The following is a 288358-nucleotide window of genomic DNA, read 5'->3' as shown; positions in this document are numbered from 1 at the left end:
GTCGCAATCGTTAATGCGTGATCGCGCGAGGGCGCACTTTATATGACCTTTATGACCTCAAATAGCAATTATAGATTGAAATTTAATAAATAAAGAGGAACAATTCAGCTTACGAAAAACTTCTTGGAACCAATTGTGTTCGTAGGTTGAGGACTATCTGTACCTGAATATGTTGCTATTTCTGGAGACAGAACCGTCCACTACAGACACAATGAGAGTGAATTCAAGGATCTGTGGATTTCTTTTTTGGTCTGTCTTACACATAGCTAAGATGCATCTTTAGATATTGTTTTGTTCAAGTAATAAACAACATAAATGAAACAATAGACAAGGAAATATTGAACATATGTTATAGGGATAATGTAAAAATGATATCAACAAAAAAGTCAGCTAATTATGTGGTTTTATATGACATTACAAACATTGGCCTAATGATAATGTAAAGCATTCCATCTGGACTTTCAGACCCTGTGGAGTTGCCCTAATTATTCAAATGAGCCTTCAAATGCTTAACTGAGGGTTTGAATGCATGATAACTTATTATGTTGGTGTTAAAAATACCGGCAACACACTTTGGTGACAAAAATAAAAATATAAGGAATGGAAAGAATGCATATAATTCAGAAATCCTTTAACAAAGAACGGATGACCTCTCCTGTAGAAAATGAAAGAATTGTCCATTATAAGTATACAGAATATTTACAAACAGCATGACATTGACCTGAAAAAACCAGCCAGAAAATGTTAAGTTTTCTCTTCACGAAAAGAAAAAAAAGACTAATGTCATACAGTAGGACAAATTTCACATCCTCCTTCCTTCTCCTCTGGATGACACATCTAATATCTATCTTGAATAGGTGAAATTAGATGTTAAGGTTAAATCACCCAGTATTTGTGCTGTACTTTGTTTGGTAGCTGCATATTGCACCATTTTTTTCAGTGATTACAAATAGTAGGACAGCAGAAGCGTTTAAGGACCTCTATCTAGGGCCTTTTTTCATTTATAATAGTTTCTTCGCCATGGATCATACTTTTGCAGGCTCAAGAATGTGTACTGCTGCATACTTTAACCTTTGTTGTTGACGATAATAAACACAGAGGACACAATGTTGTCTTTGAAATGGCAAGGTAAGCAGCAACGTATTGTAGCAGAGGAAATGGAAAACATCCAAAAAGTGATGTGTCTTCTCCTTGAAACTGCATTTGGGACATTTGGGTCTATAAAGAAGAGGACCTGCCTATTTAAAACAATATGTTCACCTTTGTTGACTAGCTAATGTTCAGCTGGTGGATTATGAGGACTTTACAATTATGTTAAGACCATACGACAAACCCGCAATTTTCACAAGTACGTAGTGTACGACAATTCAACAGGGTCTGTATTTGGATGATAAACATCATTTGATTTATGTTGAAACATTAACTTTAACACATAACCTTCCTAAAATTGACTGAACAACTGATTTTTAGCTGACATTTCTCTACAGCACATGAAGGAAATGGGATGCTTTTCTAAAATCAGCCATGAAATCCAGTTTTAAAGCTGGAAACAAGCCAGCAGCTTTAGAATTATATTTTTATCAGCACAATATGACTTGCTTTTCTACACAACTACTCAGCATCACTTTCTATGTAACCATACCCAAAGATAAAAATTGTCTTGTCGCAATTCATGTTCGCCAGGTTTTTTGATAATAATGTGACCTTTCTTGTTGCGTCATTTCTCCAGCAAACATTTTTTTCACATCTTGGTTTCAGTGAACCCACCACAGAATGGTAATGAAATCTGTCAATCAACCATAGGCACTTTTTGGATTTACTAGCTCATGAAAAATATATCAGTTTAATCAAAGAAATGAAATTTGTGCCATGAAATTATAAAATTTAAATATCTAAAAATACACAATTTTTTTTGAGGACAGACAGATGAAGACAGAACTCTTTCCATTACCACAAAGGGTATAAATAAAACATTTTTTAAGTTAACATATGCTGCGTGGAACACATTCTGTGCTGCCATAGTAAGATAAATGGGGCACCTTGGTTGAAGACAGTTTTTCAAGCCTTCCATGAACCACAAAGTCTCAGTTTAAGTCTGCCATGACACATTTATTGCAGATTATTCCACATCATCTGTGTAGGTTCTCAGTCATTCAGGTCATGGTTATCCAAAAGCTGTTGAGTTGATCCACTGGACGTTAAGAAAGTTCTAGAAGATGTTTCGTCTCTCATCCAAGAGACTTTTCAGTTTGAACTGAAGACGTCTTCAAGAACTTTCTTAACGTCCAGTGGGTCGACTCAACAGCTTTTGGATAGTTATTCCTCATCCCTCTCTTCCTAATTTTCTGTCAACTTCTACAGCTGGCTTTTTTTTTTTTAAATGGCTCAAAAGGACAGAAATCCTATTAATTTGTCTAATATTTCCAAAGGTTTAAAAAAAAAAATCAAAACTGATTTACCCTTTAACAGGTGAAATTTAAGTTGTAGGAATTTTTTTTTTTTTATGATTTCAAGTGACAAAAAGCTATGTAATGAAATAATTTACACATCCCTGTAATAATGGTTATTACCTTTTTTTGTTTTTGAGAACTTTGATTTGCAGTATAGTTGTGTTCAATTGTACACATCGATGTGACATTTCTGTAAATTTCACTTACTATCACATTGGAAATTAAACAGAACACTGACATAACTTTATCAATATGCCAAACATCCACTGAACACTTAAAATATTTCGAAGAGACATTTTATTTGCAATGGAAATGTGAATTATAGCAAAAAAAGCAATCAAACAACAAAAAAAACAATAACAAACATGTCTTATTTGCTTATTTTATGAATGGTTTTTGGACAAGAGAAAAGTTACCCATCACAAAGAATAAATGACCTTTTGGCTTTCTCTTATTCGGACAAGTGAAGTTGTTGTTCCAGGTGCAAAAATGGGGAGAAAATTGTATCCAATACAAAGGACAATTGTGGCTATGGGTAAAAGTACTGTCGAGAAAACAAACTAAACCTGTTGGTACTTCCAAAGGGTAAATGAAGTGTTGGATGGGTCACAATAACAAAACCTTCAAAATAGAACTGAGGAAAAAGTCACACTGTAATTCCACAAGAATACAGGCCAGTGGTGAAAGTGGAGAATATTTCTGTTATGCTTTTTTATTCCCAGTGCTGAGCTGAATGTCTTTGTCTGTCTGAGGCTACTGCAGCTTCTTGCCTCGTTGACTCGTTAATGGTGTGGTAAAGACACGTGTGAGACCAGTTTGATGAAGTCTGTGAGGCTGAAACTCATCATTTGCAAAATATATTTTGTAAGCATTTTGTTACAATGCTGAAAGGGAGGGTAACTTCAGTTGTTTTTGCAGTCTCATTGAAATATTTGTTTGTTAAAACAAACTATGATTGTTTTTCTCATCACCTTGTCTGGGTTCCAAAGACATAAGGTGCGCAAAGGTTATATTTTGATCCTTTGGAGTGCTTGACCCATTGCTCATTAAATGGCTGATCAAGCGCCTTCTGAAGGTCCCTCTGAGGTTCTCACATAGATGTCTCCAAACTGTACTAATCAGTTCTATTGAATCATATACACTCATTTAAGAGGTAATGCATTACATTTAGACAGTACCAGCAATAGGCAGACAAGACATTCATTTTACCATACCCTTGCCATTGCTTATATAAACTGGCACAATTGCAGTTTTGTTGGGTTCAAGCACCAAAGGTTAAAATTAGAATCAAATCATTATGTTTGTGAAATGTTTGTGATTTGACTTTAAACTAACATATTTGTGACATAACCTAAGTTATATTTGTGTTACTGTACTGTATGTACTGGGTTATGTGAAGTTTTTAGGCAATTTATACTGGGGTAAAACAGTCTGGCTGTATTCATCCGGTCTAACCTTTATAAATCAATCAATCAATCAATCAATCAATCAATCAATCAATCAATCAGTCAGTCAGTCAGTCAGTACACCCGTCCGTCCGTCTGTCCATCATAAGGAAAATGCAACTATCTCTCTCTCTCTCTCTCTCTCTCTCTCTCTCTCTCTCTCTCTCTGTGGTGTGTGTGTGTGTGTGTGTGTGTGTGTGTGTGTGTGTGTGTGTGTGTGTGTGTGTGTGTGTGTGTGTGTGTGTGTGTGTGTGTGTGTGTGTGTGTGTGTGTATCATCATTCTGGATTCAGCACTGCATCTTCCCATCAGCATAGCTTGATCAGAATGGGCTGTGAAGGTGTTGAGCATGACACACACTTCTCCCTACAGGACCGTCCCTTGTATTGAGCTGAAGACCAGTCTACTTAAATCCAAGTCTGTTGCCCTACCTGACAAAAAATATTTAACAGTCCTGTGTCTTCAATGGCTTTGGCTTTCTGTCTCAACTCCTGTTAAGCAAAGCCTTAGTATCAGGGGAGTTAGATTGAAATTCACTTTGCAACAGGGATGAAGAAAAGAATAAACCCAATCAAAATTTGGTTTACTTACCTTTAGATGAGATTAGTTTTCCAACTTTTAGTCCTATGTAAGTCTTATATCAAATATTAATAGCATCAGTAGAATAAAAGTCTTTACTTTAATCAATTCCTATTATTGAAAAATGAGCTCCATATGCTTGTGCTGATAATATCCTCCTATACAGAGTCTTTCTCTGTTGTTCAAAAATCCCATGTTAAAACAGACAGAGGTTACAGACATCTCTTCTGCTGTCATTCAAGCTTTATCATAGCATTGCCTTGTCTGTATGCAATATGTAAATGTTAGCTTGTACCAACTTTTACAGTCAAACTTTAATTTAGGTGGGGGAATTTCAACTTGGAGTATATTTAGGTGGGGAAATATGTGCTATAAATATGAGTTATAGCTAGATAGATAGATAGATAGATAGATAGATAGATAGATAGATAGATAGATAGATAGATAGATAGATAGATAGATAGACAGACAGACAGACAGACAGACAGACAGACAGACAGACAGACAGACAGACAGATAGATAGATAGATAGATAGATAGATAGATAGATAGATACTTTATTAATGCCGGAGGAAATTGTATATATCCACTGCTCAGGCATTACATAACGAATAATATATATAGCACGTATTTGTCATTTTTTTCTAAAGAGAAAATGATTCTGCTTAGGATCCATTCATACAGTAAGACACACTACGTCACCTTTACATGACATTCAAACTGATTTAAAATATCCTGTAATCTCCGCACCTATATATTTGAATAAACTCACTTGAAAACCCCATGCTGTCACACTTTTTAACTCCACCCACTACCTGTCAATCAGGCGCCCAACCAATCACTGCGCATCTGCCAAAAGGAATCACGTGAACAATATGGCGTAAGGCAATATTAAATAGATATTACACTTCTTAATAAACCGAATGCAATATACAGTATATACAAGCACAAATTATTTAAACTCAACTACTTCATTTTCCAATCAAATGCATTTTTATCAGATCAGAACATTTAAGAAACCACATCTAACCTTTTATTAGAAACTTAAAAATCAGCAACTATTAGTACAACATCCCCCAGACTGGAATTGCTTTCTTTAACTTTTTTATCTCACCCCTTTCCTTTTTATCTGATTTAACTTCTTCTTTCCCCTCTTGCACATAATTCTGATCTCCAATATGGAGCACTCTATGTCAGTCCTTATTTTTTTATTTGAATCTGTAGCAGAGACCCCATTAAAAGAACCACTTAACATTGCTGGAGTGTGGCGCTGTGACATCAGGTATGACCTAAAAAGGTAGACAGCATAATTAGACATGGCGGATTCAGGTCAAAGAGGGCATCAGTGTCCGTTTCACTCTCCTACAAATTAGTGACAGAGGGGTTGTATTCAAATAATGAATCTTTTCTCCATGACAAAGTTAAAAGAGATGAGCTGGAAGAAAGTCGAAGACAATCAAAGTCTTACCAAGAGTCCTGAAATCAGACCCTGTACGCTGACCGCATGGTTGTTTTTTTAATATCAAGTACATACCTGTACTTTATTTTTCTGATGAATACATATGGGTACATGTATGGTATCCCTCTATCTTGACTGCTATGAATATGTCCAATGAATGACAAAGTAAAACAGATGGTAGCCAAGCCCGCAAATAGATGACTTCTAACATGTGATAGATGAAGAGAACAATCAGAGCTTAAATATCTGCTTTCCAAGATGGCAAAGTGATCAAGTGATCAGGTTTCCGTGATGAGGCAGAATGGCTTCATTGAAATAACAATAGGGCCATTCACAGCTGACTAAAGGTACTCACAGTCATGAATGCTCTAGCTAGTGGACGGATAGCGCAACTACAGCCAGTATTTTTTTAAATCTATTTTAATTTTTTTATCATATGCGCCTTATAATCCGGTGTGCCTTATATATGGAATACATTATAAAATAACCAATTTATTAAAGGTGCGCCTTATAATCCAGTGCGCCTTATAGTGCAGCAAATACTGTATTCTTGTATTCTTTTACCAACTAATGACGAAATGCAGCAGCAATGAACACTTGGACCGCTCAGTTCGTTGTTCAGGTTACGTCTGAGCCTGAGGTCAGGTGTGGGAGAAGGGTTCCACCTCAGACAACCCGGGGCACAACTGCTCCCGTGACATAGGTTCCACATGGGTGCTGCCCTCATTTACAATATTTCTTCACATTAAATATGAAATATAAAATAACATGACCGTCATGTACCTCATTGGGGGCCATTTTAAACCCTGAAAATTAAAGAACATTACCCTATCAAAATAAATCAATTCAAAATAAATCAACACAACAGTGGTCACACAATTTTGGGTGTACCACATTCACATAACTAATATCAAATCCTGCTTTTGAGAAAAAGTACTTTGATGAATCTCACCCTTCAAACCATGTAAGAAATATTAAATATTTGAACATTGTAATAGACGAACAAGAATGCAAACATATTGTCAATTTGCTGTCATTGAAGTGGTTTAACTGACCCCAATATATTTTTGTTCAGATTATTACATTGACTTTTGGTGGCGTGACCTCAAGTGGCAATTTGGCAATTAATATCAGCTAACTCTCATACACATTTGCATGTCAGAAAGTCACTTGTATTGTCCCTGTGCTTAGTTCGGATCTTTTAATTTCACGATTTCACCATAGATTAAAGAAAAGAAAAGATCAAATATTGTCATGCTAGTACTGACAAACAGGGTCAAGTCAGTTTTATAAATTTCTCTATCCCCAATGGTTATTTAATGACAATGACAAGATTAAAACTCTGTTTAAACAGGCAGAAACCTTGAGCAAAAGTGGAAAGCCTTTTGCTTTTACCAGTTAAGAAAGAGAGAAATTGCGAAATCGATTGTGTCAAACAAAGATGAGATGGATTAGTAGAAAGAAAGATATGGAGATAAATGGGGAGAGAGACAGAGATGGGAAAGATAGATGGGTAGAACAATGGAGTATGGAACAGGGACACAGACATTAACAGTCACAATATCTGTAACAAACAGACAATACAATCTGAAAGGGAGTGGGTAAAGAGTCAGCAATTAAGGCAAAACTGGATACATATAAGAAAAAAAAACCCAAATAAAAATGAAAATCATGAGCTAAACACAAAACCATGACATGCACACGGATAAACATGTATTTTGCCATTATGAAAAAGTGATGCTGATATGCAACGTACTAGAATTAAAATAAAATTACAATACACAACATAATTCAATGTGTGTTTGTGTAAAGTAAGTAGCTTTTTTCATCCTCTTTTATGTAATTATACACCTGTGTTATTTCCCCAAATAAAATAGGGCCACCCACAGCAACTAATTGAGACAGCATAGCATTGCCTTATTTAAACAGAAAACCATAAAATTTTCAATGTATTAATTGTCAGCAGGCACTGTGACATGGTTAATCATTTTACCTAAAAAATCCAAATCAGTCTTTTTGCCATCTATCCATCTAAATAGTTGTTTTCTTGTAATTTCATTTGACACTGAATAACATGTCAGAAGAGCTGAATTGGATATATACTTCAGATTGGATGACGAAGTCGAATTAAGTGGATTTTACTGCGATCACCTTATATATTACTTACAATTTGGTTCAAATTTTAAAGTCTTTAATGTTAAGTTATTCTTCCTGTGTGCACGATCACCACCTGCTGCTGCTGCCTGCATTGTTGAGAAGGGTTAGTAATCCTTACCTCCATCTGTGTCGACCTGTAGATCTATGACTACAAGGCTGACCCATGTCAGGAATAATTTATGTCACTGTGGTGCTTGGCTGCGGTCGGTCCAGATACAGAGACAAGATGCAGAGCTGTACTGGCCTTGTTCCAGTCCATTGGAGAGGACATTGGAGAGGCCTTCCTGTATCACTTCAGAGACACTGGCGCATAGATTCAGAGCTGCCTGAAAGACCAGGCGAATATGTCAGAGGGATAAGACTGCCTAGAAACCCATGAGATGTGAAATTCAAGAGATGCAGGCAGTTTGATGGCTTAGCACGGTTTAATCTTTGTGCTCAGTCCTCCTTGAGTTTTGCATTTTTATTAAGTCCCTACAACCAGGAGAACCTGAGGATGCATATTCACAAGCACCGAAACTTCTCACTGTCTCACTTCTCACTGCAACTAATTGTTCCTGTGCCCATCCAAGCACTACTGCCATGAATCCCATACTTTCAAGCATCCCTACAAAAAAATCTACTTAAAGGTGTGAAGTCTACTTCTAACAAAAAACACTTGTACTCAAGTATGACTGTTCCCTTGATGTTCATTTGGATTGTTTGTGGTAAAATATTTCTATACATGCGTATGTGTATGTATATATCTATGCGACTGTGGATGTGTATAGGCCAGCTGCATATAGAAGAAAAGAGATGCTGCTCTGAAGAAACTCTGAACAGCATACAAAACACCTGCCTCCTTTGACAGATCACCTGTGATCTCTTGATCCCTGAGAGATACAGCAGCCATTCAGGCCCATCTTTGAGATGTCACAGCAGGTAGCTTTGGCTGATGTTTTCACCATTAGATTTTTTTTTTTCTATAAAGAGATAAAAGATTGAGCATGACCTGTGGTTCCAAATAGCCCCCAGATAGCATCTACAGCCTTAGGTTAGATTGATTGCATTGTTGAGGGCGGGCCTCACCCTGTGTACCATTCTAGTATACTTTTTGATCTATACATACAGAAGTATAGGTCCTGAGTGTTTGCCATGTCACTTTGTACTCCAGCTTTATTTTCTAGCATCAACAATCATGGGATTAATATGACATTTTGAAACAAGAATTCCTTATCCCAGAAATGAGTAGTGTTATTCTTCGTGCATTTGCACATCAACACCCGCAACTTCACCTCATCATGGTTTGTCAGTTGGTAGTCACGTGATACTGTACGTGCATTCTATTGGCTGACGCCATCTGGAAGTGTGCTATGTTCTATAAGTCTCGAAACGCAGCACACTTCCGTGAGACACAAAAAGTGCTTTAAACAGTCGATAATAGTGTGGGAAAAGGTAATGCGGATAGAAGGTGGTTTAATATCAGTATGGGGAGTTTTCATATAAGTTTAAATTACCGTAAATAGTGAGATAAATAATGACTACATTACGGAATTCATTATTCGCGTGTGGTTCCTGGGTGACAAGGGCGCACTGTACACCTAAAATTTCAATTTCAAATTTTTTAATAACATTTGGTAAAAAATAAGTATTAAAACCATATATATTGCACAGTAGTACAATAGAACTGAAATAAAAGAAATTATTGAGAATTGAATTGATTTTATAGCACTAGACAAGATTTTCAGCTGTGGGTGAGAGATACTCAGGTTGGGAGTTCCATAACCCAACAGTTCTTTATTACAAAAACTTGGTCACCTTTTTAGGTAAGGTGGGAATTAAGAATCAACAGGAGAGACATCATCTAGGAGCTCATGGTACATGGAGGCTCATAATGTCAGAAATATAGTTTTGGATCAGACACTGCAGAGCTTTACAATTTAGCAATAAAATCAATCCTGAGAGTGATCAGCAACCAATAAAGACAGGCAACAAAAACAGCATGGAGCTAACTGAAAGCCAAGCAAATACATTTTGGATAAATTGGAGTTCTGACTTAAACTACTATTATTAAATTCTGACATCAACATGCGCTGGAGTGTTCACTATACCATACAAGAAGAAGGGAAGAAACATTATGCCACTTAGCATGTAGCAAACTACACACAGTGCACACACGTAATGAAATTACATTTTCTCCCTACTACAGGCCCCCTAAGCAATCCATACACTTACATATACTGTATATAGAGGCCTCCAAACATGCGTGGAGAGGGCATAGAGTGAGGGCACTTCCATAGTTGGCGCACTGGGAGCAGTTGGGGCAAGGTCAATACCATGCTGACCTCGCATGGTATTGTCCATTTCGGGCACCTCTGCAGTTCTTTGGAGGTAGACTGGCCCCTCTCTATCCACCAGTTCACACTGGGCTGGGACTTGAACCAGCAACCCTCCGGGTCCCAACCCAAGTTGAGGAAAGCAGCAATGACTGTAATTCCCTTTGTAGGTTATGGAGTTCATGATTGAGATAACCATACAAAATTTTAATAGACACAGTGAAAATATTGCAGTCGTTCTCATTTGGAATTTTTCAGTTTGAAGAAGATTTGTGACATGTTCAAATCGCTTTTCACAAGAACCGTTACTGACTGGTCTGCATAGATTCACACACTAGTGGCTAGACAACGATACTTTACGCAGACCCCAATGGCACAGCCGTTTAAGGTACAGTAAGTGTCTTGTCCAAGGACACAAAGACACATGACTGCAGGGCCAAGGGGTCAAACCAACAACCACCTGAAGAGCTGTATCATTTAGACAAACTGCTTTCATAGCAGAATCAGAATCATTTAAATGTTGAGCCACTGATGCTAATCCACCCTCTAAATGACTATTAAAATGACTGATTAAAATTGAGAATTCCACTGTATTAAAGGCAAAACTAAACTAAAAGTGAGTACTTTCGGGGATGTAGTGAGCACATAAGCCACACTAAAAATCTCCTGAAATACTTTGTTCTTCATTGAAGAAATGATAAGAGACTCTTTTCTTAAATATAAATTAAGATGGTACCTCTTATAAAACTAGGTTATTGAGTGACTGTTTCTGAAGTAGCTGTTGAATTGTGCATTTTGGGGCTACCACAGAACAGCCAGAGGAAAGACAGAACATAACTCAGGACAAAATTAGAATGGAGTGAAATAATGGATGCTTCTAGAAATTAATAAGGAAGGGACAGCATCTGGTGTACAGCTAAATGCAATAAATAATGGTTGTTTCTTTGAAAAACCTTAGACAAAGAATAATGTGTGGTTCATAAATAATTATAATTAGTTGAAGATGATGATTGACTAATCTATAATTATTTGAATCCTCCATTGTTCAGTTGACCCTACATGTTTTGCGTGCCATTGTCCTGGACAGACAAAGCTTACTCCTCTGTCTTGAAGGTTATCTACCAAAGGAAGTGTCACACTCAATCAGATCCACACCATGCTCTCAGCACAGGTGACAGATCATTACAGTCCCGTACAACAGCATGCCACCATTGTTGTGCGTGATACATAATTAGGCAAAAACAAATTATGTGAGCTGTTCACTGGGCATGAAAAAAACAAGATGAAGCATTGTCTTTGCTTTTTGTTTTCCTTCTCTGCCTTTTTGCTTTTCATCTACCGTGTCTGTGTCTCTTTGTTTCTGTAAATCAAGTCTGAGTTGTTGTAGATGCTGTGCAGAACAGCACCCGCCACAAGAAAAAACATATTGCCACAGTGAATGTGTGCATATACTGAATATAGACACTATGTAAAATGCTGGACATGAATTCAGCAAGCTGCTCCATGGGATTCTTTGTCCATTTTGGCTCAGTCATATGATACAGTTGCAGTAGATTTTTTGGCAGCACATTCATGCTGTGAACATCTTGTTCCAACTGATCCCAAAGGAGCTCGCTGCCATTTAGAAGCAGGGACTAAAGTAAAGTTACTGTCACTTTTGTGAAACATCTTCCTCCTGCAGGAAATCTCCATTTGAACAAGTGTTCTGTTGAAGTAAAGGTGAATGTCAGCACTGAAGTTTACGTTTGAAGATACAGTTCAATTGGTATTGTGTTTTACAGGACTTACATGTGTGTTTTGCATTATAATATGTATTTTTGTTAGGAGATATCAGCTCTTCACTTAAAGTGGGGGCTATAAAATAGATTCTTGTACTTAGAGGAAGAAAAGCTGACACAGAAACTGTGCAGGAGGGAAACAATGGCCATGTGGCTTATTGAATTAAAAATGTGACACTGTACAGTAATTGCATAGTCCCCTAGGGGTAATCAGGCCACTCACGTTATTGATTAAAGCTTCCCACGTTGTGATCTTCTCCAAATCTCTGCAAAGCAAAGAGTTAACGATCTGAATTTGTCACAGGGTATCCAGTTATATCTCCACAAGGAAGCTTCAGAAGTCTTGCTGTGTGTATTAGCCAGCACTGAGTTCTAAAAAACCTGGTATCAAATGGGTAAAACAATTACAGTTCACACTTTAAGAAGTACAGTGATTAAGCCATAAGGTCTGGGTAAAGTCACAACCTCATGTGCCACAGGTCCGAGAAGAGAAACCTTTTTAAAGTGCGCTGTATTCAATTCATAATTCTCAAAGTCTTTATTTGGGAAAATAATTCAGCAGTGGAACATGGATGGGTTGAGAAGGAAGAAGATGCAAAAGGACGGTTGAGAGACACACCACCAGAGATGCCTGCAGTCAGAGCTTTTAAGCTTTTGAGACTAGTATCTTTAAATACCAGTTCATTTTAGTGGGAGGCTACTCTGAGAGACAGGATGCGGCATGTGTGTTGCTGATCTCCATGCCACTGCATCTAAATTTACCAAGACTGTGTTTCCAAATGTTCCAGCCACCCACAACAGTGCCAGTGTATTCTTGGTCTTGACAGGTTTAGGCTGAAATTACAGAAAGTTGGCACAGCACCTCATGAAGATGCAGCTTGGGCAGCCACCTTGACTGACAATCAGCAGCATGGGTCTTGAACAGGAAGTGGGCAAACATTGTGTAGACTTCCCTATAGACCTCTCAGACAAAACTCTCACTCTATTTGATATTCAATATACAGTGCGCCCTTGTTCCTCGCGCTTAATGCGTTCCAGGAACCACACGCGATTCACGAATTCCACGATTGAGCGACAAACTATTTATCTCATTATTTATGGTAATTTAAATGTTTATGACCCTACCCATACTGATATTAAACCACCTTCTATCTGTATTACCTTTTCCCACACTCTTTATCAACCGTTTAAGGCAATTTTGTGTCTCATGTAAGTCCTAGACTCAAGCACTTCTGAATATGTCAGCCAATAGAATGCGCGTACGGTATCACGTGACGGCCTACCAAAAATCCGTGATAAGGTGAAGTCGCGAGCATTGATGCACAAATGCGCAAGGGCACACTGTTTTTATTATTTTAGTTTACGGCTTTGAAACCGTTTCAAATAACACACAAATTTTATTGGAATACATTACATCTTAAATTCATCATCATCAGTCAAGGAATTAGGATAAGGACATTGATAAGGACATACAGTCATTTGAACTGTAAATATAGTACTCATACTTTATTGATTATATTATTTTATGATGGCAATCAAGACGTACAACTCAGTCTTCAAGATATTCCAAACACGGGTCATTCATTCTTTTGAACGGTAAATGTGTACACAGTTTGATTTAGACATACAGGGTCCATTGTCCTAGTCAACATCTGCAATCAAGGATGTGCCATTTTTCTGCTTTGAAGAGGGTGTAGTCAGTGGGCTCTGCAGCTTTTCTGCTCACTGTGGATAAAACAGGCCACCTGTGCCAATAATAAAATCTACAAAAGCGTGCACTTTCAGGAACTCATTTTAAAGAGTGAATAAAGTGAATGAGCCAGCGTTTTGCATCACTTGAAGCTGTGGTAAGACCAGCAACACTTGTTAGGGAAAACACTCCAGCAATGTACAATTGATTACTGCAAGACTACTTTTCTGTATCCACTTTTCTGTCAACTGACTCTGTTGAAGAGTGTTGAACCCTTTTTTTAGTTTTTAAAATGCTTACCAAGGAAGGTAAAAGCCAATCAGCAAGATTCCACCAGGTGAGATGAATCAAAGAGCTGAGGCACTGCCAGATGTTCTGAGAAAACATTAAGGATGGATCAGATTAGTGAGAGGAGCAGGTGGTTACGCAGATGTTTCAGGCCTGGGTATTCAGGTGGATAAGTCCCAGTGTCTTTGATGAAAAAGTCAGTAGTTATTTACTCAAAACTCATATTTTTTTTAGCCTTTATGGAGTGGGTCACTTCTCCTAAGAATGAAGAGTGATCACAAATCAAGATACGAGAATAATAATCGAAAGGGAGAAAAAAATTATAGTAACCATTATAGCTTCACTTTGTGTGTGTGTGTGTGTGTGTGTGTGTGTGTGTGTGTGTGTGTGTGTGTGTGTGTGTGTGTGTGTGTGTGTGTGTGTGTGTGTGTGTGTGTGTGTGTGTGTGTGTCTGTGTGCGAGCGTTGTGCCTGTGTGTGAGAGAGAGAGAATGAGTGAGTGTGTGTTACTTGGGCTTCTTCAGGTTTGTTATTTTAATCCAAAGACAGACATTACACTGTGATATCTGACATGGACAGATTAACCTTTATCACAGCTATGGAGCTGGGATGGGCAAATTTAGACAGCTCACCAATACAGAACAAGGAGAAAGGGCATTTATAGTGCCATATCAAATACCACCATCCTAGTGATTAAGCTCTTGCCTGTTGAGTCTCACAGCTACCCTTTCCAAATCAAGATGATGCTAGGTAATATTTTGCGGTCCTTTTCTCTCTACCTCTGTTTGTCTAAGTGCTTTTGTATGCCCACACGACTTGACAATATACTTCAAACGCTACAGTAGAGCAACTGTGAAGGTCAGTCACTTTGCAGTTCCTTTTCATACAATATTCATCAAAGTCTAATTTCAAATAAAAGAGACATGACATGTAGGGCTTAAAATAGGGAATGTCAAATGTAAGAGGATGAATACAGACTTTCTCACCAATGGGATGGCTGAAAATACCAAAAAATTACATTAATTTGTCTCACCATAAAATTTTATACACAAACAATCCAATTTAAATAACATCTATGAAATCCTTTTTCATTCAATCAGATTGCTCTGTACCTAATGGACTGTTTGTCCTTCAGGGAAATTGAAGTTATTCAGTTTTTCACATTGGATAGAAAACAATTTAATTGAATTATATTACCTGTGACTTTCTTAAAAGCTCCTTACACCCCTATCTAAGGGCTCCTTGTTGGGTGTAAGAAATGGAGGATTATTTTAGTGTACACTCTGGAAATCTCCTTAGATAAGAACATGAGCTTAATACACAAACTCTCAAGTTGTATTTGGACTGGATTAACTACACCTGTTTTCATAGCCCCATCCATGTCTACTAAGCCATAAAGTTTTATAATCACAACGGTATAAAATACATTTTTTACCTTTGTTCAAATCGTCATGTAAAATTGTGTGAGATGAAACCAAAACTATACAAACTGCTGTCCTTGAGGTTGTTGATGAACTTCTCCCTCCCAAAAGAATACGAGCCATCTGCTCAAACTACACCTGGAAGTGTGGGAAACATTCAGTTCAACACAGACTGAGAGACCTGGGTTTTCCTTCATGTTACTCATGCTTTTTTTTGCACTCTACAGCTGTGGTGATTTCTGTTTGTTCAAATTGCTGTTATTTCTGTCACAATATGAGAAAAGATACCTCAAATTATATGGGTATAACTAAAATGAATTTCTTTCTTTGTCTGCTGCCGTACATATTATACAATGTTTGTATTGCATGAAAAAAGAAAATAAGAACACTGAAACACCTACAGATATAGAGGCTATTGTAGCAGTATATAGGTGCATCAAAAAAAAGTTGAATATTATGCAAAAAATATTTTGGGTTTGTTATGTTAACAAGTGAAAAATGTGTATATACAGCCACAATGGTGGCTCAGTGGATAGGGTCATTGCCTTTCATTAACAAGGGGTCTTGCTTCCAATCAATGGGGCATTCACATATATACGTGGGTGAGAACCCAAACATTATATATATATATATATATATATATATATATATAATATATATATAGGGGGTGAAATCCCCCTGCTGACCTGGTGTCCTAGCTCCTCCTTACCATAGCATTGTTGTAGTATTTCATTGACCTCTAGTTGTGATAGCAGTTTTCGGTTACGGATGTTGAAACACTGGGCTAACAGCTGTTTCTTTGTTAGCCTTGATCGTGGGTTTTGAAGCATCCATTGGTCCTACATCTGCCCCATATATCCCCTCTCATCAGATTGCCCTGGTTCCCTTGCAACTGACATGGACCTTGTTAACCCGGGCAACGTCTGAGCCGGTATGACTCACGCTGGTATAGCATTAAGGGTCTTGCCTAAGGACCCTCACTGGATAGTGTCCACCATGTCTGGGGTTCAAAAACCCGTCCTCCTGCATTCCAGACCACGCCCCTCCTGCATTTGTGTAAGTTCACTGGATAGTGTTTGTCCTGTTCGGGACAATACATATAGATATATATCTATATATATATAGATATACACACACACACAGACACACACATACACACACATAGATAGATAGATAAATAGATAGATAGATTCACTCATTTTCACTACAAAAAAAATATTAATTGCACCCAAAGTTCTGTTTTGTAAAGCAAAGCCCAGGTTCATTTACAAAACAAGTCAGACTGTGCTCCTAACCTCTGTACCCATATTTTCTAGCTCGCTGCATTTAAAATGGACTGGACTGGACATAAATTGTTAGGTAGGATATCGTTCAGTCTGGCTATAATTGGGCTGTTTTTCATTTTTGTCTCAGTGACACCTGTGAATAATGCAAGACTGACAGACAGTACTATATGACAAAAGGAAGAGACATGAATCCAAGCACAACAGGAGGGGTGCACTGTGAACTACTCTCCTTCATAATTAGGCATCTTAGTGAATGTGAACAGTTCCCGTGGTGTTTGGGGTAATATTTATCTATGTGCACTTCATTTTTATGTAATGATCAGTCGTGTTTGTTCCTGAAAGAAGTAACTTCATCATTATAAAGATGTACTGTAATTGTATGACTACCTGAGCAGTCGTAACATAATTCATTGTTCATTTCCTGTTCAATTTCCCTCTAAAATCAGGTCAGTTTGGACTAATTTAATCTTTTCGCTCTGCTGAACCATATTATTTTTGCCAGTTCACGGACAAAAACATAATTTATTGAACCATTTTGTATTGAAGCCAATATTCCCTGGAGGCTTAACCTTTACATTAACAAGTCAAGTCAGACAAGTTGTTTGATTGATGGCAAGTAGGTACCTGGATCTGCTTTTGTATTATCAAATAAAATTGCAGGACATTGAACTTAAAGGACAAAATTTGATCCCACAAACAAAATCCCACAGTCCCTGAATTACAGTAAGTGGGCAAGTTCAACAATTCTGACATTTCTGACTTTGTATAAGCTTATGTGGCTTGACAGATAACAGCAAAATAGTCAAATGCACAAAGCATGTAGGATCCTTTATCTTGTGAAAGAAACTTGACTTCAGGCGGAATGGGAGTGCAGTGGGTAGTGCTGTCGCCGCACAGCAAAGTGGTTCTGGTTTTTTAGGCCCGCTCTGTGTTGGAGTTTGCATGTTCTCCCCATGTCTGTGTGGGTTCCATCCGGGTTCTCCGACCTCCCACCATCAAAAACATGCACTTCAGGTATGTTTGTGAGTGTGTGTGCTTGCATGTGTCTGTCCTTCATGTATACCTTGCCACACGGTCCAAGTATGCTCCAAGTAAGTATTCTCTGCATTTAACCCATCCCTGGGTAGCAAGTTGAGGTTAAGTGCATTGCTCAATGACACAATGACATGCAGACTGGGACTGGGGCTTAAACCATCCCTCTTTCATTATGTATATGATGCCTAAGCCACAGCCACCATCATTTATTGTTAAATGCGGTTTAGATTTTTGGGGAAAAAAGTGCTAATTCTGTGAACTTTTATCAGAAGTTCATGCACAAGCATATAGTTGTAGTACTGCATGTGTCACAATCTCATACCCTGTGGAGCTTCAAGTACAGCTTCAGATTCTTTAGGGCCCTCTTTGGAAACATATCAGATCTTCAGACACCCCAAAAAACGTGTTTCTCCTTCACCAAGGCTTAGAACACGCACTTCACTTGCTGTTGAACCTCACACCTCACAGAGTTTTCCTCTGTTTTCGCCCTTTTTCTAAGTCATTCTGTCAGACAGCGAGTTTCGCCATATTTCTGTTTGATAGTCAAAAAAAACTCACTCCATATTTTAGAGGCAAACATGAGATGTCCTTTTGATGAGGATCCTATTGAGGAAGGTGCAGCCTTGATTCACAGAGAGTTAAATATTCATCGGGAGATCATTATCAGACCATGTTTAGTTATCTTGTCATATCCAGACAGTTATCTTTATGAGAGGTGCCGTTTCATGTCCCAAACCATCGCATACATCCATGACCCAATCCGACCTCACATTTTCAGCATAACAAATCGCAGTCATGCCTACACATCCCATCAGGTCCTGTCTGTTGCTCTGCATTTGGTTATCATCATTATTTATTTATTTTCTTTGCTAACAGTATACTAAGTGGGAGATGCTCAGTGTGCCTCGCTTTGAAATGGCTTTTACCCCGGTTTGTCAATTTCCCTAGAAATAAACCCGGCAGAATCATCATGGAGGAGTTCTACACGATTGCTGGTGTTGAATTAATTTGAAATTATATAATATTAATTATGGATTAGTAACCCTAATTTTTTTAAATGATTTTCCAATGTCATCAGTTGCATAGATGGCACCTACACTCTCTACAAGGCTCCCTCACATAACAAGGCTGATGATGTGGATAGGAAGTCCATTCACAGCATAAATGTGCAGGCACATGTAGATTGTCTACTGTTTCAACATCTTAAAAATATCGTAGTTGAACTAACATCTTTTATTCTCTGCACTGTCTAGATCAGTGGTTCCAACCTTTTTGGAGGTACCGAACCCTCCTGGTTTCATATGCTCACTCACCAAACCCTTATTTTGTAAAAAAAGCTTCTTCTTTTTTTCAAAGTTAACACATACATATATGCTTTACTGGTGTATTTAATGAATTGTGCATTAAGGTCACCTTTTTCAAAGAACAAAACCAAAACAGTGCATGAACTCACATGAAATGACCTACCTGCAAATCAGTGTGACTTCTGCTGTTGTTACTGAGAGACTGGTTCAGATATGCGTGGCTTCACCTTGGGAAGTGCTACTCTTATGTCATTTTCACAGCCAAGTCTGTTTCTTTCGTTTTCCATGCAGCTTAAGGAACTGTTCCTTTATTTTTGACAGTGCGAGACTGGAGTTGCTCAACTTGACATTGCAAATCATGCAGAACGCTGACTCCCATCACGTTCCGTTATACAGTACATGTAAATACACGTTGCACATATTCGTCCAACCACTTTCTTTTTTTGCTCAACATAGTTACTATGAATCAAAATATTAAGAAAGCAATCAGATGACGTACCATCATGATAGGCATAAATCGACTACTGAGTGCGCAAAGTCCCATGTAGCACAGGTAGGCTAATCGATGTAGGGTGATCACCTGCAGCCAGTAATGTCAAACGTACACAGTGATTTGTGTATCTTTGGCAAAATCGGGTGTTTTTGCACATCGTGTCGGGTGTTTTGTCTTGACCTCCGTCTCCACCGAACACCTTAGACCGACTCACTGAACCCCTAGGGTTCGATCGAATCCATGTTAAGAACCACTGGTCTGGATCATATGTGATGCAGCATACAACGTTTCTGTTGTGAAGGCAAAGCTGTGTGGGTCGGTTCATGACTCACAGTCTTACCTGAGCAACAGTCTGCAACGTGGTCGGTAGCACAAGAATTGACTTGCCTTCAGTCTTTGATCTACTGTAATCCTCTGTATCCACTGTACATTACAAGAGAGTTTGATGGCTTTTTGCTGGGGACAGGGGTTACCTGTGCCATCTGAGACCACTGACCCCTTACACTGACCGAGACCCCCAACAAAACTTCAGCCATGCTCATTGTAGGACAAGAGCTTGGGTGGAGATGACCATATGGGACTGCTGAAAGCCCATTTCTAGTGCCTATGTCACCTCAGGATGATACCTGACAGGGCCTATGATATGATTGTGTTGTTCTTCATATCACTGAGCATCTATCTCGTTGTGATATCTCTTTGGGGTTTACTGAGCATCTATCTCGTGATAATCTGTGCAGTGGACGTTGAGGGACCCTCCTGCTTCTGGACAGCCATGCTCTGTTAAAAAGGATGAGAATATGTTAATACTTCAGCAAAGGCTAAATGTCACACTCTATTCCACCAGAATGTTAAGAAAGGGGAAGAGAACTTTCAGTAACATAAATATTAAATTACCTTTGTTTTCTTCAATTTCTTGTTAATTTATTTTTCTTGTTCATCAATTACTAACTCCTGTGTGTATGATGTGACAGACATCATACACAGACAGAAAATAAAATTTGGAATGCCTAAAAGATGTTATAAGCAGTACAATGCAACAGACATTAATGTAAGAACTAAAGCAGTTTTAACTATTATCAAGGAAACCATGGAAACTGGCTAGATGTCAGATATTGGTTTCAGTTCTTATGTAATACTGTAAAGTGTGGATTATTTATTATTTATTTATTTATTTATTTATTATTGAATTATTATTATTTATCATTTATTCCCACTGCCGGACAATAAAGGATTATTATCTTATCTTATCTTATCTTATATAGGTTTATGCGTTGTTGTTTTTTTATAGGTTTAAATATATTCTCACTGGTTCAGGTCTTTAATCTAAAATTCAACAATTGCTTAAGTACACCAAAGCTAATTTAAACTGGGATGTGTTACATGTTGAAATGTCCACCACAGTGAACAAATGTACACGTGAACAAACAAAAGCATTTGTAGTTAGTCTCCAGAGGAGATTTTACTTTACTGAAGAAAGTGAACACAGATGTGACCAAAATAATGTCAGTAAAGTACAAGTACTCTAACTGTTCACATTTTCATTAAATTCAGTACCTTATCTAAAAAAACCCATTCACTGGTAATGTTTGCAATACTATCACAGTATTTTTATTTTGGATTTCAGTTTTGTTTTTTTTACTATTATTGTTTGTGCTGGATTATGATGTAATATAGAAGTTAATCCTGGCCAATCTCGGAAATGAATGGAAACCAATATATCGCGATTGTGTACAACATATACATTAAAATCAGCCACTTAATTTTTGATGACAAGTGCTGTTGACTATGAATATAAAAAGTTGGACTTTTTACTCACATTTTGTAATAATAATATGTAATTCACATTGATAATATACTTCCAATAAATGTATTTTTCAGACATGTCGATACTAAAAAATGTAACTGTGACTTTTTGGTTAATTTATTGTAAATTTAGAGGTTGTACCTGACTTTAACATTGATGTTGACACATCTTAAAGAAAATAGATTGATAAAGTATGCACATTTGCAGGAAATGTAATTTTACCATTAGGGTTAACACATAGCTCTGTAGAAAATCAAATAATTTTCAACCAATTTCATATTAATACCCTTATCAATAAATGTCACTGGATGAGTCTGCTTTCTGACGATTTTAGTTCAATCAAGTTCTACCTCAGACAAGAAAGAACAATGGTAATGTACCAAGAATGTACTGTAAATGTACTATAAACATGTATATAAATGCATTGGAATATAACTACTAAATAGCAATAACTATATATATTGTTTTTGTTTGTTATTTTTTTCTTTTTAAAGTAAGTCTGTGCTGCCACTAGCCTGCATCACAGAGCCCTGACGATGCAAAAGCTGATTGCTGGCCTGTTTTCACAAAACACACATGCCACATACATTCCAGTTTGACGGATAACTTCATCACATTTTACAGAAGTACTTGACCTTTATTGATATAGCCTACTTAAATATACTGATCAATTAATGGCTCTATCAATTTAATATGTTACCCTTATCACTAAAAGTCTATATAAAGCAGAGATAAATATCTATTTATTCATGCAACCACATTAACATGTTGCTAATAAAATATAAATAAATGATGAGTCATAAAGAAAATATGATCTTTTACTTATGCAGTTAATACAAGTCAATAATTTTAACTGCCATATTTATCAAGACATATTCGATGTTTTATTGGACAATTTGACTTTGACATCTAGAGAATTCACACTTTATTTTATCATTTGCCAAGTAAGTGCTCTGATACAGCCTCAATGGAATTGTCATGGCACGAGACTGTTCTAAAACACCTGAGATGCACCAGCCACTAGCAATACAGGGATCCCATTGACTGAGTGCAGAACATGAATGCAGAGAGGTGTAAGTTCTGTTATAATTGAGTGGCTTTGATCCATGAATCCTGCAGGGAAGCTGCTTGTGATCCATCCCTGTGGAAAGATCCTCTGTGGGCCTCTGCACCAATTCAGTAGCATAGTGGTTCTCACCATTCTCCTGAACCAGAGCACTAACATTTGACAGTTCAGTCTGATGTAAGGATTTCACTTTTATTTGAAGGTCACTCACTATATTTTGCTCTTGAGTACAATTGCTTATATTTTGTACCAGTATGCTTCCTTGGATTATTAGGTTAAACTTTCTTGTGGGGAAACTAGTTTCACTAGTTTTCCTGTTTCATTTTACTGACGTTTTCATTTGTATTTTTCTACATCTTCAATGTTTGGTATTTGGAAAGTGTATATATTATAATTACTAAAAGAAAACAGTTTCACACAAGCATGTCCCTATAAAGGTTGTCATGTTCAAAAAATAATTAGATATTTTTTTCCATATTTGAACACCCCCCGCCCCTTAATCCCTCATCTAAAGGCTTTTGTCATTGGCTAATATTTTGCAGACAACAAAATGTAAAGAATTTTAATAAAAAAATGAATGTTAGCTAGCTGAATCTCTTTGATTCCTTTTTAAAAAATGTAAATGCAGCTTATTGCCACACATGTTAAAACCAGTTTTGTAGCTTGACCGAAGGACAGAAATAACATTGGGTGCTTGACCAAACTCAAAGGTGGCATATCTGTCAATTCAAAGGAACTTTTTGACTGGGTCGAAAACAAAAGTCATCTTTTAAGAATTGAATCAAATGGGAATATTTGTGATGAATAAAATAGATACCGGTAAATAACGATGAAAATGCATTTCACAGCTGGAACTATAATAGGACATTGGTCCTGATATTATGAAGTCATAAAACAACATAACATTTTGTTTTGACAGGCTTCTTTTAATAAAGTTGTTAAGTGTGTTAAGATGGAATCATTTAAGTTCTTAGTGCACAAACTTTTGAATGCACCTGTGGAACACCAGTCACATGACCTGAAGGGTTCTTCACCCAGAAACAATATTAAAATATTGTAATATAATATAACAGTGTGGCATCATTACAGATTTAGACCAAAAACATTTGTTTGTTTAGCTGAAACTAAAATACATTTGCCTATTATGCTTTTCAATGCCTTTTACTTTATTCAGCTGATGAGGCTTTCAGTCAGAAAATTTTACCATTGTTAGCTATTAGTTAATTTGAAAAAATTCATAAACACAAACTGTGGTCAAAAAGAAATGTTTTAAACATTTGATTTAGAGTCGTTGACAAGTAAATACTGTAACTGGAGTCAAATTCCAGTTGTGCTATACCTCTCCAAAATAAATCATAAAAAAAGCTTCAAACAAACTAGGTCTCACCACATCTACTATGATTGTCATCATTAGAAGCTGCCAGTTTGTGGATATCCTATTTTTAATGACAGCCCAATGGGTGATGTAACTTCTTCCTGCGTGCACGTGTTTTTCCTTTGGATTTAGTCCTGCAAAGTTTGGTACACAACCACTCCCCATCCTGAGAGAGAGTCTGCCATTCATAGGCAAATTGTTTATTTTTTGACCTTTGTATATACATTCTACCTGTCCTCTGGTTTTTGCGAGTGGAGTTGTGTCCTCAAGGCAAGAAGGACATGATGAAAGATTCATACAGGCACATTTGGTATGAGGAGAGGAAGAGGGAGATCTCCACCAGCACGAGTTAATTAGGATTTCCCTTTTCCAGGCAATCACTCTGCTCTTGACATTTCATCTCACTTTTTCCTGAACAAATCTCTCTTCAACTTGAGGAGACAGGCATGGAGAAGCAAAGAAAGTGCTTGACCTTGGTAAGGTGTTGTGATGCATTGGTAGTTTTAGACCACATCAGTCTGCTTGCCCATGATAACGTTCAACATGAAACAGCGGAACAATCCTACAGCTCTCCAAGGAAGCTGTCTCTCACGGTCTCTCTCCTTTCACCTGAAAGGAAGAACCTTTTTTTTTGTACTTACTGTGTAAATCGATTATTTTTTTTAAAGAAGCACACCTTTAAATGTTCCTCACAGGCCTATTTCAGAGGGCCCAGGGTCTTCCTGCTGTAAAATTAAAATGGTGCAACAGAAAAAAGAATTCATATACAAAATCCCAGCGGTGAGGTTAGAGAGAGTGCAGCAATACAATGAAAGAACAAAACAGGCCATCAGCACTATTTTCTATTCTTGCGGCAGTATAAATAGGAAACATAATTATAGCTTGAGTAAATTGAAAACCTACAACGTTCCATATGAAAAGGACTGATCTGATGATTAAACCCTAACAAGAGAAAACCTAGAGAATTAGAGAGAGTTTTGTGAGGAGGTAAAATGTGTTCATTGTCCCCATCTCCCCCTTGTCTGTCATTTGAAATTGGAGAAAGCAGACTGTATTATTAGACACTAGTCCCTGTCCCGTCCAATCCTCCAGCTTCATGATAGCTCTCTTCAATGCACAGTTTATAGCTGGCAATTTCTTGGAAAGGATTGTTCAGAAAGCTGACAAAGTGGATGTACATAACCTGCTCACGAAGAAAGGGGAAAATGTTGCTTTGAAATTACTCTCGCTCAAAGCAGCAGAACCTTTCAGGCAGGAGTGAAATTTTCTCACCTCTCACAGATTTAATCATGATAGGAACAAGAAAAAAAGAGAGACAAGTGGGCATGTTTGTGACAAAACACAACATAAGGTAGAAATATGACTCAACGCTGGTTCTGCAAAACCTGAACTTCACAGGCGTTGGCTCCAGATATTGTATAGACACAGCTGCAGATATTTTTCAGGCCAGCTCTGCAAATGTTAATGTCATCTGTGTTTCATTGAAAGGATATTTAGGCTGTGCAGTAAATACTGAAATTAATGTGAAACTAATAAATTAAATATGTATTGCTCTAATTGCATTATGTACAAAAACAAAGGCAAAATCCTTTATTTTAGAGAATCTGACTTCAGGCTGTGAGCAGCATATCACGTGACTTAAGATCTGAAGGGTCATCCAATCAGAAAGGGCTGTCAGCAGCTCTTGGCCGAGGTTAACCATATTATGGATTCACTAATTAAAAACCTTTGAATGGGCGGAGGTTGCCTGGGTTCTGACAGGTGTCTGTGAGATGAATGGCTTGTCATGAAACAGGTAAATTCACACGCTTCCGACCTGACCACCCGCCTGGGGCAACCGCTGCCAGTAGGAATGGTAGTCAAGAAAATGAGAGTTGCTGACCCTGCCATGCTTAATTCGTAAACCGGCTGCTATGAATGATGATGAAACCAATATTTAGCCACAGCTTTATGGGATATTATAACATAAACAGTAATGTTATTAACCAATAGCCAATGGGGTTCTACTAAAAGAGTTGCATTGTACAGCAGGATGTAATTTAAGCCAAAGTAGAACTTTATTTTTCCCCATTCTGTACCCAATTCAGTACTTCTATATCACTCAGTAGAAAGGCTTTAAGGTCACTGAAACCTGGTGTGCAGTGCAGATCCCGTGGAAGCTCCTCTGAGACCGACTCAGCTTATTGAGCTTGTTGATTCAGTTGATTCACACATATCTGTGTCTGGCAGAAATAACGGAAATATTTCTGAATGGTGTGGAAGGTTTTTTAAAATCAGAACATCCTATTTGGCCACAGAAATGTGGAGCTTCAGTTTTTAAAAGTCATATCAGAGAGTCCATGGCTGATATCAGTCAAGTTAAAAATAAATCAATTTCTGCATGACTGATATTAATCATGGTCAGCTTAACTGAGGGGTTTAGAGGGAAAGTGGAATTTGCTTCATCTCTACATCAAGAACAAAAGGGATGTAAGTTTATAACATATTCTGTTATTGTCAGGTGCTGAGGCTTGTGAATGATTGTGCAAGGGGGGGGGGGTTCCAGGAAAAGTTAATGAAAAAGAAAAGAAAATTGAACTACTGAGAAAGGAGTTACTCTACCCAGATACGATCATATTAGAATGAGTACCAGAAGATAAGGGGATATAACTCATTGTGTGGAAGGGAGCAAGGTTATGTGATTTCATACATCCAAGAAAAGATCCGATGTCTTCAACCTGGAGCTAGCAGGTCATTTAAGGTAAGTTAAATTTCAGCTGTGTCACAAGAAGGAAATATAATTTTAAAACACAAAGTTAATTTAAAGTAATACTTATTTCTTCCTAACACAATTAAAACAATTTTACTATGAAATCCTTCAATGAAAGATCCCTTTCTTTTTGATACCACTTTCTCACAATTTACTTCATCCCCATAATTAGCCGGTCTTTCATCACCACACAATGGATTATTTTCAACCATGGAGCTTGGATCTCGATAAGACATCAAACGTTTGTCCGGGGACATTTCAAACAATCTCAATCTTGAATGGGACAAATTATTGTTATCTGCTTGCCTGCAATTAATAAGTATGTCATTTGTAGCTAAATGAACTCAAAGAAGAAGAACTGACAAATTATAACGAGCTAATTGTTTGAAATAATGCTAGGTTAATGAATGTACATTTGTTTCTGCGCTCACTGCTTTTTATGTATGTCCCTGAGGTCGTTGGCATGTCCATCATCAGCCATGTGTTATGGCAGATTGCCCTCAAGCAAAACAGTACCCTTGTCTGCTCACTGTAAACTCACGTATTAGAGCTTACTTTCCCTCTGTTGATATAAATCACACTGAATCTCGGTGAAGGGTGTGATAACTTAGCTGCTTGTTATATTTAGCCAGTTCTTATTTTCCTCCATAATCTGAAAAATCATTTTACCTGTAAAAGAAACCTGATTGTGTTTCATTTTTGACCTATTTTTCCCTTATTTTGTCTTGTTTTGGAATGTTTTACTGATTGTTTGTATTACATGTATGAATTTCTATCAAATTCTGTGTTACAATTACTGTATATTAATTTATCACTGTTCTCAATTGACTATTTTTTTAACTGCTTTTACATTTCTTTACATTAAAAAGTCTCCTCAACCAGAATATCATATCATCGTCATCATCATATTGCAAAGCCTACTCATTAAACTGGATGATGAGCACCGTAAAGAGCATCATTTTAATGTTGTATTTTATACAGTTTCTTTGGATATGAAAATCCAATTTTTGATGATAATTTAGCACTATACCATGCCCCAATGATAATTGATGTTTATTATCATTGAATGAAATGTTCTTAGTGTACTTGAAATTAAATTGGGAGCCATGCATTTGCTTTGATGCTACAGGGGCGAATACTAGGAGACATTAGATGTGCTCCTCAGATAAAAAACGTAAAATATCTTGCGTTGCCGAATAAGTTCCCTCTGGCTGATAGAGAGTCTTATTAAGAAAATATTGTCTGATTTGTTGTTTTGCCTTGCTCCTGTACAGTTCTAAGAATACAAAAAACAAAACACACAACAAATATTGCTGAGAGCAGCTTCAAGAGGGAGAATTAGAGGTTTTCCAAACAATCTAAAAAAGTTCAATCACTGAAACAGAAAACTTCACACCACTCACCGAATTTACCGTAAATTCAAATAAAGCAAAAGTATTCATAGATTAAGGAACATCATTGTGTGAATGCTGGAATAAAGCTGATGAGTCATACAATGAAGTTATGGGAAAGAGTAGTGGAAGCTAGACTAAGGGCAGAAGTGAACATTTGTGAGCAGCAGTACGGTTTCATTCCAAAAAAGAGTACTACAGATGCAGTATTTGCTTTGAGGATGTTGATAGAGAAGTACAGAGAAGGCCAGAGGGAGCTGCATTGTGTTTTTGTAGATCTGGAGAAAGCTTATGACAGGGTGTCCAGAGAGGAACTGTGGTATTGAATGAGGAAGTCTGGAGTGGCAGAGAAGTATTTTAGAGCAGTGCAGGACATGTATGAGGACTGTAAGACAGTGGTGAGGTGTGCTGTCGGTGTGACAGAGGAGTTCAAGGTGGAGGTGGGACTGCATCAGGGATCAGCTCTGAGCCCCTTCTTGTTCGCTATGGTGATGGACAGGCTGACAGACGAGGTTAGACAGGAATCTCCATGGACTATGATGTTTGCAGATGACATTGTGATCTGCAGTGAGAGCAGGGAACAGGTGGAGGAGAAGCTAGAGAGGTGGAGGTTTGTCCTGGAAAGGAGAGGAATGAAGGTTAGCCAAAGTAAGACAGAGTACATGTGTGTGAATGAGGGGGACCCAAGTGGAAGAGTGAGGTTACAGGGAGAAGAGATCAAGAAGGTGGAGGATTTTAAGTACTTAGGGTCAACAGTCCAGAGCAATGGAGAGTGTGGAAAAGAGGTGAAGAAGCATGTACAGGCAGGATGGAACGGGTGGAGAAAAGTGTCAGGTGTGACGTGTGATAGAAGAGTTTCAGCTAAAATGAAAGGAAAGGTGAACAAAACTGTGGTGAGACCAGTGATGTTGTTTGGTCTAGAGACAGTGTCACTGAGGAAAAGACAGGAGACAGAGCTGGAGGTAGCAGAGATGAAGATGCTGAGGTTCTCTCTGGGAGTGACCAGGAAAGTTAGGATCAGGAATGAGTACATCAGAGGGACAGCACATGTTAGAGGTTTTGGAGATTAAGTCAGAGAGGCCAGACTGAGATGGTTTGGACATGTCCAGAGGAGAGATAGTGAATATATGGGTAGAAGGATGCTGAGTTTTGAACTGCCAGGCAGGAGGCCTAGAGGAAGACCAAAGAGGAGGTTTATGGATGTAGTGAAAGAGGACATGAAGGTAGTTGGTGTGAGAGAAGAGGATGCAGAAGACAGGGTTAGATGGAGGCAATTGATTCACTGTGTCGACCCCTAAAGCGCAAAGCCGAAAGGAAAAGAAGAAAAAAGATTGTGTGAATGCTGGAGATAAAACTCTTTCTGTTTCTGTTTCCTGCTGGAACCGCTATTTCAAATATATCACACTTAACTCTGTTATAGTGGAAGATGATGCTGTGTTTATACCCCCAGTTTTAATTGTGTTTCAGCACTGCATTTGTTAATGGTTATTACTCTTTATCGGAAAATGAGTGAAAAAAATAAGGAAATTGCGAAAGATGCATTCATGCAGCTCATCGACTTGTTTTAAAACCACCAAATTTAATCTTCATCAAACTCTTTACCTTTGTCATCCATCATCTCTGCTGCAGATGTACAAGCTGTCATGCAATATGTGTTATGAGTCTATTAGGGTGTGACATATGATAACCACATGTGCTTGTGTTAAAAAATGATAATGCAAAAATAAATGATGAGGAATCCTGTCTGTAAAGTGGATAATTACTTTTCCAGTGCTGCTTTTACCAAACTCAAACTTATGTTTTCTTTTAAAATTGGGGACATTTATTAATGAAGTTGTATTCATCAGTTACCATACCGTTGTTCTTAACTGTATTTGTTTTTTATTAGTGTGTGATTAGTGTAGTGTGACATATCAGTGTTTGCTTTCTTCTTATAATATCACCACCTACAACTAAGATCATTAGGAATCCATCTTTAACATTCACCTTATCTGATACCATTGTGAAGAGTAGACCTGATCGGTTGAGACTAGACACCTCTTTTACAGTCTTTCCTACCATACCCTGCAAAGCATTAGCATGCTCCACTGCTGACATCTCTCTTGTTGACCACATATGACCTCATCACTTCTCAAATCCCAGGTGAACTAGAGTAGCTGACAAACTCTGAAGGCCGTCAAGCGAAATATTTTATTGCTCCTAATAGAGAAGCTTGCATGGCAAACAAAGAACACAACTCCCCACCACAATGAATACAGAAACAACATGTATTTGATTATGGAGGTCAGACTGCCTTACATCATACAAGGTGGCTCTTATTCCAGCAACAAAATCCCTGTCCCATCCACCTCATACTTTTTATTTGCCTGAATGGATTGTTCATCATTTTATTCATGATGATGTTGACATGGGCAGCCTGCACTATTTGTACAGTTTGCACTATTTGTTTGTTGCAGATTGCCCTTCACATCTGTAATGTGTTTTTTGGTGGGGCTTAGGGAAGGGCCATGAACTGGGTAAGCGACAAAACAAACAGACCCACACAAAATGCAAACATACGTACATACAGTACATACTAACATTAGATGAATAATGCCAGAAATGTAGCAGAACACATGCAGTCATGCGTGTCTTTTTTCTTTTCAATGATCCTTATCATTGCCTGGATGAAGTTACTTGTATTTTCTGTTATTATTGTTATTTTGATTGTTATTCAAGGGAAGCTGTGGCTCAAGAGATAGAGCAGTCATCTACCATGGTTCAGTCCCCAGCCCTTCTGAGCCTACATGCTAAAGCATTCTTGAGCAAGAAGAAAAAAAAAATGTTGTGCTTTCCTGGTCCAATCAGCCAGCACAAATTTTCAATATATTTTATGTAAATAGAATAGATAATCTACCTTTGGTCTCAAATAGTATCTAAGTTATTTCAGTCTGCAGTGAACATAACATTCGCTGCATTGGGGTTTGGTGAGAGCTCAGTGACAGGAGAGAGCGTTAATTATCACAGGTGTTATCTGCGGAACTTACTGTTCTCCATATTGCAGCGTTTCGGACCTCCAGAACTCCTGGAGAATATTGTGTTTCCTCCTTTTTTTTCTTCTTTTTTTGGGGGGTGGGGGGGTGGGGGTGGTTTTGGTTTTTTCTATTTGTTACAAATATTGTAACAAATAGTACCTCTGCTGAAAATGTATTTCATCACTTTGGTAGAAATTGCTAATAGCTGAAATTAGAGCACAGTGACAGTGTTGTAGAGCTGTTGTATTTGTACAAATGCAAATGACATCTAAACCATTACATAAATGGTTTTGACCTTTAGCAGGAAGCAAAGCATACATATACAAGGATCATTGTAAAAAATAATATTACAACTGCATTTATTACAAAACAGTAAATTTACTCACATACAGTGTCAGTGGAAACAGTGTTGCTGGTCTCACATTTATGCCATTGCACCAAACTCAAAAATGTTTTGGTGGGCTGGATTACAAAGCCAAACTGGCATTAAATGGCCCCACGGGCTATAGTTTGCCTGTGCCTACTGTGGCCAGATTAAAATGACGATAACTACAGAGCCTGACGAAGATCCTGAAGGTCTAAATGTTGCACAAATGACATCCTGGGAGCCTCCACTGGGATGTGAAGATTTCTTCTTTCTTTGTGGATAAGAATCTACTTCCCTCTTTAAGACCACAACACATGTGGTCAAATTAACATTGCTGATCAATCTACTGTTGCTTCAGGTACATCTAGCATTTGCGTACTTATTCCCTGACATGAGAGATCAGCACTGTTGCTGTTAAATATTAATTTTAATGTAAGTAAAAAAAAGTCCATAAATACCAAACAGGTTCTATAATAGATAAATATAATTTATACTTTCATGTCTGGTATTTTGTAAATGTTCTGTATAAAGTTCAAGGATGTTTTGCATGTATTGTTCTATTCTCTATGTGGAGGCAGAATTTCATTTTTATATGAAAGTTGTTCTGTAATCCAAATTATATTTTTGTACTCTACAATTACACACGCCTACACTGGTGTGTGTTTGTGTTCATCTGACTTGACTGTGTATAGCCACCTTTGTGCAGAAACACACCATTTTGGGTATGTCATCTAGAAATAACTGGTTGCATAAACAACTGCATTAGTCATCACTGGTTGATAACAGTGCGGTCCAAAAATAGCTACAGACAGAAGGGATTTTAATTGCATTATTTTTCAGGAACAAACAAAGTGTGTAAAAGTCACCCCAGATGTAATCTTACAGAGCAAAATATAGTTTTTAGAAATAAACATTGAAGACTTTCATTTTTAAAGTGGCGTTAGCCATGTCACCAGAACAAATTAATGCACAATTAGATACTGATGGTCAGAAGGTTTTTTCTGTTGGAGGATCTGGTAGTCCTGGATAAAGTTCATACAGCCAGTGTAATGAACATTCAGTAGCATAACACAGTGCAAACAATCCAAGAAGATATCACAGTATTTTCAGATATTATGAGGGCTTATTTACTGTTGTACTGTCTGCTTTAGTCCCTTTATTTCCATTATAATTTTTAATATCAGAATCTAATTCATGTTAGTGTTAACAGAGCAGGTGAGGTCAGACCTGCCTGTGATTGCCTTGTTCAATGTTTGATTATTTCCTGTTTTATTTTGTAGTCGAGTCCCTGTGTCATATCTTGTGCTTTCTTTTTCCTGTGGTCATGTTTGCTTCTTTCTAATTTTACCGTCACTGTAGGTGTCTGATTGTTCCCAAAAAGCCCCAGTTGTCTGCTCCTTTCAGTGCCATCTGTCATTGTCTTGTTACTCAATATATTTAGTCCCTGTGATTCCTTGTGCCCATATCATCTTTTTTTGCTCCCATTGTGGCTATTCCTAGGTTTTCTAAGCAATGTATTTTCTGTGTGTTTCTTTTGTTTGTTTGTGTTTTATTTTGACCTTGTTGGCTTTTTGGAGTTTGTTTTTGAATGCATATGACTTTGAATTTGAACTTTGGGTTTTGCATCATGCCCGTCCTCTTCATTAATTTCATAAAAGTTTTTTTGTTGTTGTTGTTGTCCATGTTTGATTTTGTTTTCTGTAATTGGATCCTGCATTTTCAAATGCATAACAAATGACACAGTTTTAAACAATCCAATGCCTTTTAACCAAATAAGTAGCAATTGTCATTTTTAGAAGTAAGTGAAGGGCTTTACTGAGCAGAGCCCAGTATGTATTTGATTCCTGTGCTGTCAGCATGACAGTATAGCACACCTGCATGTGTTTCAGGTCCATTTACTGTTCACTATATCATTTCAGTGTTGGGAATCTATCTATAGAAGAACAGTATTTTATGGGGTCTGAAAATGCTAATTTTGAAAACATGCTCCAGAATGGAAGTGCTTGAGTATGCCACTTCACCATTGCCATCTACTCCATACAGGAAAACTGCAAAAGGATGATGAAACAGCCCTGCTTCATGCATGCCTAGTACAGTTCATGGAGGACCTTTTTAAAAACACAGACTATAACAGCCTGCTTTTGCCAGAAGAACAACAAAAATCCAATGTCTGGTGTTGTTTGCTCTGCAGACCAGTGGGTTCATTAATGTTCCAATCTTGATCTACATTACCACTAAGATCTTATTCTGTAATGCTGATTTAGAATAGTGGTACCAACTACTACCTTGACACATATTCTACATAATATTCAATGGTTTTTGTCCATGTCTGTGTACCAGGAATGGGGCTTTTCACAAGTTTATTTTGCTTCTGCTTCAACATGGGTTGCTTTGGTTAACAGTAATGTACTACTGTACTTATGTAACTGTTGTTTATCTGCTGTGTAAGTGTTGATATTACGATTTAGGTTGTAGCTCAGCATAAAAAGACTCACATTTGTAGAATATTCCCCAAATATTCAGCCTCTGGACAGGGGCACAGCAATTAATCTGAACTTTTATGTCATGTGTACAGGAGAGAAAAGTACTGACTCAACATGAAAGACTCATTAAGCTGAAAAAACTAACAATGCTAGGAAAATAAATCAAGTTATGTTTGCTACATGTGTATCCCATGTGAATATTCGTTAAACTAATGCATAGAGTACATTTATGACTTACAATGTAAAAATTATACAGGGGACTGTAAAATCTTGTTTCAGGTAAGGTGGTGTCAAGTACAAAGACTGTGTAATGTTGTGTGTGTGATCTCCATTAGTTGCATTACTCTACTCTCTGAGTCAACAAGGATCACGTTGCTCAGAAAAGCCCATGAGTGAAGTATCCTATTTTAAACGTAAAAGGTTTTCAATTTTTCATTGACAGTAATGCACTTATTACAGAAATATGGGTTTTAAAGATGAAGGTTTCATCTGTGAAATGGGTGAAGCAGGGCACTCTCCGCAAATAGAAACAGAGAAACACGCTCTTGGTTTATTTAGCTTTCATAAGAAATTAATAAGGGCTCAAAATTGTTTTTGTTGGTCTGTTTATTTACTCGGAATTGTAGAAAAAATACTGACAAAATTAATCCTTATTCAGCCTTACCTTATCACAGCTGTTAACCAGTCACTTCTGGAGGATTCTGATTTTAAAGCTCCAAGGAGGCATACAGTATTCCCCAAACAGCAGGCCTTATCTGCTTACATAACACAAATACAAGAGAGTGTTTTTGTATGAAACAATATTTGTGTCAATTTCCATACTTCAACAACAATCATGCACTGCTAATTTCTGGCAAGCTCAGAGACCCAAGCACACCTCCCAGCACCTCCTCACTCCCAGCAGTTTGACTGATAATAAAAGGGATTTTATCCAGTAAAGAAGAGAGACAGGCATCTGAAGGAGGGACTGATTAAGAAATTAAATCATGTGTGAACTTCACCATGCTAGTAGTAGCCAGATACATTCACTGCTACCTGGATGCCTCCTATCTACTAGATGAATCATTGTATCGAAAAGCATAGGACTGTGCTATTTACAGCACATAACTGAAATAAAAATAACATGTGCTTGGCATATATTTAGTGTTAGGTTTCTTCCACAATGTTTTATCAAACACTAATGCTTTTTAAGGTCAATATGTTATTTTGACTTTGGGAAGGTACATACTTTAAATGGCTCAGTTTCTGCCTTTATTTGATTTTTAGAAGTGTTTGACGATTGGATGTGCGAATTTGTGATGTTCTAATCTGTGTAGAGTATAATGTCATTAATGCATGGACATTCATTTAGTTAGCTGCAGTGTGTATACCAGGAAATCTTCTACAGTCCTCTGCTCATGGACGATGTCCATTCCCCCCACGAACGAGACTTCCTTATTTCGTGATGACTAACTTCTTTCATACAGTCTCTACTGCTGTCAGCTGAGGAGTGGAACAATACTGACACCCCTTCACCTTTCTTTAATATAGAATGGTGTGTAATGAAGGTGCAAGACTCCCGCCTTTAACAGGCTGTATAAAAAGGGTGTGAATTGAACTGTCCCACCCCTGTAATTATGGTGATGAAGGATGATTATAGATAATAAGTATGAGTATTGAAAAGATGGGATTGATTGCATGAAGAAGACAAGACTAAAGCGATTTGATTTAGAGGAGAAAAGGACATCCCATATTTAGTAAAGAAATGCCTTTTCTAGGTTATGATGGAAGATAAGGACTCTGCTGCCTGAGGTGAATTTTAAAGATCAAACATCTGCCAGACAGACACTTGACTATGACTGATGAGATTCATAAAAACAGAGACTTAACATCAGTGAGCAGGTTCATTCTTTTGCTTAAGGACACTCAGACACATTGCAGCTGAGAGACTCCTATGGGAATCGAACCTTTGATCTTCCATCCACACCATTTTCAGGACTCTGTTCATGACAGAATACCACGTGTAGTGTCCTTTCATAAATTTATGACCACGAGTGGTTATTCTTGACATTGGACATAGCACTTTTTAGCTTTCTAGGATGTTTTCATGTATATTCTCTTCTCCTAATCAGCAGTTTTTGCAACTGTAATGGTGTACTGTAATTGTAGCAGAGCTTAACAAAAGAAGTAATGGATACTGTAACAGCTTTAATTTGTACTGTACCATATTAATGAGAATAAAGTGGTCCTTTAGGATGAACTCAGCAATCACTTCAAAACTGAATTACAAATATATTATCTTTAAAACACATACATTAATTTTCATTTCAAAATACTGTGGGGAAAATGGGCCTGCTGGAGATGTTGTTGGGATGAGGATGTCCCGAGGAACTTTATCACTTCGCTATATTCATAACCTCTGTAAATTCTTCTGCATAGTAGAGCGCAGACCATTCTGATGAATAACGCAGTGATAAGAGGAAAAGTCTTGGTTGTCTTCTTTCATTAGAGTAACTGGTGTTTTTTTCTATCAGTGGTGATGGACAGCAGTTTTCAGGATGATTCATCCTTGGATTTTTGTATGGTGAGCTATATGTCTTTCCATCTATTGTGAAATGTTAATTAATGTAATAATTATGAGTCCTTACATAAATGTTTTCTATCTGTCTGGTAAAATCTGGCATTCACCAAAGCTCATGAACTGGTAAAGCTATGCTAGGTGCACTCTAACCCCATGTCATGTACTACTGCTTGTGGTTATTGCAACTGCAACTTTACTTTTTTTGTGAAGTTCATGTCTTCTTTCGATCCAGAATGGTTTCAGTCACTACATCCGTACACTCCAGTCTTCATGCACAAGGGGTACATATTTTCTGAAAATCCACTGCAAATTTCAGTTAAAAGTTTTTGCTCATCACGCTTTGAGGGACTTATCATAAGTCACTTCCTTCTCAGTGCCCAGCTTCATAATTAGCCTTAATAACCAAAACATCCTCAACATGTTATACAGTGCGCCCTTGTTCTTTGCTGTTAATGCGTTCCAGGAACCATACACGATTAATGAATTCCGCGATAGAGCGACAAACTATTTATCTTATTATTTACGGTAACTTAAACGTTTATGACCCTCCCTATACTGATATTAAACCACCTTCTATCTGTATTACCTTTTCCCCACACTCTTACAGACTGTTTAAAGAACTTTTGTGTCTCACGTAAGGCTGGGACTCACGGAACTGACCACACTTCCGAATGCCGTCAGCCGGAATGCATGTACGGTATCACGTGACTGCCTACCAAAAATCTGCAAAGAGGTGAAGTCGCAAGTTTTGATGCACGAACGTGCGAGGGGGCACTGTATCGAGCAGATTTTGAAACACAGTCCAATGGACCTCATTGCAGGGCGTTAACAATACGTTCTATATTTCCATTTTTTTGTAGACGAGATGACTGCAATTGTCTCCACAGCGGCTTATCTGCCCTGTGGGTCTGCTGTAGCCAATCTTAGCCTGTTATGAGTGAGAGGCGGGGTATATCCCAATGAGATGCCAGCCCATCAGGAGGCTGTTCAATCACCCTGAAAGACTTGATATTTACTATTGAATTTCCTACTTCTTATATTTTCACGTTTTTTAAAATATACATGTAATATAAATCATTCCACTTGTTTTGACATCCCCTAAGTAGATAACATTTTTGCCATTTTACATGAGTTCATTTTTTAAAATTATTTATTTGTTAGCAGGATTACTCTAAATGTTCTGAACAGATTTTTGATAAATATTTCAAGAATGGTGGAGTTAAAATTAATTTTTGCATCTATCCATCACTCTATCCATCCTTCCATACATGCATACTTACATACATACAAACATACTGTACATACAGATTAGTCCATACCTTCACACCAAAGTTTTTTATAAAAATAAACATTTAGCATCATTAAAAACTGCCCATGTGCTTTTCTTGCATCATTATGTCCTCTCTCCTCATGGGTATTATTGTTTCATCAATTTATAAGTAAGGCACTCCAACATGATCGACTTGGCTTTTCTATTGTATTTTCAGAGTTTTATGAGGTGTTTGATCCATTGGTCTCCAGGTGTTCAGTATATTATTACTAAGCCAGTCAGCAATGAGTGCTCCAACAGACCTCAGCCGTATGGCTTAGCATGGCTTCTCTCTGTTTGGCTGTTTTATGAGGCAGAAAATGTGTCCACAATGTAACTGTTTTATGATGCATTTAAAGTTTGGCAATGATATGGGAGTCATTCTATTGGGTACTTGTAAAATCGATGTGCCAGGCCAGACTGGAGCCAGAGCTGATGTTTAGCTGCCCTCTTTGGCCCTTTGAGATCGATAGAATAGAAGATCGTTCATCTAGCAATGCTTTGGTTCACCTAGCTAATGTGACTTTAAGTGCAATAAAGAATCACACTTTCACTGCATGAGGGAATCAAACCCTGTCATCTTATGTGACATATGGAAGTTGCTGTAGATCTATTACTGGAGAGGTTCCTCCCCATACAAAGGATCAATACTATTTGTTCACAGGAAGACACAGCATCATTTTTATGACCTCAGCAATCAACATTGAGATTGATTGTTGTATTTTGAAGCTGGTCGATTGTTAATTTGTTCATTCATGCATCCAATGACAGACAGATTAATGTAGATATAGATATATCTCCCGGTGATTCTTTGAGTCATAAAATGACTGGTTGAGATTTACACTCTCACACACACACACACACACACGCACACACGCACACACGCACACACGCACACACGCACACACGCACACACGCACACACGCACACACGCACACACGCACACACACACACACACACACACACACACACACACACACACACACACACACACACAAATCTGTGCAGCACCAAAATAATCATCCAAACTGCAGTGTGTACCAGCATATCAGCAGCTTCTGTGTGAATGTTTGGATTTGAAATCATACACTGAAAGTGTCCACTGAATGCTTCGCTCAACAGAGTGGTCTGGTAAGGACACTGAATCTAAAGCTAAGCTATAATTGAATATCAACAGGAATGATAATTCTACTCCAGACCTCTGAAGGACAGTCCGACCTTGCGATGCTGCTGCTGATAGACAGGCAACACGGAGATCTGCCTGGCTAATTAGATTAAAAAACATGGATCCCAAGGGATGGAGATGTGACAAGCACATTGATTCACTACATCTCCTCAATTTCTATCTTTCCCCTGATTGTCTCCTTCCTTTTCACGCCTCCCCCTTCACTCACCACATTTCTCATTTTATCCTTCTCACCATGCTGTATATGTCAGCTTACAGTCATTCTTCTTTCTTTCTTTGTTGTGACATTCCATTTCTCGATCTTTAATAATATTGAAGAAATTATGTGAATTATGACATTATGGTAACCAGTGAAACTGATTATAGTATATATATATATTTTTTTTTAAATAATTTGAAGAATAATGATGGAGACATATGCCATTTCTCTAAGACATAACGTCATTTCAGCTTGTTTGATGCATGAATGGACCTGGTAAATTTTCCATCTCATCGTCAGTGGAATAGTGATACATCTTGACCCCTTCAAATGTCATGACTGAAATCTTCTCAATCTTTAAGGCCAGGATATTAATTATTAAATTATAATATTGACATTGGTGATTCATGCCTTTAGACTGCTAGAGTAAAGATATACTGAACATTAATTTCTCAGGCTAGACTGGAGCCAGACCTGATGTTTGTTTGCTGTCTTTTACCCTCACCTTTGTTTTCAATAAATGGGGCAAAAGAAAGCAGGCCCAATCTAGGTATTAGGATATCCGTGAGATAGATACAAGATTTTTCGGCGATGCTTTGATACAGTATATTTAAACTGACTTACAATAATGTGAGAACCACACCCTGCTTGTGTTTTTTTGACACTGAGTTTTAGGGCTCCATCTTCTGCCCAGTTTAAATGCCATTGCTAGAAGAGCAATGATAAAACCATTTTCAGGACCTGCAACCACATTGTTTAACTATGCACTTGAAGCTATTTGTGGTATGGGAATGTTGGCCACAAAATGCAGTGCAGTCAGGTCCATTGCTATGACTGTATTTTCACTCAAACAAAAGTTCCTGCATCACTGAGCAAAAAAAGTCTGTAGTCATTAACACAGTGTTTTTCTTGCTTTGTAAAGGGTGTATGAGATGGCTTTACATAGTTCATAGAACACATATATTAGTGATACATGGATCAACTAAGAATCTTAACCTTCTTTTGGATTTTAATGGAATTACAAAATTAAATTAGGATCAAACATATTGATTAGTTTAAAGAAAATATCAGCATATTAAGGTTTCTAGATTGAACTTAATGCCTAAATCTTGACAGTCCAAATGTGTATAGTTTAGCTTTTTCAATACTGCAAGTACTTTGGAAACTCAGGAAATTCCTCTTGGAAGGATATTTTCCGGTTTCACTACCAAGATGAAGAAAGGCAAAAATAGCAAAACTATTTAAATGTCACCAGAGTTAACCATGTAGTAGTTAGCAAAAGACCATAATTTAATCCCCTAAAGGCCAAACCAGCAGGACAACCCTACTGAGTTTAGGCTTCAATCAGTGCCAAGCACAGTAAAGTGCAGATGCATCAATTCAAGAAGCAATGCAGAAGTAAGAGGTAAAATGAACTAAAATGTGTATTCATCACATCGTCTCCCTGACCCTGCTGTCTAATTCAGCCATTTCCTGTTAACAAGGCTTCAGGTCCAGCACTGTTTAGAGGGACAGACTGAAAGGACACATCCTATTTGCCTGACAGTTAATCACTATAGTCTTATGCATTGATTCCAGACCAAAGAAAAATGTCAATGACCAAATTAGCAGGCAGCAAATGCTTGCTTTTTGAGATTATATAGATGATCTTGATGATTGTATAGAGGATTATTTTAATTATTTCATTATTCCAAGTATTTTTCTGAAGGAGTAATCATGTAGACAGTCTCTTATAAACTGTTGGTCTTTCCTTAAGGAGGAATGTAATCCTGGTAAGACAAGCACGTTCAGTGATCCTATTTGATGTATTGAGATGAATGAAATTTATCTCATCTTAGAGCACACAGCATTCCTCCGGACACAAGGGAGGGAGCGAGAGACACTCATCTGTCTGGTTAACAACTGCAGTCAGTGTCTTCTTTAATTATAACAAAGTCAACAGTTCCATTACAACCCCTTCTTATCTGTCTTTCCTACTGGATTGTGATATTGGAACAAGGCTGGGGTTTTTGTCTCATCTACAAACTGCCGCGTGGGTTTCGCCCTACATTAGAATGCAGTAAGCATTCGCAAGAAGACAAAGAATGGAGATGTCCAGCCAAAGCATATCTCCATGATTATTTGTTTTCCCTCTGATAATTTGACTCAGTACTCTAGTGGAGCAATCGTTGCTCTATTTGAAATTGATTTCCTTGACATCAAGGTAGAAAGGGAACCAGTAGCCAGTCAGCTGGGAAACCAGTCAGTCAGTGTCAGTCCAACCATTCAGTAAGACAGGTAGTAGGAGTGCAGTATCTATCAGAGCATGAAGGCATTTCTTCAAAAAAATTAGCCAGCTGTTCAGCAAATAAACAAGACAGTCAGTCAGTTGGACAGCGTTCCATTCAGGTAGTCCATCTGCATGTCGGCCAGTTCGTCAGTCAGAGGTTGATTTATGAAGGATGGGTCAGTCAGTCATCTCCTTGTCATTTGTGAAATTGGCTCTTCTGTAACACTGATGCTGTGTGTCTCTGTGAAGGCAGTGATTGATGAGATGATAAGTGTAACAAATGATATAGTTCAATCAGCGCAGTTCTAAGGCAAACAGTTACTGCTTGTCATTAATGACTAACATTTAACAACGGCCATAATATCACCTAGTAATGTAGATGAAAGCATACAAAGTCTCAAAACATTTTTGGAAATTATGTTAAATTAAAATTGGAGCAGTCGATGTTTGAGGAGTGGGTTTATGAATAGAAGATCAAAGGTTTGCTTTAGGAAAACCAGATGGGATAATCTGGCGTCAACAAGACGTCAATCCCTGGCATCACACTGGCCAGGAGCGACAGCTTTCACCTTCCTGTGTAACCCTCTGTGTCAGCAGTTGGTCATAGTGTGTGTGTGTGTGTGTGTGTGTGTGTGTGTGTGTGTGTGTGTGTGTGTGTGTGTGTGTGTGTGTGTGTGTGTGTGTGTGTGTGTGTGTGTGTGTGTGTGTGTGTGTTTGTGTGTGTGTTGGGGAGCGGGGCTTTGAGCAGTTGTTGTGTCTCCATCTTAGAAGAGACACAACAAGTGGAGTATTTAATGACTATTTGAGCAAGTAAATAAGAGAGGATGTTTTTTTCCTAATTTCAGGCATCTATAAAAGCAGTTAACCCTAAACCACTCAAGCACAAGATTTAACAGAGATAGCACAAATTTAAAAAAAAATCACTTTCAGAAATCCTGATTTGCCAAAAGGTGACAAATACTCTTTGAGAGTCACTTCAGTTCCTTGTACTAGTCAGGCAACAAAGTTTCATTTTATTGTGCGACAGGTAAATACATATTTTACCTGACTTTTCTATCCAATTTTGTTCTAAAAGAATTTACAAAATACATGGAGAAAAAAGAAAAGCTCACTGGTTATTTGTCTTTATAAATGCATAGAGATATCCAGACATGGTAATTGTGTTGTTGAATGTACCATGAAAAAAACTTGAATTGGACATTTGTTACTTTTGGATATTTTTTAAATTAATCTTAGTAATGTTTTATCACTGGCCAGTTTTTAAGGTAGAGAGAAAGGAGAGAGGGCAAGAAGAAGGTGACAAGATTTACAGTGAGGCTTTGGACAGGACAAATATGGCTGGATGGTGTCCAGCAGGGGAAAGGCAGAACTGAAGGGGATCAATGCACGTAATTAACTGATGATACAAGGCCTACTGGCACAAAGCTTGTGTTGTGTGTTTTCAGCAAACTTTGGGCTTAACCCATCACTACTACATGTCAAATAAATACATGTTAGGGCAGCAGAGAAGGCCTTGCTGGCCCTGACCGCCCACCACTTGTTTGACAATATATGTTTTGGAAAATATGTGTGTGTATCTGTCTTGGTATTATGGATTGTCTGTCATATCAAGTTCATTGTTGCGAGTACTGAAAACCTTCGGTTCAACAGTAACATTCTTGAGTGAGCACTGCTATCAATCATCAATTAATTGATTGATTAATCTAATTAATGTAACAAGCAATGCACATCACTTTCATTGGCAAAAAACCTCTCCAGAACTCTGACAGAAATGTGATACTAACTACAATGATTTATTTTATTTGTTAGAACTGTGGGAGTGCATACGATGTTATAAACTGCAACAAAATTACTTTTGTCACTCAATTGTATTCTATATGCCTCAGCATGACAATGGAAAGTTTAATTTATAAAAGAAAACGGAATTAATCATACAACAGTGGCAAATGCAACCCAGCAATGCTTACACAGCATTAAAATACTGATCGAGCAGCTATGACACATTCCATATTCCCCAGCTTTCTTTAGGCTGTTGGTATCTTAACATTTGCGCTTGAACAAAAAATAAATTGCAGCTGAGGCTGCAAGGTTTTGCTGTAATTTCACCATAAACCAATAAACCAGACATTTTTAGAAATTCAAAACATAGTACTCTTCAAAAGTTAATTTACTGGCGATCCAACAATCTGTTGGCTCATTTACACAACCTGTTCAAGGCGGGGACTGGTGTGCCCTTGTTCCGCCCCACTGCTCTGTATAATGAGGCTTAATGGGGGGGTTTGTGTTGTTCCACCTTTGTGATGGCAGTGCAGGTAATGGCAATGCTAAATCGGACATATTTATAAAGGTGGAAAGGAAGCATGGGCCCGTGGCGTTTTGATCAGTATTATGTATGCGGCCCACAAATGGAAAACTTAAAAAATAGGTATTTGTGGGTGCATTGCACTGTATGACATGGAGGTTGATTCTTGTATCTGTAGTTTTGAATCTTGCAGGGAGGTCCTCGAATTGATGGGCTCCCAGCTGATGAGGGCCCTCTAAGCTTCTTTGGAGAGCATAAATGCCACTCCCTCCGTGTGCGGTTCATTCTCATCTTCGTGTCCAGAGTAGAGGATGGACCCACCATAAGATCAATTTGACTTCTCCTGTCTGGAGCCATCTAGTTTCACACAGGCCGAGGATAGAAATGTTGTATCTCCTCATCTTATTTGAAATGACTGTCATCTTTGGGTTTCCTAGGAGATAAATGGTTCCAACGCACCCTCTCCACATGCTTTTTGGTGTGCGTCAATTTTGTCCCTTTAGCTTGTATGCTTGAAGAGCCTTCATCTCTTAGGTTGTCGGGTTTCTTTCTCTTCATCAATGTTTCTGCGTTGTCATATGGATGCTGTAACCAAAACTTTTTCTGTCCGGGGTTATACAGTTTATAAAGTTTATACAGTGGACAAAAATGTTGTTTTTAAGTAAAAACCAATGATATGACCAAGCATAATCACTGGCTATACCTTAACGTTACAAAAGCACACTCATTGTTCGCACCCCAACCCCAACCACCCTCCCCTCACTGTACATGTTTACTGTATTTTCATTTTCGTCATCTCCAAATGATCATTTTCCGTACTGCCAGTGTGTGTGTGTGTGTGTGTGTGTGTGCGTGTGTGTGTTTCCTGTGTACGCGTGCAAGCGTTTGGAGTTAAAAGTAATTTCCTACGGGAATTATTTACATATTCATTTATTTTTGATTTTTTACACACACACACACACATACACACACACACACACACACACAACGTGTACTGCCATCACTAAAATATACATTTTGCATACTTCCTTAGTTTGCTGACATTTTTATTCACAGGCTTTCTGCAAAATGTCACACACTTCAAACTCATGCACTTGGTTTATAATATTTGTTTTCATATGTTTTGTATGAAGTCTGATATTATTGTTTTATCATGGAATGTCCACGGGTTCACGCTAGTATACACACACACACACACACACACACACACACACACACACACACACACACACACGCGCGCACACACACACACACACGCACACACACACATAACCAACTACTAGTGTGGAAAAAGTAATTTCTCATACAGGGGATCATATAAGTGTGTGGGGCCTGTAGGCAAGCAAATAGTGAGAGGTAGAGTGACGGACAGCTTCTTCACGTTCTGTCCAATGAGCAAGTTGTAGGGGGACAGTGCCTTGCTCAAAGGCACCTCGACAATGCTCAGGAGTCGAACTGGCACCTCACCACTGGCATTTCACATTCTAAATGTTTTGGTCTATATGGGCCTTGAACTAGCCACCCTCTGTTCCCCACCCCAACACCTAGTGGACTGACAAATCTGTGTGCTAACAAGTCGATTAACAACAATCAGACGTCTATGTTCCTTTTAATCATAATTCAGATTAATTGAGAATAAAAAACAAAAAGTGATTGTAATTAAATAAATAATGTAATAAATAGTAATAAAAAAAAAAAACTTTCAATGTAAAGAAATTTTCAGATGTCTTTGGACCAGGAAGGAGAATGGTAAACCATTTAGGACAATAGGTTGTCTGATCTGCGGCCAGCAGAGCCCGCATTTTGAAGTGTCCTTGTAGAAAATGAAGAACTCCAGTTTGCCTCCAATGGCTGTTCCTCGGATGTTTGTATTATGATGGGAATGACTACTGACCCTGAGGAACATAATCAGCCTAGCATGGTAGCCTCTGCCACCCCTCTATAAATGTGCGTATGAATGAGTTAGTGCTGGCTTGTTTTCTGAAGCAGATTTGGTGGTAAATCACACAAGAAAGGAGCGATATAAGAACAGTCCATTTATCACCATGGTGTAAAGTTAAAACAATGGAATGATTTCCCATCATCAACAAAAAATCTCTCTCTGATTCTTTGGATATTAGAATGTACTTAACTGTCCTTCAAGACATGCTGCATATATCCAGCTATTTTTTCCCCTCTAAAACTGTATACCTTTGTTTAACCCTTTGTTGTATTTCAACTGATTTTTTTGATTTCTTTATTATTTCTATGTTTTTAATTGTGACCAATGACAATGCATCAGTTATTGATGATAATATTGCAGAAAAGTGACAGTGAATAAAACATAGGGGGTTGGAATTCAATACTTACTCACCTCTGTATATACATTTAGTGAGCTGAATATTTCAGTCATTATAATCTCAGAAACAGACCATTTATCCTTGGATGGCTCCAAAGGATCCTGCTTAATGGATGCAAACTTGCTTACCTTGAAGTCATGAAGCAACTCATCTGTAAAGGCACTGATTTCAATTCTGCCTGCAGAAAAGTGTCCATATTCAATATGTGCAGACATACAGCAGAGACATTTTCATTTTTCAGAAATGACAACTTTGATGAGCATATATGTCAGATGCAGACATAACACCATTTCCATTTATTTTTTTGCAGTAATATCTATATTTCAAATATGACTTACAGTTCATGAAAATCCAAAGAAAAATTACATTTCAAAGTATGAATAGAATAAAATATTAGAATATACTGTATGTATTTTTTATATATAGAAGGGATCCAACCCATCCAACTACCGGCCAATAACCTGTCTCACTACAACATGGAAGCATCATGGCGGCTAAGATGAGTAGTCACATGGATCAATATATGAGCGAGGCACAGAAAGGAGTTGGTAGTAACACCAGGGGAGCCAAGCACCAGCTACTGGTGGACAGAGCAGTACACAGAGACTGTAAGAATAGGCAGACCAACTTGTGCACCGCCTGGATAGATTACCAGAAAGCCTACGATTCAATGCCACACACGTGAATACTGGAATGTCTGGAACTGTATAAGATCAACAGGACACCAAGAGCCTTCATCAAGAACTCAATGGACAAGTGGAAGACAACCCTGGAGACTAACTCCAAGCCAATTGCCCAAGATAACATCAAGTGCGGCATATACCAAGGGGATGCACTATCACCACTGCTGTTCTGCATAGGCCTGAACCCCCTCAGTCACATCATCACAAAGAGTGGCTACGGATACTGATTCCGAAGTGGGACAACAATCAGCCATCTCCGCTACATGGATGACATCAAGCTGTATGCCAGGAATGAGCGAGAAATTGACTCACTGATCCACACCACCAGGATCTACAGCAACGACATAGGGATGTCTTTCAGATTAGACAAATGTGGCCGGATGGTATCAAGAAGAGGCAAGATGATCAGAACTGAAGGGGTCGACCTACCAGGAGGCAGGATAGAAGACATCAAGGACAGCTACAAATACCTTGGAATCCCACAGGCTAATGGCAATCATGAGGAGGCTGCAAGGAAGTCATCCACAGCCAAATTCCTCCAGAGAGTAAGGCAAGTCCTGAATGGCAAGAACAAGGTCCGAGCCATCAACATGTATGCACTGCCTGTCATCAGATACCCCACTGGGATCATTAGCTGGCCAAAGGAGGAGATAGACGCCACATATATCAAGACGAGAAAGCTCCTCACCATGCATGGAGGGTTTCACCCCAAGTCCGGCACCCTGAGGCTGTACACTAAGCGGAAAGAGGGAGGCCGAGGACTAGTGAGCATCAGGGCCACTGTCCAGGCTGAGACATCAAAAATTCAAGAGTACATCAGGAAGATGGCCCCAACAGATGAACTGCTCAGTGAATGCCTTAGACAGCAGAAACCTGAGGAGGAAGAGGAGGAGGAGTAGGAGGAGACAACATGGACGGGACAAGCCCCTACACGGCATGTACCACCGTCAGATAGAGGAAGTGGCTGATATCAAGAAGACCTACCAATGGCTGAATAAAGCTGGACTGACAGACAGCATAGAGGCACTGATCATGGCAACACAAGAACCGGCCCTAAGTACAAGAGCAATAGAGGCCAATATCTACCACAGTAGATCTGACCCAAGGTGCAGGCTATGTAAAGACACCACAGAGACAGTCCAGCATGTGGTAGCAGGGTGTAAGATGCTCGCCAGCTCAGCATACATGGAAAGGCACAACCAAGTAGCTGTGATAGTGTACAGGAACATCTGTACCCAGTATGTACTAGAAGTACCCAAATCCCAATGGGACATACCACCGAAGGTGGTTGAGAACAACAAGGCTAAGATCCTGTGGGACTTCAGCTTCCAGACTGACAAACAGCTGCTAGCTAACAAACTGGACAAAGAGCAGAAGAGAGCAGTGGTGATAGATATGGTGATTCCAGCTGACGCGAACACCAAGAAGAAGGAACACGAAAAGATTGAGAAGTATCAAGGGTTGAAAGAACAGCTGGAACATATGTGGAAGGTCAAGGTTAATGTGGTCCCCGTGGTAGTAGGAGCACTTCCAAACTGGAAGAGTGGCTCCAGCAGATTCCTCGAACATCTGAAGCCTCAATCCAGAAGAGCGCAGTCCTAGGAGCAGCTAACATACTGTGCAGAGCCCTCAGGAAATATATATATATATATATATATATATATATATATATATATATATATATAGTATATAAATATTTCCTCAGTAAGAACTGACTTCATCTTCCTCATTTTCTTCCTTTCTCTAAGGGTGTAATTTTCATGAATCTCAGATGATCAATTGTACATTTGTATAGTAAAATATGTTGTAATATACAGTATATGTCCTAAATCATTGAATGCAGGGACAAACTTTATATACAATGCCACATAGAGCTGCGCAAGAATGTCAACAGCAGAAATTATGTAACACATTTTAATTTGAATAATTTCCTTGACATTTACCAACCCAGCCAATCAGTAAAAAAAGCACAGCACCTCACATTCCTAAGAAAAGCTTTTCTCAGATTTTGAGGCAGCTGACTCCCTACCGATTAGAATACTGTTTGCTTTCCACTCTAAATTATTGAATGTCACTTCCTGCGGGAGCAAATTTTCCTTTGTATCAATGTCCATATCTGAATTAAATTTAACCAAACAGCATAAATCAACAGCATTTCAGCAACAGGTATCAGAATTATTTTGTCTTTTCAAGACCAAACTATTGATTAATAAATACCTATGCATCTGTACATACAAAGGCACTCTGGTGCTTTTTTATATCATGCAAATTTCAGAAAATCAAACTTGAAAATCTGCTTTGATGTTACAGTGAAAACAGTTTGAGTTCCCCCGTGCTTACACAGCATGTCACTGGTAACTTGTTTTCCTGGTTGATCTCTTAGTTGACAATCTCTTGGGCCTCTTTTGATTCCCCCTGGCACAATTTGCTCTGCAGTCAGATAACAGACTGCATGACTATCAAATCAACCAGGAGAGACTATTTCACCCATACTGATAACATCTCCTTCCAGCTTTGTTAGCCGTTGCAACATTCAGGAGCTGCCATTCAGGACTCCTTCCCACTTATTTACAACCTGCAGAGGATAAGAGACAGTGCGAGACATCTCTCATAATACACTGAAATGTTTGCTAATTCTGTTGAGTTCATGCTTTATATAGTATAAACAAGCTGAAATATTGCACCAGTAAAATTATCCTTAAGTGGCCTGTATGTGATAATGTGTGGTAAAAGACAGAAACTTCCATCACTAATAAAAACTGAACATTGTCATCAAATGTCAATGTGAGATTTAGAAATACAATTGTTATGTAACACCACAAAAATGAAACAACATACATGTTAGCATTGTACTTAAAAATAAAAGTTTTTTGGTTTCTGATTCATTTTTCACATATTATTTATTCATTATTATGTTTATATCTATTTGTGTTTTAAATGTTGGTTTGAAGAATCAGACACAGTAATTCAGTGCTTCAAAATTACTTCGACACAATATGAAAGAGCTATACAGTGGATGAGCTGTGGAGAATGGGACATTTTTATATGAGTTATAGTCCCTCCAAAAGTCTGTAGATGAAATGAATTACACCTCCTTAGTTACTTTCATTTTCTCCTAAAATAGTGTGCATGCTCACCTTTGCTACTTCAGATGTAGTTCAAAGAAAAAAAAAAGCATTTTTGTTTAAACTCTGTAGATACTTCCGACTGTGTTACCTACATGTTGCCTTTTCTGTGCATCTAAACTAATCTGAGTTAGTTAAGATTACAGAGATTTGGAGATTACTGTCATCTCATTTTTCAAGAAGATGAATACATGAATTATCCACAGAGAGATTACAATGTTTTGAAATGATAAGTGAGTAAGGTTTACCGGCTGTGTTTCGATTTGTGCCAAATAATGCACAAATACTAACGGTATATCAAGTCTCAACTGTGTTGTGCTGGAATTTGACCATAGTCACGGTCAGAGAAAAGTGTTACGTGTTATTACTGAATAAAATGGAATAAGCATTTTGACAAACAGTAAAGGCCTGAATGTTACCAAAAACTCTTGCAGTTTCTCAGCAAGAAACTGCATTACTGAATTTAAAATAGCTTTCAAGTTATTTTAACATTTAGAGAAAGAGCGCAAACATGACTTTAGTTATTGCAGAGTAACAACAGGGGTCACAAATTGTTTCTCGCAATGATGTTGTCTGATAGAAAGAAAATTTTAACCACTGGTAGACCTTCAGATGATAAATAAATCTTTGTGGATGCAGCTTTGTATTTTATGTGGCTTTTATGACCCTGTCACTCCTCAATCTGCAGACTCTTCTGTTCAAACACATGTAAACTGTCTATCTCATCTGGAACCAGCAGTCGTCCCTGTACATCAGAATGTTTATTCATGACACAACTCGCACTTTGGCATATCAAGAGGTTGCTGGAGAAAGAGTTGCAGAGCACTGCAGATTTGCACACTGCCAAAATGTCAGAGACAGACAGATACAAAGAAATAAAAAATTCCAAAAATTAATTTTTCCCCAATGCTTGGAATTGTAATATGAAATGAATACTCAAGCCTTTACACTGTGTGTGTAGCTGTGGCACATACAAATCAGCTCATCCAGGTGACAGCTGGAGCACTGCACATTTCAAAGAAATAACCAAAACGCAAATTCATCAAAGATGTGCAAAGCAGAAATGTCACATCCTCTAAAACAAATTTTGTGAATCCTGGGACACCAGAGTCTGTGGTGATGCACAATATCTTCAGGTAAAAGCTTTGAATTCTTGCCTTAATTTGCTCAAGGAGGGCAGACGAGGACACAGAACATACAGACGGGGAGGGAACACTCGAGGCTCACAGTGGAATTGTGAGCCTGTCCTCAATGTGGGTTCTGTATTTGAACATAAAGATCTGAGGAAATAGCTTTACTTCTACAATGCTAATAGGGTCTAAGGTTCAATATGCTGAATAAGTAAAATGGGGAAGTAACATCATATTTGCCAGGGAGTGTCAATTGAGCCTTGATACAGAATTCAATTTTAAAATGGAAAAATGACTTTTTCCTGCCACAGATGGTCTCATTAGACTGTTGTATATTTTCTTATTTGGCTAACTTTGGCCATAGAAGAAAAAGGGATATTGAGTTGATGTCATGGCTTGAGCACGACTGGGACGGGGAACCCAAAAGCACGGCAGACAAACGGGCAGGTCAAGAGTCTCAGAGCAGGTTTAATAACGCAGGCAGAGGTGAGGTTCCAAATAATCAGTCCAATAGGGAGAGGTATCCAAAAACAACAGGCAAAAGGTAGAATCTAGAATCCAGCAGGGTCAGGCACGAAACAATCAACAAACCAGGCAGACAAACCAGATGAGGAGCAGACAACAGGCTGGGTCGAGAGAGCAGATGGGATTCATATATGGTCAACAAAGCAAGCAGGATACGAAGGCTGCAGAGTCAGGGCGAACACTAAACAATCTGGCAGGGAGCAGAAGGCTGAGCTGGCATTTGTAGTGGGGGGACAGACTGGGGAGTGGCTGAAGGTGTGTGGAGAAACGGCAGGTGCAGGGAATGAAGTGATTGAGGATGAGACAGGATCTGGAATGATATATGTTAATGGCAGGAAAACAAACATGAAAATCATAAGACAGAGACGTGACAGTTGAGGGTGTGTGTGTGTGTGTGTGTGTGTGTGTGTGTGTGTGTGCGTGCGTGTGTGTGTGTGTGTGTGCGTGCGTGTGTGTGTGAATGAGAGAGAGAGAGAGAGACTCCCTCTATAGAGGAAATGCTGACTATGATTCAGCACTGCTGTATTGCTGTTGAAGTATTCACAATATGTCACAACCTTATCCGAGATTTCAACAAAAATATCCATGTATCACCTAAAAAATGAAAGAATGTCTTTTTAAAGCAGTGCAGATTGGACAGTTTGTAATGTGCACAAATGCACAGGCCCTCATAAACGCACACGCACACGCACACACTCCACAGAGATAAATATCTTATAAACGCCTTTGATCTCCCAGGGGAATGATTTATAAAAAATCAGCAGTCAATGGACTATAGATTTTGACACTATTTTCACAAAGTTATACAGTACTGGCAGTGGTACTCTGCACCAGAGAAGATGAAGAAAGAGAAGAAGAGTCATCAGACATCATCATTATTCACAGCCCTTGCGGTAATTGGGGCTTAATCGCTCAATCATACACCCATAATCCTAGATCAAGATACCTTTATAGGTTGTAGGCCTATACTTCTGCACAGCAGTAAAGTTGAGCTGACTATCAAGGCTTGTGTAATCAGACTCCAAACTTCAAGATTTGCTACAGGTGTATGTATTAGAGGGCCAAAATAAAGAGAAGAAAATGGCTGAGAGTTTGGCATCAAATTTCAAGTCATTTAATATGTCATTGGACAAATCACAGCCGTTACATTGATTCTAATCTGTACTTGCAGTAATTCTATTTAATGTAGCCACAAGAGGACACAAGCCAGTGTCTTATTGTGCCGGTCCCAAGCCCGGATAAATACAGAGGGTTGCGTCAGGAAGGGCATCCGGCATAAAACTTTTGCCAAATCAAACATGCGAATCAAACCGATGACTTCCATACCGGATCGGTCGGGGTCTGGGTTAACAACGACCGCCATCGGTGCTGTTGACCTACAGGGTGCCGCAGGGTAGTGAAAGTTGACCTACTTGCAGTACAGTAATTCTATTTGGGCATGTTGAGTTGCCAGTCACCATACCTATGGTATTTAGGCATAATATAAACAACATAAATGAACTGGAGGCTGTCATCTATGAAGCATCAGCTTCCCCACTGAGGGACAACAATGAAAAACTTAATGAGTGGAGCTGCATGGGATGCTTGTGATTATCTTTCTTTGCGTTTCTTCAGTCTCAAGTTTTTTGTGTATTTTGTCAACTTTTTCTCTTAGTTTTTCATAATCTTTGCTTTAAATCTGCTTTATGAATCTTCTTAAAATGTTTCTCAATTTAAAACAGAGCAACCATAGTTGTCCTCTTTAACATCATGAATGAAGTGGCATTACGGGAAAGGTCCCAAGAAAGATCCTGGTGGAGGAAACATCCCACCGACCAGGCTGCATGACTGTTTTACTCTTTGTATGGCTTGTATGGGAAGCTGTATGGTTTCCCATGTCTACCTCAAGTAACTGAACAGCTTTAGTTCAATGTCGTTTGCATAAGGTTTTTTTTCCTTCACCTCCAAAGCCTCCAAAGTCCAAAGCCTCAGTAGAGTCTTTCCACTTTGCACATAGACACTGATGAAATATTGATATAGAGGCAACATTTGAATAAAAACTGTAGGAATCTGAAAGAACAACATCTATCTCACCAATTGTTCAACTTACAAAAATAGTAAAGTCAAGTCATGTCTGTAAAATGTTTATTTATTGGCATGAAATACAAATGCAAAATTCTGTATCCATTTAGTCGTCTGAGCAGGCACCTCAATGCTCTGTGCTTTAAATGGGCAAGAAACAATACTGCGTGCTACAATCAACATTCTACCAATCCTGAGGTTCAATTGAAGAGACATGCGGAGGCTGAAAATGAACGGGGCCTGATTAGCGTTCTAGTCAGACCCCCATGTGTTACATCAGCAAACTCAGCCTCCCAGCTGAAGGACAACAATGTCAAAACTGAGTGAGTAGAATTACTCCAGATATTTGTTTTATATATACATTTTTCAGCCCAATGTTGTCTTCTTTTGAGTGTGTGTGTGTGTGTATATTTATCTTTTACCAGTCTTGTTTAATACTTTGTCTTGGATGTCCTATTGTTTACTCCTTGGGGTTCATTTTACATTTTATCTCCTCTGCAGCATTGTGACCTCAGTGAATTCCATGGGCCAGGAAGAGATACAGTCTGTGGCCAGGAGTAATGTTTTAGTTGAAGAGGAGGTCAGTGATGTCCAGCTTGGTCACAATAAAGGCAACACAACAGAAATGCTTAAGGAGCTGAGATTGTGTCAGTGATCAATGATGCTACAGACACAACACCCAACATGTCATCTGAGGAAGGGCTGCATCATGGCTTTAGTAAACAAGCAGAGTTGTCCTGAAGGGTTGCTGTCTCATCCTGTACCAAATAATTTATAAAGCTATTCAAGATGGTTTGTAAATTCTTCAAGTGAATATGCTATTTTTTGCATGTTATGAGTGGGTGACTTGGCCCTCTTCAGCAGCAGCTGGCATTCCCATTACAAATGGCTATACAGAGTTTGGCTTTTCCATTCTACTTGGTAGAGACAGTTTGGGCACAACAATGGATGTTTCAATATGTTGAATTGATTTTATGATTTTATAATCGATTGGTTGATCAATTGATTGATCGAACATTGATAAAGTAGTACACACATGAACATTTCAACCCTTTTTTGGCCTCTGATGAATACCACCATTGCAGAGTTGTTATGCAAATAAGTGATACAATTACTATTAGTTCATATTCTTGTTGACATGAATCCAAGTTATGTAGTATAATCATAAGGTGATATTACAATTAACCTGAGACTGTTTAATGTCCATTAAAATCCTTGTACATTTAATAAGCACATATTTATGCTATGAAGGAAAAACAGGACTGATAATCTCTGTGGAAACATCTGATATGTTGCACAACAAGTGTCATGATCCTGTTTGTTTAGTGTTTTATTTGCTTCCTCATGTTTCATGTCTTCTCTTCCTGTTTTATTTTGTCATCACTCACCCCTGTCTCTGTCCCAGGTTCCTGTCTGCCCTGCCCCCTCCCCGTCTGTGTGCACCTGATCCCTGATTGTGTTTCCCGCACCTGTCTCCTATCACCCCCATCAGTCCTGCATATATTCCCCCTATGTGTCTTGTCTCGTCGCCAGTTTGTTGTAGTTCATAGCTCTCGTCCCAGCCCTTGTCATAGTCATAGCTTATTGTGTTTGAACCTTGCTCGTTTGTTGACCTTGCCTTTTCGCCTCCCGCCTTGGATACCTCTGCCTGGATTGACTGCTTTACCTGTGACAATGGCCGATCTGGCGGATCGCTGACTAAAAGCACACACAAACATTTTTACAGATTTTGGAACTCAGTGTACACATTAGACGCTTATGTTAAAAGGTGCAGCGTTGATTTTTGAGAAATTTTAAGGCTTTTAAGCACTTCTTATGGTGCGCAAAATACGGCACCTACATATTTATATTTACAAGGAACGTTATTAACCAGTTCAGGAACTTCATTTTTTTGTTCTAACCGGTTCAGGAACATCAGTTTATGGGAGGAACACAAAACCGGAAACGTTATAATTCCGTTTCTGTTCGGAACGAACCGATCTGGGTCAAAGCCCTGGGCATGACTGAGGCCCCGTCCACACGATGACTGATTTTTTTAAAACACAAGGACGTGGAAGTGTCCAGAGTAGAGATAGTGAATATATTGGTAGAAGGATGCTGAGTTTTGAAATGCCAGGCAGAAGGCCTAGAGGAAGACCAAAGAGGAGGTTTATGGATGTAGTGAAAGAGGACATGAAGGTAATTGGTGTGAGAGAAGAGGATGCAGAAGACAGAGTTAGATGGAGACAACTGATTCGCTGTGTGCGACCCCTGGAGGGAAAAGCTGAAAGGAAAAGAAGAAGAAGGAACCAAGACTTGCTCAATTCTGTTCATTATGCCTGGTTAGTATTCACATAATCAGTCACGCACCAACTGAACAGCCACTGAGGGCAAGTTGGGGTTCTTGCCCAAGGACACTTTGTGCACTGACCTTCTGATAAATGGACAACTGCCAAGGAGTGAATATGCGAACTTGAACTTTGGTGACATTAAGTGTAAAATTGTGACTGTGTAGCATTGACAGGGAGACAGTGTCTGACATACATTTACTGAGCAGAAGTGATCTAAAGATTTATTTTTTAATAATGCAACACAGTGTGAATAAATCATCCATTTTAAATATCACAGGGCTTCCTGCTCAGCCTTAGACCTGCATTCTTTCAAATAGTCTGCAAAGGGTGAAAACATCAGTTGCATAAAAAGATGTGATTGTACATAACCATATGAGAAAATGACATTGGAGGTCTCTTGTTTTATTCATTAAATTTAAGTCTTGAATACAACATTCTTTTTATTTTGTGAAAATTTGTTTAGACAAAAATGGACACATGATTTGGGTTAGTCTAGCTTGTGATTGAAATGCTCAATTTATGAAGTTTTTTTAGAGTACTTGAATGGATCCAATCACTATAGAGAAATAAAAAATGTGTAGCTCGCTTATCAAAATATGGCCACTTCTGTTGCGAAAAGGACCACAGGTTGAGGTGCCCATAATGTGTAACGTGAGGTTCTAAAACATTGAAAAAGTGATCTTAAACCTAACATTGACAGATAAATTGTAAATACTGCATAATGACCTTGTCGTTTTGCTTCATTTATGGACTTGTCAACCTCCTGCAAGACCTGTCAAAGTAAAATGAATTAGGAGAGACTTAGTCATCGTTGTTTTCAAAAGTCCCGAGCTGCTTCCAAGTTTCCAACATCTCTGCAGCAATCCTCTGATGACCCTGTGATTGACAGGCCAGCAAATGTGGGGCAGTACCTGGGAGCAGTAGAAGCCAGGGATTGGATACAAGCTGTCTATGTGTATTCCAACAGGACATTGCCTTCCAGAGGAATTGGACTCACAGCAGTCCAAGGTTAATCTAGATGTCAACACCTGCTGAGTGTGCAGCAGATTGCTGTGGGGTGACATCCCCCATGTTCTCATCCACTGTGAAAACTTAATGTGGCAACTGATTCCACCCTCCCTCATGGGGGAAGTGTAGAGGTTGGTCTTTTCTGGGCAGTCATGCATAATGTTCCTTCTGGCACTTTTCTTGCTGAACTTCTTGCCTGCTTGATATCTTCTTTTTCAGTCTAGCTGCACTTTCGACCTATTTATATTCTCAAAAGCATGTGAAAAGTGTTTAATTTTTAAATAGGGTGAATTAATTTTGATTGAAAGCAGGAACATTATCACCTGTGATTCTTTAATTTCTCACAAAATATTACTTATCGAAAATTATGGCAGGACACCTCACTGTTGTAAATACAAATTTTAGAAAACATGTGCACTATTAAATATTAAAAATGATTTATTCACGGTACCCAACACATGACATAACTGATTTGTTCTTTTGAAAAGTCTTCAACCAAGTAATCTCCAACCTTCCGGTCTTACTCTGTATTTATTCACCATGGTACCCTCAGCAGATTGTTTGAATAAGATATTCAAGCCCTGAAAAAGTGTGCAGATAAAGAGGGTCCAGCATGGAGGGCAATTTATGGTTTCCATCTCTGCTGGATCAGTCCTGTAGTGGTTTTTAGGAAATACTGCATGTGTTATTCCAGCTTTAATGGACAAATCTCAGAGGAGATTCTTGAGTGAATAGTTCTTGAAGAAAATCATCAAATGTCCATTGAGTGTTAATTAAAGAATGTAAAAGACAATAACATTATATATAATGAGTTTTCCAGTGTCTAACTGATATTTCAAATTTTGATTATATTAATTTTGTTTCCCGATTGAAAGCAATAAAAATGTGTTTTGTTTCTGAAAATTCTTAGGATTATTGTAATTAAACAATAAGAGAAGCACAATTATCCATTTACGGTGAAACTGGAGTGTCAAATATTCCCCTTGACTCCAGCAGTTACCACAGCACAATCAAAACTCAAAAACTTAAACATAATGCTTCCATGAAACTAGGTTCATGAAATTATGTTGAAATTACAGCTGGATTTAAGAAAATTGTGACTTTAAACTTCTTTCATACAGTTACTACTATTTAAATAGCTGTGGTACGCCAAAGAAACCAACATTACTGGACATTATATAACATAAAACATAGTATTGCTGCATAGTATTGCTGTAAAAGACAATGCAATGAGTAAAGATACACATTTCTTTGCAGATATACCATTCTCTTGAGCACCTATACAAGCACTCTAGCCCTGGCTTCCTCAAACAGGGTGACACCTCACTCTTAAAAATATACTGGTTTTTGTGACAGAATTCCATTTAAGTTAATTTAAGTTCCAAGTGAACCAGTACTATATTTTACAGACCAATACAAACAAATTTGTATTGAAAATAAAAAAACATTCAGCGACGGATAATTCACTGGTGATCTGGAAAAAATTTTTTCCTGAGTCCACCATACATTTTTTTGGCCATATCTGTCAGTATCTGAACATTTTCAACAAGACATTTACTTACCTATTTTCTTATACACTAGAATGTTCAAGACTTACACAGGAACAACTAGAAGAGATCAAGGAAGATTGCACATAATAAACAACATTTCAAGAGATGGCTATCGAAAGATTTTGGATATTACTTGAGGAATACCCAATAGGTTGATGTAGCGTCATTGCAATTCTGCAGCAACACTACATCAACCTACTGTGTATGTCTTGAAATCTATTTTAGATTGGGGTGAAATGAGATTAACAGTTTGTGGTGGTGTAACTGAAAAAAGACAGGAATGCTGTTCTAGAATGTTTTGCACCAAGGTTCTATTGCAGTAATTAGAATACCTCCAAAAACGCTGTCTATGTCATCACTTGTCTACAGTAGAGTTGTTTCTAAAGATGCACTGTCAGAGCATCCGTCTTGAGTATGACCCACATGGCCCTGAAGCTCCATAGGACTCACCTAATCCCGCAAAATATAATTTCACTTTTGATTGCTACTCATTCCGTATAGTACAGTAACCCAACCCCAAGAAACCATCTCAAGTGCAACCACCCCCACTTACCCCTTTCCTGTACTGTGTTCATGTCTAATCATTCCAGCACACCACGTCCTTTACAATTTGTCAAATTTCATTAATTTTTTTTTGCAGATCAGCCTAATTAGATGGACAACTTGTGGTAAAAATACATCTTTATTGCTGTCATCATCAATACAGCACTTGTTATCTGGGTCACTGAGCACTGATTGGCTGCATGGTTAATAGAGTGGAAATTTTCCATTTTGTTCAGAGGCTTTCATGTTTCAACCATATGCCCACAGGGAGACAATATGCATATTGGATATTGTAAACAGTTAACAGGTTTCCTTTTCCTACGAACACAATGTAGAGAGAAAGGAAAGAGAAGCAGAAATAGAAAATCAGAAAGATAAAGGTTAGACGGTCTTAAGGGGACTGAAGGCTCTATTCAATCACACTTGATAAGAAAGCCTTGGAGATTAGTCAAAGGCATTCTCCCTGGGTGGTGAAAAGACAGCTCTGGGTTCAGGTACTCAACAAAAACACTGTTTACAGTGCAATAGCTGTGCAGAAGGCTTTGAAGCAGAACAGAAGACTATGATTTGCGAAATTTATCATGGAAGGAATAATTCCTGATTAAACAGCAGCAATTTTGTATTCAAGGTACAGTACATGCACATTTGCAGGTAAGAAAACAATAAAGTTTTGCATTATGTAATAAGCCTCTATGTAGCTTTTTTGTTTGTACCTTTCCCACAAAAAGACACTAACCACTTCTTTGGGTCAAAAAGAATGGGGCTCCCTTTCATTGCAATTTTCTGCTCTGAAGTCTTTGCAAAGTCTTGATAGTTATTGATAAAGATCAGTACTTGCTTTTTATCCAAGGCTATATAGTAAATACAGTCCAGGACAACATAAGAGAGACCATCTTCAATATGAAGAGTGAATCTGTTACAGTCCCTGCCTCTCATTCCCCTCCTGTCACACTGCTGCAGTACTTTTCCACTCTCCCTCCCTCTGCTCCACTCTACCTGCCAGCCACGCCTACTGCACCAGCCCACTCTACTCACCTGCTGCAGATCACTGCAATCAGGCCTGCCTATAGTCTCTCCAGCACCTTCACTCCTTGCCAGATTGTTCTTCAGCGTCATGCGAGACTTTCCAGCATTCATTCCCTGTCTGATCTCCCGGTGTCGACTCTGCCTGTCCCTAACCTGCCATCCTCCTCTGCCTCCCGGTAAACTCACCTGCCTTCTGTCCCTGACCACGTGCTCTGCCTCAGCATCTCTGGTATCTGCCTGCTCGTCTGGTTTTGACTCCTCCGCCTGGCCTCGTCTCCTCTCCTGCCTGCTCCCCAACGGTGCCTCTTTCTTCGCTGACTGCTCACTTGGCTACGACCCCCCTCCCCTGTCTCCGATCTCTCTTCAGCTCACTCCTCGTCGGCCTCACAGCACGTGCAGCCGGCTCTCCAGAACGCAGAGCGTCTTGCTCGTTTTCTTGGTGATAATAAAGGTCATTACCAACTGTTCCTGTGCGCCTGTGTACTGCATTTGGTCCAAACCACACCCGTTTCAGAATCATTGTCCTTGTAGTCAATGTGAGATTCTGAAAGAAACAGATGAAGGTGAGTCAGAATTGAATGACTGAAGGTGAATGCAAATTTAAAAGCCATTTAGAAATGGGGGCTTTTCTGTATATGTTTAGATTGCTACTCAAATGGCTTGGCTTTGGTTCAGCACTTGATGCGGACAAGAAAAAATTAGAATTCCAAGAAGTAATCTGCCTATATAACACTGATTATATTTAAATTTGAGGTCAGCAGGAGATTTCATGCCATGTTTATGGGAAACCATAAACCATAAACCATGTTCAACCATGTTGAAATAGCAGACTTCAAACCTTCATCACATTTATAACATCAACAACAACATTCGAAAAAAAGTGCTGACGAATAGAAGCCAATAGGCTTGTGAGATTCCCCACCCCAAAATCAACAAACATCTCTCTCATTAGAATATGTAATCAACAAACTCAGACATTGAAAGTTTTCAACCAGCTCATACATTAAATTTTGACAGACATTCATACCCTTATCCACTTTCAGATATTAGCCTTTTACCCTAAGCCTAGAGCATAACAATGTATACATTCCTCCTAGGAACAACAAGGTTTGTTAACATCATAGATAGCCAAAACAAGAAGTTGACCTTGCCAGTGTTCTCCACAAGAATATAATGATCACCTTTACCTCTTTCAGCAGACAGTGTTCATACAAGAATTAACCAGTTTGTTGCAGACACTTCAACATTTTATATGGTATTGTCAAAAGATATCAATATGCTCTTTAAGGTCTCAAAGTTAATGTTATCCCATGTTATCACAAATACATGTTTTTTTGGTTGTTGTTGTTTTTTTTTTTTTTGTTCATTAGTCCATGTTTCGGACATCAATGATTTTGATTTTTTCAACTGTTCCATGTAATACTTGATGTGTCCAAAATTGTAGCGCTCCCAATATTGAAGTGATTCTGTTGTACAGATCTTTGGTGTCGTAAAATTCCGATGTGAGGGTCGTACTGCTCGTACAAAGGTCAGAGGGATATCGCCCATGTGCAGATTGTAAAGCCCTTTGAGACATTGTTTGTGAATCTGGGCTATATAAGAATAAATAAACTTGAAACTTGTCCATCTTTATTGCTCATATTTCACCAACTCCTCTGTACTCCTGATCCACATTATTTTCATCTGGTCCGGAGTAAGCCCCTTTGTTTTGATGAAGATCCTGCAGTTGTTCGTCCAGGTGTTGTCAATCTGTCCATTCTTCTTTAGTTGTCGAGCTTTTTTAGCAGTATCAGCATTCTTTTGAGATTCTCATTAATGTAGACATGTTTTCCTTTCAGTTTGAAGCCTTGTTTCAGAAGAGCAATTATTTGCTTATGATTGTTGAATTTTATCAGCACTGCAGGTGGTCTCCTACCTCCAGATGGTAATGGGTAACATGTCTCAATCTGGTCCGGATCTATAGTTATCTCCAGATCCCTCATTTGAGAACTCACTTGTTGCTCCAGAGATTCGATGTCAGCGCTAGCCACAGCATTTCAATAATTCCTCAGCTTAATTTTGATTCCAGTGAAGATCACATCATTTATACGAACGCTTTGTTACAAATCATCCATTCTGTGTTGTCCCTGTTCCAAGACAACAATTCTTTGGTCTTTTTCCTCCATGTCTTTCTGCATTTTCTTCATTTCGACCCTCATTTCTTCCAAGGCGTCTAGCACTGGTTTTAGCTTTTCTTCCAACTTTTTATCAAAGCCACTCCCTAACTTATCAAAGTTGCTCTTTAACTCAATCTTTAATTCTTTCAAAGAGACCATTTGGTCTTTAGTATCCTACGATTTTCCTTTTCCTTTCGTCATTTTGCAGAGAATAAGTGAGAGTCAGTCTGGGTATGAGTTAGAGAGATAGCGACAACAGGAGACAGAAGGAAGACGTCTGCTCCCGTTGAGAGTTGGAAGTGGGTATAGAAGCGGGTATAGAAGCGGGTATAGAAGCGGGTATAGCATTATGAAGAAGAAGAGGAAGATGAAGGATACTATTTTTACTGTGTAATCGCAGCCCATTGCATCTAGAGTTTGAATTTTAGGCATTTGTGCAACTCTACAAGATTTATAGTTTAAATGAGTGTCTATAATGTTTTGACATTTTATCCTTACTTTGTGCTTTTCTCAAGATGATGCTGCAGAACTGCAGATAGACCACATTGAGGCTAACTGGACACATGAGACATTCCAGACTAAACCACAAATATGGAAACACAGACACACACACACATACACACACACACACACACACACGCACAGTCACACACACTCATTAACAATACTGTAGATCAATAAACACTTAAAGCATCCCCAACATAACACACTACTTAGTGACCTCAAATCTCTTGGCGCTGTCTGTGTCTCCATCTTGTCATTGTTAGTAAGAGAGGAGCTGAAACACTCTCACGACTGCTTAGAGCTAAAATGTGGATAAACACCCATGATGCACATAGTAATTATAAACCACCATCACCTACACTGGTTGTTTAAGGCCCCGTCCACACGATGACGGATTTTTTAAAAAACGCAACTTTTTAAAAACGCTTCGAAAACGATTCGTGTCCACACGACAGTGTTTTTAAAAAAATCTCCGTCCACACGTAAACGCACCAGTGTGTTTTCGAAGACGGCTATAAGCATGCCAAACAATGTGGTGGCAGTATTGAGTCAAATTTTATCCAATAGGAATCCTCCGTGTTTTGTTATCACAACACACGGGCCCATAAATATGACACCACAGCGGTTTTCATCGCAGGCAAGACTTCAGCGTTTTTAAAAAGTCCTGGGGATACAGCATCCACATGACAACGCAGACCCAGCGTTTTAAAAAAAAAATCCACCTCAGCCAGCGTCTTTAAAAAATTGCATTTTCTAGCCGGATATCTGCGTTGTCGTGTGGACAGAAGGCGTAAACGCAAAAAAGTTGTGTTTTTAAAAAATCCTTTATTGTGTGGACGGGGCCTAAGTGTATCATCAAACTGTGAACTTTGGAGCACATTAAAGCTCATTACACAACAGTAACATGCTATAACATATGCTCGTATCTGTGTGTGTGTGTGTGTGTGTGTGTGTGTGTGTGTGTGTGTGTGTGTGTGTATATACAGTATATACACACACATACACACAGTATATAAAGTACACACACACGCAAAGAGTCTGGGTTCAAACTTTGCTGTCACACATTCAAATATATCAACGTATGCTTTTCTGAGGTGCTTGTAGCAATCAAACACTGCTGACAAAAACTGGAATGTTTTTCATTTCATGCCACAATGCAGGTGGGAAATACAATGGGTTCCACAGTATGTGTGTAAGTGTGTGTTTTGCTGAAGACTGATTAAGTTTTCTCAAAATACTTTTAGAGATAGGTGAGTTAAATTTTACGGAGTCCTTCAGTACGTGGGACAGCAGAATGAGTTGGGAAATAATTGCCAAAGAGCTGTACTGTATTCAAAATTGGCAAACTGAACAAGTTTTCTCAAAAACCATTAAAGATAGGAAAATGACATTTTATGGAGAGCTTTATTATGTGTTGTAGTAGATTGAGTTTGAAAATTACTTCCAAAACGTATTTTTACTTGGGTTCTGTGCCTTGATCATGAAATTTCATTGGTTGATTTATGATTGTTATTTCACGTGATTCATGATGTAGCCATATGATGTAGCCATATGATGTAGTCATAATGTAGGCACAAGAGGACACAAGCCAGTGTCTTTTATGTTGCCGGTCCCAAGCCCAGATAAATACAGAAGGTTGCATCAGGAAGGGCATCCGGCGTAAAACTTTTGCCAAATCAAACATTTGAATCAAACTTATGACTTCCATACCGAATCGGTCGAGGCCCGGGTTAACAACGACCGCCATTGGCGCTGTTGACCTACAGGGTGCCGGTGGAAATTGGACTACTGTTCGTCGAAGAAAGAGAGGAGGAAAGTGTGATTGTAGGAAGAGAGAGAAGAGGAACGCCAAGAGTATAGGACTGAGAGTAGAGACGTTGAATGTTGGAACTATGACAGAAAAAGGTAGAGAGTTGGTTGACATGATGCAGAGGAGGAAGGTAGACATACTGTGTGTCCAGGAGACCAGGTGGAAAGGTAACAAGGCTAGAAGTTTAGGAGCAGGGTTCAAGTTGTTCTATCATGGTGTAGATAGGAAGACAAATGGAGTAGGAGTTATCTTGAAGGAGGAGTTTGTTAGGAATGTCCTGGAGGTATAAAGAGTGTCAGATAGAGTGATGAGACTGAAGCTACAAATAGAAGGCGTGATGTTCATTGTTATTAGTGGGTATGCTCCACAGGTAGGATGTGAGCTGAGGAGAAGGAGAACTTCTGGTTGGACTTTGATGAAGTAATACAGAGCATACCTAGAAATGAGAGAGTTGTCATTGGAGCAGACTTCAATGGAAATGTTGGAGCAGGAAACAGAGGTAATGGGGAGGTGATGGGTAGGTTTGGTATCAAGGAGAGGAACGCAGAAGGACAGATGGTAGTTGACTTTGCAAAAAGGATGGAAATAGCTACAGTGAATACTTTCTTCCAGAAAAGGCAGTAACATAGGGTGACCTATAAGAGTGGTGGTAGGAGCACACAGGTAGACTACATCTTGTGTATACGGTGTAATCTGAAGTAGATCAGTGACTGCAAAATAGTGGTAGGCGAGAGTGTAGCCAAACAGCATTGGATGGTGGTGTGTAGGATGACTCTGGTGCTGAGGAAGATGGAGAGGGCAAAGGCAGAGCAGAAGACGAAATGGTGGAAGCTGAAAAAGGAAGAGTGTTGCATGACTTTTAGGAAGGAGTTAAGACTCTGGGTGGTCAGAAGGTGCTCCCAGATGACTTGACAACTACAGGTAATATGATCACGGAGACAGGTAAGAGAGTACTTGGTGTGTCATCTGGAAGGAATGTAGATAAGGAGACTTGGTGGTGGAATGAGGAGGTACAGGAGTGTATACAGAGAAAGAGGTTAGTTAAGAAGAAGTGGGACACCGAGAGGACTGAGGAGAGAAGACAGGAGTACAGGGAGATGCAGCGTAAGGTGAAGGTAGAGGTAGCAAAGGCCAAACAAGGGGCTTATGATGACTTGTATGCTAGGTTGGACAGTAAGGAGGGAGAGACTGATCTATACAGGTTGGCAAGACAGTGAGACAGAGATGGGAAAGACCTGCAGCAGGTTAGGGTGATTAAGGATAGGGATGGAGTGCTATTGACAGGTGCCAGTAGTGTGATGGGAAGATGGAAAGAGTACTTTGAAGAGTTGATGAACGTGGAAAATGACAGAGAACAACGACTAGAAGAAGTGACTGCTGTGGACCAGGAAGTAGCAAAGATTAGTCAGGATGAAGTGAGGAAGGCATTGAAGAGGATAAAATGTGGAAAGGCAGTCGGTCCTGATGATATACCTGTAGAGGTTTGGAAGTGTCTAGGAGAGGTGGCAGTAGAGTTTCTGACTGGGTTGTTCAACAGGATCTTAGATAGTGAGAAGATGCCTGAGGAATGGAGGAGAAGTGTGCTGGTGCCTTTTTAAGAACAAGGGAGATGTGCAGAGTTCTGGCAGCTACAGAGGAATAAAGCTGATGAGCCATACAATGAAGTTATGGGAAAGAGTAGTGGAAGCTAGACTAAGGGCAGAAGTGAACATTTGTGAGCAGCAGTATGGTTTCATGCCAAAAAAGAGTACTACAGATGCAGTATTTACTTTGAGGATGTTGATAGAGAAGTACAGAGAAGGCCAGATGGAGCTGAATTGTGTTTTTCTAGATCTGGAGAAAGCTTATGACAGGGTGCCCAGAGAGGAATTGTGGTATTGTATGAGGAAGTCTAGAGCGGCAGAGAATTATGTTAGGACGGTGCTGGACATGTATGAGGACTGTAAGACAGTGGTGAGGTGTGCTGTAGGTGTGACAGAGGAGTTCAAGGTGGAGGTGGGACTGCATCAGGGATCAGCTCTGAGCCCCTTCTTTTTCGCTATGGTGATGGACAGGCTGACAGACGAGGTTAGACAGGAATCTCCATGGACTATGATGTTTGCAGATGACATTGTAATCTGCAGTGAGAGCAGGGAACAGGTGGAGGAGAAGCTATAGAGGTGGAGGTTTGTCCAGGAAGGGAGAGGAATGAAGGTTAGCCACAGTAAGACAGAGTACATGTGTGTGAATGTCAAGGACCCAAGTGGAAGAGTGAGGTTACAGGGAGAAGAGATCAAGAAGGTGGAGGATTTTAAGTACTTAGGATCAACAGTCCAGAGCAATGGAGAGTGTGGAAAAGAGGTGAAGAAGCATGTACAGGCAGAATGAAACGAGTGGAGAGAAGTGTGAAGTGTGATGTGTGATAGAAGAGTTTCAGCTAAAATTAAAGGAAAGGTGTACAAAACTGTGGTGAGACCAGCAATGTTGTTTGGTCTAGTCTAGAGACAGTGTCAATAAGGAAAAGACAGGAGACAGAGCTGGAGGTAGCAGAGATGAAGATGCTGAGGTTCTCTCTGGGAGTGACCAGGAAGGATAGGATCAGGAATGAGTACATCAGAGGGACAGCACATGTTAGAGGTTTTGGAGATAAAGTCAGAGAGGCCAGACTGAGATGGTTTGGACATGTCCAGAGGAGAGATAGTGAATATATTGGTAGAAGGATGCTGAGTTTTGAACTGCCAGGCAGGAGGCCTAGAGGAAGACCAAAGAGGAGATTTATGGATGTAGTGAAAGAGGACATGAAGGTAGTTGGTGTGAGAGAAGAGGATGCAGAACACAGGGTTAGATGGAGGCAATTGATTCGCTGTGGCGACCCCTGAAGGGAAAAGCCGGAAGGAAAAGATTTCACGTGATTCATGAATGTTTCTTTCTAGACATCAAAAACAGGAATCGTCCTTTGGGAAATTCTGATCATTATATCTTGTTCTCTGACATCTTTTCTGTCCTGGTTGTTAGCCTTACAGCTAAGATATTTTCAAGATAAAAATCTTAACAAATTATTTGTTGAATCTTTTCCGTTTGGCTTTCCCTTCAGGGGTGTTGAATGATAATGATAAACTGGTCATTGAAAAATATTCACAGATTCAGTCACCCATCAGTGAAACATGTTCAAAACACAATGAATGTCTCTTCCTTGCAGTGGAATGGTAGGCAGAAAGTTATAGTTTCATTTTCATCAAAACAACCTCTCTTGTTTGGTGTTCCTACCTTTCAGCCCTCTCCCTGAAGTACTCTGTTTTGGGGGTTTGACTCCTGGGAGTATCCAAACACCTAAAATGGTACAGGCTGCTGCCGTTGGTTATGCACCATAAATCACTCTACACATCTTTCTGTTGGTTATAGTACAGCGGAATTATAGAGAAAATGTGATTTTGTCAAATATTGGGTAATTTCACTGCAGAAAGTATTCAATAACTAAACTATAATATATTTTACATGAGTGATATCCTCTACTGAGTCTGCAAAATAAAGTGAAAGTTTATAGAAACTCAGAAGTTTAAAGGATTTTTTTTCTGACCTTGGGCTCTGTTGCACAGAGATCTATGATGAGTGCCCCCTCCCCCCTTTAAAAGAAAAGGCAAAGGTTTTGTGTTTCTATTATGACACATAGACCACACTTTCAGAAAATGTGATACATGCATTATTTCTAATATTCCTGACATTAAGTTGTTGTTGATGGCCTCAAATGCTGAATAGTTTCCTCCTTGTCTCAATGCACATCCTGGGGGGGGGGGGGGGGGGGGGTGATCAATCGGCAGTGTATGTGGCGCTTCTTTCATTGATTGATGACATAGTGCACAGTTTTCATGTGGTTTAGAGTATTGGTCCACACAGTGGCGGGCTGTGCATTTCACATCTAGGCCTTCAGTGATGTTCTTCATACTCAAACATGCATAAATACATCCCATAATACTGTGAGTGGCTCTCACTGCTGCCACCAATGTAGCGTTCAGTACGTTTATAACTTCTCTCAAATGGGACAAATCTGCGTCAACCCCACTCCTTTCATTGTCACTGGCACAGAAGAACCTGCGGTCACACCTTTATAGACGTCACACAACTACGTCACAGAACAAAACCGACTGAAAAAACCATCATTTATGACACCACAGCTAGAGAAACGAAATGAACACATACACGAACACAATACTAGATGTTGCATCACCTCTATCATCTATAAAACTGGCTATTTTCCAGCAGGAACACAAGTCTCTTTGTGTATTTCCACTACAATCACACAGCTGCACAAGTGCACCACATTATTTACACACATTGCAGAAGCGCAAGTTTTTTTCATTTTTTGTATATTTGTTATTTTATTTCGTTGTAATTGATTTGATATAAATTAAATTCAATTACAAGAACATTAAATATGAAAACTTAGACGAGTGAAATGCTTGTACACACCAAAACAGCTGTTCAAAAGGCTTATACACAATCCATTCTCCTTTTTTTCCTCAAGAACATTCCATTAGCTAAAACAGGTTAACTAGTTCAGATTAGCTACAGCAGGTTAGCTAGAACAGGTTAAGTAGTTCAGGTTAGCTAGTTCAAGTTAGCTAGAACATGTTAGCTAGTTCAGGTTATCTAGAACAGGTTTGAGTGAGTATCCAATCACAGGACACATACATGTTACATACAAATACAGCTAGAAGGCCTCAGTGTCGCCAACTTGTGATCTGATTGGTTATTGCATCTGTCTATTAAAGGGACAGTAAAGTTAATTTTAAGTGACATACTGTATATGTTATTCATCATTACGAAAAATAGAAGAAAAAATACATTTCATATGTGTAGTCTCATCTGTTTGGTCAAAAAAGCTTAAAATCTGCACCGCAGCAGCTTCCGCATTCAGTGGTCATGTGGGTGTCATACGTCACTGGGGCCAAACATAGCTTAACAGCCATAAGAAGCAATGCAATTCTAGACGCAATTTACACCAAAAATATCATGGTTACATGCGCGGTGAACGGTTGTGTCATCAGGACAGTAGTAAGACGCGATTTTCAAATAGATTTACTGTGGAGTTAATAACAACTAGAGTTGTTATTCCACACAGTCCAATAGTAATAAATGGCGGTTAGCTCAATGCCAACATAATATGGACAATCCCATTGACGTGCTAGCGTCAATGGGATTGCCTTTTTTATTTATACATTTATTTGAGTATATATATTTAAGGAAAATGCATTAAAATATAATTAACTTTTATCATAAATATTATCACGATTTCTGGTTTTGTTAAAGCAGCAGAGAAGGCCTTGCTGGCCCTGACCGCCCACCACTGGGTCCACAACCTTTTCTGTACCACGGACTGATTTAACCTCAGATAATATTTTCAATAATATTTTCACGGAACAAACTTTAAGGTATGGCTGATAAATACTTACAACAAAATAAAATGATGCAGCTGCTACAAAAACTGTTTTTTCTTCTACATATAATAATAAACGTGAATCCAGTGTGTATGCAAACTTTATTAGCAGTGTCCTTCTAACATCACTCCAAAGTAATCGAACCCTAACCCTAACCTTAACCCTAACCATTCATTAGATGCATTCCTGTGGTAAGCTAAAATATTGTATGTTTAGAAGACTTCCAAATCTCCGTATGCTGAGCCCCTATGCTAGAAAGTCTGATCCAAGAATCACCCTCAGATGATGGTGCTGCATCCTCTCTGACATTCGCAGCAGTCACTAACAGCAGCAGTATTGAGAAAGGAATGTATTATCAGTATGTTGCTCAAGATTCCTTTTTAAAGTATTTTTTTTGGCGGGTCTTTTGAAATGTCTTCTGTTCTTGCGAACATCACTATTACATTACTCATTGCTTTATGCAGCTGTTTAAGTGTTCAGGGTTGGGTACTCCCAAATACATAAGAGTTTTCATGTAGACAGAAATCAAAAGTAATCAAAAGTAAGTAGAACCCTCCAATTTCACACAATGAATAATGTATAGTCAGTGCCCCTGCCTACCTACATTTGTGAAAAATATTTCTTTGTCTGATCACATTTTGATCACATTGCAATTGAAAATTTATTTTAAAGCACACCATTCTTTAACTATCATGTGTAGCATCTTACAGTGTAAGTAATTCATGTAAAAATACTAATTAAATTACTTTGAGTACGGCATCTCATCCGCTATCCGTTTGAGGCAGTACAGGTATACCTTGGCTTACCTCATTACCTGGTTCCAGGAGACATGACGTAAGCTGAAAAATGATGTATGTCAAATTAATTTTTCTCCGGGCTAAACCAAATATACCCATTCCCAGTTCTGTGCTGTACTTCATTTATGACTATATTTTGAATAATATATGGTTAATATGATTCGTTTTAAGCTCTAAACAAATGTTATTTTTCAATATAGTACAAGGGTCTCAAAAACCTTTTTCTGTAAGGGCCACATAACCTTTCCCTTCAGTTTGTAACAGAAAAACTGTGACTATCGCCGGGGTGCCTAAATGTGAATATTTATTGTCTTCCAGAACCAAATATTAATAACCTCCTCTTCTTTCCTTTCGGCTTTTCCCTTCAGGGGTCGTCACAGCGAATCAGTTGCCTATGTCATTTGGGAGAGCGGTATAGAAGTCATTGAGACAATCCTGCTTGAATGGGTCTTTCATAACATCAGAGTTCTGTAACTCGGCCAACTCAAACTGATAAGAAGGCTGGGGTTCATTACTGTCGGCAACAAAGAGGTAATGGAAAAGACGGACTTCTTTGCATTAGTTCCTTGGAATCACATGCAGTTCCTTGGAATCACACAAAGAACTCTGCCTTCAGCATTTCCAGTGCTTCCACACACCTTTCAGTTGGGAACGGGACCGCTGGGTTCTCTGCAGAGACGTTTTGGGTAGCAGGGAGATGGATGAAGTTGGGTTCAGGGGGCCGTGCCAAATTTGGAGGCATGCCACATCCGGCCTGCCAGCTTCCGTTTGGAGACCACTGATATACAGTGATACCTCGTTACTCATGGTTAATGCATTCCAAGATCACCCACAAATAACAAAATTCCACGATATTGCGACAAACTATTTATTTCATTATTTACAGTAATTTAAACGTTAATGAACCCTCCCATACTGATATTAAACTACCTTATATCTGTATTACCTTTTCCCACACTCTTATACAGTAGATTGTTTAAAGCGCTTTTAAGTGTGCCATGTTCCGTGAGTCTCGGAACGCAGCGCACTTCCTGACTGCTGTCAGTCAATAGAATGAGCGTACAGTTTCACGTGACTACCTACTAAAAATCCGTAATGAGGTGAAAACGGGAAGCACAAATACACGAGGGATTACTTTAGTACAAAAAACATTGTTGTCTCATCTTCATCTCCTAGTTTGGGTCACGGGGGTTACATTCCCAAGTCCTTTCATCCACTTTGCAGGTTATGGGGGTTATCGGAGCCTATCGCAGCTGGGTGTGGGCTAATAATATGATATTATATGCTTTCATGTTATTTATTCACTACTTAATTGCGGAGCCTATTTATTGTATAGTAACATGATATTATGTGCCTATTAGTGATTTTCCGATTCCAATATTGTGGTGGAGAGACGGAAAGTCTAGTAGCGTGACGTACACTTGATTTCTATTTTTCCCTGTATTGTTTTGAAAACTGACGTACAATCAAGAACGATGTAACTCAAAATGATGTAAGCCTAGGTATACCTGTATTTCCTATATTTGTTCACATTTTACTCAGTTTGGATAATGGAAAAGTCACGCTGCTTTAGCTCCTGTTCCTGTCTTAGACATAACAGATAAGAAGTTATATGGACCATCATCATCATGTGCTAATTTTAGCATTTTGGGTATGTGTTACTTGACCAACTCCGCTAAAAAATAAAATGAAGGAAAACACTGACGTGCCACAGACAGACACAAATTGTGTTTTTCAAACTCAAATAGTGAGATAAATTTCAATTTATCATGAAAGCCTCTCCAAAGGAAATGAGACCATATATCTGACCTGAGAGACAAGACATGCTTGTAGCCACTTCAGGAGCGGAGAGATTTAGATGACAAGAGGATTTTGTCAAATTTACACATCTTTATAAGACAGGACAAAATGGAAAAGGAGATCATCTGATTGTTTGAAGACATTTTTTAAGAGAGTCACATTAATACAAAGGTCTATCATGGAATACCAGTATTTTATATACTGCAGTTGTTATACCACATTTTTATATTCTGTAACGTGTACATGGTAATATGCCTACTTTGCTTCAAAGATTTTCAGTTAGTTCATCCAACAAAAGAAAAAAAGAAAACTTTTTAAACAATATTCAACTCACCATGAAAGGATTACAATACCCTGCAAATGCTCACGGTCTGTGTCATCATCTCTTTTAAGCGTTTATCTTCACCACATGAAAATACACAAAATCTCAATGCTTTTGGTAACTTGTTGAAATTCAATCTGCCTGTAATGTAACATATTTGAAATAAGTGAATGCTTATTAATGATTTACACAGTCCCAAGACATAGATAACACAGACATTCTGCAAAAGTCTTGTTCATATAAGAAAGAAGAGAGTTCCAATCCAAAGGCTCTTTATCCTGATACAACACAATGATGTTGTAGCCTGAGGTTTATCATTCTGTGTGGGAGAAATCTTCAGGTTCCTTTGTCAAAGTGAATTTAATTTATAAACTCATCACTTAATTCTCAAAAACTGATATTGTTTGGCTTTGGGTTTTAGTTTTTTCTCTTTTTTTTGCTGCTGCTGCTTTAGGTGAGGTGGGTGTCATGTGTTTCCTGTCATATTTTGGAACATAATCTTCATTGTGTTCCCCATTTGATTAAATATGCTGCAATCATCAAAAATATAGAACACATAATACCACACAATTAGCTGATCCACTGGAGGGATTATTGTTACTTTTGATATACTGTCCATAAATTAACACAAGTGTCCCCCTTCCTCATTAACTCTTCTCTTGATGTAACAGGAGAGGCTTTTGTCAAAGCAAGAGACAGATGTAAAACCTTTCTTTTGTTAAACATGCAAAGGCCAAGAGTGCACTGAAGAAAACAGTGACTGTGAGTCATATACACTTTATGAAAAAATAATAAAGAAAAATTATTAAATGCTTTGGATGTTGTGAAAGAAGTACACGAGAAGAAACCGCCACGGTGGTTCTTTTTTTGGTTAAGGACAAAAATCATGTTACATTAATGACCAGTCTGTAGGTTTTAGGGGCTTTACTGGCAAAAAATACATGAGATATTCATAATATTACCACAAGTGTATAATCACCTGACTATAGGATGATTTGTATTGTTATTTTATCAGGATGAGACCTTATTCATTATTTATACATAGCTGGCAGATGTTCCTTCTGTAGAGTGTGTCGTGTTGAACTGCCATGTTTCTGCAATAGCCCAAAAGGTACGGACCAAACTATCCCTCTTTATTGGATGATTTATACATATTTTACCTGGAAGCTAAAATAATCAGATGGTTGTAATCTGTAACATCACCTCTAGTTGCCACAGAATCTAACACAAACCTCCAATCAATGGTTTAATAATTTAGGGAGTTTTTGTTTTGTTTTGGTGTGCAGTTACTTAAATGCTTTAAGTGGTATCACTGATTGATTGTTGGTTGTTTTTCAAGATTATGCAAAGGATACTTTTAAGATTACAAAAAAACTATTATTCAAATAACATGGTGGATTTAACAAATTTATTTTTCAACTCTTTCCCTTATTATGCCCAAAGAACTGAACTGACTTCAGTTAAAATTTGTGGAGGGTGGGACATCGACCATGTGCATGTTTATGACCTTGGTGGAGGCATGCACTCTTCTGAGTGTCATTTGTGCAATTCTCCCTTGAATGTACATGCAATGAGGAAAGAGATGCACCTTGCACACACTTGCAAAAACAACATGCAACCTGCAGCTCCATCCTACATGCAGCACATGAAAATTTTGTGCAAAAGAAAATTTGGCCCAAAGTGTAACCGTTTGCCCTTGACTAAGGCTTTGCTCCGTGTCTGGATATTTGAATGTCATATTTAAATGTCAGTATGCTTTGTGATGATGTTCAAACATGTTAATTTGTAATTTCTACAGGATCCAAACCAAACTAGGCTATCAATTTCAAAAAGTTTTCAATCTTGATTCCAGGCAATGTTCTCAGCAAAACTCTATTAAGTGTACTTCTCAGAATGTCTGACTATTACTTTGGATTAAAAATTTTATAAGGTTGTGCGCAATGCACATCTGCAACTATCAAATGATTTATGCTTTTAGTTACAAAAATGTTTTCTTGAGAGTGGAAAAGCAGTTTCACATCAAAAAGCCTCATAGAGTGAGTAAATGTTTTAAAGTGTGGTGTTAGATATTACTTAGAAATGCATTATTACGACCATAAAAAAAAAAAAAAGAACTGGAAAGTGAATCCAGGGTTTCATCACCACTCTGGCTTGTGTTGATGGCTCTGAGTTGTCACCCATTCTGTAGAGTCTCTGTAATTCAGTATCAGTAGACGTTGTGTACTGGATTCACTGTCATTCACTTTCACAAAATGAGACAACTTCCCAGCACTGACTCAGGTCATTCCAGAAATCTCCTCTTGTTTAGGATGAAAACAAATAGCATAGCTTTATACTTTTGCCACCCAGATCACAGTAAGATAAAGAACTAAAATAACACCAGAAAAAAATAAGTTAACATAATTTTGACACATAGAATTTTACAATATGTACATTATTTTTAAATTAAAATAGATTTGTCGGTTGTCTGATTGAGTAGGTCCTCTAAAGAGTGCTCTCTCTTCAACCATCCAGTGTAAATCCACAGAAGAGTTCCCAGTGAAACCTCAGTGCCAGTCAATCAGAGTGCAAGTAAGGCTACCATCGTTAAGTCCCTGCCAAAAGTTAGTGGTTGTCATCTGACAGGGCCGAGCCCTTAGCAACACTCATGGCAGGCCCTTCAATACTGTGAGAAAAAGAAATAAAAATAAAATATATGTAATATTTCTATATATATTCATGAACCCAAACCCAGGACACATTTTGACATTGGTCTCTCCATACTATAATCAAATGGAAGCCATTCTCTAATCATCAGTCCACTTGACTTCCCTTTTCATCTCCATTTTTATTTTTTTGCAGTTTTTCAAGGAAAAAAAAAGTCTTCTTCAAACCTGTACATCTCATACACAAGTAAACAAAATGTAAAAGTGCGTTTTTTTGAATATGTTTAATCCACTATATCCAAAAGTGTTGCAGGCACTTAAGTCCTTCCCAAACATTGTAGGTGTTTTTCGACAGTGGAGCAGGTTGGTTTGGTTATTCCTGGATTCATGTGGGTTGGTCTGTATGTATGTCTCTGTCGATCAATCTGCCTGTTGAGAAACGGGCCACCTCGGACTGCTGCTAGCCAAGGATGTCCAGGTAGACCGGAGTGGCTTTTCCCATAGCGAAAAGGACCTTCTGAATGTCCTTAATGTTCAGTCGCTGCTGTGGTTCCCTCTGCCAACAACCCAGCATGATGTCATAGACTTCCTTAGGACAAATCCGTGGCCTCTCTAGAACCCGACCCTGGGTTATGCACTCAATAACCTGCAGAGAAGAGAGGGCAATGGAGTGAGACAGATGATTTTCAAAGACTGATTGCTTTGCTGTGTTACTAATGAGAAACTGGCAACACTGAGCAGACTGTCCTTTGAGGTTTGAGCTAATGGAACTGAGATGAAAGAAGTAAACAGTATGTATTTGCTCTTAATGTTGTCCAATATCGAAGGGACAGAACATATTTTTTTGTACCGTACCACAAATATAATCATCCCTAATATTTCTGTATGTGCTTGCCTTTGGGAGAGGTGTGTTTGAGACTCTATTAAGAGGCAAAATTATAGTTTCTAAGTTGGATTTGTGAGATAATTAGCCACAAGATTCTCTACTGTTTCAAAGATTTGACTTTACTACCGATGTTTTGTTATATATTTTTCCTTTAGCATTGACATGATGTGCAATTATTTTGAACTTCAAATATAAGTACTGATAGCTCATTGTTTGTTGTTTTCCTGTGTGTTAGTGTTAACGAAAAAACTAAGATATCCAGACAGCTGAAAAGGAAAGTATGGAAGATGCCTTACAATGTTACATATTTTTATTCTTTACAAAATTCTGCAGAACAACAGTGTCAAGACAAATCATTTAATTGTTAAATACCATCTGAATCCTTCTTTTGTTTTAAGAGAATATATGTAAAACCCCATCTTGAGTTTTGAACTGCCAGGCAGGAGGCCTAGAGGAAGACCACGGAGGAGGTTTATGGATGTAGTGAAAGAGGACATGAAGGTAGTTGGTGTGAGAGAAGAGGATGCAGAAGACAGGGTTAGATGGTGGCAAATGATTCGCTGTGGCGACCCCTGAAGGGGAAAGCTGAATAGATATTTAAAACCCTATCTGTGTTTAAATATGATTTTACTGACATTTATTATAGTGAACAACAGTGAAATACTGGATGCAAGCAAAACTTTACAACATATACAAGAAGACTCTGTTTTATTAATCTTCCTGTTGCATATATTTACCCAGTTAGCACTGCTTTCACGCTCAGATTATTTTGTCATGTACAACAGGATGAAAATTTTTAGCAGACAAAATGTCCTGAGATTGAGCTGCTAGAGCATTATTTACTGCATAATACATACGTGGGAGCTTCTTTACATAATTTCCCAGATCAGAATTATTGCAGATATACAATTGTGTATAGGTGGGCATGCATCACAGTGGTCATGGCAACAGTGCCCAGCCAAACAAATACAAAGAAATGTTTCAGAGAAGTTGGGAGTAATTATGATTTTTCTGCTGTAATGTTGGCTATGGTGGTGTGCAGGCAATAGAAGTTTAAGATCAGTTTACAACATTAATGGAGGCACTGTGCTCTTATATTATGGTTGTGGTACTTTTCTGAACTTTCTATTTGAAGACATGTCTACTACATACTATTTTCCCACTGTTTCCATTCAACACATTAAAATATCTGGTTTTATACCTAACACAAAAGCATGTAAGTAAAATGCTATTAATTAGAACCTACACAGATAATTAGTGTTGTTGACTGAAATATTCCATGGATACTGATTCTTCTTATCTTAAAAAAGTGGTCCCATTCTACCATTATTTGACCCATGACCAACACAAAGTTGAAATGATCTTTTTTATATTCCATGTATTCCATTTCCTTGTCTGACACCAGACTAATCACGGCTTTGGCCTTGGGTTGAATGCCTTAAGCAAAGAGGAGTGAGCTACAGAGATTGGAACTCGACACTGCAGAATGCCTTACGTATGTACTGTATATATTTACTTCATTTATTTATCTACTTATTTATTTACTTATTTATTTATTTTATTATTTACTCTGTAGTTTCCTAGCTTTAACAACACCCCCAACACAAGGGTGACATATTGTGAGATATCTGTAGGTGTCCATGTGATCCTGATGAAAGGACAAAAATAACTCAGGAAAAAATCCCTGTGATTCCTGATTTCAAATTCAAAAGGGAGATGCAGCAGACAGGGTGAAGACCAGCTGCTACTAGGAGACAAAGAGAACAGGGGGGCAATGCTGAACAGAGACAGTCAGAGTGCATCCCTCTGACAGCCATAGTCTCATTTAAAGCAACTAATGTTTAGTCCCCATTCCATCAAATGTTTTGTGCAAATAGTTTATACACATTTACCCAAATATAGCCTGAAGCTCTACATTTGGCATCTTTAAAAGGTTTACTAATATTTGTGTACTGTAATCTCTGTGATTTATTTTTAGAATTAAAGTAGTGAAGTGGTGAATCCAATATAGAATACAGTATCTTCCTATAGTCTGTAAGTGATCATTTATTACTGTCACTGATATTTACATCCACTTATAATTGTTATTGTAGGCATCATAATGTAAGTGCACAATGTAAGACCGTTCTGAATAAAAGCAGCATTTTAAAACTGAAGAGAGAAATATATTATGGAGACAGATCATGAATTTTCACTGTTTTGGTTATGACCCGATAGACTCCTCACATTCATTGTATTATCATAAGGTTTCTCCAATTCATTTAATCAGCTTTCTTCAAAAACCTTTCTCTGCAAGACACTTTGAAATATGAAAATTCTCATTTTTGTTCACCGAGAGGGCATATTGATGGCTTCTACTTATCTGATCAAGTTATTATTTCAGGGTCAATTAAATTTTTGCAATATCTTCACCTTACAAAAACAATCCTGATTGATTTTTATTGATTCAATGCAGAGCTTCCAAAGAAAAAACTAACAAATCATGGGTATTATGTAATGCAGCACCTTATCTGATGGGAAAGCCACATTAATTTATCACCTGGATGAGTCAGTACAAGTCTCAGAAAGAGAACAGACATGACATGAGGTGGTAGATTAAGAGCCAAATTGAAAGTGGTGATCTACTCTTAGAAAGCTCATGGTTTCGATTGAAGGTGGAAAACTATAACTATAATTAATATAATATAATTAATATAATAACAAAACTATAATTTTCTATTAAATTACATTTTCTGATATTTTTTGAAAATGTCATTCATTCTTTCATTCATTTTCTTAAAGACAGGACAATCAGTTGTGGTCTCATTTTCATGATACGGGCGGGACGAGGGTACATTCATTGACAGCATATGTATAGTATTTACTATACTTGGAGGTTCATTTAAAGTCTTCATTTAAAGTGCTTTGTATTTTTGTTTGCTTACCTCATTGTTACCCAGTTGAAACCAAGGCTGCTTCCCATAGGTAAAGATCTCCCACAAGATAACTCCAAAGCTCCAGACATCACTTTCAGTGGAGAATTTCCTGTACATTATGCTTTCTGGAGGCATCCAGCGAATTGGGAGCATGGTATGTCCTCCAACCTGAACAGAAAAGTGAAGAAGAACCCCCCCCCCAGATTTTTTTTATAAATAAATAAAACAGCTAAAATGCAGATTAGAAAATCCAGTCATCAACACAACTCCCAGGCGCTGGGGGATTAACTGTCTTACATGTAACTGATATGATGGGCTTAACATCTCATGAATGTCTACTTTGCTCCTGAATGGTAATACTGAGGCAGTGCAGAAGGATGCTAATTTATCTGCTGCTTCCTCCGGTAATGTATTGAATGTTACGACTTAAAAATTCTTTAAATTATGGTATTTAACTTCCCCTTGTTCTTGATGAATGAAAGTACGCCATTCCATTTCTGCAGAAGCTCAAGCATAATAAAAAGGCTTTGAGTCTGAATGCTTGCTATTATATCTGTTCTGATCAGTTAAAAAAAAAAAAGAATAAAATAAAGGGAAAAAAAATGTTGAATGGATCTTATTACAAAGTCCTTATAATTTCTAACGTAAATGTAATGAAAATGTACTTTCTTTTCATAAGGACAGGAGTGTTTTCATGAAGTTAAGTAAGACAAAGGCAGTGGAGGGATCAGCTGCAAAATCTTTATTGTCCTCAAACCAGCAGAACATGAAATGAAGTCTCCCTTGCTGTACATCCTGTGAGATGATGTATTAATCGATTGAGCAATCATCCATTAATCATCCTTGCTCACAGCTGCCATTAGTAGGCATTGTTTTATAATGTATTCGCCATTCATGTCAATTGCAGTCCTATATTAATTGTGGTGATGAGCTGGACACAATATCATATGAATGGGCTGCAAAATTGCAAGTTTCAAATCAAGATTTGCGGTAATTATATATATATATATATATATATATATATATATATATATATATATATATATACACACACACACACACACACACACACACACACACACACACACACACACACACACACACACACACACACACACATATAATGAATATAAAAATAACCGTGGAAAGAAACAATTGAAATAATTGTTATATTGATCTGCCTCCTCTTCATCCAGTCAAATTCAAACCTCAAATGTCTTAGGTAAAAGAGTCAGATTCATGTGTTCAAAAACAACCATTGGCCTGCATAACACATCTGTCCATGTCTAGCAACCCCTCCTGTAACCACTGTCCTATGCATGGTGACAGGATACCAATGCATTTGACAGGTGTCACAAGGGTACAGTCCTTCACAGGCTTCTTCTGTATGTTGTTACAATGCTGTCAGATTGTCCCTGTAGGAGCCAACTGATGCAGAAACCAATGTTTTTGGTTAGGTTTTTTTGCTAGGAATCATTAACTAATGCTTAACCCTTGACTGTGAATGTTTTGCTATTTGATGTTAACTATTGGTTGAGGTAACTGAGAAACATAATGGAAATAAAACAGTGTGATCAAGCATAAAGTGGTGTGTCGGACTTCTGATTACAAGGAAGAGCATCAGTGCACCATTCACAAAAGTACTGTGGCATACTTCAGTGACTCAAAGCTTGTTTTAGCCTACACCTAAAAGTTACATTACTGCACTACAATATTTAATTTTATCTATGTGTTATTTTGTATGTCTTGCAATTGTTAGAAATTGTAATTTAATAAACAATGACTTACGAACTATTCAACTTCCAAATAACTTCACAGAAACAATTGTGTTTGTATGTTGAGGACTACCTGTAATAATGGCTTGAATTGTACAACCTGTTTTTATTCTAGTGAACATAGTCTTTGATTAACAGTTTAAACTTAAACAAGGGAAATATAACAACTGAAAAATAAAATGAAATGCTCACTTTATAGTCAATATCATGCACCATTGCCAGCGGAGTTCCTTTTATCACAGGATGCCAGTCGCTCATGCTGGATAATATTAGTAAACATTAGAAAGACATTGTTGTTATTGTCCAAAATTTCTTTAATTTCACTATTTCCTCGGTATTAATTTTCAGTCAAGCCATACACCCTCAGTGTGGTGTCTGGAAAGCAACTCACAGGGGAAGTTATGGGAAGGAAATGTTATCTTTTAATGATGACTGAACCACTTAAAAGCAGCTGATGTAACAGGCTCCTGAGGACAGCAGGAGTAAACCAATGGTCTAATGCAAAGTGCAATCTTCCCCAAAAGAGGAACATTAAATAACCTCTATAGTGTACGTTAAACTCAGGGAACCCAAGTCTTCCCTGATGTGTTTCATAAATGATAAATCAGGATGGCATGCATCACTTGCATAAACCAAACATTGTACAAGAAACTACACCATTTCACAAGAAGAGGAATGTTAGTGTATGTGTGTCCTCTAGACATTAGAATGACAATGTGGCTACATTTCGGACCATGTACGTCTTTGCTTGGGGCGTTTTCAGGAAGTCGATCATTGATATAGTTACTGCTATACAGTCACTGTACACATGGCCTGGAGGTCAACAAGGCCATTAGGGACAGTTTTCCCTCAATAGTAACTACACGCTGACAGTGATTCAAAATCACACACCATTAACCTGGACAATGTTCAAATACTGGTCTTAAATGTGTCTCAGCAAAACAGTTGAAGGGCATCATTTCACTTTTATTTCTATGTCACAGAAAAAAAATATTATCTCAACGAATAGATCAATGCCATCGCTAGACTGTTCCTTCATTCTCTATGATGATGTTGGTAGCATGAAAATATGTGCATTTACTTGGTTATAATACAAATAAGTCTTTTCGCTTTTCAGTTTTTATGTTGATACATTTTTCCAAAAGTCTGAAAAGTTTTTGCTTTGACACACTTATTTTTCCGCTCCATTTTACTTACATTTATACATATTTACACCTCAGAGCTGCCCAGTGCAACCACATTCTTCTGCTAATCTCACCAGAGGGTTATGCGCTTTGCTCAACTGTGTCTGGCTTTTAAGTTTTGTCATTTTCCCAGATCCTACAGTCACAAGACTGCTTCTGTCTAACTTGCCCTAGAGCAACTGAGTTATTAATAGAATGTCAATGATAGACATGTTCTTTACTCTTTAACAAAGATGATCTACTAATCCCTGGAAGACAATCAATTCATTCAGTAGTACCACGTAGAAAATAACAAGGTAATCATACATTTTAGGGCTTACAAATAAGGCGGTATTTTTCTATACCTTGAGTAAACTTGAGTGGATTTTCAGGCTTAGGCTTCCACTAAAACCCATGGGCCAAATGAACCTTTCACCCTACCTGGTCTCATTAGACATGCCTCATTTCTGTTTTGTATACAGCATGATATAATATTGATGCACCTACAAGTCAGCCCATTTATTTAGAACCTCCGAGCTGAGCATTAGGTGAAGGAGTCTGCAAGGGGCTGTATACCAATCTGTTCCCCTGTGGAGTTTTAGAAAGATTAAACAAAATTAATTAAGATCCTGTTAGTCTAAATGAGTTATCTGAGGTCCACCTAGCCCATTGCATGCAAGGCTAAACCTCATCAGATGCATGCTAATGACTCAACCGCTACTGCCGTGGCGAGGGGCATTAAAATTGGCTGACTCTACTTCCCAAATGATTGCATTCTATGTCCTTGGGTTTTTGAGACAACGCCATGGTAATTAGCTTGAAACATTGGGGGAAAGGAAAAAAAAATCCAGAACACATAATAAAAATAAAATAATTGCCCCTGTAATTACCCTCATCTTTCTCACTCAATGTCACATCGAGTAGCTGGCAACATTCTGTGGGGAGTGAGGAATGAGTCTGGGGCTTTTTTTTTGTTGCTGTCTAAACTGGATTAGTGCTCTGCCTGTCCCACTGTGGCAGGGGAGTGATTGGATTAACAGCATGGAGAGCATAGCAGCATAGCAGGGCGATAGATTACTAGCCCAGTTGGGGTCTTCGAAGGGTGCTCTATGCCATGTGGGGAGTCATGGGAGGCCCCAGGCATCTTAAAGGGCCTGATAACATCTATACAGTCGCTCTCTCTCTTTCTCTGCTCCAACTAGGCTGCTATCTGCGGTCTCCCAGCTTATACAGCAGCGAACACAAGTTCACATTTAGAGGCTGTGATGTCCATTAGGTGTCTACCTGCTGCGCTGCTGCCAAGTAAAGATAAAGTGGTATCCATTCTGGCTGCTGGGTGGTTAAAGCTTCCAAAGGGCTTTAAAACACACACACACACACACACACACACACACACACACACACACACACACACACACACACACACACACACACACACACACACACATACACACACACATACTCGCTGTACTATTTTTATCATTTTACATTTGCATTTTCAGTGTTTATCTCTCAACACTAACTTGTGCAATGCAATATGTAGACAGGTAATTTCTTCATGCTGCTGCTTAAGTGTCTTTCAACACACCGACTATACAATCGTTACTACACCCTTGTGATGTTGTTCACATACAGTACATATCCTCTGTAGCAGTATGCACTGGAGAGCTTCCACATAACTCACATTTGGGATGGCATAAATAGCAGGACAAAAATAAAAAATATATGTTTCTAATCTAATTGCTGGTTTAATTTTTGCCTTATTTACCAGTAAAACAAAAAAGTACAGCTAAATCTAGAATTTCCATGAGATAAAAATTGTCCTTGAAGATTTGTTCCAGACAAATGGACATATCCGCCAACTACAACCCCTCAATGTATATTACCGCAAGCTAGTGAGGAATAGCTGACACTGTGTGTGTGTGTGTGTGTGTGTGTGTGTGTGTGTTTGTACCTTTGTTCAGTTCCGCCACTCATTGAACTCAGTCAGACTCAAGTTATTTCCCTACAGTCTCTTCCTTTTCCCATGTATTTTCTGTATGTTTATGGACACTACCTCTGTTCAGCAGGCAATTAGAGCACATTACACCACAGCTCACTACTGCTGACAGGTTGAGAAACAAGAGTGAAGATGAATCCACATGTTAAACCAAGAAGTATAGAAGAGTAAGCTACCACTTTTACTAGTAGGCAGTTCTACATCACAGCAGAATGTGGTTGTTTATTCATGCTGCAGCCCTGGCTCTGCCCCCAGCTCCCTCTTCTAGCGATTTCTGAATCTCTGTAGCTGAGCAGTAGCTGAGACTGATCTGACTGGTGCTCCTCAACACATCACGCAGTAAAGCCCTAACAAATCAGCTTAATAATACTGGGTTATGATATTAGAACAACTACAGTAACTAATGACTATTTCATGTGTCCCGGTTCTACTTTCAGGCTATAGCAGACTCCCAGAAGAGATCAGTCTTCTCATTTAAATCATGATGGGAAAGCAACAGGAAATACCAGTGAAGCAAGGCCTCACCTGCCATCATGAAAGAAAAGAAAAAAGTAAATGGAACAAAATGGTTATATTATCCAGTGATATGTATTATAAAGTTATTGTCCATTTAACATCACCAATTTTAGATTATTTTTACACATAATCAGCAAATTTTCAAATTTTCTGCTGAAATACTGAAAAGAGACATGTGGTGAGGCACCAGCCAGCCGAGCCTCACCATGGATTATGCAATGACTTGGCTAGCTGTGCTGGCATACTATACAGTGAGACCCTAATACTATCTCTCTATATGTCGTTATTAAAATGTTCAAACACGTTTGATATATGAAGTACATTTCTATAGTTTAGCTAATGTATATATTGGTGATCCCAGGGAGTCTTCTTGGGACTCCTCGACCACAGAATAAGTGACAGCAAGCTCAAATCTATAGGCAGCAAGTCAAGTGCAGGCATTCTTTTGTTTTTCGCCTTTTCGCCTCTCCTTACTAAAAAAATGGAGGATTACATATCTCAAATGGTGAAATAAGCTACACTGTAGGTTCATGTTTGTAAATATTATTGTGATGAAGTCAGTGCCTCACCAGCCATAAACCTCATCGCATGTCACTGGATCATGCATAAACATGAAAAAAACTCGAAATAATCTTGTTTTTTCCTTTCGGCTTTTCCCTTCAGGTGTCGCCACAGCAAATCAGTTGCCTCCATCTGACCCTGTCTTCTGCATCCTCTTCCCTGACACCAACTACCTTCATGTCCTCTTTCTTGTGTCAGACTTTCTTGGGGATCATGTGGCATAAATAACTAAAAAAGAGACACAAATACAAGAGGTAGAATTCTCATCCATTCATGCAGCAATGATAAAAAATGAGCTGCATACTCATTAACACTAAACTGACAGGCTTGTTGAGTTAATGGAGCTGAGGATTGTGTGTTGACCCATGAAACAGCAGAAACCCAGCAATGAAATGTATTAAACATTGCAAACACTTAGTCCTTGAAAAGGAGTGATTAGTCCTGGTTTACAGTTGTTTTGATTCAAAAATTAGGATACTGGGTTTATAAAGACATGATTACATTTTACATAAATTCAGGATTATTCAGATGCTATATAAATCACTCAAGGGGAAATTCTTTCTCCACATTTGACCCATTCCTGGTGGTCAGTGGGTAGCTATTACCCATTTCACATGTAGACATGGGGGAACCAGGGATACCACTTATGGTACAGCTGTTCCAATTTCCCTAGTCAATCATTTTCAGTCATTGAGGGAAACACTGTATTTGGTATTGCCTTCTATCGAGTAACATTCTACTTTTGTGGAATGCCATTCGTCTTTGTACTCGGAAAATGTTATGTCCTTTGAAATGAACTATAAATCTCTTCACTGCAAAATGAAAAAAAAAAAATTAACCTGCAAGCAATCCTCCAGAGGAAAGTCCAAAGAATTTCATATATTCTGTCCTAAAAAAGTACAAAGTACAAAAGTACAAACCCGAAGCCTCCACATCTTATCTCTTGACAGGAACTGAGATGTCAGTGTTCATAATTTGACTGTAATAGGGTCTTTTGAAGCCAGTTCTCTCCTTTCCAGAAGAACCAGCATCTAAAATTCCTGTCTACCTGCAGCTTTCAGATTACAAAAAAATATAGCACAACTTTTTCTCGCGCCAAAATGAATTTAACACAAAAAAAAAAGAAAAAAAAAGAAAAACATTCAGGAAGCAAATCTCTTGGACTCCTGGCAGAATCAAATAAAGTACAAATACAATTACATTATTAGCTGTACATTGACATTAAATTTACTAAAAGGCATATCATTCTAGTACCTAGTATCCTACTGCATTAAAGATGACATGCAGTGTATAAAAACTCTCAGCATCCTGCCTCTTCTTCCTGCTTCTTAATCTCTCTGGATGATCTTACGACACATTTCTGATTAACACCCACATCTCACCCCATCTTCATGCCTGTAACATTAATGTAGAGACACTTTCAGAGCATTCAGTCTCATTCTTACCTTGCATATATAATTCAGTGCTTTGTTTACTGAAACATTACACCATATACAGGGGCAGCAGTATAGAACATCTTCATGGAGTCATCAGTACTACTGTTGATATGAGCAAGCTGTCCAAATGAAAACACAAAAGCATCTCCAGCACAGGCAGAGCAGCAGGATATGACAGATGGACGTGATTTAGGACAATATTCATCTCTTTCTGAAGTTGCTCTCTCCTGCTGTAAAGTGTCTCTTGAGTCCCAGAGGGCAGCAAGCGTCAATATGACGAGTGAATGATGGGAGGATTGTGTGCTTGGCAGGACGCTGCTATTTATACTCACTCAACACAGGGAAAATGTCCAATACTGTGAGGAGCTCCTTATCTCTAGGTCTGTCAATATTCCTCTGTGTAGGAGGCCAGTGATGCTATCACAATGCTGCAAACAGCAGCTTCACACAAAGGATACCACACACAAATAAATATATCCACCATCCTGAATTTAAACTGACACCGGTCTTTTTTTTTTTTTAAACCTTTTCTCAGGTTTCCAGACCCACCAGAGATTTTCTAGAGCCATTCAGCCTCCCTTACCTGCAAGTATGTGTGTGTACTCAGTCACTAAATCATTCAATAAATTATTCAAGATTTGCTAAAAAAATTCAACAAAGAATTTCGCAGAAGGTACCACCGTTTGACAAAAACAGTCCCTCAGACTTGCTTTTCCTCTTTAATTCACTATTATTAGGGCTGTTAATTCCTTTCACTTCACGGTATTTCAATGTAACCACAAAAACTGTTCTCAGTTGTCAAATATTTGAATGCAGAAGCACTGTTTTTAAAAAGCATTTTAGCCTTTTTTTAAGTACCATATATATCTTTTGTATTTGTTTTTGGGTTTTTTTCCAAAATAGATCTGGCCAACTCTCCAGACAATGCAATTCATTCTCCTGCTAACTCCATCACTGGCGAAGGTGAAGTGAGGATTCACATAGAGTCATCGGCTGCCTTTCTTCATGTCATCTCCATCTTTTCAGGTCACTTTTTTTTCCCAGGGTCCATCTACCTCTGCATAGACATCATGGTAGCTACTCTCTCTCAGTCGCTTAACATTTGTGAACGTTGCTGAGAAATGCAGTTAAGGATTCATGTTAAGTCCCTGAGGGAATTTTATCCCACACCACTCCCTGTGAAAGGCATCTTCTGCTCATGTATGACAGCATAACATGACGAGGAAAAAAGCCACCTCACACAGCTCCTTGTTTCCAAGTTGCTGCTGCAGCTACTCTGTCTGTCTTGAACCGTTAACTCACAGCACCTACATAATAGGCTTATAATTGTTCAGACAAGAACAATCAGTTGAACCATTTAATCTTTTAGCTGGGCAGTATCTGCCTGCCAAATCAGCTGTGACCTGTTCTTCAAAGACAATTAGATAAACTGTTATTCGGACTACAACAAGGGAACACACACAGTTTGGTCCTTTATTTGTCCAAAGGGGCCCACCTGAGCTCTCACAATGGACACTGACAGTGTATTCTTTCCAGTCCACCCACCGTTGTACTAGTAGTCATTACCATCCTATGGTGTAGTAGTGCTTGCTCAGTAATGATATACATTCAAATGTAGGGCTAGCTGAATTTCTTTGGTGGGATTAGCAATGATAAATGCATAAATACATCCGTATTATGAAACGTTTTATGTTATGACAAAGACGTATCTGCTGTCATTATTTTTATCAGCCAGTAAGGGCACAGGAATGTGTAAATATTCATAGAACTTAAATATATCTGTAAAAAACGTATTTCTGAATTAATTAACTAATTCAGCTTCTAAAGTCATTTCATCCGCTGCAGCAGTTTGCGAGGTGCTGGAGCCTATCCCAGCGACTGGGGGGCGTGATGCAGGGGACACTCCGGGCGTGACGCCAGTGTACCGTGGAGCCACAAGTGTACACAGACAAACATGCACACACACACTCACACCTACAGTCAATTTGGTACTGGCCAATTAACCTGAAGTGCATGTTTTTTGGGGGTGGAAGAAGCCAGACAACCCGGAGAGAACCCACGCAGACACAGGGAGAGCATGCAAACTCCACACATAGTGGTATTCAAACCCGGAACCGCCTTGCTGTGCGGCAACAGCTTTACCTACCCACTGCACTGCTGTGCCACCTATTTCTGAATTTGTCAAATGAAATAATGGCATCTATATTGTACATAATTTCAAAGGCATAACAAGGCTCTGTGGCATGATTCATTTCAGAAAGTACAGCAATAAACAATATTAAAAAAATATTTACTCTTCTTGTTTTCCTTTAAGAGTCACCGCAGTGTGTCGTCCTTCTCCATGTCAGCCTATCTTCTCTATACTCCTCTCCAACACCTAATGCCCTCACTACATCCATCCACGCTCTCTTTCGTCTTCCTCCTGCCCTCTTGCTTGGTATCAAGAGGGCAAGAGTAACACCCCTTGACCAATATACTAACAAGGTCTCCTCTGGATGTGTCCAAACCATTGAAGTCTGCTCTCTCTAACTTTGTCTCAAAGATATCTCACCTCGGCTGTTTTTCTGTTGAACTCATTTCTAGTCCTATCCAACCTGGTCACTTCTAGAGAGAACCTCAACATCTTCAATTTTGTCACCTCCAGCTCGGCTTCCACTGTTCTTTCAGAGGCACCATCTCTAATACCTCCATCATGGCTGGCCTCACCACTGTCATATAAACTTTGCCCTTGATTCTAGCAGAGACTCACTCTTGCTTCCCCACTCCACTCATTTATGCACAAATATTTTGTTTTACTTCAGCTAATTTTCAGTCCTCTCCTCTCCAATGCATGCCACCACATTTCTAAATGTTCCTCCACCTGCTCCCTACTTTCACTGTAGATCACAGTTTCATCTGCGAACATCGTGGTCCATGGGGGTTCTAGTCTAATTCCAGATCTAACGTCATCTGTAAGCCTATCCATCACCACTACAACACGCAGGGGCTCAGAGCTGATCCCTGATGCAGCCCAACCTCTACCTTGAGCTCCTTTGTGACACCTTTAGCACACCTCACCGCTGGCCTTCATACATGTCCTGTACTATTCTAACACACACTGCCTTGCGAAAATATCCCCCCCCCCCCAAGAACTTTCTGACACTTTGCCACATTTCTGGGCTTCAAACTTAATGATAACAAACTGAAAATATTTTTCAAGAATCAACATCATGTGAGACACAATCGTGAAGTGGAACCGAATTTATTCAACATTTTATGTTGTGTTTACAAATAAAAAAACTAAAAAGTAGGATGTGCAAAAGTATTGGCCCCCTTTAAGTTGACTTTCTCTGCAATCACAGCCCAAGTCTTTTTTGGTATGTGTCTATAAGTTATACACATCTTGAGACATAAATATTTTCCCATTCCTCCTTATGAAACAGCTCAAGTTCCTTAAGGTTTGATGGAGATCGTTTGTGTTCAGCAATGTTCAGATCTTTTCACAGATGCTCTATTGGATTGAGATCCGGACTTTGGCTTGGCCATTCTAATACCTTTATAAAGTTAGTTTTAAATAATTCCATTGTAGATTTGGCTTCATGTTTAGGATTGTCGTCCTATGGAAGGTGAACCTCCGCCCCATCCTCAGGTCTTTTGCAGACTCCAACAGATTTTCTGCCAGAATCGTCCTGTATTTGTCTCCATCCATCTTCCCATCAACTTTAACGTTCTTCCCAGTCCCCGCTGAAGAAAAGCCCCCCCAGAGCATGATGCTGCCACCACCATGTTTGACAGTGGAGATGGTGTTTTCAGGGTGATGTGCAGTGTTACTCTTACGCCAAACGAAACGTTTCGCATTCAGCCCATAAAGTTCAATTTTGGTCTCATCTGACCAGAGCACCTTGTTCCACATGTCCTCTATATCTCTCTTGTGGCTTCTTGAAAACTCCAAACGGCCCTAGTATGATTTTCTTCCAGAAATGGCTTTCTCCTGCCACTCTTCCATTACGGCCAGGTTTATGCAGGGTACGACTAACAGTTGTCTTCTGGACAGATTGTCCCACCTCAGCTGTGTATGTCTGCAGGTCATCCAGCGGGATCATGAGCCTGTTGGTTGCTTCACTGCTTAGTTTCCTCCTTGTTTGGGCTGAAAGTTTATAGGGGTGGCCAGGTCTTGGTAGGTTTGCAGTTTTTTTATGCTCTCTCCATTTTGATATTATTGCTCACACAGTGCTCCGGGAGACGTTTGAATATTGTGAAATCTTCTTGTATCCCATTCCTGCTTTGAACTTTTCCACAACTTTATCTCGGACCTGCCTGGTGTGTTCTCTGGTTTTTCATGATGCTGTTTGTTCTCCAGTGTTCCTTTCACAGACGTCTGAGACCATCACAGAGCAGGTGCATTTAAACTGAGACCAAATGATAAATAGGTGCACTCTGTTTGTCATTGTTAGTCATTTAGGTCAACATTGGATCATTTAGAAGTTATCAGGGAACTTCTGGAGTCGTTTAGCTGAGCTGAGAGAACAGGGGGCCAATACTTTTGCATATCCTACTTTTCAGTTTTTTATTTGTAAACACAATATAAAATTTTGAATAAATGTGGTTCCACTTCACGATTGTGTCTCACATGTTATTCTTAAAAAATATTTTCAGTTTGTTATCTTTAAGTTTGAAGCCTGAAATGTGGCAAAATGTCAGAAAGTTCTTGGGGGCCCAATACTTTCGCAAGGCACTGTACTTCTCTGCCACTTCAGACTTCCTCATGCAGTAAATGCAGTAGTAAAACAAAAATATCTACAGCATTGCATTGCAGTAGGATGAGGACAAATTCCAAACATTAGTGCTCGTTGTTCTGCTGTCATAGAGTTAAATCATATCAGACCAGAAATCACAGCCAAGATCAGGATTGCCATTTGAGACAGTACAAGATTACTGCAGTGAACAAAAGATAAACTCAGTATAAAAAAAATTGTAAACCAATACAAAATTCTTGCATTCACGGATTTTGTGTGTGTGATCTTGATCAAAAGGGTGCCTGATGATATTATGTCAGAGAAAATAAGAAAGTGCTTTGATATTCTGTAATTTCCCAAGCACAAAACAAAATTCATTTTAACGTTGGGAGTCATTTTATTTGCACTGTGAAAGTGTCTCTGATATGCATTACATTGTTTTGTCTATCAGTATTCAGTATCATTGCACTAAACTGATCAACGATCAGAATTATGCATTACTGATTTTGTTTGGAGTGAAATTTACTCATTTTAAACTGCCTGTGTTCTGCTGACTTACTGAGTGCCAAAACAGTAAGACTATTTACACCAACCCATAATCAAATTCAAAGCATGAGCCAAGCAGCACCAAACAGCACCAACCCAAATAGATTATACAGATTTTAATAATATACACACCACACACACAGATGGTGTAAATAGTGGAACCATGTACCAAACAGAAACAACATCTTTCAAATGTGCTTTCCAAATTGTTTAATGTGTGCAGAGCTGCTCACCTTTCAGGCAAGTATTTCATACAGTAACTGCTGGCTTTCCCCCCAGTAAAGTCCAAACTGGCCCAGCTGTCACGCTGGGAAAACAGAATCAGGCGCAACGAAAGTCATTTTACCAGACCCGGCTTTGAGAGGGATCCAGATCTGTAGCAGCCACCAATCCATAATATCCACTTATTTATTCAGCAAAATGCTAAATTCTTCAGCAGCAGTTGCTGCTTGGTTTGCAGCATTCAGAGTTGCTAATCATGTTAAACAGTGGAGAGTACATGAATTGGAAGCAATATAAACACGCCTCGAAGCATTAAGCTAGAGGCTCAGACAGCTCATCTTTTAGCCATACTGCTAAACCTCTCCATCCTCATATGACTTTATGGAGGCTGGTGCAGGGAGTTGCACTGGGGAGGGAGAGGTTTTGACTCCTTCCAAAAGATGAAAATCAGAGCATATAAACAAAAAAAATTACCCAGGAGAGATCAACAGTCTTCACTGCTTTGAAATACTGCTTTAGAAGCAGCCCAGGAGTATTTATCTAAGCTTGTTTTGAACCCAGTTGTAAGCAAACTGCTTTAAACAACCAAAGTCAAAATATATTTTTTGTGTCCGGTGGAATCAACTAATATCTGCATCATAAATGTATTTCATTTAGTGTGCAGGAACTGGCATAGTAATTGGTAACTGCTGCTAGAAAGGAACACATCACAATTTGCCAAGGTAACAATGGGAAGCACATGACAAGTTGGCAAAAGGATGGTTTTTCCAAGTTAATCAATCTGGCAGTCTGAACTCTGAACCTACCTAGTCCCATGTATCTTGATAGCAAAGCACAGAGCATGTCAAAAAGGTTCAGATGAAGTCTTACCCTGTAGTAGTCACTGCTGTAGATGTCCCTGGACATGCCAAAGTCTCCAATCTTGACCAGAAGACCATTGCCCACCAGGCAGTTGCGGGTTGCCAAATCTCTGTGTACGAAGTGCTGGGAGGCCAGGTAAACCATGCCAGAGGCAATTTGGGTGGCGATGTGCAGCATCTGGGATAGGCCCAGTTCTCCATTAGACTGCAGCGGCTGGCCATCCACCAGGATCATAGCATCTGGACCATGAGCTCTGGGTTATAAAAAAAAAAGATAATTAAATAATGATAGTTAAATTAAATTATATAAATGATAGAGTTCTCCAGTAATTTATTTCTGCTGTTTTCCCAAAATTGTTTTGTTTATCTTTTAGTGGCAAAGGAAGATGTCCAACAGGGAGAATGAAGTCTGGCCATATACATTTAATTAAGAAATTAGGTTAATGGGAGACTTCATTGGTGGATATTTGTGTTGTCTGAGTGCTTCCTATTTTTAAAGTGGTCACTGTCACTGGAAGCAGTACAATTTCTTAAAACCTCACGTAACTGCTGTGCTTTCAATCTGCTTTTCAATTTACAGCTTTACCATACCAGCACACCATCTTCAGCAGTCTAATTAACCTATTATTTTCTGATCAGCCTTCCCTAAGGGTGCGCAACCTCCTCGTGAGTGATCTAACACTCATGAGGAGATCTGGACCTATGGCCAGATCAAGTAAAGGAGTAGCAGAAAAAAAAACAATTCAGTGCAGTCAATTAACCAATGTCTAATTACTATTAAAATAATCATTTGGGAGAGGATATTTGTGTTAATAGTACTTTTAGAGGCTACATACGTACTTATAAAGTGAATATATGCACAAACCCTTAGCAAATTTTCAGTATATCAGACAGTAACCTCGATGTCTCCTTGATTTGTGAACCAACGCTGTAATTAAAATTAATTTTACTGTTGCAGTAGAAGTGCTATAAAATTAAGAATAATAACCTACATCAACTCTGTGAAACAATAAAAACAATAGCTGTAACCTGGCTTTAATTGCAGATAAGCTATGAGATGACAGCATATTTTTTATATTAAATATGTGGCTGTTTTATTAGTCATGATTTTAAACAGTATAGTGTTTTTAGCTGATCTTTGATGTATTTCAGTCTGCCAGAAATAAGTATTTCACTAACTAGCTCTCAGTTTAACAGCAGGTCAGCAATCTCTGTTTTAAAAGTGACCATATAATAATTCAGCTCAACTTCAGGTGGATTATTATAGTATTACTCTTGACTACTTTGTGACTGATTGTCCTTCTACTATTTTACTTCACAGGCATCTAATGGCGGCTGAGAGAGCGTCGGGTCCTTCCGATTATCTGGACATTAAAGAAGACACATATAAAATAGCACAGATTATCCTTGCATTTCATTTGTTAAATCTGACCAACAGGACTGACATGTCTTGCACTGTTCATGAAAGAATTTCATCATTCCCGACATTGCCTTTCATTTCAAAAATGATTTTTCTAACGTCATGCTCTCTTCATACACACACTGATTCATAACATGTCATCTTTCCAGCCTTTACTCAAACTTCAAAAACACAACAGACCACACACATGCATCAGTGCTGTCATTACACTTAAAACAGCACTTTTATCCCTGACTGTTCCCATGCACAATAACACTAACCCTACTTGGTTAGCTAAGACTCATCTGATATTGTGCAGCAGCAAACATTTGACAAAAATATTCTAATTCCTTGAATTTAAATTATACTTGTAGATCAGGACCATTGATTTAAGAGAGTATGAATACATGTCTATACAAATTAGCAATGTAATTAGGTTCTTTGCTTCTATGGGCTTGAATAATTGATTCAATATAATTAACTGATAAAGTGCCTACCTGAGAAATTTATTGAGGTCTCCATGCTTCATGTATTCAAAGACCATGATGAGGGGGTCCCCGTCTACACACACTCCGTAGAATTTAACGATGTGGTCGTGCTGCAGATTGGTCAGTAGCTCTGCCTCTCTCTGGAAGTCCTTTCTTGCAGACAGGTTTGGATCTTTTAGTGTCTGCAAGGGAAAAAAAAAATCTGACTTTCCATGTATGCAGGAATACTCTCAAGAACGTTTTTTGCTACCAAGCACGCAGCCAGAAGCTGGCAATGGAAAACAAGTTGGCGCTATTCTGGCAGAGCTCATCATGTTTCAGTCCAAGAGGTTTTGTCCATGGGTGATTAGTCTCCATGTCTGGGGTAAGACGGACATAAACACTACTGTTTCAGCTTTTTTAAACCCAGTAACCTGTTTCTGTTTGTTGTAGCATCTAGATCATGTTTTAATGTGCTTGTTTGTCAATGATTTCCTGTCCAGCAACAAGCAATAGCAAACGCTAGACAATGGTTGAATGTACTGTACATAAGCATTTGATGTATGGTTATTGCATTCACTCAGTTGTCAAAATAACAATAATTCTACACCAAAGTTTTTTTAAAAATCTAACAAGGATGCTTTAAAAATTGTCTGTTCTGATGCATCACCCCAAATTGTAGTAAATTTTGTCTTCATAGTTTCTCTCTGCTGCCTCATGAACATGAATATGTTTCAACAAAAACACATACAGCAACCGTGTTTTAGAGGTAAAACACATCGCAGAGGGCCCCTTTTATTAGCATTCTCTGCCACTCATTTTACTCACAATTTAATAGCAAAAAAAATAAAAAGTGATAGACACACGTCATTGTTGTTATTTGAACTCTACCTAACTTTTGAAGTTGTCAAGGTTAGGGGTTTTTTCTTGGGAAGTTGTGCTGAGTTTGCAACCCCATGTAGCTGAAATATGTTTCATATTGAGATGGTTGCATGTTTTCGCTATAGGAACTGATAATTTTAACACAAAAAAAATGTACAGCTCTCACAGCAACCACATAGGGACACAGACATCTAAAATGCATGAGTGCTTTAAAGCTCATTGTCATATTAATTTTGCTTTACTGTGACTTCTGGTCCCTCGGCTGGAACTAAGAGAGGTTTTGAGAGCAAAGACATATATGGTTCTGGGCATCCCACGCTAGATGGGAGAGCCCTCACCAAACAAAATGACAACTCTTTAATTTCTTTAAATCAACATTTTGTTCATCACAGTTTTTTTTTATTTGTCACTGATAACATATCAGGGACAAATATTATACACAACTGCAAAGAGTGGCAACTTTATTTAGAAGCCTAAGGAAAACAGAAATCTGTGCTCCCCGAGTGTGCTTCATAGAATTGTAGAAAAAAATGCTAAGCCTACCTTCTATCTGGGATTAAAAAAAATTGTGCCACTTCCATTCTGATGTGGTTGTTATATACTATAATGCAACAATCAAGAGGCATTTCACCGTAACATATGTCAATGGCTTCCTGAAATTACTCCTATAATTCTCTTCACTTCTCATGACATATTGCTAAGTTTATATACTCTATACTCCGCAGTGAGGAACATTTTAAAATTTTATACACTATCAATTTGCAATTGTCACTTTGTCTTATGGGACAGAAGTAGTGTTAAATTTACTGTCAATAATTAATGTCCACTGGGAAGTGATAAATGGATGCATGCATATAACTATAAATAGCTTGAAAGCTCCCTGTTAGGTGGATGTGAGCAGATGGTGCATTGGCTAAAAACCTGAGTTGTGTCATTTTATGTAATTCTCATCACACTGATGATGTTCAAGCAATTTTTTGTAGTACCTTTGGTTCGAGTCGGTAATTTTATGATGTGTGGGTGAATCATCATAATTGCTTTGCTTGCAGTTCAGTAGGGTGGGTGTATAGATTGTAGCAGACCAACTGATCAGCCACTGCTTTCAAATGAAACTGCCATCAAGATGGCAGTGGGAAGCCATAGTGGTTTCAATTATACCGTACACACTATGGATATAATATCATCCTCTTAGAAGAGTGATGATATCACCAGAAATAGTTTAAAGAAATCGCAGAGAAAAGTTGATAACATCATGTAGTGGCAGTATGACATATCAAACTGTACTGATTAAAATACCTTTACTTAACCACAGAGTATAGACATACCTTGACAGCCACCAGCATCTTGTCCTTTGTTGGGCTTAGATTATAACACTCTGCCAGGAAGACTTTCCCAAATGCACCTTCACCCAGCTCTCTTTTCAGGATGATGTCCCTCCGCTTTATATGCTGGACAACTAAACAAACAAGAAAATTACAGAAGAGAAGCAGTGAGTCATTTAAAAGTCATTAACAGGACTGAAAATACTGACATATTTTCAGTAAATTATGTCAGCCCTGGAAATTAACAAGAGAAGAATGAAGGGAAGGAAAGCAAACTAAGAATATGACAGACAGAAATACAGTGTAAGTAAGTAGTGACACTGGAGAAGAAGCTGTACCTGCAGCACTGAACTTAGTTACTTGTGGGTTGTTTTTTTTTAAATTATAGGAAATACTTCAAGGTTCTAAAAATACAGCAGTTCTTATAGTAATGATTAAAGTGAATTGTGTGCTAAATGATGTGAAAAATATTTTTAATTCTGTTAGATGTTTAAGTGGACTAAATCTACAAAGTGCAAATGAACGGCCACTTGACGTTGAACCTGCCATGCTGTAAATCTTTTAAGTGGATTTATTGGTTTTACTGTCATTGAAATAACCAGGAGAACATTTTGTCATGGCCACTTTCTAAGGAAAAAAAAAACAAACAAGCTTAGTAGAGTGCCAAATCTCCCATTGTACTGAATCCATCCATCCATGCATCCATGCATCCATCCATCCATCCCATTATCCATCCATCCATCCATCCATCCATCCATCCATCTATCCATCCATCCAAAAATATGGTCATTGTTTGACTGACTGGGCAGTTAATTTATTTTGGCGGAAATTCAATCTCTTTTCCTCCCAGCTTGTTAATGTTTTCAACCTTTGACAATAAACACATTTTATTCATATTAGATCAATCAATCAATCAATCAATCAATCAATCAATCAATCAATCAATCAATCAATCAATCAATCAATCAATCAATCAATCAAACACTTATGAAACTTACTAAGTGACAGCAGTCATCAGGTGAAGGAGTTTGGTTGATATAAGGCAGGTTAACAAAATAACCTTTGTTATCTTCCAGGCTCAATCGGAAACACTGAAGGAGTTTCTGTGTTGGTGGCTCCAGAAAACAAAATGCCTTTCATATCTCACTCTGAATAAAAAATGAAAGCTTCCTGTACAACTGTGACCCTGAAGTGCACATCACAGCAACAAATCGAAACACACTAGTAAATGGTCAGAAATGGCACAAAAGAAAAACAAAACAACTTACAGGACATATAAAAAAACAACAAAAAATCGGCAAATGAAATTAGCAAAAGAGAAACCACAACCAACACAGAAAACTCACTAATTAATTCTCTGTGGCATTGATTATTACTGGCTGGATGTAGGTTTAATGACATCTATATGTCTGTCTGTCAAGTTGACGTTCCCCATGTTAACAGAGGGGATAAGAGGTCTTGACAGTAAATCTGGCCTTTTTAAAGTGCCCCACTCGACAGCCACAATATCTCCCTCGAAGCCTGATTAAAGTAAGGTGGCGTATTCCTGGTTCTCCTCTGACTATCATAGACAGTAACCCCTGCCCCCCCCCCAAAAAAAACAAAACAAAAAACAACAACAACACACACACACAAAAACACCCACAGAGAGCAGCGGAAAGCTGCAACCTGCTTGCACAGGCCCACTTAATTGTTGACTAAACAAGTGGCAAAAATAAAAAAAATATTAACTATTAAATAAATCACACATTAGAAATAAAAGAGATAAGTAAAAAAGCAAAAAGGTAATGGTTGCAATAACTGCAAAAAATCTACAAGCAATAAAAAGTACATAAAGAAATACAGTTTAGGAAGTCATTAGGTATAGGTATTCACCAGAATCCGTTCTTTTAATCTGACCAAAATCTTAATTACTTCACAGTAATGGTGTACCAGAGGAAATAACTATTGGTGACATCACTATTCAAAGGTCTGTCTGTCAAAACTAGCTGTTGATTTATCATCAATGATGATGCTGGAACGTAATGCATTATTTCTGCAATATATTTACATGCTTTCCACTAAAAGTTAGTTTAAACATCTCACCAAATTTAATGTGTCCCCATTAGACATGTAAACACAAGATATTTATCCATTCTTCATCCATCTGTGCAATATTTACTTCTTTCAAATAACAATTGGTGATTGTGCATATATTAATAAATCTAAATCACTGGGGACTTGTGACCACACACCATTTTAATGTGGTACAAACAAAACGTTTTCCTGTAACAGGAACTCATGAGCTGTTGAACGTGATGTCGTCAGCAAATATGAAAGAAGGATGCCGAGAAACTCTTCAGTGTATATCACCAAATGTAGTGCTTTTTTAAATCTCAGTCAAATGAAGGAGGTAAGTGGAGTTTTCAACTGAAAACTCTTTAATTTAAATAACCACTAGGCTTCTGTTTGCCTAATGCAGCTTATTGGTAATAACAGCAACATAATTATATTTGTAATGCTACCTTTTAAAACATCAGATTATTGATTTCAGACAGAAGTAAACAACAGCAATAAATGGTAACTGACAAAATTGTTGTCTGAAACAAATGCACACCAAGGGAGAAGTTTACCACACAGACACTTTAATTCATACAGTCTATCTAAAGTATGGTTAGTTTATTTATGTTTTATCTTCAGATCAAAATATCCATCCACCCATCTTCCACCGCTTATACATAGTCGGGTCGCGGGGGCGGCAGCTTCAACAAGGAGCCCCAAACTTCCCTTTCCCCGGCCTCATCCACCAGCTCTGACTGGGGGATCCCAAGGCGTTCCCAGGCCAGTGTTGAGATATAATCCCTCCACCTGGTCCTGGGTCTGCCCCGATGTCTCATCCCAGCTGGACGTGCCAGGAAAACATCCTTAGGGAGGCGCCCCGAAACCACACCAGATGCCCAAACCACCTCAGGTGACTCTTTTCGACGTGAAGGAGCAGCAGCTCTACTCTGAGCCCCTTGCGAACAGCAGTGTTTCTCACTCTATTTCTAAGGGAGACACCAGCTATCTGCCTGTTCTTTCGGTCATGACCCATCACTCATGACCATAGGCGAGGGTAGGAACGAAGACTGATGGGTAGATGGAGAGCTTTGCCTCTCAGCTTAGCTCCCTCTCAGCTTAGCTCCCTTAGCCTCGGTCTGGTACGTCGTGACCCCTTGTCGTACTGCCACCCATATGGCAGAGCACCCGACACCATCAATCTGCCCTGTGGGTGGTAGGTCGACAGGGATGGGAAAAATCTACATTGCCTTTTTGGGCTGAGCCTGGCCGGGTCCCGTGGCAGACCCGGCCAACAGGCGCTCGCTGACGGGCCCTCCGTCCAGGCAGAGCTCCAGACGTGGGCCCCAGGCTTCCTCCGGGCAGGGTCACATTTTTCCCTTCACCTAAGACCTGTTTGCCTTGGGTGACCCTACCAGGAGTACAAGACTCCCGACAACATAGCTCCCAGAATCTAAACCTCTCCACCACAATTAGGTGATGGTTCCTTGGAGAGGCAGGTCAAAGTAAATTTATGTAAACCTTTCCCTCGTACACTGACTGCACAGCCCTCACCACCTGTGATCACGCTATGCAACTTGTTAATGATTTGCCCTCAGAGATAATAAATACGACATGCATACTGTATTTACTGCAGAGTAGGATGTGGTCTCAGACTCATTTTCAACTGATAACAGAAAAGACATTTTCAAGTGTGAAGAGCTTTTAACCACATGGTGAATGCAGTAGAATAGGTTTCTTGGTCTAACTTTCCCTCAGATGTTAGTGTTTGGTCATTACCGTCACGTTTAATTCACTTATCTTCTCCTTCGCAGTACTGTGATATTTCATAGATGTATTTCTTATCACATGTGAAAATTTGCATTTTTACAATCAGTTTTATCTGAAGATCCATATTTGTTTAAAATGAGATGTAGTAATTATTAATTTCACTTAATTACTTTCACAATTAAATTGAATTTCACTATAATTAATATGCTGTTGTCTCCTAATCTTTCCCAGACAGAGGTTTTTTTTTAATGATTATATTTTTTCATGTTTTCATAAATACATATTCTAATACTAATGCAAGACAAAGAAGTCATAGATTGCAGATTTGTAATGCTACATGGCTAATGATAGCACATCAACTACATATGTTCTTGTACCAGAACCGATCTGCAAACTGTCAGGTTTGTCCATTGAATGCATCAGGAGTGAGGACTCAGAGAAGACTGAGAGCTCTCAAAGGCTCCTGCTACTGTTCTGCTACATACTGCAAGCATGCATGCATGCATGTCTGCCAAGGAGCTCAGTTGGACCTGCCTGACCTGAATCCACCTCAATATGGGCAATTCCAGTATTTCCAATAAAATGATTTCATTAGAAGATACTTACTGAGTTTGACAGCATGCCTTTGCCATCTTACATTAATAAGCATCCATATTTTTACTGATACAACGTTGATTATCATTAACTACAAACATTAGATCATTTCATAGCATTGATGAGCGCCCATGAAAAAAAAATATCATCAGGTTTGCAGAACATACAGTAAGTAGAGCAGGAAGATAAACACTGTAGTACCTTGTTTCCAAATAGCATCAAAGCAAGTACCTCTTCAGTAAGAACATGAACTCTGTCTTTTCTGACTTGGACGCTGAGCTATTAAATTTTCTCATTATTAACAGCTATTTATAAACTTGTGTTAGACTGTGAAAAAAAAAAACCCTACTGGAAAATTTCACCTCACCTTTTAATTAGCATAGTTTTTACACTTGATGCACCAGAAAAACAGTAGGATAAAATGAAAGCTTTAAGAATCCTTAACCACTATTTATTTCTTTAAATGAACTTTTTTTTATTTAGTCAGTCATTTATTGAGAATAGTAACTCGATCCAATCAGGATGTTGATTTAGCATGGAATGTCAATAACACTGTAAGATCCATGATGGGAAGTTCATGCAGAACAGTTGATGTTACTCTACGCATTGCTGTGCTACTGACCAGAATCAGAGGCAATGTACTGGATTCCATACAATTTGCTAGAACTGCAAATGTATTTTACATATTGTTTCACGTAGTGGTAGCAGTACAGGTGGCAGTATTACTCACTAAAAGCTCTCAAGCTTTTCTTATTTTCCTTGGTAAAAGACATGTCCTGTTTGAAATAAGTGTAAATAACGTAATTCTGAGTAAAATTGGCAGCAGTGGCTCAGCAGTAGAGCGGACGTCTTGGGACCAGACAGCGCCCAGCCATCGGCTGTTTGATTCCCGCTCCAGCCAGACACCTCCCAGCCACTGCCGAGGCGCCCTTGAGCAAGCCCCCCCCCCCCCCCCCCACCAAGCTGCTCATTGGGGCGCACTCCGAAGTCGCGACCCGTCCCACCACCTCTCTTGTACTGATTGTCATTAACTGCATGCCTACAGGCCCCTAGTCTGTGTTGTGTTCAGGGGCCTGTATACGATGTTTGTGTGTACTCTGACTAACACATACTGTACATATATATATGCATGTACAAAAAAAAACTGGAGTGGAAAACATAATTTCCCCATTGTGTGGACGAATAAACTGGATTTAATCTTGATTTAATCTTTAATTTATAGATTTTTTTTCTTTCCAAAATAATTGTAATAATCCTTAATTGTAAACACTATGTTGTCATCATATTAGGGTAGGTTGCTGAAGTGATACCAGATTTATTTTGTAATCAACTGGGACTGAAATGTAAAATATTTAAATTATTTCTGCACAACTCCAGCTAATTAATGCAAGAAAATGAGTTATCCAGAGAATACCACAGTCCCCATTAATAAAGCTACAACATCAAAAGGCACTTTAATGCTCTATTTGTACATGTTGGCCCCATTTTCCTTTTTTGTCTAGTTGTAAATATTCAATCTGGGGGTTGTTTCTTCGAGCTAAATGCTTGGTCATCGAGGGGTTAGGAGATATTATGAAGCATACCTACTGACAGTGGTGAGGAAAAGTTACTTTAACCTTCAGCTTTTTCTGCAGGCAAAGTGAGGCACAGCAAAAAGCCCTGAGATTAAATCTCCATCCCCATACTCAGCATCATTCATTTGTCCTGGCTCAACTGAGGCCTCAACGGCAGCAAACATTCTCCCTGGAGGCTGATAGACAACGCAGTGCCAAGATTCACTGAGCTAGTCAGGTCAGACTGCTGGGAAGCATAAATATTTTTAGGGGTTTGTTCAGTACTTTTTGTGTGTGTGTGTGTGTGTGTGTGTGTGTGTGTGTGTGCGTGCGTGCGTGCGTGTGTGTGTTTGTACCTCACAGGTGTGTGTGAGAGCACTTTTCTGCTTGACAGCTTCCTTGAGTGTGTGTGGTGGGTGGATCGATGCATGTCTCCTGGTCATTGACGACATGTCTTTTGCAGCATGGATGCTTTAACATTAAGATACAGGAGCTCAATCAAAATCAACGAGGGCATCCTTGCAAATTTCCCATTCCAAATCTACATGGGTGATTTGGACGCTGCTATTTAACTGGAATTGTGATTTTTGGTGAAATAATCATAAAAACAAAACAAGATAGTGGCTCATAAAAGATAACAGAAGAACATCAAAACTCAAAGGATCTAATAAGTGCTAATGTCTGGTTATCATAGAGACATGAAAATTCAAAGGAAGGTGATTCGAATTATTTGAGTGAATGCACCTTTCATTCATCTGGTCAGCATTAAAGGGCACTAGATGGTGTTAATACTGAAGTGAGAGGCAGTCATGCAGGATTTAATAGCTTGGAAACCACTCTGCGCCATTAAAATCACTGGAGCACAGGGGCTCTGTGACTGTGCTGCTCTGACATGAACGGCAGCATTCACTGTTGACTCACGTGAATCTCCTCCTAACCCGGAGTGGCTGGCTGGCTGTTGGCCTGCCTTTCTTTAAATGACACGTAGCTTTGATAATTCTGTTGTTTGTGTGAATAACTGCAATTATATCAGCCTGAGCTGTAAAAAGAAAAAAAAAACGCAGAAAGTCATTCACGTTATATTTAATGCATCTCTAAAAATGTGAAAAAAGGTAAAGCCTTGGATGGATGTATGTTTTAAAATTACTGTATATTTTGTAGAAAATCATTTTTGTTTGTTTAGGGTCATTTTTAGGTTTACATTTTAAATATAACTGTTTTCTATAAATATGCAGTTAAATAACTGTAATAAAGGGGAATTGTCACAACAACACCAGCATCTTCATCTTTCAACCAATTGCTTGTCCCCAGATGCGGAACCTGAATAGAACTGAAAAGTTTTCGAGAGAATGAATCCAAAGATATATCAACTTCATCAAAACGAATGGATTACTTCAGGTTACAGAACAACTCTTGATCAGGCTCATCCTACACAGTAAATCTTCCTTTAAAGAAGTTCAAAATCTGCCTACACTGTCACCTCCACAGTCCTGAACAGTCACTGGGCAACACACCCAAAGCATCCTGGTCCATTCTCTTCCATAGCCAGCTCATTAGGATGTGTTACTACAAGAAATACACAGAACTGTAAACTGTCAGTTTTATCTGTCAAGTGTTTGATGGGTGTCTCACTGTGGATGTGTGGAACCTACACATACCAGTAAAATGCAGTTACCTGGCTCTTAGCTTTGAAAATGAGTAAAATGAGCTCATGGCTGAATCTTTTATCACCATTTGATCAATGCCGTAGCATTCTGTTATCTGAAAAAAGAGCGGGCAGTAACACAGATTTAGATTAGTTTCATTTTGAAATAAAATATGTTCATGATATCATAAAAAATAACTCCAATGAAACTATTAAATGACAGTAATTATTATGAAATAAAACCTAATTATCGTATATTGTTTTTTTTACAAGTTTACCTGACTTTCTAAAATTTAGTCCAAAGATTCTGATTCTTTTGCATTATCTTCAAAAGAACTATCTATTATCTAATTAATATGTGACCCTAGGTGGCTCCCAATACAGTAGTAGTAGTAGTAGTACTGACTCTATGTATCTATAGAGACTGACAATGGCTACTCACCGAGACCATCCCCAAATTACTACTAGATGAGACTTTTGGCATTAATAAATATAACATGACAATATTTGTCATCTGCTTGACACATTGATATAGATTCAAATGCAGGTGTAAAAGTTTTCTTTAACACAATCTTAATATTCAAGGTGTGTTTTATTTACCACACAAATGCCCTAAGGCTGTGTCCTCAGTGAAGGGAATTAACTATTGATTATAGTGGTGACCTATCAACATAAATGAGAATGTGTTACTTAAGCATGCAACTTCATGGGCAGCTCTTAGTTCCAGTGATAATCCAAATACTGAGATGTTTTTTCTTTTTACACACGACAAGCCTTTTATCCCGTAAATTCCATGAAATGACAAAAAGAAATGGTTACAGGTGGAGAAATGTTTTAGTTTCTGGTCTCCTTTCTAACTCGTAAAAGGTTCACAAACCAAATTAACCCCTGGGAGAAGTAACAGTTATTATTTCACTTCATTTCAGGGACTTGCTTGATGGAATCTTCAGTTAATTTTGATGAGTTTTTTTGGCTATGTTGATATAATCCGATAAGACTGCACATGGGATCAACTAGCATCTTTGGAACTCCTTCAACAAAAAGCTTTCTTTTGGCATCCTTTCTGAAATGAGCAGAAGTTAACTCAACTCGGAAAACTTCAGGTGTGGTGTTTGAATTCACAACTGGCAAGTTTGTGTGGCTGTTCTGCTTTACACTTCCTGGAATCACAGCCGTGCAACATAAAACTCCCTTTCAATCAATCTGCTCTGCATTTTGATTAATTTGTTGGGCTTTCAAGCAGTCAAATTAATCACTTTTTGTCTTTGCTGGAAACCTTCAAAAGCATCACCTTGAGCGTAATAATGTCTCTGTTACAACAAATGGAGATGAGAAGGAGTAGGGGTTTGTCCGAGCGTGCCCACGTATGATATCCCTAATAACACACACAGAATGAAAGGCTACACATTATTTTCCAACATCACAAGCTATTGTGAAAATTTGGCCGTTGGGATACGACAAATCCGTAATTAAAATAGCAAGCTGAGTGATAAAACAAAGCCACTTGCTGGGAGACAGCGGATCCGGTTAGATATGGATCTGTCATTAGGCTAAAGAATTGTCCTTTGCCTTTTCTACCCTTATCTCCCTAATGCGGCTACATTTCCCCAGGAATGGCCTTTTTCAGCTTGCCGTGGAAAAAAAGCTGATCTCAACTAAAGTACTAATCAGTCACAGCTCGTCTGTTTACTGCAGTGAAAGTCGAGGGCACCATTTCATCTGGAAGATGAACCAATCATAATCACTAACAGAATGCCAACTGTGCTAACACTTTTCTCCCGATGCCCTCATTTTTTAAAAATTGTTTGCGACTGCATGTGCACAGGTTCACGTAGAGGGTAATTTCAGATGGATTATATTTATGATATTTGTTCAGGGTTTTTTTCCTGCAGAGACTGACAGCAACTATTTTTTCCCATCCAATTGTTTTCCTGACAGCCACCATAGTGTGTGCTCTGTGTTTCCTCTGGAACATTTAAACTCATGGTACAATATGTATATAATTTCCCTGAATTGACTTGAATATCAACCATTCATGAATAATACATTTGTTGAGGTGCACCGGAATCATTGGTGTGAGCTTGGCAGCAGGTGATTTCCCATCTCATACAGCTGTTAACAGAACTCAGGGATCAGCGACAAACTATTCCTCCTCATACAACTGTCCCTCCTGCCATTTTACTGTTCTCGTTGGAACCGAGTTCAAAATGCACACAGGCTAACAGAAAGGGATGCTATAACGTATCCAGAACTCTGGTGGTAGAAGCAAACTGGGGCTGACGACCACATGAACCTCTGATGGACGTAGCCTAGACAGTGCGTTTGAGAGAGACCTTGGCACTAAGCTATGCTCCTGTACAAGAAGCTTTCAAGTAAATTAATGAATACATTATGGATTATTGGCCACGCATCAATAAAGCAGCCATACTGTGTTCGAGCAAAGTGAAGCACAGTGTTGGACAAGTAGAGCTTTAGAATAATCAGTCTGACTGAGATCTACAGGATAATGAAAAAGCAAAGAACCCCAGCCTGAAGACTTATCGAAACATGGAGGTGGTGAAGGAATGTACCTCTAACCGAACAAGTATATGGATTTATTTGTACTGTCACACACCCACACACAATTGTTGATATGCACATGGACGCACTGATATTCCTTTCCTTTTGTATGCATTTTTAAGGGGACTGAATACATTTCTATGCAGTAAATGGCCTTCAGGAGCCATTTTGTTTACCAGTCGATGATGAACTCAGGGTTCATTTCTTGCAGTTCCTTTTTATAGAAGCACCTAGAATTAAGTAAAAAAAAAAAAAGACAAGTGATGCGACTCCTAGGGAGGAAGAACATGTCAAAGCTACCATCACGCACATCCATGGCTTGACTTTCATTTCCAGGTGTGCCGTAATCGGGAGAAGGTTTCATTTGCGCCCACTGTCATTTATTCATTAGCTAGCAATCAGAGCTCCTGAGCAGGGTATGAGATGTTATAAATCAGTCACCAGCTGGTCATTAACAATTCATGTAATTCATAATACATAAGACCCGTCATTTATTTATTTATCACCTCTAAATGGAATTTCTTTCCCTCTCATTGGAGCTGACTCAGAATTCGACTTCTGTTAGCCAGATCAGTGGCTATTTTGAGAGCAAGCCAAGCTGTAAACAAAAACTGCAACAATGAGAATCACAACAGAAATGGACAAGGACAGCCTGATTATCTATGCGGCTGATCACACAGGAGGGAAATCTTTTCTAAACCTGTTTGGGTTGACTGGTAAATCAAGAACAGCAAAAAACTGGTAGCATTTACATGGGGAGCAGAAGGAACAAGGCTGTGACTGGCTGCTGGCGCAGTTGTTTTAGTTGTTTTCTGCTCATTCTCCTGAGTGGTTTATATAATTGTGAGTAATTAGACCTTAAAATGGTCTTGTCTTTCCCCCAACCCAAAACAAATGTCCTGAGGGAGAATGGGATAATTCACTCTTGGGGGGCTCTTAACACCAGTAGCTAGAATACAGAAGGCTGCTTCATCTAAACAGATCCTATATGAAGCGCCTGGAACTGTGCAACCAGATGCTATCGCCATATGATCACACTGACTCTGTAGATTACACTAAACAGTACTATCGCCCCGAAGGTCCCGCAGCTTCTCATTGTAAAGATGAATAGCAAATTACAAAAGAGATGCAATGGTCGGAACGATCTCGTAAAGAGGTTTGTTTGATAAGTTGCCTTTCTGACCAGATGCTGAACTCTTCATTACAGTGCAGCATTCTGTGAGTGTTTCTTAAAGGGTTAGTCAGACATTTTTCAAGTTTCTTGTTTGAGCAACTGTTCAAAATTTTAAAAGTATAGTCACCAAGAGTATTATTGGTCACCAGTAGTAATAAGGGTCATACCAGCATAAAGACACAGATGGTAATTTAGTGTGACTTACGAGTGGCTGGCTTGTTGCAGTTGTGTCCATGCCTGAAGTACTGAGGATTTTCCACAACAGGAATACGAGTCATTCCGATGACGACGGCATCAGGCCCTGCATCCAGTGTACAGGGGGTAATAATACCGTGGTTAACATGATGAAGAGGGCTGGCTGAGTCTTCCTCACCACTGATGACAGCCACCGGACCTGGGAAGAGACAGAAAAATGCTCCATTATTTAATAGTAAAATTAAATTTTTCTGATTTTTCATAATGTTAAGTGTAATATGTTTTCCATCCAGTTCAAGCTGTCTACCACTCAAAATGTCCGGTGTGAAATGATAAAACAGTAACACAGGAAGTTTATGTTCCTTTCCCAAGTCACATCTAAAAGTGTTTTCGAACATAGAGTCCCAGTTATGTGTGGTTCCATTTTGATTCATACATTTATTATTATTATTTTTATCATTAATTGTCATCATCATTGTCATTATCATCAGTATCATCTTCTTGAAGATAGCAATTGTCTTATCTTCTGCCAATTATCCATAGTTAATGGGTCATGGGTTCTGCTCAAGCCTATCTTAGCTATTATTATTACCATCTATCCATTAATCCGTCCGTCCGTCCGTCCATCCACCCATCCATCCACTGGTTCATCTTACTGTAATTATCTGATATACAGCTGTTTTTCTGCGTTGTAGGTCACAGGTCACTAAGGACAAGAGGCAGTGTACCCAATGGACATGTCACACCTCATATTATTATGATTATGCTTATGATTATTATTATTCCCAGAGTTTGTAATAGCCATTTTTGACAATATATGTTCAAAATAGTTGATAAAATATAAACAAAATAAAAGCAGCGATTGATAAAACAAACAATAGTTGCCAGCTTAGCTTTCACATTTTAGTTATCTTATGCAATCACAAAATTAAAAAAGAATTGAAAAAAAATATTATGTGGATGTTATTGACTGGTTTAATTACAGACAAATTCCTGTAAAATTAGGATTTTTCTCCAGTCCATAAAAAGCAAAGAAATAACTTAAATATTTTAGTCAAAAAGGCAGTCCAACAACTGTAATATTTAGAGAGGAGTGAAGACGGATTAAATCAGATAGTCTGTTACCCCACAAAATCAATATTTAGATAATTATTTGATACTAGTATTTAAGACTAACATTTTTTTTATCACTATAGCAATCAATCTTTCCAAAGTTTGTACTGTTTGTGTTATTACCTATTCAGTCGTTGACATACAGTATATAGCAAACCATCACACAATTACTTCATTGTGTTTGCTTTATTATTCAATTTCAGTTGCCTCAGCTTGTTATACTACAGCGTGACCTCCACCTGCTTGCTCGCTCACCTATTTGCAAAACACATTGTTTATAAACACCTGAAGTTGTCCTGCTTCCTCCCTTATCATCTCTAGTTGGGTCTGTCTCAGGTAAAACATCCTCTATCAGCCTTTACAGTGTACGTATGTGTATTCTTTCCTCTTTGTCATGTCTCCAAATTTTATAAAATAAATAAAATAATTCTGCAAGAACAACAAAGTCGGGTGCACTTTAATCACCTTTGCACATTATAATCATTATTTCGTCAGCATGGCGCCAAACATCAACATTTGAGAACGTAGCTATGGAACACAAATTATTTAAGTCAGTGGTGACCAAAGATTTTCTAAAGGATCCTCAAAATGACATTAATTATACCAAAGAGCGCAATTGTACTAGATTATATTTGGAGGTCAAACATACACTAGCCATACATCTGTCATTATTTGACAGTTCCTCAGCCTCACACGCAGGTTCACCTCACACATAAGGCAAGAATGTAATTGGTCATTAAAGAACACACCATGACAGGAAAAAACAACAAAAAGAAAACATTATTCGAATGTATAAGAAAAGACAGCTGATAGATCAGCTGTCTTATAAAATGGTGTTAAAGGTGAAAAATGTATTACTTAAAACCCATTGCTTGCATCTGTTTATACTACCAAGCAATATATTTCTCCTGTAAACATTTGCTGAAGTGATGTATTTCCCACTTTTCTGTGGGAAATACATCACTCCAGCTGAATTTCCCTGATTATTTTTGGAGGTATGTCACTCTGTTTGGATTTATACACTTCCCCTGACGTGGTAAAACCGAAGTGCAGCAGATGTCTGATGTATATGTGAGGTGTAGTTTGCAGGTACATTAGCTAATTTAGCAAAGTCAATTGATCAAATGTAGTATAGGGATTGTGTGTTTCTAAAATTAAAGAAGGAAATCTAATTCACTTATAGGAGCAGCAGCACTATTGCCTTCTCCCCCTGGTTTTTGAAATTAACTTGTTCATTAAGATATTGGGCTCAGTGGAGTCGGCTCTAGTGATGGATTATAATAGCAATCAAAAAAGGGGCAAGTTGTCTCTTTTTTCTTGGACTTTTCACCTTGTAGGGATAATCAAAAGCTTCAGTCAGTCAGTTTCTGTTTTCTCTTTTACATTCATTCAGATTCATTCTTTCAAATTAAATTCTTAGCTATTCACACATACTGCTTACATAACTGGAAATATTTTGTTCCTACAGGAAAAAAACATTTTTTTTTCCAATATCTAAAGCTAAAGAAATCTGTTGAAAATCCATATTTTGAATTTATTTAGTAGTGTTGCTTTGTGCTTTATTTATTGCAAAGGTGTGTACTTATGTATATGAATGAATGTTTTGTCAAACTATTGCCTAGAAGCATAATTGATTTTGTGATTTAAAAATGCCAAAGATTTTTTTTTGATATGGTAAAATCGTTTATCTTTCCTTCTGAACATTTATCAGACAACCAATGACTTCAGGACCATTTACAACCAATAAAAGAGGGAACTTGAAAATGATGAGAGTACCAGCAGACTGTTTCTACATGAAAGTGATATAAATGTGTAACATCATCAGTCATGTCTGCATCCTTTGTATCTTTCTTTAATCTGCTGGGGTTCTGTCTATGTTATATGTCCACCTTAGTCCACTGGTTATAAGTGCTCTGATTCAATTAAACTGTGTGTCCTCATTAATGCACTCATTAGTTGTATTAGATGTAATTAATATATTCATTCATCAATTTAAGGCTCTGCTCTCTTTTGCAGGAGATATTTATTACAACAGCCTCAAGGTTTTTCTGGTCTCACCTGCAGAACTTATTTATTCCACTTCTCATTTCTCGTTCACAGTGTTTTTATTACCATAATTATTTGTGCAAATACACCAAAATGAGCAAAAATCCAGCAGGGGTGTGATTTTTTTTCTTCTTTTGTCGCTACTTCGATAGTGAGTGCTGAAGGTTGTTCTCAGGATTAAAGCAAAAACAAGAAAAAATTCGATGGGTGACTGTGTAGGGTTTTCCCTGTGGTGGAGAATAAATCGTGGAGAGTGTGATTGCTTCCGTTCCACCTCCTTGTGGTAATTATCACACAGATTCCTTTCAAAGGTAGTTAATTAGGATTGGAATTAACTTGAGGACATGTAAAATGAGCGAGAGAACACAGGAAGGACAACTTGGTGAGGCAAGGCCCTAATTCTAGTTCTCAATGGATTTAAAACAAATTAAATCCATAAGTGAAGAGGTTCAAAAACTGAAATAATGTCAGACATCTTGCTTGTGAAGAACTGCAAGACAGAAAAAGGCTGAGAGCTTATTTAATTTGTTTTACAAATTAGAGCAGTGGCATTCAAACAATTCATTTCACCAACGCATTTTTGTAATTTAAAACAGCAACACCTTAGCATAAAAGGAGAGGGTTAAAATGATTTTGCCATTTGTTCAGGATTCCTCCTGGGCCAACTCCCTTGGAAGTTTTACAGGCAAATCCAACTGGAAGGAGATCCCGGAGTAGACCCAGAACTCAAGAGATTACATATCTCATCTAGCCCGAAAATACCTCCAAAGTAGCCAGGAGGAGCTGGAAAGTGTTTTGAGGGAGAGAAATATCTGGAATACAACGATTAAACTGTGGCTACTGCAACTTACATGGAAGATAATGGATGGATGGACTTCTTAGCACCTGTCTTCAAAACACAACACAGTACTAACCATTAAGATGTTAGTACTGCTAGCTTCTACAAATCGACACAGCAGGCATGACATTAGGAGCGATAAAGACAGATTGATTGCCAAATGGCACCATTATTTGAAGAAGCCTTGAGTTTTAATGTTAAGGCGGGACGAGAACTCCCCTCTTTGCTCTGAAGGAGACATGCAAATATCTCTTCTGTTTAATGGCCTAACCTGCTCAGTCAACCTCCCACTCAGACATTGACAGCCACAGAGGCTGTCGGCAAAACCCAGACTAAACCCCATTTCTCGTAGTATTCCTAAATCAGCCTCTCTGCAAACCAGCCTGATACACCTCTGCAGCGTGTGCTGCTTCCTTCAAAGCTGATTGTGATCAACTGTGACTATTGAGCACTCGGACAATTCTTGTTTATGCTCCTCCACGTTGTAGCCTATCAAAAATTTACAGTTGCCCAGCGTAGCTCAATGTGGTTTCTCTTTATGGTCATATAAATAATAATACGAATATTGAGGGGAAAAACAGCTAAGTCAAGATAGAAATAAAGGTGCATTTGAAATGCGTTGTAAACCTATCAATCACTGCACCTGTGGCCACTTGTCCTCTGAAATCAATCATTCACACCATGTTACACATTATCTGCAATGGCACAGAACAAAACCGTTTTCAATTTCTGTTGCTGTAGATCTTTGGTTGTGATGCTCAGAATGATAATAAACAAACTGGAAATTGCTATTCAGACCCTGTTCCTACAATGGCCTATGGGCCTTTATATCTTTAACAACACATTACCCTGTAAGCTCCCTAAGGATGGACAAAGCAATTTTACACAAGTCTGAAAAGATATGGGAAATGAGATCATCCGACAGTAGAGCTGTCCAGGCTTTGCTCCTTGATTTCTGACTTCAACAGACTCAGGACTTTTGCCAACATTTGGCACTGGCATTTTATTACACGTTATGGGCCCATACAAATATTGAAAACAAAACACACAGCGGTTTGAGAATATACTCAGAACCATAGAAGCCCCTGTCCAGTTTGGGTTACATTTTTCTTTTACATTAGTGCAACCAGAAAAGGCACAGTGGTGGAACTGACAGGGAAAGCAGTTGGCACCATATGCAGTATTTTCTGCACTACAAGGCGCACTGGATTATAAGGAGCACCTTTAATGAATTGTTTATTTTACAGTTTATTGCATATAAAAGGCACACCGGATTATAAGGCGCATATAATAAAAAAAATATTAAAATAGATTTTAAAAACTTGTGGCTGTAGATCAGTAAGTCAATCAAACTTTATTAATAGAGTCGTTGAAAGTTCCTTATGTTTTGCTACGTTATTGTAGCTGTTGTCAGCAGGCTGCTCTGCAGTCAAACAGCAGGTCAGTGAGAGTCGGCACTTAGGCAACGCCCCTTGACTACTGTTGATAGGGGGCGTAGTACGGCCTGAATACTGTCTGAGGGTGCCCCTGGTGGCGTAGTGCAGCATGACTGCCGGCCAGACAGCCGGCTTTTTTTCAGCGATCTTGCTTTTAATCAATACTAATATTAATATTAGTGCTGTCAGGCGATTAAAAAAATAATCTAATTTATTACAGATTTATATTCAATTAATCTATTTTATCTCATTTTAATCTCATCCCTGCTAAAGGCCCCAAATAAAGAATTTGAATTCCAGGACATTACAAAATTGTAGTGCATGACTAATCAATAGAATGCACCAAGAAGAGAAGATTTGAAATCCACATTTTTATTGGTTAAGTGTGCTTTATAAATGAAATTCACAAGAAAGAAGCCCAAGCACATCAGCAAACCAATTAGGCCAGGTGCATTTTTCAAAAATGCAATACAAATACTGTTAAATAAAATAAATACAATTCTGAAATAAAATAAGACTGAGTCTCAAATAGGCACATAAGCAGACTCTCAATCAAAATGAATACTAAAGCTGACTCAATACAGCAATTCAAAATAAATAGTATAACATGTGTCTAAATAAGGCAACTAAATAGCAAGATGCCAACAGGCTTTTCCTTGAAAAGAGTAAGCTAATGCCCAACACTGTCCTTGACATGTTCTGCTTTTAAATGATACGTTAGGCTGGAGCTGCTTCGGTGATATGAAAATTCTCTTTTACAAAAGGCACATATAATAATAATAATAATAATAATAATAATAATAATAATAATAATAATAATAATAATAATGACTGACGGAGGCGTCTACAGCGCAGAATCACTGCGGTTTTGTTGATAGTCCCGTCTTTGTTCTTTTTATGAATAAACTTTCCCAAAGGTCCGAGTGTGCTTGCCTCGCTCTCCTGTGTCGTGCCCATCTCTGTTGTCAGTCACCCTGCTTTTGACTAGTGGCGCAGGTACGAAATGACGTGCCGCTGCAGCCTACAGGTCCTTCAATGGGCCAAATTTAAAATGCTTGCGCATTGACTTGCCACTCACGATTAATTGTGTTAATTTTTATAGCGCGTTAATTTGCAGCGTAATTAATTAATCTAATTAACGCGTTAAAGTGACAGACCTAATTAATATTAATCAATATACAAGGCACATTGGATTATAAGGTGCATTATGGGATTATGAGAAAATTATAGGCTTTTAGGTGTGCCTTATAGTGCGGAAAATACTGTACTCAGAAGCAATGTTAACAGTGAATGCTTGGAAACATCCAGTACAAACCTATAACAGTCACTAAATTAATCAGATCAGATCATGAATTACAGTGCACCCTTGTTACTCGCAGTAAATGCGTTCCAGGAACCACACGTGATTAAGGAATTCCGTGATCGAGTGACAAACATCTTATTATTTACGGTAATTTAAATGTTTATGACCTTTCCCCATACTGTTATTAAACCAGTCTTATTGACTGTTTAAAGCACTTTTGTGTCTCGTGTAAGTCAGAGACTCACGGAACTACGCACTTCCGGATGCCGTCAGCCAATAGAATGCGCATTCGGTATCATGTGACTACCTACCAAAAATCCCCGATGAGGTGAAGTTGCAAACATTGATGCGCAAATGTGCAGGGTGCAGTGTACTTCGGAACTTATTCAGGGATGGGACAATAACTAGACAAACAACTATTTCATTTTGCGCCCAAGGTCACTACAGTAAATATAGTCATGAGTCTTTGAAAAAAAGTAGGACCTAAACTAGTTTAGAAAAAAAGAATAAAAAGATTAAAAAAGAAATACATGTATCTGTAATAACTAATCTACCACATCATTTGATAGTTCAATCAAAACGACAAATGTGAACATTGTGGCTAGTAGCTTGAAGCAAACCATTAGTGAGGGGATTATCAAGGTCAACAGGATACATAATACATGATCAATGAGAATGATAGCAGCAGACTGACTACTAGCTATCCGACTAACAAAAGGCCTATTGCCCCAGAAGACAAATATTAAACCATTATATTGCTGATGTGCGCAAGACAATGACATGTTTAGAATACACCAGTGCATTGCTGATTAATTTTTAATCAGAACATCTTGTTAAGGCAAAGAGGAGAGCACTCTTTGTGGGCTTACAATGAATTGGAGTCATTAAATTAAGATCATTATTAACCATTGTTTATAGTTACACAAATGCACACAGAAAAGACACATGTCTTCTTGTGACATATCAATCAATCAATCAATCAATCAATCAATCAATCAATCAAGATTTTACAGATTTTGTTTTACGGATTAGAGTGAGTAAAAATACATGAAAACACACGAAAAACAAGTTAGAATCAAAATGTAAAATGATGGTAACCCTGATATTTCTAAACCTAAATCAAATGGGTGTAATCTGAGCAACAGCCGTTTTATTGCAGCTTCAAAAGATTTAAACTCCCTTGACCTCTGTCTGTTTTCTAACCCCAGAGGTCTCGATTCCTGCTTTACTGCTTTCAAAACTGACTCAACCACTGATTGGTTCTCTACCAAAAATATCTAGTTGCCTGGGAGTTGGAGGAGGGCGAGACAAAAAAGAGGGAGGTACTGTATGTATATGTATGAGGGAGTGTTCATTCAAATTGCTGTGAAATCAACATCCACAGTCCTGCCATCTCTTGCATAAATTCTGGGCTGTGTGATGCAGCTGTGAGTGGCCCAGCCCAACCACTTTGCATTTCAACTGTTTGCTGCATGTTAATCACAAAAAAAACAAAAACGAATTTAATACATTTCTACAAACCCCATCCTCTTTTTGCAGCAGTATTTTTTCACTTTTTTTTTTTCTACATTGGCTTATCATGGTTAGGTTTTGGACTGAATACTCCTCTAGGTTAAAACTTGATAAATTTTAAAAAATAGTTTTAAGCCATTGCACTATTGTTTAACTTTTAATCACACGTGGATCTTCGTAATATCTCATTGAAGAGCTTTATTTTCCTGAAACCTAACCATAAATGGGTTGCATGGTCCAATCCACAGTTTCCAGTACGTAAAGCCGCATTCAGACCCACAGCACACCTTGGTGTATAATATTACTTGTCTAATATAGCCAGTCTGGCAACACAACAGGGGTGCCATAAAGCTGAGTTTACTGATGTCTTTCAATGCAATGTGGCATCACACATCAACACAATGTAGTTCACCATCAAATGCAAGTGAGCATACATTTCTGGTGAATTGCTTTTTATGTTCAGTCCATATTTTTATCATTAATCTTGTTGTAAAATAGAGACAGCGTTCCAGAATTGCTCAATCCTGTCAGTGTATCTGTTCAGCATTCAAAGGAGGGAATCCCACAATTCATTTGTGAAAGATGGACCTGAATGTTTTAATGCCGGGTTGTTGGGTTCTGAGATTTTCCAAAATATAAAATGATTTTTAAGAACACAGTATCTTTTTATGACTTGTACTTTTATTAGAAATGTTGAATAGACAGCTGGTGTTACTTTTTAATGTTTGAAGGATGGTTCTACATAAGGAATTACCAACCTTTTATAAAATCCCCACCTATATATTTGAATAAACTCACTTGAAAGTCTCATGCTGTCACACTGTCACCAACTTCACCCACTACCTGTCAATCAAGCGCCCAACCAATCACCGCGCCCAACCAATCACGGCCCATCTGCCAGTAGGAATTACGTGAACAATATGGCATAAGGCATCTGCTATGTCGGGAGAAGAAATAGCTATACATGGAGAAGAGAGTCCAAACAGCAGGAAGGACACAGAAAACAGGCATCTGACAAAAACTGGTCTTTAAGTAACTACATACAGTTCATGTAGTCACCTAACAGAACTATCACTTCTCTAAAATTTCTTTTCCACTTGCTCTTTTGACAGGTGCCTTTCCCAATCTCACATTAGTTAGCTTTCTTTCTCCAGTTAGCCTGATAATATTCATCTATGGCTTCGCAATGCCCGCCCAGCGCAATCCATGATTTGCCAACACAAAGTCGTTACGTCCCGAAGTTGATTTTTGACTGTGTTTGGTGTGCTTGGTTTACAATACCAAAAAATTTGTTTTCATATATTTGGTATGAAGTCTGATATTATTGTTGTATCGTGGAATTTCTACAGGTTTCCGCTAGTGTTAATGTATAAAGAAACATGAGTACAAATCTATAATGAAATATGACATGTGCTACCACAAAACTGGACATATTAGATGCCACACACCATCTCCACCTCCACAACCGGGCTACATTGAGTACACATTACTTCTGTTGACAGCACTGATGTTGGCATACACCCAAGTAAGTCTTTGCTATAAAAATTTCCAATAAGACTGTAATTCTTAGAAATACAGTGCACACTCGTTCTTCGCGGTCAATGCGTTCCAGGAACCACACGCGATTAAGGAATTCCGCGATTGAGCGACAAAATATTTATTTTATTATTTACAGTAATTTAAACGTTTATGAAACCTCCCCATACTGATATTAAACCACCTTCTATATGTATTACCTTTTCCCACACTCTTATAGACTGTTTAAAGCACTTTTGTGTCTCATGTAAATCTGAGACTCATGGAATATGGCGCACTTCCGGATGCCGTCAGCCAATAGAATGTCCGTACGGTATCACGTGACTACCTTCCAAAAATCCGCGATGAGGTGAAGTCACGAGCGTTGATGCGCGAAAGCGTGAGGGCCACTGTACTGCAGCGCTCTTGAATTGTGTCCTGCTAGTCTACAGGCCACCAATAAACCAATCCAAGATCTGTGACAGAGCATCAGGGGCATATGGAGGCTACTGTAAAGTGATCTACAATAGAAGTAGTAGCTTCCATCTTCAGTTTCATAATCACAGGATGTATGTATTTACATCCTGTGATTATGTACTGTCAGTCTTGGATGGATGAATGCATGAATGGACGGATGGATGGACGGACGGATGGATAGATAGATGGACCAAAAGACTGAACTAAAGTTTCAAAGAATCTGTTCTTGTTGCACTTCAGCTACCATCCATCACATATCTACTGTATGTATAACATACTGTATATTGTACCACATACTCAGTGATTACCCTTTGCTGAGGTGCATACAGGCTCTATGTAGTATTAAATATATAAAGTATCTTTGCCCGACTTCCTGCATATTGTACAGTTAGGTATATTCTACTTTTATTACCATCCACAGGAAAAAAATCCAGTTTTGACTCAGGGCTACCCAGCATTTGTAACATCCAAACCATTTAACTAACACTTATCACAGGCCATATTTGTCTGTGTCTAACAAAGATTGTTAGTGTTTTTTCTTCTATACACACTACATGTTGCATAGAATGTTTTCAAAAATAATAAAATAGTTCTGGGAAGAATCAGCAGGATTTTTTTTTCACATCAGTCATTTTAAACTCTTGAAATGAATGATTTGTCTTTCGCACACAGTGAAGTTTTATGCAGCCTAAACATACTGAGATGTCAAGCTGAAAATACAAAAGCATATAGGCATTTCAAACAAAACAAACATCAAAACTTCTCAGAGGGTGACTGCTGTGGGCGACACGCTGTGAAACAGCATACATCATTATCCACAGTGGGCTGTCAATCAGTTCCATCCGCACAGAGATAATACTGCTAAATTTAACTTTCCCTGTAGTCCATGTGAACACAACCATGCCAGTATAAACACTGTGGACTTGAACTTGTAGGTATCTCATCGCCTCATTTCTATGCACATCAAACAAGAATCTCAATTTGGAAGCAGGTGGTAGGATGAACTATGATAATTCACAGTTGCAAAAAAACACAAGATCATGAATAAAAATGGGGGGGGGGTAAACTAAAATGTAGGTCGCCTAATCTGACTCACAGTGTCTGGGGGGAACCAAGTAAGAAGAGAAGCAAACCAACTAATACAGCCAATTAAACTTCCACTGGCCCCACGCCTTCCCTTACCCTCCTCCCAAGCCAACACTTCAAAGTGCTGCCATCAGTGAAGAGCATAAAGTGAACGTGATGGCTATAAGTGGACTTAGATGCTGAGGCAGGGGACTGTCAAATGACGCTCATCACACTGAGAAAACAGTGTTTCAATGTTGTAAGAGCAAAATGACTGCCAGCTACCGACCACACAGAGGCAAACCAAAGGCAAAATCTGTAGAAATCCACACACATAACAGCATAATGGACATTTTGTTGATGGCCAATAGGGTCAATGGCAGTTTATCTAAGTGGTATGAAAAGAGGGCTACATTATTAGCAGTCCATTTCACAATGTCCTAGGAGAAAAAGCAATCTCCCAGCAGGAGCTTTGAAATGTAACACTTTATTGATGAAGAAATCTAAGAAAATACAGACCTGCTGTGCTTGTGAGAAAGGCCCGGTGTACGATAAGAAAAATTAGCTGCATGAAGGACACCCAAAAGGAGAGATTACTATTTTCCAGCTGCAGGTAAAATTATTTCAAAGAGCCAAATCATCTTATTACACAAAATGCATTTTAAAGTAATCCCTCCCATTACATAAAAAATTCAGATTTTCTCTCACTTATTTTTCTTCAGCTGTTCTTTTAGAGGGCGGCACGGTGGCGCAGTGGTTAGCGCTGCTGCCTCACAACACGGCGGACCCGGGTTCGGGTCCGGCTCTGTGCGGAGTTCGCATGCTCTCCCCGTGTCTGCGTGGGTTCTCTCCGGGTTCTCCGGCTTCCTCCCACCTCCAAAAGCATGCGCTTCAGGTTGATTGGCCAGTCCCAAATTGACCATAGGAGTGAGTGTGTGTGTGAATGATTGTTTGTTTCTGTGTGGCTCCGCGGTACACTGGCGTCGTGCCCGGAGTGTCCCCCGCCTCACGCCCTGAGACTGCCAGGATAGGCACTGGCTACCCCGCGACCTGCGTTAGCGGATTAAGCGGGTTGGAAAATGAATGAATGAATGAATGTTCTTTTAGAAAAAAAAAAATCTATGTTTTCTCTGTTTCCCTTCCAGAGCCCAGCTGTTTTGTGTCCTACTGGGCATTCGCAATGGGAAGATTTCCACACCGATCTAGGCACCGTTTAAAGAAACATCAACAGAAAGATGTCAGAAGGAGCCTGTGAATAACACCAGAGGCTTATCCACTTCCCCATCTTTGAAAAGGAAAAAGAGGCCATCCAGACTCTTCATTTCTCTCTGCATTCTGTTTTACTAACAAGCATCTAGCCATCACTGCCTTGGCTGCCTTCATGTTATATAAGCCAGAAACACCAGACTCCAGCTGCCAGTGTGGTCAGCTTACTGCTCTCCTAGAAGAGTTGCTCTTGATGTATAAATCTTTTTTAGTGTTCATACACAGACAAGTGCTATAATTATTTGTTTCTTTTGTTTGTTATTTAAAAATTGGAAAATAATGCAAATTGGAAAATCTAGCTAAAAATGAAAACCACAGCAGATGCATTCTCTATATTTATCTCTTTTTATTATTATTGGTAATATTACTATTGCTTCTGAAGACACAAAAAATTGTTGAGGATTATTACCACTTAAAGATGTCCTAGTATGAAAAACACATTTTTCTGGTGTCTACATATTATAGTGATTCTCCTCATCCAACTCCTACAACATGGAAAACAAACGGGTCATGTATCAACTGTAAAGTCCACTCACACAAATGTAACTTGTGAGAAATTGGAAATTTTGCCTTTTTGACTGTGTTGTAGATTTGGAGCTATTGGTGTAAAATCTCATAATGAACTGTCCGTTTACTCTTTCTCCATTTTCTTTCAGCACTCCTGCACTTTCTTTTTTGTTTTTTTGATTGCAGCATTTTTTTTCCACATAGGTTTTCTTTTAGTTGTTTTACTTACTGGTGGAGCTATTGAGCTGACTCCAGTTTATTGTTAAAATTATCTATGATAACTCACAGGGTGCAGTTAAAATTTCAGCATGAGTGCTTTGTATAAACCCAATAAAATTTGCAGCCATTTCTGAAGTTAGATAGCACCTCCTCACTGTTTTCACCAATGTCTCCTCTAGGTTAAAACTGGTGATATTAAAAAATACACAGTAGTGGTCAGACACAATTCCTCCGGGATGTCTGCTTGTCTTGAAAAATTGCCAGTCGGTTTCATTTTGATCAGCTACTCTCATGTAATATATACACAGTAGGTCAGCGTTATGATTGGCTGACAGAAAGTGAAAGCATCTCCATGATTACCGTAGAAAAATTAACATCTATATAATGAATAATAAGAGAGAAAAAATTAGAAAAAGTAAAAGTGACATATGCACAAGCTCAGAAACGTGTGTACATGTTGGTGCACATGCACCAAATCAACAGGTGTGTGTATCAGGCAATGACAGAGGGAGTGTAATAACGGTGTATTAATGGCTAGCCCAGACAAACAACCTATTGTCCGGCGACCTTATTTCAGCAACTTTCAGACTGGAAATTCAGGACCACGGATCACTTTGGGGTAAAACATTTCAAATACAGTGTAGTTGGACATTTGACAGCTGTGTGAAATTAATTAAAAAGAGTAAAATATGGGAACCTTAAGAGAATAGGTATAAAATATTTAATTTCAGGGGCGACCGTGGCTCAGTGGTAGAGCGGGTCGTCCAATGATTCAAAATCGGCGGATCGATTCCCGCTCCCGCTGAGTCATTTGTCGTTGTGTCCTTGGGCAAGACACTTTACCCTCCTTGCCTCCAGTGAGGCACTCGCTGGTGTGCGAATGTGTGTGATTGTTCCAGCCACGCCTCCGTCAGTCTGCCCCAGGGCAGCTGTGGCTACGTATGTAGTTTACCACCACCAAGTATGAATGAGGTGTGAATGAATAATGGAACCAATTTAAGCGACTTTGAGTGTCCAGGCAAGAAAGCGCTATATAAATCTAACCCGTTATTATTATTATTAGATAACCGCATCTCCAAGACCTCGATCCCAGTAGTTTTGTCAATTTACATAGCAAAGCTCTTGGCATCTCTTGAAATTGTTTGATCAGACACACAATTACTATTTCAGCATGTGCTACCATACAGACACCAAATAGAGGCTTTCAGACAGGCGAAAACACCAAACACTGCTTCCTTGATAGAGGCCTAGAAGGTACTTCTGTGAGTGACAGAATGGGAATACAGCTCTTCTATTAATCCCAAGAGAGGAGAGGAGAGGAGAGGTTTCAAAAATCCCTTTATTACATACTAATAAAAAACTAAAACAAAACAGTCAACCAAACATATGTCCCTCACAAATCAACAATCAACTCTCCGTCTCCCTGCACGGAGCACAAAACCCCCCAACACTGACTGAACGCCTGTATATCGTACATCAAGTGATATTATGAAAGTTCCACTCTCAGTCGGGCCTTCAGTGACCCCTTTAAAACCAGCAATGGATCCACAAATCCAGCACTCAGAACACTGTTCTTCCTTGTCAGTCAGATGGCCAACTTGGCAGTTCCTGACAAAAAATTCATGAGTGTATGTACTGTCTTTTTCCTTGCAGAGTACTTTGGACCAATGATATATATATATATCAAACAAAAAAACATCCAGGTTCTGAAACCAATCTCTTAGAAGTCCAAAAAGTGCTACAAATTGGGGACACTGAACAAACAAATGTATTAATGTCTCATCATGAGAGCAGAAAGTGCACCCCTCCCTCAGCTCGGGATCAAGGTGTGCTCTGTGGCTGTTTGTGGCTATAGCCCCGTGTACAACCCTCTATTGGAAGTCTGCGGTCCATTTTTCAACGGGCAGCTTGTACAGGCTCCTCCAGCTGACTTTCGAGGAGATATCTGGACCAAAAAACTCAGACCACCTCAACTCCTTTACCCCCGCCAAAAGTTGGAAGTTCAACACCTTAACACGTGTTGTAGATTTCTTTTTGTCAGCATCCTGAAGTTTATTCAAGCGGAAAGCTGCAAAACACAACAGCTGACCTCTTCCTTCTTACCACTCTCCCAGAGCTGGGGTGATGAACACAGCCTGGAAACTGTAGTTCCATTCCTCACTCCATTGGTCCGACATAGTCTGGTTTCCTGCAAAAGTTCTCATTGTTTCTGGCAGGGCAGCACAGACTTTCTCCACTACCCTGTTCATCAGCCTGATAGAGCTGATTTTGTTCCTCTCCCTCAGGACGTCCAAAGAGGTTGTCATCTACATCAGTTGGCCGAGTTTAGTGCAACCAGCCTCCCTGAGACTAGCTCGCAGGCTAGCAGACCGCAGTGTCTGAGTCTTTATAAAGTTATTAAAAAAACAAATGTTCCTCAAAAAACCACATGCCGCAAGCGTCACTTGTGGCATGTATGATTTTAAAAATCTGCCATGCCTGCAGACAGAACTGTAGAAGGGGGATAATTCATTAGGATCCCCGTCTTCAAGTTGTTGGTTATGGACAAACTGTGACTAGCACATAAGTCCAATGACAAAACACCCCTTGTGTTCAGATCAGGGAGGCCGTTCATCCCATTCATCCCATTCCAGGTCTCACTGTCATTGCCCATGTGAGCATTGAAGTCCCCAAGATGAAAAAGGAAGTCCCCTGTTGGAGCACTATTTAGTACCCCTTCCAGGCACTCCAAGGACGGCTGGGTATTCCACACTGCTGTTTGGTCCGTAGGCTGAAACAGCAGTGAGACACCTGTCCCCAAACCAAAGGCGCAGGGATGCGACCCTCTCGTTCACCGGGGTGTAATCCAACATATGACAGCTGTGGTGCAACAGGCAAGCCCACACCAGCCTGCCGCCTCTCACCTTGTACAACTCCAGAAAAGTGGAGATTCCAGCCCCTCTCAACGGTTTGGGTTCCAGAGCCCAAGCTGTGGCTGGAGGTGAGCCCGACTATGTCTAGTCGGTACCTCTCAACCCCCCTCACAAGCTCTGGCTCCTTTCCCCCCAGCGAGGTGACATTCCATGTCCCTAGAGCTAGACTCTTTGTCTGGGGATTGGGTTGTCGAGCCCCATGCTGATGACTACCACCTAATCCACACTGCAACCTTCCCCTACGGTGTCCTTGGCGGGTGGTGAGTACACTGGAGGTTGGGCCCACGTTGTCCTTTCGAGCCGAGCCCAATTGGGCCCCGTGAGCAGAGGCCAGGCCACCATTTTTAGTCTCCTAATAGACAGTAAAAGTGTATGTGGTCAAATTTGGAACCTTTTCGCAAATATGTTCCTATATTCCACTTCCAGACTATATTTGATTAATTAAAAGAAGGAACCTGCAGGCACCAAATATTAATTAGTTCATGATTTATTTATTTTTTACAAAAGAAAAACTTCCTGCAGCACAAATCATCTCACAGAGTCTGATATCCTGTGCCATGCTTTATTAATTTATTTAAGCTGATGACTTTCTGCAAGACTTTCAATCAGTAACCACATAGGAGACCAATAATAATGGGTTAAGACATACGATATCATGGTGATCTGTGATAGAGATGCCTTTTGTAGGGTACAAACTTTTTTATTTCTGCTGAAAAACTAGATGAATATCTTTTTAAAAAAGGAAAAGACACCTAAGTCATTATACTCCCTTGCTAGTATTATAGGTTTATTCTGCAGCATGTTGAAAAGCCCATTCCTGCATCATCATCTACTATTATTTTCCCTGGAAAATTGTCTTTGACAATCAGAAGACAGCTTCCTGGCCCTCTTCCTCTCACAGTAGGTTGGGTTTTGCATCGTCCCTGTTTCTGTCCATATTAGCATCTCTACTTAATTGGCATCATTTTCTCAATTGCTGCGAGTTTATAAATTACTTGTACAGTTGTTACAAATGATAACATGTGTTGACTGAAATTGGAGGGATTGGTCCCCAGAGTTTTGGGAAAAACAAGAGACCGAGGAATGATTAAGTCACTACTATACTGTATACAGATTACACGATAAATATTTTATCATATATATATATATATATATATATATATATATATATATATATATGTATATATATATCTCCCCACCTTTATTTTGAATAAGCTCACTTGAAAGCCTCATGGTGTTTTAACTCCACCTACTACCGAAAGCCTCATGGTGTTTTAACTCCACCTCATACCTGTCAATCAAGCGCCCAACCAACCACGATGCATCTGCCAGAAGGAATCACGTGAGCAATATGGATTAAGGCATCGAGCAGCGAGGCTTTTTGTTGAGGTTACACCTGTTGTCCACATGACAACGCAGATATCCAGGACAAATATATATATATATATATATGTGTGTGTGTGTGTGTGTGTGTGTGTGTGTGTGTGTGTGTGTGTGTGTGTGTATATATATATATATATATATTGGGGCTGTCACGTTAACGCATTAATTTGATTAATTAATTATGCTGCAAATTAACGCGCTATAAAAATAATGCAATTAATGCATTTTAAATTTGGCCCATTGAGTGACCTGTAGGCTGCAGCGGTACGTCATTTCGTACCTGCGCCACTAGTCAAAAGCAGGGTGACTGACAACAGAGATGGGCACGACACAGGAGAGTGAGGCAAGCCCACTGGGACCTTTGGGCGGAAAGTTTATTTTTAAAAAGAACAAAGACGGGACTATCAACAAAAAGGCAGTGATTCTGCGCTGCCAATCTACGCTGTAGACGCCTCCGTCAGTCTGCACTGTCAGTACAGGTGTACATATCATTATTATGTAGTCCCATGTACATTGTTTCAGTCCACAAAGCAAGAGGGGTTTGGCCTGCAAGGGTTGTCATTTGTCAGCTGAGGGTATTTAAAATTGGACCATCACTACCCAGACATTTGGCTTAGCTATTTGTATAGCTATTTTTTCATATGGGACAATGCTTACGTTTGATCATCTCATGCTGACTCTTTATCCTTACTCAAAATTATACTGTGACAAAGTCCAGTAGCAAATCAACAGCAATTGTAGCTGTACTGTGAGCCCTCTGCTTATCTTTCACCACATGTCCAATTTACACAGAGCTGGGAACACTCAGTTCAAAGTAGTCGCATAATTGAGGACGGAACAGTTATCTGAGACTGCTTTGCTTGTCTTGTCAGTATGAGTTAGACCAGCCTTCTCAAAAGGCCAGACAATTTGGCCACCAAATGTCATGTTGCAAGAAGGCAAAGATGGCCTGGTGACAGAATGCAAGGGATGGACAAAAGCTCTGGTTAAAGACATGCCAGGCCTTATCATCCAATTACTCTAACCAAAATCAAACAACATATATGCCGCTTCATTCTGTCTTATCAAAAATATGCAGGAGATAAATTCTGAAACTTTGGCAATGGATGAATCATTGATACAAAAATGTTTTGCTTTTCTCGTTTTGCATTTTTTCGCAGTCTGCAGAAGATTGGTTTTGGCCTCTGGCACATTGGTAGAATCAGATTGTGGACTGCAGAAGCATGGATCTTATCTTACCTGCAGCAGCGGGTTAAACATATTGCCGCCCTTCTCTCTGTGGAAATAGGCTTCAACTCTGTTTTACTGTTGACAGGGCAAAGGCACACGCATCCGCGTGTGCACACACACGCACCCACGCACGCACGCACAAACACACACACACACACACACACACACACACACACACACATGCATTATTTTGTCTTTTCCCTTTTTCGTGTACACACCTGCATTCGTACATAGTCAGGGATGTGCATCCATGCATGTGTGTGTAGGAGGTGGATAGGGCCAACAGATAAATTTAAGGGATGGCATCTATCACATGACCTAGAGACTGCCCATCATGATGATTACCATGAAGACAACCTTAAATCAGAGCCTAGTCCCTGGAAATGCTATTAAATCAACTGTAGACACACACACACACACAAACACACACACACACACACACACACACACACACACACACACACACACACACACACACACACAGAAATATGCACCACAACCCAACAACTGGGTTATACATATGTTGTCATCTGTAGACATGAAGTGCCATTTTGCACAACATGATTATAGAATGATTATCACAGTTCATTTCTTGTACAGTGTGATGTATTTCAAATTCTGTATGTTAAGGCGTTAGGTTGATTTAATGTGTATGTTGCTACGGTATTCATTGTAATGTTGTTAAAGCTGTGACCAACTGACCTTACAGGACTGGAGAGATTTCTATTAAAGACTCTCAGCTGCCTCTGGAAAACCTACTACAGCAAAATGTTCATCCCAACAGGCACAGAGGAGAGACAGCAGAGAAGCCAGTACACTCATTAGGTAAAACACAGCTGAGCCAGCCTGTCGAAGCTCCTTTAACACCTCCTCCTGCTTCCTTCATTTCTTCTTCTTCTTTTCAATGCGCTCTTTCCCATTGCTCCTCCTCCCCTTTTCCTGCTTCACATCACCTCCTCTTTCTATCTCCGCTGTAAGTGTAAAGAACATGGTGTGTTTTGCAGCCTCTGTTACACTGCAACCCTTTTAGCCTGTTTGTTTAGCTCATCATCACCTACCTCCCCTGGGCTACATGGAGTTTATCTCCCTGCCAGTTGGATGCCACAAAACCCAAATACAGAAATATGTCACTTTGCCATGCAGTTAAAATACAATATAACAGCATCAATTCAATATTACAACACCAATTAGATTTTCAGAATGCTCTTAAATGCAACTAAAATTCAATACATATTATTCAATATATATCCCCCCAGAATTTTTTCCTTAATGTCATTTCATTTCATTCTTAATAAAACAGTCTTGCCTGCAGAACCGGCATGATTGTTCATATATCAGAGACATCAAGGTTTCATATATCAGAGACATCAAAGTTTCAGCCCGGACAAGGGAAGAGGTAGCGCAAGAAGTGGTGTTGCCGAGCCGGCGTCCAGGCCCAGCTACGAAGAGACCTGCACAGACCAGTGCTACCCAGCCTCTTCCTCAAGAATGCCAGGTCACTCAACAACAAGTTCGACGAGCTATCGCTCACCATCCACGCACAGAAAAACCTGAGAGATAGTGATGGAGACCTGGCTTCACCCGGGGAAAGCTATCATGCTATCAGGCTGCACAGCATACCAATGCCGACCAGACAAGCAACTCGGGGAAAAGCAGAGGAAGAGGACAGGTTATCCACTCCAACAATAGGTGGTGCACCAACGCAACAGTGACGGAAACACACTTCCCCTGACATGGAGGTTATTATGTTCAGATGTCGTCCTTTCTACCTGGCCCAAGAGCACACGGTCGTCATGGTAACCGTTGTATACACGCCGCCAGCTGAGAAGATGGTTAGGCATTATCCCAATAGGAAACAGCTCACACCAGTGAGGTGGAACAGCTGCTGAGGGCAAGACACTCTGCCTTCAGGTCTGAAGACATAGAGTTTTACAGCTCGGCAAGATCAAAGTTGAAGAAGGGCATCAAGCCAGCGAAGGCAGGTTACGCCAGAAAGATTGAGGGTCACCTCAAGGACGCGAACCCCAAACGTGATTGGCAGGGCATCCGTGAGCTTCTTAATATGAACCGCTCCAGAGTCCCACCACCAGCACCAGCTCAGAACTAGCAGAAGAGCTAAATCTCTTTTTTTTGCTAGGTTTGAAGTTGGAGAGGAGCAGGATGCCCCCATGCTGCTGCCCGCTGACACTCTGGCCCTCAGTGTGAGCATATAGGAAGTCCAGAAGGTGCTCTTCAGTGTGAACCCATCAAAGGCTGCCGGTCCTGACAGCGTCCAGGGGAGGGTACTGAGGGGCAGTGCGGAACAGCTAGCAGAGGTCTTTACATCTCTAACCTCTCACTGGCCACCTGCACAGTCCATAGTAGCTTGATCGGCCACCATTGTGCCCATCTCCAAGAAGAAGTCGATCAGCAGCCTGAGTGATTACAGACCTGTGGCTTTAACCTCCACAGTGATGAAGTGCTTTGAGAGGCTGGTCCTGAGACACATAAAATCCCTGCTGCCTCCCAGTCTTGATCAGCACCAGTTCACTTGCAGAGCCAACAGATCCACTGGTGATGCAATCAACACGGCCCTCCACACAGTATATGTGTACCTAGATCACCCTGGCAGCTATGCGAGGATGCTGTTCGTAGACTTCAGTTCTGCCTTCAAAACAGTTGTTCCAAGCAGACTGTTGTCCAAACTGCACTGTCTGGGCATTGACGAGCACACCTGCTCATGGATCGGGAGCTTTTTCACGAACCGCAGGCAACCAGTCAGGCTGGGGGGTTACTGCTCCCTGATTAACAGCCGCAACTTCCTCGTGAAATTTACTGATGACACAACTGTGGTGGGGCTGATCACAAATAATAATGAGTCACCCTACAGGGAGGAGGTCCTGAAGCTCACCACCTGGTGTTCCCTCAACAACCTAGCACTGAACTCCTCGAAAACCAAGGAGATGGTGCTGGACTTCAGGAGGAAGAGGAAGGACCCCCCGCCTCTTCTAATCCGGGCGGATCTGGTGGAATGGGTTATCAACTTCAAGTTCCTTGGTCACACATCTCAGAGAACCTTACATGGGGCACTTACACCAATGCCCTGGTGAAAAAGGCCCAACAGCACCTGTATTGTCTAAGGTCCCTGAGAAGTGTTAACGTGTCCCAGGATCTGCTGCTGTCCTTCTACAGGTATTCTGTGGAGAGCATCCTCACCAACAATATGCTGGTGTGATTTAACAGCTGCTCTCAAGCTGACAGAAAAGCTTTGGAAAGAGGAAGTCAGTGCCAAAAGTTGTAGGTGTACAGTTATCCTCTCTGTCAGACATCTACAACACCAGATGTCTGCGTAGGGCCACGAGCATCACCAGTGACCATTCACACCCCGCCCACAGCCTGTTCTCACTGCTGCTGTCTGGGAAGAGGTACAGGTCCATCAAGGCCCGGACCTCCAGACTGACCAACACGTTTTACTCAAGCAGGATCAGAGTACTGAACACAGTACTCCAAAAGTATGGGTTTACATGTTAGAAATACGCCCCAGTTAGGAACTCAGTAGCAGAGGTCTACTACTGAGTCCTCAGCTGCACAGTACACCATACAATCTTTAGGGGTCATTGTAAATATATTCTCATAATTGCTTATTTTTTGTACCTGTGTCTTGTTTTTGGTTTTTTATCCTCTTTTGTATTTATAGTTATACAGTATATACTGGAACCTTTTGCAGAGGGTTGTTGAAGAATTTCGTTGTACACTTGTGTATAATGACATTCAAGACATTCTATTCTATTCTATTATATTCTATTATGGGAATAGATATACATGTTTCATAATGAAAAGAGATAAGCACACAACTATAGATACCCTCTGCAATCCAGATAATTGACACTATCCAATTTAAATTTTAAGATATGAAAACTATGTTAATATGGTAAGAACATATATAGAATGTGTACCTGTTGTGGACCTAAACAAAAAATAAGAAGAATTCATACATCCATATAAAATAATAAAACACAAGTCTGCCTTGTAATTACACTGCTGCTCCAAATATTATACAATCATTGAGAAAAAGATAAGAAAAAATTATTTGAGTGTTACTCACAGTCATGATGTGCTTTGCCGTCTGAGGTATTTAAATGCATTGATCAAACTGTTCACAGTAAGGGCTTAAATATTGCTCCCTCACCGAAGGAGCCCACAGACCTATTTTAACGCAGGGCAGACTCAGTCAAACTATACATGGCTCCCTGCAGCAAAAACCTGTTTTCTCCTGCATAGAAGGGCTAGGTTAGAAACAACATAAGCTGAAATTGTTTTCACTGTCTTGCTCAAGAATGTTTCAGTAAGGCTACGCATCACACATTTCATCAATACGGTGAACTTCTGTAAATCACTGACATCAGATTAAAATGGTGCCACTGAGCCAGCTAATGCACAACCGGCAGAGTGCATTCAATCATTAACCCACATAAAATCAAAATGTGACAATCAGCCAGACTAGAGTGAGAGTGATTGTTGGAGTGAGGAGAGGAAGCCACAACTGCTTTCATCTGGCTTCATCTTTTAGCTGCTGTTGCATTACATCACACTCGTAATTCCTTTTTGGACTCAAGACACTTCTGGACTCATTACCAAATGTAAAGGTGTCACAGAGACGAAAAGGATAAAAAACGTTGTGACCTAAAAGACTGTGACCTGTAAAATTGACATAATCTGCTACCTTTGAGGAGCCAGTAATGACCTCTCATCGCAGTGTGACACACTCTCCGTCTTCATTTCACACCCTCTTAGAGCAGCACAGATGGCCTTGGCATTTCCTTAACAGCCCCTAAAGTCTTTCGTAATTCAGGCTGCAAATCTTGTGCTTTTTCTGTTGCTTCTCCCTGGAAATATTGGAAGATGCATGGAGATGACTGGAAGGTGAATTGTTATTCACCACACATTCTCTGTATCTCCCAGGCAACAGCCATATGTTACACGAAAAAGTCCATTAGAAGTTCCAGAATAACGCTAACACAGAGCAGGTTTTACATACATGCCCTGCTATCTATTTGGAATTATTGTTTAATTTTCTACGGGTTAATAAACAGGTTAATGAGGTAGGACTGGGCCACTGTAAAATGCTACGAAACCAGTCATGCAACATAATTTGTCTTGCTTCAGACGTGTCAGCTATTGCTGATCCCTTCTCTTTAATTCATTCAAATGAGTTTTGTTTTAATTGTTTTATCCCCAGTGCTCCCTAACACCATTAGTGTGGAAAGACATGAAAAGAGTTACAAGATGATGGAGGGACATAAGAAAACCAAGATACAAGACAAGAGAGGGAGAGATGCAACTAGAGGATTAACAGCATAGAGATACAGAAGCAATGGGATGCAGAATGTGACTTGTGTGGTTGTGTTCTGTGTTTGTGCATGCGTCTATGAATAATTAGTCCTCTCGTTGTCATCACGCAACAACTATTCTCCGAGCTAAAACTTTAGCTATCCTAGGTAGGATGGGGGCTCATTCTCTATCTATACTACAGATACTGAGTTATGAATGCCCCAGAGGTGTGCTAATGGAACTAAGCTGATGGGAACATGAGCCGTTGGGGATATGGGGAAATGGAAAGTGTGGCTGATGGAAAGACGGCTCCATGTGGACATGATCCAGAGGGATGGTTACTGTAGCCAGATGTGCTCTATACAGATATTTTAAAGCTGCAGGACATTACTATTTCACAAATGGTAATTATGGAATCATTTTGTGTTACTGCTTTTGTTACTAGATAGTAATAATACGGTCAGAGTTTGAGGTATTAATTAGGTAATACCATGCTACAGTGCACCCTTGTTACTCTCGGTTAATGCATTCCAGGAACCACAAGTGAATGACGGATTCCGTGATATAGCGACAAACTATTTACTTTATTATTTACGGTAATTTAAACGTTTTTGAACCCTTCCCATACTGATATGAAACCACCTTCTATCTGTATTACCTTTTCCCACACTCTTATCAACTGTTTAAAGCACTTTTGAGTCCGAGGCTCACGAAACGCAGCGCACTCACGGATGCCGTCAGCCAATAGAATGTGCGTACGGTATCACATGACTGCCTACCAAAAATCCGTGATTAGGTGAAGTCGCAAGTGTTAATGCGCAAATGCGCAACAGTGCAGCACTGTATTATCAATATAGTAAACAGCTTGATTTTCACAAGATATATCTGTGTAGTATTAAACTAGTATTTTAAATATATTAACTTAAAATACAAATTTGTGTTATAACTTTAAGGGGTTATAACACAGCCTTTTCATTTGGCGTTGTATCAATATTGGCTGTATTTCCATAACAACCTTCCACTGAACAGTTCTTAGTGAACTTGGTGGAGCCAGAGAGCTAAATGGCTAAAATAATTATTTTCCACCTACTTCTGTAGGTACCCTGACCAACACAACCATTACTGCGGACCAAGTCTCCCCAACACTCCTTTGGCCCTGTGCTGCCATTCTAGGAGACCCTCTTCATCAGATATTAAATCTCACTCTGCGGCTAGGGAGAGTCCCGTCACTGTGGAAGACCTCTTGCATTGTCTATATGCCAAAGAATGGAGGCCCACTGAGTTCAGTGACGACTGACCACGCACTCTTATGTGATGACGACCCTGGAGAAACTGGTTCTGGAGCTCTAGCGTCCCCAAGTGCGGGATGCGATGCACTCAGTCCAGTTAGCCTATCAGGATCAGGTTGGAGTTGACAGCGCCATCCTGTACCTCCTCCACCGTGCGACGTCCTCGATGTCGGAGGTTGTACTCTTAGTTTGCTATTTGTTGACCTCTCAAGTGCCTTTAACACCATCCAGCCTCTGCTACTGCTATCTAGACTTTTCTACTTTTTGTAAGTTTAGTTGTTCAGTTGAATTTTTAATTAGACTGCTTAATTGTGTCGTTTATGTCCTGTAGTGTCAATGTTTTTCTCTTTGTGTGCTTATTTATATCTGCTTTGCTGTCTGTGTAATGTCTGTGGAAAAACCAGAGGGGGGACAGCTCCACGCTGTTAGGTTCCACTGGCAGACCTCAGAAAAGTATGCTCTTTGCATGTTGCCAGTTTTTGTGAGTGATTTGGTCATCCAAGTGTCCCACTCACCTCAGAGTGACCCTTTAAATGCGCAATTCACACTGATGTCGAGTGGCTGCAAAAACTTAGTTGTACCTCTAGGAATCACAGCTGGAGTTGAGTTTGTTCTCTTGATGGTTGCTCTCACAGAAGCCATAACATGGACCCTCATTCTGTCCAAAATAAGCAATGCTTTTTTCTGGTGAAAAATCCTCCCAGGCGTTTACTGTAGCACTCTGTCAGCCATTCAGTCATTGGGCTTTCTATCTTCCACCCTTTTTTGTTAAACTTAACGGCCATGCCTTTCAGGAGTTTATCTTTCAGAATAGTCATCTTAAAAATCACCACTGGTGGGAGCTTTTTTCAGGATGCAGTACAGTTCAAAACACAATGCGTTTTCTCATGGCCAGTTCTTTTCACCATGATAGATGTTAACGTTCTAGTTAGAGGAAGGTCAAACATGAAAGATATTTCATCAATATTTATGATGTTGACTGGTACAATGGAATTCTCTGCTATTATTTTTCCATATATTTTTGGATGTTTGCAACTTTTTCTTCATAGTTGGAAGGGAGTTGCTGACAAACAGTTGTCCAAGCCCTGATGGACAGATTTTTTCGTCTCTTAAATCTAAAAAACTATGATGGTCTACCTTTAAAATCTTCAATACACATTTCGCTGGTGAATGTTTTAGCGTTCAGTCGGATCTGCACAACGGATACTTCTTGGCCGTCTGCTCTCTGTGTGTTCGCCCAGTCCTCAAGAGCATTTTCTAGTTCAGGCCATCTGCTTTTGTGACCTCTCGTTATGTTTTGGCATTGAATCACTTCATCATGCTGCCGTCTCCAACGCCTCACCATTGATTCATTTATGCCAAGTTTGCGTGCAGCAGTTCTACTAACATTCTGGATAGACAGATCAATTGTTTTCAACTTAAAAGCTGTCCCAAACGCTTTTCTATGTGGCCTGTCCTTTCCATGATGAGGACGTGAAAATATATTTTGTGTTCTGTGCTGCGTTTTTTGTAGAGTTACATCTACAGCTAGCTAGCGCCTTCTTTGCATTGACCTTCACGCTTGTTTCGTTTTTGCACCTCCAGCGCCCACTGAAGGCCTGAATTTTTTTAGATAAATGGCATTGTTGTGTACACCCCAGGGTTCAAAATATGGAAAACAAATAGCAGCTTACAGGCCGGTAAATACGGTACATATTCAGAAATTTTAAGCAAAGCAGTTGTTCATACATCAATAATGTCTCTGGTAATAACGAGGAAACAGTTTGAAAAAAATCAAGGTTAAAAAAAAAAACCCTTAATAATGGGATATATCAACCAAATATTTACATAAATTGACTTTCTTGCAAAACAATAGGCTACTGTCAGTGTAATTGCGTAGGAAAACACAATAAATACTACAGCATGTAATGCTGTCGCTGGAAACATATATTACACAAAACACCAAGAATCAGCTCAGCAACGACTGAAACAGTACATCGCATTAGATGAAATCACTCATCAGCAGGTGAATTGACTATGCAGACAGAATGTGCAAATGCTTTCAAAATATATAATTTTGAATATTTCCATTGAAATTCACATTTGATAACCGTGCATGTTATCAAATGTGCTAAATGTGCAAGTTAGCACTGAAAACTGTGTAGGCTGGCCAGTTTCTGTAAACATCAGTGTATCACCAGGATATCACAACATAGCAAAGAAGCTGAGCAGATAGCGAAAGAACAAAACTGCAATTTCATATTAAAAAAGTTAAAACCATGATGTAATGATATAACATAATGTTACATCATTGAAATGGTCTGTATCTCTTTAAGGATCAGAGATTTGTACAAAGGACAAGGAGCAGAGTCACACTTACATAGACAAGAAAACAAAGTTAGGTCTTCTGAAACTGATCAAGAAAATGTAAATATATACAGTTGTGCTCAAAATAATAGCAGTGTCTTTGAAAAGGTGAGTAAATGTCAAAATTATTCAAATAAATTGTACTTTAATGAACACAAATGCATTGGGGACACTGCACATTCTATTTCAAGGCAATTAAATTTGATAGGTATGAATTTTACAAATTTTAAATGTGAAATTTGCCACAGAGGAAAATGTATATATCTGAGGGGGATCAAGACATTTCGGAGAAGATATACTGATGACAGGACAGCTGGTGAGTGACAGTGGGATGGATCGGTTTCGGATATGAGTTGATCTAAGTTTGATAACTTAACATACCAATGTCAATGTTGTTGTTTTTTTCAGTGTATTTAAAAATAAATGCTGGTTTTGAAGGTCAAAATCTCCTGCATGCCCTTTCTTTCCCTGTCTGTCTTGTTCTAACAGGTCAAGGCAGATGGCCATCCACGTAGAACCTGGATCTGCTCCATGTTATCTCCATGTTAAAAGGCTTTGTTATCTTGCCAATGTTTGCTCATGGGAGTGCGTTGGCTATCTGTGAATTTCAAAATCTCTATTCGGACAACTTGGTGTTGTATGAAATACAACACCACGTTGTAAAAATCTCATTATATAACCATGCCACACAGCTTTATTGTAAATATAGAATGCTGCCATCATTAAACATTCTTTCATATCATCAATAATTTAACAAAGAAATTAATTTCAATGTTGCCTGTACTTTCTGTCAGTATAAATGAAACACAGTTCTCTGCTGCGTAGGAGGGAGCATGCAGCACCCTATATTTGGTTGTTACATAATGTGAGCTATTTGCTGGGCTGGTGGCTAAAATTCACAGTGAATTAACTGGTTAAAAAGAAGGTTTTCAGTGATTAAAAAAAAATAATAAAAAATAGGTGGGAATATGATCTCAGATCCTAAAAATACTTTCCACCTCTGACAGGATGCTCTTTCCTGTGGTATTGTAAGCAAAGCAACACCTTCGGCCAGTACAAATCCCAAATGGAGTCATGTAAAAGATTTCTGGATGAGAACTACACACATACACATATTTATTGTTTTCAGCCACCAGCCTTTAACTAATCAAAATATAAAATGGATTTATTTTAATGGTAAATCAAGGGCTGCACTTTTAAAAGCCTCCTGATGGTACTGTGTGGCCAACGGGGAGGAGTCATTTGTGTATAACAGGAGTGCTGTCGAAGCTGAGTTCACTGTATTCCAAGAAAGTTGTCTGGTGAGACTCGGTCCCTTAATGTTCATTAACTTGGAAGAACATCATCAGTACAATGCCGCATACAGTACATTTATTTCAAGGCATCATGTATATTGCAGAAAATATGAGAGTAATAATCATTAGCTGAGTCCTCGAGGATAAAGGGAATACAGTGTATGGTTGGGAGGTTGAATGAAAGTTCAAGGCAGAAATAAATGTGCTTATGATTACTTACAGTGCTGATAGACTTTCTCTGGTCTCTCACAAAAATGTAAATACTCCATGAATGCATCTGTGTAGGCACCACTCCTTTAGATTTACATGGTGGATCGGCATCTTAGAGTTCAGAAAAGTGTTTCAATTTCAGTCCATTAATTTAGGGAGGATATTAATTAAGTAAATTTCTCCTTTGCAAGCCAAGGGCAAATCTGAATTCATGCAATACTGAGATTCTCCAAAGAAATATAGGCAACAGTAAAAGGCTGACAAAAGAATTTTGTTCTGCTTTATAAACATTAAAACATGTGCTTGCAGAGCAAAATAAAAGTAAAACTGACAGAATTACAGAAAAAAAAAATCTGTGTAAATTTCTGTGTAAATTTCGGTGACAAAAAACAGCACAAACATATTTTCTGAGCTACTCCCCATGGGGATGGTGCTAAATTGCTGCAGCAGGCAAGACAGCCCGTGGTAGAAAAGTGAGCCTCTTGTTCTACTCCCTCATGTGTGCTCTGTCAGAGCCAGAACATTTAAAGATGCTTTATTGCACTATTATTAAACTCAAAGGAGAGTGGACAGTCCTCTGAACTATTGATAGCAAAGACTTAAAAGGGAAGAATTTTCCGAACACCTAGGCAAAGTGCACTCTACAAGGCAACTCTGCAAGCTTGGATTTCTACTGGGAGTTACTCTAAAATGTGAGGTGCATCACAGATGTGAACACCTCTGCAAGAAGACACTGGGAGGACAGGAGGCACTTAGCCATTACCAGGCCTATGCGTATGGTGAAAGTCTAAAGTCCTGTATTAAATAAAATGAAATAAAAAATAGAAATTCTATTTGCACCAGAAAAGCCATGTTCACAGGAACAAGCCCAGGGCATACACACTCTAAATCCATCTAAGGACAGACAGCTCCACATAAAAAACTCAGCAAGGACTCTGATGCAATTTTTAAGTGAGATAAATAAGTAAATAGCCTTTTATTATATTTTCATTTTCGAATCAAGACCTAAATAGAACTAAGTAAGGACATGCAAGTTTGTGCTGCATTTGAGAGGTTGCAGAAAGCATCCAAAACCCTTTTAGGGTTTAAAAACAGCAGTGGTCTGTGCCATCAGGAACAGAGATGTTTTGATAAAATAACACAAAATGATGACATGATGGAATGATGAAAGGATCACATGGTGGACGATGAACTTTACTTCCTAAAAACTGTCTCCTGTTGTAGCAGCAAAAATAGTGAGTTACAGTTTCATGCCATAGATCAAAAGTGGTCAGAATGTCCTTGAAAAATCTGCACAGAATGAGGAAAGCCAAACAGTTAGTTTCCTACATTTGAAAGTGTAAATCCACCCACAATTGGAGAGTTAACACTGTGGCGATTACGAAAATCAAGTTTGTTAGTTTAACAATACTGTAGTGGTTCTTTTCAGGATTTTCAAATTTCCACTTACTTTATCCACTGCCTTCCGTAAACTTGATGTTTTCAGAATACTTGTTTCAATAATGCAGTTGGTTGGACTTGTGCTAAATTAAAAATTGAGTATCTAATATAGGAAATAAACAATAAATGACAGCTAAAATCAATAAAGTATAACATTTGATATAAAGAAAACTTCACATAAAATGACTGTTGAATTGGGACTAATAAAATATTCAAGTATCTTTGATTTGATTTCACGAAGTTCAGCTAAGTAATTGAAAATTGAATCTAAATAATATCTATGTAAATTAAGTAACAATTACAGCTTTAGTTGATAGTAACTAATATAAGTTTTGAGCTCAGACTTAGTAGTATTTAAGGAATGTGCATGAATAAAATGTATACCATGTTTGTTGAAATTTGCTTGACATTTGAAAAGACACAAGAATGTCTGTCTGCTCATGTTTCTGTCTCATGCTTTGAATCGTAGCTCACTGACCACTGGAGGCCAAGAGAAGCAGTGATGCAGTAAATGCTGCTGCTACTGTGTGTGTGTGTGTGTGTGTGTGTGTGTGTGTGTGTGTGTGTGTGTGTGTGTGTGTGTGTGTGTGTGTGTGTGTGTGTGTGTGTGTGTGTGTGTGTGTGTGTGTGTGTGTGTGTGTGTGTGTGTGTGTGTGTGTGTGAGTGTGAGAGAGAGAGAGAGAGAGAGAGAGAGAGAGAGACAGAGAAAGAGACTTTGTGTGTGGGCTGATCATCCCCAGGCCTGGTTCAGGTAATGTAGCGAAGAGGAGGGTAAGCTGCCCTGACACACAAGCCTGGATCAGAGAGGCTTGCACGCTGCTGCAGGGTATGGTTTGTGTCTGAGTATGTGTAGGTGTGTGTGTGTGTGTGTGCGTGTGTGTGTCAGTGTGCATAAGTGTGTTTCTGGGTATATCTGTGATTTAACTGTGTGTCTAAATGTGTGTTTAAAAATGAGAAGACTGTACTAACTCAAAATTCTAATAAGATTAGATAGGTCAATTTCACAGGCTCATGTGTCCATTCTCAGTTAACTGATTGCTGCTGGAGGAACTGACCTGTGCGTTCTGGTAAGCAGCTTTAGACAAGAAGGTACCGAACAAACAGCAGGCTACATTTAATTGGATTTGCACAGCGTCCTTACCTTCACTTATATGTTACCTCCTGCCCGGATATTATAATTTTTCTTTCATTTTGTCTTGATTTTTGTGTTTCTCTAAGTTTAAAAGTCCATTATTGTCTTGGGGAAGTATTGTCATTCACGTAGTTTGACTGCTTAATACATCAGAGGAAATAAAAATGATAACATTTCCCCAAATAACATACTATTCCTTTAACTTGGCAAAAAAATATTTTCCAAGTTTCCTATTTTTTTAAGACTCAGGGGTAGTAAGTACTAAACAGTCCATAATTTTACTCAGATAAAATAAACAATAGTCCACAAAAAGGTTTTCCTACAGAATTTGTAAGTCCTTAAAGACAGAAGAAGAATGATACAAAAATGCAAAACAAATCTTAAAGCGTGTTTGATAACTAATGTTTTGACTTCCTAAAATTAATGTCAGTCAGTGTTGTTTCTTCCATCAGTTGTCACTTCCTCCTGACATGTCATCTTTACCTCTGTTTGTTGACTGTACATTTTCAGTCTAAGCTCTGCTGTGACATTTAGCCGAAAATAGATCCTTATCATCTGCTCCATGTATAAAAACACACAGCTGCCGCTGACAAAGATTGTGGATGAGCTCCACAAATACACAAAATGCACTGAAAAATGTATCATGAATATGGTCTCAACTGCTTTGGGCTACTCAGAATTTCAGAATGGTTTTGCAGTATTTGTGTGACTCCCTAGTAGGAGGAGGTTTATGGATGTAGTGAAAGAGGACATGATGGTAGTTTGAGTGAGAGACGAGGATGAAGAAGACAGGGTTAGATGGAGGAAACTGATTCGCTGTGGCGACCCCTGAAGGGAAAAGCCGTAAGGAGAAGAAGAAGAAGATTATCATAAAAATTTGAATATTTGAATGACACTGTTTTGAAGAACATTCAGCACAGTGCAGATTTCTGTCAGTTACAATAAAGCAAGAAACAGTAATTTATTCATCTCGTTTTGCATACTTTTAAGAGATCATAGCATGTCTGATATGGAATTAACCAGCAAATGCTCTAAAGATGAGGCCAAATTATCTAAGGATGTGGATTGTTGGTTACAGAGACCAAAGTAAGCTTCCAAAAGAAGGTGTGAGGCCTACACACAATGCAAACTAAGTAGAACACCCAGTTTAATTTAATTCAGATGAAAATTTCCATTTCTTCATATAAAAAAAAAAAAGAAAAAAGAAAAAAAAGTTACAAAATTACTTTTGCTTGAGCTACACAGTGTATTGTATTTGCTTATGTAAGGTCCATGTTGACGCTATCACTGGTTGAGCATTGAGGAAATGAATCATCCCTTTTCTTACATGATAACATTAGTGAAAAGCGCTAGTTGAAAAACACAACAAAGAGTGGTGCAGAACAGCTGAAATACTCGTGAATGTATCCAATGTCCAAACGACTCAACTCAGACAATCCTGCACACAAACACATGCAGACAATATATACAACTCCAGCTGTTTGCAGGACCACACAAAAAACATTACTTGGCGTGCTTTTTGTCAAAAACACTTTAATCGATTGATTATTTGCAAAGAAATCTTCCAATTTTGGAGCTTGCTTCCTGAAGACAACTGCCATTGCTGAAATATACATTCTCTTAATCAACCAACTAGAAATGATACAAATGTTATTCCAAATTCTGAAAGGAGTAAATTATGATTTTAAGACACTATTGCCTTTTGGTGCAATGACATGATAGTGAAACTGAGCAGCCTCAATGGAGCTTTTTGCTCTCTGGCTAGTTTATTTAATAATTGGTGACAATCTTCTTATTCCAATACTTCAGGTTTTCTTCCATCAAATTCAGTAGGATTATTTTAAAACTTGTTACGATTGTAAAATTTACTGTCAAGTATACTGCACACCAGTGACGTGCGGTCAGGGGAGGCAGGTGAGGCACGGCCTTACCTGCCGTCATGACAGAAAACAATAGCAAAATGGAAGAAATAAATTAAATGATTATATTTATCGAGTGATGTATATTATAAAGTTCTTTTTCAATTAACGTCAACAATTTTAGATTATTTTTACTCAAAATCGCCAGATTTTCACATTTACCACTGAAATACTGAGAAGAGACCTGCAGTGAGGCACCAGCCAGCCGAGCCTCACCATGGATTGTAGAATGATTCAGCTAGCTGTGCTGGCATGCTAAACAGTGATACCGTAATGCTGTCTCTCTATATTTCGCTATTAAAATGTTCAAGCATGTTTCATATATGAACTAAATTTCCATAGTTAAGCTAATTTATATAATTTACAGTGTTTTTTGTCAACAACTGTATGTTTTTAATGTCTTTCTTGAGCGATCCTAAAACGGCTGGGAAGAGGCACCAAGTGAGACACGCAGTTGTCCTGCCTCATGGTAGGGGGCGCTGGCGATCCCAGAGATTCTTCTTGGGACTCCCCGGCCGCAGAATAAGTGACAGCAAGCTACAATTTATAGGCAGCAAGTCAAGTGCAGCCATTTATTTTTTGTTCCGCTCACCTTGCCTTACTAAGATTACATATCCATGGGTCAGAGAGGACTGCAATTGCATCTGTACTGTATGTAATGCATATATGGTACACTTGACAATAAAGCTGACTTTGACTTTGACATCTCACCTCAAAATTTTTTCAATGCTTTTGTTCAGGAGGAGCTGCACATGGACTTCATTTATAGTAAACATAACATAAACAAACATGTAGGTAACAACGTAACATAACCCACTCAATGTTGTTAATTAAATGGTGAATAAGCTACACTATAGGTTCATATGTTTGTAAATCCGATTATGATGAAGTCCATTGCCTCACCAGCCATGACCCTCACCACACGTCACTGCTGCACACACTCTGAAATCTTGACAGACTTGAGTATAAGGTGTAGGGAATGTGTGGTACTGCAAATAGAGAAGGTGTCAAAGTGATTGCATTGTGAAGTAATTTTTCATCAGAACATAAAACATAAAGACAGGGAAGCATAATACTTTATATTGCAGACATGATGTGTGTCTTCTTTAGAAAAAGAAGTATTATTGATTCCCCTCTGCCAAAAATTGTGTAAAAGACACTTCAGAATCCACTGGAGTGAATCACAAAGTGAAAGATGAGACCACCTCATACACTGCAAGATGGTTTATCTGGAAGCTAAGCTGGCAAGATATCGATCAGAGCAACAGGTTATCGACAGTTTCAGACGATTTTCATGTGCACAAACACACAAGCACAAAGGCTTGCAGACAAGCAAAGTCATATATCTGCAATTATATCTGCATAAAGTGAGCAGGTGTGTATCAGAGTTTTAAATGCATGGTAGCAAATGGATGCAGCCAGTAGTGAGCCGTACATTGCTTGCAAAATCAAATGAAAATAGCTTCAACACGCAAACACAGACATGAACACAGACACACTCTAGCCGCATAAAAGAAAAAACATAATAAAAAGAGTTTTTATTTGATGCCCAGAAACGGCCGGTGATCAAACTCTAACAGCCAAAAGAGCCACAGTGATTTAAGGCAGCAAAAATCCATTACGGCTCCATCCAAAGGTAATGACTTCTTCGGGCCCTCCAGCTGATTCTCCAGAATAAGAGAAGGCAGCAATAACACACACCCTCAGACACACACACTGGACAAATCAGGCCTTTGTTATGAACAGTGTGAGATTCAGAAAGAGTCCACCATCGCATCACCTCTCTTTAAGTCTTTGGTACATCCTATCACTCACAGTGACAGTCAGACCATAGCATCTATATTTAATCAGGTTGCCTCATGTGCAGTAGGCACAGTCAAACAACTAAAAAACATAAAACAAAAAAACCTATCAGCTGTGTTAATGGCTAAAATTTGTTTTATTTTTCTTGCTCATAGGAATGCATGAAGCTGAGCTCATGTTAAAAGTCTGTGCAGAGGAAAATATGACAAATTGGGTTCAGTGTCTTTTCTGACAGAAATGGAGATAAATAGGTAAAACACAACAATATTATGTATGTTAACATATTTTATGAAGCAAGTTAGCTGTAAACCTCATGGCACTCAGTGAGAAAGGCTTTCAATGTGATTGTTAGACAATGGCCTACAGCAGGGGTGTCAAACTAATTTTCACAGAGGGTCACATCAGCATAACAGCTGTAATCAAAGGGCCAGATGTAACTTATAAATGAAACTAAATATAACTAAATGTAATTTAAAGTAAATGTAAAATAAGTGTAACTTGTCTTTAATGTTAAATAACTCCGAATTTGTTAATTTTTCAAGTTACAAATGTTACAGTTACGAAGAATAACTATGTTTTCTTCTTCTCCTCCTACTCCTTTTGGCTTTTCCCTTCAGGAGTCACAACATTGTTGCTCTAAATTCTTTTAATTGTTCAGGTTATTAAACCCAGGAACTCCATCAATCAAAAACCAAACTATCCAAGTGCAAAAAGAAATATAACATCAAAAACAAGTTAGGACATTAAGATAAGATAAACCGTTAATAGTCCCACACTTGGGAAATTTGTACTTTTATCATATTCTTATCAGTATTTGTGATGTTTTTAACTTTATTCAAAATGTTTTTATCAATGTTAAAATGGGCTTAAGTAGTAGTTTTTGGTGAAAGCACACTTTAGACCTATTTATTTTTAGACACTAACCTTTTATGCTCTCGTGGGCCACATAAAATGTAGTGGCGGGCCACATTTGGTCCCCGGGCCTTGAGTTCGACACATGTGGCTGACAGTGTCCAGCAGGACTTTGGAGCTTAACTTCAACAAGATAAATTATCCCTCTAACCCTTCCCTCTCGCTTTCACCACTGCACCCCTGCTGAAACACCTTTTTGTAAGAGCTGAAACAACTCCAACATTAATGCTGGCTGCTTTCATCTTTAAAACATACTAAGTCCTCAGAACTCAGAAAATGCAAAGCTACGTGTCCTTTAGTTTGACAGCAAGTGTGAAAAGATGAGAATGTGTTCTACCGAAAATTCATGGAAGACTGAATTTTACACGATTGTGTGTCACTCAACTATGGAATAAATACACTGATTTCATTCAAAATCAAAGGGTTTATAATGCTTCTGTAACATGAAGTTTATTTACCGTGTGTGAACTAGTGCATCATTCTGTCTGGTTACTTTTATCATATTTTTATCAGTATCTAAGATGTTTTCTTTCCCAGGCCTGTATTTTCAGCCTAACTATAATTCATGTGACTTGCAATGGCATTACAAATATGTCTGTAAAGCCTCATTTACTATGAAACTCATCCTTGATTAGAGCAAGTGTTAGGTCAATGCAATAATTGTCACCACCTAAATAATTACAACTGAGTACTTCCCTGACGTAGCCAACAAATCCTAATCCTGTAAAGTAGTTAATTAAGGGTTGGCTAATGCCACTTTACACCTGACTTACAATCTAAAAATAAGCACATATATAGTTTGAGAAGTTTGGCCACAGTGGGATGCTTTCAGAACAAACGTGGCTCAGTGGGAGAAATCCAACAAATGCTAGAAAGTGATAGAAGTTGATTTAAAATAGTGAAGAAGAAATGTGGGTTATTCAATGCAAATTGATAAGCTTGAATTATACACAACTCCACAAAGACATGTTTTTTTCAGTGATGCATCCACTTTAACTGAACACAAGCAGATACAACTCATGAACAAGAAAAATAAATAACAATTGCAGTTTAGTCAAGAAACCTTATTTCACCCATTTCTTTCTACTTTTTGTGCATTCTGTTCAATAGATCAGAGCTATGACTGATTTTCCTTCTCTCATATGGCAGAAAAACAAGCAAAACCTGGAGCTGACACAAAATAAAAGCTCAGCATCCAAAAAAAGACAAATTAATCCTATTGAAGTCCTCAGCGTGATCGACGGCACCAAGTCCACTAATTAATTAAGGATCCCTCCTGAGATCGCTCAGCATAGCAGATACAGTGCAAGCATGAGGTGTATGCAAGACTTAGTTTGTATGCATGCTGTCCTTTAGTACTGATCTAGATATCTACATATGTGTGCATAAAAATGGACTATAGCACGACTTAATATACCTAGCATCAACAAGTCTAGTTGCTGCATGCAGAGGTCAGACCATTACTTGTTCACATCAAAATGTGGTGGTGTAAAGTGGTGAACAAATGGTTCTATAGCAGCTGCCAATGTATATTTCCTAGTGAACAAAAGTTTCAAAAATAATATTCACTGGTGAAATATTTTCTGCATAATGATGCAACTGGCAGAAAGATGGAAAACCAAGGTAACTCTTCTAACTTTCTGCTTGTATGTCTATTTGTGTAGACTTACCTTTCATACCGAATTTAGAACGGCGGCCGTATTTGTTGATGAGAACAAAAAGGACGAGAAGGAGGACGCAAGCGAAGCCTGCCAAGCCCACAGCAATGGAGACCTGAGAGAAAGTGTGTCAGAGTCAGGCTTATGATCACAAAGCTGTGATCACTTTCCACATTCATGACCATTCTTAACTGTGAAAATAAGGTTGCTGTTTTGACAACGATTACAGCAATCTGAATAAAGGTTAATGTCAGTCTTGGCTGTTTTATAGATAGAACAATCTAAGTGAAAGATGTTTTTTATTGTCATAGACCTTCAGTGTATTTTGGGAAAAAATGTGAATGGTGTTTTTGAGTCACAAGGCTAGCTTGTTGTCATAACAGCCGCTCATTTGATTGAATTAGTTACCTTCTGAAAGTTGAATGATCTGACTAAAACATCAAATTCTGTTATATGAAAAACCTGGAAAAGAAATACCATAACTTAAAAAATATGTTTGTTAAACCAATAAACTATTTTTACCGTTAAGACTAGAAGGGACATAAGGTAACAACTTAAAATCTAAACCATCAAGCAAGGGGCTGCTGACTGTTGGCCAAGTTATTCCTCCCAAAAAATGAATATAGTTCAGTACTAGTTTAGGCCCTGTTTACACATCATTTTTTTAAAAAAGGATCTCTTTCACACTGTTGTGCAAAAATGATTTAAAATCTGTACTATGCATGCCAGAGCAGCAGGTTGAGGTGGTGTCCTTTAAATCGAAACCACAGAAAAAAGTCAGAGAAGTTGTGCAGCAATGCACATTGGTGAGGCAAAATCAACTCTATTAGGTCTGCAGCACAAACAAAAGAAAACAGTCCAGCATTGCTTGCTATTGTAATGTCGAAAGAATGAATCTCTGTAAGGCTAGAATTGTAAATGAAATAAGTATATCTTGTCAGTGATGTCATAATTTTCAGATAATGTAGGGTCATATTACAAACTTTTTGGGGACATGTTCAATATTTCATTAGCAGATTTTTTTTTCTACTTTACATTTTAATATTCCCCTGCCTGCATATTGATGACACAAAATGATTGCATTTATTTTTGTTGAGGTAGTGTTATAGTCCTGGTACTGTCCATACTGACTAACCAGATAGGCTAAGTAGAATGCTTGAAACTTTCAAACCTCACTAACAAAAAGCTCAATAGAGGTTATTAATCTCTTAAAACACATACATACTTGAGTTTTTATGACAAAGTAGTTGCCTTTAAAAACATTAGATCAGTAAACCATCCCTGTCTACAGTGGAATAAACCAACATTATTCCCTGTCCGTCCGTCTGCCCTGTCTATCTGTCTATTTATCTATCTATCCTGTAGTCTTTGCATGCCAACACATGATAAAAACCCCTACGAGAGTCTGTAGAATGTAAATGAAACATATTTAGTTACTGTTTCATTGACATTAAGGAGAAAACTTACCCCAAACGTGTCCTCATCTGGTCGGCCTGCTTCACTGTCTGACGGCGTAGAAGGAACTATAAGATAAAAGCGCAGACAAGCATGAATAGCTGTGAACGGGGGGAAAAAATCCGCAATAGCAGTGTTCTCATATATTTATAATCACTCTATAACAAAGTAAGCCAAAGTGTTTTCTTATTTTTTACTCTCTCAACTCTGACAGAAATTTCCTTCCATTACAAAACTGACTGACACAAGCAGGATGAACCAGGTTCTTGCTTTGAATACACAAACTATGACACCTAATTATAAGCATTGCAAAAATACATGATTTTGCTTGTACATTCAAAAGACAAAGACAGAGACTGATTAACAAACAAGCTGCTTAACATTATACACATTTAAACAAGCAAAAAGCAGAAAAAGCTCACACAGCCTTAAGCATCAGTGTTAAATTAGGTAAAATAGACTCTCAGCATAACTCAAATTGAAAATCTTGATATCTAAAAATGCAAGACAATTTCTTCAAACTCTTTAACAGTGATACCAATGTGTGAACACTTCCTGTAATCCAATAAAATGAAATGCTGCATGCCAGCAAAAACATGAATTTTGGCAAACACCAGGGGACAGAAGGAGAGAAGGACAGATACAAAGCCATGAAACAAAATGAGCTTGTGTCAGGAAAACACCAGTCAGAGGCCTCCAGCCAGGACATCAGAGAGTAATTGTGGTCAAATTAATAGCCACATGGTAGACTGGCTGCCACTGGCTCAGACGCACGGTATGTGTGAGTGTGTCCTAACAATCATGTCTCTCCATCCCAGCACTCATCCCCATCTTCTCTCCTACCTCTGCCCTCCTCCCTCCTTAGCAATACAAGTATCAGTCAACCCGTCAGTCTTCCATCTACGCCTGAAATCCCCCCCACACATAGCTGATGTAGTATGTCACACTCATCACCAAAACATCTCTCTCTCTCCTGCCTCACTTCCAGAAACCCTGGCTCGCTACAACATCGGCAACCATCTTTCTCTATCCCATGCTGCAGCTTTTTAATCCATGGTTGATTAGAATGAATGACCTCATATGGAGATGGATCAAATTGAAAGATGACTCTGGTGAAGGTCAGAGATCATCTTACTTTGTTAAAGTCATCACCTGTGAGGCTGCTATAGCAGCTTGAAATGAAAACACATCACACAAGAGAGATTTACAGAGCAGTGTGTGAGTAGAGCCAAGAATTGTTCCAGTACTTTGAGTATGTGATGTATATGATCCCCTCACTGCTTCACAAACACGCATAAATCACAAGCTGAAAGCATGGGGAACTGACTTCTTCACAATTTGGCTGGTTAATTAAGGGTTAATATTACTATTTTTACTATAATTAAATTTTATATGCCAATTGAAGAAAGCAGCTAAAACATGGGATTTCCTGACGGAAAAAAAGCATAAGCAACAATATTTCTACAGCTGAAGCATTTCACATTAACAGCAGTGAGAGCCAGAAAAACACACGACGTGGTGTATACTTTGGAAGGTGGTGTGTTGTGCCTTCACAAAACCTAAAATACAAAAAATTATAATAATTATCTTAATTTAATTAGATTAAAGACATTTCTACTGCGCTGTCTTAACTTCATTCTATTCTTATAGCCTTTTTTGATGTTCCTAGAAGTGTGAAACTTGGGTAACCAGGTTTTGACTATCACCTGGATTGAGGTTCCAAAAAAGCTGAATAGGTACTGAAATATGGAATGACACACTACAGAGAATCATCACTATATCATATCATTGGTACACTGCACACTGAATATCCCTCACTGAAGGAACTATGGAGGCTGTGATTCCTTTACTGCTACTATATTCAGGAAGAGAAGATGTTCCTCAGCTCCACTGAGGTGGTTCTATCCTCTAAAGCAACCTCTGGAATAATACCTGATACCAAAGTTGAGTTACGTAGTGGAAACGGTATCTTTTTACCCTCAGTGGTAATCCAGTTTTACTTCCAAGACAATGTAGCATACCAGTAGTAGATGTAGGGAATCTTATATAACATTTCAGACTGGAAAGCAATGGTCCTGTGCAAAAAAAGAGAAACCTACGTCTCTTAACATCAAGGGATTCCCTTGTCAAAGCTTACAATCATTTGCCTTATTTAGCAACCTGCCCATTTGTCACTGGAGGTTATTAATACAACCAATGGCCATACTCATAATTGAGCAGCATTTCTGACAGCTTCTAATGAACTACCACAGAGTGAGCAAATTTCTCCATGGTTAATCGCTTATTGCTAACAATGACAGTAGCCTACATCAACAAATATATGTGTGAACAAAAAGATGCCAAACAAGTCCCAAGAAACAAAACTAAAAATAACAGGGTTAAGCATAAAATAGAAACACTCACCAAGTTCCATCATGTCTGCAAAAGAGAAGACAGAGAAAGTCACGCTATGTCAATAAATTGACACAAGGTATTAACCTTGGAATATTGACCATGAGGAGAAATTTGCCAGTCTTTCTGGGTTTATTTCCCATCTCTGTGAACCAAGGCTGAACTTCACTTAAACAATCTACCTGACTGAACTGTGGATGAACCTTGGCTGTGATCCAGCCATCAAGGATCAGCTCCACAGGCTGTAAACTGTGAAGGGAGATTTTCATAAATTTAAGAGCTCCCAATAGTATCTCCAGCTGCAGTAGACCGGAACATGTGTTTAATACAACAGGTATAAAATAAATTATCACTCGTTCAGGAACTCATGATGTTCATTGCAAAAAAGTGGGCCATGCTATCACTTGAGGGATTCAGGGAATATTTCTACTAGTCTCCTGTGCTTTCATTCTTATTTATATCCAGAACAATACTATTCAGCCAGTAAAAAATGTGTTATAAGCCCTTCCATGAATGACATTATACCAATGAGCATGTACTTGATTGTGATGCAAGCAGCTATTACTCATCAATCATAAGTGCAGAGAGAAGAGCAACCAGACAGGAATGATCCTCTCACCATCATCATCAATATCCGGAGCCATGAGGAAGTGACCATACACTGTCTTGGTGACTGTTCCTAGTGCATTGCTGGCTTCCAGTGTGTAGTTCCCATTGTTGATGTGTGTTGGGTTCTGGAAGGTAAGACAGCCCTCCAGGTAATCCTGATAGAAGTCCATCTCAGTTCTAATGTACTCATTATGGAGAATCTCCTTTTGCTTGTGAAACCAGCGTAGCTTTGGGTGGGGATAGCCGCGAACTGTGAACTCGATGCATGTATCATGGCGTTGCTCAGGTTCAGCCAGTCTCAGGATAACAGGAGGAACTGTAGGAAATTTGGAAATAAACATGTCATTTACAAAACAGAAAAAACTTTTGGGCATAAAAATGCTCAAGAGAGAAAGCATAATAAGCGCTTTTTAGGTCATTCAAATTTAGTTTTTGCCCCTTGAGACCTCTGTTATTTTGTCTGACTTTTGTTATGACAAACAGTATTATAAGGACATTTATGTGTTGAGAAAGTTCCACAAAGACTTGGCAGATGAAAACCTGTGATAAATGTTTGAATCGCCTCAAAAATGCAACAACAGAAAAAAAGCTGTTCCGATTTGTTCTGAGGAACATGACATTTTGGAGGAGGCAGGTCTTTGTCAACACATTTTCTGGAGACATGGGGAAAACAGATCTCTGCTCCTGTTTTTTTTTTCTTTTTTTTTAGCACTACACACTTCATGTCATTATATGAGGATTTTACTCTGCTGATACCAAAGTTGAGTTACGTAGTGGAAACGGTATATTTTTACCCTCAGTGGTAATCCAGTTTTACTTCCATGACTGTGCTGAATTGATGCACATTGTAAAGGCTCAATAAAGAAAACAGAGTTATTCCAATTCCTGGAATCTCGCATAAACAAGCACATAGCCTCTTATTTACAGACATGTAACAACACGCCTCTGAATCCAGCAAGCTGAGAGGCATTGTATCACTTTCACACCTTTAGAGGCATTTTATAAACAATTAATCTATTGATATGTGTTTGCAATGAGCCACTCTTGCAACTTTTGAAGGAAGCATTTGGTTGACTGCATTACCTGGTACTCACTTGCTATGTCTGCTCTATACTCTTCAGCCCTCACCCACCCCCACACACAAGTTCACCAATCATTTCCTCTCACACATTAGGTCCTACAATACGCTACACTTCTGCTAATTCTGTAATTTCTGTAGATGAGTGTAAGTAACCTTATTAACAAACAGTAATTCCTTGTGTGTACATGTTGCCATGAATGAATATGTTTTCATATCAAAGACTACAAAAGTGTACCCTGATTCTCTTAATTTTAATTAGAAAATAGGATTGCTTATAGTTAAGCAATTACAAAACAAGTTGCAAACAATAACATATTTTTCTAAAAGTAAAAAGAAAAAATTCTGTTGTCCTGGTCAGACGAGGCCAAAAATGTTACTTCAAATGGCAATCATTCAAATTATTTTACTGTAACAACGCTATGCAAAGCAGAATTTATGGCAGTTTCGTTATTTTCTTTGATGTCCAAGCAGCATTTTGGTTTTCACTGAAATTACCATGTCTGCTATGCAATGATGATAAAGCTTTTGTAAAACTGCGCTTAGAAAGTGAGAACACAAGCAGAGCAACATTCAAATGGTGATAGTACAAATCAGACAAAGGCTGATAGAAATGCATTATAGATAGATAGATAGATAGATAGATAGATAGATAGATAGATAGATAGATAGATAGATAGATAGATAGATAGATAGATAGATAGATAGATAGATAGATAGATAGATAGATAGATAGATAGATAGATAGATAGATTCATACTCGTGCTGACTCAAAACCACAACTGTCTACCTTGTGGTCATACTTAGTTAAACATAACAGCAAATTGATACTTGACAACCTCCTTACGAGCACTTGGCCTGACCAGCACACCTTTCTAAATGGCTATTATATGGTTAAATCAGAATACACACATCTGACGATGTAATTGTTGGTTGGTTGGTTGGTTGGTTGGTTGGTCGGTTGGTTGGCAAAAAACTAGAGAACGAATTTCTATGAATTCAGTGGGAGCTCAGGTCATGAAATATCAGTGATAAATTGATACACTTTCGCTTTTTTCTTGATAATTGAAAGGTTTTGTTTTGTTTTCACATTTCAGGCATATTTGGGGGTCAGGGAATTAAGAATGAAAATTGAATCTGCAGTTTGGCAATATGCAATAAGAATTTCAATTCAGCATTTAAATGACCGATTTTCACAAGTGACCTTTAGTCATGATGTCAGTGTGCTTGAAATAATTAAAGAAAATTGTTAGGTCTTGATAGAGGTATGCGTTCTACTGATTTTCTACTGCCATTCTCTTTATAACATGCAATGTTGCACTATGGTTGATTCATTTCAAACCATTGTTGGGACTTATTAGTGTTTGAAAGCTGTCATTTCATAAAAGGCTATGGTGATTTTGTTCCTGCGAGACAATAGTGACAATAGAGTCATTCAACTGCTCTAAAGGCTGAGCCATGTGCATGTGTGAATGTGTTGGTACGGGGGAGTGTGCAAAGCTGTGATTTACAGCATATAAAAGACAAAGGACAGAGAAGAATAGAAAGAGAGGAGGGAGGGAGAAAGAAGCATGAAGTGAGGGTGGCAATTGTGATGCCTAATGACAGAGAACTTAGTTCACTTGTTTGTGTACAGTTAGGACGATTAGATTTTCCCTCAGTGTGGCGGCTAGCCTAGCTCGGTCAATACAGTACAGATCAGTACGTAGCTCAATATTCGTCCTTAACAGCATAGTGTCCTCATGGCACTCATGTAGATGACAAGCATGATAAATGCACACCTTTGATCATCACTGACACTGAACACAAGGCTAGTTGTGCAATGTTATCTTGTGGTAACACTCATGTTATTTTTCAAATGTCATGTTCCTGCAGGACTACAGATTGCACAATGTAGCTGGCAGTGACAGAGCAGGTAAAAGTCACAAGGGATGGATATTGTCACACATTCCCACTTGGTTGGAGCATGCTGCGGTTGGGATTTTAACCTGTAGCAAGCAGCAAAGGGATATTAGATGGTTTCTAGAGTGTTTGGAGGGATGCAGTGACCTAATTCTCTTATTATTGTTTATAATATGTGTCAATGTATTATTGAGCATGTTGAACTGCACAGGAAAAATAATGACTAACCCAGGTATTGGTTAGTGTTTGTTTTTGTTTATTGCTGTTGTTGTTGTTGTTGTTGTTTTTGTTTATTTATAGGAGATCAAGAAGGTGGAAGAGTTTTAAGTACTTAAGGTCAACAGTCCAGAGCAGGAGTGTAGAAAGAGGTGAAGAAGTGTGTACAGGCAGGATGGAATGGATGGAGAACAATGTCAGATGTGATGTGTGATAGAAGAGTTTCAGCTAAAATGAAAGGAAAGGTGTACAAAACTGTGGTGAGACCAGCGATGCTGTTTGGTCTAGAGACAGTGTCACTGAAGAAAAGACAGGAGACAGAGCTGGAGGTAGCAGAGATGAAGTTGCTGAGGTTCTCTTTGGGAGTGACCAGGAAGGATAGGATCAGGAATGAGTACATCAGAGGGACAGCACATGTTAGAGGTTTTGGAGATAAAGTCAGAGAGGCCAGACTGAGATGGTTTGGACATGTCCAGAGGAGAGATAGTGAATATATTGGTAGAAGGATGCTGAGTTTTGAACTGCCAGGCAAGAGGCCTAGAGGAAGACCAAAGAGGAGGTTTATGGATGTAGTGAAAGAGGACATGAAGGTAGTTGTTGTGAGAGAAGGGGATGGAGAAGACAGGGTTAGATGGAGGACACTGATTCGCTGTGACGACCCCTTAAGGGAAAAGCCGAAAGGAGGAGAATAATAATAAGAAGCTTGTTTATTTCTACTTTTGTTTTGTTTTTTTAATCAAAATACAGCTGTATTGTACATACGTATACCCATATGTAAGTCAACACAGCTGATGTTCTAGACAGCAGCAGGGCAATAGGACTGCAGAACGTGCATTGTGGTAAATTACACATCATCCATAATAGAAACTCGCTTTTGGATCCAGAGAATGTCACTTGATGGCTGGTAATTTCACTGTCAGTCAGATTACTCCCTAATCAGAGCAGTAGTTTAAGCTATTTTATGACATTTCCAGAGACAATAGGCTGCACAGGGGAGGAAATGTAATTACCTTCAGAGCATGTGGTGAAAAATTAATAAGTTAATTTGCAGCGCCAGCAGAGAGTGTCAACAGAAAAAAGAAGCCTACAAATGTACATTCATAGAGAGTCCGTGTGGTGGCAGACGAGATGTTGCAGAGTCAATCTGTCATTCTACTATGGTCCTGAGAAACTCTGTTCCAGTAGGGAGTGTTTGAGTTGGTGACAAATCTCTCCTGTCCTATAGTGTGATGTATTGCAAGCAGCCACAATAGATTGTGCACTACAACAGCAAGCTTTCTACAAAGAGAAAAATGTCACCTTTGATAAATATTGGCTTTGAATATATAGTCTGTCCTGTATCCGCCCAGGGCCAATCCACAGGGTAAGCTTATTTAAGAGCTGATGTGCTGGATGCTGTTATTCATGGTCTGGATATTACAGCAACATTCTGATGGTTATTAAATCACTGGTTTATGATTCAGAGATAGATAGATAGATAGATAGATAGATAGATAGATAGATAGATAGATAGATAGATAGATAGATAGATAGATAGATAGATAGATAGATAGATAGATAGATAGATAGATAGATAGATAGATAGATAGATATACTCAGGTATACTCTTAAGTTAGTGATGGAGGTAAGAGTTAGCAGGGTTTGGGCGGAACATCTCATATCAGGAAAGATTTACTCACTACAAGGACAAACCTGTCAGGTCCAAGCAGAGTTTAGAGGATAGCATTGCAGTGAACAAGACCCCAGTGTGATTTGAATGCATTTGATTGGGTTTACTCCCACCTGGGACAAACTGAAAATAGATGAGCTCAAAATATTTCTTTGAGTTTGAGATGTTATAAATGTGTTCTTGCCCGTAGACAGCTAGAAATAGGCTACAGCAGATCTGCTACCCACAAGCAGATAAGTGTCTGAAGACGAGACAATTGTTATCGTCTCATCTACGAGACTTACGAACTTTCACAGATATGAACAAACGCACAGTAAGCAGCGCCGATCCATACACACGCATCTCGTCTCCCCCTTTTCTTCTTCCATGTTGTTGTCTCTGAGTGCCTCAGCGCATCAGGCTTTGCTTCTTTCCTTGTTTATCATCACTAGCAAAGGCTAGTGAAAATGGTGGTTGTTGATGTAGATAATTTAGGGGCGGCAGTAGCTCAGTCCATTAACTCTTGGCCTGGGCATTGAAAGTCGCCAGTGGGCCAAAACATCCAGACTATAGGTTGGCAGTGGGAGGTGTCAGTTAACCTCCTGACCACTGCCACGGTGCCCTGCTGAGTAGCAATAAAGGTCAGAAGTTAAAAAAAAAAAAAAGATCCAACTCACATTGTACATTGAGCTGGATGGATGAGTTGGTCATCCCCACCACATTTTCAGCAATGCAGGTGAGCTGGAAGTTATTGTCATCTCTGCTGATGTTGACAAGAGTCAGGTTGATGGAGTGTATGTTGGGCCAGTACACATTTGACTACGGAAAGAACGTGGAAACACATACATAACAGAAGAGGGTTATTAAGGCATGTGAAAATTTATAGCGTACATAATAAAATTTTTGTGGCATAAATATTATATTAGTTAATTAAAATTGAAGTTCATTGTTGATTGATTAAATACAAAAATAAAAAGCTAAGGAGTACAGACTGTACAGAATTGCAGTCTGAACAGTACAGATTTAATGATTTTTCTTTTGGGGAGAACTGCAGCTAGAATATCAAGGTCTTGGTCTCACTCACACAGAATTTCACCTATGACTGACTGACAAATACAGACTTATGATTCTTGCTTGTCTTCTTTTATCCAGGTTGCTAAACCTTTTCCCCATCCTGATGAGTTACACTATCTGTCTGCTCTAAAACATCAAGCCTGGGGTTAAGGTCGCTTTCATCTTTAAAGTCACTGCAAGAATTAAAGATACAGATGCCAAACATAGCCACGTAGCAATTTCAGAAACTGCTGTTCTCTTCCTCTTGCTGTTTATCTCCTCTGTTGTTACTTTAGTGGCATCCCTGGGGTTTGTCTCAGGGAGCCAGATTAGCTGGCTCACAGTTAGCTGTGTTCAGCCCAGGCCTCTCAGTCACACAATAATAGCTTAATTTGAGCAGAGGTAAATCACCATTGTTACCTATGCTGCACAGAGCTGCTTATCACAGGCCAAGGACTTGTTTTCCATATGAGAAAAATAAGCGACAAGTACTAAATTCCAAATATGCATCCATTCATTCTAATTTACAGTCTTAATGGTGATTGTGACTTAATTTGAAATTGATAACATGATTAGTTTGAATGATGACATAGGACATATTTGTTACTTCAATTAAGGGTTAAATGTCGCCAAAAAATAGCAAATTTTGAAAAAAAAACAAAGATATAATGGTGGGCATAACCTTTACAATATATTCATGACTGAAGCCCGAAAGCACGGCACACAAATATGATCCTGTGAGAGGGGTCACATACATGAAAATGTATGTAATGTACTTGCATTTATAAGTAAATGGTGTTCATGCAGTTCTTAAATTGAAGCAAATATTTATTTATCAAATGATCTCCATAAACTAAAAAAGAACTGGCCTGGAAAAAGTGAGAAACATTGTGAAATGCAATGCACAACGTGGTAATAACGAGAAAAATGAATGAACACGCAATGGTTAAAATAAGATCTATTCTCCACATGCATGTAAGCTTTACCTTTAGGTATACTAATTTGTGAACAGACACATGACCACAATTCAATTTAATTTGTGTTGACAATGACAGCATGATGTTACCCACAATTAGTAAATGTGCAAAGAAGTGGATGGATATGACAAAACACATAGAAAGACAGACAGTTATGCACCAATGCACTTTTGGTATGTTTCATAACTTTTCTTACATAGAAAATCATGTTAACCTTTTAAAATATGTTGCATACTTACTGTTAATACAGTTATACAGTAACCACTTGTGACGTTTTAAAAGTCACCGAGTTGAAAGTAGATATACTGTAGTTACTTTAAACTTCTGAAGTTGTTTTCTTTAAATGTCTCTTCTTATAAGGGTGTAATGATCCCATATGTATCAAATACTCTGATAAACAAGAAAAACATTGTCCATATTTTTATTTTTCTTACCACCTCTTGCCATGTGTCATAATATTTGATAAAGGTCAAAAAATCAGTGTGACAAAAATATATTTCACAAATAATTTGAAGACTTAGGTAAACTTCAACGTGTGTTTTTCTAACCAAGTGTGTGTTTATGGAGTGTAGGCCGCTGACAGTCCAATCCACTTCAGGTAGTGGTGATCCAGATCCATTGCAGCTCACTGTCACATTGTCTCCCTCCGTCACCAACACACTGCTGTGGCTCACACTGATCTCTGGTAAATCTAAAAACACACACATGTAATACACACACGCAAAGTACAGTTGTGTCAATATCATATAACACCTGTCAAAAGCTGTGTCTAAATATTTTCACACCAAATCAATCAATTACATTTCATTAATGTAGCAAAGTACAAAAAGGAAACAGGATACACACACACAAACACACACACACACACAAACACACACACACACGCACGCACGCACGCACGCACGCACACACACACACACACACACACACATTCACACACATGCAATAGGTTTCGGATGGATGAGTCATCACCAGGAGATAATACTGCAGTCTAAAGCGTCTGTCAGAATCACCTCACAGCCTCACACATCAGATTCACCCTCTGAACTCTGTCACACCTCCTCCCATTCCTGCCTCCACTCATCTTCCTTCTCCTCTCTCCCTTTCACCTTCAACCCTTCTCTTTCTTCTGCTTTTCCTGTCTTCTTCTGTCAGCCAATCTCCACTCCCCAATCCACCTCCCCCCTCTAATGTGCTGGCCTCCCTTCTCTTCCTACTGTTGCTTACCACAGTTGTTGATGTGCATGTTGTGCAAACGTAACTTGGAGGCTCCGTTGTTGCAGTATAGCTGCTGTGTGTGAAGCTCGGCCTCCCCTCTCTGCTGCCACAACTGGATCCAGCGGATATCACAGCCACAGTCAAACACCACTCCGTCAAGACGCCTTGAGATACAACAGGCAAACAAGATAGTCAACAAATCGGCTCTGTCAATAAAAAACATGGCAAAACATTGGCTGAGTCAGATCATTGGCAGTGCTACATAATTTGAAATAATAGCTTGCAGAGTGGGTTATGGTGCGAATTCAGAGTGAGTTGATCTGGAGTGTCTGATAACAAACTAAAATAAATGTGTTGACAAAAAGTTCTCTTAGCAATTTCATATTTTTAAGATTATCTCTGGAATCAGAGTCTATGTCCTGAGCTTGTAGTATTCATGAATGTGTATTCTGATCTTTATCGGACACAGACATAAAAGCACATTTGTGGTAGCAGTGAGTAATTATTGCTGGTGTGTGAAGTGCTTTAAATTATTTTAAGACTGCTGTTTTGAGTGCTCTACCTTATGTATGACTTAAGTCAGTTAACTAATGTCAATCAAGAAAATTCATACAATCCATGTTTGACTATCAAGTTTGAAATACACCTGTTGATTCAGCATTTGCATTTTGGCAAACACTTGGAAAGTTGTGTGGCTATGGCTGCTAGCAGTTCTCGTTCTCTTTGTACAGGTAATTTAGAGTGAAGCTCTATAATTCTTGGTGAGTGCTCTGATATTTGAGATATGTGCCACTTGTAAAGAAGTGAATTATTACTTCTGTTCAAATATGAAATTTGTTTGTGTTAAAATAATGTCTAGGCAGCATAGTGGTCCAGTGGGTAATGCTGTTGCCTCATATCAAGAAGGTCCTGGGTTTGATTCTACCTTGGACCTTTCTGTTCAGAGTTGGTTTGTCTGTGTGAGTTCTCTTTGAGTTCTCTGGGTTACTCCCACCTCTAAAAACATGCAGTTTAGGTGAATTGGTCACTCCAAAGTGTCCGTAGGTATGAATGTGAGCGTGCATGTTTGTCTGCCATCCGTGTGACCTTGTTATGAACTTGTGTCTCATCTGGGATGTGCCCCACCTCTTGACCACAACTAGTTGGGAGAGGCTTCAGCAACACCTGTGACTCATTCTTTAGAAAAGTGCCTGAAAATTAGACAATTACGATTATCTCATCTTCAAGAAGATGAATGAATGACAATATCTCTATTTGTGGAAGCTGTGTCACCACTCATGTTAGAGGGCACTCACAAATTCTGATTGGTTTGAAATGGTGACAAATCACTTAATCACATAATCACATCACATAAATCACATAAAGAATATAAGTCACATAAACCTCCTGATGGAAAACAGTTCGATTATGTGCTATATGTTAACAACCAGAAGAGGTGCAGATTTACTCTGATCAATATTCTGTGGTTTGTTTTTTTAGTTCATCAGTATTGTGCTTTAAAGAGGAATGACTGTTCTGTTTCTGAAGCTGATGAAGAATGAGATGTTCAATCATCAGCGGTTTAGTCTTTGACCTCAATTCACATTTTGCCAGCAAAGAGTTGAATGTTTCTGGAAGAAAAGCTTCAATTTTTATCTTTTGTCAGTATGCCACTTACACCAAGCTGTGCACACATCCCCCCCATTATGAGCAGTGAGAAGAAGCAGTAACAATCTTCAGAGGCAAGAAAACCACCATTATCAACACCATTTGTAATTAGCGAGATTCTTCTCACTGTCAATAACAACAATGATTAACAGTATTGATACTAAAAATCAGCAATGTTGTAAAAAGACTGCTCATACAGAATAGCGTGCATGACAGTCACCACATATGTGTCTATTGTCACAGTTTAATTTATTCACACTGAGAGATGAGGAAAACAATGACGGCCCGCGCTGAAGTACTGAAATGTGAGGATGTCATAGGTCAAAGTGGAGTTCAGGGTATCAGTCTCAGCAGCCTGGTATCATTAGGCTCCTATGTGCATACATTTAATTGTCACTGAGGTGTGCAGCAGAGAACTACGTTATTCAACTCAACACGCCACCTCTGCATTTTGCATATGTCCAATTTGGAGGTTGTGATTGGTCAATTTTGTCAAGATGAATTCTCGTCCAAATGTCCTTGACAGAGGTCAATAGGATATTGCCAGATGCATGAATAATGTATGTGGCATGTCCACCATGTCATAAAAAGTAATGAGAATAGATTTCCTCAGGTGTATCTTGCTTATAATTCAAAGCTTAATGGCTTTGATACTTAAGTCAATGGAGAACCTTTCTTCACTCACTATGGCCACATGCTAATTGAAGCTCATATGAGGAAAAAATTACACGAATAAACAAATGAATGAACAAATTCACTCCATTTTTATTTGTCTTCAACTGCTTCAATTTGTTTTCTGATTATGGAACAACACTTTTTATCAGATTTTTTTCCTACCAAGATGAAAACTATGAGCTTTAAAATGAAAGACAGAATTTAAGATGACTAAAACAAGACAAAGCTGTAGAATATATTGTAATATTGCAGATGTTTTTTTGTTTTGTTTTTTGTAAATAAACAGTAAAATAGCTTTGTTTGATTGACTCACACAGCCCATTCACACATTCAACTACTTTCTACATACTGTGTCCAACCTCTCAAGCATTACGAAATGTATATATGTATTCCAAAATAATACTAAGATGACAAAAAAGCCTCTGCGAAACACTAACTATATTTGGTTAGCTGTTACACTGTTTCTTCTCTGCTTGGTTTACTTAATTAAAACATTTTCTTAAGTTGCTTAAAATTTAAAAAAACAAAAACAAAAACAAATTATTATACTGTTTCTGCCTTTTGTATAGTAGTACAGTATATACTTATTTCTAAAAAACATTTTGGGAAATTACCACTGATTCAAAAGTAGAATCAGAGGGATGTAATTTAATTTCTCAAATTGAGGCAAAAATGGTGATTCAAGAACCTCTGCACTAACAAATATGTTATTAGATTAGATTAGATTAGATTAAATTAGATTAGATTAGATTAGATTAGATTAGATTAGATTAGATTAGATTAGATTAGGCTAGACTAAGATTAGATTATTTTACATTAGATCAGATTCAAAAAATTTTTTGTCATTGCACATTACAAGCACAGTACAAAAACAAAACAGAAACAGTACAATAACAAAAAAATAACAAGTAGCAAGCAAATAAACAGTAAAATGAACGTTAATTGCACAAAATTAAAGACATACAAGCATTGGTAATATATAAATAATACTATGGTGTAATATATAAATAGAAACACAGGTATGGCTGTATACAGACATAGGTATATACATATATTCTGTAAACATTTATAGTCACTTTGTTGGTCTTGAACTAATTACATTTACAAATATTGAGTCTCCACTTGAATTTGTTTAAAATCATTGAAGTTTACTTGTAGGTCTTGTTAGTTTACAGTTTACCACATTTTATCTGTTCACCTCACATTTAACACAATTTACAGTTCATTCCACACAAAGCCTTCAGTTTGTGGTCTAAATTTATGTAACCTATCTGAGAATTTATTGCCAGAACTAAAGGCAACATCTAAGTATATCTAGAAAGTGACCATCGGCCCCATGACATATCCTGTATTTCTACATTTCATGAAATATGAACATAAAACAGCTATTTATACTGTACTATTAAAACTATTTATACACCAATACATCAGAACTATTCAAACTTCTGATTAATCTTTGGAAATAAAATAGCACTGCAATATCGCATTTAGAGAATACTTAAATACATGTACTGTATTTTCAGCAATATGTTGGAGAGAAAACAATTAACTTTATGTGGACTACATGGACTCATGACTAAATCTGACATGTAGGAATTCACTCATGAACACTTATCTCCACAAATGAGGCCACAGAAAAGAATTTTACTTTTTAATGTTTTAATTTAAGGTTGAACAAGTCACACCACAAGGGAAACAACTCACTAGCGTAGGATGGCCCAAGCCTTCCCCCTGTGCTATAATTATGTTAATTGTTAATAAGTACTGCCACCCCCATACTAACACCTTCATTAGCCTCTATTCCTCTAGGCAGCATGGTTCATGGTCAAAATGCAACTACATAAAATGCAGAAAACATATTGTAGAAGATGGTACCCACGTGATTCAAACATATATCTGGCTGCATAGTGCAGCAACAAGGTTGTGAAGATTCCACATTAGAGAACAACAAAAGAAAAGAATGGCAGTTGGAACTTGATAAATGTCCTGAGGAGAATAGATTGAACTTGGACAAAAATAAAGGTAAACAACAGTGTGACCCCAGCTACAGAGTGCAAACAGCATGACATGTTTTGAAGCTGGCAAACGATCCACCCCACTACTGTAAAGGAGAGCTAATGATGACTACTAGAGGCTGTTTTTCAGAAAAATGTACACACAGGAGCTTTGACTGAGGAGTCATGGATCACACACAGTGATAAGCTTTATACTTCAGGGTTGCTCACCTGCATCAGTTTGAATACACTCTTTCTCTTTTGTGTTGCTGGGAATTAACAATTATTTTAACTAAAGATTTAGTTAACTAAACCAGGCTAAAGATCGTTGGAACCAACTGCAGTTTGTTATTTCTGTGATGTCTGATTTTATGCTTTGAATCTACGCATTAATTCTGCTGAGCTATCTCTATTTCCAAGTACAATTAAGAGGAGCTTTGTTAATTAATTAATTATTAAATGGGTTAATGAAGTACTTTTTCACAATGGTGAAACTCAGTCTGTGGAAGCTGAAGATGCTCTGTCTTGTTCGTGTGGTTGGAAGAGGATTATTCTTAAGAGATCGAAGCAAAACTTGTATTGATATTTGCAAACAAATGTCAAATTATCTTTATTCCCCACCAACTGTGTACCTTTTATAAAATAGAAAAAAACACAATGTCACCATGTAATACATAACATCTTCTAAGTGGGTCGGCTGGTGAGGTGAGACCACTTGAATGGTGGCAACCATCATTTTAGTTGACAATGTTAATTTTTGGCTTGTTCTTGTTCTTTCAAGTGAAATGAAAAGCAATTTTCTTTTAAACATCACTGCGTATTTTAAGTGGAATACTAAAATCAATGTTAAGTATATGTTCAATGGTCTGAAGGAAATACTGACACAAGAGCAACAAGGCTTAGTTAAGAGTTCATTGTTTCTATTGGATGGAGCATCGATAGTACATTGGTTCTTGTATAGAATGAGACACTTTAAATACAATGAGACATTTTTCATGATTATCGCTGTTATAACTGTTCACCTCACATTCTCTTTCCATAGATCACTTGTCAATCAAACAGCGTACCCAGTACTGCCATTACTGTCATTGTATAGAAACAGATAAAATAGCTGTCATACCATCAGACTGACTTGTCTTCAAGCAGATGATGACTTGCAATTGATTGGCAGATTGACAGCAACTTATTCAAAGGCAATAGACTTAACGAACAGATAAAGCCATTTCTATAGCATGTTTGCTACATCATGACGACATCATTGCTCTTCTATCAGAATTTTCAAAAAGTTACCAAGTTTAGATTGTATGGGAGGATAGACGACAGAAAGATTAGATATTTGTGAAGGATCACTCTGGGGACAAATGTGGAAAACAGAGTTACAAGAAATTGAATGCACTTCTTGTCAGGAAGGGCTCTTACTATGTAAGCATTTCAGCCTTATCCTGCAAAAAAATGCTTTTACTGCACCAAACTGTGCATCATTGCTTTACCACACTCCTGTTTGTTGCTGTAACGGCTCCATGGTTCTAACACTGTATCTTCTGCTTATGTCATGGATAAAGCACTGTGTTGCACATAATAATAAATCAGTGCTTTGTCCCTTCCTTGCTTTGTTGTAAGTTTGCAGCTGCTTGGTCAGTCAGCATACCTGCAGGCTTTTTAACTACCTGAGTGTTTTTTCTTGCAAAAGGCACTTAGTTTTTTTTTTCTTTCTGAGAAGCCAGACCTGATTTGGCTTATCGCTTATCGACAGCACCACCTGCACTGCAATCATGTAGAGGAAAGGAGACACCCGAGTCAGGTCAGGGAATGCTCCAGGTATGGGAAAGGGACAAAGTGAGCAGGAGCAGGAGGTAGTTTTGGCTCAGTACCATATTTCAGCAGGGTCTCTTCAGATACCCTTAGAGGTTAGTGGCTTTGAATTGTGCTTTATTCCCACTAAACATTCAGGGTAGATTCTACTGTGATGAAATCTATTAACAAATGTAACATGCAAGAAAATTCAGTTTACGTGTTGAGAATATTTTCATGCATTCCAGAGATTATTGTTACTTCAATACTTCAACTTCACAACAGCATTTTGAAGTTTTCACTGCAGAAGTCAAGCTGTTTGTGAGTTGAACAGAAACTAAAGTGAAACACCAGCTACACAGACACTCATATTTATCATTCATTGGTGGAGACCAAAACAAAATCAAAAAGAGAATGAATGATAAACTTGCCATGCATCAACATCAATAGAATCTACAATTAAAGGCTGTTAGATCATTATTAGACCATTACCTCTGTTAGATCATTTTCTATTATATATTTAATATAGAAAACAAAACCAAAAATGATTTGGCAAAATATTTGGTAACCTTTCACTAGCCAATATCACTGAGTTGTTTTGCTCAAAGAAACCAGAACTCAGGAGGCTATTCTTTGAAGCAAATTGGAATCCAGCAGTCTTTTCAATTTTCAGCACTGAATGTTATTTAAAGCCTGATGGAACATACATTTTTGCATTATTGCACTTTGGGACATAAACTTATATTGTATACCTTTATCACCAGCTGGTGTAATTTCCTGACCTTGTAGAGGTCCCTGTATGTAGAACAAATCTGATAGACAATTTGAAAATATTGCATCATTTTATGAAGAAAATTCAAGCATGCATTAAATTTTAATTTTAAAGGGGAGACACTAGCATCAGGTTAAAATAATGGGTGATTCCTGGCCTTAAATTAATCTCCTGTTCACATGATTTAATCCCTGCTGCCCTCTAATTATCACATTAAATGTTAAATTCTCTTAAGACATGGGATCAATTCATATGCAGAAATATCTTCTATTTTCATTTGTTGTGAAGGCAGGTCCAATTTTGTTCATCAGTGTAAGTTTCCTTTTGGATGTTTATTTTCCAGCCATATATCCTACCTGACACCTTGTGTTGTGAGGTGGTGACCTCTTCAATGTCTGGGTCACTGATGCACCCCAAAATACATTTGGTATTATAATACTCGCTTTTCTTCATGTAAGCCAGTGATTTTGAGGCGTCAGTGTAAATGTTTCTTATTTTACTAAGACATGAATCCATTTGGGCAGTATTGATATGAAGATTACAAATGAATAATTTACCTGTCATGTAGCTTGTGAAAATGTAATGTTTAATTAATTCTAATCCACTGGCAGTCATGTCGGAAGATTATAGGTTTGATATTTTCATACTGTAAGTACATTATAAGAGGCATGAATGTTTAACTTTACGTCGGCCAGCCCATGCTTATAGCAGAGTACAGATTAAGGAACCACTAACGGGATAAAGAGATTTGGGATGCACGTTGCCTCAGGCAGATCCCTTCACTTGAAATGGAAGAAGAATATCTTCTTGTTTTTTATGGACAAGATAGAAGGGGCTTCGTCACAGACAGTGGTATCGGTGATTGCCGATAACACCCCTATAAATAATCTCCAATAATGTCATCCTGGAAGCAACAGCAGCAGATTTAGCATTTAACCATCCTGTTCACCCTGCTGCTGCTTTCAGGCTTGTGATTGGTTTAGCTGCGCATTGCACTGCGGTAGTTTCAGTCCTTTGGCTAAAGGGCAGACAAAGAGACAGAGCCAATTATCTGTGTCTCATCCAGATGCAGCACACAGTAGACATTTATTGTAAAGCTTCGACGTGATGCGGCCTTTTCACAGGGGCCACAATAGACCTGAGATTATTCACATTTTACTGATAGCACTGTCATTGTCACTGATATTAAGATATTGCAAGGAGTGTGAAATATCTGTGCAACCAACCTGCACGACAAAGCAATTGTTTTGCAGTTACACTTCACTAGTCTTGATAAGGAGTGCCTGATAAGGAAAAACAGACTTAATGCACATTGACTGATAGGAAGTACTTTTCCCCCTTTGCTTTAAACAGTCAGTCAGGTTGGCTTTTGTTCCTTGATTTTTACTGTGGAGTCATTAAGGCATGAGCAGTTGATCACGCTGGGAGTACACCCACTGGAGTGGCCTGCTTTTATGTTAAAGTGGCTGAATAAACAGTCCTTTAATGGTAACCAACATCTTTTATTGAGTTAAATGTAATTATGAGTGAAATAGCAACTACATACAGGAAATGTAGTTTTTAATTCAAAACTTAGCCAATCAAACCACTTTGCTGGAACTGTGATTTGATAGGCTAACTGTAAAGGACACTTAGTTTTGTCAGTTTCGTTTGATTACATTTTTGGTTTAAAATTTGACATATGTGAATAAACTCCTGTTGACATTGTTGATAAATATGTTTCATTTATTTATTTATGTATGTATTTATTTATTTATTTATTTGAATGCCTGTATCCCTGGCTTACCAAAGTAGTGCTTTATTTCATTTTCATGCAGGTCACTTTGAAATTGCTACTTGTCATTTTCTGAAAAATGAAATATGATTAGAGTAATAATGCCTAGAGACTGAGATAGCACAATGCACCAACATGGCAAAGGGACATGTTCTCCTTTCATCACATAACGGAAATTATTTCAGCTGATTTGATCTCTTTCTATTAGCATAATATGTGTTGTTCAGCAGCACGGGTTAGCACTTGTCATTGGTACAGCATTGTACTTTATTCTAATAATTAAGGGCCAAAGCCACCTGTTGAAGGCGCTTCATTTGTTGTGATTGCCTGATTGTCTTTAACAATGGTAATGTGGTTTGGGTGAGAATGTGGACATAGTGAAGACGTTAATAATGTCAAAGCCACGTAACAGACTCTGCACATGATGGAGTGATTCATTTCCCATTAGCAAGGCCTGATTCCACATGGCTTACTTCTTGCATAACGCCTCAGCCCACGTCTGTGCCGCCACGCCACTCCAACTGACACCTCTTAACCAAACACGCCAAATGGAAGAGACAGAATCCCTCTCTCCTCATCAGTATTCACTGGGAAGCAAGGGCATCACCCTGGCCCTGCTTCTCATGTAGAACAACAAAGACAGCATTTGTACTGATCTAATATGGTTGCTTAAGAAGAAATAGGTTTGCACATCAGAGCAAATTGTGCCTTGTGAGCTGTAATGGTGATTCGAGTGAGAGAGGAGATGTGCTGTTTTAATTTGTGGCATGTCATAGAAATGTGGGCAATTTTATTGCTGGGCAATGCTTTATGTATAGTTTAGTAGATTCACCATCTTGGATTTGTGCCCTGTGATGCACTGGTGATGCGTACCCCGCCTCTAACCATCAAAGCCCGTGACCTGCATCTTGTCTTCAAGAAAATGGTTGGACAGATGGACAAATGGACGGATGGATGGATGGATGGATGGATGGATGGATGGATGGATGGACGGACAGACGGATGGATGTGTAGAGCTGAAAGTGCCCAGTTTTGGACAAGACAGTGTATTGCATCCAGATCGTTTGAAGATTAGATTTGATGGTCTTAGAACAACCCAATGGCCAGACTCTTTAATTCTAATGCAAGTCCTGATTGGTATTCTGAGGAAAACTTGTGAACCTAAATCTCACTCACTACTGAATATTGTGTGAGTTGAAAACCAAGAAAAGCAGAAGTACATAAATTTCATATATCGAATTACTAAAACTGTTTGTCATAAAGAAGTGTATTAGTGCAGGCTGCTCTTGCTCATAGAAATAAATGAATTAAGGAAATTAGTTTTCAGGGTATTTTGGTATTATTCTTTGATCAAAGCTGTTTCACCGATGTATCGATGCATTGTGAAAACAGAAATACCTTTATCCACCTCTTTTATCTTTTATGTATGCGTTTTACCCAAGGAGGTATAGGATAAAAATCTGATCAGGAATAAGAGGCAATAAATATCTTAGATTTAAAATGGGAGTATTGGACAGCTGGTAAGACAACAAAATTGCAAAATTTCTACAGTCCAGTTAGTGATGAAATTCACAACCCAACATGCGCAGTGGGGGACTGAGAGACCCATCTGCCTCTCATGAGGGCCCACAGTAAAATGACATTTTTTTTAGCACTGGTATGGGGCCTGGTGATAATTGCTTCCTACACAAGATGGATCAGAATGTGCATACAGTAATATTGGTGGTCTAGGCTGCATGACAGCACATTTAGCTCAGGATAGTGATGATAGTTTAAACTAAATGCGTAGAATGTAAATTTATATCTAGCAGGGCTCCCCCTTCGTTCTGCTGTGTACTGAAGCAGGAGTACAGCGTATCAGCATTGTGCTCTGCTCTCTGAGGGCCTGCCCTGCTTTATACCTCTGAAAATAGAAGAATAAGGAGGCCTGCTTGAAATAGACTTGTATCACATCCTGCTATATGTCAGCTTTAAGAGGCGCAGGATGTGCTTGATGTTTGGAACATTGTCAAGGTTCAAATGATGGACAAGGCTGACAGGCGTAATGACGTGTAAATTACAAAAGTGCTTTGGCATTGCAATGTTCTCCCTGGTGGCGAAAGAGCGAGCTCATTTCATAAACACAATGATCACTAAAATATTCATGACAAACAAGAAAATGGGTTTGGAGGCCTTCCTCCCCCAGGACCATTACATTCCATAGGTTAATTAAGTTAACAAATGTCTTATACAATCATATTTCTACCATACTGATTATAGGTTCAGTCCTCTACATGTGCTCAGGTAAATACAGGTCAAAGACAGGAGTTACAATGGTATGTGGTGACGACAATTTGTATTGAGCCACATTGTTTGTAGGAAGCAACGATAAATTGCAGTAGTAAAATACAAATAAAAGCCAACAAGTGAGATCAGACAAGGTGAGAAGACTTACAGCTCTGAGAGTTGGAGGTGCTGAAAGAGCTGCCATGACAGCGTGGTGAGAGGATTCTTCGACAGGTTTCTGTGGAGGGAAGACAAACAAAGGGAAAAATTCAAGCACCAGTCTCTTCCTGATGTCATTCTGTTCACTTTTTTTGTAAAATTTCCTCATTTACAAGATTCTTTTCTGAATTCAGATTTCCAACTAACAAATATTTCTGTGGGTCTTTTTGACATTCTGTTGCATTATCTTTGATGTGGAAATTTCAATCTTTCCATTTTCAAAACCCACATCTTTATCCTCTTACATCTGCAGTAGGATCTGTGTCCTTAGGGATTACACAAGTACCATCAGTAAAATGAAATGAAATGCATTAAAATAAAAACAGCACAGAGCGCTCTCGCGCATTTGTGCATCACACTCATCACCTCATCACTGATTTTTGTAGGATGCGACGTGATACCGTATGCACATTCTATTGGCTGACGGCATGCGGAAGTGCGCCCGTTGCGTGAGTCTCGGACTTATGTGAGACACAAAAGTGCTTTAAACAGTCAATAAGAGTGTGGGAAAAGGTAATGCAGGCAGAAGGTGGTTTAATAGCAGTATGGGGAGCGTTCATAAACCTTTAAATTACAGTAAATAATAAGATAAATAGTTCTCTGTTCATTTGCGGAATTCGTTAATCGCATGTGGTTCCTGGAACGCATTACCCGCAAAGAACGAGGGCGCACTCGAATATCAAGTACGGAAGTTGGGGACCAGACACGCAGGCCTGCAGTGATGGCTGAAAATAGGGCAGGGTATTATTGACAACGTAAGGGAAACAGGCCCGGCTGTGTGGAGCTTCAGGGCAAACACAACTCAATAAAAGAAAGTCCACCGCTTTAAAGTCAAATAATTCAATTGACTTAAGGGACCGCACCGGCTCAGGATGCTAAATTCAATAAAACATAACCAGAATGGAAAAAGTGATATGATCAGAACTTTGAATAAATTTGAACATCAGGCATCTGTCTGTAGGGTGATTGGGATTTCAAACAATTCTGAAAGAGAATTAATAGAGCAATTTGTCTTTAAGTCTACAATTAAATACTAATATAAATCCGTGCAGTGTCCATGTACTGAAAATTTAAAGTAATATTTGATCTGTTAGTTGTATTTAATGGTTTGAAGGTTTTATTTGAACATTAAGATTCTTTTAAATGTAACCACAGCAATAAAAAGCATATAGTATCTATGAGAGCAGCAAGGTTAATTATGTAAAGTGAAATGAGAAGTGCATAATATAGAGTATGACAAAAGAGACACTTTGTGAAAATATATATATAATAAACCGTAGGACAAAAATATTCAAATTCTCTATGGGTCAAGGCACATCCTTATGAAATAGAGCAAGATTAATACACATGCATGTATTAAAACCTTCCATATCAGTTCATTGCTGATTAAATTCATTTTGACAAATGCTTAATACTAGGTTAATTTGTATGGAAAACCTATTAGACACTATTGTAACGAAGTGTCGTCATGGCAACAGGGAACTAAGGCTATTGCAGGTCTTTCCTATTTCCTGTGAGATTACACACGCACACAAGTGGACATACAAGCACACACGCAAACACACATCTTAAGGAACACATGGGTATACAGATGTGACCCTGCGAGTGCTGTATGCATAATTTTACTCAAAAACAGCTTAAATGATGTCACCTTCAAATGCCTGAATACGGAGCATAATTGGGAATATGTAAAGATATTGCATGGAATTTCACCTCCCATAAAAAACCTGTGGTCCCAAAGGGACTGTAGTGTACACAGATAGAATACATTTAGGGGGAGAGAGGCAGAAGAGGAGACAGAGAGAGAGAGATAAAGAGATATGAAGAGAGAGTGGGTGAGAAAACAGCAATTCATCCGGTGATGCACAGCTGGAGTACTTAACACATCACAATTCACACCCCCAAAAAAACACATTTATACCACAATTTTCCAAAAAGACACACATCATGAAAGACCCTAAAATGGACACACATCAGACAGATCCAAATTAATATGCTGTGAAATGCAGAAGCGCAGAAACACAGTGGGAATAATTACTATTGTTTATTTTATTTAACTATTGTTGTTTCTTTTATACCATGTAACGTAACAGGCAAAATTTCTGATTTTTGCACAGAAGCCTTCAATTATAGTGTTTTTGGCTATATCACAAAAAAATCTGAAATATTCTTTTGTGGAAGAAGTCCTAGAATCACATTCATGACTCCTGGAAATACCTCACAAAGGTCCAAAACGTCCTTGGATGTATGGACCAACAGCAGCAGGCCAAATAGCTTCAACTAATATGTAGGACTACATTTATAGTAGAACCATAGCTGTCATTTGTTAATCTGCAAATTAAATATGTTTCCAAATTTATTCAGATATATTAACAAGCTACTTGGAGTTCATTTAGAATACAGAAAACAAGAAATAAAACTAAAGTTACTGCTAACTACTATTATCATGAATATATTTACAGCAACAAATATCATAAAGCCAAGAAGGAGTTGATTATTTGTCTGTTAGCAAGAGGACACAAAAACATTTAGCCACAATTTCCTAAAACTTTCTGACATAGTTCTGCATGTGTCAGAGAAAAATCATATGAATTCTGAAGTGGACTTAGATGCAAGCGCTGATTCAGGATTTAATCTTTAACCTTAAAAGTTTCACTTTTTTTTCCAGTTTGTTAAACCATCTGGTAGAATTTGGTGGAAATTGATAAAAGGTTGAGCATGTCGCAAGAAAGAACTAATTGGTGTGGATCGGGAACAGTACGTTTTCAAAACATTTTTGTTAAGTATACATAAATTGCACAACATGTCTCCATGAAACTGATGAAGAAGTTGCAGAGGTTAAGTTCCATTATTAGATATAATTTGAGGTTAGCTAAATAACAGGAAGGTAAAACTACATATTTTTCCATTCATGCATGGAGATTTTAGAAGACATGGCAAACAGGCAAACAAGTTATGCTTGCTGCTGCCATTGTGGTATCTTTAAGATGCACCTGTAATCTATAGTCTACTTAATGCAAAAATTATGAGTATTCACTGTACCCCTCAGTACAGAATTTAGCCAATTTACAAAAAAAACACAAAATATTTATTTAATTTCACAAAAATATGATGTGCCCTCCTCAGGTTTGGGGGAGAGGAGAGGAGAGGAGAGGAGAGGAGAGGAGAGGAGAGGAGAGGAGAGGAGAGGAGAGGAGAGGAGAAGAGAGGAGAGGAGAGGAAGTGTTCTGCTTTCAAAGGTCATCCTTCGCATCTCAACCAGAAATGTCAGCGAAAATTGGATTGAGGGGGGTAAATTAAAAAATAAATACATAAATAAATCAGCAAATAGCCCATCAAAGTGGACTGAATGACAAAAGACGGGAGGTGGAAGGCCAATTGCTTCAAAGAAGGCAAGCAATGATTATTAAATTAAGAAATTAGCAGTGCACAAAATTAATCTGTGTACTGTAGAAACCACAACTCTTTTTTCAGCCATGAAGACAATATACATACATAAATACCCACACAAACACAGACACAGAAACACACACATACTGTACACACACACACACACACACACACACACACACACACACACACACACACACACACACACACACACACACACACACACACACACACACACACACACACACACACACACACACACACACACACAGACAAACATACATCTCCACTCCTCTATACTCCTCCTTTGAATAAAGAATCAAAAATATTTGATTCGCATTAAACTTTCATTATGCCGGGGTAAAAGATATGCGTTAGTAAAACGGTTATATGTAGCTGCTTATATTTGTCAGCGTCGTCTACCATGCCAGAGGGTGACAAAGTGAATTCGAAGCTGGACCTGGATGTTTGCTCCTCTGCAGAGGAGGTGCAACTCATCCTCTCTTCCTCTTTAATAATTCTTTTTGGCTCAGATGCCGTTAACCCTCCCAGGGTTTGGTTACTTGAGAGGGTTGACTAATTAGTGCAGCATCGCTGGTAGCTACTGTCTGAGCAAGGAGCTCTGCTGATTGACATTCAAGGCCACGCAGAAGAGAATCAGACAGCTACTGAGGGACGTGTCACATCAGAACAGCAGTATGGACGGTGCAAAATCTAGTCATCATCTGTCATGCTGATGATAATCTGCTAGTTTTTGCTGCAGAAGTTCAAATTAATTGCCCCTCTTTATTGTTATTTTTTAAGCAATGTTGTTTTTTTCACTTCTGAATAGGTTTTCTTTCACGTCAAATGCCTCCCAACCCTTTTGTGAGTATAGCTGATTGACTCTTAACTGCAAAAACATAGCTTTTAAAAAATGTCTGTTGGCTGTCAATCATTCAAGAAAGTTGTTTTCTTCAGTTCCAAAAAGATGACATTTTGGAGACGGAATGTTTGACTGGTAAAGCAGCCATGGGAAGTTTTTTTAAAAGCTGATGCAACATTACAGTGATTCAGGCTGCAGACATTACAGATGTAATACAAAGACAATGCTGGGTCTCTGCTTGTGATTGTATTTGCTATACCGATTACCTCACGATGTTTTGTGTGGTCATAAAAGATCCAAATTTTTATCATTATTTCTCATTTGGAGAAGGGATGTTTCTTCATAAGGGCGGCACGGTGGCGGAGTGGTTAGCGCTGCTGCCACACAACACGGCGGACCCGGGTTCGAGTCCCGCTCTGTGCGGAGTTCGCATGCTCTCCCCGTGTCTGCGTGGGCTCTCTCCGGGTTCTCCGGCTTCCTCCCACCTCCAAAAGCATGCGCTTCAGGTTGATTGGCCGGTCCCAAATTGACCATAGAAGTGAGTGTGTGAGTGAATGATTTGTTTGTTTCTATGTGGCTCCGCGGTGCACTGGCGTCATGCCCGGAGTGTCCCCCGCCTCACGCCCTGAGACTGCCAGGATAGGCACTGGCTACTCCGCGACCTGCGTTAGCGGATTAAGCGGATTTGGAAAATGAATGAATGAATGAATGTTTCTTCATAATATATACATACTCCCCCTTAGTTGTGGGGATGTTCACATGCACATATTGCAATCCAAGATAAGCCCATAGTTGGAAACAAGAAGTCAACTCCAGAATGAAAGATCTAAGTATAAATAAAGACACGAGTCTTTGCATCTGTGCCCTCCTGCATAGGTCTGCCTGATGATGCTCAGAGCTTATTTAATGCTTCTCATCCCAACCAATGTTAATGTGCATAGCATGGTCCACTGGTCCAATGCACCATCTTCTCTTTAGATGAAGCCTAATGCATGTATCCTGACAGAATGCAGATAGTCATATTCAACGTATACAGGCATGCATACTAAACCATGCCCGAAATATGCTGTCACAGGCTGAAAGTGCTCATTTGAAATGTCTCAGCCTTCATAGTTTCAGTCCATTCTTTCCCAATAGCAGCTTTCTTCCAAATAAAAACCATGACATATATAAATCGAATTATATTATAAAATAAAAATAACACATTAATAAAAAGTTTCAACAAACCTAAAGCAAGTCGAGTTGATTCTTTTCTGCTCATCTCGACTTTTAATGAGACAACTAGTGACATTTCTTATATTACTTTAAAGACAAACACAACCTCCAGAACACTGGATAACACAGCTGTCCCCTGTATTTACTGTAGCTATAAGAACATTCATTGAATTTCTCTGTAGATTTTGAAACCCTAAGACTTGCAGGCTTTTCACCAGGGATGGCATGTAGTATAAACATAAGTCTCCTCTCGCAATTTTTTAAACTCTTCCATTGAATTTGTTACAATATCATATTTCTTGGTTTCCTTTGAAAAGCAAATACAAACAGACACTGCAGACATGAATCCAGTGGTGCCGTTTCCTCCCACCACAACTTACAGATGATGTTTTCAGTATTGTACTAAGATCCAATATTATCAGATGAATACGTACTCTAAATATATACTGTGATAGTCAAGCATTATTTTGTGGTGATCACTCTTCTCAGTAGACTCAACAGATGCAAAAATAAAGGTCAGTTCCTTCATTCAAGTAAGTCTCATGTTATGTACTGGTTTTCCTCCTTAGGTTTGCTCAATCTCGTACATTTGGAAATAACAAGTATAAAAACATGGCATTAACCCTATTTAGGGAGATACACTGTTCTATCAACATGGCATGAATCCACCATGAAGACAACCTGTACGGTTTCTCAGAATGAGAATACATACCTTTTTTTTGATTCGTGGATGTATTTCAGCTCCTGTATAGGCTCTATATATTGTCAAGGGAGTTAGAATGAAGTGATTTGATACTGACACATCATAGGATGGGTGAGATCAGTAAATAGTGTTGTAGGTATAGTGTAGAATAATTTATTAAAGACAGCCAAGGAGAAACTTCAAACAAAAATAGCTTCATTAATATTATTCGCCTCATTGCTTCATCCTCCATAGGTAAGGCGCTTGGGAGGAAAGACAAAAACAAAGGCTTTTTTAATCTTAGAGAAAAAATCTGGCCGTGGTTAAATATATGTTTGCATGTGTTGTGATAATGTGAAAGGAAAATCTGCTTTGAAATCAGTTTATTCCTTCTCCTCCACACCTTGTGAGGTTAGGCATAAAACAATAGCAACCATAGTAACCCTCTGTTGTTAATTGGAGCAACTGCATGAACTGGTTGCAACTTGAAAAATGTGTTTGTTTACCTAAATTTGACCAATAAAGAATTTGGTTAAACCATGTTGCTTCACCCAAAAGATTACTGTACTCTGTTGAGCTATGATGAAGTCACATCACTGGAGACAGAGCTGAGTGACCAACTGACCAATGCTGCTGTCTCTAAAGTCACACTGCAGAACAGTGGAACATCTTTATCCTTCACTGTTTGAGATGAATTTGTCCTCAGCACAAGAACCACTGTAAACTGCCATAATGTGAAACATAGCATTAATAATGGGGTATAATATTTTCTGGTTTAATTCCAGAAACACCTGCAAATTATGTGAAAAAATTACTTTTAATAACCACCTAATCGTGTGCTTTTAATAACCACCTAATAACCACCGCATGCGTGTGATTGATAGACCCACACAAACTACAGTGTGCCTTCTTAATTTCCCTTCGGGGATTATAACGGTGTATAAAATAAATAAATAAAAAATTAATCCTGCCTTTCCAGTATTCTTTTCATAATTAGCAATAACAGCACCAAGGAATTTGTCTCTGTGAGGTGGCATTGTTTGGCTGATTTCAATCTCTTAACCACAGTACAAGCAAACCTCAGTTTTCAAACGCTTTGGACTTCGAACAACTCGGAATTCGACCAAAAAAATCACAAATTTTCTGTCTTGGAAGTCGAACAAAACTTGGAAGTCGACAGGAAACAAATGTAGTAACATCCATCCTCCTCTTCCTCTCCCTCTCCAACATTCACATATGCCAACTGCTCACCACCACAAAGGTAAAAATTTGTATCTCTATTGTCCTTATGCTTTAACTGTAATGTGCTTTTAATTGTAGTTTACTGTACCCAATATTTTTTCACTTTAATTTGCGTCCCATTGCCTATGGTACGAGTTGCGATCACATAAACTTCTGTCCAAAAGACGACGGTAACTTGTACCGGAATCTGAGTGGTGATGATAAGCGAACAAAATAAGTTTTTCTCTTCATTATTTAACCGGAGCCCGCTACGCTCACCTGAACACACAATTGAACACTGGCACATTACGCATGTCGCACTCAACAGATTATATTTACATGCAACCACTTCCGGGCACAACAGGAAGTCCCAAAATAATAGCGTCACAGGATCATACTTGACACTTTCTCGTGTTTGCTTCTTTCTTTTACATTTCTTTGATGTTTCCTTACTATACAATTTTATTCATAAATGACATTATGAAATAACATATAGTATGTGGATACAGCGGAGGAAAATGAATGGATATTATGTTGAAAGAAGGTAGTTTTCTAGCGTCTTGGAACGGATTAAATCCATTTGCATTATTTGTAATGGGAAAAATGTATTTGGAATTAGAACAAATTGGTATTCGAACAGCCTTCCGAAACGAATGGTGGTTGGAAACTGAGATTTGCCTGTATTGTGTTTTCTCTGCATTAGCCGATAGCCATTCTCCAGCAGTCGGGGTGTTCTCGATGGTTTCTGCCTGGTAAAGGAAGTTTTTTCCTCACTACTGTTTACTCCTAAAGAATTATGTTGGGTTTCTGTAAATAGGCTTGAGAGACTTGTAAAGACTAGCTCTATATGTAAAGTGCCATGACTTCTGTTATGATTTGGCGCTATATAAATTTGATTTGATTTCTTAGATAAATGAAAAAACAAGAAATTTTTATGACCATGAAAGGAATGTTTATGAGCATGAAAGGAATGACACCTCACACACAAGTTAGTTTTAACTGAAGCTTTTTACTTGAGTTAGTATGATTATGTTTTAGGTTTCAGTAAGTGAAATTCGCCCCTACATTAGGTATCTGTTTCAGTTGTCAGCATTTTTAATTCAAGATAAATAAAATGAACAGTCATACATCACCACTGATGATTATAGAGAGAGAGAGATGTGACACAGGAGAACAAAGCCACAATTCTGATTATTTACCAGATTGGGATAGATATATTTATACAGACTTAAGAGATATAATAAAAAAATGATTCCAGCCTAATGAAACAAGCAGAGACAACTTGCCACCAGGCGGATAGAACTTGGCATAGATAGATTCAAACCACTTACTTATAATTTTGACTGTACTTGTTAATTAGAGAAATGATATGTGAAAACATTCAAACTGAATAACACAATCATTTATTTGTTGTGGGGGGAAAACAGTGGGAAGACAAGTGGTAGTGGGATTTTTAGTGGACCTTTCTGGTACTTAACCTGAGCTCAGGGCTCCCATGGAGAAAAATGTGTTGCTTGTTCAGCTTAAAGTACACAATGCCAGCCTGTTCTGGCCTGCTGCTTTATGAAACGCCTCTCGCTGAAATCGATAAAATGTTAGAGTTGATTAAAACACCAATAAACACACTGGGGAGTATTTTTTCTTCAAACGAGTGCAAGAAAAATTTTCAACCATTTTCCTGGCCTTGATTTGTTTTTTCAAGGCAGCAATTCTGTCAACAAAGCATGATTACAGGTAACTGCATTTCATATTTATTTGTTTTCAATATTTTAGAACATCAGTGTCTCTAATCAAAAGTTGGAGACCTGAGGTAATAATTAACCGCAGGATTCAGCTCAGAAAACTTTTTTTTCAAACACTATGTTCTTCCAATAACTTCATTCCTGAATAATAAAATAAAAAACGAAATGAAATAAAAGGTATAGGTTCACGATTGCAGTCAAGGGAAGAAATGCAAGCAGGCTGTGCATTTTTGACACATGTCCCCAAATCATGACTCTGTAAATCCCCTGCTGTGAGCCCAACCAGCCGAGTGCATTTAGTCATAATCTTGAGGTTTCAGATAAGTATTTGAGGCCTTCACCCCAGGCAGACCTGTATCCAAATCCACTACTGACTGAAGCAGACAGCCAGACCAGAGTGCAACACTGGGCTTTGGCTGTGCCCATTTCCCTGACTCAAGGAGCAGATAAAATATTGCTTCACTTAATTAAAAATTTCTACTAGATCACAGGCATAGCCATTTGGGGGTTTTTGGGGGGGTTTTTTTATCTGTTTTTGCCGCAATAATTGTTTTCCAACAATAAAAAAAAAGACAACAGCCTTGGGAGCTGCAAGAAAACAGCCATAAATCTTGAGAGCACTGAATGATTGTGCAAATAAAGTTCTCATTATCTAGATGTGGATCACACTTTTAACTACCTACTTTATGAAAACTTCAAACCTACGGACTAAATTATTCAGAAGTTTTTCATTTCCTTGACTTTGACATCAGTGTACTGGATGTTTTATTGATCAACTACAGTATTGTGCAACTATGGCTGTATAATATTAAAAAAACCCATGTATTATCTTAATTGTGTGGATGAACTACATCCCCTAGTGATGGAAGATATATTGAGTTTGCATCTTTAACAAAATGTAACACACGGTAAAATAATTGTCACAAGTAACAACATTAACTTCACAGCCATGCCAGCAGCTTTGTAAGGCTTTTTACACAACAGTGCTTCCAAAAAAATGCGTATCATATCATGCTCACCCACATTTGGTGATCAGGCTAACATATTGATGTTCAGCAGATTATCAAACAAACATAGTAGAATATGCTAACACATTTTTGTATTAGTACAAAATGGAGGTTGTAATAAATGTTCAGGTTTGCTGGTATTTGATATGAGTTGGCATCACATCCAGGATGAATTAATGTAGAGCCACAAAATGTACCACATTTTTCCTCTGAAATGCAGAGAATCTGATAATCATTGAGAAATTTTTAATATCACTGTAAAGTATATAAAAATGCTGCTCAATTGCATCCCATTTGTTGAGTAACTTCCAGGATCACTGATTATGGTACACTGATATACACATAAATAGGTGCAAGATGATCCACTTTAGTCCAGGTGAAATATAAGTCTTGCTTTGACAACTAGACAAAACATGTTAGGATTATTGTCCACTTTAAGAATGAAATCACCAATATATCAATACATCTACATGACTGCTATCATGTTAATGCCACACCCATGTAACGCTTTGCGACAGACCGTACTCCCAGCATTTTCTAGTAATGGATAAGGTTTCGCTGATTTCAGAAAAAGCCTAACCTTGTTGACTGAAGTGCATCTTAACCTCTCAGTGCGATTCTCAGAACACAGTGAGCGTATTGGTTACCGTGGAAACCAAAGCTCTAGGTTCTAGGAGACAACACACCAATTACTGCTTGGCAAACAATGACAGGCATTATAAAAAATGAGATGCAACATATCACATAAAGAGATGAATAATCAAACTTGGTGTTCTTAACACAGCCGGTTTTCAATATTACACCATTACTAAAGTGCCCTAAAGCCTATATTTGTCTTTTAAGGTATTTGCACAATCCACCATTCCTGTGTGATGCCTAAACAGCTTGTTAATTACATGTAACTTGCAAGAGAGTTTCACTGACAATATAAAACGTGAAGACTGAAGTGACATAACAATCTGATCCATGAGAAAAGGAGACCGTTCCACTCCTTCCTGTTTGCATTAAAAGGAAAAAAAGAAAAATAAAAGAAGGTTTCTCCTTGACAGATCAAACATGCTGTCCTCAAGGACGCTCAACTTTCCAATTCCTCACTCACTAACACAAAAACAATGCTAATTTATGGAAATGAAGGTAAGGTTGTGGAGAACGAAAATTTTACTGTCTAAGCATCTTCACATAATGTGATGACCTGTCACTCACATTTGGTCAGCTCTTGCTTCGATATAACATGTAGATGTATGGGTAGGCATCAGGACAAGAAGCTCAACATGTAAGGTCACTAATGGATGACAGATACGACAATGACAATATGACTGATTGCTCTGGTGTAGAGAGGCAAAAGTGACCTGATTCTTTTTGTATCCGTCTCTATATCCTCCAAAACTGTGTGTCATATCTGAGATAATGGCTTTGTAAAGTGTGTTATACTGCATTTAATTATAATCAATTCATTGTTATTGTAAGATTATGCAGAGAGTAGACAGACAAAGAAACTGTTCGGAAATATATCAAGCTAAAATTGAATCCATTGATTAAGTAGTGTTTCACTAGCTGTAGGTGAAATAAACAGTTCTGTTATATCATAAATGCATAAAGAATGAGCCAACTATTATGGCTTTACTAGTATCTACATCACTGTGCCCCCCATCACTTGTAAACTTAAACATATTAAATGGGGCAATAAATAAATATGAATAATTAATGAATATTAATTAATATTAATATTAATATTAATATTAATATTAATATTAATATTAATATTAATATTAATATTAATATTAATATTAAATATATATATATATATCCCCAACTATATATTTGAATAAGTTCACGTGAAAACCTCACAGTGTCACGCTTTTAACTCCACACACTACCTGTCAATCAAGCGCCAAACCAATCACGGCACATCTAACAGAAGGGATCACGAGAAAAAAAAGAGCTCAAAACATTGTGGGATTACATCGGGGAATTAAATAAACAGTTGTCACCACAAAAAATACTTTATTTGCTGTTTTATGTTCATTGACATATAATGCAAACACATTGTACACAAGAAAACATGTTTTCATGTGTACAGCTTTGGCCAGCGTCTACCAGGAAGTTTGTGCCGCTAGCCGAGTTAGAGTTGGTCTTCCCATTTGTCCATGTCTCTCAGTTACAGAGCTTTTTTGTCTTCGTCAAACATAGCGTTTTATATTCTTTGATTGTGACGGACCTCACGTTGCCATGTGAGGGACTCCGATGCTTTATTCACCAGGACCAAAGTCATAAAGCCGGCGTCTACCCGGATGGCCGGACTGTAACGCCGAAGCGTCCTTCGTCTTTACGTTTGTCCGTCCCTCACACACGGAGCCGTCAAAGCTTCGTCGGACACAGCGGTTTGTTTTCTTGCGACAATGAAGAAAACAAACGAAGTCTGATATTATTGTTACACAGTACTTCGTTCTGTACTGTGCTGTACTGTCTGATGTACTTTCTGTGTTGTACTGCCTGTTGTACTGCTTGTGTTGTACTGTCTGTGTTGTACTGCCTGTTGTACTGTCTGTTTACCGTGGGTCAGAGAGGACTGCAATTTCATCTACGCTATATGTCGTGCATATATGGTACATTTGACAATAAAGCTGACTTTGACTTGACTTTATATATATATATAAATGATCAAAAACCGAGCATTTCATGTCCGACCATTCAAACAAGATGAATGGAAATCTTTAAGTACGGTATTTTTCATGTAATCTTTTTTATCAGACAGACTAACAGACCAACAAGGAAAACAGCAGAGGTAATTATTGTTTTATATGAAGTAGCATTTTAACAGGTACAGAGAAAAATGCAAATTTGTGGTCCTTTCATGTTGTAAAACACAATTTGTGGAACTGCACATTTTCATTTTGGAGATTTTCCTTTCACATTGCAATAAATCATCCAAAGAGTGTTGTTTTTATTGTGCTAACTATGAGACTACTTGTTAGCAAAGGCCAGAATAATATGACATATCTTGTTATAAATGAGCTACTTTTAATTCTGTCAAGCACGGCAGCGCTTCAGGTCTTCTATTTAAAAGAAATAATGAAATGCACTATGGAATTGCCTTAAATGAGTTATATTCCAGGGGCAGTCAATTGGAAGTAACTGCTTGACCAACTACAACATTAATGCTAAGAACTGCTATTAACACATTTAAAAGCATATAAAAATACTGTAAAAAAAATTTGTTTTTGGTCACAACCTACATGATGCCAAAAATATGCCAAAAAATGGTGTTAAAATGCAGACTGGAAAGATTACCTGCATTACTGAACTGGTGGCAGCTATGTCATCATCAGCTGTTGAATGTTGTCTGCCATGGAGTCAATAGGACGGCAGCGCGTGCACATTCAGCATCTCCTCTCTCTCCCACCAGAGCTGTTCGTTCATGTTTTTTTGTGTCTTGTCACTCCATGTATTTGTCCATCTTCGTCACATCTACTTGCCCCAAGGCGCTCATACTCCCGTGAGTTTCTGCTCAACATGTGCAACACAACTTTTCTAGATTTACACCCAGCAGACGCGGAAGGACTATGTAAGTGCAGCCTGCTCCGGAGACCTGCTCAACCACCGACCCCCACTCCTGCGCCCAGTCCACAGTGGAAGCGCCACAGGCGGAACATGCGAAAGCAGAACAGGGGCAAGCGCGGAGGCATCTGGGCTAGTCTAGCATCTAGCTCTCACCGGCCGGTTCTGGCTGGATTATAAACTGGACTACATCCGCCTGCTCGGGTCATCGTTTAAATCTGAGGATGAGTGTTGTGTCTTTATGTTTGTGGAAACATGGCTCACCAACAGCGTCCTGGACTGTGCCATTCAGCTAGCCCGGCTAACATGCTACCGGGCTGACCAGAAGCCATGGCTGACAGGGGAAGTCCCCAGGCTCCTGAGGGCACAGAACGCAGCCTTCAGAGCTGGGGACAAGGTGGGCCTAAGGACAGCTAGGGCCAACCTGTCACAAGGCAGCAGAGTGGCCAAGAGACAGTACTCCAGGAGGATCGCCACCGACTTCAGCGACACCAGGAATCTGTGGCAAGGGATTCAGTCCATTATGGACTACAAGCCCCTTCCACAGTCCTGCGACAGCTCCACCAGTCTACTGAATCAGCTAAATGACTTCTTCACGTGCTTTGAGGCAGACAACAGCATCCCAGCACAGAAGTCTCCACCCCCTCCTGGCGACCACGCAAGCCCTCAAAAGGACCAATGCGCGGAAAGTCCCGCATCCTGACAACATTCCTGGTCGTGTCCTGAGAGACTGTGCTGACGAGCTCACAGATGTCTTCACAGACATCTTCAACATCTCTCTGAGCCAGGCTGTTATCCCCACCTGCCTCAAAGCCACCACCATCATCCCAGTCCCTGTACTGCCTGTTGTACTGCCTATGTTGCACTTGATGTTGTACTGTCTGAGTTGTACTGCCTGTTGCACCGTGGGTCTGAGAGGACTGCAATTTCATCTGTGCTGTATGCCGTGCATATAGGGTACATTTGACAGTAAAGTTGACTTTGACTTTGAAAATATACGGTATTCTCAAAGAAAGTGCCTCATTCTTACTAGCCAGCAAATGCAAGCAGAGGTTTAGTGAGCAGTGGCTGTTTGTCAGCTCACACCCAGTTGTCATGTTTCATGCTTTCACCACCAGTAACTTTTCATTGAGTTAAAGCAGACTGTCAGCTGAATTACAATGATCCATTCAGGTGGATTGGTATTGTGTAAGAAACATAAGCCTAGCTGGTGGCCCAAATCATTCCCTCTCTTGCCATCAGAAATGAGCATGGTGACATTCAGAACATGAAAAACGGCTTTGGCACCCAACTGAAGAGATTCCTCCCAGCTGCTACAGCTGGCTCTACTCATTGGGCTGCAGACTGGGCCACCTCCCTCTTTTAGCCCACAGGATCCTTTTATCCTTTCATCAGGTTGCACTCATGCGACAAACACCATCACCTTGCTATGCATCACACGGCAGAGCCACTTTGGCCAAGTGATATTTCCTTGGTGTTCCAAATATTCAGTAATGGTTTAAAGGAGTGGGGATAGAGGTAATCATATCAATTTGGATACACGGAGTATAAGCTCCTCCTGAAAATGACAGGACAAAAACAGGCTAAAGATGGAGGAAGCTCAGATGAAAAGAGAAGACAATGATGATTTCACCTGTGAGGAAATTTAGGACTTTTTATCTCACACTTCAAACCACTGACTTCTCACTCTTTTTTTACAGACTAGAGCTGAAAAAAGTCAAACAATCACACAAACTAAAGGTTTCATTTATTTATTTATTTTTATTTTATATACTGATTATACTCCTCGAAGATAAATTAGTCAATCACCTGCATATACATTAGTGTTTTCAGGCCCTGAACGCACCCACACACACACACACACCCACACACACACACACACACACACACACACACACACACACACACACACACACACACACACACACACACACACACACACACACACACACACACACACACACACACACACAAACACACAAGGGGCCTGTGGACATGCAGTGACAGGTAGAGTTGCAGGCAGCTCTTTTGTGGTGCACCCTAATGAGCAACTTGAAAAGGGGGATGGCGCCTTGCTCAAGGGCACCTCAGCCAGAGCACCTCCTGAACGCCTCTCAGCGGTGCTCTGGAGGTGAGCCAGCATCTCCTACTGTCAGCTCACACTCCAGGTAGCTGGGCAGGAGCAAGTATCGAACCGCTGTCCTTGTGATCATTGGACGACTCGCTCTACCGCTGAACCATTGCCGCCCCTCAAGTTGCAGCAGTCGTCTTTAGGAAAGACTATATAAAATGCAAATCCAGGTGGTTCCCGGTTCAAGTGCCACTCTGTGCGGAGTTTTCATGTTCTCCCCGTGTCTGCGTGAGTTCTCTCAGGGTTCTCCAGCTTCCTCCCACCTTCAAAAACATGCACTTCAGGTGGATTGAGCTTTCCAAATTATCCATAGGTGAGTTTGTGCGTGGGTGTATGTCTGTTTGTCTCCATGTGGCTACGTAGTCCACTGGCGTTGCATCCAGAGTGTACCCTGCCTCACGCCCCCAGTCAGTTGGGATAGACTCCAGCACCGTGTTACCCGCTGTGAAGGAATATGCAGGTTTGAAGATGAATGAATGAATGAATGAATGAATGAATGAATGAATGAATATAGTATATTGGTTTTAAATTCTTGCTTGATTTGACAATCCATTTATCTATTTATTTCTTTATTAGACTGACTGTATATCAACTTGTGAAAATTCTAAAGTGCCATGATGAAAATCAAAGGTAGAATACAGAATTTAAAATTGTAGGGAAACAGTCATCTCAGCCTGAAGAGATTCATACCCCAGAAATCCTTTCATGAATGATTTGTGAATTTAATTGGTCCCTTCATCTTGTTTTCTTTCAAATTCATAAGCAACATTTTACTTATGTGTTATAGTAAGTTTATGATGATACATGTGTTGCTGCCGCTGCTGCTGCTGCTGCTGCTGCTGCTCATGATGATGATGATGATGATGATGATGATGATGATGATGATGATGATGATGATGATGATGATAGGTATGGGCTTTATTTAGAGGTAAGACAATAAGGCCTTGATAAATCCTTACGTTCAGCGACAATATTATTGTAAAAATAGGACAATGTCTAAGTATTCATTTAAAGCATCAAAAGTATGGTTTAAATCAATTCAAGACAGAATGCAATGATACAAGACATTTTAGAATTTAGAAGAAATATCTTAGTTCCTTTTAGGCTCCTTAAATATTTCACTTTCTAAACAGCAACTATTATTATTATTGCTAAAAAAAATTTAATCAACTGATCTATTTTGTCATTCATGAACCTTTACTAATCTATTTGTGTGGCTTCTCTAAGATCAATAATGCATTAAGTATGTTATCTGCACACTAAATACTGTATTAACTATTAACTACCAGATGTAATGTGAGAGCAGTTCCCTATTAAAGTCAATAAATTCTTTACTATGCACTCATTAACATGTTGTCAAAATCTAATTATTTGAAATTATTTATTTTATTTATTGCAAAGTAAAGTTGAAGAAAGATGGGAAGGATGAGAGCAAAGGATACAGTATTAGACCATGACTGCAACAAAACAAGCAGGCATGAGTGGAAGTTTGTGTAACTAGGAAAGGACATTTTCATGTGTGGAGACTTTTTTTTTTTTAAATTAATTTAATTTTTTAATTATTTTTTTTAATTTTTAACAGACTTACCTGTTTATGTCAGCAGCTGTATAACCTAGATGCCATGAGCCATAGATGTCAAGTATCTAGACTTTGCAGGTCAATGTTGAGTCAACTCTAAAGACTGGTCAAGTCTCAAATTTCTTGTGGTTGTAATAAGTGGTCTATGATCTAATGTCTGCCTTTCTCCTTGGAATAATGTTTTGCTATTTCTGAGAAATTAAAATTGTGCAGTTTCCTCCCACCTCAAAAAACATGCACTTCAGGTTAATTAGCCATTCCAAATTTATCGTAGGTATGACTGTGTGCATGTGTGTTTGTCTATCTATGTGTGGCTCAGCGATTGACTGGCGTCGCACCTGGAGTTGCCCTGGCCTCACGCCTTCAGTGTGCTGGGATAGGCTAAATGATATTCAAACTCCTGATCAAGCATTATTTATTTTGTTTTGGGTTTTTTTGTTTGTTCGTTTGTTTTTTTTGGGGGGGGGGATTCTCAACAGCTGCAGAAGTGCTCATGGTATTATATTGCAGTGTCTTTTGTGGCTGAAGAAAACTGGCTTGACTTTGAGTTTCAAGTCCAGACTTCCTGTGTGTGACTGAATCCAAACCACAATGTAGAGTCCCCATCTGTTCTTCTAGTCAGTGGTAGTTCATATTAGACTGAACTGCCAATTGTTTGTGGGGTTGATAGTATTATTTTTTGGGCTTCAGTTCATTGATTGACACAGCTGAAGACATGATGGGAAATGTGGGAGAGAAAGTGGAAGGAAGACTAGCAGAAAATGGCTACAGAGAAGAGCCGCAAGACAACTGTACATGGGGCACATGCTCTGGAGAATGCGCTAAATACACCCCCAGGCTTCTGGGTTTTTTGTGAATATCCAAATTTCCACATCTCAGCTGTGAATATAAAAACATTTTTATATTCAAGCATTTAGAAACTAGACAACTCTGTGCCTTCATCAGCTCAGCCATCATTCCTCATCTTACCAGCTGTCTGATCATGGCAGGCAACACAGCTCTGCAGTATTTCCACATTTCTGCCCTCTCTTCCCCTTATTTTTTTTCTGATTGCTCAAAATAATCCACGTGATCCAAGCACACACAATGCCAGACCATTCTCAGTCAATTTCAGACAATTGCATTAGTATATTTAATGACTACAGACTAACTACGCCAGTTCCTCTTTAACCCAATATATAGAGCAAACAATCAAGCGTCTGTATAAGCTTACATACAGTGGCATACATAACAATGGTGTTTTCTGCAGCCAGTGCACAATAAAAAAGAAAAGAAGGTTTGAAAAAACACAATAATGAGAGGTACTTTAATCAGTATTTGTATAGATGATTAACATACTTAATAGATTCTCCTGAGAATTACAGTTGATGGATACAAGCACAGAGAGATGATAGAGTTTTTTCCCACAATTAAATAATTAAAAACTACAAAGAGAAACAGAATAATAGAAATAGGGCAGCAAAACTGTTGTAGCACCTGTATTACACAGCCAGCCCTTTGAAATGATCCTAAAGATAACGTTGTCTGCAATGTTGTCTTTAAACTTTGGGGATACTGAGGTGCTTATATTGTGTAACACCAACCTGGGCCTGGCTGGAGGATCACCACTTCCACACAACACATTTCCGCATCTCCCCACAAACCCTCTGCTGTAGCTGTCAAATATAGACACCTGGGGCTGCCATCTTGCCTTGTTTTGATGAGGCTGGCTGAGTAAAAGGAAGAGCAGGGACAGATGGTACTGTTAAACTGGCAGTGGTGACATGGCTGGCATTGAGCCAGGTAACCCTACAAGCTGCAGACAGCGGGAAAGCACCTTGACCCAGCTAGGTCTGCCAGATCTTAATTCCCATCAACTGTTTTGAGATTGAGGGCTGTGGTGCCATGTAAATTCAGGAAAGGTGAAGACAGCTCAGATAAACTGGCTTCCCAGAAGGCCATAGGTTAACAGCAGACTCAGCCACACAACCTATTAAAACGAAAAAGACAAAACTGCTTGGTGACTTTAAAAATCTATGACTGCTGGGTCAGGTTTCTGGGTTATTTCCAGGAAGTTGAATGTTTTTGTGGAACATGGCACCAGGGTTAATGACTGGGTGTAATGGATGTAAGTATATTTCAACTAAACTGACAAAATCAAGTCAGCAAGTGATATTCAGCAACCATAATTTCCACTTCTCGTGTTTCTGAATTGGTGTGTGTGACCCATTGCTCTCTAGCTAGCTAAATGCAATCTCTAATCTTTTACCTTTTACCTATGATGAGGTAAAAGGTTAAATACCTGTTTTGAAGGACTACTGTTTACTCTAACGCTTTTTAAACTCTTTCAATTGGATAATGAAGTCCTAAAAGACACAGCTATGCAAGAATTATACTTTATCATTCATTTTCTTGAAGGCAAGACAATCAGTCATCATTTCCTCCTCAGCCGCTTATCCGGACCCGAGTTGTAGATGGCCAAGTACAGCCTGGACAAGACCAGTTGATCACAGGACCACATAAAGACAAATTTCCATTCACAATCACAGTCACACCTACAGCACCTACAGTCAATTTAGAGTTCACCAATTCACCTAAACGCCATGACCTTGGTAGTGAGAGGAAGCCGACAAATCTGAGGAGAACCCACACAGACATGGGGAGAAGAAATAAACTTAGCACAGAAAAATCCTAAGTGAAATTGGAACAATGATCATTTTGATGTGAGGCAAGAGCACTACCTACTCAATCACTGTACTGCCCAGAAATACATTCGGAACACCTAAAACCTTACTGCTGTAGTAGAATATGATGTGCACTGACTGCAGCTGCGAAGCAGTTCAATTGGTGTGGGTGACCAAATCAAATAGGTTGCAGAAAATCGCACAGCCCCATTTCCTTTCACAAAAGCATTGCAGTAGGGACATGTGCAGTAGGCAATGACTGCAGCCATCCTGCCACCGTGCTGCCCCTAAACAGGTGCCCCTACAGTTTACAGGAATACATTAAATATGACACTCGCTGTCGCCGCACAACAAGGCTCGTCCGGGTTCAAGTCCCGCTCTGTGCGGAGTTTGCATGTTCTCCCCGTGTCTGCGTGGATTCTCTCCGGATTCTCTGGCTTCCTCCCACCTTCAAAAACATGCACTTCAGGTTAATTGGCCGTTCCAAATTGCCTGTGTGAGTGTGTGTGTGTGTGTGTGTGTGTGTGTGTGTGTGTGTGTGTGTGTGTGTGTGTGTGTGTGTGTGTGTGTGTGTGTGTGTGTGTGTGTGTATGAGTGTCTGTATGTGTCTATGTAGCTCCATGGTGCCCTGACTCACGCCCTATGCCAGCTGGGATAGGCTGCAGCTCCCTGTGACCCACGCAAGCAGATTAAGCGGGTAGGAGGATGAATGAATGAATGAATGAATGAATGAATGAATGAATGAATGAATGAATGGATGGATGGATGAATGAATGAATGAATGAATGAATGAATGAATGAATGAATGAATGACACTGGCATTGGAACTGAAGAACTAAGGTCAGCAGTATTACATTCTTTGAGAGAAACCACGCAGTGTATAGCTGACTGTGTATATTACTGCCTGTATAGCAGCAGCCATAACTTCCAGAGTCATTTCTGTGTCAGTCTTACAATAAAACTGAAGGAAAATCATTAGTTTGTTTAATCACACTAATGTACATTTTAACTTGCTTGAAATTTATTCCAGTCATTGTCAATTCAATCACTGATTATATACATTGAATTCTCTGATTAGGAAAGATGCATGCCATTTCAGAACATAATAAAACAGAAAGCCAAAGAAAATGAAATAACAAGCTTGATATAGACAATGATAATGTCAGCAGAATATGAGCGTACACGATTGTGTGTAGCACAGTACACTTGTGGTGATATTTAGTGATTATCAAAGAGTACACTGAGTCTTAAGATATGATTGTTGACATCCCTTCAGGGTCATTTAGACATCTGGAGAGAAGAAAGGAGTTAGCACTTCTGAAAATTATTCCTCAATCAAGCTGTTTAATGTCAGTGACTGTTTGTCTGTGAAATGTATGAAAAACTTTGAAAATCAATAGCCGTCAGGAATGAAGCCATTTAATGTGGAGGTGCAATAATCCATAATCTACTGACTCTAAGGGCAGACCTACAGTATTTTCCGCACTGTAAGGCGCACCTAAAAGCCTTTAATTAATGAGATTGAAAATATGACTATTGTTCAACGCATTCAGTAATAATAATAATTTGTCTACTCTATACCATGTTGGTGGCATGGTAGCACAGGGGGTAGTACTGTCGTCGCACAGGAAGGCGGTTCCTGGCTCAAGTTCTTCATGTTCTTGCATGTTCTCCTCGTGTCTAAAAAATGCACTTCAGATGAATTGGCCAGCTTCAAATTTCCCGTAGGTGTGTGTGCGTCTGTGGTTGTTTATATGTGACTCTACAGTGCACTGGCATCACAGGATAGGCTCCAGAACCCTGCGATCCGCATCAGCAGATGAAGCAGGAATAGAAATGAAGGAATTAATGTATCATATTGATGACATTCTCCTTTAACCAATTAATAGAAATTGTGAAAAGCTGCTATGGGGTCCCTGTGCTGTACTGCTTGAGGTAACATTAACCTTCGGCATAATTCTTTTACATTTCTTTTCATAATTGAAAAAGTTGTAAAAGATTATTTCAACATAACCCGTAATTGTCTGGCACTGAACACAGAGGGAAATTTCACTTCAATAAAACCACTTCTGATTTAAGTTTAAACAGAACAGACACTAACAAGTAACATGTTTCTGCCAACTTATAATCAGAAAGTTAAGGGCATACTAAGAATGATGTTACTGATGTGTGAAAAAACACCATTTAAAGACGCAGTCTCATTAGGCAGCATATTTGATGTCCTGGGACTGATACTCAATGACCAATTTTTTTTTTCCAGAGTCACTGATGCACTGAAGTTTCCTCAATAGAGCAAAATTATGACAAAATAAGAAAGCACAAACAAGATCTCTGCAGACATAAACGTCACCCCACACTTTTAATGGCTTATAAGTCATAACTTATTATTCTCTGTATGTTGTTCTAATTGGGAAAACACCCTTTTGTAAAATCACACATTTGAAACACAAAACTACAATTGAGTAAATTTGTAGAATCTGTTACCTTGACTCAGGATGTTAAACTTTCCATTTTGTTTGTTTGTCTGACTGTTATTAGGATTATACACACATTACTACATACATTTTCACTGAACTTGTTAGTAAGGTTGGACAAATCATCCATTTTCTTTGGTTATATTTAAATTAAATTTGTTTTTCTTTCTATATTTTACTGATTTTATTCTTCTTCTTGAAGAAACTTAAGGATGGAAACTGACAACTTTTTTCCATCCAACCATCTTATCATCCTCCCTGGATACACAGACGGGAGAAAGGTTATTTCCTCTTTCACATCATCAAACTCAGCCACCCCTATCAGCCTCCATCTAAGGGAAATCAGTCCACTGCTGCACTCTCATGGCAATGAAGAGCATCCTTATACAGCATGAAAAGCCAGGCCAAGCAGTGGAGTTACAGGGCTGATCTCCTCCCTTGCAAACAGCAATCTGGGCAGCAGAAATCCTCATCCTCTTGTCCAAACACATCTGAGGGTTCCTTGTCAGTGTCATTTGATTGACAGTGGCTGTGTTGAAGGGCTTGGCATTGTGTACACTGAATGCCAGGCCTCCGCCAGCCAACTGTCTGTCAGTGCACAGGTTGCAGAGTCAGTGGCGAGTGTTGTAGGAGGTTCAAAGAAGGTAGAATTAAAAGGAGGAGAGATGGGCTAAGCAAAAGAATTACAGAAACTCATCTGGCCTGCGGGATTCAGTTGTCTCCGACAAGAGCTGCTGCTGCTTCAGCTTTTCCTGTCAGGCTCACAAGCACACAGTTAACAGTGTGAGAGTGGAGCATGATGACATTGCGTGTTTGACCCCTACACCGCAACTTGAAAGCACTCCATCCTAGCTAAGAGCAGACAAGGCCCTGCACACTGCTTTAAAACCAATCATTCACTGAGATGAAAGTAACTATTTTTAGCTTCTCTCTCTGCTCAGGAAAATGTTGTCTTGCCACTATCGTCAAGTAAGCAGAGGCAGCAAGGTGAGGATGCATGAACTGTCAGTGGGAGGTTTGAACTTCAGGAGGAGAAAACTCAGTGTTACAGATGGTATTGATCCAGTCATGCCGGTTGGCATAAAATGCCTTGAGACTGAATGTCCTGTACTTCAGATTAACTGAAGCCATTATTCCTCTGGCTCATTGTGACCCACTCCCATCCAGCATCATCTCAGGACCAGAAAAGCTGTCATAAAGCATTAAGCTGCCCCAGAGTGCTGTGATTATGGATGTAAAGATCACCCACAAGGCCTGGTTTCTTTTTGCCTGCCTGAATATTTTCTTGCCTTATTTCTTAGAATCCTGCTCTTTCTCCCTCCTACATCACGATCCACCTGCAGCTTTTGATTAATAGTTTCTATTTTTGGATTTGTCTCTGTGTGTGCCATCTTTTTCATCCTGTGCGGCCTAACTTACTTGGAAGAGATAATAAAGGCGAACGGTAAAACAAAACCGTAAAAATCCATCATTTTGGTGCAGGAATCAACAACCATTTTAATGCTTTGCACAAGAGGGACCACTAAAATTAAACTTATCTCAAATCCCTAATTTCAAAATGCCACTTATTATTATGCAAAGGCACAAATGACATGATAATCTGACTATGTTAAACAATTAATGAAAAACAATATGCACAGATCTCCCACTACCAATGAATGATTTTTTTTTTCAGAATTTTAAGCATTTTATTGAACATTTTATTTTTTAATCTTTATTTTTACAATTCATTTTTTCAATAATATATTTAACAAGACTTGTAATTAACAATGACATCTTAAATATGCAAAGTCAAAACCTAATGTTAATTCATGTTTATTTTCATTTTTTTAAAGAAGCTGTACAGTATGTGCTTGCCCAGAGGGCTCATTCTCTAGACCACATCTGTCAAACTCAAGGCCCGGGGGCCAAATGTGGCCCGCCACATCATTTTATGTGGCCCGTGACAGCATAAAAGGTCAGTGTCTAAAAATAATTTGGTCAAATACATCAAACTTATGTTTGATGTAATTTTTCTTTATTCACTTGGATAATTTGATCCTTGATTGATGGGGTTGTGTGTGTTTCATAACCTGACACACTTATAACAGAGAAACAAACATTTATTTATTTATTTTTCCGTGCAACTGTAATGTATGTAACTTGAATAAATAATAAATTCAGAGTTTTTTACCATTAAGGAGTAATTACAATTATTTTACATTACATTGAGTTACAATTTAGTGACATTTATAAGTTACATCTGGCCCTTTGAGGACAGACATTATGCTGTGGCCCTCTGGGAAAATGAGTTTGACAGCAAACCCCTCTGTTTGTTTACGGTGACTATCTGCATGCACACCCAAGCATTTAAGCATGAGGAGGTAAGGTAAATCTGCATTCAGTTTACATTGATTAATGTGATTCCATCTGAATTGCATGTTTGTTGTTTTAAACCTCCTTGTCTGAGAAATGATCTTTCAAAATGACACATTAAATTGTTAAATTGTTCCTTTTTGTTACAAATTTTAATAAAAGCATCTCTTCACGTTACAACTGTCAACTTCCACCCCCTTGCAAAATACAAAATTGAGCGCTAACCCGCTTGTATAATCAAACAGCATGATTTATCTGCTGAATAAAGACAACTAGCACAGCGACAACAGTCTGTTTCCCACATTGAGAAGTGAATTCAAGTAGTGCATTGTGGGTAGAGATTTTTATAAAATTGAGTGGGTGGCATGCCGCAAAATCTAATGTTAGAGGGAGGTCCTGAAGCACCTTTCACCTCCCCATCACGTGGCTTCTGCCTCATCAGAGCAGAGTGGTAAATCAGCCTTTGAGAGGGAATCAGATCCACACAATTCTTACTCGAAGTAATGACAAATTTGAATTTTTATAAACCACAAATCAGGACCAACAAGACTACATAGGAATCAGTTCAAGGGTGAGTGTGTTTTTGCAGAGTAATACAAATACTGGCGTTCATTGCCTGAAAAAAACATTTATCCAACTAAAGAAATTACATGAAGAAAAAATAGCAAATTACTGAAGTGAACACTGCTGGTCTGCAAAGTATACAGCCAGAGCGTAGGAGGACGTTTTCCTCCACAAAAATAATAACTTGAAAAAGGACAATCAAATTGCATAAAGTGGTTTTATTTAGATTTATAATTAAACAATTCAAAAAGACAACTATGAGAGAGATTAAAAGTTCATTGTTTTGAACATGTCAGGGCAGCACCATGGTTGTAGTTATTATATTAAATCAAAGTTAATTCTCTTCTTCTACTAATGACTGAAATAGATATTGCAGATGAACACGGAGTCCTGTCTGCATTCACAGAATTTGAATGTTTGCTAACAACATAGTGTAAACATCAGATCCATCACTGAACTCTGTATCACATTGACGCATTCATCGTTGGAGATTGCCACGCCATTTTTGTTTGGCTATTGATGCACCATGGAGCACAAATGACTGCAGGTGGAATCTGGGTAATCATGGATTCCTAGGAACTCTTTACACAACAAAACATCTTGTAAAAATCGTAAACCGTCTTTGTGGCATGGCCGTTCATTTACATAAATAACAAGTGGAAAACATTTGGAATCAGTTCTATAATGGTTTGTTGTTGTTTTTTTCAAAAATACCACCATTGTCATATAAATTGTAGAAACGATTTATTTATTTTTTTGAAAATTATAGGTCATCCCCACTTTGAACATGGCCACTATATTTTGAGTCTTGGGCTGATAAACATAGTGTGTGTATGTGTGATGTTGATTTTGAATGTTTTGGTCACCCAGTTTGTCATACTGCAGTACTTCAGTTGTTATCACAACGGAAATGTCACACAGCCACAACCTGATGCTAACAAGCTCGGTTAAAAAATTGAAGATGGAGAAGAAAAGGAATATCTGAAGAGAATTAAAAAACACTGCAGAGTTAGACAGAGAATAATCAGACTTTGAATCAAAGATGGTCTCAGGCAAGCAATCCAGCTGACCCATTTTTTTAAAGTGACATTTTGCAATCAAAAAATAAAAATATGAAAAAACCTATCGAGGTGGGAAGATTTAATGAGAGAGAAACTCTCCATTTCTCTCTCACTGTGGGGAGTGACCTTTCCGACTCGCTGGTGACAACGTTCCCTCTAGATTTATTGGGCCTCTCCCTTGGTTGCACTGGGAAAAATAGTGAAAAGTTGCCTCACCATCTAGATGTTGACCTTTAATTTGACACGGGCAGCGCCAGGCACAGCACACATAGCCTGACCAGCTAGCAGCATCAAATAGAACACTAGACCCCAAGGTGGTGAAAATAAGTGAAAGAGCAAGACTTGGCGCCTTTGTTGACTTCATTTCTACCACACTTTGTGTGCATGATAAATGTATGTGAAACGAAGGTCATACCTCCAAAGCAAGATCATTGGGTATTCACAACACAGAGACCACAGATGAGCTGAAGGAAGCAGTTGAACAGAAATTATTGCAGAAATAACACTGACAGGTCTCCACCTAGCTGGCAGTCAGCTTCTATGTTAATTAGAAGCGTAAGCCTCCCTGCCTCATCTTACATGATACAAAAGTCTTGCTATTCATTGACATGCAATTGCTTTGCTGCAGAGTCATATTATAATATTGTCTGTTCTATACATATTTTCTTTATTTTGTATGCCAAAAACGAAGTTGTATGAGTTTATCATGGTTGCTGGATGGAGAGATTGACTGATTTGATTTTTTTAAATCACGTTTATTCATAAGAAGGGGCAAAAATATCAGCAATCCTGAAAAAAGATAATAGTCCCAACAGTCACTGGTCCTTAAATAGAAAGCACAAAATTCTGCACAAAACATTTCTATATGTTTACATATATAACAACCGAGATAAAACCGAGGTTACAACATATTTCTTCTTGATATCTGTTATCTACTTGATGCAGTTTTTATATACAGTATATACTGTATGTATATATATATATATATATATATATATATATATATATATATATATATATATATATATATATATATATATATATATATATATTAGGGCTGTCATTTTAACGTGTTAATTAGATCAATTAATTATGCTGCAAATTAACGCGCTATAAAAATTAACGCAATTAATCGTGAGTGGCAAGTCAATGCACCAGCATTTTAAATTTGGCCCATTGAGAGACCTGTAGGCTGCAGTGGAATGTCACTTCGTACCTGCGCCACTAGTCAAAAGCAGGGTGACTGACAACAGAGATGGACGCAACACAGGAGAGCGAGGCAAGCAGACTTGGATCTTTGGGCGGAAAGTTTATTTATAAAAAGAACAAAGACGGGACTATCAACAAAAACGCTGTGATTCTGCGCTGCCAATCTGCGCTATAGACGCCTCCGTCAGTCTGCCCCAGGGCAGCTGTGGCTACACACGTAGCTTACCATCACTAGGTACGAATGAGGAGTGAATTAATAATGGATCCGATCTAAAGCATCTTTGAGTGTCCAAAAAAGTGCTATATAAATCTAATCCATTATTATTATTATTATTATTATTATTATTATTATTATTATTATTATTAGTATTAGCATTATTATTATTACTTGTGCCTACTGTAAAAGAGAATTTTCATATCACCGAAGCAGCTCCAGCCTAACGTTTCATTTAAATGTATAATATGTCAAGGACACAGAGTTGTCTTCTGTCAGTTCCGGTAACGTTAGCTTACCCTTTAGCCTTATTTAGAGACATGTTATACTATTCATTTTGAATTGCTGTATTCAGTCAGCTTTAGTATCATTTTGATTGAGAGTCTGCTCATGTGCCTATTTGAGACTTAGCCTTATTTTATTTCAGAATTTTATTTTAACTTTGTTTGTATTGCATTTTTGAGAAATGCACCTGGCCTAATTGGTTTGCTGATGTGCTTGACCTTTTTTCTTTTAAATTTCATTTATAAAGCACACTTAACCAATAAAAATGTGGATTTCAAATCTTCTCTTCTTTGTGCATTCTATTGATTAGTCATGCACTACAATTTTGTAATGTTCTAGGCTTCAAATTCTTTATTTGGGGGCCTTTAGCAGGGATGAGATTAAAATGTGATTAATTAGATTAATTAATTACAAATCCTGTAATTAATAAGATTAATTTTTTAATCGCCTGACAGCACTTATACACACACACACACACACACACACACACACACACACACACACACACACACACACACACACACACACACACACATATATATACATGCATACATTTATGTATGTATATACTGTATATACAGTGTGTATATATATATATATATATATATATATATATATATACAGAGAGAGAGAGAGAGAGAGAGAGAGAGAGAGAGAGAGAATGAGAGAGCGCTCCTGAGAGCATCGTGGAATTAAATAAACAGCTGTCAACACAAAAAATACTCTTATTTTCTCTTTAATGTCCATTGACATACAGTATGATGCAAACACACTGTACACAAGAAAACAAATATTTTCTTGTTATTGTTATTTCTTGACATTGTTATTAATAAAATCATTAAAAGTAGCATTTTGTTTAGTTTTTATATTGTACTGTTGCCAAAAATGTCATGTTTGGATGCACAGTTTTTTGTTTAAGTACATTCTAGGGATGCACTACTTTCTTGAGGTAGATAGATAGACAGACAGACAGACAGACAGACAGGCAGACAGACAGACAGACAGACAGACAGACAGACAGACAGACAGACAGACAGACAGACAGACAGACAGACAGACAGACAGACAGACAGACAGACAGACAGTATGCTGTACCAAGTAACTTTTTCTTGCAGAATTATTGAATTATTGTCATTATGTTTCATGCATTCAAAAACATTTCTTTCCAACATCGCGTGTTCTGTAAAGTTGTGTGATCAATATTGTTGAGTATGCAAGCCAATAAAGAATTATTTGAAGTCAAGAACCAAGCGGAATTCATCTGTAAAGGTTATTTCAGGGGTCAACAGTCAAAGGCACATGCACATTATGCAGAAATTATAACTGAATCTGTATCCTTGCCAAAAGCGTAGGTGAGTGTACTGAAACAATAACCTTGGACATAATCCAGCATTGTTTAGCAATTTTTGAGCAGCAGAAAAACTCTTTAAATTTTCACAACCTGCTGATGGCATGTTTGACACTCCAAGCTCAGTGACCACTTCCATCTGAGAACATTCTGAAACCTTGCAATGGCAAGATGTTGTTGATCAATTGTTAGGTGTCATCTTTGTCTTATGATCTTTTCAAAATGTAAACAGCATGATGAGGAGGACTAATGAAATACAGATTCTGATTGAATCAGGAAAGTGTGTGTGTGAGTGTGTGTGTGTGTGTGTGTGTGTGTGTGTGTGTGTGTGTGTGTGTGTGTGTGTGTGTGTGTGTGTGTGTGTGTGTGTGTGTGTGTGTGTGTGTGTGTGTGTGTGTGTGTGTGTGTGTGTGATTGAGAGTGGTTACAGACTTGTTCATCAGACAAGTGTCAGATATGTGTTTAAATATAGCAGTTTGTTGATTTCCTCTTTGAAGTCTGCAAGGAAGTTTATTCAGTCATGCATTTGTGTCAGGGGTGTTTGTTAAACTAATTTAATGCTGGACAGTCATTAACAGTCTCGAGATGCAGTATAAAAAACTGGAACAGTTCATACTTGTGTGTTAAATATGTTATAGTCTATATGTTATGTTATTCTGCCATTTGCCTAGCAGTTGTTTGAGAAGAATGAAAGGTTTGCTGTTTATTTTTCAAGGACACGTCAGCAAACAGCAGGGTTACTGAATATAGTGTTTGCTACATGTGATACATGCATGAATCTCCTATATGTACCAGAATTTAGCAGACAACAGTAAAATATTATAATTACATTTATTTTAGGTTTAACAAAGTGTGCACATTAAGGTTTACTTAAACTGATTTCAAAATTCACCACACTGCAGCAACACTGCAATGCCCAAATTTCAGCTTATAACTCAAGACAAATTTGATAATTTGACTTTTTCTGCTTCCTGCTTCCCCAACAGGACAAGATTAACTTCTCAAACACTGCATTGCCTTCTATTACTCTCTTTTCCTGAAACACAAACACACACATACACACACACACACACACACACACTCACACACACACACACACACACACACACACACACACACACACACACACACACACACAAACATAGTGTAGTGCAGACATTCATGTCCGACAACAGTAACGCACAGACGTAAATGAGGAGCCATTCTGCTTTTCATCCGGAAATTGCAAATGGCAATGTGTTCAGGTAAAAAGACAGTGACTGAGTTCCTCACCGTGTTTACTTCTGGAAAACTGGGGAATAACAGGCTGTCATATGGGGTGACACATCTGCCTTTGTTAAAAAAATTACCCTTTCTTCGCCTGTTCTCCGACGCTCACACTCCTGCACACACTGTCCATTTGGCAAGTGCAGACTAAATGGAACTGCTTCTCTGGCATGTTGCTGTGCCGAAGCACAAAGAGCCAGGGCTGATAGAAATCCAATTATCTTAGGCAAATAATGGATGTCTCATTTAAGACATGCAGCCACAATTTTCTCAAAGCCAGTCGCTATCAACTGCATCATGTTGCTCGACATTAATTCATCTTCAATTATATACTACAAGCTGTCAAGAACTGCATATCCTAATAACTTTTTGAAGTCACAGGAAATAAGGCTGTTCAGGATGTAATATTTACTCACATGTAGCGTAGGTGTGGATTCTGAGCAAACGCACGAGGCTGGATGACCTTCAGGTTGCAATTCATGATTGTTCTGAAATGACAAAATACAATACAATAACCATGAATAACTCACCAAATGCTTCTTTTCCTCCTAGCATGACCATCTTAAAATACTCACAGCATGCTTTGTGCTCCTCACCTACTTGTAAATAAATCCGTTTTAACCGCTCATATTACTGGTCTCAAAATTCAAAATCAATCCAGCAATTCTGATTCATTTAAAGACTAGAGTAGATTGTTGTCTAGTCCAATAACTTAATATAATAAAAAACATTGTGAAAGTGTAAAACTGTGAGACAAAACCTTGAATTCACTGTAAACTACAATTTCAATAATTATTTGAGAACATCTGCGTCTTCACAATCAAGTAAATGAAACATCTGACGGGAATCTGCATTCCACTGCATTCCCCTGCATTCCCATTCATCATGTGAACCTGTAAATGAAACAGCTCTTCAGTTTACTGGGCTCCCATGGAATTCTCTCACAAAGGACTGAAATTTACAGTGACCCACTTTAGGGACCTTTTCTGAGCTACATTGGTAATGAATTCAAATTCTTGTAATCACTGATGTCTTGGGGCGGCACAGTGGCGCAGTGAGTAGAGCTATCGCTGCACAGCACGGCAGTTCCCAGATTGGGTCCCACTTTGCGCTGAGTTTGCATGTTTTCTTCTGTGTCTGCATGGGTTATATCCGGGTTTGCCGTCTTCCTCCCACCTCCAAACGCATGCGCCTCAGGCAAATTGGCCAGCATGAAATTGCCCTTACATGTGAGTGGGTGCATGTGTGGTTGTTTGTCTATATGAGGCTCTGCAGGGCACTGGCATCACACCCAGAGTGTCCCCTGCCTCATGCCCCCAGGCAGTTGGGATAGGCTCCAGCACCGCGAAACCCGTGACAGCGGATGAAACAGGTTTAGAAGATGATGAATGAATGATAGAATGAACAGATGTCCTGTGACGTCATAATCGACAAGCAAGAGGAAAGGACCCAAAAGCAGAGCTGAGGCCTAAGAAAGGTATAACAAAATAATTTTACTGTGGCCAAAGCTGGCAGCTAGTGAAGGGTGTAGTCCAAAGAACATGGGTAGAACTCCAGGTCCCGGGTTCAGAAGTTCTGGAATGGGGTGCGAAGGCAAGACTGGGTGTTGGAACAGTCAAGGGTTGCGAAGAGACAAACATGAGTTGCATAACTCAGTCAACTCGAGTCAAGACAGAGGTTGAATGGGAATAAGAATAGGAGTGTAGATGACCTCTAGGAGACAGGTGTGGACGTAGATGATGTGCCATCCCTCAACTGCACAACCAGCAAAAAAAAGCAAGGAGAACTCTCCACAGGAAAATAAAGCTATGTCTTTTCAAAACAAGAGTCAAATAACATCACGTCTTTCTCCAAAGCAGTCAATGACCGTACCAGTCGCTGCCTATTAATGCAGATTGTGGATTATTCCCAACTGTTGTTGCCATAACCTTCTAAAAAGACCGATCATGCCTGGTTTTGATAATAATGTGGCTTAGTCCAGAGTTGGGGATCCAGTGCCTTCAGGTGTGTCTTCTTATTTGGATTTATATGGTCTTTGTGTGGGCTGCACGGTGACACATTGGGTAGCAAATCACAGCAAGAAGGTCCTGAGGCCTCTGAGTGTTTGTATGTTCTTTCTGTGTCTGCGTCGACTCTCTCCAGGTTCTTTGGCTTCCACTCACCACCAAAATATGCAGAATAGGTAAGCTGAGCACTCAAAAATCGTCCATAGGTGTGATGTGAATGTGAATGGTTGTCTGTCTTTCACATGGCCCTACAGTGAGCTGGCACCCAATCCTGGCTTTACCCTGCCTCTTGCCCGTAGCTGGGATAAGCTCCAGCATAATCCATGACTTGTAGCTTCGGGTTAGAGGCTGAAGAGGAGACAATAATAGTTGTATTGTCTTCAAGAAGATGAATTAACGATCTTTGTGTCATATATTACATTCAACCATAGTGAGCTATATTGAAAATGCAGCATTTACTCCTATTCGAGTAACATTTGAAAAAAAAACCAACGTTTTTCAGTTGGAACTGGTAGACTTGGACATGAATACTGGAGATAGGATGGGGAAGGAAAACAATTCTAATGGACAGATTTCACTGTTTTGCTGGCTTTTGACAAGAAATATAGCAAACCATCTAAAGTAAGTTGTAAAGTAAAACAATAACCAGTTAATAAATGAAGTGAGCTTCAAAAAAAATGTACCTGTACTGCACAATGCTAGTGAAGCTCTTATCCTGTGCGATGCTGCCCCACTAGGCAGCAAGCATAACACAAGGTAAGAACTTTCTCTGGGAAAGCCCATGGAGGAGCCAGGCTCCCCAGACAAGCAGACAGGCAGCAAGAGAGAGACGGCAGTAATGAGAAAAATGCTAATTTAGTGGTGGGGATATTGCACTTGGCCTTCCTGATGAAGGATCAAGAGGATCACAAAAGGGGCCAGTTCTGAGTTTGGAGGGTAAAGGAGAATACGATTTTCTGAAGAGAAAGAGAAAAATGAAAAGGAAGGAAAAAAAGCAACTGTTGAAGGATTGTCAGGCTGAGTAAACTGTAAGGGACCTGGCCTTATTGTGGAGGGCAGCAAAGAAAGAAAAAAAGCATAGCGTTGGTTTAAGAGGAGAAGAACACAGAAAAAACAGCAGAACAACAGGGAGTCCTAATTCAATTTTTCCTGCTGCTTTTTAGCATTATTTGATCAGTGACTAAGGACGTAAAGGAGTGGTTAACACCAGCATGACAATTGAAAGATTGTTTAAACCTCAACTTCTGTACGAACATGAGACACAACCTGTATTCCCTCGGCTCTGCACACATGTGAGCAACAGATTAGTATTTTCAGAATCAGAATTAGGCAATATTTGTCAAATTCAGTCAGGTATTAAACATTTAATCTTGATGTGCCAGTGGTGATGCTGTTGCTGCATCCAGCAGAGCAGTGAGTATATGCTGGCAATCTGATGGAAAATAAAGATTAACAGTAGTACGTGTCCCTTTGTCCTTTCTCCATTTACAACACAGCAGGACACCGAAGTGTCGATCACTTGTCTTCCCCAGCTCCCCTCCAGATCACAGCATCAACACTCACAATCTTTGCAGTCCAGTGTAGAGCTCCATATCAACATCTCTCAGAGTCTGCAGTCCTGTCCAGTTCTCTATGTGTCTGTAATCAGAGAGAAAGAGAAAGGTAGATGAAAACTACGTCTTCATCTGAAGAGAAAGGCAAACGATCCAGAAGAAATGACAGATGAAAACATGTTTCAGGCTCCAGCCGCAGAATAGCTGTCTGTTGTCAAAGTTTTTAAATCTATATTCATTTAATTTACAATTACTGGAACAGCTCTGACAGTGTGCTCTCTGCTGCTCTCTGATAGATTTAATTGCCAAAAGGCAGCAGATGCAGCGTCTTCTGTTGTATGAGAAGGGGATCAACTGAGAAGAAGAAGTAGAAGATTGATTTTTAAAATCACGTTTATTCAAGTCAAAATACAAGATAGTCACGTTGACAAAAAGTCCAAAAGAGATTCACGCAAACAGGTCATAACATACTGTAAATGGAAAAATGAAACACAACCATGAATTGTATTCAGAACCGCTCAACTCAAATACGTTACACACATGCAGCTGTTGACAAAAAAAAAAAAAAAACACTGTAAATGATATACATTAGCTAAATTATGGAAATTTAGTTCAGAAAGCAAACCGGTTTGAACATTTTTATAGCGACATAGAGATAGCATTACGGTCTCACTCTACAGCATGCCAGCATTGTTGGCCAAGTCATTGCTCAATCCATGGTGAGGCTCGGCTGGCTGGTGCCTCCCCACAGGTCTCTTCTCAGTATTTCAGCGGTACATGTGAAAATTCAGCGATTGGAATATGCTAATCAGAAATGGACTCCTTATCTAAAATACTATGTAGATGCACTAGAAAATGTCCAGCGTTGGGCAATAAAGGAGGTACAAGGCCTTAGTGAGCGGTTGTATGAAGAAAGGTTGAAGAAAACTGAACATGCCCACTTTGGCCTACAGACGAATTGGGGGAGACATGATAGACATTTTTCAAATATTGAGGAATGTGGATATGGCACAAAGTTAGCAAAGGGGCTTGTGGAGCAAAGCACAAACACATCCAATAGAGGACATTCATTTAAGCTGAAACATAAAAGAGCCAGACTAAACTACCGCAAATACAGATTACACAGAGAGTAGGTTGAATGTGGATCAGGCTACCAAGGAAGTAGTAACATCAGCGAATATTGACACCTTTAAGAGAAGACTCAACAAGTATTGGAAAGGCCAACCGATGATGGCTGACTATGGGGCGGAACTTGTGATTTCTAACAAAAACAAATAAAAATGGCTGAATGTGGATACACAATCCACCAATTGCCAAGATTTGTGATGTCAACTTGCGTGAAATGAGCAATGGAACAGAAGAAGAGTTACACATAGACACCAAATGCATGAGGCCCAAGTGCAGTATTCAAGTTGTAAAATTTGTGATGTTGTATCCGCCAAATATGAGTGGTGGCCCAAAGCATGGCTTGTATCTCGGATTTTTGGTCATAGGTCAAGCAAAAATATGGATCAGACAACAACTCGTATTTTAAAAAATTCATATGTTGAGCAGCTCGTATCTGTGTGTGCGTGTGTGTGTGTGTGTGTGTGTGTGTGTAATACACACAAGATGTCTGTGTGCGTCTGTATAATACACACATACAGACACAGACACACACAGACACATACGTATGAGCTTAAGCCTAAATTTTTAACCACATTCCACTGTTCATTACGAGTTTGTGCTGAGCTTTGTAATGTGTGTTTATTTAAACAGCAACAAATAAAAGTGTCTTTTCAAATTGTAATGTAAAGCTTTTGCTCCTTTAGCATACCTTCCAGCTTTTGTGCATCTGCTGTACAATAATGATACAGCATCTGAAAATTTCTGTTTATGCAAGCAATGCACTCTGGGATGCATCTGTTTTGGTCTGCAAAATGTGGCCATTTTGCAGAATAAAGGTCTGCGAAATGTGACAATCACTGTTAGAACCAAGTTGCATTATGAATTACAGTAGTAAATACTAGTAAATCATTTAGAAGTCTATTATCTCCTGAAAGCACTATACAGCACTGTCCACATTTACACATCATACACTTTTGGCAGAGGCTTTTATTGGCTTTTATTGTTGGCTATTGGTTTGCCAATTAATATTAAGACTGGCAGGTGGGAACAGTTAAAAGTGATGTTCTTATTTGCTGTTTTTCCAAGAAATTATTTCTTTAATTTGTTTTCCGCATAGAATAGTCATAATTTGGATTTAATTGTGAGCTTTGGAAATTGAGCTAGGATTGTCCAAATGGGTTGGGAGATTCAAACCCAGTCCAAACTAAAACTAATTTGAATATGCGACACATTGATTGAAACTTAAGGGTTATTTGCTTTACTTCGAAATCACATTGTACCATTCACCTCTACCTGATGACCTCCCCCATAATTCCAATTTAAAGCAAATGCACTTTTTGTTTGCTCGAAACAGCAGTTTAATCTTCTTGAAGAAAAGATGGAAGCAAGGTCCTCGTTGTCATTCTCTGCTAATTACATAAACAAAGGAGCCTAAATATGATGCATCACCTGAAACTGCAGTAAGCACTCGCCTTAGACCTGCAGTATAAAACATAGCATTCAAACTTCTGGTGAACACTTGGTGAAGAAGAAACAGCACAATCACATACAAAAAAAACATATACGTTTTTTTTTTACCCAATGAAAATATTTCAATGGTTAGACAAATAGAAACAAATTGTTTTCTTCATTTTTTTTTCAAGATGTTGCTAATAAATATGCTAATAAGTCATTTTTCTGTCTCACACTAGAAGGGTCATTTTATCATTAGGTTTCTGTCATCATTGACAAAGAGCATTGGATACTGCAGTGATTATAGAGTTTAGCATAAGAGAGCTGTACAACAGATAGAATTTCAGTGTTATTATATAATAATGGTAAAATTTGAATTATGCAAAAAAAATATCATCATTTATTTGGGCAAAAAATTATTTCATTTGTGGCACCGCTTCATTATTTATTATACAATTTAACATAATCCCCATTTTCATCAACCTGCTATCGACAAACAGCACAGAGGAAGGAGGTAGCACCTCCCTGCAGAACTGTGTTTGGAACCTGTTTGTCCACAGCACAATGAATATGTATGTGGATTAAACTGATGTGAAAAGGACAATGGATATGAATAACAAAGGTGTTATGATTATACAGGGGCAATTCAATCTCTGTCCTGTTATTCACAGATTTTTTGAGGATGTGAAAATATAAATCTATATGACTTGAGAAGTTAATGAGATGCTAGCATTTTATTTTTCAGTCATAGTTTTAGTTCAGGCAGACCTATTATGAGTCAGATAGTACAACAATTTTAACTCATAGCTTTGTCAAAATTAATATTATAAAAAAGAAAGGACATTTAAACAAATGAAGACATGGGATATGAGGTTTGTGTTCTTGACAACATGATTAGAAAATCTGTCTCTCTTTTTCCCCTCATCTCTGTATTTAAATTATTTGTTCTCTATTCAGCATTTTATGACAAGCACTTTTTAAATAAATTTACCATGACATGACTTTGATTAATAACTGGTAAGTACAAAGGAAATGAGCATGATGCTATCAGAACAAGTTGTTCAGTAAGATCTATCAGCCTGCTTTCTAACATGCAAGACTATGAAATTCGAACCACGTTCCATCTGCTTAAGAGAATGGCCTCCAACAAAGTACAATCTGAACAGGGTGGCAGGGTGGTCTGGCGCTTGAGGAGAACACCCTGGAACCAAACAGTAACAGATTCGATCCCAGCAACAGCCATCTGTTGTGTTGTGAGGCCCTGGGCTACACACTCAAACCCTGTGTGGTATCATGTTCTGGGCTTTAGTGAACATGCTCTTTCTCATTTCTTAATAGGTGAAAATAACAAATGACAATGTAAAGACAGGATTTGAATCATGAGTAGGATAAAAAATGTATACATCATAAACAGGATTGCTTCAGATCAATGGAAATAATCTATGAAGAAATATTTCTGAGTTAGCACAGAATGAATAATGAATACCTACAGAATTAAGCAAGAGCCCAAGTGCTGCTCAGGATTTTACAACATTAAAATCCTGAGCAGCACATTGGTTAGAAGATTTAGAGCACCATAATTGTTAGAAGATTTACATTGGAACATTTTTTTGAGCAGAGAGCAGGACTTCTCTTTATAATTGCACTCAAATTGCTATATGTTTGTCAATACCAATCTCAGATGGTGAGCTTCTTTATAGTTTAAGATGAAACTCATCACAGACCTCATCTCCAACAGGGACCAATGGCCATACAGACTCAACCTCCTTGTGTAGGGTGAACTATTTTGTTGCCTGTATGAACAGGGTTACACAAAAACTACAAATAACTAAATAGAATCAAAGAAATTTTGAAGTCGATGTGGACAAAAACTTTTCAGACTTGGAGAATTTAGTTTACCTTCTTAAATATTTTGAAATACGAGTTGCGTCTTCCAGGGATAGTAATGAGATGTAATGACATTGACGCCTTTGTGCCATGTGCCTCTCAGAAGCAAATTTATTTAAGAGTAGACTGAAAACCCTCCTTTTTGATAGAGCCTACAATTAGAAATAACACTCACCCCACTAGATATGCTGCTATAGGCTAAGGCTGCTGAGGGTATTTTTTCGCCGTCTCTCCCGTTAAAGGGAGATACTCTGAAGCTTCTGTCACTTGTCCTTCACTTTCTTTATCTTTCTATGCTCTTAGAATTTATTACTACTCGTATAATTTATCGCTACTACTGTCAAATCACACTCTCTGTCTGCACGATACTGCCGCTGTCTTTGTGCCTCTGTTCCACAGGTGGAAAACGCGGATGGAAGACAGGACACCCAAAGGCCTGGAAATCCCGCCCCCAATTCAGCGACGGCTCACTATGGACATGAAACTCAAACTGGCCTATCTGCCACTCTCTCACTCTCTCTCTCTCTCTCTCCGTCTCTTTTACGTGACCTATCTCTTTCCCCAATGTATTTCTATTTCCCAACCAACAGGTCAAGGCAGATGACCACCCTCCAGAGCCTGGGTCCTGCCCGGAGTTTCTTCCTCAATGAGGGAGATTTTCCCGCCACCGTCGCTTATGCTTGCTCTGGACCGCATTGTTGGCTTTCTATCTGTAAAGCGCTTTGAAATGTCTTCAGATATGATTAAGTGCTATATAAATAAAGGTGATTGATTGATTGAAATTGGCAAAACTAACTGTAATGTAATTTTGTCCCAGGACTAATTTATAGTATACTATATATTAAAGTCACCATTATATAAATTGGAAAGAGCATATCACATTTATTTCTCATTGTATGAAATCATTAATATATTGGAAATTCATTACCTCACAGTTAAACTATGCTGTGTATGTTCTTACTGTGAACTGCTGGTTACTTCTTTCATCTTGTTCTGATTTTGATCAATATAGTGAAATTGAGGAAACAAGAGTAACTGAAACTTCAGAATGTTCAAATTAAATTAATACTCTAATTAACAGTAATGATGACCAACAGTGGTAGTCATAGTAGCATGAATAAAGTCAAGTTCACAAGCAGACAAGCAATATTAGGCAGGATGAAAATATACAAAATTAGCAATATCCAAAATGACCACAGTATCAACCTATGTTTTGATCCATGTCATTTGCTTCTCTCCAGAGTTCATTTCAGTCATTACACAAATGCTGCCTACTGCAACTTAATCACCATCTCCAGAACCAAAAAATGTGTTGAAAAGGTATGATGAGTGAAGTGTAATAATTTGTGGTTCTGTGTGTAAAAATGTATGGAAAGGTATGGATGATATTTCCCCCAGATTCAGTCAATCGTACAATATCCCAGTGGTGATAAAAATTTGGTGATGATTGGGATCTGGTTCGGGGAACTTTATAGCCCATCCTTCAACATTGTGATATTGGACAGTTTTCATCACATTTTATGAATTACAATTTTATAACTATGCAACAACATGAAAACTAAGATAAACCTCTTTCACAAATGCTTGCAAATGTTACAGCCTTGGCAAGGGCTTTTGATGCGTCATGCAAGAGCATATTGTAAGCAATATTTAGCAAGGCACTTTCCGGTTTTACTCCACATTGCCTGCAGTTGAAAATGCTGTCTTTGTAAATAAAAGCTTTGTAAGGTAACAGGTGATTTACTAGATTCTTGGCTGCAACATGAAGATGTGTGCTGTGATGAACACAGTATGATTTTCTTGCTATGTAATCGCTGAACCAATCCCTCATCTGAAATGCGCGATAATGCAAAGAACAAGACACATGAGGCTCCCAGCAGCACAAACACCAAATATCTTGTGTTTCTCAGTAATCTCCTTTGATTCCACCAATTGTTTCCAATACTGCTGTCTGTCTGTGATTTACGACTTTGTTGGAAGGATCTACAATGCTCGCACCACAGCCTTAATGGGAAAATGTTTAATAAAATAGAATGTCTCTAGTGAGTTCCAGGGATATTGATCTACATTGTGCCTCCCTCCTCTGTTTTCACAGAGACAGAGAAGCACTCTGTATAGCCCAAACACTTCAGAGGGGGTGATGCAGTAGTGAAGTAGCACTTCTCTAGATTAGAACAAATACCGGATATCAATCAGATAACCTGTTTTTCATTGTATTTTTTGTGTGCTTGGATCACAAGTGCATGCAAGTAGCATTAAAGAAGGAGATGGAAGACAAATGAAGACGACACAGAGGAAGTTGAGACTGACGAAAAACAGAAGAAATTAAGTTATTTTCTCTAAATGTCTACTGCAACTTGGAACAGAACAACATCTGGGCCAATCATAAGTGACATTCAGCATTCAAAGCATTTAAATAGGAGTAAAATATTGTTGAGTATGATTGCTCCATTTTTGCGCATTTGAGACAAACCCACAAATTGTTATTACATTTGCATGTTATCGTCATGCAAATGTAATAAACACTGACAGATGTAGGCTACTAATTGTTTATTTATAGGCATTTAAACCCATGAAATTATCTACCTTCCATCTTTTGGTCAGGATTTGACATATTTTACACTGAACATCATATCACACAAACTGAAGATTTTCCCTAAAAAAGTGGCAATTAAGTGCTTTGCAAGTAAAACCTGCAGCAGGGCATTTGAAGTGACAGGAATTTATTACTCGCTTCCACTCTTATTTCATTCCCATGTTGGCCATAAGATATAAAACGAGCATGCATGCTCAGTGAGTCTGATAAAGATTAAAATTAAAAAAACATGATTCTGATTTCATATTGGCAGACAGAACGTCATAAAACAAATGGACCCAGTCCTCTCCTCCACTGCACTTTCACTGGGAAAATATGAAAATCAGGCAAATTGTGACAATTTGTCTCAATTACATTTACAGCAAACAGTGAGCTGGAGAATATGATATCGACATAAAAGTGACAGACAAAATTGACCAAATTATAACTTTATTATAAATGATTCCCCTGCATAGAAACAATAGATTCAGCACTGAGGACACAACCCAATTTTTCTAGCAGCTGAATCTAGAAAAATCCATGGGGATGGACAAATAGTAGAACTAAAAGAAAGTAGAAAAGCACTTAAGTACATAGAAAATGAAAAAAAAAAAAAAAGGAATAACACCAATGATATGTCTATTGATTGTTTTAGCTATCAGAGCTTTCCTGATCCTCCTGATTATGGGCTGATCAGCCAAAGAGTTATTTCTACTAAACGTTAGTCTCTGTGGACCTGGCCATTCCTCAAGGTACAGCATATAATCTTAAAAAAAAAAAAACCACACATGCACGACAAAGACTGTATTGCTTGTTATAGCATATCCATAGTTTGGAATAAATTTGCCAACTCACACATTTTGTACTGTCATTACAACAAAGATAGAATCTCTTGATATTGATGGACTTATTTTTCAAAATCTGCAAAACAAGTGGACTTTATATATTTCTATTCTTGTATAGAAATTAATTAAAATAGCATGCCACTTTTAAAAATATAGTGTTTTATTCATCATTTATTTTTGAAGTTTGCTATTTTACACTATCTGTATTTCATGAAACATGTATTTCATGTCAGAAAGAAGTGTCCTGCTTTGTGGAAATGAGCTCTAAATTTAAACAGAATTTAAAAAAAAAATACTTTAATTAAGCATAAAATGCTACACTTTGAAAAAAATCCCGAAATACTATTGCAAAAATGTGGAATGACTAAAGGAATGAATTTGAATGAAAAAAGGGAGGCCAACATTTTTCTTTCACTTAATCAACACTGACAAAATTGAGTGAGACCTGAATGGTATGTATTTTGCTTAGTTACATCTATAAGTGAAGTACAGTCATTCATCCATTCATCTTCTTGAAGATAAGACAATTATATTTGTTTCATCTTCAGCTACTTATTGGAATCTGAGTTACGTAGGGTCCTTACTCAGCTGACTGTGAGTGAGAGGCAAGTACAGTACACTGTGGAGAAATTGCTAGTTCATCAAAGGATGACACAGGGAGACAAACACCAACTCAAACTCAACCTCACACCTACAGACAATTTATTGCCAACAGTTAACCTAAGTTGCATATTTTTGGTGGTGTGAGGAAGCCAGAGAGAACCTACGCAGACACCAGAAAACATGCAAAATTCACACGGCATGGCCACAGGTACAATCAAGCCAAGAACCTTCTTGCTGTAAGGCAACTGCACTATACACTGTGCCACGGTGCTATCTAAATGATATACAGCATTTATCAAACTCATTAACGTATTGCGATCATTTGGGATATCAAAGACAAACTGAATCACTTTTAAGGAACTCAAATGTGCTATTTAACACAATTCGGTATTTGGCTATATACAGTAGGGCCAAATGTAAACTATTACGTTATAGCTTGTAGTGTCTACATGTTTGTATATGAAAGTATGCATGGATTTATGCATGTGTTGATGCATGCATGTTTTTGGTCAGGTAAACATTGAGTATTAGCTAGATTGCAAAATCAACTATTGTTTAAAAATAATTACTTGTGAAGCCACAATACTCAAAAATGTATGAAAGTAACCAATGATTTATAATTTATTCTGTTTGTAATATTAAATGTGAAGTATAGCTCTATTGACTTCACCTCTGTGTGAGAGGGCTGAATGCTGCTTAAGTAATGCCAAACCACCAGCTTTGGTTCTCCTTACATTCCCAGGCTAGATGCTGTCCCATGGCTGCCCTAACACTGTTCTGCGTCACTGTTTCTTTGACCTGGACCTGAGGGAAACTATAAGCCTCTGAGTGTCACCGTTCACTACAGTCTCAGCCAATCCGCAGCAGATTTGTGGCAGGGCTAAACATTGAGAGATCATTCATCCGTGCACTGGAAGGTATCAGCACTTCACACACGACTAAGCTCAAATATTTCTGCCTAGAATGAGAATGGCTATAATTAGGGTGCCTTTTTGCCAAGTACCATCAGACTACAATAATCTGTGGATTCAGCCTCATACTATTGCTCAGCAATAACTGGATTCACAAATACCAGAATGTCAAATAACAATTAAAAATTTTTACTGGACTATACAGAGATTTCCAAAAGCATCATTTTGTAAGTTTCTCAATTACTAAATGAAAAATTTAGTATATTTGCTATGGTGATGAACTGTCATACTTTTGTTTGTGTTACCAAGGTAACAATAATGAGGTTCTTGAGAGAAAAACAAGGAAATATATTCAGGTGTATCAAGACCAAAAAGAAGTAAATTTAATGAACTACATTTGAATTGCAGGAGCTAAAAAGGTTTTTTGATAATGAGGGAGGGCATGAGGGTAGTTGGTTTGAGAGATGAGGATGCAAAGGACAGGGCTAGATGGAGGCAATTGATTCACTGTGGTGACCCCTGAAGGGAAAAGCCGAAAGGAAAAGAAGAGAAAAAGGTTTTTTGAAGGAACAAATGAACCTAATGTTTTTATGTCAAACAAGGACTTGATAACATTTGTGCATGACATTAACATTATTTTTGCATTATCCCACACTGGAATCCCATCTGTTAATCCAGGTATTTATTAAGGTGGGGTCAGGACGTGCATGACCTCTTGAGGGCCTTTATTTTCCCTAATATCCTACCTATAGGTAATTCAAGTATTCTATATGTGCTTTGGAATTGGGTTTCATGTACTGTAAAATACAGACATATGTACACAATTGGCTCCAAGTGGATGTTCTAAGTTAAATTATTAGTACTGTAAATTAATATTCATTACATTTAAATCACCATTTCATTACATGCCATTACTACTTTAAATACAAAAGTACACTTCCCTAAGACTTACCAGAAAAAATTACAGGACAAAAAAACACACATAATAAAATAAAATACAGGTACAGTTTGTTATGAGTTCAGTCTTTCTCAGTCATACGTCTGTTTTCAAGAAAAAATACAAAGACAAACAATAAATTTCCCAGTTTGAGATCAATAAAGTGCATCTTTGGGATTAATAACGTGCATCTTATCCCATCCAGAAGACATATTCTGTTCAAATAGACACATTTGTAATTATCTGTTGCAATCCTTTCTGTGTTTTATTCCTTCCAAAGGATCATCTGTGAGTAAGGGAAAGTGCAGAGAACAATATATATTCTACTGTCTGCCATTTTGTTGAACAGAATTCCTGAGGTTTTTTTGGGTATGCTCCACAGGTAGGATGTGAGCTGGAGGAGAAGGAGAAAATTGCTAGCTACAGTGTTAGCTTAGTCGTAGTCCGTTGTTACCTCTGTTAAAATGTGGCTTCCAAGAGAGTTCTATTCTTCTTTTCTTCTTTCAGCTTTTCCCTTCAGGGGTCACCACAGCGGGTTGCCTCTATCAAACCCTGTCTTCTGCATCCTCTTCTCTCACACCAACTACCTTCATGTCCTCTTTCAATACATCCATAAACCTCCTCTTTGGTCTTCCTCTAGGCCTCCTGCCTGGTAGACTTCAGCACCTTGTGACCCGCGACAGCAGAAGCGGGTATTGACAAGAGTGAATTAATATTTTCAAAGGATAAAAGAACTCTCGATTCGCATATTGTTCAAGGTGGAGGTGGGACTGCATCAGGGATCAGCTCTGAGCCCCTTCTTGTTTGCTATGGTGATGGACAGGCTGACAGATGAGGTTAGACAGGAATCTCCATGGACTATGATGTTTGCAGATGACATTGTGATCAGCACTGAGAGCAGGGAACAGGTGGAGGAGAAGCTAGAGAGGTGGAGGTTTGTCCTGGAAAGGAGAGGAATGAAGGTTAGCCACAGTAAGACAGAGTACATGTGTGTGAATGAGGGGGACCCAAGTGGAAGAGTGAGGTTACAGGCAGAAGAGATCAAGAAGGTGGAGGATTTTAAGTACTTAAGCTCAACAGTCCAGAGCAATGGAGAGTGTAGAAAAGAGGTGAAGAAGCGTGTACAGACAGGATGGAACGAGTGGAGAAAAGTGTCAGGTGTGATGTGTGATAGAAGAGTTTCAGCTAAATGAAAGGAAATGTGTACAAAACTGTGGTGAGACCAGCGATGTTGTTTGGTCTAGAGACAGTGTCACTGAAGAAAAGACAGGAGACAGAGCTGGAGGTAGCAGAGATGAAGATGCTGAGGTTCTCTCTGGGAGTGACCAGGAAGGATAGGATCAGGAATGAGTACATCAGAGGGACAGCACATGTTAGAGGTTTTGGAGATAAAGTCAGAGAGGCCAGACTGAGATGGTTTGGACATGTCCAGAGGAGAGATAGTGAATATACTGGTAGAAGGATGCTGAGTTTTGAACTGCCAGGCAGGAGGCCTACAGGAAGACCAAAGAGGAGGTTTATGGATGTAGTGAAAGAGGACATGAAGTTAGTTGGTGTGAGAGAAGAGGATGCAGAAGACAGGTTTAGATGGAGGCAACTGATTCGCTGTGGTGACCCCTGAAAGGAAAGCTGAAAGGAAAAGAAGATGATGCCTTTACAGTAAATAACTCAATAGAACATTATAGATTGAAGGGGATCTTCACCAACTCCTTGTTAAATTTTGTTCTCAAACTGCTAACCAACTTGGTATAAAGCAAACACGCACATGTAGTGTAGTGTACAGAGTGGTTTTATTCTTTTTATTCTGACACTTTTCCTACCAAACCAAACATTTATTGAAAATAGTTACAGTAACTAAAAATCATAGATTGTCAGCCATTAAAACCAAACATTCAGTTAAAGATCTTAAAATGCTCTGTAGAATCTAGAGGAATCTACACAATTTGAGTAATAATTTTTGTCAGACACGACTCCTTGAATGAATTCTTTAAGCCATTGCTGCTGTTCAAAGTTTAAATGAACTTGGAGTTTCAAACTGTGTATTTCTTACAGTGGAATGAGTTCCACAGCTGTGGAGCACTTTAGTCAAATAAAAAAGCCAGAAGTATTCGAGAATTGTCTGTTACCACTGTGAAGAAGGAGAATTATAAACGAGACAATCAACTGCGCATCACTTTTTATGTTAACATCTGGTAGACAGAAACGGAAACTGAAAAAGAAAAGACACCATTAATAGATGAAGAAAATACTGACAAAAAACAGAAAGGAAAATATGAGTCCCAAGCAAATATGATGGTTTCACTAGGCAGAAGTCTCTTGATAAGAAACCACGTAGCAAGATCTTTCCATTCACTGTCACAACCGACCATAATGATATTCAAAGACTTTCTGCTGCCATCAGCAGTTATACCTCAATTGTTCTGAGGTCTCTGCTGCCCCGCTGACCATTAGATGTTTAATCAAATAAGTGACCATATAGCACTGGATTTCTGCCAGAAGTTTCATACTATATGCAAATATGAGAGACCTTAAGCACGGATATGTGAGGTGTACTTTAAATGAATCCTATCTGGAGAAATATGTAATTGTATGCATTCTTGTTCATGCTTCCCATCTTCACCACATACTGTACTAGATTCCAAAAGGCATTATTAATGTGAAGAAAACTAGGACAGTCCAGGACAGAAAAGAACAGGACAAGGTGGGGTATATTATAATGAAGAGTGAGACACGATAGAACAGAATATCATTAGAGGAATAGCATATTACTCTATAAAATATAACTGGCTTCTTGTCTTACTACACTGTATTGTGGAATCACAGGACAGGATAGGGCACAATGGGATAGGAAAGGTTATACAGGAAAGTAGTAGCTGATTTTTTACTGCTAGACCTCTTTCAGTTAGGAGTATCATCTATTGTCTAAGAAATATTATTATCAGGTAAATTTGATTTTTAAATTGACAGAATTATTAAGCCTTCTTTCTGAAAGTCAAAAATTATCCTAATTATTTAAATCACTTTCCTCTATAGACAAAGAACAGATCAAGTCCTTGGTGTACAGATGGATGGATTTAATTTAATCATCTACTTAAACATTTAACTAAAATGGTAATCTTAGGAAACATTCACATGTATGCATCTAACTAAAATGAGCTGGTAATGATCCAGTATGTGTTTGAAGTATAGAGAGGAAGACAGAGAGGGCAGAGATGAGATTATCAAATAATTTAGAAATAATTTAGGATTGAGCAGAAATAAATTATACTAGTAGTATACTAGTATACTAGTAAAAGTATACTTTTATTATCCCCGTTGGGAATGATTTTATTCCACTCTATAATCTGTTTCTCAAACTTGTATATTCTGTATGTACAGGCCCTAGTACACAGACACACAAGACACACACACACACACACACACACACACACACACACACACACACACACACACACACACACACACACACACACACACACACACACACACACACACACACACACACACACGCAAGGGGCCTGTAGGCATGCAAATAGAGACGAGGATGATGGTAAAGTGGCAGACAGCTCCTTTCCGGGGCGCCCCAAGGAGCAACTTGTTCTGGGACTGTGCCTTGCTCAAGGGCAAATCAGCAGTGCTCCGGAGTTGAACTTCCCAACTACTAGTTTAAACCCAAATTTTTGGTCCACAGGCGGGTCTGGAGCCAGATACCATCCGGTCCCCAGCCCAAAATTTAAGACTTGACCCTAATCAGGGTCTAATCAAATAGGTGAGAAGAATAGGTTTTAAAATGGAAATTTATTATGGCCTATGATCAGAGATTTCAGGATAGACTGGATCTTCTAAACTATTAAATGCAATGTAAATGTAATATATGATACAGAAGATGATGAATTAGAATAACCGATATAATAGGTTTTAGATAGGATGGGACAGAAAATGTTATAAGATGTCATATAAATATGATAATGATCCAATGGGATTGGCTGAAAAAAAACACAGAAATGGAAGAAACAGAATCTATTTTCTGAAATCTAAGTAATGATCTGGTTCAAGACCTGCCATTCTAACTCTACTCTCAAGAATATATACTGACGTCTGTTGATTGACACAACAACGACCATCTTTATGGTTCACTCTCTTAGCCATGCCCTGTCTTTTAAAAAAACAAGACAACTCATCTAAAATGGGCCACTTTCATTATGAACTCGAATTTTAAACATTTCCCATTTTAAAACATGTCTTCCCTTTATTATCATTCATTCATAGGGTTAGACAAGATGGGATGGAATGGGATGAGATGGAAGGGGATGAGATGGAAGGGGATGGGATGGGATGGGGCAAGAGGGGAACGGTAAGGAAGGGAAGGGAAGGGAAGGGAAGTGAAAGGAAGGGAAGGGAAGTGAAGGGAAGGGAAGGGAAGGGAAGGGAAGGGAAGGGAAGGGAAGGGAAGGGAAGGGAAGGGAAGGGAAGGGAAGGGAAGTGAAAGGAAGGGAAGGGAAGGGAAGGGAAGGGAAGGGAAGTGAAGGGAAGGGAAGGGAAGGGAAGGGAAGGGAAGGGAAGGGAAGGGAAGGGAAGGGAAGGGAAGGGAAGGGAATTGAAGGGGAGGGAAGGGAAGGGAAGGGAAGGGAAGGGAAGGGAAGGGAAGGGAAGGGAAGGGAAGGGAAGGGAAGGGTAGGGAAGGGAATTGAAGGGAAGGGAAGGGAAGGGAAGTTAAGTTTTTTTTTTTTACTGTAAGAAGAGGGAGAGTTAACAGGTGGATATAATGAAAGATTTTGAGGTGGAGATAATGAAAGATTTTGAGAAGAGAGACACATATTGTGCAGTGAGCTGCATTTAAATCAGTTTGATTACAGATTATGATACCATCTGTTATGAAACGATGGTCATACTGTACATGAGAGGTAGGATATTTGTTATGGGATGTGTGCACCTCCTTCTGGTACTGGAAAAACGTTGAATAAAGACTCCTGCCTGGAGGCCAGTTGTCTACAATGGTGCAAGTGACATCCTGGCAGAGACCAAAGTGTTCATTTTACAGGAGAGAGAGGATTAAACATTCTGCGCATATCTGTCACCGAACTAGTCTCCTCCAATTTCAGGATATGATTAATCTGCAGCTGGGGGTATGTCTTCTGGAGAATTCAATTAGGCAAGAAAAGAGTGGAGGTTCACAGTGATATAAGAGAGCTGATCATAGAGCTCCTCAGCCCTTCCAGTAATGAACTGATCTGTTCCCCCACTATGACTAGATTGATTTGACTAGCTGAGCTCAGAGTTCACCCTCTTTTTTGAATCAGTCTAAAAAGGTCTGGCATCATAATGTTGGGGAGATGACAGATACAATTGACAGATTCGACCAAAGGTCAGCATGTATCATGCCTTTATAGTGCAGATGCCGGAACTTTGATCTTTTCAAAACTGGCAAATCTTTACTTATCCCTTCCACTGACCCAGGATCATTATTCTGCTCTATACTTCACAACTTCATTATCAGTATGTAAGACCTGTATCTGGTTTTGCCTGTGTGAATAGAATATTGTATCCTAGAACCCTATTTTTTCTACATATAGTTTTGGATTAAGTGACTCTTAAATATTACACATATTGTATTGCAGTGTTGTGTGAATATTATAGTGATTTTATTGTATATCAATTTTGCCAATGTCCACACTCTTAATTTAAAGTTGAGATGAGGTCACAGTCTTGAAAGTGAGTCTCAAGGATGTACCTAATTGTGCGGGTAAAAATAGTGTAATTAGCATTAATAGGATCTGATAAGGATCTCTTTATGAGATTACGAGTCAAAGGCACAGCTATTATCGCAATGATGAATTAGAAAATCACTGAGGTTAAATGTTCTTCAAAATATCTCTAACATTCCTTAAGCTTTTCAGTTGGTGTTTCACTTACCATTTCAGCTATATTTTGGCAGAAAGTAATGAATAGTGACGCCAAGATTTGAAATGTCTACTTATTTATTATAACTGGTGATACTCAGGTCAATACACCTAACAAAGTCAGAGCGAGTGAATAATTTTTAGAAGCAGACAAGAACTAGAAAATCATTTTACTCAAGTCTGGAATGTAACCATTACCTATGATAAAAAAAAAGTAAAAGAGTCCAACATTTAGGGTCGTAAAGCTACAAGCACACTCCAACCTCCTTTATCCATGTGACTTCACTGTACTCCATGGCAGCATTCATGGCAGAAAGAGATCCACCTCTCTTGGTCAGGTTCAAATGATAACTGACATTTAAAGATCTTTTCAAGTCTGTGTTCATTTCTCATTTCTTTATCTGGCAGTTCTTTATCATTCATTTAGTTGTATCACCCATTGCTGTCTCAATGGTCAGGTGATTTCTAACCTCTAAATGAAAGGATGTTTGTTTTCTTTGTCATCCAGAAAATACAAACTATAAAATATGAGCATTACTCCTACAAACTTTATTGTTGTGCACTAAAATAACATGTCCCAGTGAACCTGTAATGTATTTAACTTTTTTATGTGATTTGTTGTTCTCTTTGCAGCTTCATATCCTCATAAAGTATAATGATTGATTTATCAATCTATTAATTTCCTCCTCATTTGTCAGAGAAAACTTATCACCACAACTAATTGGACTATGTTACAGATGTCCGTCTGCAAGGAGATATGAGCACAGTTGTACTAAACGCATTGATATGAAATGATCAAGCAGCAAATAAAGTGAGTGGGGAAATATAAATAGATCATTGCGATGACAGTGTCTTTGACAGAGTCTGAGTCAGAGTCTTATTAACAGATGTCAGTTTTACATAATAGAACACATTTACAGAATATACAACAAGACTGACTTTATAGCTAGTTTATATATAAGTGTTTGAGGGGTTGAGTTCTCCTTGAAACCTACTACCAGCTCTGCTGCATTTACAGGTGGTCGATCTGCCACCTGTAGGCCGACCGTCAGAGATCAGACTAATGAGGGTGGTGTCGTCTGCAAACTTCAGGAGGATGACAGACTGGAGGTGCAGCAGAGAGAAGAACAGAGCGGCAAGTCATTAAATCCTGTAGTCCTCGTTTTTATGGGGACTGGAATAATGGAAGTCTTGAAGCCCAGTCGGATGTCATGTCAGGGTTGTCTGCTCCACACAGTGTCTAGTTTGAGTCTAAGAAAGTCTGCAGTGAAAATGAAACTCCAGTTGGGTGATGAACCTAAAGAGAACCTTAATATCTAATCTGGACGTCACTCAATATTCTTATGCACATAATATAAATATTGCATTTTTAAAAATCTTGGTTATTGTGAATTCTGGATTATTATGACACACCTAGTGCATTCCTCTTCATATAGCAATGATAGCTCGTAAAAAATAATATAAAGGTATAATGATGCCAACATGAATGGTTATATCTCTGTATGACAAATACTTTTGCAGGTTTGTGACATGAGGTAAACCAGTAGTCAACAAACAGTCCTCAAATAAATGTCGGCCCACCTTCCCACCAATTAATTTCAAGTATACTGTAGATCAAAGGGTTACAAATTTCATGGATATCTTCCAATTTTTTTAACATACTGTACGTGTCTCATCACTTTCTCCTATGTAATCAGAACTGTACTTTTTATACCAATCAACTTCTGTCCTTTGGTAATTTTGCAGTGTTGTTGTCACGATTTCAAGAGAAATTTTAGAAGAGTGAAGGAGTGAAGTTGAGGAAATTTGTGTGATCTGTGTGATTGTTTTTAATGGAAGTTTTTTTACAGTATCTCAGAAGCAGGAGGACGGAGCCATCTCACAAAAGCAACAACAGAGTATGCCGACAATACACAATCATTAAGAAGAAAAAGAAGAAATATACTTTAATAATCCCCTTGGAGAAATTATTTTTTCCCTCTTTACCATACGTATATTACTATATATTTACTACATATATATGTGTGTGTGTGTTTGTGTACAGTCCCCTGAAACAAACACACACACACATACACACACACACCAGTGGCTCTGGCATTGCACTCGGAGTGTCCCCCGCCTCTCGTCCCCCGCCTCTACAAGTCAGCTGAGATAGACTCCAGGAACCCCTGTGACCCGCAAAAGCGGAATGAATAAAATATGGAGAGCAGCACAGCTCATTTTGAAACCCAGTCATGCAACAAGAGACATTGGGAAGCTATTGTTTTCCTGTTAACAACAGAAATCAGGCTAAAGGGAAATCAAATCAAAAGGTTATGTTGAATCACGTGTGTGACACTTCAGCACCTGAGTCCTCATGCTAATTGGAGCTCCAGATAAATTAGCATTTCCTTGTTGACGAAGTGACAGCAGGAATTTACACCTGCAGTAAAGAACAAGGCTCACAGTAGGAATTAGATTCAGCCCCAGTGATATTTAGCCAGGTGTCAAAATAACAGGATTCTATTTTTGCAAGAACACAGACACTGGTTAACAAGGTTGTCAAGAAGAGAAAGTGTCCTGTTTTGGGGAGTAAAATGCACCAAGGTGTACAAGAGAGCACAACCGTCTCTTCTAAACAAATACTAGAAGACGTCCTTTGTGTGTCAAGGTTTATTTTAACATTTAAAGATAAGAGATTAAAGTAACATTCAGACATTTCCCTGGCTGAACATAAGTAGGAATATTTGTACAAGGAATTCTCTCAATGTATTAATTACATATGGATCTTGAATTGGTGGCTTGAATTTTATGAATATGAACATACAGAAGTCAAGAGCTCAAGTAATAATGGCAGAAGACTCACTCTCTTTATAATAATAAAGCTTTTTCTAATTAGAATCCTCCTTTTCATGGCACACCACAATGATTTCATATGGATCAGAAATGTCATCTGTTTCATCTGTTTTCAACCATTTTGTTATATGATTATTGGATAACAATGGAAACTCACTAAAAAGACTACTGTAATTTAGTTCAGGTGTGGAGGCAGCTGATGGCACCAGTTATCTTGGAACCGGCTGAGCAATATGAACAAACACATTCTGGGCTGGTAAATCCACTTGTACAATTTTGATAATAATTCATGAAGGCTGGCACAGATGGAGTTGCCACAATCTGTATTGTCAGGAGAATTACTTCATTACTACCCAAGATACAAGCCACGCCTGTATTACTCTTTCCATCTGGATTAATCAATAAGCATCAACTGTCTCCATTTTGGTGAAACATGATGCAGCATGGAAGGCTTGTTGAATTCTTCCTAAATGTTTATCCTTGTTCTCAAACTAAAATCTGAAATCAAATAACATGCATGCTGCAGTTCTCTCACAGGTCTTCAGAGTCAAACCAATTACCTCCAGTAGGAAAGGAGAGACTTGGAAGAGAGTTGGCTCAAGGTTGATGAAAATTTGATTTGTTTTCCTTCTTTTCCTTTTTTTTCCAACTGCTTCTCCTTGATACACACCCAATCTCCATCTTACAAACACACACACGCACACTATTCTTTCAAAAGGACAGCCTGTGAGTGATTCTAAATGTCCACTGTCATAAAGGATAACCTAAAAAAAATAAAGCACTGTTCCTTGATTATCACATCCCTGTATTGGCCTGCGGTCATAAAGATTACGGGACCTGCAATCCAGAACCTCTGAAGTTGGCATTTCATTCATTGCAAAGTCACTCAAATGACTGCAAATAAACATAAAACTACTTCAAAAATGTGCAAATCCATAAATGATTGCAAACTGTCTTACAAAGGGCATAAATGGCCTTGTAGGGACACAAAATGACTACATATGACTAATCATTTAGTGTTTCTTTCAATCTGGATATTTTGCTGGCAGGATTAAGAGCCTTTCACATGCGAGCACACAGTGACTCTTAATTTACCAGTGAACATACAGTGACAGTATCTAGTGAATAGAATGTAATGTAAAATTGAATTATTATTTTTATTATTAATAAGGAAACATTCCTAAAACAACACACTTCATCAGTGCAGAAACATGTCTTGTTTCCACCAACGTGTTTCTCCTTTCTAAAATAACCAGAGGGGAACAAGTTGGTCTTTGGAGTAACAATAAACACATTAGTGATGCTTGACAGGTGATGGCTTCCTCTGGAAATAAGAAGCCCCTGCAGTTCTCTGTGTCAAATGCAGACAGCTGCCACTGCAAGTAACTTCTCCTGACTGACGTGCCAGACAGTTTCTCCATCAAAGCCTTGTTGAAGAAGCAATACCAGTTTTCCACATGGAGGCTAATTATTGAAAGAACCAAGACATTACCGGAGGTGCCACTACAGAAAGCTATTTACTCATGATCCTTGTTGTTAAGTCCTGTTGGCATTAACCCAATGCGGGGGTCTTGTGCTATTAATACATTATACACCAAACTCTGATTTATAGCTCACATTAATACAGGATGATTTAACTCAAATCTTCTGTTCCAATTATGGTCGTATAAGTTACATGTTTGTCTGTTAGTGAATTACAAGTGGAGCTGATAGGTGCAGATCGGTGATTTAATAAGCAAATTATCCACATTACCTGGCAACTTGAGTTCAAAAGATAATGGGTGATAAAAGTGCAAAGAAAAGTGCAAGAATATTTCCAGTGAATCCAAAATAATAAATACAAATCCATTGAGCAAAATATTAATTTACGAGGGCCATGAGGGAGGCAGTTGAAAAGGGTGATGACATCAAAATCCATACACAAACCCGCAACAGAAATAATCAAATCACAAAGGCTAAATACACTGCAGATGAGACGATGGGAAAGGAGTGACAGAATGTCAATCACTGCCAAGGAAAATTTTAAGAGAAAAGGACAAAGAAGACATCAATAAACTAACAAGATGTAGAGAATATATAAGCAGAGGGAGGGGGAAACCAGCTCTGATTTGATAGCCATGACATGGACTAATGAAATTTGAAAATAAAAAAGTATTAAAACCAAATACTGAAGGTACAATAAAAATTAAAGCCATGATATGGAACAATTGCAACAGTAAATGCTATTTGAGTGATTCTTTTAAATTTTTTGGCTTCTATATGTTTGCTGATTTGTTTGATGTATGTGAAAGAGGAGATGGCATGTGAATGGAGAGGTGACATCCACAAAAAATACATCCGTAGGGGGGGGGTGTCATTGCAAAAAAAAATTAAAATAAGGTTTTTTCAAAAAAAAGAACAAGTAAAGGCTCAGGTACCACTGTGACAGAATTATGTAAAAAATGGTGGGGGGGGGGCTTTTTTTTTTTACTTCAGGGAGAGCAGATTAAAAGGGGAAGATATGAGAGAGGAGAGGAGAAGAGGATATGATTCAGCAAGAAGAGACTGATGTCAGGTGCTTCTTAAAAAGATGAAATTTTTTAGCTTGTGAAGGAAGATAGAAAGCAACCGTGATATTTCGAGTGAAGTAGCAAGGTCAGTGAAACAACAGGGAAGCAGTAGGAAGGAGAGCTGAGTCCCTGTGGGCCATTTAGTTTTAATGTGTTCTCATTTGCCTCCACACAAAGCTCTGTCAGGGTCTTAAAAAGCCCTCCTGGTGCTCTTGGCTTGTATGGCCACCGAGTCCTCGGCTCCCTGAGAATGATCAGTGAGCATAGCTGAATAGCCTGCCAGGTCCATAATGTTTTGATGTCGTACAATTTTCACCAATAGTCTACAGAACAGAACAAATACAGATATCAGAGCATCTGTAGCTATAAATAAATAGAGGCTGTTGTGATGCTCAGGGTCAAAATATATTTCTTTCTGCATCCTGGAAAACAGAAAGGTGCATATGTGCTGCCACGCTTTATTCTGTCCTTGCTGCTGATTATATTCATCCGTCTAGCTTTGATTTAGATCAAAGCTAAACAGACAGAATTTTGGAGTGATTCCTTTATTATCAGTATTTAACACCCAATCATCCGCACACTTATTTGTACAGATGGGGGACTGACGGACGGCCAGGGGAGGACAGCTCACCGTGTAATGGCTGCTTTGTTTTTTCAGAACAGAGCAAGGCAAAAGCACAAAGTAATTACTTACAAAGTCTCTCTTTAGTTCAGAATTCAGAAAAGGAAAGTGGTTTTATAAGAGATAAAATTAGAAGGAAAAAATTATAATAATCTACTGCAAGGCAGAGATAAATTCAAGCCTCCATGTGGCCCAGAGCAGATGACATTTTGTGGCATGCACACATATTCCAGTTATATTTGTTGCAGATGATAAAAAGAAATACAGAAAATGTGGACAATTCATTTCTGATGCAGAATTTTGCTTGAATGCCAGTATGTCCAAAAGATGAAGGACGTCATAAATTAGAAAACTAAGCGAGCAGCAATGTTCGTACGTTCAGCTCTGATTGACACAGAAGAAAGTGTTTTTTGCAACAAAAATCCTCCCACACAGGAATTAGCAAGAGTTTTATTAGCACTGGGCTGGTTATGGGTTGTGATATCTTGTGATTGACGCTGTTAAGGTCAGACACGTTTTGTCACTTGCAAAATGAATGATGATAGGATGGACAGAGACGGTCTGATGGAGAGAAACACAAGGAACAAACAAAGGTATAATACTGTAGTGTGAAAAAAAGATTCATAGAAGCACTATTAATAGAGACTCAAAGGAAGGAATCATTTGTAAGGCTGCTATCAGTGCAACTCCACAAAGCCAACACATTTAGACATGACTAAGGATTCATTAAAGCTCAAGGTACCTTATTAAAATGCGATGTTCTGACTTATGGTCACTGGCAACAGGTACTTGCTAACTACTGCCTCCCACTGAGCAATTACAAAGGTCATGACAAAAAAAAGTCCAGGATGAATGAATGGATGGATGGACAGACACACAGACAGATACAGACAGACAGACAGACAGACAGACAGACAGACAGACAGACAGACAGACAGACAGACAGACAGACAGACAGACAGACAGACAGACAGACAGACAGACAGACAGACAGACAGACAGACAGACAGACAGATACAGACACACAGACAGATACAGACAGACAGACAGACAGACAGACAGACAGACAGACAAGTCCAATTCAAATACATGGACCATGCTCAAGGGAAACATTCCAGTCAGGTTGTCTGTGTAGATTCTCAGTTATCCAGGTCATGGTTATTCAAAACTGTTTACATCAATCCACTGGACTTCAAGATATATGTTTCACCTCTAACCCAATAGGCTTCTTCAGTTCCAGTTGGTGGCTGGTCTTGTCCCATCTCATTAACCCTGTAGGATATGGTCAGTGCTGTTCACATTCCAACAACCGTAGTTGAAAAACAGTCAGGTTGATTTCATGTTTTTTCATGCCATCATGGAACAAATTATGGTTTAACCAGGTCATTTTTTGTCTGCATCCTTCAGTCTCCTGACATAATAATCCTTGTACACGGTGGTGACACTGACTCATAATCTGTTGTGTGAAAGCAGAAGCTCAACTAAATGTCAATCACTAAGACCATGGAATGTAGCCACAAGACTTTGAAGGGTTTCACTTATCCCAGTTTAAACAGCAGAGCCCTCAGTATTTTTCACCCCTCAATCTTCAATGCATCTTTTGATTGTTAAAGCAGGGGGTGCTTCATTAGTATGCATCTTTTAAGGCACGAAGGCTGCCTGCACATGCAAGAGATGCGGTGGTGGGGGCGTGGGAGACACCGGTTCGATCTAATGGCCAGGACTTCTCAAAACATCCCTGCATGCACAGGATCAAGCAAACCACTGCTCTCTCCTTCTAATTCTCAGATGGCAGCCGTGACCTACTTTCCACAAAGACAGGCTCATGCAAACTTGATGATATGCTTATAACAGAGAAGCCCATCGTGCACTGCCCGAGGTGAGCGATACGGCAACAGCAGGGGGTCTATATGGTAAGGGCCAACAGGCAAGACGTGTGTTAGCAGCCCTATCCTTAGTGGTTAAATGGCATTTGGGGTTGTGACACTGAAACAACCTGGCAAAGGGGATGTGTGGAAGGTTATACAGGTCGTCAAGAGCCTATGTAGACCCTTTGAAATGTGATTCATTCAGTTATTTTATATCAAATAACTGGCTAATAATCAATGAAGGAATCTTAATAGCTCTCTAAAGAACCTTAATTAGCCGACACAAAGAGCACAGTGCCGTAGCTGTGAGAGTCAGCCTCAAATACGGATCCTGCATCAAAGGAGCTATATATTCTAAAACTTCCACACACCCAAAACATCTCCAAACCAAAACCCAGGCAATCTATGTCATCACAAAGTTTCAAGCTAGGCACCGAGATTAGTGTCGTCAATCTGTTTTCAAATTATTATGAACTGTGGTCTCCATTTTGCCTTATGTTCTTGAGCCATAGAAATGAAGAACTGACAAAAACAAGTTTTTGAAGACTATTATGTCACAGGCATAAAATACCATCATTATATGCTGCTATATGTTTGTAGGAAATTCTGTCATTATTTTGTCATTATTATGGTTATAATTGTGTTTCAAGAAGTCAAAGTGACATTTGGCCAAAAAATGTTCAGGTTGTCTGTGAGTTCAAGTAATGGTTGTATCAAAAATAAATTTTGTTAATTCCACACTATTTTATGAACGTCAGTACTGTGTACAACTCTAGTTTTAGACAATTACTGTATGTCTACCATAAAACCTGAATAAGATTTCAGACAGATTATTATTCAAAACTTAGTGAATTAACAATTTCAAAAGAATTACTCAGAAAATAACAGCTCACCTAAAAAATATTTTTCATCATAACTTTAGATATAAATTCGACATCCAAAGCTGGGTTGACACAGGCTCTGAGAAGTCAAATGAAAATGGAATATTGTACAATGAAACCCCAGCAGTCTTATCAAAACATCTCACCTCTGAATCACAAAAGACACAAATGAAAGAAATAGCAAGGTGAAAAAATAAACACAGGTAAATCGAGATTTTAAATTTCCCAGTTTGGGATCAATAAAGTATATTTATCTATCTATTACCAACATATATACTTCAAGTGAGCATCTGACAGAACACACAACAAAATAAATAAAGCAGAGGATGGAGGTATAGGAAAAATAAACGAAGTAGTAGGACTGAGGTGAGCATGCTGGAGTGTTTCTGGGAGAATTAAAGTTGGTTGGTGCTTAAGGATGGAGGGGGTACATTGCTCGTTGCATCCAGCTGACATCCTGGACTAGAGGAAGCAGAACAAAACCTGATGACTGAGTTCCAGCTGACTGAGTCTGGGAAACCCAAGGCATTTTTGTGTTCCCCAGTGGTATCACTCCAATAATATTCATATCTGAGTTCATATCTAGCATCTGAAATTAATTCCATCTAGTCAACAAGTGGTTTATTAACAAGTAAACCAGACTACATTATAAATTGTCCAAAAAAGTGATATTGATTTTCAGTTGTGCCTCATATTGAGGCGTCCCACTGATGCTTCCACAATCCAGCACCTTTACACATCGATTTAAGCATGAACGTAATGAATACTTATTAAAATATGCCCCAAGGCTGAGAAATAAATACATTTTACAGCATGTTTTCCCACAACTGTATGATCTTTTTCCATTAATTATTCAAACGCCTGCTATTCCTGCATCCAGGTAGTACAAGGGCCACTCGCTGCCCACAAATGAACACCTTTGCTTCTCAGTTAGAAGGTTTAGCTTGAATCCATATTTGGGGGCTGTGTATTTGGCGTTTGGATAAAGTTACTGTCTCATAGACGAAATACATACATTAAACATGAATTGGTGACTCCAAATTGCTTGTGAACGTGACTTGTTTTTCATTTGGTGTGACATATGTTGTACTTTGCCTCTCATGCATTGTCAACTGGAATAAGTACAGTATAAACCACTTTACAACCCTTACGTTTTATACGGGCTATAATTAATCTGCACTTGTGCTGCTCAAGCTTTTTTTTTAAATTTGGGCAATCTGGATGCCTCTGTAAGCCGTAAGCCAAGTCAACAAGTACTCCAGTCTTTTAGCTGTTTGACATATCAATGATCATTCAGAAAACATATGTAATACTTGTACAGCAGATACCTGGATATGATATTGTGTTGGCCATAGTCACATGCTGTGGGCTGCACAGTAGTTGTAAAAGGTAGAGATTTATGTAATGCATTAATGCTTGGTGCCGGAAACCGGGGAATAGCCTCCCACACAAGTCACCGGCAAGCAGACCTTGGAAAAATTCCCATTTGAAAAAGGTTTATTTGGCAACATGAGCTAGTTGGCAGGTTTCACATAAAATGTGCAGTTGAAGGTGTCTAACAATCGATAGTTTCAAGCAGAGCTGAGCTGTTTTGAAATTTGAAAAAGAGAAAAGAACAAAATCTTTCCAAGCAACTTTTTGTGGAAGTAACTGGCAATGGAGGTCATGGTCGGTGTAATACATTCTCACAATGCAGTGGATGGATGGATGGATTTGGCAGCTTTGATTTCATGTTTCTCTTTTTTTTGCACTTCATACTATTTTCTGTTTGTCGTTAGAGATCATGGCTACTTACTAGAGGCCACTCTGTTATGCAGTTAAGATTGCATTTAGTTTAGTGTTATGGAAATTAAATCAAAATCTGTTTCAATTACATTCCCATGTGTCCTTCTTCATTTAAACTACACACCCTCCACGAGTAAACTAAAAAGTAAAGAAATAAATCATGAAACTACAATATTATTATGAATTTTAAAGGATATCTTAAATATTTGGAAGTGATAAATCACATACCTTTGTGTATGGACTCATCAGGTGTTTAAAAAAATTTTGGCAAAGCCGGTAAACCATAAAACAATTCATAGAGTGAAAATCTGTGTTTGCTGATAAATAAATAGCAAATCTGAGCGAGGAAAGGTCTGACTTTAAAGAAGTCAAAACTATGAAGAAGAAGAAGAAGAAGATATACTTTATTGATCCCCTAGGGGAAATTACATTTGTCACTCAGGTGTACATGATGCTTCTGGACGAGCATTTTCTTGAAAGACAAAAAGAAAACTTCTCATTTTGACATTCATTACCATACAGCATAAGACAGTGAATTAAAATAAAAGGGTAGGAGGATTTAATGGACTTTACTGGCTGCCTGTTCAAAGTGCACTTGTTGAATTACTTATAAAGACTAGATGCTCAACTTGTCTTCATGGCCAGATGTTTGAAACCTAAACTGTGTGGGGGGTTTTGCTGTTGTTAATGTTGTTGTCGTTGTTGTTTATTAATTTGGGGCAAGAATACTGGTGAGTATTTTTAAAGAGCATATTTTAACCACATTATAACTCGGCACAAGCAATTTCCTTGTAGTTTATATCCTTAGTCAACACAAAATTTATAGATATGCTGTGAGAGATTGTGTCATGGAGTTTTATTAATAAAGCCATAGCAAATTTCTTCCTTTTAATTTGATTATTACTACACAGAGTTCAAAAGAAGATTCTAAGATTTTACACCAAATTAAATAATGAATCATCTGCATACATTTCGATCGTATGACTTCCTGATTAGAGGTTGCGGCATTGCAAGGTGTTATGCTGATAGGCTGTCATTGACTTGCTGGTGGTGTTCGGTGGAGGTTGCTGTCCATGCTGAGCAGCAAGAAAACAACAGGCCCTCTGGCATGGAGCCATCAGCTGCACAATTAGTCCTGGGTCAATTGCATTACGGTTTCTCAAAGGCAAAAAGCCTATCAATAAAATGAATTATGGCATTTTGAAATGAAAACCCACAAATTGGTTCATTTTGCTGTTGATTTCACCGGATAAGAAAAGAGATTGATGACTTTGAGGAGGAAATCTTCATCAGGGGGCTCATACAAATCACTAATATTGTGATTTGACCTCTGAGGTTTTTTTCTCTTTTACATAGTTCATCCTTGAGCCTGATTTGACCTACAGATAGGAAAACAGCCCCGTAAATGACTCCAGTGTGGTAAAAAGCATTTGATTTTCAGTGAATAGAGGGTGCCAGGCTACCCTCTAGTGGCACAGGAAAGCGAAGAGCCGTGACACAAAATAAGTTGCTGTCTGCCTCACGGATAAAGCGTTTACCGGATACCAAAAACTGATGGGAGGAAAAGTCCTTTGTGGCGTAAGGCGACTTGGAAGAAGGGGAGTCCCAGCGCGTTACAGAGAGATGTTTACTTTATATGCAAATTATCCTTACAGACACCAGAGGTCTTGTTTTACGGCATCTTTTTCCCCGACTTTTCAAGAAAGAAACGTTTGATCTTGGCAGGAAGGATCGATGCCAGGGGAAGAGAAGAAAGAGAATGAGAGAAGGGGAGGGAGGGATAGGGAGAGAGGATGCAGGATGAAAATGTACTGGGGGGGGGGGTGTGTGTGAGTGTGTGTGGAGGGGGTTGAGTCTGCCGTCATCACAGCTCCTCTTTTTTAGGCTCATGAATCCTCTAAAATCCGAGCCTCCTGCCACGACGCGCCGTCTATTTGTGGGGAGAAATAAGCGCAGCCACAAGTGACGTTTTCGGCCGCATCATCTGGACATAATAAAGTTTGTCAGGGCGCATCGGCCTCGGAGGATGCGGGCTCAAATGTAACTGGTTGACCTTACTGCACCATTTATTTCTGTTTCATTTGGCACAATGTCGGAGCAGTTGCTGTGGACGAGGACGGGAGTCAAGTGGATGGGTGATGCGAGGTTCCCCGCAACATTTCTCTACCATTGTCCATGTAGGACTGCGGAGACGATGCGGAGGAGCAACTTTATAAAGGGATACACGCACATCAACAACAATATAAAAAAAAAAGAAAAAGAAATTACAATCCACAGCCTCTACAGTGAGGTTCAGCATCAAGTAGTTTTCTGTCATTTTTAAGGTTACCAAGGATGCAGAGACGAGACACAATCAGCGCGTTAATTCTACACACACAGCCGATCACTAAACGTGGTTTAGCATTAACCGACACTTAACAGGTTAGAAAGTGTCAAAATAAGAATAATCAACAAATGAGATCAAATGAAGGCAGCCCGAAAGCCCAGACGTCTTACACTGATGAGATCAATCAATAATGTATGATTGCATGATAAAGAACGCACGGATTAATCTGCGTTTACTTACATAGAGCTGATGTTTTTGAATAACTCTGCTATGTCAACGCTGGTCCCATTGCTCCCAGTGTCTTGCAGGGCGAGTAAAGGGAAAAACCTGCCATTATCAGACTTATTGCAATAGATTTCTGTTTGAGAGCAGCTGCAGGTCGGCGGGCAGTCCAGCATGGAGCTCAGATAGTCCTGGAAAATACTCATCAGAAACAAAACCCTCCACCAGCAAATCCGGATCGAGTGAAACCATAGATCCATGTCTCCGGGTAAAGGGGGAGAAGAGGTTCCGATGTCCTCTGGGTTGGAACACAACAGGAGAGAGGAGGAGAATAGGATGTAGGGAAGGAGGAGGAGGATGGTGGTGCGTCTGCACAGAGGATGCACTATCTGAGCGTTTGTGCCGTGGCTGTACGGTGATGTGTCCTTGCGCGTCAAAAAGGAAGGCGAGGGAAAAGCAGAAAGAAAAAAAAAAATGAAACCAAAAAAAAAAAAAAAAAAAAAAGCAGAAATCAAAAATAAGGTGAAATAATGCGAGGCTCCGGTCGTCCTTTTAGCATAAGGTGCATGGTGTTCCCCCGGAATACCGCGCTACTGATGTTGTCGTCTCTCTCCAAGCTGTACCAGGACGACTGGCTGTGGAAGAGAGAGAGACAAAATGAGAAGTTGGAGCATCAAGTCCCTCCTACGACCACAGTCATACTGACACCTGCAGAAGCTGCATACAATCAACGGCGATCAAAACAGGCTTTTCCTATGTTTTTTCAACGAACTAGACAGCAACATGTGTGTTTTATCAAATGAAAATACAACAGCGAATGGCAAAATCCTTACAATGACAGTCGACAAGACTAAATTAGTCTTCAAATTAACAAGTGATCAAATATGATAACAGGCTACTAAAATAGAAAAATAATTTAAAATGAAAGGTCTATAATCCATAATAATCATTATTTCATTGAACTACATGTGCTCATTACTCTTCTAAATTGATGAATTGTTGTTCTAATACATCGAATTGAAGTAGATTAAAAATGGAATGCATGAGTTTCTGACATCAGTCCACAAACAGTAAAAGCAAAAACAACTCCAAAATCCAGTCCCTATAGTCAGGACACGTTTTAAAATTCTTGCATGGATCAACTATTTGGTTTTAAAAATCATAATTAAACTGAGACCACCTAAGAGTATTTTTTTTGATGTAAACACACCTGTATGTGGAAGGTTTGAGATTTAAATAAATCTGTGATACAAAGACAAAGGTATTCTGAAGTTACAACATTAATATCTCTGATAGGACAAGTCAAAGACCATATTGGTACAAATAATGTGTGGCTGAATTTAAATTGAGTTTCATACATGATTGCTTTGCATCCTGGCAAATCCTGACATATTATGTAAGAGAACATAAACGCAAGACTGGAATTAATTGGTAAATTTAAAACTTCAGATGGAAAATGCTCACAGGCATGACATATTTTTATGTATGTATTTGCAATGTACATTTAGCCCATTAAGATGTATTTTATGTTCTTTAAACTGTCATTAACTCACATGCCTGACATGCATAATATCTGTGCTGTCAAACAATAAAACGTAAGAAGCTGCTAAAGGCTGAAAGTAGGTAGAACATTTATGTCACATGTTTTCTGGTCACATGTTTCTCAACAGTATAGTTCTTAATAGAGTGTGACAACTTAACATTGCATATGGGTTTAATATAGAAGTCACTATAAATATTAGCAGATGGTTTATAAATCTGATTTCATACATTCCTGTTTCATATAATCTCCTAGATGTTGTGACACAAGTCAGCATCTACACACATTGATGAAGATGTAAAATTAAAAGCAGCTCAGATATAGTCATTTTCAGTATTTGATCATGTGGATATCGAAAGTTGGAAAAAATGCCAGTATAATGACATCTGGTTGAATGTGATCCTGGGTTCGATGGCGACAGAGTTACCATATTTTGACTTTGTGAGGTACTTAAGGTTCAGACAATGTTTCAGTCGGAGTCTCCATGAAAACAATTTAATGTCCAACTTTAATTAGTGAAGCACTTTTGAAACTAGATGGCATCAAATTAAATTGACGTTGTGTATGCATGTATGCATTGTTTATTCGAGACAGCCCAGCAAAGCACCATTATGATAAAATTGCATTGCTCCTCTCATTATCTCCCCCAACGAGGTAATGTATTTATCGGCGTTGGTTTGTTAGCCTGGCTGTTTGCAGGATTACTTAAAAAGCTATGAGTGGATTTTGATCATTAGTTTTGAATAGTAGGACTTGGCCCAAGAAACAATCCTTTAGATTATGATGATGCCACAGATCATTGTCTAGTGCTCATTGATTTAATGAATTGTTTAACAATATGGGAAATTTATTTTTGCTGTTAACTTTATGATAATGCCTAGAATATTGAGACTAAGATCACACAATGATCATATCCAGCACAAATCAAGTTGGATCTGGATCCATGTAGAATTCCAGATGTGGTTATCCAGAATGTTTTCATTTCAGGGTTCACAGAAAATTCACAACAATGAGATATAATCGGGAAACTGAGCTGCCTTGGCAAAGGTCTGTGCTCTCTGAGTGCTGTTTAGTATTCTGAATAAAATTTATTTTTATATAACAGCACCCTCCTCCATTAAAATAATGGAGAGGGTGCTTTTCATCAATTTGCCGATAATAAATAGCACTTTATTTGACTAACTGGACAGACTGCTGAAACCCTGTCAGCTAAAACCTTAAGAATAGATATGTGTTCTGACCATAGATTGCAGGTTTCATCCCTTACATTAGAAGTGCATCCGGAAAGGATATTGTAATGAACAAGACAGATGACTAGAGCAAGAGAAGACTATTTAAATATTCATTTATAAACCTGATTGGGAGACATTTTAAAATTATGAATCAGTTTTAAATGTATTGGAAAAACAGTTGCAGTTCTCCAACCCTCGCTTTCCTTTTGTGTTGGATCTATGTCTTAAGTCAAGTTATTACAATTTCTCATTTTTAGTTTAGTCAGTCATCAATAAAGCTTAAACAATCTGAGAGCCAATGAAATGTGAAAGATTTTCAATAGTAGTTGGTTGTTGCTGGAGTGGATACTTGGGTCATTGCCATGTGTTTGTTAGAAAGCCTCTTCATGTTGGAGTTTTGTCATATTTAAATCAAATTTTTAGATCCAATTCACAGCTACCTTCACTGTGGTGTCCTACAAATGGAGAGGAGCTTATTGTCTATATCAGCGATCAGACAAATCATTGCCATTGGAATTGTGTCAAAGTTATAACATGGACCCATAGAAAATGTACCTTACTGCAAGAGATGATGTCCAGAAAGTCAATGAGGTAGCCTTAGTAATTTTGGTTTGCCATTATTTTCATACACACAGTGGGGATTTTATATCAGGACAGATGCATGGCAGTGACAGTGAGGAAGAAAGAAACTTTTGGTTTGTTTTTTTGGGCCTGTGCCATGGTTGAACTTTATATCTAGAAATACCTCTGGTGGTATACCTTCCAAGATACCGTTCAGGTATCTTGGAAAGCTGACTATGGACTGACACACTGTAGTCAACCGTCAGATATTCACCACCAAAGCTCTGCAAGACCAGATGTTGCTTTCCCGCTCATCACCATTACAGAATTGTCTCCAGCATGGGGCCCTATTTCCCAAAAATCATTTGATTTTCATACTGTTCAGTGACTTAAAAGAAAACCCTTCCAGTCAGTGATGTCAGTAATAGAATGGTAGGTTCAATTTCAATAATGTGCTTGGAAAGGAAAATGATTACACAAAAAAGATTTTAATCAATTGTTAGGTCCTCTCTGAAACTTTTCCAAAGACTTTGGGAAAAAGATGCTCATGCAGACCTGCCATTTGTTCATTTTTCATTTTGACTTTGAATACTTGTCGTCAGCAAAACTGAATATTAGGTTTTATTATTAATTGTTACCTGTCTCTGCTTACAGATAATATCTAAAAACATGTGAAGGTCAACAACGCTCTCTGATCAGTCAGTGCAGGTGCATTTCATAGTTGTGAGTGCTATGTAGTGCTTCTCATTTTGAAAAGACATTGGTGTACAAGCTTCTACTGTACTCTGAAAATCAAATGTTGTTTTTAACGGCATTTGAACAAGTGCACATGGGCTTGAACATGTCATGATGCCCTGAATACGTAAGATCAGACAGTTGAAATCAAACATTGAGACCAACAATCTCTTTCCAAAGAGGGAAATAAAGTATATTTATTGTATCACTGACTAATAGGATTTCCACAGTGCACTGGCATTCTGCTCGGAGTGTCCCCTGCTTCTCACCCATAAGGCAGCTGGGATAGGCTCCAGCAACCTCTGTGACCCACAATAGTGGAAGAAGCGGTCAAGATGAATGAATGAATAATAGAAAGCTATTGCATTGCATTGGGTCAGATTATACTGAAAAAAGAGGTGGAAAAAAACAAGAAACGTAATTAATCAGCAAAGAATGAAAAAAAAGCATATCAAATTATAAATCAATTAAACAGTGATCAATGGTAAAAAAAAAAATTCTATTGTTTTAAGACTACATTAATTTTTATGATTTGATTGCAGTAGTACTACTGTAATTTTTAATTATTTAGTATTATTTTTCCTTCATTTTCTACAAAATTTCATTCATGCACAGTATTTATTGCAAGTGACTTGTTTCATTGCTTCACTTCTTTAAATAAATTAAAATTTTCACCGTTTAATTTTCTCTCAAGTCCATACCACAGATCTGTTAAAAATGTCTCTTTTCTTGTTCTGAGAGAAATTTCCGACTTGGCTGATAGCAACAACGTCCTGTCATCATTCTCATAACCTCAGTGAAGTTTCATTTCTGAGAGCCTATACAGACATGAAAGCCTCTGCAAAAGGTCTTTTCAAGTGTCATGTGGAGCTCTATCTAATGTATCTAATGTGAACGTTCCTCAGATGCTATTTCATCCCCTTATCCCATGTCAAATGTCTGTTTGTCCTAGTCTTTGATATATTTCCATTAATGGGGTTTGAAAAACTCACTAAAGACCTCATCAAACACATGACAGCTTTCTATTACCAATCAAATGAGAAGGAGTGATGCTGTCACTCATCTATTGAAGTTCTCTGAGGCATCACCAGATTTCAAATATCTCAGGTTATCTTCAGTTCCTCTTTCAACAGACTGTCATCACGCTGATCGTGACCCATCAGTATGCCTCTCTGTTGACCAGCCTGAAGCGCAACCAACTGAAGCTTACATCTTACTTTCTCCTGCTCAGGCACTTTTCATCCTTTGCTACTCATCAACCGCGCACCAAACCTTATCATACTTAAAATGTCCCATCTGGTCAGCTAGAGATCAGTCAGGAACACCTACTGTAACTGAGTGGCCTTAAAGACTTTGAGTGGAAGATGCAGGTCTGCATGAGCAGAGCATGGAGTTGTTAAGGACTAATTAAAAAGAATGAGCGCCCTGCCATCTCTCCAAACTGAGCACAGATCTCTTCAACACCAGTGAAAGAAAAATTATGGACGTCAGCATTACAGAAACATAGATACAAATCAGACTCAGAATTTGGCATGGAATTGTATTGGCTTTCCCAAGAACCCGTTTCTATAGCACAGTACAGTCAAAGCAGAGAACTCATGTTCACGAAGCTAAAATGTTGCATTTGATTTATCATACTTTATTGATCCCTCAGTGGGGAAGTGTAAACAAAATAATGTACTTCATATGAATGGAAGAAATGTGTAATGTAGTAATGTGACTTACACAAGTATTTCTCGAATCTTTGAAAACCTTTCAGCACCAAATCCCAGAGTTACAGTATATGCTCCTATACTATATGAGTATTTTGTGTTCTACTGCCTACTCCAGTAAACAGATTTTGAACTGATGATGACCCTGTACACTACTTTTCAATTTGGATTACAGTATGAATTACATTACATAAGGTATTAAATGACAACTGAGGTACAGAGGTGGTTTAAGTAATCAAACTTCATATGTTTAATGCCATCAAGGTGCTGTACAAATTACAAATTAAACAAAAGAAATTAAAACGGATGACTAGATTAAAACACATCCCTAGAGTCAGACTGGTTTTTTTTTCTTTCTTTTTTGGTCTCACTCCTTGATACCAACTGTGTCACCATTAAAAATTGTATCCATGGTTGAATATTTCAGTTTGAAAAACAGACAAATGATAACAGAACAACTGCTAATGAAAGAAACATCTTCAAGAAACTGCTTTGGATAACCTGGATAGTTGAGAACCTACACAGACAACGCTAAATGAAATGTTCATTTATTTCCATAATTTTCAGATGGCTCACATTACATTTTGGAAAAGATGTCATGTGTAAATTTCTATCTATATTTTTGTGTAAAGATGCTAACTGGCTACTCTTAGAGCCAAGTTTAATTTCCTTCAAATAACTGCTTTAGCACATTACTCTATGTCTGAATGGTTCATTTTAACATCTGGATGAGAGATACTATGCTATAATGTAAAGTATCTTCAAGTCAACTGTTTTCAATTTAAAAATGATGATGATTTCCATATTTTTCACTCAGCCCACATGATGTCTAACACGTTTGAAAGACTTCTCTAATACAGGGTGATTAGGAAAGTCACAAACCCAGTGCCAGCATGTTTATTATTCATTCATATTTAAAAATTAATCATCAAATAATAGCAAATAAAATATAATTCTGGTGAGAAATTCTGTCACCACGCATTGACAAATGATTAAATTATCTCCCACTCTGAACATATTCTCTATTTTTTTGATATTTAAATTCAGTTACACGTCATGGGAGAACGTATGACATGTCCATACAAATTATTTTGATTTTGATTGGTCTTTTTTCAGGCTGGCAGAATAAACTTAAGTAAAATTCCTACCTCACAATATACTGAAAACACTGAAAACATGATCCAGAGTAAAAATGATCCAGTCAAAATTTTAATCAACTCTTCCTTGGCTCCATCTCCACACAAATTGTAATCAACAATTGTGGACAACATTTCAAGATATCTAAACAAAAACAGGGTTGATTACACGATCTCCTCCAACTCTTTTGGCAGAGGTAACACTTCCCATCAGAGGTTGCTGCTTCTGCAGCTGTTGATGGGTAAGCTTTCTGTGGTCACTAACAAACGAACACTGCTGCTACAAACTGCTGCCACTGGCTGACAGTGCAAGACTGACAAATATCAGCTTGATGGGGCTGAACACATCTAAAACTTCTGGGATAATCATATTAATCAAACTTCAAAGTGACAAATAAACCATAACATCAGTTACATGAACACCATGTGTACATTTGCTCATTTGGAATTATGTCATAGCTCCATCTGGTCCACGTCAACTTTCCATTACAGATACTGGCAATTTAGACAGTGTAACATCAAGATCATAATTTGATCTAAGAGATTAAAGAATCCATTTCCTTGTAGGGATCTCGGGACTAAAAATAAAAACACATTCATGGAAGATAGGAAATATTATTGTCTGTTTTTCTTGCACACTGTTTCATGGTATCTATGCAAATATAGATGTACTCTGTATTTACTGTGTGCTGAAGTGGCTCATGTAATTAACAACTGTTTTTATATTGTACTATTTTTAAAAAATGGAATATTTGTTTTATTGAAAACTGAAAGTAGATGAAACAGGAGAGAGGGAAGAATAGAAAGAAATGCAACAGATGAGAAACGAAACTGAGAAGCATGGGAGGGGAAAATGAGATAAATATGACAGGAGAACAAGGAGGATCTAGAAATCAAGGCTTCACAGGCAGGATCGGAGGAACGTTTCATCCGTCATCCACCAATATGATTCTCTAGCCACCCCACCTCCATTGAGGCTGCAGCCAACACGTCTAGCAGTCAAGACGTTACAGCAAATACACCTCACCTTCCTTCACAGCAGCCTCGTATCTCCTCTGTTTTCCCATCCATTCAGCTCCTGCCATTCAAAATCCTACGGTCAATTAGTCAAGGTGCATTACACATTGTCATCCTGACCTAAGATTTATACCCCTCAGTGCCTCTGCTACACAGGAGGAGAATGTAATCCCCTCAGAACTGATGACAGTTCGAGGTTCTTGGCGTGATTGGTGATTTCTATGATTTTTTTTCTTTGGGGATTTATTCTGTTAACTACACTGAGCAGCTGTTATCTTAAAATAAGACGTATTTGCAAAGCAACCACATCTGATTTATCTGCCCTTTCCTTGGAAGGAGGTAGGTCATTGAGAAAAAAGGCATTTGTGCTCAAAAGTTGAAGAATTTATAATTCTTAGTCAAACTCGTATTTTTTTTGCCTGAAATGTGATAAGCATTAAGACTTATGCTTTCAGGCTGAATGAATGCACCTTACCCCTGGTAAAACTCTATGCAATTGCTGTAAATTTAGCAATTCCACTCAGTAGCTTGCTATCCACATTGTTAAATGATTATTGACTGCAAGGCACAGGAGCAAAACCTTAACCTCCAAATGTGAACTCCAATTTGAGACATAGTTGAGTTAGCAATAGTTCCAATGTTTTTATCAAATTAATCACACATTTACACTTCCTTGCTAAACCAGCCCGACATCTGAAAAACAGTATGGAATGGTTTGCTTGGAAAAAAAATCTCATCTGTAAGAAATCCACAGGTCAGTTAACATGACCACACTACAGTCCATCAGAGTAGCCATCTCGGTAGTAACTGTTCACCTTTCTTCAAATATACATCCATGCCAACTGTAGCAGTATGATGTGCTACTGTTACATAATGCAGGTAGGTCTGCTGCCCTACACTCTACCTGGCTCATTATCGTATTAGTGTTTGAGATAAAGAAATAAAAAAAGGCATATCCCTCCCCTCAATCTCTCACTCCTTGGATCAAAGGCCTGCTCATATCCTGGCCGTCCACTCCTTATGCAGTGTCCGCAGCTTTGTGTTCAGCCATCATTAGCCTCCATAACAAAGAGCTCATTCCCATGTGCTGTAGTGAATGTAATGGTTATACATTTTTTGCCAAAATTATTACAGAATGCAAGTATGCGCATAGTAATAGTGTTAACATTCTGCCCTTACAAAAGCCTGTTAGTTATCAGCTCATCTGTTTGTATTTTTAGGGGATATTGAACGCATCACTGTTGAGGTTCCGTTTACCACGGGAATAGTAAAGAACCTATATGTTCTCCTCATCGGTGGGATGCCAACCAACCTTGGATAAACTCTGTCCTGTACAGGAATACAAGACTGCTGCTGCTTTCTCAACCCTGTGTGGCATGTGTGTGTGGGGTGTGTGTGTGTATTGGCTGCTCTGCTCGGGGCTGCCAGCTGTTCATCCGCCCTGCTATAGGGTGTTACAGAATGTGTTCACTGCTTCCTGCTTCCTCCCCACTTTATGCTTCGCTTGCCTCCACTGCTGCTTATGACTTTCACAAAGTAACTGCTTGGTTCCTGGTTCTTCAGTGACCGGCCTTATCTCACCCAGTGACAGGTTCATCAGCAATCGTGTGTGTGTGTGTGTGTGTGTGTGTGTGTGTGTGTTATTACGTTAAAGAAGATCAGGTAATTTTACCTGTTTTCCTTTTGAATTGTTTGGTTGGTCATTTACCATTTAATTTCCACCGTAATAAAATATTTGCTGATCTGTTGATTTAGCATCTTTGGCCTTGTTAGACCTTTGTAAGTCTTTTGTGTTTGCAGTTTACTTTGTCATTAATGGACTGTTTTTTCATCAATACGCTTGTTGTTGTTGTTTGAGTATCTGTACTTGTATGTGTTGCATGTTAGTTACAGGGACCAATCAACCCAAGACCGTACTTTGTACTACCTTTGGGCATTTTGAGTGGAAGCACATGCCTTTTGGGCCATGTAATGCACCAAATATCTTTCCAACTCATGCTATGGATTGCTGGGAACCGGCAAACTCACTCCTTGCTGTTGTACCTGGAAGACATTGTGATTTTTCAGCAATGTGTAGAGAGGCTGGAATTGCTTCTGTGGCAACTGCATCAAGAAGGCAATGATGCCCAAGTACTTGCTTTTTGGCAAAAGTTGCATTACTTAGGTCATGATATTTCTGCTAAAGGTGTTTCTAATGACACAAGCGCAGTAGAGGTGGTACCTAACTTGCAATCTCCTACTATACTCTTGGAGCTGCAGTACTTTCCACAGTTCGCCAGCTATTATTTGCCAGTTTGTGGAGGGTTTTTCAAATTTAGTTGTCACTCTACACCGCCTTGAGGCTATGCTGGAGGGATCGAAGTGCTTTTGAAAGTGTTCATGGCAGACCGAAGGCCGCTGCCCAGTGCCACATAAGAAATTGTGGTCATGCTGTTGGGTGCTGTTAAAGGATTCAATGGGATTCGATGACACAAAATTCAGGATAGTTTAAGTCAGGCAATACCCAGGATGACAAAATATCTCCATTGGGAATTCCTAGGTGCACAGTTGCACCAGCAGATGACCTCAACAAGCTCAGATGGGAGCAGGGATTCTGTTTGAAATGAAATAAAATTAAATGAAGTGAAATGAAATGAAATGAAATCAACTTTAAAGTTGACTGCAGTTTAAAGCCATAGTTTGGACAGAAAAAGCACTGTTTCTGATGGAACTGATGCGGGAGGCTGATCTGACGAAAAATCAAGCCAAGCTGTGGGTTAAGTCTGTTAATTCAACTATATATGCAAGTTTTGTGGCCGCTCAGTAAATAGTAAGGCATGGGAAACCATTCACACATATAGATAATATGAAAGAATCATTCCTTAAGATTTCAGAACATCTGACTTTAAAAACAAGTATGAAATTGTGCAGAAAATCAGAGACATGCCTCTTTCTGTGAAGACTGTCAAAAATAAAACTATAAAAATGGCAGAAAATATCACAAAAAAGTACATCAATTCAAGTGCAGCTTACCCAATCGCCTGTGATGAGTCCAAAGACAAAAGTAACATTGAAAAAATAGCGCTGTTTTGCTGATATAGGAAATCTGCTGGACCATAGGAAAAATGGTTGAACTGATACCACTAAAATGCCAGACATGGGGAAGGACATCTGCGAGGCTGTGGCTGATTGTTTATGAACCAAAAACATGCTAACAATCCACCTAGTGTCAGTGGTTACCAATGGGGCACCTAGTTTGACTGGAGCATATAGGGGCTTTTTGGTCTTGCTGCAAAAGTCGCTGGATAGATAACTGCTGACTTTTCCCTGCATCCTTTGCCAAGAGGCATTGTGCACACAAACATTTCCTTCAGAATGCACAGAGGTCATGAATGCTGTCAGATTGTCAGTATCATAATTTCAAAAGGTTTAAGTTGACATAGCTGATAAAGACATGTGGGTTGCCAAATTAGAAATGTGTCCAAACACTTGACAGAGGACCTTGAAGATGTTTCCCATCAGAAGGCCACTCTTGCCCAAAATCACAAGTGGAGTGACATTGAGAACCTTCCGGAGAAACTCATTGTTGAAACTTGGACTGCCATCCCCGACACCTACATGAATATGAAGATGTATGCCTTTGGAGTCCTGTCGATCTTTGGATCCACATATGAGCAGCTATTCTCCACCATGAACTACAATAAAAGCAAACACCGCTCATGACGACAGCTTACGGTTCTGTGAAAAGCTGAAAATGACTTCATACAGTCCCGATCTGCAGATGCTGTGCACAGAGGTCCAGGAGCATAAGTCCCATTAATCAGGTAAAACAAATATTTGTGAAAAAATTAATTTCAACTGTTTAGTGACAAAGTGCTTTTTTACCCCAATTTACTTTTTAAATTCAGTACAAGGCTCCACTAAATGCTTTGGAAGCCGGAAGGTGATCTAAAGACGGCTCACTCCATTTTTTTTTTGTTTGCTACATGGATAATTTAAGTTCAGCTTTTAAATTTATTTGAAACAGTCATTCAGACATTGGTTTTTTTTTGTTCAAGAATGGCACAGTGGGTAGCGCTGTCGCCTCACAACACGGCGGGTCCGCGTTCTAGTTCCGCTCTGTGCGGAGTTTGCATGCTCGCCCCGTGTCTGCGGGGGTTCTCTCGGGTTCTCCGGCTTCTTCCCACCTCCAAAAGCATTCGCTTCAGGTTGGTCCCAAATTGCCAGTAGGAGTGAGTGTGTGTGTGTGTGCATGGTTGTTCGTCTTTGTGTGTGGCTTCGGGGTGCACTGGCTTCGTGCCCGGAGTGTCCCCCGCCTCACGCCCTATGCCAGCTGAGTTAGGCTCCAGCTCCGCGTGACCCGCTACAGTGTATGAAGCGGCAGAAAATGGATGGATGGATGGTAAATATTCAAAATGGATTCATTACGTAGATAAAATTTAGTTTACTCTGTAGCCCTTCATTTACATGTATTTAAACAACAGAATTTAAGTGACATTAAAAAAAAATGCATGCACACCAAACAAAACTATCCTGGTGTTTGGAGGAACCAGCCATTCAGGGGGTAGAGAATGCCATGCCACCATAGACAAGGCCCGAGGTAGGGTGAATTTCTCTGATGAGATGGGGAAATAGCCATAAACATGTCGTGGGAGGAGCACAGAAAGACCAGCAAAAACACAAAATAGTTGAGGGCTATCATCTTCCAACTTCCTTTTATCCATTTAAATATGTTTGTGGAAGATTAGAGCTTACTCTTTGGAAGCATGTACTAACAGTAAATCAACAGGTACTCAGAAGGTTTTGCAACTGGGATTGGGTACAGCTGGTTTCAGCTTCTGATTGGGCTTTCCTGTTGCTTTGCATATTTTGCAAGTTTTAAAATACTTAGCCACGTTGCTTATCAGTCGAGGCTATAAAAAATGATGAAGCACTTCATAAGTTTTCTTTACATCAAGATGGCCTGCCACCTGCCTCTGAACATGGAATGACCACAATCTGGACAACACTGTCAACCACTTACCACACAAGTGCATTTCCTTAACAGTATCTCACAACAGAGAAGATAACCACGAGACACTCTTGAGATCCTGTTCCTTGATGCACTCCTTCCTTGAAAATGCAGGTAAAGGAATGGAAAAAAACTTACACAACTCCTATGCATCAAGGAGACCTTCCTGAGAAGACTGACCTTGTTGAGGTCAGACTGTTTTGACAAGAGTTTTACTCTTTCTCCAAATTTTGACCCTGTACAGGATAACTTCAACAAAGGATGGATGGCCATATGAACTTCACCACACTCCAAATCAGAATCAAGATGGAAAGAACAAACAAGAAACCAGAGTGACAGCATTCCAACAACTAATCTAAGAGCTTTCCCACCATTAGCTGCATGAGCTAAAAAGGCAGCATGCTACTCATGATAAGACTCTGATAGCTCACAAGTCCCTCAGAACCGTAACAGAATATTTACCCTGTCTAAAGACACAGACCCTATTCAGAGGTCACCAGGCCAGCTGGCTTCATATGCACACTGGAATCTTCTGATTTCTGACAGGCTTTAATAAGTAGACACTCCACTCTCCAGTGTCCATTATTCCTATAGGCCTATATCAAACTTCACATCTGTCCCTGGGACATGTCTGACAGCAGCAAGAGAACCAGTATGAGCTACTGAACCAAAAATTCTTAGTCTGTTTCCCATCCCTTTGGTCCTGGCCATCAGCAGAGCCTCTGCCACGTATTAAAACATATTGTTCCACCAACACTGCCACTGCAGCCTCTAGTTTAACCTTTTTCATTAAAAAACATGGAAGTCCTGATGCAGACCTGTAGCCGAATAGCTCCAACGTCAACCTTTCCCCTTTAACCCTTTTTCTTCTCTAATGTTTTTTGAGCCATCAGCTTCTCCAAGTCCAGCTGAAACCTCTCCCCCTCCAGCTTCACATTTTCCTTCTCCATTTGCAGGCATTGCTCAAAGTATCCCCATCCCCAGCAGATGGACACAAAAAGCTGCTGTAGCCTGAGCCACTTCCAAAAGATTGGCAGACACAGTCAGCCTTTAGTACCACTTCAGCCTTTGATCAACCCAAACATAATACCAAGTCCACCAGATTTGGCAAATTGAGTTAAAGTGCAATGAGAAGAGGAAATGAGGAAATCAGAAATCAGTGTATTACTGTGCTCAGTATTCATATTAACTGTCAGGCTGAACCACAAACAAGACAGATTTCATGGGCTTCATACAAAAAGCAACAAGGCACACAGTACATTGGTACAGAGACTGAATGACAAAAAATATCCCCCTCGTGGCTGTCTGATCCGAACCAACTAATTGCACCCTATTCTGCATGTGTGTACTGGTACTTATGCACCTCAAATCTCCCTGTACAGGGGAAGACCTACTGTCCAACCCAATACTTTGGGTGCTCTCAAAACAACCACTGCTAATTGCACGGATACCACAAACAGAGTGACTCTTCTTGTGAGGGGATTGTTATTAAAGCCTACATGAGGGGTAAAAGTGCTCCAGTCACAACCTTCCCACAGCCACACACAGTGCAAACTCACTTCTCTTTGAATGCAGGTAAACAAAGAGATTCACCACACCTTTCAGCCCTCTTTTTGACATTACAGACACAAAAAGCAACTGTGCGTCCAATTTTAATGCCAGACAAGTGCCAAACATCGACACTCCCAAGTTCCAAATCTGACAAGCCCCGGACATTTAGGAGGTAGAATGAGCCAACTTGGAAAGGTATACCCTTTCCAAGATGGGGTACATAGAAGTTGAGAGGTACATAGAAGTTGCGATGGAGACAGGCATGGAGATCTTGTTAAAGGAGGAGCACAGAAATACACAAAATGGCCATCACAATTATATAATCACTGTTTATCCCGGTTGTTTGCTAAAGATGATTAAGTCATTGGTTGCCAGAGCTTTGTAGAAATTGATCTCCTTTGAAGGACTTCCTCTAACACTCCACTCTAACACTCTAACACTTGCTATTGGCCAAGATCAGTGTTTTCTTTCTGGTCTTGGCCAACAGCAAGATGCTTTGCTCAGACCTACACTGTGTTCGCAACTGCATGTGCTCTGACACATCTTTTTTGTCTTCTCCTGCTTTGCCATTCCATAAGCGGATCAGTTTTCTTTACTCTAAGTTCCTGATTTTCACTGACAAGCTCCACTAGACTGCCGCCCAGCTCTCCCCATTGAAAAATGTCTATTGACATCAATGGCAGCCAGTGAGTTAAAGAATGCAGGTATGAACAGCAGTACTGTTGACATTCTGCTCTAATACCTGTCAGCCAAGGTATTAAATGGTTCATCTGTTTTTTATTGGACTTGAACAAATCACCGGCACACTACTGGGGTTCTGTTTTTTCCACAGGAACAGCTTAGACCCTCCTTGGTCTTCTCTTCATCAGGAGGATGCCATCCGGTTGTGACCATGACTGAGTTCCCTGAACAATTAAGATAAGTACAGGAGCAATGCTGCTTGCCCATTCTTGGGCACACGGTGACTGCTCTGCTCAGAGCTGCCAGCTGTAACTGGCTGTGTTGGCCACTTCATACCTCCTCATAGTATGTTTGTTTGGTACTGCTGCAGCCTATAACACTAACTGCCTTCTCCAGGTATCAGTTTCTGGGCCTTCAGTGACCTTCCTTTTTCTACCCAGTGACGGGCTTCATTAGCAGTTACATGGCTTGGGTAGTGTGTGCGGTCATGGTCAGCTTTATGGTCATTTGACAGTGAATATATAAGTCCATGAGAGTGTTTGTTAACGGGTTGAGGGGTCAGGTCACTTTGTCTCTGATTGTGTTATTTTTGTTTTGAATCATTGATTGGCTGGTTTCTCTTGTGGGGTGTGTGTGATTCTGAGTTTAGGGGGGTTTGTTTCATGTATCACCAATTTCTGCTTTTGTATAATGTGCCTCTTCATGGCTTTAAATATACATTTAAATCTTCTCTGCATGAAACTCCCAGTGTTAGGTTGTCAGTCATTCAGAACTAATAAGGTTGAGTCTGAGCTGAATCCTTGTAATAATTTCAATCTCCTTCCTACTGCCATACCAGCAATAGCTATAAAAAACAATGACAGACTGTCAGTGTCCTGGTGAACCACTGCAAATAAACAAGGATTGATATATATGTGGTTATGTATTTGCTTACTTCATTTCAACTTCAGACATAGATCCTATCAGGAGACATAATAAACCTGCACAAGCTAAAAGAATTCGGTAGCATCTTAACTCAACAACTTGTTCTTTGCTAATGGGCTCCCACTGCCTTAAGTGAGAGTCACCATGCCACAAGGTAACATCCAGATGTCAATTATGTTTGACCGTAAAGTCCGGCATATAAACCAACTTTTTTCATATGCTTTGAACCCTACAACTTCAAAAATGATGCGGCTAATGCATAGCTTTTTATGGGCTAATGGCCTCCAGGGGACGCTCTGGCAGGAAGCGCAATAGTGAGAGACAGGTTGAAGAGATAATGTGGTGAGGAAGATGCTGCTGTAGTTTGATTGTCTTTTGAACAGTCATGCACAACCCTTATGACAGGAAACACTTGAGGAAAGCCAGATGATGCAGCTTTTAAATTGAAGGCAATCCATCTGGCTATTGAGGCTGGAAATGCACGTAATGTGGGCATAAATGAAGCGATGATAAGACATTGGAGACAGCAATCTTGTTTTGTTGTTTTAATGAATAATAAATCATTATTGATCATTATTAGATCAATAATACTGTTGTTTTTGCTATTGCCACCTCTTTTAATAACCGGAAGCTCTTGTTGTGTAATGTAAGTTAAAATCAGTAATGGTGTTTAAGTGACATTTAGTTATAACAGTAGTAGAAACTCTTAACAGTGGAGAGTTCGGAATCGACCTAATTGTTATAGAATTAGCCAAGGTTTAAACCCAAATGTCACTGAATTGAACACTGAAGGTCATTAGTTATCAGTCATTGCATGTTGAGCATTGCATGTTGAGCAATGACTACAACCCAATGCCTTCTATCTCATATCGTGGTATCATATCAAATTGCTAAAGGAGGAGAGGAAGCACTGCTGTTATTTTTGAAAGATAATGAAATGTTCAGTTAATGGAAAGCGTTCAAATATTGGAAACATTATCAAAACCCACAAAAACACTTCCTGCCAGGATAGTCAAACATAAAAAGAACCACCAACAGAGAAGAAAAGCTCATAACACCTTGTTGGCATTACTGATTGTTCTGAGTTAATGATTCTTCATTTTCTACCTTCTATCCAATAATTGTGACTTGTTGCCTCACACATCGTGAAATATATCAAACACTATGCATGCAAAAAAATAGCTTGCTCATAACGAGATGTAGAATAAATGAATTAGAAAAACAGCTGAATCATGCCTTTTGCAGTGCAAATGTATAAAGGAGTTTGATAAATATAAGAACCTTAAATGTGTAACTCAGTAAGTCCGTTTTTCATATCTTCCGTTAGTATTAAAACAACTACTGTCATATTCAGTTCATGTTATATCACTTGCTTCTTAGTATGCAACATGAGAGGCCAAAGGTTCTTTAATTTAAAAGTGTTTCTCTTCCCAGCATGGCCACTGGGAGGAGGAAGACACTGAGGGAATGATCCTGTGCCTGTCATCTATAATTAGAAGCAATTCTCCTTAGATTTTCTGTTATCTTGCTAACCTACAATAAGCAGAGAGCTGAATGCTTTACAGTGTTTTTTTCCTTAAGATTACATTACTTCTTACAACTTAAAGTAGTGCTGTCAAAATCTTAGCGGTCATATTGGCTTTGAAATGATCAGATCATTTAAAAGTTGACCAGGACTCATCTGACAAAGGCGCCATCGTCTCAGCCATCAATCTCAGTTAAATGAAACATCAAGGCACCAGTCAGCCACTAGCTGATTAAAAATGGATTAATCAAGTTTGGTTAGGGGCAGAACAGTATAGAGATTCAATTTATCACCCTGTGCCTATTTAAAATGTAATTACATCACAGGCGCTGATAGATTTGAACAAGGCACAAAGGTTTTCAGATGTTTTAAATTAGCATAACCCTGACACTGCAGCGTCATTCACTCTGTTAAAGCTGGTGACTGCATCAATATCCTTCAAGACCTGTCGTTTGACAGCATTGGAGGAATAAAAAAAACACGTCAAAAGAGAAAGAATTGAAATTATTCCGTTTGCAAAAAATAATGTGGATTATGAGTAATAACTCAGGTAAATACTAGGTGCTCTCAAATTTAAACTGCCCAATGCAGCCAAATGAAAACTAATAAAAATGCTACATAAGCAGCAAAGGATGTATTAAAATTTGTACATTGATTAAAGCTTACAAACGTAAAGCGTCTCATATAAAAGAAGAATTTGTGAACTGGATTCCGCCCACAAAGGATTTTCCACAGGACATGAAAAGAAAGAGCTTTTTTGTATTGACTGTGCTTATAAACAATGTGGAACTCCTTACATTTAGCACTCCTCCAGAGTGGGTCTGTACATTCTACGATATGTCAAAGCTTAAAAGTTGCAGCAAGTTTCAGTGCTGTGTTTTGAATTTTAAAATGGTGGTGCGATTGGCTCACCAATTACTGTATGTCTTTACAAAGTGTAACCATGAGTATAGAACAATGAAAACAATGATCAGGTTTGAATATTTGATTGCAGAAAAAGAGGAAGAGGTTTTAGAAAAATTTAAAAGAGTTGATTCCAAACACTAGAATGATTAATTTTATTCTGACATCATAACTTTTATCCTTCAAGGAGGTTAGTAAAATCTTAGAAAAAGAATATGTACATTTTTAAACAAACACACTTATTTGAAAAGCTTTGTTGAATTTTCAAAGAACTCCTCTCTGTGGAAAACAGTGTGGAAAAGAAAGTAAGTAGTAACATGGGAGATCCTAAAAACTTCACTTAATTCCTGATATTATTTTGAGAGTGGGTTGAGTCTTTGTAGTGATCCAACATGCTTTGAGTATTACTGGTGCTGGAGTCAAAAATCTCCATGTCCCCAGTGTTTCTCTGCAGGATTTGGACTTTTCCTGCATGGAGGCTGAAAAGACAGGAAAGGAAATGAAAAATTTTATCATAAGATATTACCAGAGGGGTCACCATCAGCTTGTGAGGTGCGTGGGGAGAGATTCCACAAATGCTTTTAAGATCAATTTGCAGGGAAAATATGTCAAATTTTTGACCTGGGATAATTTGGACTTACAAAAAGAATTGATGACAGGTCATCGCCACAAATTTGTCCCAGATATTGAGCACTCTGTGTAACATATAAATGATTCAGCGATGGTAGAATTGTCTTGCAAAAACAATTGAGCCAGAAAAGAGTATATTGGTTGAGGCAAACCTTCAATTTGATGCATAAAAAACATTTTACATAAATTTTAAACAATGCTACAGTAATGTGTGCTACATTAGTATAAAGCGTTGTGTATAGTGGATTACACTAATTTGGCTCTCTGAATACAGCCACACACAAACACAATACATTTGCTATATGCTACATTTTATGTACTGCATATAAAACAACAAAATGTCTTCAAATCAATCTTAAACCTTTTAAGTGAGTAGCAATGTGATCATCAGTTTACAGTGTTTAAACCACTTCACCTGCATTTTCTAGCAACATATCTGGTAATTATATTCAGAGAGAATTACATTGTTATCACAATGTGCAGGTCAACAGTGTGTATCTGTCATTTTTGGGAGACTTGTTGATATGTTTCCTCAGACAGGCTGATAGGGAGGCAAAGATATGAAAATACTCCTGTACAAGTAATCTTAAATGCTGATTAACCTCTACAGCACATCCAGTTTTTGTCAAAGTGTGAATCAGGATTCTGATTTGATGTTTTGGTGTCAGTATTTCCAGCACTGACAATGCACCTAAAATTGCATCTCACACTCTGGCCTGGTTTAAACAGACCAGAGGACTTACAGTATGTGTTTCATCATACAGCAGGGTGCATAAATTGTGTGCATACTTTTATGTGTATAAGAAGAACATAGTAAATCTCTGTAACTCTCCCTAACTCCCTCTATTAGGGTCTGGCTCATTAACACAACGTAGAACTTAGAGTTAATGGTCCAATGTGTCAAGAAGAAAATCCTGTATTCCTCTTTCAGAATTATCCAGTTGCTGAGGTGTTGGAATGATAACTAATAGCCAAACTCCTATGTTTGCTCCCAGCCAAATGGGCTAAGCTTGCTGGCAGCTAAGCTGCAAACAGATAATATTCTTATTATGTACACTTTCCCACTGTGGGGCGAGTAGAAAAATGTGAGTGGATGTCCTCAGTTATTGTTGCATTAATTATTCATTGGCTATTTTTATTTTTCTGTGAAAATCTATTTTATCCCTCAGGATCTTGTATTTTTCTTGGGCAGCCGTGTGCTGTATATCCAAGGATGGCGGTGATGCCGAACGCACAATGAGTCATCAACAGCAGCAAAGCCTCACAAGTCAATGCCTGCCGACTTCTATCGACCAATTACTCACCGAGTCAATGCCATGTGAGCAGGCCGACTGAGATGTCAGCAGTGCCACTGAGCAGGCTGTGCCATGGTCCAGGGCTGGGATTGAATGTGGATGAGGAGTCGGGGAGGGTTGTGTGGCCGGTTCATTGTGTCTGGCTGACAGGCTGCTGGCCAGCTTGGCTGCTAGGAAGTGAACATCAGCGTTCCAGCAGTATCATCAGGTCATTTCCAGGACCTTGAGAATATAAGGGAGTCAGACTCCATTTGTTTTTTGTCTCTGTTCCCTAGGGAATCAAAAGAGAAGACATTTCTTGCCGTCCCGCTTGACTGGGTCCAACTCACTTAAGAGGTCCGTTTTCAGCTCAGTCCCACTGAGCTTTGTTCACACATCCAGCAGACCTGGTATGCGGGACAGTTGTGGCTTGGCTTGGCCAGAATGACAGAAGGAGCAGGGGAGTAGCAGAAGCAGCGCTGCCTGGCAGTGAGTCAGCTGAGAGGACAAACAGCTCTGTGGAGAAATGAGGGGGAGCAAAATGAAGGCCAAAAACTGAGAAAAGGGCTTTTTTCTTTTTGGGAGGCAAGAAATTGGCTGCATGCACGTTAGGGATTTGCTTGAATGTATGCATTTATTGAAAATGTAGAGTTGCTCCTTTATAACCTTACAAATAACAACTGTTTTCTGTTGAATGATTGTATGCTGAAGGTTTTATGGCCTCTAAAATATCTTTAAAAGGTGTAGTTAGACTTCATACCTCATTACTCATAAACCAAAGCTGGTGAAACATGGAAAAAAAGGGGGGGGATAAAACGTTTTTTGTCACAACAGTAAGTAGAAACTTATATAATGGCATTTTTTACAATGATTAAGGGCAGACACCTGAAAACTGAGGACAGAAAGCACATTTACGAGAAAGAGAATATGAGATAGCATATTCTCATATCCTAACCTCTTCAGTGAGGACAGAGGTTAGGATATGTGTTCTGTTACCTTCATGACACTTCAACATATAAAGAGCAAAAGGACAAAAAAACTGCAGGAAGCTTAGAAATGTAGAGACCCCAAGATGAAATGTCCATCACTTTTACGAATGTGACACCTTCTTTTGAAGAACGACAGCTGTCATGTCTGTCAGGGCTCCGTCAGATTTTTTTAAAAACCCCATTTGTATTACATTTTCTGTTCACTGTCAAACAAATGCTCCTGTCAAAGTGAAAAAAAATAATTGTGTCCTCTGATATAAATTATGGGTAGAATGATACATATAATGAACATGCCAACCTCAAATAAAACCCATGGTTATCAATAACATTGTGTCGTTCTAAAAACTTGAACTTTTTAGTTTGTGAGGCATCTGTTAGTTAGCTTCCTCCATTTAGTGTTTCTTTCCTATTAATGTAACATTAAGAACTCCTTATTAATGTTATATGAATATGATATATAGAAATGTCTAAACTTATCAATAACAAAAGAAACAACAAAAATCATATTTATTTGGCCAAGTTTTTTTAAGCCTGTTGCCTTTATTACCGTAACACTCCATATTTATCTGGGCTTGGAACTGGCCAATTGACATTAGGTTGTGCCCGCTTTGGGCTGCAGATGCCAGAGGTTGAACCAGGGGCCTCATGCATGCGAATCATGCACTCTACCACTGAGCTACATCCGCGGTTGAACAACTGCAATATCCATGGTTGGAGTTTATTAGTATTTCCCTGGAGCAGCAAATGTGACCCTTTAGATGCTTCAATGGGGCAACAAAAAAAAACCCACAAGATTAATTGGTGGGAGAACAGAAGAGTATGCAGATTTTCTCTACACTACTGTCCCAACACATGCAGCTGGAAACTTTTTATCATTTATTTATTTATTTATTTATTTATTTATTTTGCCTCTGCGGCTCAGACAAAGTCAGTCACCTACTGTTGCATCTTATTCCCCTCATTCTTCCTAATATTTCTTTTATACATTTTACATTTTCTAACTGTGTATCTACTGTCATGAACACCAAAAATCCACATTCAAAACATAAAAATAAAATTAAAACAAAAGGGACACAAATTAAAAAGTACAGTAACAAGAAGCAAAGTAAAAGGGGTCAACCATTATTAAATCATGTATTTTAACCTGTCCAATATTATATTGTCTTTTCCAAATCCTGTTTTAAGACTTCATTCCACAAACTAAAACAATGTGCTACAAATGTATCTCTCTTAAATAGAGGTGCATGACAAATTAGTTGATTCACCAGTGTCAAAGCAGTTCTGGTAACATTTATGTCCGAATTCAAATTGTCATGTGTCCTTTCCTGAATGAGTCCCAAATTGATAAAATATAATCAATGGAAAAGATAACCCACAGTCATGATTTGTGGGGTTTCTTTTATACTGATTATATTTTATGGGTTACTTTTGGTTTCACGTTGTAATTTTCCAAGTGCATTGTAAAATTGCATCTTCTGTATGCATTCCATCCATCCATCCATCCATCCATCCATCCATCCTTTCAACCATCCAACCACCCATCCATTCACCCATCCACTCATCCACTCATCCATCCATCCATCCATCCATCCATCCATACAGACATCTTCTTGTAGATAAGACCATCACAATCTCTCGTCTACAACCACTTATCCACTTTGTGGGTCTGCTGGATTCTCTTAGCTGGCTACGGGTAAAAGGTGGGGTATCCCCACAATGAGACGCCAGCTCATTGTGGGGCCAGAGAAAAGACAAACAACCATGCATGCTCACACCAATGGACAATTATAGTGTGACCAATTCACCTAAGCTCCATGTTTTTTGAGGTGGGAGAAAGCCAGAAAACCTGAAGGGAACCCAGGCAGACTATACAAACATTGCACAGAAAGGCATTGATCTCGGAACCTTCTTGCTGTTAGGCAATAGTATTACACACAGCACCACCGTGCCACCCCTGCATGTAATGATTTCCAGAATTCTGTCTTGTGTCACCCAAACTCATTTCAATTTATTTTATTTGTTGTTTTATTCTTCAATTCATATTAGTCGACGGTAGCCTGCTATAATTAATTCTAAAGTTCAATCCATCAAAATTGCAAATTGCTTTTGCACTTTCAGTTACTCAAACCATGTTTCAGTTTGATCTGCTTCTTTTTGTTGGACCAAAGACCAGGTGTTTGATATAGACCTGACTTCAGTCTTTTCAACAAGTGCTTCAAAAGAATATTGTTGTGACCTTTAACTGGCTTCTGATCTTACCTGGAATAAGTTCCGACTGTATATTAATTCCATTTTCAAAATATGCATGAGCACCCCAATCCCCCTGCTTTTTTCCTTATTGTGTTGATTACCGGAGTTAATATTCTTGTTTCTCTTTGCTCTCATCAGTTGTACATGAGATCAAGTAATCATTGTCCAAAATTAAATCTTAAATATTTTCCTACAACTCCAGATCAAACAAATACCATTGCATGTCTAATCATTGAAGGCTGTCTCAGATGATAATTTAAACAGTGACCTGGTTCTTTCTCAGCTTGCATCTCCAGTAGTCTGGCATCTGACACTTCTGTATATTTGCTTCACAGCAGGAGTCAAACAGCATTCCACCATAGTTGTCTGCAATTAGCCCCCTGTGCATCGAGGTGCATGTTAGCCGCATACAGCTTCTGTCAAGTGGATGTTTCATCAAGTAATGGCCTGTCAATCTAAAAGTGTGAACTATTATCTGACTCTGTGTGATTGTTTCTTTTTCTTTTATTGTGATTTTTTTGTCTGTTTTATCTCTACCAACCATATTAGTAGATTCCTATCAAAAAACTACCAAGATGAAAAAGATAAAAAGAATAAATAACAAAAGAGGCTGATTTATGTCAGACAGTCAGTACTGATCTGCGGTATCAGATCAGTTGCCCAATACTGGCACGCTATGTGTATGGGTATACTCATAAAATAAGCTTGACCTGAACCGAATGGAATAAAGGGAATAAATAGAAATTGCAGCTTTGAAATGTAAAAGCTATGACTCTTTTCTTTCAGAGGTCACATGACTTATTACAAAAACCAATAAAATTGAATCTAATAGAGGCTTGTAACGATGACTTCAGAATCTACTTATCAACCAGGAAGAAGATCAACATCCAGAAATAGAGACAGCAAATTCAAAAACTGAAATGATATTTCCCTTTTTTCTCTGCCAGGGGAAATCAGTTCCATCTCCTTCAATATATATAAATATATATACTATATTTGAATTTAATTTTGATGGTTTTGTACAAAAACTGTGTAAAACTGTCTCCTCACTTGTCATTCATCATCACATTCATTATCATATATAATTCCAAGATAGAGAATCTATGATAGACATGATGAAAAGCACGAGGGGTACTTCAGCAAAAGCAGGTTCTTTTTTATATGTTTATTGATGTACCGGTACTTTTATCTTAGGAATAAGTGATTGTTATGAGAGGTAATTTCATTTATTAATCTTCAGCACTTTTCTAAAACACTGGTCACTCACTGTTAATGGTGGTGGTAGTGTGACAGGCGGGGTACACCTTGGACTAGTCGCTAGTTCATTGCAGGGCCACATACAGTATAGACATGTGGCTTATATGATGCATCTAAAATCTGGAGAATGGTTCAAGTTTCATTGAAAAAAGGCTTCTTTACCCACAGATGTGTGTGCAGGGCTTTGCCATATGTATTGTTATAATTTGTAGAATTGCTAGTGAAGGCTGTGCAGCCATTTTTAAAAAAAAGAAAACAGTAATGAGTGTATTAGTTTGTAACCATATTAGTAATTAAAGGTCACAAATTATATGATTTTTAATTCATTTCACACAGTTGCCAGATGTCCAACCATACTGTATTTGAAATGCCCCAAACTGATCTGTGGTCTTTAATGTCTTCTGTTAACGTAATGTAACTCCATGGCCGCATAGTGTACACATGATCAGCTGATCGAGCTGGGAACGTTTGTGGAGAACAACACAGTGATTGCAAAAGGGAAAGAAATCAGTGGAGGCAACATATAAGTATGGAGAGATAATATGGAGATATGGAGAGACACAGACACAGACACACACACACACTCAAATACACAAACACACACAGGCTACACGTACATAGACCAAAGCAGAGCTCAATAGTTAGCCAAATACTAGCTGACTGACAGTTTGTGAGGAACTTTCAGTGTGTAGCTCTCAGCCAGGACATTGCCACACACTGCTACCTTAGCCTGAACAAGAACTACACCTCAGGGATGAAGTTGCTCTTATCCAGGGTGTTGTAGCGCAGACGGGCTTTGAACATCGACCATTCAGATTTGGTGTCCCAAGCCTCCACAGGGATGTGAGAGAAGCTCTTTCCGAGGTGGGAGTTGAAGGCCTCACGGACAGACTCTTCCTGCAAATTTTCCAGTTCACTTACATTACTCTTTTGGGCTTGCTAGGTCTATCCAGAGGCTTCCCCTGCCAACAGACCCAAATTACCACCAGGTGGTGATTAGTTGACTGCTCTGCCCCTCTCTTCATCTGAGTGTTGAAAACAGACGGTCGAAGGTCAAATGATACGATCACAAGATTACAGGGCACTCTGCTACTAGGTACACTTATGAGCATCCTTGTTCTGTTCAAACATGGTGTTAGTTATAAACAATCCATGACTAGCACAGAAGTCCAACAACATAAAGCCTAACCCTACAGTGCTACAGTGATAGCAGAAGAAGCCATGTGGCATACACTTCCCGCAGTGCTTCTCTGACGCGTATCCACATGGAAGAGACCAATGATATCTCTCACAGGTCTCACTATCTGTAAAGCCTTTTTTGTTTTTTTGTCAATTCATCTTTTTGGTTCCATAGATTCAATTATCCTCAGGCTCTTTAAGCAAAACAAATCATCACTTAGTTTGAAAAGCAAACTGATCAGGGGGGCCATTCCTCCCAATCACGCCCCTCCAGGTGTCTCCCTCATTGCCAATGTGTGCATTGGTGTCCCCCAGGACATCAATGGAGTCCCCCAAGACATCAATGGAGTCCCCCAGGAGATCAATGGAGTCCCCTAGGTCTTGTGAAAGACCCTATTTAGGCACTCCAAGAAGGCTGAATACTCTGAGCTGCTATTTGGTGCATAAGATAAACAACAGTCAGAGTCCGGACAGGATTTTATCTGTTTACTCTGGGAAAATGTATAAGAAGATAGCTTTTTTGAAAATTTGAGTGTATGTTATTTAATCTGATTGTACCATAGATGTTGTTCCTTTGCTGTTGTTACTTCACAGTCAGTTAATGTTGATTTTAAAGCTGAAGAAGCCTAACTGCACCCATACAGTTCAGTTATCATTTAGTCACTCCTTCCAATTTGATACAGTTGTGAGACATTGACCAAATGATTTTTAGAGATGTTTAATGAGCTGTGGCAAGGTGGTCTCAGACGGAAGATGATATCTCCAAATTGTAGGTGTTTATTCATTCATTCATCTTCTTGAAGAGATGACAGTGATTGTCTTGTCTTCAGTCGTTTATCAGAGGTACGGGTCACAGGTGTTGCCAGCTCATCGCAAGGAACTGAAGACAGACAATCATGGACACTCACATCTGTGGACAATATAACCCTATCAAACCATCTAAATCGCTATTCATTCTTTTAGTTACAGGAGGAAGAGAACCTTCTGGACTTTTTTGCTATGTGGCAAGAGTGCTACCCACAACTGTACCACCATGTAAGTATTTATCATTTCAAGCAGAAGGATTAGAAACACAAGTATCAACAATTGCTACAGCGCTATGTAACCCACAAGGCTGCAATGTATTCCTGTAGGCATACTGTATTTATTTCTCTTTGAGTTATTAATACAACCACACACCATCATCATTGGCTACTCAACAAAACATGAAACATAATGTTGGGGTACATCCATTAATGTTATTTTCTATAATGGGGTTACCCCTACTGTTCGTGAGGGGCTCACAGTAGAGCCGCTGCTCCTTTGCGTGGAAAGGAGTCAGTTGAGGTGGTTTGGGCATCTGGTGCGGATGCCTCCGGGACGCTTCCCTAGGGAGGTGTTTCTGGCACGTCCAGCTGGAAGGAGACCTCGGGGCAGACCCAGGACCAGGTGGAGGGATTATATCTCAACACTGGCCTGGGAACGCCTTGGGATCCCCCAGTCAGAGCAGGTGGATGTGGCCGGGGAAAGGGAAGTTTGGGGCTCCCTGTTGAAGCTGCTGCCCCCGCGACCTAACTACGGATAAGCGGTGGAAGATGGATGGATGGATGGATGGATGGATGGATGGGGTTAGCACTGTCAGAATCCCCACCTAGACAGAAATGAGCTATGAACTTGTTTCGCTAGAGACGTAAAAGCCTCATCAGAACCAATGCACTGAGTAGCCAGTGTGTCATACTGTGAAAGAAAGCATTGAAAGAACTAAAAAAACGTGAAATGCTGTTGTTGCAACTATGTCGTCAGATGGGAACAGTAATGGTGATATTTTTGTAGATCCTTTAAAATTTTCACTTTCTGCAAGAAAGTCTTTTGAGTAAATGCCTTTTTTTTTAGTTTAGGCAACTAAAAAATTTGGTTTAAGTGTAGTTGGACAAACAACATGATGATAGTTAATGCAGTGAGGTGTGGAATGATCTTATGCGGACATAATTGTTTAAAATTCTGAGAAAAAAAATCATGTTGAAAGTCACGGGCTTAAACACATTGGTGTACTTATAAATCAAATGTTGCTGGAGTTTTTACCTTTTTAGAAATACCAAACTGGCAGGTTTAAGTAAATTTATTCTAAGAGACAAGCCAACTCATTTCCCTTATCTAGTATGTGAGAAAACTATGCACTACAGATGGAGAGACACTTTCTTTTACATCATACAAATTTAAATTTTCAGCTTGAAAGAAGAGTTTTCATGTAATATGGTCAATATTTTAAAAATTATAGTTTTTGAGAATAAAAGCCCCTAAATCCTAATCGTCATGTCCATAAATGCTGTTTTGTGTAAAAATATGCTGCCTCCTCATTTGCACCACAGTGCCCATCCAAGAGAAATGCTTGTTCAGCAAAAAGACAAGGCGGCAATTGGAGTGTGACATGCAGACAAGGTGTAATCCATAGATAAACACTGACAAGGAACTGGAAAGCAGGAGGCATGCCAAAGCAAAAGATATCTCTACCTACAATACACATCACTGGCCAGTCAAATCAAACTAGGCAGCTAAAGGTTGCTACTACACATCCATTTACATTTATTCCATATTTGCAGTTTGATTGACACTGAGGCTTGAGCAAGGGTACAATCCCAGCCCACACTGTGAGGAGCGAGGGCATGTTTCATAGCAACACACATTGCATACTGGATGGATGGATGAATGGATGGATGGATGGGTGGGTGGATGGATGGATGGATGGATGGATGGATGAGTTTAGGTAGATAGATAGATAGATAGATAGATAGATAGATAGATAGATAGATAGATAGATAGATAGATAGATAGATAGATAGATAGATAGATAGATAGATAGATAGATAGATAGATAGATAGATAGATAGATAGTTCAGCTGAGCTCTGTGTGTCTCTCAATGTGCTAAACTTTTCGTACAAGGAAAACAAAAAAAAATCTTTAAATAACTTATCCCCCCAATACGGCAGTCATTTTCATTCTGCAAAAGCTCTGTGACTGACTGGATAAGCTAATCAGCTCTTGCCTCAGGGATTACATTCCTTATCATATCTCCACCACCAGTCAGGTTAAGTATGGAGCCACATTGTAACTCTTTTTAATAAAGCTCCATTTTAAATCAAGATTTCGGTAAAGCCACCCACTCAGTTAATTGGTTTCTATTATATTAGGACAGATTGCATGGGAGCCAACTCAGTAGGACTACTTGGGCTGAAGTGTGTACAACACTGCTGACTCACACAGAGACCTCATAACTCCAATTTGCACCATCATAGAAAAGTACTTGCAAACCACTTTAATGCATGTTTGATAAGTGTTAAATTAGTGCAGAGAGTTTGTTTTGAGTTTTTTCTAGATGTTATTACTCTGGTTGTGATGACTGTCGGTGGATGTTATCAGCTCAGCTGTTAATCCAGCCCATTTGATTTCAGCACTATCAGTACCATCATGTCTAAGGGCGACAATAGTTTCAGTTCCCAACAAGTTGTTCTGCGAGTGCAGGTTTAACGGGAAGCAGATGTTAATGACAGAATAACCTCACAAATTCATGCTTGAAATACAAAATATCTTAGTTCAACACAATGTGATTGTAAGTGTAAAACAGTGACTCGTCTCATGTAGTGACTCATGCACACACACACACACTGTCTCACAGATAAACATTTTTCAGTGACAAAAAATCTCTCTGATAACCCGAATGATCAGATAATCTATAGCCTATGCAAAGGGCACTGACTGCACAGGCATTGTGTGAAAAGCTGTGCAACTTTCATTTCACAAATGAATATTGTTATTGTTCGTTCAGCTGTTGTTCAATTGACATCAGATGTCCTTTCATTTGTGCAAAGTGCTAAGATGTTATACGGGCACAGCTGGCTACTTCATCCAAGGCATAGATTAAACAGTGTGATTGCTATGGGAATACAAGAGTCCCTCAATATTTTGCTGCAAAATTTGTACTTCCTCGTACTACAAATCTGTGTTGTTTCTGCAAGGCTTGACAAAACATAGTCATTTTCCTTGTTGGCTGTTGTAAACCTGAATAGGCTGCCTATGAAACTATAGAGTATTTTCAAGACTTTCAAACACTAAATGACAAGAGACTTTAATTGTTATAGATACAAAACGTGATTTGTGTTTCAGAAATACCATTCGATGTTCTATACAAAATAATTGTAAGGGGTTTGTGGTGGAGTTTATTATTTATATGCCATCTGTCGAGTCAAAGGAATTTCAAAGAAAACCAGTAGTGCAACAGTTATAGGTTTTAGTTTTATCTCATCATTATCAATATGATCTGTGTTCATTTCAGAACTTTATCAGACTTATTAGCAATAAATTACCATTAACACAACGTTTCCCATTACAGTGACCTCATATTGTGTCTTAGACAGACCAAACCTGGAGGAGCTTTTGCTGTGACGTAGAACCTGTCACAACCGATAACTGTAGGTCCCACAAAAAGAACACACATATTGTTGAGTATGTAGATTTATTAAAAGCTAAAAAAAAAAAGCTATATATGACAAGGTAAAGGCTGAGTGATAAATGTGGCAGACAAATGTCAGTGGAAGGTAAAAGTAAGGCGGGAAGATTCAAGATCAAACAAACAAACAAAAAAGACATTAGTAGGGCGTACCATCCGTTAACTGAGACTTATAAATCGAGACTTATAAAAGACCAGGTGAGGTTCGCGTTTGATAGCCACATCCAGAGACAGTTGGAGTCACATTCAAGATGATGACAGTCATACGAAGTTTTGATGAGCTTACAATCCATACAATTCAGTGCTGATACCATAATCGATGTAATATATGTAGTATGAGTGAAGGAGGCCACATAGGTATAAAATAGACAAACAAGTCACCTTATAATTACTATCCAGCACACCCTGAAACACTGCACTTTTATTTTTTACAAATGTTTTAATTAACCACTTAAATCAAAAAAATATATTTGATCTACTACATGTTTTTGATTTTGTGACATTTACGTGTCAAATTTTGAAATAGCACAAATACAGGGCATAATTTTGCAAGTACTTTGTAAAACAGCTTGCTTGATTACACTCTCATTTGACTTGTAAGGTACTCCGATTTTTAGGATTTCCTACAGTTTAAAGGAACCTTAACTGAATGCTCAGTGAATACACTGGAGAGTTGCAACATAATAAAAGCTTTTTTTATCACGTAAAACAAATGACGTGTATAATTTCTACACAATGGTACTTTCTCCACAGCAATACCTAGTACAAGAGTTTAAGCAGCAGGACGGTGACCACCAGTATCATAAGGTGGTGATGCCCCAAAATTGCCCATTGCGTATCATCTTTGACTCATTTTCACCCGCAGGATCATTCGACGGGTTTGATTTTTTTGTCAACAGCAGACAATTACAAGCAGCCATTCACCACAACCAGTCAGCTCAGTATCCAGATGTCATTCAGACTACAACAACATGCCACAAAATGAACTATAAAAGCTGCGAAAGGCTGTGCATGTATTAAATATTTTAGATTTCCTTAAGATTTAAAATGGCTTTATTCATCTTTATTATGATGTCACACTTGGCATTGGTTAGAAGCTTTCTAGCACCTCCTCAAAAACGTCATCATTACTGTGACAAGGTCTTGGTCTGTCCTGCATTTTTTCCTGTGGTCCTGGCAGGGTTTGCTAACTATGTGGACAACATGTAGGAGGTTGTAGAACTGCTCATTAATCTCTTACATAGTAATGCTGCACACATTTGTATTTATATATGCAGAGCTCGAGCATGAAATTCGGAAACACCACAAGCCTACATTTACCCAGGAAAGCTGCATTATAACATATTCATTTGTATTTGACCTCTGAACATTACCAAAAAAAAATGCAAACCCCGTTGGAGAAATTTGTTTATTTTGTCAAAATGTATTTAAAAAAATTTTGAAAAATAAAAGTTTCTGTTATTGTTTTTCAGCAAACCGTGCCAGGACCACAGGCAAAAAATAATAATAAAAGTTTCTTTTATTTTTTCAATCTCCACGCTCTTGCCTCAGCATTCACCAATGATCCATGTGTCATTCATGACACTCATGCCATGCCATGAGTCCTTACAGGCTGTCACAAAAACAAATTGTGAATGGTAATACCACAGTCTTTATTACAAAATAAACAAAAAATTCCAAAAGGGCATCATGGTCATCCAGTGGGTGGTCATCCATGGAATCCTCCTCTGCCAAGGGTGAGAGGGTCGGTTCCACTATCATTGTGTTCCAAGTGGGGTTCCAGAGAGTAACCAAATAATTGTAAAAGTGCCAACACCTCTTTGTAATAAAGAGAATTCTGATTTTACTACAACAAACAAGTTAGGTGCTTGAATATTATTTCTGTTTAATAATGGGAATAATAAGTTTTTGTTTCTTTGGGTAAGAAAAGTGGGTTTAGATCTAAAGTGTGTTAATAAAACTAGCATTAAATACAGTATTATGATCAAAAAATAAAATCCACATGTACCCGTAACTCACATCTGCAGTAATCTATGTTTCTTTATTAAAATTCGGTCTTTTGCTCTCCTGAGCCTCATAGAAACTTACCTAACCTTCCTTGGATCAATTTCTTATCATAAATCTTCAGCAGCAGCACAGAACCTCACTGTGCAATACCTGTCCAGTACATAAAGCTAGCAGTTATCTAAAAGTAGCCCAGAATGAATATTGGGCTCTGTCTTTCCTTTCAAACACAAGCAATTCCAAATAAATAATGAGATAGGTCTGTGGCTAAATGTTGCTATGTTCACTCAGATATTTGTGAGTTATGTTTTTGTTTGTTTGTTTTTTGCCAAAAATGTTGAAAAAAGAAGAAAAGATTTAACCAAAAGAAAAGTGAAACTTAAACCTGAACATGATATGGCAGTACGACCAGAGGAAACCTGAGCCTTTTTTGACACCACCAAAATTAAGTTGGTGAAACTGAGATTAGTCATCTTATTCTCAAATTGTATTTGTGCAACCATTTTATTTTTTGGTATTCAAAATTTACTATTTTTCCTTTTCTCCACCAGTTAACAGACTGTAAACGCACGTCCTTGTCAAAGACAATCATGTGCACTTAACCCTCTGTGATCAAACACACTCAACCGTAGTTTAGGTAACTACACATCAAGCCAATTTAGCAACACAGCCCAATTCAAGTGAAATGTGACTTTGTGACTTATTCAAGATAAGGTTCCTCTGACAGCACACAAACAGATGTGTTTACAACAGAAAACAGAGTAGGAACAACCTACTAACAGATTTTCATAAGCACAATTTATATTTTTATAAAAGAACGGCATGTCAATGATGTCTTAACACTTCTATTTCCATTTTTTTACAATATGACAGGATCATTCATTTCTCTCATCCTCCTTATCACTTGAAAAACAGACAGACAGGCTGAGTGAGACACAGTGCACTTGTCATGCACCCACGTCACTATATTCCAGGCAAATATGTACAAAAAGAATAAGACTGACTCTAGATTTGTTTTCTGTTGTAGATTTTTCTGAGCAACTAGGCAATCTTGTTGCAAACCTAATAAAAGGTCACTCAGGAAAAATGAAATCTGCCCCTCTGGAGTATTACTCAGATGGTATAATATTGCTATTTTTGAGATCAACGGCATGACAGATTCCTCTAGAATGTGTGAGTTTCTCACCACCTCTTCACTTAAAATCCTGAGCTCCTCTGATGACAACTATGACAGCCGTCAAATCCACAGTAAAGTCACAAACCAGCATACTATTAAATATGTATTATTGCAGCAAAAGTCATCATTGTACCTGATTTGTTTTGATTTAAAAGTAAATATATATCAGCACGGGCAGGCTTGCAACAAGCAAATCCATTTTTTGAGTCAATATTTTTTTGTTATTGATTAATTAGACCGTCTTGAGCTGAATGATGACCACATCTGAAGCTCTTTAGTCTCCTCTCTTTTGTGGGTGCTTTTACATCTTGCAAAAGCAATTCAAACGTTGTAGTTTTGACTTTGAGACATGTTTCCTTTTTAACCTGCTTCATTTGCCCCCTGTGATCCATCATTTCATCCATAGGAATTCTGTCAATAAATTCAAAGAGCCAATCCCAGGGCAGAGCAGGGATAATGCAGTGGTGGGCCTAGTCTTCATCACAGCAACAGTCAAGGTTTCTCCTTGGTTCTTTGATGTGGGTGACTCTGAATAAGTAGGTGGGTGGACTGGAAATATGTTCATTAAACAGCACTGGAATGACTTCAGCAGCCACTTTGATCTGCAAAGAGAGAGACAGTGCATAAAGAAGGAAGGCAAAAGAAGGTGTCATTGGTGAAAAATGTTTGATTTGTTTTGGACAATTTTCTGTACTTTTACTTTTTATTAGTTTGTTTTCCTATTAAAATGTTAAAGCAAATTGTTTTAAATTATTTCAGTGTTTAATATTCTCTTATCACAGTTTACATGGTATGAGCGATCAATAAGTGTGTTTTTAACTGCCAGGTATAGCTATATGTAAACAGATGTGCATTGTTTCATGTTGGAAATATGGAAATCCTACACACCACAAAATTCAAAGCCTTATTGAGAACAGAGAAAAACTAGGATTACTGCAGAACCCGTAACCCTAGAACAGAAATGTGACTGACATGGACATGGATAGGGAAACCCGGATACTGAAGACAGACAGAAGAGTGTGCTTGGCTATGCCTGTACCCTGAGCCCTGTGTGTGTGTGTGTGTGTGTGTGTGTGTGTGTGTGTGTGTGTGTGTGTGTGTGTGTGTGTGTGTGTGTGTGTGTGTGTGTGTGTGTGTGTGTGTGTGTGTGTGTGTGTGTGTGTGTGTGTGTGTGTGTATTGGGGTGATCAGGTGGAAACAAGGTCACTCTCTCCTCCCTGATATTTACAACCTACTCTGCACTACAACCCTGACCAAAGAATTGTTGGAGGCACCAGCCTAGGGAAAGAAAGAAAAACAATGTCCCAATTTTAGGTCCGCTGACTTGACAAAATAACAAAAATTTTTGTCTGTCCCCTCCTACTGTCAGAGAGGAGCAGAACCTAGATTCATCATCACCTGAGTGTGGTGATAATGAAAAAAAATTATCTCACCTTTCCCCAGATCCAGTTCATTAGCATAATACTGTATTAATCAACACCACCTCCTACCATCAGCTGCAAGGATCTAAAAATGACCCAAAACTGTGACACTGCCTCCTCCTGCTCTCACAGGCGGAGATGTGAAGGTTTGGGGATGGACTAGATGCTGAAATTTCCCAAGGATTGAGATCCCACTTCCTGTATGAAAAGGAGTTTGAGAGGAGTTGAGTCCTAATGAAGCTCGTTACACGGCGATCTGTCCCTGCCAGACAAGAGGTGGCATCACAGAGTGGCAGCCAGCCTGCTAAAACACTCCTGCTGTTCTCAGTTTATTCAGCCAGGCTCTATCACAGCCGGCCCAATGTTAAATTTTGTGGCTGTACATCTACACTTTCAATTATTCATCGTCCTGCAGCACCATGCAAACACAAATGGGGATGTGCATCATCTGCCGGTAGCACTCAACATTACTCATTTTGAGACCCATCTTTTGTCCAACACAGTAGTTAATGTGTTGTGTGCAAATAAAAATGATGAAAATCTTTTAATTCAACAGGACATACAGCTGCTATACCCTTTATAGTTTACACCACCATATATTTTAAATGGCTACACTGTCTGTTCACACATGATGCAGATTTTCAAGAATATTTAACTAATCAGTCTGTGCTCGAAAAAAAAAAGATGACAAAAAAAACCAAAAAGTGTTTGAAAGTGTCAAAGGACATGCCAACCGAAGAGCACACACACAGTTATGGAATAATTATATAGTATGTATCAATTATTTAGTGATGAGCTGAGTGTTATGAATAAAATAATAAAATGGATGATAAATAACATAATATTGTAGATTTAATTAAGGAGGTATGTGTAGATCACTATTACATTTACTTGTCAGTAATTAAAAATATGCTTTCAGCCAAACATACTGACTATAAATATCCAGAGATGAAACATACTCATCAGTGTCATTCATTTAATACAATATATGACACATTTTTTATGGCTGTCTGGAACATAAGGCAGCGCAACATCTGCCACATACGATGTCCTTTGAATTCTTGAGGCCTTTACAGAAACTGACTTCTACAATGTAAATTTTCCCTACTGCTTTAAATGACAGGAGCAATAATTCCAAGGGGAGCCACAATGCTCTCATAATACTTGGCATCTGGTGTGAGAGGCAGCAGCGGCATCGCTGCTGGACAACATCCATGAGCTGGAAAGTAACGATCGAAGAAGAAAAGTGTGTTTACTTCTCCCACAGGATGAATCAGATATGATTTCTAATTGAAACAGTAATTTGTGCAACTGCTTATTGGGTTTTATGAGCAATTTCATCATTTAAGTCTGCTGGCCTTTTATAATGTCCGACAGTTTACAAGTAATGGTCTGATGCTTGTTATAAGTTCATTTTTTGTTTTTAACTTGTGTGCATCATCGCCAGTGAAATAATTTTGACCAGTCCTGATCTTATTAGAATCTCCTCATTTTCTGACCATCAAAAAATGAGGAGATTTTCTGACGATCAGTGCAAGACATTCCTCCTGCACTGTGGAGGAATGTCTTAAAAAGGGGTTCTGTGTTTTACTTGATTATTGACCTGTGTAAACATGCACAAGCACATGTGTGGCATAACATCAAACAAGGAGCATTATAAAACCATTTATCAGATCACATATTTTATTCGTTCATTTATTCATTTTCAATACCCACTTCTTCTACTATCATGGGTCCTTGGGTTGCTGGAGCCTATCCCAGGAGATTGGAGGCAGGGTACACCGGGCACGATGCCAGTGCACCACGGAGCCACATGAAAGACAGACAAGCACTCACACACTCACACCTACGAACCATTCAAGACCAGCCAATTTGACTGAAATACATGTTTTTGGAGGGAGGAAAGCTGGAGAGCCCGGAGAGAACCCACTCATACGTACAAACTTCACACAGAGCGGGACTCGAACTGTGACAGCGCTACCCCCTGCACCACCTCCCGCTCATTTGATTCATCTATCTTATTCGTATTCATGTGTATTACAATTGTGTTTGTCAGAACAGTCAAGCCAGGTAAGTTTTAATTGTATGATAGACTCAAAGTTATATCAAGGCCTTTCCCAAGAACAGCACATTCAGCTGTTGTATTTTACAGAGACAATTTGTTGTAAAAGTGAAGGAAGTTTCCAGTGATGGTTTGGGGATAGTGCCTTACCTCAGGTTGAAACCTTGACCAGATCTACTCAATTTGGGTAGCTTTCTGCTTTGACTAAATAATATTGAGTAAAGGGGACACAGCAGCAATGACAGCTATAGTATACAATAACAACACCAACAACAACAACAAATAATAATAATGATGTTGATGATGATGATAATAATAATATAATATTTTTTGACAAAAAGAATTATAGACAGCTTTTCTAAAGGTTCACTGCATTATATCACTCTGCGTCTGGATTAAACTTTGTAGCCATAATTGTAGGTGTCACTGTTGTGTCACTCCTTCTGACACAGTAGGTCTAATACACGTCCTTCAGTGTGTCTGCTACACATTTGGGTCAATGTATAGAAAAGGCTCATGCTATACTTTAAATGTTCTACCATCACATGTGGGTTTCTTCAGTGCTCGTCTGTGATAATTAGGTGGGTTTTGTCCTGTAAACTAACTTTGACATAAGTGAGACACTCATTAACACAAGACTATTTAACAAAAAAGTGGCACACTCGGGCACAGACTTAACTGTGGTTGAATTTCAGTCTCTGGTTTCAGTACTAATTCAGAATTGATTGGTTTTAAGAGTAAATCTATCCGGGCTAAAATCCCTTATTTTTCTGATCTCTCACAGCAGTAACACCCAAGACACTTGAGTCTGGTTTATATTGTTTCCTATTGACCACAACTGAGCTAAAACACCTCATTAGTCCAATTGACAAAAGTCCCTGTTCTGAGTATATAAACAATTCTATTGACACATTTAGTCCAGAGTTCTCTAGAGGGGTGAAGCTTGAAATTTTGCATCTCTTTCATCAGGCCCCTTCCTAGTTTTTGTATGCCTTGAATAATGTATAATATCCTGCCCAAGGATTTTGACCAGTGCATCAATGAAGTCAGTTTTTTTTTTTTTATTGTGTTTCACTTTTCTTTATCATGACACCAGCCAGTATGATCACCAATACCCATCAACCTTTTTTTTTTCTTTGCAAGGGGAACTGGGGCCTGTCATGGCTAGTATCCATGGAGAGGTCACTTATTCCGCGTAGAGCCAATATAGAAAGACAGTCACCAATATTTACATTCAAACTTATGGCAGCATTTCACCTCTAGTACAAATTAAAAAATGTTGTACAGCGGTGGAAACCAGAGTACCTAGAGCTGTGACAATATATTACCCAGTTTTGTGAGACTAAACGACACAGTAATATGACATTATTGACTACGGTAATAACATTTTGAATTTTATAATATTATTATCAATCAGTGTGTGCAGAAAATACATGTTTAGTTCTACTTTATTTATTTTATATTTGTTGGACATGTCATTAAAACAGACGTCAAACCTTCATCAACATCAACAATGACATTGGGGGGGGGGGTGACAGTAGAAGCCATTTGGCTTGTGAAGAGCAGCAGATCATAATGTTTTCCGGAAGTAAATCCCAGATCAGTATTTTAAAATGGACCATAACATCAATTATCTGGGTCATTTCAAAATCAGATTTCACACCATAAATAAAAAGAGCCCTCACTGTATTATTTTATATTGGCAGTAGGTCAGTCCGCAAGGACTTGACTTGGGGACCAGTTCATGACCACTTTGGACCAAATAATGGAGTCTAAACACTACCAGTTCATCTCCTGAACACTGCCAACATGCCCTTGGGCGAAGTACCAAACGCTACAAGGTACTCCTAGGGTGTTGCTATGTGACTGCCCTTCAGTCCACCATCTCTCCCTTAAATGTTTGTTGTGTGTGTGTGTGTGTGTGTGTGTGTGTGTGTGTGTGTGTGTGTGTGTGTGTGTGTGTGTGTGTGTGTGTGTGTGTGTGTGTGTGTGTGTGTGTGTGTGTGAGCATGCAACCGCTCTAGCCTGTATGTGTCTGAAGTATATCAAATGGGAAAAAAAATCACACCGACGGATTAATAAAGTAACTTTCTTTAACAGCCTGGTGCTGAGCTACCGTTGCACAGCTAACTCAAGTGCATTAAGCTCTTTAACATTTTTTATGCAATTCTTCAAGCACTTAATCAAGATTTAACTAGTGTCATGAATTTGAAGACAGAAAATGATCATCCACAAAAGTTATCAAGGTCTACAAATAATATGAAGTTGTATATCGATATTATGTGTCATTGAGGAAATTATTATTAATAAACACAGTAGGCTAAACAGTACAGCAAGGGGCCTCAGGCCACAGGTGCAGTGATGGTGAACTCAAACCTCCCACGCATCATCTAAGGAGGCATCAAGGACACCCCTGTCACAAGCTATCAACCAACTGTTGTATTCTGTCCTGTTAGCCAGGTCATGTTTCCATTCCGTCAGTCTGTTCATGACTTTCTTTCCTTTGTTGGTCTTATGACTCACATCCCTTTCATTTCAGAGTGCCTGTTCATCGAGTGTTTCCCAGCCTGAGACTCCTGTGATTGTTCTGATTGTCCTCACCCATTATGACGCTTAGCTTGTGATGTAAAAGGGAAAGGAACATAGATGTTGCTAGCAACATAAGATGTTTAATCAATACGAATCCGATCAATCAACAAACGATACAAACAAAGGTATGAAAATCTAATTTAGACAGCAGGGATGATGAGTGCTACTCAATACAAAGAAATAAACAGAACAAAAGGGGACTCACCCAACTGTAGCTGGTAAGAACTGAATCTTTGGCCCATTTTCTCCTCAAATCTGGATGTCTCAGTTAACTCAGTACAAACTACTGCAATTTTGTGAAGCACATATGGCGTAGTGCATCTAAATGACAGCAACCTTGACTGACATTCTTGTGGAGCAACCACAGTAACTGGTGGGCTGGCGATGGCAGCAGTATTACCTGGATCTCATAATTGCCACCTCCTACTGAATTTTTTCAGTTCAGGATTATCGTGTCCAGACTGTTCCTTTCTTTGCGTCTGCAGAAGCTTCATCCTATACAACAATGAATAAGATAATGCACAGTCATCACATCAGTTAGGAGTTATTAATTTTGACTTGTTTCTCAGCCAATAATTACATTAATGCTGTGGCTAACTTACATTGAGAGGAGTTCAGGTCAAATGGACCACGAGTTGTAAAAAATCTTGTTTAGGTATTTAGGTATGATGAGTCTATGGTACGGCAGATTAACGGCACATTCATAGGGCACTAACATAGTTTGTGCATAGATGTTTGCATATATGTAGATGTATCTATCTCTGTCTGAGCTGGTTGTTTCTTTCATTTTCTGAACAAAATCCTGTACACTTAACATTTCATTAACATTTCCAAGCACATAGATATCACACTCAGGTGGAAGCTGTGAGGCGATGATATAGAAGGCAGGATGAGGTTATAGAAGACACAAGGAGGCTGATAATTAACCCTAGCATCACCTCTCTAACGCACACACACACACACACACACACACACACACACACACACACACACACACACACACACATATATACACATACACATACAAATACACACTTTAAAATCACTCCTACATCCCCATATGTACTGAGAACACAAAAATAGTTGCCAGCTCTGCGTGTGTGTTAGACTCTGCAAGGCATGTATCATACATTGATGTGTCCATATATGCATGTGTTAGGTTTGATTTATAGTCATCAGTTAGTAGCACAGATGTCAAGCGCCTCCTCATTTAATGATATGATAGGACCACAGAGAATCAATGTAGAGCACAGGAGTTGGGACTAGTCATCTTGGCTTGCTTGCAGTGACAGAACTGTGACAAGGTCAGTCAGTCAGTCATCTTCAGAGTACCACCGCTCTATCCGCCGCAGCGGGTCACGGGGAGCCGGAGCCTATCTCGGCGGCATAGGGCGTGAGGCGGGGGACACTCCGGGCACAACGCCAGTGCACTGCAGCTGTGACACGGTGATTGAGAGAAATTGTGATGCCATCTCTGTTTGGTTTCTTGCCTTCCTAGAATTCTTCTTTATTGTTATCATCTCATTTAGTTATTTATGTTTTTTGAACAGACATTAAAGACTTTACCAGACAGTAATATGGAGGTAATCCCTGAGCACCCACAAAGAAATGAAGTTGTAAGAAATGAGGGGAAATAATAGTTAACTAAGATTTTAAAAAAACGAAATGTTTTGGAAGATCAAACTTCACCAGTTCTGTTTTGTTGTTTGTCATGTGGTTCTGTGTGTGCTCAACAGATTGAATGGTTTTGTTTCCTCTTTTGAATCTCTGATAATTTAGTAAATTTATATTGGTTTAGCTCATTCATGTTTACATGTAATAAATTCATATTAAATCACCAAAACCAGGTGTACTTTTGAAGACTTTAGAGAATTACTGTCTGAAAATTTGAAAATTGTTAGTCATGCCCTGTTAAAGTGGGCAACTTCATAGTAACGAAGAACACTAAGCTAAGAATTTATTAAACAATTGGACAGAATAACTAATTTTCTTAAATGACAAAAATATATTATAGGATTTGGTACTAAAATCTTTCTATGAGAATTTGCTTTATATTTTGCTATGTACAATATATGCCGACTATTTTTTTTGAAGGACTGGATTAACTTTTGGTAAAAGCATCAGACAGCCAGGCAGATCCAGCTACATCAGTTTGAGGGATTGTTTGAATTAGTGTGGTTGGCTGTTTCCAGCTTCACCTGATGGATAACACTGTTGGAATTTACAGACAAGAAGTGATCATTTGAACACAGAAAAATAAATGCTATCATAACAGAAAGAGATACACATGAGAAAAACAGAAATACAGAGAAAGCATGCATTAAGAACACTAATTTTTTTGTAATTTATTGTTAGACTGTAACATTTACAATAAATCTTCCAATCTATAAATACCTTCAATCTATATCCATCTCTATTTTATTTCTCAGAACCTAGTAACTAGGTTAACATTTATTCTAAATCATATTATTAAATTAATACAACCCAAAATTTTACTCACTCTAACAAACAAGCATTAACTCCAGCATGTCAGCATTTGGGACCGGGGTGTACAGTTACTTATTCAGTGTCTTCTAGTTGTGATTGTAGTCGGGATGCTTGTGCTCCAACTAGATGCCTAAATGTAAGGTAGGGCATATTTTTTAAGAGCAACTTGTCAACATGTGGTAAGACATTTTAGTAGCAACTAGTTTGTAATCAATGAGCCCTGCATCAAACGTATTATCCAGAAACATGTCCAAGAGTATCAAAATGACCCAATTAGGACCACTGCTTTGGTCTATGTATACAGTATGTAGCCTGCTTATGTATGTGTTTCCCATTTAAGAATTAAAAACAAATTGTAATAAATAGAGGAGAGGTAGTGAATATATTGTTAGAAGGATGCTGAGTTTTGAACTGCCAGGCAGGAGGCCTAGAGGAAGACCAAAGAGGAGGTTTATGGATGTAGTGAAAGAGGACATGAAGGTAGTTGGTGTGAGAGAAGAGGATGCAGAAGACAGGGTTAGATGGAGGCAATTGATTCACTGTGGCGACCCCTGAAGGGAAAAGCCGAAAGGAAAACAAGATAAGAACATAAGAATGTATATAGGTTTATGTACAGTTTTTAGTGTCCTCGCTTCCATTTATCCTAGTTCTCACTGCGACAAAGAGTTAGAGCACAGTGGTAATACAGGGACGAAGACCAACAGCCAACAGTTCAGTGTACAGTAGTTCATAAGAAGACAAGACCTCTACATTTCCTCTTACCACTCCCAGTACCATCTCTGTCACTGCCAACAGTAAGGTAGCCCTCAATGACATGGTTTTTCCATTTTGATCTTGTTAGACAGCTTTCTCTTACTGTCTGATGATTGTCAGGAGACACAGATGTTATTATCTCCTCTCCATCTTGTACTGAATTCTTTCCCATTCTCAAGCACTATGTTTTTCTCCAAAATTCCACCGTGATGTTTCTCGGTCTATAAGAAATGTTGGTCCGCTTCAATTCAACCAGCTAATGTTTAAACAGTGGGGCTATTAAGTTGTTACAGTCAGCTGTAACAGTCAGTCAACATTTTCCATGATTACCGTAGAAAAATGATAAGTTAAATTGGAAAAAAGAGCGGAAAAAAAGAGAGAAATAAGTAGAAGCTCATGCGTGTGTGCATGTCGCACATGCGCATAACATCAACGGTGGCATCTAGCAGCCGTTATCAGAGGGAACTCATTAAAATTTAATGGCCAGGCCAGACAAATAGCGTGTTTTCAAGAGAGCTCATTTCAGCAACTTTCAACAGTTGACCACAGATCATTTTGGGACAATGCATTTCAAATATAGTGTAGTTGGGCGTCTGGCCGATGTGTGAAATTAATTCAAGAGTATAATAGTGGACCTTTAAGGATTTTGTTCATCAATAACAGTCATTGAATTAACTTGCTAGATTGCTGTTCACAACGTGGTATATAAATTATAGCTATAAGAAAAAAAATTTCAGATGTGTCGCAATCCAGTTTATTTTTGTAAATAAATAACGGCACATTCATTGGGGACTAACATAGTCCCCAATGAATGTGTCAACTGGTTCCGCGATGAGTTTGCATCTTATCTGGGGTGTACCCAGATAAGATGCCTGTAGCAAACCGGTATAGGCTCCAGCAACCGATGACCCACAAGGTGAATAAGCTGTAGACAAAACAATTGCAATCATCTTGTCTACAAGAAAATGGCTGGATGGACGAACAAGTGTAGCTGTCCTCTCTTCATCAGACACAATGTAGAGCAAACCAGGGACAAAGACCTAACGTTTAGCTTGTGTTATCAAGGCTACTACCTAAGGTTACATAGTTTAGATGTTTAGCTGGCTAGCCTCATGCTAATAGATCAAATCTCCTTATTATTTGCCCTGAATTTCATTATTACTTACATTTTCACATTAGAAAGAGCAGTGAGGAAACAACTTCAAGGGATCAGGACAGGTGGCAGGTAGAAGTAATGCCCATGATGAGGCTTCACAGGTGAGTTATTCTAATTGATAATGGAGAAATCTATGGGATAAGAGTGAATCTGAGATTAATTTCTACAGCTGTGCCAGAACTGCTAATTTCTATTTTAAATGTCTCATTTTTATGCATTTTCTGTCTTTGCATCCAAAACCCTCTGAAATGCCTGGAACGCGGCTGTAGCCCACGTACTTCTTTTTTCAGTTGACTTCTTAAAAACCAAAATTGTCTGGATGTTGTGATATCCAATTAGCAGAACAACAAAAGGAAGGGCTGTTTATGAATTTAGGAGTTTAGGAATCTTAAACAGGTGTGTTTAACAAGAAAGACATATGATGGGATCTTAATATCGGACAGTCTGACTTCCTCACTTAAAAAAATTATGACTAAGCCTCTGATGTCTTTTATTAGAGTCTTTTTACCAGACATTCAAGTGTGACCATTCAGGACAGCTATAAACACAAATGATTCACATTGAGAATACCCACAAGTTTGCACAACAGGAAAGAAAAGCCTACCTACGCAATGAGAGACATGCAAAGAATGACAGCATAACAATGTACAAATGTTGTTTGTTAGTTTACTGTGAAGTTTGGTATTATAGGTTTTATCCTTTTGGGAGTTCAGTCCCTCAACAACCTTTAAGCTTTTAACCCAAACTGAATATAAAGCCGTTCAACACTCATAAATAATGCAGGATGTGTAAAGTAGATGCATTACATAGAGCTCTATTGTTCAGACACTCTGTTTAATGAATAGTCCTCACTAAGAGAGCCATTACCTGAAAGCAAAGCCTTCCCAAATGTCTCCTCCTCCCCTGTGCATTAGTTGACCATCGTCATTGTGCTAGCAAGTCATGGGCTCTGGCCTGGTTCTGACAGTCTAATGTTCATGCTCAATAAATTGTGTAAGAATTGCTCTCCTGGGGGACATGAACATGACAATGGTCCGTGGGTTATAAGTACTCGTTCATGGACAAAACTGTGAGTCTGCTTGCCCTTTTCCTTTGAAAAAGGAAAACAGCATTATTATTCATCCTCCAGTGGGAGATGAAGAGTGTAAAAGAAAGAGCAGAAGGTATTTTTTGTACACAATATTTTTAAGAATCAGTAACACTGAAATTAGAGTGCTGTGATAAATGAGTCAATGGACACAGCATCTTTAATTTAAATGAAAATGTGCTTGTATTCCCACCTAAATGAGAGCCAGCCGCGGAAATTAAAAAATTTAAATTGCTGCATGTAAGAAGCCATGCTATCATTTTTTTTTGTTTTTCTTCAGTTGCAATAGACAGCATCAGGTCAATTGTAGTCACATGTGTTGGCCGTTTAAAACATGATTTATTTCAAAAGAATCTGGAGATTTCATCGACAAATCTCCTTTTTCCTTGAATCAGTAAACTTTTTTCATCCCGATTGAACAGCAATGGCCAAAGACAGTAAAGTCACATGCTGAAAATTTAAAATCATCACATTTTAATTTAAAATCCAAGTTACTGATCAAGCACTAATTAAAATGTCTGTCGTGGGACTGCATTAAAAGTGTTGTTAAAGAGGAAGCAAAATTTCATTTTTTTGTACATTGAGATTTGAGATAATTTCAATTTATAACTGTTACTTTATCTTGGAACCGACCTTTTCTTTTAATTTCTTCCATTTCCTGCTGAATGAATCATCCCCATTTTGTTTGGCTAAATTATTTTCTCTCTAAAAGAAAATCGTAAGAGGACAGGTTGAAAAATTCTTGTATAAGCAATTAACTGTAATTGCTAATGCTGTTTTCGACTATTTCTTAAAAGCGTCAGATTTTTTATCAACAAAATACAGCAGCTTTTTCCACCAGATGGTCAATTAAGTTGTCTTTAGTAAATAACTGTTTGGTGCTGGCTATAGGGTAAAGCACTAAGAAGGACACAATATCAAAACAATTAATGTAGCTAAAAAATGCTTAATCAGTAAAGGTGAGGAGATCTGCAGTATTGGGTGATCATTCTCCGTTAGCTCCTCATTAAAGCGATTCTTCAGTATTTTTTAAAGCCCCTTTAAAGAATGTTGCTCACCAATGTAGCCAAAAAGTGCAGCTATCACCACAAAATTACTGATTAAAAATTAATAAACTAGAGGATAAATTACAGTACTCTGAAAGTAGGTCAACACAAATTTAGAAAAGTACTGTACAATCTTGACTTGTTTCATCTTCTCCCCTTGTGACTACTCCTCAACTCTGATGATCCTCGGGCATCATTTTTTTGCACAGATGCTACTTGAGAAGTAATGTGTTGCCGACAGCTACATCCTGGAACACCATGAATGTCAGGAATCAGTTGTATGAAAGGAAGGCCAGTTGGGTACGTGGGTGACAGGATTTCGGATGTAGTATCACTGAGACCAAAGGAGTCGCAGGCAAATAGACAAGGCAAGTCTGAAGAGGAGGAGGTGGAGTATTTGTGTTTGTGTGAATTATTGGTGGTAGAGTTTCAGATATATTACACGATGAGGTGCAGGAGAGAACTATAAATACAAGCCTGCTGCCAGCTCAGTAGGTAACCTCCAGCCAGGTTGGAGTCGTTTCCATAGCAGTAAATGCCAATTATCTAATGTATTGGCCTGCTACAACCCCTCCTTTTATGTGTTCTTGCTGAAGGATCCCCTGTAGTCTCACCGCATGCCCACTGATGTACAATTGATTGGAGACATATTCTATTTCTGCAAGCAGACCCTCACTCATTTTCTCTATCTTGGTCTTCCTTTACCCCCGATCCTCCCTCTACCTACCTCCTCGTTGTTCTCTATCTGTTTTCCTCTGCCTTTGCTTTTTATCTCCTTCCATGCTTCCTTCTGTTTGTTCGGTTTTTCTGTCTCTTCACTCTCTGAGAACTGGCCACAGGCGTGTTGTCAGGCCACTCTTGTAAAAATCAATGTTATCATTCTAATTCAAACTGATATCAAAAGGCACAGAGCCATTTTTCTTTAGAGTCATCATGAGCTCATGTTTTTCTGTGCCATTTATTTTTTGTTGTTTGGTTCATTCAGTCTTCTCATTTAGAAGATTCTTCTGGGCTTCAGTTGTCCAGCATGTCTGAACAGAGTTTAGATGTTACATTTGACGCTGACAAATTAGGCAGAGTAGAGTAGAATCCATTAATTCCTCTTTATGGAATGTGTTCCAGTGATAAGTATATTGGCATACACGGCACTTCTGCAATAACACAGGGAAAATGCTCAAATCTTTCATAGACTCGGCCAAGACTAAACAAGCAGTTAAGAAGCCTCAGAAGCCTAAATTTCTTAAGTATAATGCTGGGGATGGGGAGCATAATCTATGGTTCAATTATGCACTCATCTTTATTCCATTTTAAGTCAGACAGTATCACTTTCTTTATGTAATTACTGCAAATCAACAATCTCCCCGACCACCCCCCTTTCCCCCGCTCCCTTTTGGCTGCACCAAACCACTAAAGCTATTCCACACTCCTCCAAAAATGCATATCAGCATGTTTTGCCAATTACACAGTCATTTGTGAAGCTGAAATGCTGTCCATTCATATGAGGAGATATTTGAGGCCTTGAGGCACTGTTGCAGTTCAATATTAATTACATAATTCGACCATGTTAGCACCAAAGCAGACATTTTGTGGTTGGATAACTTACAGTCTACATGGTAGTTGATTTACCAGAAGCCTTTTGGAAATGCCATAAGTTGTTTATGATCATTTGCAATGGGCAAACTCAGCAAAACACAACTACAAACAACTTCTTATGTTGAAATGTTTATACTTTAAGCACTTAAAAGCACTTACATCACAATGCATTGTACTATCAACACACTTTCCGGGTGTTTTTCAGGTACTAGAAGTCTATCATAAACCAATTACTTAATGTGTATCAAGATGTTCACCTCTGTTTCTCCTCAGCAGTGCACTCTGTTGTGATGGTGACTTGCAGTTAAAGAGTAGTTGTAATGTTCAAAGGCAGTCACATATAATCTATTTTTTTATGTGTGGTGGGGGCAGTGAGGGTGTGAAACATATTTGTCATTGTTTATTGCACAAAGTCAGCCTGACAGTTGGACAGGACCTGTTTGTCACACTGAGAATAACATAGCTGTAAAAAATCTCTGTTGATTCTTCTGGTTACAATGAGAACCAGTCTCTAGTTTGTTTTGCTGTCTGTCTGCTTACTGGTTTATTTGATTTAGTACAAGACACACTTTAAACTGTAAATAATTCAAAAGACAAAATGGCCATGCAGAAAATAAACTATGTTAGAAAGAAAATAAATTAAGGATTTCACACTGGTCAATTCAGAGTCACGTGAGCCGTAATCAAATTCCCCCTCTACCATTTTACTGTGTCTTTTCACTAAGGTTGTCTGAGTTTAAGTGAATTAGTGATATGAGTTTGCAGTCTTTCTCTTGGAACATTTAGACTGATGGTGTAGTGAGAGGACAGGCTGTGCTGTGACATTGCAAAGCTTTTCCTGACACTGTGCCCGTTAATGGTGGTCTGAAAAAAATACCATAAAAGTGTCCTCTTGGATGCATCTGCGGTATATAAAACATAATGAGAGGTTCCTCTCAACTGGACAAAACACAATTAAGTTCCCTCTAGAGAAGGGGTCACCAAATGACAGACTATGGGCCAGTTCTGGAACAGGAGATTCTATCCAGAACACAAAGCACTTAAACATAATGGTGAAAAAAGATAGGCCCATTGTTAGTTCTATATTAAAATTTCTCAACAAAATGATTCACATGATTACCTTTCACCAGGGCAGGGTCTATGCATTGCAGAATAAGTGTTCTTCTTTTAGGTTGGTATTGAGCATGTTAACCTTGAGCTAAATTGCACAAATTTGAATTTCATTGTTCTTTCACTGTTTTGGGGGGCTGAGGGTTGGGGCCTAAGACATTAACAGGAAGAAGACGGTTGTCTTAGTGGATGTCTTGTAATTGCCGTTTGCTAGCCATGATCTATTACATTGGGATAAATGTTTTTATGATCCCTTGAAAGTGACCCTACCATATAAGGAAAAGTAACCTCTAGGCAGCCTTTCTACCGAAGCACTCATAAATCCCCACACCCTGGGGCCGTGGACCGGTACCAGCTTGTGAGTCAATTGGTACCGGGCTGCACAGAAAGAATACATAACTTAAATTTTACATTCCAATTCATTTATTATCTGAATCAAAACAATGTTTTGTTTTGGAAAATTACCAGATTCTCTCCACCACATCTGTCTGACTCCCTCTTGATGCATGTCAAGATGTTCACCTTGGTGACATGGCTACCTTCTTAAAGGGTCTACTCCGGCAGTAACACAGAACAACACATTACCGCTAACCTGAAACTCCCAAGCAAGCAAAATAAACCAAAAGCAAAGTTTGGAAAGTTTCTTCGTGCAGGGTAAAACAGCCAATGAAGGGGCAGAGTAAGAACCTATGACTTCAAAGAAAAAATATCTGTTTTTATGCTGGCTGTATCATTTCATTTTGTTGTATTCATCAGCCATTAAAGGCCAGACTGTGAAAATATTGTAGACGTTAAATTGGTCCCTGGCACTGATCTAGGCTACGCTGACAGTGTGGAAAATAAGGTGTCCAATAAATAATATTCTAGTTTTGTTATTTATGTCAGATTAACAACTAAATAGGTTAATATTTACTTTTTTTTTTCATGTTCTTTGCTTGGTCACTTTCTTTTCTTTATAGTGTTTCCGTTAACATCCTCTTCAGTCTCCTGTTACCTTACCTGCTGGCTCTGGTTTGGCTGCCCATCCCAGCACCACTCCCCACTAGCATGCTCCAGGCACTCTGTGCCTGAAAGACCTCCTCCTTCTAGCAATCCAAAGCTCTAGTGCTGGCAAAAAACATCAGCAATCCCTGGAGGTCAGGGCTTTTGGTTTGGTATGGACAAAATCTAGCTAACTGAGAAAACTAGCTAAAAGCAGCTTCTGTTAACAGTTATTTAGCAACAAATAAAGCTGTCCTACAGGGAACCCTATGAATTACAAAGACTTAAGGCAGAGCAGCCAGAGGACAGAGAAGAACCAGATAACATTTCCTCCATAAAATATGATCCAGTTTCATCAACATGGTGTGTTACATGGTGCCTTAAAGCATTACGCAATTCTCACTAGAGATCTTAGCCGCCAAGTGCAAAAACAAGCATTCAGGGCACAGAGTGGGAAGGACAGAAGAAACATTCTTCCTAATACAAGTCAGTGCGTTATATAAAAGATTTTGAGGCTCTTGTTTTTAGAGTTACACAATCAAGGTTCTCCTGTACAATTTTATTAGGGCGCTGATGAAAAAAAATTTAAATCTGTGTATGACTTGGCTTTTGCAGCATGTTTTTTTTTTTCTTCACAAATCACACTCTTAGGCCGATCTAAAATAACCAAGTAAAATTTACATATACAACAATGAGGATAAAAATGTTAAGTTCATTCAAACAGTAAATGAAGAAGTCTGTTTTATAAATAAATTACGAGATCATGCTTTTTTTTTTTTCGGAAATGACAAAACGAGTGAGGAATATAACCTCATGAACAGTAAAAAAAAACAAAAAAAACAAAAACATTGCTGTACTTTGGTATAAAAAATTCACAGACAGGGCAGTTTGGGTGCACACAGGGTTGACATGATTCCTGGTACATGGTAAACACTTTAACCTTCAAACTCTTAGATTTTCAAAAACAATTCTTAGAAAATTGCAAAACATTAAAAAGGAACAATTTACTTGTTTATGACTTTTGATGCAGTTCAAATTTTAATGAAATCCCTGCCACCTTTTGTGTGATATGACATGAACACGGCAGAGGAGGGAAAACGATCAGCTTGATGTGACTAAACACAGCATGAATCTGCACCTGCACACAGCCCAAGAGCAGCACGCTGTGTTTCTATCCAACACAGAACCATCATGGTTTATTACTATTCCCGACATTGGCTTCTTTTAATTTTAAAGAATGCTTAATCACTGATGAACTGAGGTTTGTTGTGTCACTTGTCGTTCCTTTCATCAACTGCCTTCTTCAGTGAATTCCACTTGCTGTTTTGCATGACTATATATTCTTTTTCTCAACACCAGGTCAGTAGCTTATATTCCTAAAGCAAGTAACTGCACATTGTAATTGACTTAAGGCCGAAATTTCCCCTCTCTAAATATTTTAATTCTACTGGTTCATGTGTGTAGTTTTTCAATTCACAGCGCTATTGTAACCAGCTTGAAAAACAACCATAGTTATGGGGATTACTGATGTATTCTCATCCTTCACCCACAGCCACCTATCATCATAATGTCAACATCCATATTTTTGTCTCCTTTATCTGGGATTTGGTACTTTGGGATGAAGCAGCAAGGAAGGTTTACAGTTGTAATGACAGTATATCACGTTATTAAGGTATGTATCATACAGTATGTCTCATGACACTCAAAACAAACAATTATCAAAGTTTCTTTGAAGGAATTATTTGTTTCAGAAAATAAGTGAATCATGAATGCAAATGTTAGAATTTTATTAACAGTTAGTGATTATGAGAAAAAAATACTTTCTTTAAGCAATCAATACCAACTGTTTATTTCCACCTTGTCTGACAGAGTCATCGGGAGGAGTCGTCTGTGAATTATTCATCCATCCTCACTGTCATAAATCTGCATCAGTCTTAGAATGTTTCAAGAACAATTGAAGTTTTAGACTTGGCCGCTGTTAATTAAGTGCTTATTTGTTCAAAATACAAAATTACTTATGCGGACCATTACTTTTTGTGCAGCTGACTCTCAACAAACAGCCAGACAGCTTTTTATTTTTGGTTTAATTTTAGATGATTATTTACTTGATTTCACAGACATATTTCTCTTCATGTTTTAGGGGAATTTTGAGACCTTTTAATTTGCATCAAGTTTCAATGGGACCTTTCTAAGGACAAGACAGTTTCTTGGTGGTTTTTAATAATGTTCTCTGTAATGCTTCATCTTCTTGACTCATTTGTAAATGGTAAAGTTACTAATATGCTGGGATTAATACAATCAATTCTATATCAAAGATAGAACGAATGAATAAAATGAGTCTGCTGGGAAACTTGAATTACATGTTAAATACATAGGAAGCATTTCTTATATCGGTAATATGTTGTGTGGTACAACATATTACATATTATCTCTGGTGGTGATGTTCTCAAAGGAATAGGAGTGGTAACTTCAAACTATGATACAGCTGTTTGAAATGGATATACACTTAGAAAAGTTCTAGGCGGCACCCAACCTCAATGGAGTGTTTCGACCAAGAATCTGTGTTCCATATCACCTGCACTTTGGTCGACTGTGGTTGTTGTAAAGTGCTCAACAAATAAATATTGGATTGGATTGAATTATCCACAATACTCCCTATTTGATGGTCTGGCAGTAGTGGTCAAGCATTACCACCCGTCCTACAAGCTTCCAGCAAGTACCCTCTGGCCGACGTATCAATCAAGTTAATTTCCATGACAGTCAAAGTGAGACAATAAACATTCTCAACAACCTGATCCGTTTGTGTCTTTCTTTTCCTCAGTGTCAGCCTCTCTAAACCTTATGTCCAGGAATCTGATTTCTTGATCTCCTTTGGCTGGCATCGCTCATTGGAAGAGAATTAGGAATTTATTCTCTGCTGTACAGAAAACAATGAAGAAGTTATGAGAATGTTGCCTCATTTAATACTTGTTTACTATTGAATAAATATCTTTGAACCTCTCCTCTAACCTTTTATTTCAAACTTGAGTTTCATTCCAATAAAGTCAGTACGCTCAACCTAACAAATATTTTACAAATTAACTTTTTTCATCACTGCCACACCGTTCTTGGCACATTGAAATAAATTTTCAACTCGTCATGCATACAAAAGACATGTTTTGACACATTTCAGAATGGCTCTGGTTCCTAGTTACAAGTGACCTCTATGTAAATCAATTGAGAATCCATCTCATGTAATACATTTAATTATTAATTAATATTAATCTAACAAAGATTAATAAAGTATCTATCTATCTATCTATCTATCTATCTATCTATCTATCTATCTATCTATCTATCTATCTATCTATCTATCTATCTATCTATCTATCTATCTATCTATCTATCTATCTACATGGCACATTGATATGTTTTCATATGAGTCATCACCAACAAGAAAAATCAGATTTAAAAGGAGTGGAATGTCAGAATGACATTACCACCAGCAACAGACTAATCCTCACTTTTTAAAAAATTGCAAGCAGCCTCCCTTTTCAGTAAAGCTGGATTGTGCAAACAACCAATAGATGACATGCATTGGGTCATCATAATCACTTGATTATTGTGTCCCTAAAAAGTACTTTTTTTCCATAAATGAGTGAATCAAAAATCTGTGTACCATATCACCTGTCCCTTTTTAGCCCTACAGGTCTTGTAAAGTCCCCATTGAGCATGACTGTAAACATAATAACTAATACAATAATAACTAATACAATAACCAATTCCTTTTTATTTATGTTGGTGCTTACATCTAATCAAAACTCACTGTGTTATCAGATCAGAAAATATGTTTGCTTGCACCAGTCTTACTTTCTGGTCTACAACCTCTCTAGCTGTCACTCTGCTTCTAACAGTAACGATATTTTATATACTCACCAGAGGTCAGGACATCATGAACATAAATCATTTAAGGTATTGGAAAAATTACAAATACGAAAGTTGGGGTTTTTTTTACAGACTGCCTCAATACCATCGTAAAATCAGACAACCTGCTTCACAACAAAAACATTCATTCTTTCATTCATTCATGTCTAGAAGC

General features: G+C 38.7%; 1 protein-coding gene across 1 annotated transcript; it reads right to left on the bottom strand.

Annotated features, from left to right (window-relative positions):
* Positions 1-75848: 75848 nt before the first annotated feature.
* On the bottom strand, positions 75849-235062 carry ntrk3b (neurotrophic tyrosine kinase, receptor, type 3b). The gene is made up of 16 exons (XM_068314385.1): positions 234263-235062; positions 204950-205024; positions 201797-201868; positions 170502-170570; positions 159424-159578; positions 158745-158887; positions 156844-156985; positions 151333-151638; positions 148335-148390; positions 146880-146982; positions 108742-108930; positions 97208-97338; positions 95031-95203; positions 93145-93388; positions 79351-79509; positions 75849-76186 (listed from the first exon to the last, which is right to left on the bottom strand). Exons 1-16 carry the CDS (start codon positions 234502-234504, stop codon positions 76001-76003), a joined length of 2445 nt encoding a protein of 814 aa, XP_068170486.1. The 5' UTR covers positions 234505-235062; the 3' UTR covers positions 75849-76000.
* Between the last annotated feature and the right edge of the window lie 53296 nt (positions 235063-288358).

Source organism: Antennarius striatus, chromosome 1, assembly GCF_040054535.1.
Source record: "Antennarius striatus isolate MH-2024 chromosome 1, ASM4005453v1, whole genome shotgun sequence".
In the NCBI taxonomy this organism is placed as follows: Eukaryota; Metazoa; Chordata; class Actinopteri; order Lophiiformes; family Antennariidae; genus Antennarius; species Antennarius striatus.
This window is presented reverse-complemented; position numbering and strand designations above follow the sequence as displayed.

Excerpts from the sequence above, each read along its gene's own strand:
- ntrk3b (XM_068314385.1), bottom strand. The coding sequence starts at position 234,504 with ATGGATCTATGGTTTCACTCGATCCGGATTTGCTGGTGGAGGGTTTTG. Across the intron at positions 146,983-148,334 it reads CAGATGAGGACACGTTTGGG|GTCTCCATTGCTGTGGGCTT; the intron begins GTAAGTTTTCTC and ends ACTTTCTCTCAG. Across the intron at positions 93,389-95,030 it reads GACCTCAATAAATTTCTCAG|AGCTCATGGTCCAGATGCTA; the intron begins GTAGGCACTTTA and ends TTTATAACCCAG.